At 28.4% G+C, this 217,500-nt stretch overlaps 2 protein-coding genes and 2 long non-coding RNA genes across 8 annotated transcripts in view; 2 read left to right on the top strand and 2 right to left on the bottom strand.

Moving 5' to 3' along the window:
- Nucleotides 1–20,812: 20,812 nt before the first annotated feature.
- Nucleotides 20,813–22,880, bottom strand: LOC136084680 (uncharacterized). Its single transcript, XR_010640757.1, has 2 exons — nt 22,165–22,880; nt 20,813–21,902 (listed from the first exon to the last, which is right to left on the bottom strand). It is a non-coding gene; the product is annotated as an uncharacterized LOC136084680 (long non-coding RNA).
- A 10,078-nt stretch (nt 22,881–32,958) lies between these two features.
- Nucleotides 32,959–153,785, top strand: LOC100201536 (receptor-like tyrosine-protein kinase kin-16). Of its 3 annotated transcripts, XM_065805180.1 has the most exons (22): nt 53,266–53,402; nt 53,495–53,538; nt 59,740–59,796; nt 63,536–63,643; nt 67,326–67,388; nt 69,661–69,712; nt 70,100–70,287; nt 77,518–77,677; nt 78,750–78,863; nt 95,977–96,074; nt 98,181–98,255; nt 98,339–98,402; nt 99,879–99,926; nt 115,069–115,195; nt 116,229–116,476; nt 133,545–133,729; nt 134,261–134,335; nt 134,894–134,989; nt 135,069–135,283; nt 135,406–135,446; nt 136,761–136,857; nt 153,347–153,785. In XM_065805180.1, exons 5-22 carry the CDS (start codon nt 67,329–67,331, stop codon nt 153,567–153,569), a joined length of 2,166 nt encoding a protein of 721 aa, XP_065661252.1. In that variant the 5' UTR covers nt 53,266–53,402; nt 53,495–53,538; nt 59,740–59,796; nt 63,536–63,643; nt 67,326–67,328; the 3' UTR covers nt 153,570–153,785. The 3 variants fall into 3 exon arrangements, with proteins under 3 accessions (XP_065661250.1, XP_065661252.1, XP_065661251.1); XM_065805178.1 differs by lacking the exon at nt 63,536–63,643 and adding an exon at nt 32,959–33,047 and having other exon boundaries at nt 53,313–53,538; XM_065805179.1 differs by lacking the exon at nt 63,536–63,643.
- Nucleotides 153,786–195,677: 41,892 nt separating this feature from the next.
- The window catches only part of LOC105847707 (tyrosine-protein kinase receptor torso), a 64,416-nt gene continuing 42,593 nt past the window's right edge, over nt 195,678–217,500 (top strand). For 2 of the 3 annotated variants that reach the window (XM_065805176.1, XM_065805175.1), the window contains exons 1-6: nt 195,678–195,961; nt 197,005–197,061; nt 208,108–208,170; nt 209,820–209,880; nt 210,401–210,588; nt 211,784–211,943. In XM_065805176.1, coding sequence (XP_065661248.1) covers nt 195,944–195,961; nt 197,005–197,061; nt 208,108–208,170; nt 209,820–209,880; nt 210,401–210,588; nt 211,784–211,943 — 547 coding nt within the window. In that variant the 5' untranslated portion in view covers nt 195,678–195,943. Of the gene's footprint in view, nt 195,962–197,004; nt 197,062–208,107; nt 208,171–209,819; nt 209,881–209,957; nt 210,114–210,400; nt 210,589–211,783; nt 211,944–217,500 lie in introns of all 3 variants that reach the window. The other variant, XM_065805177.1, reaches the window with a different exon arrangement.
- LOC136085064 (uncharacterized) lies at nt 206,490–206,800 on the bottom strand. The gene is made up of 2 exons (XR_010641044.1): nt 206,700–206,800; nt 206,490–206,519 (listed from the first exon to the last, which is right to left on the bottom strand). It is a non-coding gene; the product is annotated as an uncharacterized LOC136085064 (long non-coding RNA).

Raw genomic sequence — 217,500 nt, 5'->3', positions numbered from 1 at the left:
ATTATTAAAAAAAAAAAATTCCGGTCTTGCATTTTAATTTTTACTTTTTGTCAACAAAATATCGAAAAAACTTTCGGACAACATGTAAGGGTTGTATATATATATATATATATATATATATATATATATATATATATATATATATATATATATATTGAATCTACTTTATGTTCGATTGTCTGAGTTTTCAATCTACTGTTTATTGCGGTGTGTACTTTATATATTTTTTGGTAATTTGTATCGAAGCCGGTTCGAGTGGATGGAAGAAAAATGGGTGGTGGGATGTTCATTTGGCACCTTAGAGTAAGTACAATACAAATGACAAGTAGAAAATAAAACAAACACAAATTGATTTAAAAAAAGATGCAAAAAGACCATAACGTCTTGTCACTCGAAAAAAAATTTTACAAATTATTAACATGAATCATACCAAAAAAACTTGCAGATAACCATAAGATGTAGAAATTACATTAAATACAGTTATATTTATCATTAAAATAATTTAATAAGTAATAAAAATATAAAGTAAATATACATATAAATAAAGTAAATATACATATAAGATTGGTAAAGAAAATTGCTTTTTTATTACAGGATCAAAGTATTATATGAGCCCATGAGATGCATAGAGGTATAAGTCACTTTTTTCAATATTTTGAGTTATTGCCTTGAATGGGTAGCATTTTGTTTATTCTATTACATGGCAGAGTGGTATAAGTCTAATGATATCGATAATGATGCTTATTTAATGCTTATTCGTGCGTGTTTGCACAGAGTTCGCGAAAGCTATTAAACCAAAGTTAATTGCGAGAAAGAGTCGTAATACTTTTTTAATAATTCAATGAATGTGTATGCAAATATCTTTGAACACTTTAAAATATGTAATGTTAAAAATTATATCAAGTTTTAAAATTTTATTTTTACTTGAAAATTGCAATGCGGCATCATCTCTTTAACGGAAAAAAAAAGGCATAACTTTAATAACTGTAAACACTTTTTAACTTAAGTGTTTTAATTTAATGGGTTTCAAACTTGAATTTTTTTTTCCAATTTCATATAGGATTCTATAGGATTTTTTTACTAGGGTAGCCGTTTTATTCAGTCTTACGTTTATTTAAAACTATTTTTTCCCGTCTTTTGTTTATTTAATACTGTTAAAAATTATTAGTATTGTATGTCTTTGCGGATGAAATGGTTAGTTCGCTGCATTCAAATCCTACCACTCGCACATTTATTTATTATTTGAATCTTTTCCAATTTTTTTAAATACAAAATAAAGCATTTCTAAAGTTCTATAATTTAGGTAAAGTTCTATTATATACATACCATATATTAAGATATTATATACTATTACAAACAAAGAGAGAGATTTTTTAGAAAAGTTTCTAAAAACATCAAAAATCGGGAGAAATTTGTTGCGTATATGTCACGATAGAAATACTTATGTTAAAGCTCAAGGAATAAGTTAAGTCAGCACATTGAAGAGACAACTTTCTTTCTCATAGGAAAAAGGATTTTACATTCAAACTTTTATTTTCTTAATATTTAATTAACGAAGAAAAAGTTCTAATAAGCTTTCGGATGGTCTGAAAAGAATAATTTAAAACTTAATAACAAAAAAAAATGAGTTCGTACCTGTTTGTTTTTTTATAATAGTTTACAATTTTACAATAAGACATTATTATGTATAGGACATTATTCGTAAACTCAAAACAAAGAATTAAAAAAATATATATATTTTACCACTTACTAAAAATTATTTAAATAAAACGATTATATAAAAAATAAGAATAGAAATGGTCGACTCACCATGACCATTATCATAGGGGTCATGGTAAATCCATGGTATGTTTTAGTTTCTTCTTGTAGTCCCAATAAAAATAGCATTAATAATAATAATATATTTGGTACTGAAATAATGGTTGATTAAAAAGATTCAAAAAATGCAATATAAATTATTATTTGACACAACGCATCAGTGCATCAGTGACGTATTTCTCATTCCAGTAATAACTCTCAAAAGTTAAAATTCAATAAATACTTAAGGTATCACCCAAGCAGCATAATTTAATTGCACAGCGTATTTCTTATTGTTAAGCCAATATTTTCAGCTAACTTTATGTTGGCGTCGTATGGACATATAACCCCTGGTGACAAAAATTTGGCACAAAATAAATACAGACAGTAATAGCACAACTAAAAGTTTAAATGATCAAAAAATATTGTACAGAATATTAAACAATATATTAGTTTTTTATTTTCGGGACTGCAATAATGATTTCTCGCCATTACGACGTACGGCGTCAACTTTTTTGTATACATGTTCACACATGCCTTGTACAAGATTTTTATCAATTTTTTTTAAACAAAGAGTGGATTTTTTTTTTGCAGCTGATCTTCACTTTCAGCTTCCCAATTGTTTTCATACACGCAGCCTTTAAAGATTGACCAGAAATCTTTAATTGGTCGTAATTCTGGGACACATGCTGGATTATCAAATTTTGTTACATAACAAAATTTGATAATCCTACATTGTGTGATCATTCCTACATTGTTTTTACAATGTAGGAATGATAACACTTGAATTTATTTGCAATTTTTTTTGTTAAAATTCCAGACTGGTTGTTCAAAAGACCTTTAAGGCGATTGATGTTCCCAGCAGTCATAATTTTTGGTTTACTGCCTGATTTAGGCTTAAGAGACTTTGGCTCATTGTTCTTCCACTTTGCCATATAACGTTTAATGGTTCTTTCAGGGTGATTAGAGGCAACAAAATACTCTACGAGGCTCTCATTTCAGCGTTAGGATGCAAATTACAATAGTTGTACACTTGTTCAATTAATGTAGTCGACTTCATTTTTGGATAACTTTTTTATTAATTAATCTAAGTAAACAAAACTTTTAGTAAAAGATAAGCAACACTTTATAAACAAAATAACTAAAAAATTAAGACTGGATAACTAAAAATTCAATAAGTTTTAGCTTATCAAAGATTGTGCCAAATTTTTGTCACCAGTGGTAATTCGGCTGCCTATTATGCCTACGCTGCACAGTGGGCGAGTGACTAAACAAAGGTATAAAATAAAAAAATAATTAATAATAATAATGAATAGATTAACTATGTGGTTGAAAAGTTTGTAAATTAGAAAAAAAGAATTATAAAGAGAACAATATTGTTTACAAAATCTACGTTCATAAGGGGATATTCAATAATATCGTAGACATATTAAATAATATCTACGATATTATTGAATATCCCCTTCTGCATATCTGTAATTTGTTTTTAAAAAATAGGGTATTCCCTGATCAGCTAAAGCTAGAAAAAGTTGTTCCTATTTTTAAAAGCGGAGATGATTCTATAGCTTCTAACTACAGGCCTAATTCTATTTTACCATGCATTTCGAAAATATAACAGCGCATAATGCACAATAGAACTGGTAAACCACCACCTGCTAAATAATAACCAATATGGTTTTCAAAAACACCATTCAACAGAATACGCTGAAGCCAAACTTGTCAACGAAATTTTAAATGGGTTTGACAACAATAAATACACTCTTGGGGTTTTTCTCGATCTTCCAAAAGCGTTTTACACAGTTGACCACCAGATTCTTCTTTATAAACTGTATAATTATGGAATAAGAAATAACAATTTAAAATGGTTTCGCTCTTACCTTAATAATTGGAAACAAGTTTTATCATATAACAACACTGTAACACGACTTGAAAACATTACTTATGGGGTCTTACAAGGATCAATTCTTGGTCCATTGTTATTCCTCGTTAACATTAACGATATCTTCTCATCTTCTAACATACTTAACTTTGTTCTTTTTGCTAATAACACACAAGTATTCTTTAGCCACACAAACATTAGCCTATTATTTAACACTGTTAATCAAAAACTTGAAAACCTGAACGAATGGTTTAAGGATAATAAACTCTCTCTAAATGTCGAAAAAAGTAAATATATTCTTTTTACAAAATTATCAAAATCTGAAACCCTCCTCTTAAAACTATCTGATTTAATAATTGATAAAACTAAACTTAAAGGAGAATACTTAATCAAGTTTTTATGCGTAATTCTTAATGAACATATTAGCTGGAGTAATCATATCAAAGTAATACAAAATAAAATATCTAAAATTATTGGTATTATGTATAAAACAAAACATCTCCTGAACACAAATTGTTTAAAAAATATTTATTTTGCATTTATTCATAGCTACATCAGCTACGACAACATTATCTGGGCAAGTTAAATAAGATCTACAAAATACAAAAACGAGCAAGTCACTTGATATTAAATCATACTAGTTCAAAAGGGCTCAAAACTCAAACTTGAGTTTCCGAAGAAACCCTTTTGGGCGATTAAAGTACACATGCTCCCATTTCAAAAAATGCAAAAATTGAAATCAAACTATTTCGCCGAAAAAGAAACATTTTATGAAGAAATGCCGGTTGACATAATTATTTTATGAAGAAATGCCGGTTGACATAATTATTGAAAAAAATAATTTTTACCCATTCTAAAGTGGAAATACCATCCAAATGTTTCTATATGGAGCATATTTGAGTGTTTAGAAATTAACTTTAACGTTATTGTGTTTAAAAGTTTATAAAAATTTTTCTTTTTATTAAGATTTTCACTCATTCCTAAAAAATCTAGTATAAGAATGTTAATATTCAAAGATCCTAAATTTTCAATGTATATTTCTAAACACCTCATTTGTAATTTCAAAGTATAAGTAAATATAACCGGACAGAAATAATGTTTTTTGAATTAAGCTAAAAATGCTAAATTTGTAGTTTGCACAATGTCATGATAAGGGTGGCAATCTGGCAAAATGCTTTTTTCTCTTTTTTCGGGAAACGGCTTTGACCCTTAGTTGCTTTGATATATGAATTGTGTCAAATCAAGTTATTTCATTAAAAATTCCTAACTCAGCAAAATTCCATGATGATTGCAAAAAAACTGTTTGTTTTCTCTGTACGAGAAAGTCTGAAAGAGTTTTAACCTCCTTCTTGATTGAGCGAGTCAAAGAAATATTTTCTGATGAAATTGATTTTGCCGATCAATGGGTTCTCATGGAAGTTTGTGATCGCTGCAGAGTTAACCTTCAAAAAAGGCACAATGGCGAAAATGTGACACTTTTAAGTCTTTTTAATTTTAAAAATCTGAGAAAAGATGTTCAGACTGTTTAACAATCATTAGAAGAGGTTTTCCACTTACTTGCAGTAAATCTACCTTCAGGGTGAATATGAAGCTGCTTTCATATAAAGATTTGAAGGTTGGAGAGCAGATTGCATCATCTGTAATTCTTTCAAAAGATACATCTCCCCATGGAACCAATAAGAAGATCTGGGGGTGGAAGACCATTGCCTATAACACAAGGCATTGTTTTGGAAGATTTATTTTTTATAATAGAGATATGTTTGTAATTTCATCTATGAATTTAAACAAAAAACTAATATTATGATTTTTTATCAACTTCCCATGGACAAGCTTTTGTTTAAAGGAATACAATAATACTTACCTTTGTACCAAATTGATGAAAATTAAAAGAAAGTTCAACATAGAATGGACTATTTTATTTTTTTAACTTCTACTACGTTTTTAGGCCCTGCATGTCAAAAGAAACTCTTCAAAAAAGAATGTGAGTTGACTGCCCAAGATTTAGTGCATGTGCAATCTAACACAGAGTAATTCCATGTCAAAACAACCAGGCCATGCAACCCTATGTCCTTGGATTTTCTTTATATTTTTACCATAATTAGTACATTATAAAATAAGATAAATCATCAAATTTCAAGGTCTAATGCCAAACGGTTTGTGAATAATGGTTATTTTAATTTCGGCTGCAATTATTGTTTTGGTCATTTTCCGCCATTTTTAAATTTACATTTCTCCTTATAAAACCAAGTCTTTAAACATGTGAATTCTAAAAATAAGTGACTTAGTTAATCTCAAGGTGAGGAATTTGAATATATAAATAAAAAACTCATTTTATAATTAAAAAGTACCTAAATATTAATTATAAATGTTAAAATAATGGACACCTGCCCCAGTAAAATTTTAAGGTGCGCGGTAAATTTTTTAAGCTCAAAATTTCAAATTAGATCATTGTATGTTTGAAGAACATTGTGTGAAAAAATCATTTTTGCCAAATACATAGTTTAAAAATTAAATGAAAAATATCACAAACAAAGCAAATATAGTATATTTCGCTTATCGTAGTGTTCAAAATAATTAAAATTGATGCATACTTGAATTGATATACAATTTTTTATAATATATCCATTAAAAAATTATTGATTTATAAATATATACTTATTAATTTTGTAAAAATCTTTTTTTGAAAGTTCATATTTGTCTGATCTTATTGTTGGTGCATTACTAATGTTATTACATTGGTGATAGGTATCCAACGATAATCATCCCTTTTCAGCCATAAAAACCATTCAGATGGACCGTGTGGATGCATAAACTTTATTTTTATATTATTATATTCTTCATTTTTTTCTTCGACTACTGCAATCCACCAAAACGAGTCATATGTACATGCGTAATATTCGTACTTCTGCATTAGCTCAAAATTTACTAAACTTAAATTTTGGTTACTTGATTTTTAGTTATATTAATAGATTTTGGATTTATATCGTTACTAGTTTTTTTAAATAACATAGATGTTTTCGAAACTGGTATGGAATGGTGAAATCCTCGAGTTCCTGGTATTGTTTTTCCCTTCTCAAATCGTTTTTTTTGCGTAGCTCTAACTTTAACCTTAGTTTCTTTATCAATTTTTAAAAACTTTATTGTGAGCATTTTTTGAGTGCAAAATTCAAACATTGCATCAATTGTTAGTATTTGATTTTTCTTTGGACGTTGCAAACTTTCTCTTGCTATTGTTCGTATTACTGTACCGCCTATTGCATCGCAAGAAGATTTGCCGTGACTGGTTGCAAAAAATATCCATTCAGCTTCAAATAAAAAATCTTCTGAGTGATGGCATAGATTTAGAAAATTTTTATAATTTTTATACAATCCTCCACATCCATCAGAAAAGTTATACAATTTGAAAATTAAACACACTTATAACTGAAAACAAACCTTTTTCATTAAATGTTTATTGAGTTAAAAGTTTATATCCCATTTCATTGCATATAAAAGAAGAAATGCATTTTGATGATAAACGCATACGCACACTGAGTGAGAACCTGAGGCTCCAACACTTACACACCACTTAGGACGCAGACTGCAAAATTTAGAAATTCCAAGATTAATCCCTGGATTTATAACTTTAAATTGGCTGTACAATTCTTTCATGTTACACAATAGCAATCGTTTTTGTACTTGTATTCTGTTATTTTTTCCTTTTTCAACACTTACATAATCTTTTTTATCAGACATTGTTTGTGAGTATTCATCATCTTCATAAAAACTTTGAACAATGGAGACAATATTAAGTGGAACACTTTTTCCAATTTTATCCAATAGGAGTAAAAGTATGCCACTCTCCTGTTTCATACAACGTGCTGTTCGAAAAGCATTCACACTAACTTCAAAGTAGTTAGAAGCATAGTCTCTAGACCAAGATTCAGGAGTTAAAGTGAGAATTTTTAATTTATTTTTATAGTCAGAAGCATTTATCTTTTCTTTCATCAATAGTGTCAGTTTATCCAGATCAGATGCTTTATTTTGATCTGTTTTCGAATAAGACGCAATAGAATTATCTATAAAATGCGAATTACTTATTCCATAATGGGCTGCTAAATCTTCACCAATCTTTTTTATTGATTTTTTATATTTTTTCATTGTAGATGCAACACGTTGATGTAAAGCAACAGAATGTAAATTAATAGGAGATTCTCCTAAAAATTCAAGGGATAAATTAATATGAGTAAATGGTTCATCTTCTTCTGTCAATATTTCATCTACTTCATTTTCACAAGGGTGTTCTACTGATAAAACTGCCTTTAACTTACAGCTAGCACATAACTTCCACCCAGGTAAAACTCTTAATCCTAATGACTCAGAGTGTCTAGCCAACATTAAAGATATTGTAAATTTACCTAAAAAAAAACCCGGATATTTAAGATACGTGTTGTATACTTTTACAGATAGTATTCATAAATTTGAAATCAAATTACCTTTTATTTTTTTTTATGCACTTTATAAACATCACAACAGTTGCCATTTTTCTTTTCAAATCTTTTTTCAAAGTAGTGAAAATGGCGATTACAAATGCTAAATAGTTCTTCACAAGCACGCAACTCAGATCTCCATAAAATGTTTTGACGTATATCAGTGTCTTGGTCATGTAGTAAAAAAATCTCTTTATTTCTAGAATATGAGGTTTTATGGCATTCTGACTTCAAAAATTTACCAATATCACATGAAATCATTTTGATAATGAATTAAAAAATGTTATACTTGTAAATTTAAAAATGCACAAGTACTAATTACATTATTTATATTGGATTAATTGAAACATTTAAACTAGATGAATATGTCTGAATTCAGCAATTAAACTTTAATAATTTGGAAAGACAAGTAAACAAGAAAACAAAAAAGAAATAAAAAAATACATTAAAAAAACTTTCATAACTTAAGAAACACTTCGATTTAGATAGGAATTATCATTTTTCCTAAATTACCATGGCAATATATATACATTTATAGTACAAAAGTAAAATATTTACAAAACTATGTATTTGGCAGAAATGATTTTTTTACACAATGTTCTTCAAACATACAATGATCTAATTTGAAATTTTAAGCTTAAAAAATTTACCGCACACCTTAAAATTTTACTGGGGCAGGTGTCCATTATTTTAACATTTATAATTAATATTTAGGTACTTTTTAATTATAAAATGAGTTTTTTTATTTATATATTCAAATTCCTCACCTTGAGATTAACTAAGTCACTTATTTTTAGAATTCACATGTTTAAAGACTTGGTTTTATAAGGAGAAATGTAAATTTAAAATGGCGGAAAATGACCAAAACAATAATTGCAGCCGAAATTAAAATAACCATTACTCACGAACCGTTGGGAGTTAGTCCTTGAAATTTTGTGATTTATTTTATAATGTGCTAATTATGGTAAAAATATAAAGAAAATCCAAGGACATAGGGTTGCATTTTTTGAAAAAAATTGGTTGTTTTGACGTGGAATTACTACCCCAGTATTGTCAAATACAGGAATTAAAAAACTTGCTACAACTCTCAATCAAGCGTCAAAATCCAAAATAGTTGAGACCTGTGAGAAATTCTCTCAACATGGTTACGTCAGTTTCTTGTAGGCATTGCTAAAGATGTTCCAGAAAATTATGAAAATCTGAGAACAATCCTGAACCTCATTACACCAAATAATGTGAAATACTTTGTTTCATGTGACATGAAAGTAGCTAACATCCTGTGTGGATTGCACAGGATGCTAGCTATAGACTCAAAGAATCTGTCCTTCAAAGGCAATCTTTGTACTTTTGAAGCACTACGGAAGTGTTCAAAACCTTTAAAAATGCTGGCAAGGATCTAAAAAAAAGCAAAGCAGCTCAAAAATGTCATTCATGATCCCCTTATCTCTGTGGAAGACGGAATGCTTGTCTTAGACATTATTCCTCCAATAGAACTTCATCTACTCCCGGGTGTTGTTAATCACCTCTACAAAGCACTGAAAGACCGCTGTTCAAAGGCTGACGAGTGGCCATCAGCTCTTCACATAAAATGTCAGCCTTTTCATGGAGGTCAATTTGCTGGGAATGAGTGTCACAAACTTTTTAAAAACATTGATGTATTGCAACAGCTTGCTGAGGAAAATTGCGCTTTTGAAACATTTCCCATCATTGACACATTCAAGAAATTTGATTCTGATGTGACAGCTTGCTTTGGCAGTGCACTGGATGAAAGCAATATTGATAAAATCAACAGCTTTAAAAGCTCCTATATTCAACTTATGATGGTCAGTGTCACTTCAAAAGTTCATTCAGTTTTTTATCAAATTCAAGACTTTGTTGCTCAGAGAAAAGAGTCTTTGGGGCGTTACAGCAAACAAGCAACTAAGTCTATTCATCACAGCTTCAGTGTTCATTGGACTAGATTTAAAAGGCCCTCTCTTCACCCAGAATATGAAATGAAATTGGAAGCATTAGTGGTCTAATTTAACAGCAAACATTTGTAGAATGTAAAAAGAAAAAATCAATGTAATTTTTATTTGTTTGGAAGAATAAATGCGAATTAAAATTGTTTAGTGTTTATCATTTTAACTAAAACCCATACACATAATAACGGTATGTTCCAGCAAACAAATATGCTACATATAGAAACATTTGATGGTATTTCCAGTTTAGAATGAGTCAAAATCATTTTTCAATAGTTATGTTAACCGGCATTTCTTCATAAAATGTTAAAAATTCAAAATCAATTTTCTTTCTCGGACAAAATAGTTTGATTTTAATTTTTGCATTTTTTGAAATGGGAGCATGTGTACTTTAATCCCCCCAAAGGGTTTCTTCGGAAATTCAACTTCAAGATTTGAGCCATTTCGGACTAGTGTGAAATACAAATAAATACGCTAGTGCCAGACCACTACTAAGAGAAATTGGAGTGCCTAATGTCTGTGAAATAAATATTCTTAATATACTTATTTTTATGTCTAAGTTTAAAAACGGTATGCTACTAAGCATTTTCCAAACTTACTTTTTTACTTTAAACCACAAATACGAAACTAAATACTCAATAAATAACTTTATTATACTAAAAACATTATCAAAACAAGCTGATTTTTTGATATCTTGCCGAGGGCCGCGGTAATGGAACTTGCTTTTAACAAGTAATATAAAAACGTGCAACAAAACAACCCTTATTTGATTTTGATACAAAGCAATTACTATACTATTATTAAAAACTTTTGATGATCTTAATTATCTAATGTCTTATAAATTGACGCAACATTCTTATTATATTGTATGGTACTTAAAACATGCATGATATTATTTTATTTTACAATAATAAAGCAATTTGCAAATGCAATATTTTATTATATCTTACGCAAATTGTAGATGGAATATAAAACAGATTTATTTAGTTTTGTATGTATATATGAACGGACATACATTTGTGTGTATGTGTATGTGTGTGTATGTGTGTGTGTGTGTGTGTATGTGTGTGTGTGTATGTGTGTGTGTGTATGTGTGTGTGTGTATGTGTGTGTGTGTGTGTGTGTGTGTGTGTATGTGTATGTGTGTGTATGTGTGTGTGTGTGTATGTGTATGTGTATGTGTGTATGTGTGTGTGTGTGTGTGTGTGTGTGTGTGTGTGTGTGTGCGTGTATGTGCGTATGTGTGTGTGTGTGCGTGTATAATAAAAATAAAAGTAGAATAAAAAAGAGAACTAAAAAAATAATAAGAAGAAGAAATTATTAATTTTTTTTTTTCTGCAAATAGTAAATTGATTGTTAAATCAGTTTTCGCATTAGTTTCTTTTTTCCTTTTCATTTTTATCGGCTGAATTTTTTAGTTATATTAACGGGGATGGATGATAAGACCATGTCTTCTGCCAGCTCCGGTCGAAACTTTAATGTTATATTTTTATGTTGTAAAAACATTGTAAAAGCTTATTTTTTAATGGCAAAATGAAAAATAAAAAAAACAGATACATCAATTGTTCTTAAAATATCTTACTCATATTTTAAATATGCAACTCGTTTTTTATCGCCAAGTTGTAAAGGTATTTGGGCTCAAATATTTAGTATTTAGGGTAAAATCCCTAATATTGTTAAAAAAAAAAACTGTTCAAAAATATGTCAACCAACTCTATAAAGAAGCGTATTTTCATATAGATTTTAGAAAACATATTTCTCGTTAATATCTATTGACAAAAAAAATTTAACATAATATTTCTCAGCAATAATACAAAAAGTACTTATTTTTGTTACAAACGAATATTCTTTTAAAAATCTCTATGAAAATACGCTTCTTTTGAGGCCCAGGGTGACCTTTTATTTTGAAATGTTAGAGATTTAACCCCAAATGCTAAAGATTTAAACCCAAATATTTTTACAACCTGACGTAATGGTAAAAAAATGAGTTGCATATTTGAAGTCAAAATGAGAAATGCTATACAAAAAACAACTTCTTTGCTCGGCACCAAAAAAGAACTTTTTGTTGACCTGTGTTACTGTATATATTGCTACATGCTGCTATTACTACATCTTATATTCAGATGATTTTGAAAATAATTTTATGGTTTTTTACTTCTCCATTATCTCCATTAATGGATATTAATGGAGAAATAAAAAAACTTGGCAAACCTACTATTTGAAGATTCATCATTAAAATCAGCTTCTTGTCAGCATTGAAGTTATGTGAATTTATGAGAATTGCTGAAAAAAGTTCAAATAGCAAAAAATCTGATAACAAAGTTGCTGAGCTAAATTACACTAATAACAAGTTTAAAAAAACTCTTTCATTAGATAATAAGCCCAATATCAAACCCCAATATCAGTGTTAGAGAAAAAATACAAAAATTAAAAATAGCAACTTATATTCAACATGCAATGATGTACGCTTTGCCATCATCCATGAACAAAAGGTTACTCTGCAGCATTCTATTTCCAAGTATTGGTAGATCATACTGAACTACGGTGGTTGGAAGTTCAATATTCGAGCAAAAAATTTAATAAAAATATATAACATTCATATAAGTTACAGATGAGTTGGCAAAGAAAATCTTAGTTCAAGAAGCAAGTTTTATGCCAGCTTTGTACCACTTGAATTGACAGGATTCTCTAGTGGAGTGGAGAAATTATATGGAGAAGTCCACACTCATCATCAACGTTATATTTTCAATTTTTGTGGTCAAGATTTGTAAAGGAGACAACTGATGTAACAAATGCAGAGCTACAACTTCTTCATAACTCAATTAGGAACCTAGCGACAACTTTTGTTCCTGAGTTTGAAAATTTAAGTGTTTCTTGCAGAGTTGATGTTACTGTGATAGATGATAGAAAGGTAGTTACTGAACTATTTGCTGCTACATATCTGTTCAATTTGTGGTTCAACATCAAGTCAAATAAAATATCTTCATAATTTTGCAATTTGCCTTTAACTCCAACCTGATTAAAGTATGGCTCATCAACACTTCGTGCATGGACTCGTTGCAACAATCCATGGATTTGTAGCGACACTTCATCGAATTGTAGCATGGAATATTTTATAAAAGTCAGGTTCAAAGCTAAAGTGAAGAAATCAAATACAAATGCATTCGTAAAAAAATTTAATTCAATTTAGGTTCAGAAATAAAGTTAGGCTGGTGATCCCTAGGTTTGGATCATTAATTAATGCTAATACTTGTATTATTTGTAGAATACATTTAAATGTGTTGTGAAATTTTTTCCCAAAAAATTTCGTAATTGAAGGCTGAGAACAATAATAATCATAAAAAGTTGTACCCCTCTCCCCAAATATGAGGAAAGCTAATGAAGCACAATTTTTTTTCATTTACTAAATTTAAACTTATCGGCAGATTTTAAATTTTATCAAGTAATTTTTTAATATTCGAAATTTTGAAAATTGTTAAATTTCTAAGTGCTACAATTGGTAAACGATAGGGTGTTGCTAATGATGGCGCCCCCTTGGTATACTAAGGTTATAGGTGCTATGTTAACCTAAAAAATCACGATACGCGTTGCGTTGGCATATAGTCGGCTGCTCGTTGCGCCTGCGTCGATATAGTGTATATATAGTTTTGTTAGTAATACATTGGCTCACTCTTGATGCTAAATTGTTGACACTTTGTTGTCTTATTGAAGAGCTATGATTGACGTAATGCATGATTGACGTAATGCATGATTCACTAAGTTAACGTTGCTCTCCTGACATAACAAGTTAAAAAATATTATATCAGAAATTTTTTTAAATCAAAAATTCCGTCAAACAAAAATTGAATTCCTTGATAAAATATAAAGCTTAAATGAAAAATATTTTTCATTTCAGGTTTATATTTATTTTCTTTATTTTTAAAATAAATCAATTGATTTATAATAACTATTATCGCATTTTTGAGCAAATATTTAATTTTCTCAATAAATAAAATATTTAATATTAGATTCAAATTTTTCCAAGAAATGTTTCACAGTAAAAGTTAGTTAAAAGTAATTGCCAAATTCTCTTCGGCTCGCGTATTATTGAAGTGTTTTTATGTCACATTTTATGTGAGGAGACCAGGCTTGGATACATACTTGAGATAAAATCTAATGTATGTTGTGTAGATATTTTTATAAAATATCTACACAACATCAATTTTTTTTTAGTCTGCCAAGTACTTAGTTTTATCATACTGAAGTAGTATCCGATCAATGTATGAATTAATTGCAAAGTGCAAAAAGCTTGATGAAAAAATGAAACCATTTGCCAAATTAGCTCTTCAGGTTCAAAATATTAAACAATCAGTTAATATTCTTGAGCAGTTGTATAATTCATAAAACATTTTTCTGTTTTGTTTATTTTTTCTACATTTTGCACATTTACATAAAACAAGCCGCTGCAGGTAGTTTGATGTTAAAACAAGGTGCTGAGGTAGTTTTATGTTAGGACACCTCAAACGTTCAATAAATGCTGTTTCAAGTTCTATTCGATTGCCGTCAATGTCAATCATTGAATAAAGGCGCACTGACTTATTTGAGTGACCAGCAAGCATGAATTTACATTTTTCGTGGTTGAAAAAAATGAGCTACTTGTTCCATTCAAATCCATTCGACTGCATGATCTATGTCTTTTTGTAGTTTTATCGCATCATCTTCATTAATTTTTATATAAGGCGCAATATTGTCTAGAAGATTGTTTATATAATCCAAAAGAAGAAGTGAATCTAACATTGAACCTTGTGGAACTTCGCTAGTAATAGCTACCCATTCAAACTTGCTATTGCTAATGACCACTCTCTGATTTTGTTTTTTTAACCATCAGTTTCTCACTCAAGTGAGAGGTATATGTTGAGTGACTGCCAATTTGTCAACAAACACCTAATGGTCTTTCTTCTCTGCATGAGAAAGTTTTTGTTTAAACATTTCTAGAATTTCACGTCAATCGGATAACCATTTTGTATATTTGCAACCGTTGTTGCACCTCCATTAGTCTCAAGTAGGACATAAGAATAATGAAGGTGCAGCCTTACAACGTACATAGACTAATGTACGTTGTAAGGCTGAAGTTGAAATTATTGTAAATTAGGTCATATGTGCAGTCTAGTGTTGACAAGCTCTGCTTTGCTGAATTAATCAATTTGATGATTTTTTTTAGAACTCAAACGTCATGATCATGCGGTTGGTATATGCAGTTAAGTAAATAAAGATTATTTGTCCGAAAGTTAAGTTCATTATGAGAATTATTAATTATTTTTTAATTTTTTTTCTTTGCAAATAATTCAGTTAGCTTTAACTTAGCTTTGACCAACAATCTTGATCAACGTGGTGGAATTGGTGTTGAAATTGATTATGGTGAGTACTTAAGGATTGTATTTATTGACTCTTTTTGCTGCTGTTTCAGTTTGACCTGATTGTTATTTGTTGTTGCAAACATACTTCTTGTTTTTGGCAGATTGGTCTGAGTCAATACAGCGCATAGATCCTGTATGATCAATTAAAAGGATTCATTCAGGTCAGCTTTTATAAGGTCTTTATTCTTTCTCTTCTCTTCTTTATATTGTTTATTGAAAGCTTCTTCCTCTGCAGCTGTACAATCTTGAGTGTATACTCCTCTAAGCGCTTCCGCCTTGTGGAAGTTGCTTTTTGCCAAAGCATCTTGTTGTGCATCTGATAATTTGAACACAACTTGTATTACACCAATTGGATCTTGATTATTCTTGTAAAAAGCAGTGCGTAAAATAACGCAATAATTGGTTGGCTTAACGACACAAGCTACTTGGGCATGAGGTTTTGAATAAAGATACATTTAAGTTCGATTTCCAATAGTTGTAGAAATGTTTACAATAGCTTGTCTAATAGAGAATGTGGTAAAAAGTATAAAGTTTCAGATTTTTTGGTATGGAAATTGAAGGAATACTACAGTTACATGACTTCTTAAGAAATTAAATACCCAAATTTGACATACAAAGTTTCACTGCCAAAACATGAGCATAAAAAATTTTGAGCCCAAGTTTTAAAAAAATTAAATGGCTGCATTTTAATGGACAAGACTTACCTAAAATTTATCTAAACTTTACTCAAATTCCTTGTGTAAAATAATATACTTCAATTTTCCTGGTGAAAAAATATTATATTTAAATTTTTAGTTGCGGTATAAGCAACACTTATAAATACAAACCTGTGGACAAACATGCTCTAATGACAAGCAAATTGTAGTCGCGAAAAAAAAGAGTAAAGCATTTGGGACGTCATCAAATTTGACATTAATTTTGTACGTAAAATTTCCGCCCCATCAAAATGTATTTGGGTATTGGCAAAAAATATTTGCTTAAAACAGGTAAGACTATTGATTCAGTGCAAGATTTGCTGAAGGCACGGTCAACCATATACAAGAAAACAGTTGCGCAGAAGTTAATTGGCACCAACACTAGTCATGTACGATTGTTTTTTAGAAATATAGAAAAGTTTTAAAGCTAGAAGTATTTTTATGCTCTTTGATTTCTTAAAAGAGTTTGTAAAAAACCGTTATTCTTAATATTTTTGAAAGATTTTCCTTTCTCATTTTTCTCGATCTTATGTATTAAAATAAGATTTAAGGTTGTTAGGTTATTTTAATTAATCTTTTTTATAATTAATCATAATTAAGTTAATTATTTTCATTATTTTTAAAATTAGGCATTTTATTTAAGTATTGCATTTTGGTGACTCTGTATTGAAGTTTGTAAAGAACAAAAATTACGGCTACCCTGTAGGTGCAAGAAATGTTTTGAACGTTTAAAAAAACTTATTAAAACATATTATTACGCTTTTTAGACGTTTTTTAAAACACGTCTTAAACTCACTGAAAAGCTCGACGCATTTCGGGTCAGGTTGCAAATAGCTCGTTTTAAGAATAATTACATTTAAAAATCTTGACTTTTAAAAGTACTTTTTCAATGATTCCAATTTTTTAAAGCATTGTTTAGAAATACTTGTAGTTGGCTTATTTAATACATAAAATACATACAATACAGACTTCTGGCGAGTCGTCAATAAATATTTATTTATATTTATATCCGTGGTTTTTGCCACGGATTGTCCAAATCAGGATGATACACATCGAACATAAGTTGGTCTTAACTGAAAAAACTTGACAGGCTTATTTAAATGTCTGCATGCTTTTATTTAGGCTTTAACTCGGAAAGCAGGGATGTGTTTTCAAGTTACGCCACTGTAATCAGCTACCAGGGTTAGGGTCGTTATACTTAAAAAATACTTAAGTATAAATACAATAAATAAATACTGGCTTTTAAAGTAACAAAGTAAAAATAAAAAATATTGCTAAACCAAAATAATTAAGTAAAAGTAAAAGTACTGGCTGTTGAGATAAAAAATAAAAGTAAAAAGTACTATTAGGCCAAAATACTTAAGTAAAAGTAAAAAAGTACAAGTATGTTGAAAATACTTTTTAGTTAACAAGTAAAAATTACTTTTGAGAGTTGCAAAAGCGAATACATCCAATATTATCATAGAAGAAAATAGTTTTTAAATCATCTTGAAATAAAGTTTAAAATATATTTAATCCATCAAAGTAAATACATTTGTTGCAACAAACTTTTGGGATTAGTTTTCTATTGCGATAACAGTTGCTGTTCAAAATGCTCTAATTTCAATCTAATGCGGCTTGACATGAACACTTACCTTGCTACACTAAACTAACCTTCGCAGACTTCACCTGCTGGCAAAGCAATGTTCAGTTCAAGAAAGGCATTCTTCAAAATTGGAGAGTCACGAAGGTAATTAAGTGATGAATTTGAGCTATATTTACCTGCAAATAATGTTATAAGAAGAAGCAATATTATTATTTGACAATCTAAAATGAAAAATATTATCTTTAATTTGAAACATATCTGCTTCATCTTTTGAATTTGAGCTTGCGCTTTATTTAGGCAGCTGCTGCTGTCGAACCTTGTTCTTTAGGTATCTGAAAGACAAGATTCTTCAGGTTCCTGAAAAACAAAATCTTCAGAATCCAAACTGCCTTAATTTTTTGGATGAATCATTGCTGCTGCTATTATTTCTGCATTCATATTGTACTGATTAAATTTGCTATTTATGGCAGCATTTATGCTGATCACCATTGGCTATCAGCACTGGCTTGAGCTGTTGCAAAATAGAATTACATTTTCTTAAATCATTTTAGTTAGTAGCAGGTATTCAATGTAAACCTTTGGTTTACTCTGCAGAATATTTGTCGCTTTAGTGAGAGGCTTCAGAGGCTTAAACAGAGGTATAACTTACAATAAATGCCACTTCAGCTTGTTAAAGCTGTATTAAGTTAAGCTTGTTACAAACGCCATTCATCACATTGATTCCTTTATCAATTATCAGCCTTATCGTGTGTTCCACAGACCTGTACATTGAATTCCACTTTTCTTAATTAGAAACAGGAAACTGATGTCTAAATGATCAATTAATAATTTCTACCAATGTATTGCTTTGGGGCTGTTCATTAACTTCAACTTTAACAGCACTTCGAGGTCGCCATTTTGATTACGCCAAATGTCAACAAGATGCATGGCTACGTTTTGTTATAAAAGTTTTTAAATAGATAGCTATTTCTCTCATTGTTTTGTATGTTTAGGTTGTCTATCTTATGTGTTTAACATTTAGTCTTGCATCTCGATACATGGGTGGAATCAGACTTCACAAGGCGCCGGTTTCGGTTTTGTTATACTGTGTGGAATATACAATTCATTCAAACCAATGAAGTTTAAGAATTTTTGTCCTTTTTTTTTGAAAGTAACTTGTTACAAAGAAAAAAGTAAGCCTGAAAATTAATGAAAGTAAAATTAAAAGTACTGGTAAACAACTTTTTGACACCAAATTATAGATTTCATTCCCTACTTTAAAAGAGGAAAGCTATGAAAGCTAAAATTGGTGTCATTGGATCAACAACCGTAGTCTTGCAGCAAACAGAGTCAAAGATCAAACATGCGTTTAAGTTCCTTTGTGAATAGAGATATAGCTTAACACGAAATGATTTCCTGGACTTTGCTCGCTTTTATTTACTTTGTGCAAATCAATCAGACCTATTTAAAAACAGCAGGTCGGGCAAAAACTGGTTTTTATGCATTTATAAACCGATGTTGTAAAGAAATTTCCACATGAAAAACTCACAATTTAGTATCTGCCAAAACCGTTTCTAGCATCAAATATTCAATTTCTGATTCTGGTTGGAGGAGCATTTATTGAATGGTTGAAGGAAGTGTATATAGAATGTCAAGCTAACTTGTAGCATTCATATTTTATATCTTGGTGGACATGCGTCTCACGTCAGTTTGGCAGCTGTATTGCTATGTTGGGAAAACAATATAATCTTGATTGTCTACTAACTCATTCATCTCATATTCTATAGCCACTGGACATAAGTGTCTATTGCAAGGTTAAGCAAATATGAAAGCAACTTCATACCAAATATTACAAAGAGACAAAATGTAAAAGCTTAAATTAAATAAAGTTTTGCTCCGTTACTCAGAAACGTTTCATTGACCAACGTCCTTAACGCAAACGCCTACAATAAAGCCTTTAAGTATGATCTTTATACTGTATACTTTCTATTTAAAGTATAATTTTCACAATAGATATTTTTATTCTGGCTTTTGCTTATCAAGCCAAAAGAAAATTGAAGGACATTTTTGAGATTTAAAACATTGTATACATTTAGTATAAAAATGTTGTAACTGATATTTTTTAGAACTGTTATTTTTGCAAAACGGTGAAAATACAATTTATAAGTCAAGATATCTCGCATAAAATGATGCAAGGTCAAATTTTCTGACATATGGGACTAGAATAGTTATTAATTTTCGTTATTTGCCTACAGATTGGTATTACCCCCAAAACTACATCTGGTTAAAAATTAAACTTAATTTTTGCCACTTTGTAAGTTACAACGTATTTGCTTTGTACCTGCAATTTATTTAAAAAAGGTTTAGCATATTTATTTTTTTTCAAGTTAATTACAGCATGCCTCTGTTTACGATTAAGAGTTTTTAGTTCATTTTTAGTTGACTCTTATAACAAAGTAATAATAAAAAAATTTTTGGTCAACAACTATTTTTTTTATATATAATAAATATAATGACAAAGTTCTACACAGAACTTTCTGAATTATGTTAATCTTAATGGTCAAATTATTGGTAACCTGAATTGTTTACAAATTTTTTCTTAAAAAATGAATAAATATTGAAACAAAAAATTTCAACTTTTTGACGGTTGTTTACGTTTTTAATTTAGTCTATTTTTAGTTTCTTGTCGGCGATTTATATTGTTTAATTGCCATTTTAAAGAAGTTTTTGCTCCATTTGCACGTGCTTAGTTCTTTATCTGGCAACTATTGGCATATTGGTTTAGGTTTGATTTTGTTTTAAAATTTTCCATTTCGATTTTTTGTATTTTATGTATTAAATATTTAAAAAATTTTTAAATGTCTTTTATGTATTACAAATTTTACACACAGAAAACAGCAGCGGCTTTGATTAAAAATTAGTGAAGTTAAAAAGTGTTGTTTAAAAGTTAAAAAAGAAGAGATTTTTAAAAAAGAAGATATTTTTGGGATCTAAAACTTGGTTATGAATAATAAAAATTCTTGTTTTTTTTTAATTTAAGAAAGAAACCAATTTCTTTTTCATTAATATTTTAAAATTATTAGGTAAGCTCACCTTATACACTATCTGAGGTTCCTTATTAAGGATACTCAAAAAAGATGGAGATTGCATTTAATGAGAAGGTTTCCTGTTGTTCTTCTTACTAAAAGGTAACCTCCAAACATGATAGCTTTAACGTTTTCCTTTTTCATTTTTGGTATTGGTTTTGTATTATTAGTATTTATGCTTTTAATACATTTCTGAGCCATAACAAAGATGTTTTTAAGATGAAATTGTTACTTTTATTGATAATTGATGGTTTTCTGTATTTTTATTAAACGCAACTCGGCTTGTGTGAACTTAGCTCCATGCATCTACTCAATACTAAATTCTCCATTTAAAATGCCAAAATTATAATTGCATTTATGATTTTTTTTTGTTTATTTTTTATTCCCACTCATACTATATATTTCCTTATCATAAACCGACTATAAACCGCCATATATTCTCTAATTCTTAACTCTGCAAATATATTGAATCCTTCCCTGCTGCATATATTCTCTAATTCTTAACTCTGCAAATATATCGAATCCTTCATCATAAACAGGAAATAAAGAGTCGGCCTAGTATTTTTGTACGCAGAATACAATTTTTTATTATTTTATTCAAGGAGCTGGGTGTTAATGGGGAGCCAGTTGTGTCCGGCGAAGTTGTAAAAGTCAAATACTTTTGTTTTTTTAGAAATCTCAACAAACTAGTATCAAATCATAAATAATGACCATCAGTTAGGACAATAACAAATCATGTGGTCACTAATATATTTTTTCTAAAATATGATTTGGCGCATAACTATTTCGATGATGTACAGTTAGACATCCCTACTTTAACTTATTTTTTCTTTTAATATATTCTCTATTCTCTTTCATCTACTTTCCTCTTCCAACACTAAATTATTTGGATTACCATTAACTCCATTAACTCCATAGTTCAAACTGAGCGTTTAATTATGAGTATAAATTCTAGTAGTAGTATTTCTCTGATTAACTTTAAAGTATCAACATACACCATTCTGCAACAATGTTATACCAAAGATTTAAATATTAAGAATATCAAGTCTGTTAAACTAAAAAAAATAATATAAAATAAAATAATTGAAAAAATAATAACAAAGTAAAAAATATTTGTCTTAAAACTACATTTATTTTCATATTGCATCACATACACATTTAAATTTATATTATAGTTACATAAACATTTAAATATAAATATTATTTATGTTTTCTTCTCAACTTTAAAAAAAAAATAATATTTGCAACACACGGCAGCAAGCACATCAGCATATACATAATATTATTTATAATTTTTTTAATAAAAATCACGCTTACAATGTAAATTATGACATCATTTAGACAATGCTAAAACCGGTTTCTACAGCTGTTTATCTTAAATTACAGAAAACTACAGTCCTTGGCGTCTAAAATTGCAAGAACTGCTGATTGCAGTTGGGGGACTTGATAACGTATTTAGTTCTAAATGATCTTGGTATGATATTTTCAGCACTATTGTAATATGGCATTGATTTTAGTGCTCTCATACTCCGACACACTAATAAACACAAAGAACTTTAATTTTTTAGATAAGTAAAAAGATTAATACCAAATGTAGTCAAAATACAAAATTCAGGTTAAATCCACCTCTCGCAGTGCAGGTAGTGCTTCTCGCATTGTCTTGCATAAATCCTGAAAAACGACTCTGTTAAATTCACCAAAACTGTTCCATCAATTTCTTATTCTACATACAATGAAAAGTAAATGATATCGTCTTCTATGTTTAATAGAGTTTCAGTGAAAATCAAGATTTATTTCATTTTGGCCTAACTGATAGTAGGATATATTATTTTTTAGAACAAATCCGTTAATTTGTATGTTCATGCATTATATTCAAGTATTGTTAATGTTTTTTTATTTCTCTGAACGTATAATTATATGCGAAAATTTAATATAATTAATTATTTAAGTACAAAAGTAATTGTCAATGTTACTGAATAATATGTTAAATTAATTTCATTAAAGTCATTTTTAAAAAACAACAACAGAAAAATGATTAAAAGCAGTTGGTTAAAAAAAATGTTTGTTTAACCAACAGTGTTATCTTAAAAATATGTTTGTTATGACATTTCTTTTTATTTGTTTAGACACCTTAAAACAAGGTTACAATAGCATTTTACAAAAATTCTACTGTGCCTGTTACTGCAGCAAGTCGCAGATCATTTCTAAATCTTAGATGTTAAATTTGAAAACATCGAGTTTAAGGTTAGGCATAAGGTAACATTTTTAAAATTTTGTAAGCAAATTAGTGGCGTAGCGAGGGTCATTCGCTTCCGGGGCCAAAATAGCAAAATGGTGCCTTTTTACAATAAGAAATTAATTTTCTGGATTTACTCAAAAATTGTTAAATTGCTTATAACAAGAGTTTAAAATGCTGATAATACAGAAATTTGTTAAATATGGCATAATTTTCCCAAAAACACATTGAGAATATGGTGTCTGAAAACTTAATTTAGCTTTATTCGTATTGGCTTCATACGGGCAAAACTACTCAGAACAGCTTCTTGATCTAGATCATTTTTTTCTTTCAATTGGCACTAAATTTGATAATTTTTCCTCATTCATAGTTCACTCATAGTTTATAGTTAGCTGAAATTCCTAACTCATAGTTCACCGTTATTTATAGTTAGCGAAAATTAATCACTCATAGTTCACCTTTATTTATAGCTGAAATTTAGGACATTGTTACTATTCAACTCATCTGTGCTCATTTTTTTGTGAACAACTCATTTTTTTGTGAAGATTTCTTACAGAAATAGAAATTTTTGAACAACATTATTTAAAGTTTGGATACCGTTGAATATTGAGAAATTTGATATATTCTAAACTATCTACATTCCCATAACTCTTTGGATCTAAACATTTGAATTTTTGGTCAACTTTTATGATCCGTTCAAAGCAGTTTTTATTGTGCTTATCACAGAGTCTAGTGATACCAAGTAAGCATTAACAACAAAATTCTTTCTTTTTTTTCATTAAATTCAAATTCACTTTTTGTTTCCAACTCTTTTCCGTTGATTATCTGTTGTTATTTTGAACTTTAAGACAAAGGACTTCTTTTTCTAGTTCCTGTTAATTTTCTAGTCTTTTTTTTTCTTCATGTTTTTAAGTTGAAATTCAAAAACTCATATGTAAATGTAAACGTAATTTAAAAACTTGTGTTAGCAGTTTACGCCAAAACACTAGAGGAACCAAACGTTCAAGTTTCTGAAGAGATACTAGAACTGCTTCTTCCAGGTGCTGGCCTTTACAATTTTTTTATCTTCCCTGCACAAATTTGGAAAATTCTGTAATAAAAAATCAACTAATGCTGTGCTGGATGCCCATCCCACGTGTCGCAGAGACGTTGCAGGCTTCGGGACAAATCTTTCCACACTCTGACTTTGCTCCTCTTTAAAAGTAACGGTAATCTTGAAAAACTGTTAATAAAAAAATATGGTTCCAAAAAATAATTGATTGCAAATTAGAACTCACAGCATCATTACTAGATTCCAATTGTCACCATAACAATGTGTAAACATAGGAGTGCAATGTCTTTTGCTCTTTCATGCAGTCCAGAAATTTTAACAACAATGGTATTTGCGTCATCATAGGACTGACAATAAGAAAGTTCTTCTGGGATACCAAGGTCATGTAATAATGACTTAAGAAGGGTAAAAAAAATTTCAGCATATGTAATAGGTAGTTTTAAAAACTGAGCAAAACTTTTATATATATATATATACACAATAAGTGAATAACTAAACAAATAAGTAAATAAATAACTATATAAACTAAATGACTAATTAGACAATTACCTAAAAGAAGAAATTATAATTTATGATTAAAAATCAGAAAGTATACCACATACATAATATATTTGTATAACTGGTTGACAGGCATTCATGCCTATACAAGTCTAGTTTGTAAATAACTTCTTTACAGTGACAGATATTCATAAAACTACAATGACTTAAAACGGTAAACAATTTTATTTTAAAGGAAAAAAACAAAAAATTATGAATTAACTGGTTTTAACATAGTGGGACAATTTAGATTTGTTTTTATGCGTTAAAAATGTTTTTGGTAGAAACCCTTGGGGCACCCCTCCCCACTTGAAATCTACTCGCTACTTTCAAAGATGTGTATGCATCAATATCTCCAGCAATGACTACTGAACTACAAACGAAAGACATACATTTATTCTTAATAGAGAAGTAGATTGTTTTCCTAACTTGTTTTCCTAACTTATTTTCCTAACTTGTTTATACTCTACAAAATTGACTTGACACATCCTTTTACATCTACTTATGATTAGAGAAGTTTCAGTAGACTAAAGATTATCAAAAATTATCTGTGATCAACAATGAAAAAACACTGTCTTTTTAAATTGACATTAATTTCAATCGAATGTGAATTTGCTGAGAGCATAGACTTTAAATAATTAATGAATCATTTTGCTTTAACCCAGTGGGCACAGACGTCCGTAAGACGTCTACACATTGCCTTAAACGTTACAAGTCCAACCAAGGACGTAATAGTAGATGGACGTTCAACTAATTGTTTAAAAGCCAAGATATCCGCGTTATCAATTTTTATAAATGACACTAGCTAAACATTAGGAAACATTTGCGTCACGTGGAAATACTATTATATAACTATACATCAAAATGATAACTGACTAACCTATCCAATTAAATAAAAAAACTTTATTGTGGAAAGTATTGCGTTTATTATATTTTACTATATTCTTAAAAAATACTGTATATATTAGGATTGTTCGCCGTAAACAAAAACTTACGAAAATTTTGCATTTTTATCTTCTGTATTTCAAGTTGGTATTGCGGAAATTGTACTTGAGCAAATTCACCTTCCGTAAGGCATCATACGAAAAAAATATATAATTATTCCGAAATAACCCTTTACGAAAATGAACTTGCGAAACATTTCGAAAGAATACTTGCGTAACAGTTCCTTACTGAAGGAGCGTTTCGGAATGTGACTCGAAAGCACTCATTAAATTGTTATACAAAAAAATGTTATTATTTATTGTTTAAATAAAATAATGTTGTTGAATAATTTTTCAATAGTTTTTGCATATCTATCTATCTATCTATCTATCTATCTATCTATCTATCTATCTATCTATCTATCTATATATATATATATATATATATATATATATATATATATATATATATATATATATATATATATATATATATATATATATATATATATATATATATATATATATATATATATATATATATAATATATATATATATATATATATATATATATATATATATATATATATATATATATATATATATATATATATATTTGAAAAAATGTTACATAGTTATTTCTCTAAATTGAAAAAATGTGCTGCATTTTTTCAATTTAGAGAAATAACTATGTAACTGTTTAGAGACAAAGTTCTTCAAGTTTTATTCATCACAAAGTTCATTATTTGTACACGAAAATTAATAAATTAATCTAAAGTATTAAAAAAAGTTGATTTCCTTCTGGACAAAACGAGTGAAACTCGACAAAATGTTGACCAAGCTGTATTTCGCTATCAATATTTCGTGGCGAATCCTTTGTTGAATCGATGAATACAAAAACGTTCTAAGTCATACTATTTTTAAGTCAGACAACTTAAAAATAATATGACTTATTACTATTTTTAAGTCAGACAAACTATTTTTAAGTCAGACAACTTTAACTATGTACTTTGGATTTAATAAGTTTTTTCTCGTTCCCCGAAAAAATAGTTTTTATGACTTAGAACGTTTTTGTATACATCAATTCTGTTGTCGATCACAGCCTTGCATCTTCGAGGCATAGATTCGATCAGGTGATTAATGAAGCTTTGTGGAATCGCTGCCCAGGCCTTTTGAATTTGTTCAATAAGTTGATCCTTATTACGAACACCTTCACGATTAATTCTGCGGTTGACGATCTTCCACAGGTTCTCGATAGGGTTGAGATCCGGAGGTTAAGGCAGCCATTCCATCACCGATAGGTGGTTGTCTTGAAACCACTGCTTGACTACTTTTGCAGTGTGTTTCGGATCGTTGTCTTGCTGAAAATTCCATTTTATTGGCATATTCCATTCAGGATGAGGTAACATAACATCTTTCAGGAATTTTTATACATGAAACGGTCCATTATTCCATCGTTTTGATGTATTGGACCTAGACCGTTAGCAGAAAAACACACCCAGACCATTACATTGCCTCTACCATGCTTCACGGTCTTATGGCAGTAACGTAAATTGAGGCATTTTCCGGCCGGTCGACGTACACAGCAAATGCTATCGCTCCCAATGATGTTGAACTTCAATTCATCACTGAACAGGACAGTTCGCCATTTCTGCACATTCCAGTCAATATGAGATGTAGCAAACAGGTGTCTTTTCTTCTGGTTTTTTAGTGAAATCAGCGGTTTCTTTGCAGGGCGTCGAGAAAACAATCCAGCTTCAACAGCATGTCGTCTGATTGTTCAGTCCGATGCAGGCAGCTCTAATTGCTTTTGTATCTCGACTGATGATATCCAGGGATCCTTCTTGACGGATCTGACAATCATAGAATCCTCTCTAGAAGTGGTGGAACGCGGTCTTCCACCTTTGTTATCTGCTGCCAACTTCACCGTAGAACGATATTTGGAACATAGTCTTGATACGGTCCATTTTTTGTACAAATTCTTTTTTGTGACATTCCACATACGTAATCGCCAATAATTTTCTCTCTTAGTTCCAATCCAAGACTGTCGGGAGCCATTTTTGCACTTGATGTCATAAAAATAATAAAAAATAAATAATCACGCTTCTCAAAGTTTACCGTGTTACATTTACCTTGTGATGATACAATAATGCCCTGTGGAACAAAACGTCTTGGTTGGATGTGGACTGTATTGATGTAATGAAACACTTGCTGTATTTCACTTCTTGTATTGATGTTCTACGATAAAACACTTTGATAAAACTCACTTCGATAAACTGTCTTGATAATACTGACTGATTGACTTCCATATACTGACTGGATTAAATGTCGATTTACATGTCTCTTATATAGTAAAATGAACCTGTGTGAACTTGTTCTGGAAGATTCTAGATGCTTCTTTTCGATGCTTCTGGAAGCTTCTGGATGCGTCTGGATGCTTCTGAATGTTTCTGGATACTTCTGGATGCTACTGGATGTTTCCAGATGCTTCTTCTGGAAACTTCTGGAAGCTTCTGCATGCTTCTGGAAACTTCTGGATACTTCCTTTAATTATTAAAAAACTTCCGTGACGTTGACACGGACCAGACTTAAGAAAATGAAACAAACCAAAAAAGTTGCACTTGTGTGTCCGCTGCAAAATGGCACTTGTCAACGAAATTCTGCCTGTGTGCTGTCACCTGTCAGCTGATTGCTCATGTCATGACATGCTATGACTCCAGACTCCTGAACTGTTTGCTGTGGTAGCATAGTTCGTTTCGTTTTTAAGACATGTAAAATTAGGAACACTTTTTAGCATTGTTCGATGTTGGTTGCAAATGTTTTGTCCAATACTGTATATATATATATATATATATATATATATATATATATATATATATATATATATATATATATATATATATATATATATATATATAGTGACCTAGAAAGGTAAAGAAGACAGGGGGGTTACTAAAACAGAAAGTAAGGGGGCCTAACGCAGCTAAAATTTAAATAAAAAAACGGAAATTTTGAGTTATTTTGAGGAAAAGAAATCCTGAAGAGCTTCTATGTTAAAATTGTTTCCAGGGACAAAGAACCGAGGAAGGGTTGAATTGTACATGCCCGCTATTTTGCTGCAAAGCCTTGCAACTAAATTTTTACTGCTAGAGATAAGAGCTAGAGATTTAAAACTTTCAGCAGTTGTATATTCCCAATAATGTTAGGAAGTTGAAAATTAAAACATTATCAGGGCCAACGACACAAGGGGCAACAAATACCCTTCCCACCCTGACTTTTTTTTTTTTTTTGTAAAGGAAAACATTCTAGAAAAATAATTGAAAAGAATGTTTTCAAATTTTTTTAAAATTTACTTGTTGTTATTGAGGTAATAAAAGCGAAAGCGCATATAACAGAGCACCTCAAAAATAAAAAAATTGAAACTGACTAAACATAAAATTATTCTATTTGAAAACAAGTGAGAGCTATTTTTAAGCATTTTATTACATAATTAAGTTTTAGCATTCATGATTTAAATTAGGACTTTTTTTGATTTCAACATAGGCATTGTTTCCCGATTACGCAATTGCATTCGTATGTTCAAGTTATCCTTCTTTATTTAATTCTTATGAATTAAATGACATTCTAAAAAGTATATTTGATCAAAGTCTTGATTTTTTTATAAAAGTTTAAAACTGAAACTTATCAATATCATATAAAAAATTAGTATTTTAATTACTAAGTTAATTATACGTATTTGATTCATAAAACGTAATTAAATACAGGGTGAGGCAAAATTAACTCCCCCATTTGGTTTGCTAACAATTTTGAAATAAATGATTTTTTCAAATAATATGTTTATTTAGCATTTAAATTTTTTGTTTGTCAATTTTCAAAAATGATATCAACTAAATGTCCACCTTTAGCGGTTCTACACAAATCAGCTCTTTTTATTGAATATATCATTACTTTTTTTAGTATTTTAACCGGTATATTTTCTATTTCTTGTCGAATATTGTTTTTCAGTTAATCAAGAGTTTGTGGTTTATTCACGTACACCTTTTCTTTTAAATAACCCCATAAATAGAAGTCTGGAGCTGTTAAATCAGGTGATCTTGAAGGCCAATTCAAATCACCAAAACGAGAAATTAATCAACCTGGAAAAAGGTCTTTCAAAATCCGTGTTGTTTCTTTGGCTGTATGTGGTGTGGCACCGTCCTGTTGAAACCACATATTGTCTAGATTTTGTTCTTCCATTTGTGGCATTAAAAAGTCTCGGATCATTTGTCGATAATTATCACCAGTAACAGTTGTTGTTTGTTCATTTTTGTCTTCAAAAAATTAAGGTCCAATGACATTTTTGGCATGAACAGCGCACCAAACTGTTATTTTTTTGTGGATGCAATGATATTTCATGAATGATTTGTGGGCTTTCACTTCCCCAGAATCGAGAATTTTGTTTATTGACATGGCCAATGAGATGAAACTGAGTTTCGTCACTCATTATCATTTTTTCACTAAAATTATCAATTTCTCTCGCAAGATTCAAAATGACATTACTGTACTTCAAACGCTGATTATGGTCTCTGGGCAATAGCTTTTGCACTAACTGGATTTTATAAGGGAAAAGGTGTAAATCTTTTTTCAAAATTCATCGAAGAGAGCGCTGAGAAAAGTTTAATTGTTGAGCACGTCTTCTTGTTGATGTTTTTGGACAACACTTTCACAAACATGAGCGATATTTTCTTCAGAGCGGGTTGTTCTTGGTCTTCCAGAATGGCGAGTCTAAAGTTGTTCCATATTGTTCAAATTGATTTGATAAAGCATGAATTGTTTTATTATCAGGTGCTGATTGATTACGATGTCTTTTTCGATATTCTCGTTGAGCTAACACAACTGACTTATTTTTTTGAATAAAAATAGTCACGATTTCTGCACGTTGTTGTGGATTGAATCGATTCATAATTAGTTTTGTGCTATTCTACTTTACAACTGTAAAAAAAATAATGACAGTTAATATCAAAATAAAAAATAAAAGCTCTTTCAAATAGGGGAGTTAATTTTGCCTCACCCTGTATATTTATTATGCCACGTTTCGTAAATTTTTTTCCATTAAGAACTGTTTCGCAAGTTGCGGTGCGAAAGAGTTTCGTTTCGAAAGAAATTTGGTTTTTTATCATTATTTTTAAAAATTAAACCTTAAAATGTTTATATGTTTCAATACTGAATATAAAATTTTATTATAAATGTTTTGGTACAAAAAATTTTTACTTTTTAGAATTTAATTCTTTTAGCCAACAAAATTTTTTTTATAGACTTCAAAACGTCGTTTAGCGAAAGAGCTCATTCGGCAAGTGCGACTTCCGTAAGCGCTACTTTCGTATATAGCAAAATAGTTTTATTTCGTAATTCAACTTGCGAAAGGCTACATTTCGTAAGTAGCATTTGCGAAATGAACATCGACGGGTTTTTTTGTTTCGTAAAATTCGGAACGAAAAAAAAAATTCCTGGTTCTCAGTATCCTTCCGAAAGAATTTTATTTTTCTGGAATTGTACGAAATCTTCCTAGTGTAGCGTTATTCCTTCTAGTTTAGCGTTAATTTTTAAAACCTCGTGTAAATATTTTATCGTATTTTAAAATGGCGTATTTACCTTCTCTTCTTAGTTTTTTAACTTCTTCCCACAGCATTTTTCGATGATATATTGTTTCTTGAGCGAAGTCTTCATTTATGTATAGGCCAGTTCTTTTAAGATACTTTACAGCATTGAGAATTTAGTTTTTGTCTTGGAAGTTTAAAAGTTTTAAGACAAATGTTCTTGGCTTGTTGTCTTTGAACTGTCCAACACAATAACTTCGTTCAACCACCATTTTGCTTTGTATTTTCAGTTTTGTTTTGAAAATTTCTTTGACAGGTTTTTCGCAGCCTTCCCAACTTTCGTCTGGTGTTTCTTGTAGTCCATCTATTCTTAAGTTGTTTCTTCTTGATTGATTCAGTTAGTATAACTGCTTGTATTACTCCTGTATAAATATATAAAATTTTAAATTGTATGATTATTCTAGAACTCTACTTTTTATAAAAAATTCAAATACCGAACAATCTAATAGTGGCGAGTAGCGATTGCCAATTATTTCTAGTTCAATCTATAAATGATCTGTGATATAATCCACGACACGTAGAAATTTCTTTTTTTCACAGTATTTATATTTACAATATTCTTTTTTTCACAATATTTTTATTACAATATTACCGGGTTTTGAATCCATTGAAAATAAACATGACATCCATTTAAGACAATTATGACATTCATTTGCGGTAGTGGTGTAGTGGTAGAGCGCTCGCTTCATAAGCGAGAGGTTCCAAGTTCGATTCCAACCACGTTCCTGGTAGTACCGCGCCCAACTTGTTTCTCCGCGGAGCGGCCTTGTTCTTCGAGGTTTTTGTTTCGGAGTTATAGAGTTGAGAGAGGGTTATAACCACAAGTAGCCTTCTCATCTGTAGTGGCCTTCTCGGCCTTGGGGAGGTGAATTATAAAAAAAAAAAAAATAATAATCATTTAAAACATCGTGACAATCAATAAAAAAATCGTAATTTTCAATTAAAACATTTAACGCATGCGCAATCCAAACATTCTATTTTATTCAAAAAAAAATGTTTTATTTACATATTTATTTATTAAATATTATTTAAATTTATTTTTTATTGATATTGTATTCATTTATTGTAATTTAATGGAATTTATTTTAATTTTAAACGAATTTCATATTTGATTTAAATGGATGCAAAACCCGGTATGTGCGTACGCCTTACTTTGAAAATACACTGAGAGGCTTGATGTTGAGAGATGTGTATTCTATGAAAAAAGAATATGGGAATCGTGTCACAGCAAGTATAAGAGCACCAAGATATTAAAGAAAAAGAAGTAAAATTGTCCAAGTGGAGATTCGCTCCTCGGCCTTTCCGAGCATGAAGAGAACGCCTTATCCAAAGCAGCTAAACGCACAACTACTGTCTCAAACAAAATAAATACTATTATATATTAAAGAGGTGTTAATCATCATGCATATTTTAGATTAACGTTATGGTTGTTTTACCAATAAGATAAGGCCATGTAAAGAATGTGTACCTAAACGGTATGAATTAGTTGAAGCTTAATAAATATGTATACATGTGTGTACGCCTTACAGGGTTTTTTATCCATTTAAAAAAAATATGGCATCAACTTAAAAATAAAATAGATTCCATTAAATTAAAATAAATTAACATAATGTTAATAAAAAAAAATTTAAATATATAAATAAAACCTTTTTTTTTTGTGAGTAATATAGAAGTTAAGATTGCGCAGGCGTTAAATGTTTTAACCGAAAATCACGATTGTTTTAATCGATTGTCACGATGATTTAAATGAATGTCATGGCTGTTTTAAATGAATGTCACGGTTGTTTTATGTTTGTTTTAAATGGATGCATAACAGGTATCACATATTGCATTTTTACAAAAACGTTATTTTTGACGTCAAAGTTTTTTCTACAAATATGTTATTATTAAACAAAGCTCGCTTATCAATTAAAATATACAAACACATGAGGCATTCTTAATTACACATATTGGATTTTTATTTCCCAAAAGTTAGCATTTTATGGGTAATAAAGTGTTTACTGAAAGAAGTTAGCTAAGTAAAAATGTCAGCTAAATGTCGGTATATTTTATAAAAATATTTTAAAAAACGACGCCAAAAAATATAACCCGCATATAATTTAAGAAATTGGCAGCGCCTTTGATTTATAACAATGCGTCATAAGTCCGTCTATTTATATGTCCTTGTCCAAACAAAGATGTATTAATATAGATGGACCACTGATCTCAAAATATAACTAAAGTTAAATCTCAAATATCAAAATATAACAAAATATAAAATCTCAAATCTCAAAATATAAATAAAGTTATATTTTGAGATCAGTGAGATGGACGTTTAACTAATTGTTTAAAAGTCAAGATATCCGCGCTGGTAATTGTTATAAATAACAATAGCAAAACAATAGAAAACGTTGGCTGTAAATATTTTTATTCAAATATACTTCAAAATGACAAATGTCTCATCTATCCAATTAAATAAAAAAACTTTGTTATGCAAAGTATTGTGATTAATATGTTTTATTATTTTGTTAAAAAGTATTATATATTTAATTACCCTTGTATAACTCCTGTATAACAATATAACAAAGTTATATGATTGTTCTAGAACACTACTTGTAAAAAAGTTCTAATACCGAAAAATATCAAAACTAAGTTTTGAGACTAAAAAAGATTTGGTTTCTTCAAAAATGAGAAGTTTAAACTTTATTATAAATTCAAAGTGTAGAAAGTAATGGTTGCCAACAATCTGTAGTTCAATCTTTAAATGATTTATGATATGACCTACAACACGTAGAAAATTCTTTTTACTGTACAATACTCATATTAGTATATCACATATTCCATTTTTACAAAAACATTATTTTTGACATCAAAGTTTTTTTAACAAAAAAGCTATTATAAAACAAAGCTTACATATTATTTAAAATATTTTCAAATGCGTAAGACATTCTTAATTACATAAAATTTATATATTGCAAAAGTTAGTATTTTACGGGTAATAAAACATTTACTGAAAGAAGTTAGCAAAGCAAAAATGTCATTTATATTTTGGTACGTAAAATTATTTCAAAAAATGACGCTAAAAATTAAAATCGCATAGAACTTTAGTAACTGGCGGCGCTTTTGATCTATAATGTTTTAAACGTCCATCTATTTATATGAACGAACGTGTCTGTACCCGCTGGAAATGAAATCTTTTAGAAAATTTTTTTGTATTAACTAGTATAAAAGTTAATTTCTGCCCCCCCCCCCCTACCTAACTCTACAATCTAACGCTAAACCTCAATCCACCACCGCCCTACCAGACTGCCATTTGTTTTGCCAAATAAAAGCAGGACAGGCAACAAAAGCTGGCATTTTTTGCAAAGTATATCAACTATTCACGCAATTTTTTTCTCTGTTTACGTGACTTCAAAAGAAAATTTATTTTGTAGCCCGTCGCAGGTTTACTGTACTGTCACGTTACTCAGACCTCAAAAATTAATTTCTTCGGAGCTGATTTTATAACGGTATATTATTATGTAATCGACAAACTTAGTATTGCTACAATTCCAGTCCGCTGGATCACTGGAATAACCCGAAGACATCGCATCAGTTTCATTAACTAATTGTGATTCACTTGTCGATAATTATTTTGCTTGATTTCAAGTTTCGTTAAACATTGCTGCTTTTTTCTTTCTGTTTCTCAGCGGAGTCCTTTCAACGCTTACCTGCTGACTTTCTTCTTCCTGTTTTGTTCATAACTTTTTTATGTAGTGCACTGACGCAATCTTGGAAATAATCATGATAAGCAAATTTATCAATTTACTATTTCTCTATTTATTTAGTCCTCTTCGTAAAAAGACTGAAGTCATTTATAATAAATATAAAGTTATTGTATAAAATATTTATTTTAAGTTCTAAAATAAAACAAGTTAAGTATTGATCATTTACAAATTAACTTATATGATAAGTGATTCTTGAACTTGACTAATAAATTACCAGCTGAGTCTAATTTAAATTAAAACAATGATGATGTTAGGACTTTAGTCGTTCACCCCTTAAGTCTAAACATAATAGTAAAATTCTAAGTGATAAAAATCCCTTAAGTCATCATCTTAAAAAACTAGCAATGAGAATTGAAGAGTACACCGGAAACAACGGCAGAGTCACATTTAAAAAGTTTTGAGAAAGTATATATTAATCATTTATAAAAGTCTTTGTATAAAGTAAGAAAAATTTTTTTTAATAAAAGTTACATATTTTATTAAAACTGAAAACTTCGAATAAAATAATCAAGAAATAATTTTTTTTAATTTACTTCTATGCTTTATATGAAAACTTTTATAAATGATTAATATGTACTTTCTCAAAACTATATAAATGTGACTCTTTTCCCCGTGTACTCTTAAATTGCATATAACGCAAATTATGTTTTGTCATAGTTGGAGTACTACCTCAAAGTCTTGGTTATATTAATAACTAAAACTAAGTTGCAGACTAAGCAACCGACCGACTAAAATTAACGAAACATTTTTTTTAGTGTTGTTATCAACTTCGAATAAATCGACTAAAAGTCGACTTTAAATAATCGATTTAGTCGAGTAAAAATTTTAAAATTCTTATATCTTTTCATTCGATTTAACTTTTTAATCTTTAATTTTTGTTTGTTCATTTAGTAATAATAGAATGTACTATTATAATGATTAGGGCTCTAGGCCAAAATTAAGTTGTGAAGCTCCAAAATCTAAATGTCATTAATGTATACAATCACATTGTAAATATGATTGAAATGACTTTTTTGATATATAGCAAATATTTAAGTATAAAGGTCCCTAAATCATTAAGATCTAAATATAAGATGTCTCGTTGTCAGAGCGACCCTTCTCTCATTCATTCATATTTAATGATATGGTATCAAAAAAAAAGAAAACGAATATAAATTACATTATTATTTTTATTACAACTTATTTCAAAAAAATAAATTTTTTCTATACTTCGACTTTTAGTCGACTTGGTCAATTTCAAAAAGGTATTAATTGATTTTTGTCGACTTTAGAAAATGCATAAGTCAATTTCGTTGACAGTCCAATTATTTAATAGTCGTAACAACAGGGTTGTTCGCCGTAAAAAAAAACTTACAAAAATTTCGCACTATTTATCTTCCGTATTTCAAGTTGCTATTGCGGAAGTTGCACATGCGCAAGTTCACCTTCCGTAACGCATTATACGAAAAAAATAATAATAATTCCGTAATAACCCTTTACAAAAAAAAACTTGCAAAACAAATCATTTCGAGAGAAAACTTGCGTTTCTTAAATAACAGTTTCTTACGGAAGGAACGTTTCGGAATGTGCGCTTACTTGACTCGAAAGCATTCATTAAACGGTTATACAAAAAAATGTTATTTTTATTATTTAAATAAAATAAGGTTGTTAAATGATTCTTCAATAGTTTATATATATATATATATATATATATATATATATATATATATATATATATATATATATATATATATATATATGTATATATATATAATTATTTTTTTAAATAACACGGTGTTTTTTATTCTTGACATGTTTCGTAAAATTTTATTTACATTTTCAAAAGATTATTTTACAATAATAAAAAACTCTGAAATATATATTAAAAAATAGAAGTCTTTACAGAGAAATATTAACGGACAAAAAATTATACATAATAAACCAATATATTTATTACAAAATAACTCGGTAAATAACCAATTAAAATAACCAACTGTCAAAAAAATATATATATATATATATAAATAAACTGACAGTAAAATATTATTTTACTATTATTTTACTGCCAGTTTATATATATATATATATATATATATATATATATATATATAGAACCCTTAGATGTTGTCCGAAAGTTTTTTCGATATTTTGTTGACAAAAAGTAAAAATTAAAATGCAAGACCGGAATTTTTTTTTTTTAATAATGATAGACTGCCTGCCCCAACCAAACCCTCAGTCGATGTAGCAGCACTCCCTTGCGAGTCAGGCTATTTGTCAGTCGATGTAGCAGCACTCCCTTGCGAGTCAGGCTATTTGTCAGTCGATGTAGCAGCACTCCCTTGCGAGTCAGGCTATAAGATAGTCGATGTAGCAACACTCCGCGCATGATTTACAGAAAAAAAATAAAAATAAAAACATTTTATTAAAAAAAATAAAAATAAAAACATTTTATTAAAAAAAATAAAAATAAAAACATTGTTTATATTGTTAAAAACATTCAAAATGTTATAAAAGCATTCAGAATGTTTTTAAAAACATTCTGGTCAATTAAATTTGCGTTTTTGTGGTTTTTTTAAAAAACGATTAATTTGTAATTAAATTAATGGTTTTTACTTTCGTCCAACACGGAAATGTTGGACGAAAGTCAAAAGTAATTAAAAGTGACGTATGTGTTGGCGTAAGAATCACTTTTTTCCTTCCGCTCTTCCTAAAGCCAACAAACTATAGAACTATATATATATATATATATATATATATATATATATATATATATATATATATATATATATATATATATATATATATATATATATATATATATATATATATATATATATATATATATATATATATATATATATATATATATATATAGTTCTATAGTTTGTTGGCTTTAGGAAGAGCGGAAGGAAAAAAGTGATTCTTACGCCAACACATACGTCACTTTTAATTACTTTTGACTTTCGTCCAACATTTCCGTGTTGGACGAAAGTAAAAACCATTAATTTAATTACAAATAAATCGTTTTTAAAAAAAACCACAAAAGCGCAAATTTAATTGTTTTTAAAACATTCTCAAATTAAATTTAATTTAATTTGAGAATATTTTAAAAACATTCTGAATGTTTTTAACAATATAAACAATGTTTTTATTTTTTTTAATAAAATGTTTTTATTTTTAATGTTTTTAATAAAATGTTTTTATTTTTATTTTTTTTACTGTAAATCATGCGCGGAGTGTTGCTACATCGACTATCTTATAGCCTGACTCGCAAGGGAGTGCTGCTACATCGACTGACAAATAGCCTGACTCGCAAGGGAGTGCTGCTACATCGACTGATAAATAGCCTGACTCGCAAGGGAGTGCTGCTACATCGACTGACAAATAGCCTGACCCGCAAGGGAGTCAGGCTATTTGTATATATATATTATGGATATATATATATATATATATATATATATATATATATATATATATATATATATATATATATATATATATATATATATATATATATATATATATATATATATTGACAGTTGGTTATTTTAATTGGTTATTTACCGAGTTATTTTGTAATAAATATATTGGTTTATTATGTATAATTTTTTGTCCGTTAATATTTCTCTGTAAAGACTATATATATATATATATATATATATATATATATATATATATATATATATATATATATATATATATATATATATATATATATATATATATATATATATATATATATATATATATATATATATATATATATATATATATATATATATATATACAGTGCACAGTGGGCCAGTGACTGGACAAAAGTATAAAAACCAAAGTCAGAATTATAATGTCATAATGGTTTTAAACAATTATATAGATATTATAAAACAATTTAAAACCGTTTATATACACTTAAAATTTTAATGAATATGCTTATGATGTGGTTGAAGTAGACGCAAATGTAAATTAGAAAAAAAAAAGTTATAAAGAGAAAAATGTTGTTTAAAAAATTGATGGAAATAAATAACATTTACATAAAATATTGCGCTTTTTAAAATATTAAATTATAACTCTATATATTGTCTGGATTTTAAAAGTTGTTTGACTAAAATTGGTATGTAATTAACATATTTGCAGCAACTTTAAACACGCTTATTATTTTATATTTCATTGTATGACTTTTGCTTTTATTTGACAAAGTTTTTTTTTTTTATAGCTACATCTTGCTTTTATACTTAGATATTTTGAAGCTTATATATGTTTTCTTTAATAATTTCATAAATTTGGTTGCCACTAGGCGCCACTTTGGTTTTCTTTCACATTTGAACAACTCTTACCTGACAAAAAATCTGTAATTGCGCTCAAAAACTTTTATTTGCACAAAATTTTCAAAAACGCGGAAAACATATAATACGATCTTACTCATACTAAGCGTAGTACTGAACAATAATATACATATATATATCGTAATTCAAATTTTGTTCTTATTAATTTAGCGCTAGTCAAACCAAATGGATTTAATAATCTGTTTTAATTGGTTTGGTGGGGTTACTCATTTTAGATGTTGAACTGCTGTTTTTATTTAGGTTTCATGAGTGTCACAAGAAACGAAATTCACCAGTTTATCAGACTCAACAGTCTGTCAATACATAAAAAAGAAGACAGTATACTTGTATATAACTTTATTAAAGAGAGTCAATTTCATTTATTTATTTCTAAATATGGTAAAAGATGGACTCGAAGTAAACGAACCGATGCAAAGTTTATTAGGAAGAATTCAGCTTGGCTTGAAAATGATTTTAATACATTAACGAAGGAGAGTAAAAATAACTAACTCGACCTACATTACCATTTGAAGATTCGTCTTCAAAAACAAAGAAAAGAAAAGTTGCAACTTTGTCAGCTTCAAACTCTTGTGAGCTGCTGTTTGCTAGTGGCACACACCTGTGGAAAGAAGGTAGAAGAAAAGATGCTCAGATAGCAATAAAGTTGGCTGATAACAAAGATGCTGAACTAGATCATTCTGATAATACATCTGAAGAAGCGTTGGCTCTTTTGTTAGATAATGAGATGAGCAAATCTTAATATCAGCGCTTAAGAAACAATGCGAAAAGCAAATAAAGTAATTTATATCCACCATACAATGATGTACGTGAGGCAAAAGAGAGATGTTTGCCTAGTCGTGAATCATGGGAAGCAACAGATTACTCTGCACGCATCAATTTCCAAGCATTGGTAGATCATACTGTGCTGCGGTTGTTGGAAGTACAACATGATGTTATCAATTCGTTTGTTTTTGATAGGTTAGTTCTGCGCTCAAAGGTAGGTTTTGATGGGTCAACTGGGCATTTATACACAAGTTACTGATGAGCTGGAAAAGAGAAGCTTTTTCCAAGAAGCAAGTTTGTTTCTTACCTGCTTTGTATCACTTGAATTGACAGGGTTCTCTGGTCAAGTGGGGAAAATTGTTTGGAGAAATCCACATCCGTCATCAACATTGTACTGCCGAATTGTGCGGTTTAGGTTTGTAAAGGAGACAACTGATGTAATGAATGCAGAGCATCAATTTCTTGAAAATGCTATTGGAAATTTAACTACAACTCCTCTGCCTAAGTATGAAAACTTAACTGTTCTTCACAAAGTTGATGTTACCATGATAGATGGAAAAATAGCCACTGCATTATCTACAGTTACTAATTCAAGTTAGTGCTGCTCAGTTTGTGGTTCAATGCCAAGTCAAATGAACCAACTTAATATTGTTTGCAATTTGGCATTAACTCCGACCGGATTGAAGTATAGTTTGTCAACACTTCATGCATGGATTCGTAGCATGGAGTGTTTGTTAAAAGTCGGCTACAAAGCTGAAGTGAAGAAATGGGCATTAAGGTCAGATACAGACAAAGAAAAAGTTAAAGCTAAAAAGAATTTAATTCAATCTCGGTTCAAAAATGAAGTTGGGCTGGTGATTGATATCCCTAGGTCTGATGGTTCTGGATCATCAAATAATGGCAATACTGCCCGACGTTTCTTTAGAAACGCTAAACAAACAGCAGCAATTATCAATGTTGATGTGCATTTAATTAAAAGGATATATGTTGTGCTGTGCACTTTGTCACCTGGTTTTATGGTTGATGCTAATAAATTAAAAGACTATTGCTTAGAAACAGCACAGCTTTTTATACAACTTTATCCCTGGTACTACATGCCACAGAGCTTGCACAAAATCTTGATACATGGATGGCAGGTTGTTGATGAGATAGTGTGGCCAATTGGGATGATGAGTGAAGAGGCCTTTTTAAGAGTATTATTTTTTTACAGGGAACCAAGTTTATCCAGCAACGTGTAATAGAACGTGTAATAACCCTAGTTGATCATATTAAACTGAAAAAAGTTTTGCTTTTCGTGAGCGAGGATCAAAGGGAAGATTTCATAATAAAACACGTGCTAAATAGTGTACATAGCACAAATAAAACATAAAACTAATAAAATTTGGCTGTTGCTAAGCAAAATTGGGTATCCATAGCAACTAAATAAAAAAAATTTATTTACTTTTTTAAAAAGCGTGACCTCATATTGGCACTTATGTAAAATTGGTGAACATAGCACTTGTAAAAATATCTGAAAAAAAAATTTATGTTTTTGCTGCCCAAAATTAGGTATCCATAGCAACGAATTAAAAAAATAACACCTTCATAAGAAGCGCCGATCATATTATTTCTCATCCTAATTTTAGTCAATATAGCCCTAATATTAAATAAGTTATGAATTTTGTCCAGTAAAAGTGAATTCTGGCCCACTGTGCAGTGATCAAGAAAGGTTAAGAAAGGTAGGATGGGGGGCGTATATAAAAACGTCGTAAAATATTTGGTTCCATTACTAAGTTTAATTGAACTTTAAGTGTTGTTTGACCGTCTTCTTTTTTCTTACTGAATCTGGCAATTAATTTATCACTACCTCTCTGACTAACTTTTTTTGCGGTTCTGCTCTTTTGGAAGAAAGACATGTTATTTAATAGCGAGAAATTTTTACAAAAAGATTGATATTACAATTGAAAACATCGAAAAAATGATTTCAAGTAAGTTTGAGGAACATAAAAAAAGTATTCTCAAAGAAACGGAACGTTTATAAAAAGACTAGGAAAAATCATTTACCTTTACAATCAGTGCAAATCTCAAAATTATTACAAATGGATTAGACATGCTAGAGAAAGACAATAATAACAACAAATGTAAAATATTAAATATAGAAAATGACTTAGGTGACAAAGAAATCAATTCATTGTATAAAAAATCCATAGATATAGAAAGTCGATCAAGAAGAAACAACTTAAGAATAGATGGACTACAAGAAACACCAGACGAAAGTTGGGAGGCTGCGAAAAACTTTGAAATGATGATTGATTTTGAAATGATGCGCTTTAACGTCTTTGAAACTGCGAATAGTATACTCAATGATGCTGATACGCAAATTTTTTAAATGAATAATTTTAATTTTCGTTATTTTGAAACAGAAACTTTTAAAATTGAACTTGAAGCTTATAAAAATAATTTTACGGTAATTCACATAAATATAAGAAGCATAAATAAAAATTTTGACAAACTTGAACATTTCCTAATTGATTGCAGTTATTTATTCAGTATGATTTGCCTAACTGAAACCTAGTGTTCTGATGAATTAATTCAAAATAACTCTAACTTTCAAATTCCCAATTATAAATTATTATCTTCTGAAAGGAAAGCATACAAAAAAGGAGGAGAGATCGCAATTTATGTTGGGAATGATCAAGTAATAAAAGTGAGAACAGATCACTCCATTTCTAATCCCGATAGTAAGGTCTTTACAATAGAGATCATCAACTCCTAGTTTATAAATATTATAGTCTCTACCTGTTATAGGCTACCTGAAGGTAGTATTAAAAAATGTTCTAATTATCTAGAAGATATTTTTTTCAAAATTAATAAAGAGCAAAAAAGTTGTTCTGTATCGGGGACTTAAACATTGTTTTTTTTGTTGATTGTTTAAAATACAAAGAGTATCCGATTGCTAAATTATTTTTTGATAACATGTTTCAACATTGTATTTTACCAATTATTAATAAACTCACACGGGTAACCTCGAGTTTTATTTCTGCTATAGATAACATACTAACAAACTCATTTCTAGATACCTCCTTAAAAGCAGGAATAATAAAATTTGATACAACAGATCATTTTCCAATTTACTTTACAATAAAACATGATACAAAAATATGTAATAACTCGAAAAAAATGTTTTAAAGACACACTATCGGCAGTAGATTGGGTTAAAGTGTATCAAGAATGTAACCTCGGAAACACAAACTCTGCATATAATACTTTCACAGATATTTTTCTAAAACACTATAATAATCATTTTCCAATCAAAGAAAAAGAAATCAAAGTACAACATTTGAGCTGTTCATGGATCACCAGCGGAATCAAAAAATCTTCAAAAACTATATGTTAAATATTTGAAAAACAGAAATGAAGATAACCTATCTACTTATAAACAATATAAAAATCCTTTCGAAAAAATCAGAAAACATTCTAAAAAAATTTATTATTCTAAACTGCTTCAAAAACCAAATGGAGATACCAAAAAAACATGGAACATCATGAAAGAAATAATCGAAAATATATAAAAACAAACAGCTTACCAGATAAAATTATTATAAATGAAACAGAACACAACGATAAGAACTCTAATGCCGAACAGTTCAACAATTTCTTCACAAGTATTGGCCCTAACATGGCATTTAATATTCAAACCCCAAATAACTTCTTTGAAAATTATTTTACTGATCTAAATAGCGAACTAACTTTCAACGGGTATAGCTATGAAGAACTCGAAAATGCAAAAAACTCTTTAAAAATTAACAAAGCACCAGGAATTGATTAAACTTGTAGCAATGTAGTAATGAGTATCTTTTTGATAAAAAAAAAACCCTCTTCGAAATTTTTAAATCTTCAACAGGAATTACAACAGAAACCGTTCCAGAGAAATTAAAAATTGCAAAAATTGTACCAATATATAAACTATATATATATAACAAAAATTGTACCAATATAAAAACTGGAGAACCATACTTACTAAACAATTATAGACCAATCTCAATTCTTCCTGTATTCTCAAAACTCCTAGAACGAATAATTTATAATAAATTATACAAATATATAGCAAACAACGACATCTAAAATACAAAACACTTCGGCTTTCAAAAGCAACATGCAACCAAAGATGCAATCGCAGATTTTGTAAATAGCATCTATTACTCATTTGTTAATAAAGAATTCGTTCTAGGAATCTTTATAGATCTATCGAAAGCATTCAATACTGTTGATCATGCTATCCTGCTCAAAAAATGCTGCTTGAAAAATATGGCGTAAAAAATGTTGCATTACTCTGGTTTAAAAACGTTTTGCTGAACAGACAGCAATGTGTTAAAACTGATGAAAATATCTGTTCAAAAATGCTTAAGTATAAATGTGGCGTTCCCCAAGGTTCCATTCTAGCTCCCTAATTGTTCTTAATATACATTAGTGATCTTTCGAAAGTCTTAAACAAACTTGATGTCATAATGTTTGCAGATGATACTAATTTATTTTATTCATCTCAGTTATTAGAACTCTTTAAAACAACGAATATTAAACTTAAAAAACCTATTATCTGTCTCAAATCTAATAAATTATCTTTAAATACAGAAAAAACCAGTTACATTTTATTCCATCCCAACCAAAAAAGAAAAAAAAAATTCCAAATATATTACCTTTGCTAAAAATAGAAAACAAAAACATTGAAGGAACCTCAACAACTAAATTTCTAGGTTTACTAATTGACGAAAATATTTCATGGAAAGGACACATTGACTATTTAAATACTAAAATAACCAAAAACATTGGCGTGCTATACAAAGCTAGACCGATGTTATCCCAAGAAAATCTAAAACATCTTTATTTCTCATTTATACAGACCTATCATACATATGGTAATACAGCATTGGCAAGTACCAATAAATCCAATTCGAAATCACTTTATCGACATCAAAAACATGCCGTTAGGATTGTCGATAAAAAAGATAAATTCACTCATGCTGAACCTTTGTTAAAACTCCTTAATGCACTAAAATTCTTTAGAATAAACATTTATCAAAACTTATTGCTTATGCTGAAATATAAACTTGGGCTTGTCCCATCTCATTTCTCAAATGATTTCTTTAAAAGCAATAGAAATAGATATGACACTCGAGAAGTAGGAAACTTTAATATACCGCTTAGAAAAACAAAACCATTGCGTTTCACAATTTCATATCGCGTTCCCTATCTAGTGCTAGTAAATTTACCGATATTTTAAAAAACCGGTAATTCGGTAAAAAAAAATTATTACCGGGTTACCGGTAATTTACCGGGTTTTTTTCTAAAGGCTTAAATAGTAATAATATAAACACTGAAAACAACAAAAAGCATAACAAATGAATATATTAATAAAACAGCATCAGTTTACAGGTCCATCCTGGTTAAAAATAAATAAATTAAACAATCAAAAAGATTTTTTTTATATAATAAAATATAATTAATTCATTTATTATACATTAACATTTTTGTATTTTAGCGTAAACATAAACAAACATAAACATAAAGAAAACTTTATTTTCAAAATAAAAATAATTAGTATGGTCAATTCTTTTCAAGGAGCATAAATTGTTTATTGAAGTAAGTTCTTAAAAAACACATTACATTTAATGTTTCGTCTTTTAAACTTGTTATGAACCTTGTGCCAATTAAACCTGCTGCAGAAAAAGCTCTTTCCGACTCTACACTGGTTGGGCGAACTGCTGAAATATACTTTTGGAGTTTGTTTAAATATTTTCCTTTAATATTTTTTTCCTTGAAATACGCCATTTCTTTCCTGACTATATTTAAAAGACCGGATGTTGTCTTCGGATCACTAATCTCTTCGTGAGCAATAGTTATCTTTTTTTTTAAATTACTAAATCAAGTTCTTCCTTCATTGACATTGCTTGACTTGAAGTCGCCACTGCTGATAAAACCGTAGATTCACTAGTTGATTCAGTTTCATACACTTGCACAACTTCAGCTTCAGTAGTTTTGGAATCGTTTTTTAAAAATTGTTGAATGATTTCTACAATATTTTTTTCCATAACCAATTTACTAGTTGTATTAAACACGCCATAATTATTTTCATTATTTAAAGCTGTACGTGGACATGTTTCATGAAGATATGAATATATATGCGGTAGTGGTGTAGTGGTAGAGCGCTCGCTTTCCGAGTTCGATTCCCACCACGCCCCTGGTAGTACCGCGCTCAACTTGTTTCTCCGCGCAGCGGCCTTGTTCATCAAAGTTTGTGTTTCGGAGTTATAGAGTTGAGAGAAGGTGATAACCACAAGTAGCCTCCTCATCTGTAGTGGCCTTCTTGGCTTTGGGAGGTGAATTATTTAAAAAATATATATATATCAGAATATACGGTTCTTCTCTCACTTATTCGAAATATTAAATCTTGTTTCAATTCATTACTTAAGAAATTATTTTGGTTACTTAGTTCATCCAACATGAACCTTATTGTCAAATCTGCAACATATAGATTCGTGTCCCTTGAACAGAGAGCTTCCACAGCTACTCTAACAGGTTGCAAAGCCATTATTATATTTGATACAACATTGAGATCATTTTCTGATAAATCTATATCGGGTTTGATATCGACTAGACTCTTACGAACACAATTTTTAATCTCATAAATTCTTTCCAGCGTTATCAACATGCTGCTCTACCGTGTTTTTGTGTCAAGGATTAGCGCAAGTTCTTTTTTAAATTCATCCCTAACATGTTTTTGGAGGATGTCATTTTTTGTTGGTGATCTACAGAACATGACAACAATTTTTCGAACTTTTGTTATTATTGGACCTATACTTTCATGTTGAATTGATGAATCAGTAGTTGATGTATCCTCAATAACGTCAAAAACCCCAATATCTTCCATTACATCGTCCTCTTCATCTTTACCAAGTTCAAATTCAGTAATAGCCACTTCTTGATTTTCTACGGAAATATCATCCGAAACAGATCTTTTATACAGCACCTTGACTACTGATAACTGGATGCCGTGGGCTAAACAAAGTTGATGATTTACGTCCAGTAATCTGCCTACCTTTTTCATTACGGCGGCCCCATCCGTAGTAATGGAAATTATATTTTCTATCGCAATACTAAATTCTTTAAGTGTATTTTGAAGATACGATATACATTTTTCAGCATGCATCGATCCTTTAATCCTAACCAATCCGAGATTCCAAAATACATTATCATACGAGTGGACATTCACATTCATAAACCTTCGATTTTTGAGAGAGTCCATTCATCGAAAGTCAAGATGGATAATTCACCACGGGCTATTCTTTCTGATAATTCTGTAACGATTTGTTTTCGGATATTGTCACCGTACTGCAACACCATTTTCTTAATTGTTTTTGGAGACTTTGGGCAATCATATCCTTTGGATTTAAATAATTGCTATGATCATTTAAAAAGATTTGCACATCATACGATCGTATGATGTGCAAATCTTTTTAAATGATAAACAATCTCGTTCTGTCAGTCGTGCTGAAACAGCTGGAAATGAGTCATCAATCGTTTTAATAATGTTTTAATAATGTTGAAATAATCAGAAATTTTTGATCTAGAATTTGTATCGTTCGTAACGGAAGTTGTGGTATTGATATTAGAACAGCTAGCTTCTGCATCATCATGTTGAACTCTTTTTAGCAGATTAATTTTATGTTTTCTGATAAGGTGATTGTGCAAACCACTTGTGCTGCCGCCAGAGCATTTTATATATATTTTTTTGCATACATTGCATATAGCTGAATCGCCAGCTTTCGTACGTAGAAAATGATTCAACAATTAATTTTGTCCGGATCCAGTAGACATCATAGATAAGGCTATTTTTTTAAAAAAATACAATATGTAAATTTTGGAACATAATACAAATATATTCTATAATATAATTTTAAAGACTTTTTGTGAAATACTTACTCAACACAATAAAAATATAGAATATTCGTTTTATTTTCAAAGTTATGTTTTGTGTTTATTTTCAATTTTTTTTTATGTTATTTTATAATTTTATCATCCAGTGCAAAAAACCAAATAATTAAAAAAAAACTCACTAACGCACTATTTAAATTAAATAAAATGTCACCTGTAACTGTAACCAGATGGGACGAGAGCACAAAATAAACTGAATGTAATTATAAATAAACTACATAAACAAATCCTAATTGTTTGTAAATTTTTTCTTTCTCTGTTAAAATACGAAAATTTAAGAAAAATCAATCAAGTAGGCTGTATTTTTTTTTAAGAAATGCATATTGTAATATTGTAAGAAAACAAAATTTTTTTCCATTATAAAGTTCTTAATTTTTTGCGATTTCAACTGTTTTTTTATAATATGTAAAAAAGTTAGCTTTTTTGTAGAATTTTTCTTTTTAGTTAGAAAAAAATACTACTAATAATTTATTCAGAATTTCCATAAAATTTTACCGAATTACCGGTAAATTATTTGAAAAATACCGGTAAATTTAAACATAATTTTTAATCAATTTACCGGTAAACCGGTTTACCGGTTTTGCTATTCCTATCCCTATCTCTATAATAAACTGATATCCAGAAATGCCATAATTACAAAAGTGGATAACCTAAATTGTTTAAAAATTCGTTTTAAATATAAACAATTATATGAACTTACACTAGACTAATACTGAAACTAGAAACAAAATTAACGTTGGAACGAAAATCCCAAAAAACTTCAATAACAAATATCAATATAAAAAAATATATAAATCAATAATAATTTTATTTATGCCTAATCAGATATTTATATGTACAAAATCTAGCATTCATCAATTATTTATTATCTTACATTTTATTATATGTGAATCCAATATAAGATGAACTACCATTATATTTTGTGAAACTAGAAACGTATAAAACGAAAATACAAAAAATATTACCAGTACAAGCGGTTTCTTGATGACAAGACCATCTGGTCTTCTGCAAGTTTTCCACGTACTTTTAATATTAATGATACCCTGTAGTTATACTTTTTGTATTCTACAAAATTGTGAGATTTTTATTTTTTTTTCTCACCATTATATATCTTATAAATATTGTAAATTTGTATCAGTTTTATAGAATCGAAACTTTCAGCGCTTGTATAGTCCGGGTGAGGTTCTACGTTAAAATATTTTTCCAGGGACGAAAACACGGTGACAACAAAATCTTGCAACTAACAGGGACGAAAACACGGTTGCAACAAAATCTTGCAACTAATTTTTTATTGCTCTCCAAAATAGCTAGAGCTTCAAAACTTTCAGCAGTTGTAGTCCCAATATTGCTGCGATGTTGAAAATAAAACATTTACCAGGGCCAACGACACAAGGGGCAACAAATGCCCTTCCCAGCAAACTCGCCATGCTTGGCCCACAATCGGCGTCATTACTGGCCCACCATCGGCCGACAAGCATAGTCCAATCCAAGTCTTGCTCACCGTTTAAGGCATGGTACATGCATGACAGCCGTTTTTCAAACGGCATTTAGGCGATGCTCTGCCGTTGCCTTTTTTAATGCTACTTTTGGTTCATTTTGCTTGTTTTTGATATTTGTTGCTGTTTTTATAAATACCCAATACTCAGGCCCGCCGTGAGCCTTTGCGGCGCCCAGGGTCAAAATTTCCCAAGCGCCCTACTGAAAGTGAAAGCTGATCTAATGATCCATAATTCAATACGTATAATAAGCCATTTGATAACAAATCAAAGAGGATAAAAGAAGATAGAATTTTTTAATTTTAATTAATGAACATTTGAACAGTTTATTTCTAGATAATTGCAATGGTCTTTTGACTTGGTTATACACTCATACATAAAATGATAAAGTTGACACTAGAACATGGTAGAAACAGACCAAAGACAATCATTAAACACTATTGGATGTTAAGAGCAAAAATTTGTCTAGAATACAACAGCTATTGTTGTTTCAACTTCAGAGGAAATTGATCTTTCGAGCTTTACTCATGGCGAATTTGGAAATCACTTCACCGTAGCACAACTTTTTGGCAAGATCATGCTCAATGGAAATAACCAGAAGATTCTTGGCTCATTGTAGACCTTAAAGCTGTCTTAACTAGAGCAAGCTTACTAAAAGATCTCTCGCCTTCCGCAACAGAAACAGGGATGGTGTTGAAGATGCGCAACAAAATGCAGACTGATTCGAAGAGCGGCTGAAGACCTTTCTGGTATATTCCATTCAATAACGTCATGGAAGTGAGAGATTCTTTTGGACCAAAAAGATTGGATCGCTTCAGAGCATCGAGGTGGCGGACCTTTTCAATAAGTTTCTCTTCCTCAACATCGGTCGCGTAGATTTGTGCCAAGACCTTGCATTTCTCCTCCAATTGGATAGGTGCTTCAACACTTTCTTCTGATTCTTCTTCATTTGACATAACAAGAGATTTCAATGACCACAAGAACGAAAACATATTCGTCGTTTTCTCAGCAGCTTGGAATCTATCACTGACCTGCTGAATAAGAGTATCAACAGCGGTATTGAATACGCTCACCTCAAACTCTTTTGCCTCGTCTTCATGGAAATGAGCGGTGTTCCTCACCTCTTCGTGAAAGGTCTTCCTTTTTTTCGTCCTCTTCTTCACAAATTCTGATTGAAAACCAAAAGAAGCAAGACCAGATGCTATCAAACGTGCCTCATTAAGGATGCTGGTCCAAGATGATCTCAGTCGATTTAGATCTTCAATAAGAGTCTTAATGAGTTTCATCTCGTCGTCCAAGGAGATATTTTCTGATTGGAGTGCAAGGCTCACGTAGTTGATTGATTGAAGAGTTTTATACCAAAAGGTTGTCATTACGATGAACTCGAATGAATGAACCCACTTCTCCAGAGATTTTACTTCATTCAAATGATCAGCTGTTAGATCAAAATTGCGGAGTTTTTTCAAAGATTCGAGGATTTCCCTGGATCGCTTGACTAACGGCTTCACGGCCTCGATTCGCGCACTCCATCTGGTTTGCGACGTTTGATGAAGGGACAAACCAGTGGTTTCAATCAAGACTTTCCACCGACTAGGGCTTCCACTGAAAAGATTGTAAAGTGACTGGACTCGGCCAAAGTAGTTCTTGACTTTAACCGAAGATTCAGCAGAATGAACACCAGCAAGGTTGAGACTATGAGCGCTGCATGACATATAGAGAGCTTGAGGATTTTTTTGCAGTATAATCGCCTGTACTCCTTTGTATATACCGGACATGTTCGCTCCATTGTCATATCCTTGACCTCTGCAGTTTTTGAGATCGATTCCATTTTGTTCTAAGACATCCATAATAAGCTTGGCAATGTCAGCACCTATCTTTTTTTCAAGATTCTCGACCCTCAGAAAGCGCTCCTTCACGGTCCATCTTTTGTCAGTACCAAAGTATACAAAGCGGAAAGATGTGCTGCCCACAAAGCAGGATCATTGGAAGGAATGGTAGCGATGGGTTCTTCTGTTGGCAGCACCTGAGAATAAATTTTAAAAAATTTTATTTTATTAGCTTAAAAGTTTATTAACATCATTTCTTTTAAAGAGGTAGAACTTACCAAAATATTCTCTTCATTCACAGCTACCATTCCGATTTGACATTCCGACCAGACATGTTTTAATTCTTTTTGAAACAGCATCCGCTCATAAGCAAAAAACTGTTTGAATTTCTTCTTGATTGGGTCTATCAGACTATCACATTGATATCACGTGTTTCAAAATTGTTTCAAATTTGAGAGATTTTGAAAATTAGAGAAATAAATTTAATAAAATTGTTTTAATATTTTATATCAATATCAAACTACTTGGATTTAATCTAATCTCTTTTTTTAATAAAGTAAAAAATCTCCGTTTTTAATTGAATGAAAATCTCCGTGCACTAAAGTTATTTTAAACATTTAATTCAGCGGGTTGTTAAATTAATCATTAGTATTCACTTTATTTGCGAGTTTCCGCTATATAAAAAGAATCGCTTTATTTAAAACTAATGTTTTGAAAGTAAAGCTAATTTCTTAGTTGTAAAGCATTAATTACTTTTTTTATTTAAAAAGTCCAATTATGAAGCACTTCATTACAAAGTTGAAAATTTAAACTAAAAAAAATTGACCGGCCAAAAAAAGCAATTGACCGTCTATTATATGTTTTAGCTGGTCAAATTGACCGGCTGCTTTTGATTTCTTATTTTCCACGCTGCTTCGCAGTACTTCATCTTTTTTTTAAATAAACATGGAAAAAAAATTATTTATATTCGGCTTCGTGCGCCCCTGTTGACCTGGCGCCCGGGACAAAACAACCTAGTAGACCCCCCCTCACGGCGGCCCTGCCAATACTTTAATAAACGCGAGATTTTAACTTAGAGACTTTTTGGAGACAAATGCAAGATTTTAACTTAAAGAATTTAAAGTAAAACAAGTCAGGAAGAAAAAGGTGAAGCGAGGTGATGTTTGCTTACCTAAAATAGTCGCATGGGTGATATAAAATGGAATGTGGGATATTTTAAACTATATATACACAGTCATATTAGCAATAGCAAAGAAAAATATTGCGTTGTTTATCCAATATTTCACAACTCATTGACTGATAACATTGGATAATCGTGTTGTTTCAAAAAATACCATCAATGAATTACTACATATAAAAATTATAAAAACATTTTCCAATTATCTTAAAATTATAAACACATTGTGATCTACACAAATGTAACTATAAATATTCTGTATTTCAATAAAAGATTTTATTTTATTTTGTTTTAAAATATGACAAGAAAAAGATTTTAAATGGTTTGTTATTAATAAAATCAAACATAAGAGAAAAATTTGATTTAAATCATTAGTCATCCAAAAATAATCATTTGATTTAAATCTTGATTTTAATCGGCCACCGCTGCAAATTGCGCTGATTTTTGTTGTTCAGAAGAAAATGCGGGAAATCACTGGATAAATTGCGGGAAGCGGGATATACTTTGTTTTTATTTTTGTCGTCGTCATTTTTGTCGTTGCTACTGTTTTATTTTCGCTGTTTTGTTGTTATTTTTATTGTTGTTGTTGTTGTTTTTTTTGTTGTTGTTTTTGTCGTTGCTGTTGCTGCTGCTGTTGCAGTTGTTTTTATTATTGCTGTTACTTTTATTTTTAATGTAATTGTTGCTGTTGTTGTTATTTTTATAGTTTTTTATTTTGTTTTTGTTGACAACAATATATATATATATTTTTTGTCTTTGCTGTTGTTGTTATTTTTTTTAGAACAAGTCTTTATAATAAGTCATATAATTATATCAAGAAAATCGGTCAAGAAAATCGATCGTTGATGATGGATTCATATTACTTCTTGCAGTACATTATTTTAATGTCCTTTTTTTTCAATGTTAAAAATAATCAGTTTTTAAAAAAATGTTCTTGGAACATAGATACTAATGTTTTTATAGACCAATGGATTAGAACTGGACAGCTCTATTCATATTGTATGCAGGTAAGTTTTTTTAATTAGCGTAAAATATGAAAAATTTGAAAAATATTGAAAGTGATCATTATTTTACAAAAAAATAAAAAATAAAAAAAATAAATGTAATAGTCAAACGATATTATTAAAAACTTTGTACTAATTTGAAGGAAGCAATGCATAGCATTTTAAAGTTCAAATATAGTTATTCTGTTTAAAGTTTATTGTTATAAGTACAAGTTTTATACCCTTATTATATTTTTGTGTTTTATATTAAATTATAAGTAACAAAAGTTTGTAGTAAAAAAGTTAAAAAAAAAAGTTATAAAGTCACTTGTTTTGACATTTATTAAAAATGTTTGTTTTCAACATGTTTTATTTGAATGTTATCATTTTGATTTGTCATTTAAGTAATAAGTTTTAAAATCTGCAAGTGACATAAAATAATAAACTCAAGTTTTATGTTATATTTAGTATATGCCACTTAATGTAGGAATGTGTTTAAAAGTTTTACATTGTTTGAGTATTATAATGTTGTATGTCATCAGAAAGAAGATCAATACAGTATTTATAAGGTGAAAAAAATGGAAGTTGATTAATTCTATACAAAGTTATGACAATTTAAGTACCAATTTATTTAACCGATATATGGATTTGTTGAAAAAACTGTGGTCAAAATAAAGTTGACTAAAATTGTCATAACTTCAAATGCAAATAACTTTTTCAATAGATAGGTGTAAAAGTGGGCTACAAGTATTTGCTGGGCATGTTCTGGAAAAAAACTGTAAGAAGCGAAACACTTTTCTCAGAAAAAACTTTTTTTTAAAGAAGTTAGTAATGTTAATAAGCAAAAAGTGATTATAATTTTATAGTAGACTAATAATGTGTATGAGAGGTGCAACACTAGATTTGGAGTTAGGTGTAATGTTAATGGTACAATGCACCCTAGTATCAAATATCGATTGTTTTTATATATTTTATTATCATTAGTAACATTAGTAAAATTGGCATACAATATAAAATTTTTTAATGCTATATATAGCGAACAACTTTTTTTACAAAAAATTGTTCGCTATATATAGCATTTAAAAATACAACTAGTGACTCTTGTCAACAATTATCAATCTATACAAAATGTTATAATAATAAAAGTAACATGTGAGTTTTGTGAATAATTAGCAAAGCTAGTTATTGACAAATTAGTGACGCACATTAAAATCACAACACTATGTTATACAAATTTTAACATATATAAAAGGTGTTTACATTTATTTATGAAAGGGATATATTCTGTTCATCCTCCCCCTTCCCCCTCTTGGCTTAAAAAAATTCTTAAATAAATTTATAAAAATCTTTTAAAATAAATTTTTAAATTAACTGGGTATGCGGTACTCAAATATTCAACAACTATTACTGTAATTATAAATTAGTAGCAGTACAAAATGCGCTATATCACATTATTTGACCATTTAACTACATTTAACCAGATAAACTAATTGTCAAGTGGTACTTGGACAATTAGTTATTCTGGTCATCTGTTCTGGGTAGAGGATATGCATTAAAGTAAGCAAGTTTTTTGCTATTTCATAAAAGCTTGACCAAGAATAACATCAGCACAAAAGTTATTGACAAGGTGATATCTGCATACTTTTGTGATATCTGCATTGTTACTTTACAGTAGTCCTGAATTTTTGAATGGCAATGATGCTATAGATATACTGCTAAAGCGTTTTGTATATAGAGTTTCATTCTTATTGACAATGTATTAATTTATAACCTTGTCTGAGCTTTCCGTATCTCATTTCCGTAACTCATGCTTATTTCGCACATTTATTTCACAATAGGAGTTGTGCAAGAATAAATGATCAGCCATCATATCAAATATAATTTTCTTCATTAGTTTGTCTACTGCACAAGTTAGAGAGATTAATCTATAATTACCTGAATCTGTTCAATAATGTTTTTTTTGAAATTGGTGTAATTTTTGATTGTTTCTAACCAGGCCTGATTTTAATTTGGCCTAGTCCAGCCCTCAGAATTAGGGTTGGTATTCTGCAATGCCAACCTAGCTGCTGACCTTTTTGACAAATATGTATTATTGTATGTAACTCTTCGAAAATATGTATTCAATTTGTAGACATCTTAACTAGCTTATTTTGTAAAAAAGTCAATATTAATTTTTTTTTACCTTAAAGCTTTTTGAAACATGGCTGCAACATAGCACTACATCGAATATATTGATGTCACGAAAAATTAAAGTATATACATGTTTTTTGCGCACAAATAAGATACTATCATGTAAACCTTATTTGTATGCGGTTACAAATGATGACTTTGTTTTCATAAATACCCTTTGTAGACATTTTAGTGGTTTCTTTCTTTTACTATTTTTATCTACCAGTTTTACGATACACGTGACACATCATAATATTATACTGTTATGATGTCTTATATTTATTATTAATAAGATAAGATGGAATTTCAAGTGAAAATTTTTTTTTCAATAAGTACAGTAACAGGCAGCCACAACCACAAAAGTTGCCTGCCCTCCCAGGAAATTTCCTGACGTTCCGGTGGGCTAGTCCAACCCTGGTTCAAGCCCTCCCCTTCGTGTAATAAATTTTAAAATTTTTTCAATTTTGTGGTATATATTTATAGCAAAAATATATATAGGGAAGAAAATATATATAGCAAAATAACTGATTGGTAAAATAAAATTTTAAAGTTTTAAATATATATATATACATATATATATATATATATATATATATATATATATATATATATATATAATATATATATATATATATATATATATATATATATATATATATATATATATATATATATATATATATATATATATATATGTTTTATATTCATGTACATATATTACACACAATTGTTCCATAAACGGCTCGCAAACTCAACTTATGCTAAAGTCGCTAACACTTGCAGAAGTTTGTGCGTAACGCTATACAAATGGCGGAACTAAAAAGATGCTGTAGTTTTAGAAAACAGAAATTATCAAGAAAAGGGAAAGTCATGGCAAGTCTAAAATTGAAGTTTCAAATTTTCCACTTGGATGAGACAATATGTTTCGTTTTTTTTCTTTCAATTTTGTCAATTTTTTTAAATACAATAACACAAATACAAAAATACAAAACAAAACAGTTTAAGCAAAAAAGACTAAGAATTATTAGAAAATTTTTTTTATATTATTAATAACTATAATATTACTAACTGTTGACCTAAAAGTATTTGAGGTCTGCAAAAAATTTCCAACTTTGTTTGTATGTTTTATGGTAAAAGATTTGTATCTTTTTTTGTTTTAAATTTTTTTTGCAGACCTGATGCCGACCTCTAAAAGATTAAGTTTGGCAAATTATTGCTGACCTCATTTTTCCTAATTCCTAGAGCTGTCTAGTCTCTAATTTAAATTGTGTATTCATCAATAAGCACCTCAGCATTAACAGTACCTATTTAATTAATCCATGCTGTTGTTGTGATAGGAGATTGTGCAAGAACAGATGATCAGCCATCATATAACATAAAATTTTCTTTGTATACTACAAAGGTTTGATAGAATATATAAATATCTGAAGTCAGAGAGGTATATATATATATATACATATATATATATATATATATATATATATATATATATATATATATATATATATATATATATATATATATATATATATATATATATATATAGAGAGAGAGAGAGAGAGAGAGAGAGAGAGAGAGAGAGATATACATATATATATATATATATATATATATATATATTATATATATATATATATATATATATATATATATATATATATATATATATATATTTGTATATATATAAACTGTTTAAAACAAAATAAAAACAAAAGCAAATCAATGCAATAGTTTCTTTTGATGAAAATAACATGCTAAACTTTCTTGACATAACTATTATTAACAATAAAACTGGTACATTTAATTTTAAAGTTTACTGTAAAGATGCCATAACTAACATCGAAATAATACCTAACTCATGCTATGATCCAAAAATTGTAAACAGAGTTTTCAAAGGATTTGTTCATAGGGCATTATATTTATGCTTTGATCACAATATTGAGCAAAAGTTATTATTTCTAATTGATGTTTTTGTAGAAAATGGTTTTAAAAAAACAAGCCTGGAAAATATTATATAAACCACTAAAGAAAATTTACATAATAAAAAACAAAACATTGAAACTCAACATTCATCAATTTCATCAAAAAATGTTATATCTTTACCATGGATTACAGTAAGTTAAAAAAAGTTTTCAAAAAAGCAGGTTACTCATCAGTCTTTAAATCACCAAAAAATTTACAACACATACTTACTACAAAAAATAAACCTTCTCTTCTTATAAACTTATACCCAGGTGTGTACAAACTTGAATGCTCCTGCAAAAAATGTTATATCGGTGAAGCAAAATTATCTGGCATTTACCAACCAAAATCTTATCTGGCATTTACCAACATCAGAAAAATACATACAAAGGAAAATGGGGTTATTCAGCAATAGCGGAGCATTTGAAAAATTGTCATGGTAATTTTACATGGAACAATAAAAATACTTTAAAAATAGAGGCCAACAATTTTAACAGAAAAATGAGGGAAGTCCTTGAAATACAACGCCATGAATTTGCACCTTTAGACAGGAATGTGCACCTTTAGACGGCGGTCTGAATCAGAATGAGGGAGGTTGCTTCACAACTTCGTTTTGGAAACCTATGTTTCAATATTCGAATCAAAAGAAACTATTGCATTGATTTGTTTTTGTTTTTAATTTTTATTGATGTTTTTTAATATATATACTATACTTGACAACAAGAGTATCTATACTCCCTTGAAATATTGTATAAAAATTAACTTAAAAAATAAAGAGTTACATCCATAATAGAAGTTTTTATTTAATAAAAACAACTTTTATTTTGTTTTTAGTTCTTTTTATTTTAATTTCTTCAAGTTTATATGTTATTTTTATTAGTAAATAAATTTAACAAACTAAAATTCACTATTTTATATCAATAGATAATAGTTTATAATCATTAGTTCATTGCATATTAATTATCATTAATTTGGACGAACTTTTGCAAAATGCGTAAAAAATTGTATTAAAAAAATAAAAATTAATTAAATGCAATAAGCATCTTTGATATATCTTATAGCTTAGTAAATAGAATAAAAAATTATTAGAAAAAAACTCCCTTATTTGGCTTATATCTCTTAAATTAGACGTTTGTTAATAAATAAAGATACAAATGTCAATGTTCATTAAAGATTTAAGATTTTAAATTTTTTCCAGTCTTCAAAATAATTTTTTAAAAAACAACCATAAACTTTACATTTTATAGTAAAATTTAAAGACAACCAAGCTAGAGTATATAAATATATAATCAGTATAAACTAATCATTTATTAATTTAGGTTTAAAAATAACAATTAACAGAATAAAGATTCTGTTAATTGTTATTTTTAAACTTAAATTAATAAATGATTAGTTTATACTGGTTATATATATTTATATACTCTAGCTAACAGAAGAAAACCATAAATTTATGAAGTCTTTAGTTTAAAGTTTATAAACCATAAATTTATGAAGTCTTTAGTTTAAAGTTTATAAACCATAAATTTATAAAGTCTTTAGTTTAGAGTTATTAAAACATAAATTTATAAAATCTTTAGAGTTTATAAACCATAAATTTATAAAGTTTTAGTTTAGAGTTTATAAAACATAGATTTAAATTTATAAAGTTTTAGTTTAGAGTTTATAAAACATAGATTTATAAAGTCTTTAGTTTAGAGCTTATAAAATTCAACAGCAATAGTTCAAATAGTTTTTTCAGATTTAAAGTATCCAAAAAGTTCTTTACCAAAATTAACCCCCTCCATTTTTATTGGAGAGAGATTAAAAAATACAAAATCTGCAATCTGTTAGATTTACAATCTGTGGTATTTCTGTGGTAGATGGTAGATCTGTGGTAATCTATAGTAGATTGTAGAAAATGCGGTAGATTGAAGAGTTTGTGGTAGATTGAAGAATATGTTGTTGATTGCAGGTTTACCCCTATCTAAAATATTTTTATAATTATAAATGATAGTATAATTTTTACTTAGTGTTTTCAAATTTTATTTAGTGTTTTTATAAGATCTTGGTTATAATTTTTATTATTGCTATTTGCTTTTTTTTACTTTTTTTTAGGGAATTGATAAAGAAAATAAAGTTGATTTGAAATGTACAAACATCAACTGTAGACAGGTTTTTATTATTACTGCTTAATTGTATAAATTAAAATCTTGTATATCATTTATATCATATTGCATTTTATATCTTTTATATCATATCATGATATAAAAGATATAAAACCTTTCTCAACACTATAACTTTGTAACATGAACCTTGATGAACAAGACTACTGCGCTGAGAAACAAGTTAAGCGCGGTACTACCAGGGACGTGGTGGGGGTTGAATTCGGAAGTTCTCGCTTATGAGGTAAGCACTCTACTACTACACCACTACCGCATTACTCTGAGTACTTTACCACTACACCACTACCACATTTTTAATTTGTCATTGAATATATTTTTGAATAAATTAATTAAAAATCTGTAAATTTTTGAAGTATAATTTTGTTTTTGAGTTGTTTTAAACTTAACTAAATAATCTTGTTGTAAATTTAAATTTTTTTTTAAACGAAAAATCAAATTAAATTATAAGCTTTGTCAAAAGTGCTAAATTGCCTCTACTGTTCTAAACTTGCCTCAACTGTGTCACATATTTTGAATGTTTTTAAGGTTTCTTGTTTTAAATTATTCTAAGAGAAACTAATGCAAGTAAACACTTTTTTTATTTATTTGCATAATTAAAAAAAAAAATTGATTTTTTTTTATCCAAGAAAAAAAAAATTAGTCTAACTTCTATTTATTTTTTATTTGCAAAAAAAACAACAACTTATATTTCATTTTTATTTTTTTCAGCTATTAAAGAAATACTTTTAAAGAACTTTTGACATTAATTTAATCTGAAAGAGTTTGAGAATGCATGTTAAAAAGAAAGGAAATGCTCGAAAAAAAAATGTTTTAAGAAAGAAAAAAAACAACACTTGCCAATTGATCAAACAGCTATATTAATAATGAATGTCTAGATTTAAATGTTTACCAGTTATTGAGTTACCTCTTACATAGAATTTATGTGCATTTAAAAAAATATGTTTGTGCAATTAAATATTATGTGCAATTAAAAAAATATAGCCCTTTTTATTAACCATTTGAAAAATATTTTGATATAAATAACTCAATGCTTGTAATTACTCAATAATAATTTTCTAATAACTAATGATTTACTTGAACAAAGGCAAAACACGCCCTACAATTACTCATGTTTTGGATGGAAAATGTTCTGTTCAATAGAATTAATTCTATTTTGAATATTAATTTATTTTTTTATTAGAATTTAATTTTATCAAATGTTATTGAGTATTAAATTTTGAATAAGTAAACATTAAGAACCAGACCCCTAATTTACTAAACTTTTAAACTTTTATTTCTTTAAGTGAATCTAACAAATTACTTTATTTGCTATCATCTAAAATCAGGAAAAAAAATTTTTCAACAAAATAAACTAAAATGTTTTGTTACTGTTAAGAAAAACTGTGTTTAAAAAAAGTTGTTAATATTGAATCTTAATAAATATTATGTTGCATTTAAAAACAACTATTTCCTTATATCATGGTCAGTTTGTTTAGAGCATTAGTTAATAGAATGAGTTAAAAGAAGATTTAAGCAATGGCAAAGTAACAATTATGCAACACTACTGTTACAATGATTCCCACTAGACGAGTTTAATGATTTTTTGTGCTGCATTGACTAGCTTACTACACACACACACACACACACATATATATGTATATATATATATATATATATATATATATATATATATATATATATATATATATATATATATATATATATATATATATATATATATATATATATATATATATATATATAGTATATATATATACATATATATATATATGTATATATATATATACATATATATATATATTATATATATATATATATATAATATATATATATATATATATATATATATATATATATATATATATATATATATATATATTATATATATATATATATATATATATATATATATATATATTATATATATATATATATATACAGTGGTGGCCAAAAATTAAAGACCACTCATTTTTTTTCAAATGTATTTTTAACCTTAGTATAATTTTATTTTGGAAAAAGGTATCAAAAAAAGAAAAACATTTTTAGTAAGAATTTTTATTGTATTTTATATTTATTATAAAAGAATTTATAATTTTTTTACAAAATAATGTTAAAAAATTAAAAAACTGACTAGTATAAAATATAAATGGGAAAAAAAATTGGACAAAATTTTAAGACCAGTTTCAAAAATATTTCAAAAAGCAATAAAAAAATAATTTAGAAACGTGTTGTTCCTCCATTTGTTTTCAAGCACTCTTGTACTCGTTCTGGCATTGAATTCATTAAAGTTTTGATTACTTCATCAGGCACATTTTTCAAATGATGAGAGATAGAAGATTTCAAATCTTCCAAATTGTAAAGTTGTTCTTTACCAAGCTTGTGATCAAGCCACGACCATAAATTCTCTATTGGATTCAAGTCTGGACTATTGGCAGGCCATGGAAGCACTTGAATTTTATTAGAATTGAACAAATCGCTAACAACATGTGCTTTATGACACGGCGCATTATCTTGCTGGAAAATAAACCCATCTTGCAACTGCCATAAATCAATGCTAGGAATAAGCAAGTTTTCCAAAATTTCGATGTACCTTTCTTTGTTAAGTCTACCATCGAATAAATGAAAAACGCCAACTCCACAGGCACTCATACAGGCTCAAATGCTTATTGAACCACTGCCTTGTTTTGTTCATTTCAAAATGCATGATTCATCGAACCGTTCACTTGGACGTCTACAGAACATTACGCGACCTTTTCTGTTGTCTACCTCAACGTTCATTTCATCACTAAAGACCACATGGCTCCACTGATCTGTTGACCAATTTTTATGTAGTTTGCACCACTCTTTCTTGGCAAATTTTTGTTTTTATTTAAGCGTGGTTTTTTTGCAGCAGCACACCATAAATAATTTAAATTGTGGAGGACCCTTTGCACAGTTCTAGGGCTTGCTTTCAGACCATTTGACAGTGTCCATTTCGTAGGCAAGTCTGTAGATGATGCTTGTCTGTTTTCTTTCATTAATCTCACTAACGAGCGAACATCACGGTCATTTGAAATTTTATTGCGTCCAGTCCTATGACAATCATTAATTGACTCTTTGTATCGTTGAATTATGTTAATAATGCAAGAGTGAGACCTTCCGAGTTTTTCTGCTATTTGTCTGATGCTATAGCCTTCTTCTTTTAATACAAGAGCCACGTATCTGTCTTTTTTTTCAATCTTTGCACGCATTTTTGCAATATTTTTATATCCTTATTGCAATTCAAAAAATAAATGTTTATTTGATATCGAAACTCAGGTTTCGACATTTTATTTTATAGCCAACGTAATAACCAATTGAGACTGTTAAAAAAAATAATAGATTATTATTTTTAATAAGTGCAAATTAAAGATTTGAAAGTGGTTGCTAAATTTTGTCCAATTTATTTAAAGAAGATTTATAAGTACTCATCAGTTTTTTAATAAGTTAAACACTATTTAATTAGAATTAGATTAAAAAAATTATACCACTTTAATCCGTATGTTTTAATTAACATTTTAATTAAGATATTAAAAAAAAGAATTTAATATGTCAATTAGAATCTTCTTAATTTTAATTTAAAGATTAAGAAACCAAGTAAAAAATGAGTTGTCTTTAATTTTTGGCCACCGCTGTATACACACACATTTTGCAAAACCATGAAGTAAACAATAAAAAAAATCTTAACTAAAACAAATGTCTAAATTTAGGAGACTTTACTGAAAGTTATCAATATGTTGCCATCATGAGTTTCAAAGTTACTGAGCAAAGATACTGGAGATATTTTAATATACTGGAGATACTTTATTATACTGGAGGTACAAAGATACTTCAAAGCACTGAGTGAAGTTCACATGTGTGAAGTTTAATTTGATGGCTGTGAAGCACAATTTATAAACCTATATATATATATATATATATATATACATATATATATATATATATATATATATATATATATATATATATATATATATATATATATATATATATATATATATATATATATATATATATATATATATATATATATATATATATATATATATATATATGTATATATATATATATATATATATATATATATATATATATATATATATATATATATATATATATATATATATATATATATATGTATTAGGGTGGCTTTTAAAGCAACATTTTTGAAAAAAACCTGTTTCTACCCCTTTACTTTGTTCTATATAATACTAAAACACTAGGTTTAAAATTTTTTTGAACAAAAGATTATTTTAGGGGTAGCTCTTAAAACCCTTAAAAATTTGACTGGTCCATAAAATTTTGAAAATAAAAGTTCTTCTAAAGTATGTCAACCTGGTACTCAAAAGAAGCGAAATTATATAAAAACTTCAAAAACAGTAATCACTTTACAAAAAAAGCATGTTTAAAAAAACTATTTTTTTAAAACTTAAAAATAATGACTTTTTTTATTTTCAGCTTAAAAACAATAGTTTTTATGCATTTATTTAAGAAAAAAGTTATTTTTTTGTAAATTGATTATTATTTTTAAAGTTTTTATTAAAGGTTTTTTTGTGTTATTTTTTAACTTATTGTTAATAGTATCATGATTTTATATAATTAAATATTTTTATTATTATTTGCTTTAAAAATAGTTACTATACTTAGTTATAAATAAATACAATATCTTGATGTTTATTTCAATAAATATTTCAGGCCTTGTTACAAGATTTCGCTGCGTAGCGAAAACGCGTAACGGATTTCTAAGTAACTCAACTCAGCAAATATGTTTTGCATCGTTAGAAGTTATATTGCGTCACTCCCGTCTTTTCAAGTACCGCATTGTAATTAAAGTTATTTTATTAACGAGTTAAAAATCATACAAACAGTTTGTTTTTTTCTCACTATAACAAAAGTTACAAATATAATCTGAGTTCTTATTTAAAAAATCATTTTTATTGTTTTTTTCAAATATGAACTAAATTTTATTTTGAAAAGATTTTTTTTTTCATGAAACGTAAAATAATGTTTGTTTATTTTCTTATCATTTTACAGTTGGTTTTTGGTTATTTTATTAACTGTTAATAAATTTTTTCTTATTTAATTTGTGAACTCATTTTAATAATGTTTTTAAACAAGAAAGAGATTTTTGTTGTTGTTTATCAGTTACCGATAACATATTCCTGATCATAATTTATTTTCATAAATTAAACAAACGTCATTAAAACTTTACATTATTGAATTAACAATAAACAAAATATCTTATTAATCAAATATTTACATCAAAATAAATCGTGCATTTTTTAAACTATTATGACTAAAAATAAATGTTATATTTAAAAAAAATTTATATATTTAATTCTTTAAGATAAAACTTAAAACACTTAATTTTTTCCAACTAATTTTTAACAACAACAAAAATGTAAAATAGATTACTTTTAAGATATGTTTTTAAAAAATGTTTTTTACAACTTTAAAATATTGTATGTATATATTTTTAATTAATTTAAAAATAATCAAGTAAAATCAAAGTAAATATGCAAATACTAAATAAAATTTTCAAAAATTTTGAATGCGTTTGAAAAATGTTCAATATGTTCATTTTATCTTCCTTAAGAAAAACAAACTTTTTACTTTTATTAAAACTCCATCACAGATTTTTATGAATTTTTTATTTTATACACTTTTATTCTTTCAATAAATTTCAATAAATAAATTTTATATATATTTTTTATTTTTTATTTTTATATATTTTAATTAAGTTCTTTTTTTTGCAAGAGTAAATTATTTAGTAAGAAAAAAATGAAATGCCCCATAGAGTCTCTGAAATGCTAAAACAAAGGCAATTGCTTTTTATACACCCAAGTAGTTAGATTCTTAAATGATATTGCTCTGTTAGTTAAATTGCTAACTGCATATATAAAATGCATTTGTGGATTTTATAAGCCTGCTAATATGCAGGAGAATTTCCAGTTTGTGTAATTAGATTATAAAAACTGGAATAATTAGAGAAACAGATATCCTATTAATGGATATCCATATAATTAGATATTCAAAAAAATCATGAAATTTTAACTATACGATTAATAGTGTATCAGGTTTTATCAAATCAGACTTAACATGAGACAAATCAGACTGGATATCTGGTTTTGCTCACTCCTACCCCACATGCTACAGGAAGAATTCACATAAATAAAAGCATTTTTGATCAATACCAGTACAATGGGATTTTTGTTCATCATGCAAAGCCAATTTCTATGGAATTATTTCCAGGTAGTAACATCCTGTTTCAGAAAGATAGCAAACATAACAAAGCATGTTGAAAAAAAAAGCTAACCTTGTACTGATAGTCTAGTAAATCACTCAAAGATAAAATTAAAAAAAGACTGTTTAATGATGAAGCATGTCTTTTCAATTGGGCTAAAGAAGCATGGAATACTTTAGAACCATTGTTGTTAAAAAAGCTTGTTCATAGTATGCCTCAGATAATCAAAGAATCATAGCACCTTTTACAGTCTTAGCTGAAAAAGTTATGCTATCACTAAGTACTAATTTAGGAATAGAAAGTTGAGACAATCATAACATTTATTTTTCACCACTTCTGAATAAAACAACATTGTCAGACTTAATGCAGCGAACGATGTGGTAGAAAAAAAAATCATTTGATGTGTGTTTTTTAGCACATAGTGATGTTATTATATGCTGAGTTTCATAGTTTTTGCTTAACGTTTTAAAAGCATTTTTATGTTTTTTTTGTTGTGACAGTCGTAACCCTGACAGTTATAACGAAAATTCTAATATTAAAAAACAACAAATAAAACAACCCAATGATGTAACAAAAAATGTATAAATGATTATTTAAAACCATGGTTTTAAATAATCATTTATACTATAAATGATTATTTAAAACCACCACTATAGTATTATCAAAGTTCTCAGTTATGATTTTACAATACATTTTTTAACCCTACACAACAGGGCTATAAATAAACCTCAAACATGTTTATACAACATTTAAAACATGTTTTTACAACTTTAAGACCAGGTTACGTTATGATAAGATTATTTTATTTAATAACTTTTTTGCTTAAAAGTATTTTTAAATTTAAAAAAAAAGATTTTTGGATTTAAGTTTTTTTTTTTCCTCATTCTCGCAGAGTTGCTCACATATATATATATATATATATATATATATATATATATATATATATATATATATATATATATATATATATATATATATATATATATATATATATATATATATATATATATATATATATATATATATATATATATATATATATATATATATATATATATATATATATATATATGTATATATATATATATATATATATATATATACACACATACATGCATACATATGTATATATACATATATATATATATATATATATATATATATATATATATATATATATATATATATATAATTAAATATATATATATATAAATAAATATATATACACACAAATATGCATCTAATTTTTTTTTTAGTGTATGACAGTCTGCAACCAACCTTTGCCATTCAATGTATCAGTTTGCCAGTCATTATGCAATGTAAATATTTTTAGTTGTAATTTTTAAAATTTAATTTGACTAGCTGATAAGGATTCAAATTTTTGTTTTTTTGTTTAACAAACTTCCAGCAAACTAGGTTTATTAGGAGTGCAACAATGCATTGGCATTGGCTCGCTGATGTATCAACCATTTGGCCAATGCATTGGCACTGGCCTTGGTAACCATCAGTCAATCACTGTTTTGAGAATGTCTTTTTTTTATTTTTGTGTTTCTTTTAGTGCTAGCAAGCTAAGTGGTACTAGAGCACAGCCATTCGGAATGATAAACATTAATGTCGCCAAAAACAAAAATATTGCATAAAAGAATGGCGGTTTAATAAAAATGGTTTAAGCAACTTAGAAATTAAACTTAAGTAACTTAAAAATAAGATTGAGAAAAGTTCAATTTTTGGTAGAAGAAGTATTAATAAGTAGAAAGAACAACGAAAGAAGAAGTATCATTAAGAAAAAGAAAAACAAAAGTACATCAAAGAATGACTCACTAAGCATGTGAATATTTGAGGATTAGTGAGTCAACACTAAAACCTAAGATAAAATACCAAAATATTACTTACAAAGAGCTTACAAAGTGAATTTGAAAAAAAATAGAATTTGACAGATTAAATATAATTTAAGTCCTTATTTTAATTTCCACCCAAGTGGAAATTAAAATATGGACAGTTACAATTCAGTGGTGAAAAGTTTTTACATTTATTGCTGCTATTGTTCTGATTCTAATTATATTAACTTTGACCCAAAAAATTGATAGTACTTGGCACCCTAAGTAATAAGCTATAAAGTTGATCATTCCTGTCATAGCATCTAACAAAATAAAAAAGCAAAATAAAATTTATAGTTCCATTTTAAAGTAAATTCTTTTGAGGTTTTAAAAAAATTTATGATTTTTATTATTGCAATAGCATAGCCAAAATCTATAGAATCTATAGAATGATTACGCAGTTTACAATTTAAGTAAGTTTTAATTAACAATTAATGTTAATGATAAAACATATATTTACATATAATTATTATATTACATATATATACATGTATATTACGTAAATATACACATTATAAATTATTGCTTCAACTTGCAAGAAGAAAGTTTATTCATTGGTGTGAAAAAAATGTGATTGATTTATTGTTGTGCAAGAAAACTAGAAACTAATTGGGCATAGAATCATGTATGAAATTATTTGAATTTTTAAAACGTATGATGGAATTTCAGATGCTGCTGTGTGGATACTAAGAACAAAAGTAATTGCTGAAATGCAGAACAAAAAGCTAGAACTACTCTGTCATTTCAGATTTTTACCCACTTTATATTCTTCATTCTACATTCTACATTATGATCTTTGTTCTACATTCAACAATCTTTGTTCTATTTCTGCAATATTTGCTCTACGTTCTACGATAAATGTTCTATTTTTGCGATATTTGGTTTATGTTCTATGTTTTACAACCTTTGTTTTACGTTCTTTGGCTTGTTCTTCTCTTTAGCCCAGTTAGTTTACCTTAGTTAGTTTACCCCAGTTAGTTTGTAGTTTTTTTGCATAAACAAAACAATAAAGATGTTTTTATTTTCTTAACTCAATGAAAACCTTATGTAATACCTTACGTAATACCTTATGTAATACCTTATGTAATGAGTCTCTTGCAAATTCTAATGACAATTTATATTAATTTATAAATCTCAAAAAATGCCATTAAAACTTGCATAAACATTAACAAATACATTAAAGCTTACAAACTTATTAACAGTAATTATCGATTAAAAGCCCACTTAAATTACTAACTACTTGATATCAAAAAATATTCAAGTAATCATGATCATAAAGTAAATTTGTTTTGTAGTTTTAAAAGAAAATATAAATTATGATTTGATCATAAAATTGAAAACCACAAAAGAAAAAGTTTTAAATTAAGTGTGTCATTTAAAGTTTCAAAATTTGTACAAGAATAAACTATTTTTATAAATGCAAATTTTTGTAATACAATGATAACATTGATAATAATCAAAGCTAATAAACAAGCTTTAACATTTAAGCAAACTTCAGTTTTATAATTTCAACTGATAAACTTCTTGTGATAAGAAAATTGAAGAGTAATTTTTATTTATTATGTTTTTAGAAACAAGAATCTAAAATTATTCAAACAATAATGCAATGTTTGATAGAAAAAATTAGATTTAAAATTATTGTGTTATAATTATTTGTAATATTACAAATAAATATAACACATAACAAAACTTGTTTTATTTTGTGATGTTTTAGGCTTCACAAGCATGTATTTTGGGCTGTCAGTTTTACTCGAAATTGGTTGCTAGTAAGTTTTTAAAAAAAATATTGTAACAAAGTTTTGAAAATAATTTTAGGGTTCAAATTAATGTAATGAGACAATAGTTTTCCGTCTATAATAGGTTTAAAGTCAGGATCATTCTTACTAATTTTTTATAATTTCAGAAAACTTATTTTAAAAACTATACTTTTACGAAGTCTTTTGGTAAACAGTTTAGGAGTTACTTTTATGAAGGATTATGGTAAACATTAGCTTATGAGTTACTTTTATGAAGGTTAATCCAATGTAAACCTCTGAATACTTGCTGTTTAATATATTTTGCTGTAGATAAAAATACTTATCATTATAGTAATTATATATTTATATGTTTGTACTAATGTAATAAATATTGTATTATAAATCTTTCTTTTTTAGATGATGAAAATGGTTCAAATTTACCTAGTAGTTCTGCTGCTTTTATATCAGTTATTGACAATTATTTTTTGAGCTCCACTTTTAAATGGCCTGTCATTATGTCAAATAACAGTCTCTTATTAAGCATATACTTGGTAACTATTACAAATCAAAATGGCATTTTTCAAAAAGAAACAGTGTTAGGTTTAGTAAGTTTCTTATTGAATATGTTGAGATCATTCAAGTCTTACTTTTTTTTCTTTGCTGTTATTTTTTATAAGACAAAAGGCTGTCATGAAATATGTTGATTTAGTCTTTTTTTCTGATTTTTATTTCTAATTAAAGTAAGTTTAAATTTAATTTAATTAATCAGAAATAATTGGTGATTTTGATAAGGTGATTGATTTATATTTTGGACTTTTCCTTCAAGTATTTTAATTAGTTTTATCAAATTTAAAAGTTTTTTTTTGTAAATTTTTGTTGTTGCTATTTTTAAAGCATATCAAAACCTCACTTTCACTTTTATTTTTTTATCAAAACCTCACTTTCACTTTTATTTTTTTATCAAAACCTCACTTTCACTTTTATTTTTTTTGTTACTTTTCATAACTTTTAATCTTTACTTTTCGCGATTATTTTTTCATTATGTTGTATATTTCTCTATGTTGTATATTTCTCTATGTTGTATATTTCTCTATGTTGTATATTTCTCTATGTTGTATATTTCTCTATGTTGTATATTTCTCTATGTTGCATATTTCTCTATGTTGTATATTTCTCTATGTTGTATATTTCTCTATGTTGTATATTTCTCTATGTTGTATATTTCTATATGAGCTACTTTTTGTAATTTGCATCAAAATGTTTTATTAAAAAAAAGAAAACGTTTTTTTTGTAAATAGTGATCTATTTAGTCAAAATGCTATTTGTTACTACTTTTATTTTTTTAAAGAAGTTTTGTTTAAGTATTATGTTAAGGTATTGTCAAATGTTTAAGTATTATGTTAAGGTATTGTCAAATGTTTAAGTATTATGTTAAGGTATTGTCAAATGTTTAAGTATTATGTTAAGGTATTGTCAAATGTTTAAGTATTATGTTAAGGTATTGTCAAATGTTTAAGTATTATGTTAAGGTATTGTCAAATGTTTAAGTATTATGTTAAGGTATTGTCAAATGTTTAAGTATTATGTTAAGGTATTGTCAAATGTCTTTTTTTATATCAAACATACAAAAACAAAAATAAAAGGAATTTCATTACTTTTACTTTTGTTTTTGTATGTTTGATATTTAAATTTTCACTTTTAAATTTTTTAAATGCATTTTACATATTCTTTTTAGTAAAACTAAAATGTAAAATTATAAAAATTGCACAAAATTGTATAATAATAGTGGATAAAATGCCTCAATTTTTATTACTAAGTTTGTATGTTTATATATTATTATATTTATTATTATTATATATATATATATATATATATATATATATATATATATATATATATATATATATATATATATATATATATATATATATATATATATATATATATATATATATATATATATATATATTAATGCGGTAGCGGTGTAGTGGTAGAGCGCTCGCTTTATAAGCGAGAGGTTCCGAGTTCGATCCCCACCACGTCAACTTGTTTCTCTGCGCAGCAGCCTTGTTCGTCAAGTTTCGTGTTTCGGAGTTATAGAGGGTTATTTCGGGGTTGAGAGAGGGTTTTAACCACAATTAAGTAGCCTCCTCGTCTGTTGTGGCCTTCTGCGCCTTGGGGAGGTGAATTAACAAAAAAATATATATATATATATTTAATACTTTTATGTTCATTTTTTCTACAAGAAAGCAACAGATTAATTTTTTTTTTTAATCATAAAATTTTTACTTAATTTTTACCCCAAAATTTTTTTACATTTTTCGTGTTTTGTTTTTAATTTTATTTTATTGAAATTTTTGAATTGATATTATTTGTTTACACTAATGTAGAAAAAGTCCAATTGATTAATCATACAATATATTGAGCAGCTTAATGCTCATTCGTGCGTGTTGGCACAGAACTCATGGCAGCCATTAAACCTGAGTAAATGGCGAGCCAGTGTCTCAGCACTTTTTTTATAAAGTATAAGAAATTTATGTAAATTGTGAATATGTAACTTTTTTCCATTGATAACAGTAAGTCATTTTACATTTAACATAAAAATTCCATTTGTATAGCATCACATGCAATAGTATGTACATGTAAATGTCAGTAGGTTAAGTTTAGTTAGTGCGTGCAGTATATGGAGCATTCATGTATAATATATGTATAATATTAATTGTATAATATATGTATAATAATGTATAATAATAATGTATGTATAATATATGTATAATAATTTATGTATAATAATCTATGTATATAATATATGTATACAATATATATAATATATATAATTGTGGGGGAAGAGGCACACAGGTTGACTATATCCTCTGTAGGAGAAGAAACCTGAAAGAGGTTAGTGATTGCAAGGTGGCACCAGGAGAGAGTGTAGCTAAACAGCATAGGATGGTGATATGTATGATGGTTTTTGAGGTGAAGAAGAAGAAGAGAGTGAGAACAGAACCTAAAATCAGGTGGTGGAAGTTAAAGGATGAAGACTGTTGTGTAAAGTTCATGGATGAGGTGAGACAGGCACTGGGTGGTGGTGTTCTGGATACCTGGGATGAAATGTCAAATACAGTGAGGGATGTGGCTTGGAAGATACTTGGTGTGACATCAGGACAGAAGAAGATAGACAAGGAGACGTGGTGGTGGAATGAGGAAGTTCAGGAAAGTTTAAGAAAAAAGCGGTTGTCTAAAAAGAATTGGCATCTCCAACAAGATGAAGAAAGTAGACAGAAGTACAAGGAGATGTGTGGCAAGACAAAGAGAGCAGTGGCAAAAGCTAAAGAGGTCTAATGAGGAGAGTGTCTTGGGAAGGTGGAAGGAGTATTTTGAGGAACTGATGAATCAAGAGAATGATAGGGAAGGAAGGTTAGAAGAGACAGAGGTTGTGAATCAAGAGGTTCCCCAGGTGAGCAAGGAGGAGGTAAGGGCTGCAATTCAGAGAATGAAGTGTGGTAAGGCAGTTGGATCGGACGATATTCCAGTGGAGGCATGGAAATGTTTGGGAGAGATAGCAGTTGAGTTTTTGACAGGGTAATTTAACAGAATCTTGGAAGGTCAGAAGATGCCTGAGGAGTTGAGACATAGTGGACAGGTCCAGTTACAAGGAGTTGATTTGGTGAAGGTTGGCGAGTTTACCTACTTAGGGTTGAGGGTACAGAGTAATGGAGGAAGTGAAAGAGAGGTAAAGAAGAGAGTGCAAGCAAGGTGGTGTGGATGGCACAAAGTGTCGGGTGTGATCTGTGATAGAAGGGTGTTGGCTAGAATGAAGGGTAAGATCTATAGGACAGTAGTGAGACCTGCTATGTTGTATGGACTGGAGACAGTGGCACCGACAAAGAGACAAGTGAGGGAGATGGAGGTGTCTGAGATGAAGATGTTAAGATTCTCATTTGGAGTGACCAAGAAGGATAGGATCAGAAATGTGTTAATTAGAGGATCAGCACATGTAGCATGTTTTGGAGATAAAGTTAGATAATCAAGATTGAGATGGTTTGGACATGTACAGAGGAGACAGGAGAGCTATATTGGCAGGTTTTGGGGATGGAACTTCCAGGTAAGAGGAGGAGAGGTAGACCTAAGAGGAGGTTTATTGATGCAGTGGTGGAGGATATGAGAGTGGCTGGTGTGTCAGTGGAGGACACTCACGACAAGGCTAGATGGAGGAGTTTGATCCGCTGTGGCGACCCCTAAACGGGAAATGCCAAAAGAAAAAGAAGAAGAAGAAGATATAATATATGTATATATATATTATATACATATAATAATATATGTATAATCATGTATAATATATGTATAATAATAATAATATATGTATAGTAATAATTTTGAAAATATTCTAACAATTATAAGTCTTTTTTGGTTAAACTGTTTTGTTCTGTAATTAAAATAGCAGCAAGAAGAGGAAAAAATGTTTTTTTGCTTATCTGTGATTTGAACTCATCTTATCTGTGAACTCAGCTTATCTGTGTGGATTTGAACTCAGCTTATCTGTGAACTCAGCTTATCTGTGTGGATTTGAACTCATGAAAAGGTTTGACACTGAGGTCAATGCACTGAGCTACTGAATATGTGTTATTAGAAATCAAAATTAATTTATAAACTTATTATACCGATGCTCTAATTAAACACTTTTATACTTTTAAGCTTTAAATAAGCTCAACTATAATGCATAGAAACAAAAGAAATGTTTGAAAACCACAAAATTAAAAAAATTAAAAAAAAAAGGCTAGTATAACAATTACATTTAACTAAATTACAATTAAATAGAATTTTATTCATAATAGAAATGTAATTATGCAAATATAAATATCTTCTTGACTCATTATTGATTTATTATCTCCTAATGAGGATACAGCTCTAAAACTTAATTTTATGGTTCTGAGGCCAGCTGGTAGTCAGGTTTTTCCAAACTCTGTGGTAGCTCTCAGAGAGACTGATTCTATCAACAGCTATAAAATATCAGAGTACTAACAGTGCCATGTTGCACATGTTAAACTGAGTGCTATCTCTGCTTTGAGTAAAGTTCTTTAACAAATCCTTAATACTTTTTTACTTATTTAAAAATGAGAAAAAAAAGTGCTAAAAACTATAAAACACAAAAGACCATGATCATCACCAAGCTCTCCAAATCTATTATTCACCAATATTTGTGGTCTTTGAAGTAACTTTTTTTCTGTTGAGTTTAATCTTTTGCAAAGTTCACCAACCTATTTGCTCTTTATGAGACTAATTTGAGTTCAGCTGTTTCATCTTGTAATCTTAGTGTTGATGGTTATCTTCCTTTAATTGGTAAAGACTCCAATAGTCACATGATTAGCCTGAGCATTTACATTTGTATAAACTCACCCATTTGTCAGGAAACTAGGATTGAATCCTCAGGATATTCTTTTATGTGCTTTTGTTTAGTATTACTTCACTTTATCACCTTTCTCTTTGTTCTATATTGCTTGCCACATCACAAGACCACTTTTTTCGATATTTTTTCTGATCAAATTGCCCAAGCCTTTCTTTTTATCTTTCAGCCAATATCATTGCTGTTGGTGACTTTAACTTTATCATCTTGTTATTCTTCATCATCAGAATCCTCCTATTATTGTAACTAGTACAACTACCTGAAAGCTCACTCTTACCGTAATTTTTCTCTGTGATGACCATTGGGCAGAAATCTTTCATCTTCTTGCTGAAAAATGTGCTTCTCATGTAGCTTCTTGGATTCAGACTGGCATGGAATCTTTTATTCTCTCTTAAGGATTCCAAATCAAGCCTCACTCTTCTCCATGGTTTTCCTCTCATTGTGCTGTTGCAATTTCCAACTTTAACCATTTCTTCCATATCTATCACCAAAACAATTCTCCAGAAAATAGACATCTGTTTCCTATTGCTAGAAACAATCATAAAAAAGGTTTTGTCTAATGACAAAGCCTTCTATTTTCAGGTTTCGGAATCTTGTGTTTCATCTCAAAAATTAGGCTCCAGAGACTTCTGGAGAATCTTTAACAGTGCCTATAATAAGGGCAAATCTGTTCCTGCATGTTCCAAAAACTTTTACTTGTCTATTTTTTTCCTGCGCACCTTAAACCTCTGGAACTCTCCCATCTTCATGTTTTCCTGACTCATACAACCTTCAAATTTTTAGGTCTTCTGTCAACTATTTCCTTGCTCTATAACTCTATTCTTTTTTTCTTCAGAATAAAGAAAAAAAAAGTGTAAACTTCTATTTATTTAATATTAAAACTTATACCAAGTTTTAGAGTTAAACTTTTACTTGAATGTTGCAATAAAAGATTGCAATGCGGCAATTTTTTTTTAAATTTTGGTTTATAGTTTTTTTTTCTATTTTAAAAAGTCTTTTGTTTATTAAATACTATTAAAATATTAGGTCATACAATACACCTTAATGGTCAAAGTTGTTAGCTTGCAGCATTTCTAAAGTGCATCACCGTGGGTTCAAATCCTTAAGCTAACAAATTTTTTTAAAATCTTTTTTGATTTTTTAGAATACAAAATAAAAGGTTTTAGAAGTTCTATAAATATTATATACATAACATATATAAAGATATTATATACTATAACAAACAACAGGGATATTTCTAAAAACATCAAAACACTGGTAGAATTTTGTTGCGCATGTGTCATGATAGAGGTATGTATGTTATTAAATGTACTCAGGTAATTAATCCTAAAAAAAATAATATAATAATAGCCTGTAGCTAGCAAAAACTTTAAAACTTTATTTTAGGAGTTAAAAGTTTATATACGGATAAATTGAAAAAATTTATAATAATGTATTGTGTTAAAATAATAATGTATTTTGGTGTGGATTTGAACCCTCTCAAAAAAAAGCACATTAAGCCAATGAGCATTGAAGTTATGCATGTTATAGTAAAACAATTTTTTTTATAAATCTCTTATAAGCTTTATGTATGCAGAAAAGGTGCTTTTTTTGCTTTTAAAGCAATTAATGAATTTCTTAATGAATGAAAACTCTTAATGAATTGTTTTCCTACTGTTGACTAAAAAGTATTGAAGTAAATAAGGAATAGGCATAGAAATGATTAGTGTGGAATAGATAAGTATAGAAATGGTTGGTTTGGTGAAGACCAGCATCTTATGGGTCTGGGGAGCTAGAATATATGTTACGAAAAAGTATAGAAAAGGTCAGTGTAGAATAGACTTACAAAGACCCATATTTTTATGGTTTGGGTCAGCTAGTGTTGTTTTATTTAAACATTATTGGTAATGTTGTTTTTAATTTGGACTCTAGTCAATATTAACAACATAATAACAAATTAAATGATTTATAATAAAGGTATAACAAAACATAATATGAAATAATAAAGAATAAAAATATACATTAAAGTATAATAATAATATAAGCAAAATAATAAAACATTTTAACTCAAGTTTTAATAATAAAATAAAATATAAACTATAATTTTAACTAGGATATAGTTTTTGAAAATGTATTTGTAGTGCAGAACAATTTTGAAAGTTATAAATAAGTTTTTACAACATCAAAAATCAGTGAAACCCATAATTAGTTTGTGATTATAAGCTTCATTTGAAATTTCATAAGAAAAACTTGGAATGGAGTAAAGCAACAATGTCAAAAGTATTACATCAAACAAAATGTCAAAATAAATTAGACACAGTATTTTGATAAATCTTCATTTTTTTATGCAATACAAAGTTATATATATATATAAATACAAACCCCTACAAAAAAATATTTTTATGTTTAATAACTTTTCAAATGTTTTCTAGCAAATTTTGATTTATTTTAGGTAGCTGATAACCAAATGCAAGTTTTTGAAGCAGATGTTTGCAGGAATCTTATTGATAAATCATATATGTTTGAAGAATATAATAGTTTTAGAATAAATGTTTATCCTATTAACTACAATGGGTGCAAGAAATTTGATAACTTTTCAAGTGTTTTTTCAAGTAAATTTTTTTTTGTATAATACATTTTAAAACTTATAAATGAATGAAAATTTAAAATACAATTAAAAGAGCATTTGTTAAAGTGGTGTTATTTGTTAAAGTAGTGTTATTTGTTAAAGTGGTGTTATTTGTTATATATTATTTAATTTTTTTTAAAACTCTCTTAAACCAACATAAGTGTTGAAAATATTTTATCTGTTGTTACAAAATCAAAAAGTTATGCAAAATCTATTTCGTCTTATCTGTGTATTTTTTTTTCTATTTTACAATAAGAAATTCTAGTTGTTTTATTGTCGTTTTATCGAAAATTATAGTATTGTGGTTTTATACTTTTTACCTAAACAAAGTTCTGTTATATCTTACATCTGAGTCAAGTGAATAAATTTTAAACACTTGGTATTAAACAAAGTATTTTCCTTTAAACACACAATGATTTTTAATGTATTTACTTTTTACATGTTTTACTACAGAAGTTTATGAATGTATCATTCATGTAGTTTATTAGTTTATTAGTTTTCCATTCAAAGTATCCGCACAAACAAAAAAGCTGCAAGTAAAAATCATGTTTATAACATTTTTATTTTCTTTATTTTCTTTAGTTTAACTTAAAAACACCTGCACAGACTATTTAAGTAGAAAAAAAGAATCTAGTTGGTGACAGCAGACTTATTTATACAACAAAAGCTTCAAGTTATTTTTTTGAGTTATTTTTCTAAAATCTTTAGCTCGTGATACATAGGAGCAAGCAAACATAAAATTTTTAGCTCGTGATACATAGGAGCAAGCTCGTGATAGGAGCAAGCAAACAATAGACAATTATAGCTGTAAAAATTGTTCAATTTAATTTCAACATTTTTTTTTAATTCTTAAACTCAAGACATGTTTCTCAGATGGCTCCATAGTAACAAAATGCTTCTGTAACCATACTAATAACAAACTTCTGTAACCATATTATTAACAAACTTCTGTAACCATAGTAATAACAAACTTCTGTAACCATATTATTAACAAACTTTTGATGACTTTTTAATAAATTATAATATCAGTTTTAATTGTTACTTTTTTTTTAAAGATTTTAAGAAGACAGCTGCGGTATCAAACATAAACATAAGCTCATATGGGATGTATTTACGAGATTATGAATCTGAATATATAAGTTGGAATATAACTTATGTCTTACCTAAAGGTAAATATTTTTATTTCAAGTTTATTTTTCTAAAACATAGATAAAATACTCAACAACTTAACATTTAACTTATAACAATGAAACTTACAACAGTGCGATATATGAAGTTTTATTTATCAATTCATAAAATAATCTATCAATTCATAAAATAATGTTTTTCAATACACAAAATGGGTTTACGTTGTGTTTATACTTTAATGGGTTCAAAATGATTCCTAAAGAACAGAAGTTTTTGCAATGCAATAGTTACACAATAATTACTTTTGTTCTTAAATAGCCATCTGATTTTATTGGTTGGAAATCCTAACAAAAAAGTGTGAATGAAACTACATTGGAACTTTAAATTGGAAAATAGTTATTTTAAGAAATTAAATTTAAGAAACAAATTTTTAATTAAAGATCTTTTTTAACTTATGGAGGAGTATTATTTTACCATAAAAACTTTTACAGGAATATATATATGTGTGTGTGTTTTGTTAAGCCCTGTGACAATACACTAAAACATTTTGCTACCAAAAGCTTCAGTACATACATCAGCTATCTTATAGCCTGCTGCCGCAAAAGAGTGCAACTACATCTCCTAAGGGATTGGCATGGGACAGCAAACTTTTTTTCGCTATTCGTTGTTTTTTTCTTCTTTTTCTGAAAAAGTCAGATGCTATAAAAATAAGCATAACTAGTAAGCAAATGCTTCTCTAAACATGCACACACACATATACAGTCCCTGATCAAATTATTAGCCCACATTGCTATTTTAGTAATTTTTCTCATTTTAGTAGTAAAATTTGATTTTTTTTTCAAAAATACAAAAACAAATTCTTTATTTATATAAAATATAGTTATTTTCTAACATAAAATACACAAAATTTTGATAAGAATATATTTATTAAGAGAAATTCTCAATATTTTGTTGATCCTCCCTTATTTTTAATCACTGCACAAAAGCGATTTGGCATACTATAGAGACAATTTAAAGCCATTTCTTTCAAATGCGCATTATGGTTCCAATGCCAAATAACTTTTTCAATCAATAGGGTCCTAATTGTGACCTTTTCGCTGGAAATTTCTGTCTTTAATAACTCCATACATTTTCTATAAGGTTTAAATCCGGGAAGTTCCCTGGCCAATCCGATAGTGGAATTTTTTGAGAAGCTAATAATTTGTTAATGGATTTTGCTGTGTGGCATGGGGTTCCATCTTGCACAAATATTTTTTTTTGCTTATTTGGAAACCACTCCTTTAATTGAGGTAAAAGACAAGTTTCAATAACTTTTTTGTATCGATTCTGTTTTAATATTCCATCTACAATGAACAGTCAACCAATGCCTTTCCTGCTGATAACCGATCAAAACATGACTTTAGAAGAATGTTTAATTGTTTGGATTATACAATTTTTATGGAATTTTTCAAGACTTACCAATTTCCAGTCATCAACAGTGAAACTACAATACTTCTTCACCCAATTCAGGCGTTTTTTTCTCTGTACTTTAGTTAATCTTGGCTTTTGTGCTGGCCTTCTACTTCTAATGCCCAACTCATGCAAACTTCGTCGAACAGTGATTGTTGCTACATTTATTCCCACCTCATTTAACTTGCTGGTTATTGCAGAACATGTTGCAAATCTATTTTTGTTTACTATTTTTACTAGCATTCTCTCATTCCTGGGTGTTATTTTCTTTTTTTGACCGCATTTGCCTTGTCTCTGAACACATAATGGGAGGCCATTTTTCAATTTATCTTGGATTCGTTTTACAGTGCATCTTGATATATCACATTTTCTTGATATTTCACTTATTGAGGAATGCTTGTTGGTCAAAAGATATTGAATAAATGCTTTTTTTTTTCAGAACTTATGTCTTCTTTTTTTCGCATTTTGTAATTTAGAGCTTTTAAACGACTTATTTTTACTGATTCTATTTTAAGAAATTAAAAATTGGTTTTTATAGAAAAATACATAATAAAATATAGAAATAATTGCTTAAAAATTGTTCCAAAGTATATTATAATACAAACCTTATGTAATTAAATAATAATGGTTAAAGAAAACATGAAATAAGTATGGATGACAAAAATGAGTTTTATGAATTAAACAGGTGCCACTTATCCCCCTGAAATATTTGACACCTTAAATATAATTTTATATTTCTAAAAGCTTGAAAGTGTTAAGTTATAAACGAAGAAAATATAAATCAACTAGTAACAATATTGCAATCAGATTTAAATGGCACCAAAAACATTAAATCGTCAAAAATTAACAAAATTGATAAGGTGGGGTAATAATTTGATCAGGGATTGTATATAGTTAGTGATTTCTTCAAATAATAAAATTTCAAATTTACTAAATGAAACATTTTTGCAATCATTTAATTTGTGCTTTGTAATATTAATATAACAGTTTAATGTTTTGACAAAACTCCATCCTGATTTATACTGATTTTAAAAAGTTTTCTCATAATTAGTAAGCGACCGATTTTGATATTTGACCGGGGCCAAGTTTGATAATATATAGCCGGGGCCGGGTTTGTGACCGTCGCTGCATAAAGATTTATACATCCTAAAGAATATTTTTTTAATTCAAAATTCATGTTATATTATGTATATATATGCATATATAAAAATCTTAATGATCAACATGATCATAATAATCATCATTACCATCATCATCATCATCATCATCATCATCATCATAATCATCATCATCATCATCATCATCAGTATGTGGTTCTGTGTTCGCTATTGTAACGCTGTCATCGGCACACAGGATTTTAGAATTTACCCGCATCGCTTGCGATTTAAAACTTTTTTTTTTTTTAATTTTTATCAGAAAGATATAAATTTTTAAGATATGTTAGTTACGAAAAAAATTTTTGAGAAAAAAACCTTACAGGTAAGACCCATAACGAAAAAGGCGTTGCATTACCGAAAAATCTAAAAAAGAGGATTTAGGCATGGGGATCATCAAAAAATGATTCGGATATGTCTTTTTTATTCATTCCCTTTAAATCAAGCTATAAACGAAAAAAATCCACTTACCTAAACTTTGAGGTTTTTCATATCATCATGGCGATTTTAAGTTTCTGAGTTCAAGTAAACTTTCTATAATATATTAATGTGCAATCTCCTACTTTGATTTTGAAAAAAAACGTTACATAAAATTTTTTTAAAAACTTTTTTAAAGTTATTTTTCTTGATGGATGTAATATATATTATGTCGAATGTCCAAAAAACATTTACTTTGCTTTTGACATTATTTTTTTTGCGGGGAATTAGGGTTTTAAACAGTAGTTGTTGCAATACCGAAACTATCCAGGTTGCATTACCGAACTCACTTATTTTTTGATAATGGACAAATAGAAAAGGTTCGTTATTTCTAATTTATTGTTTAGGTTTAATTCCTTTTTTTTTCCTTTAATCAAACTCCTTTTATAAAATCTAAACTTCATCGTAAAAAAGCAGGAGTGCTCCGCAGAATGGGTTTTTTTGGGTAAAAGAAATTGACTAATGGAAAAATGAAAACAGAAGAAATTAAAATATTTTTTTACATTTTACAATTGTTTATACTTTTTTTTCAAAAAATAAATTTCAAATAAATAAAAACAGTTTAATACACTAGTATCTATCCCAAACCAATACGTTTTTTTGGAAAATCCTACTGTAAGCGTTTTTCCAAAATAAACAAATTTAGCAATTTTAAGTTTATAATAAATGTAAATAAGTTTACAATGATCATTTCGTATTCTTACATACATACATGCATCTTAATACTAGTTTTAAATAAGAAAAATAAAGCATAAGGCATTTTACTTTCTTACTTTTATTATTTGAGTTTGAATTCAATCAAGAGCGCGTTGAGGGTGAGAATCAAGGTAGTAAGCCCCACCTCCCACCCCACCCCACGCACACCTCTTGGGGATAAGCTATATATTTTTCAAAGTAATAAGATATTTGTTTATAACATCAATAAAATATTGTGCAGAACTTAGTAACTATGCCCTATTGTGTAAAGGTTATTGATTTATCTTAACTATAACAAAGTCTAAATTTCAATTAGCTTTTTAATTATTTTTTAGCTCTCAGACCCTCCCTTGCTGCAAGGGCTGAACCAGCGTTTTTTTTGTTGAGAGATAACTTCCAAACATGGAACTCCAAACATTTATTTATTTATACTTACGTCAATTAAAGAGGCTTTGCAAAAAATTGCGATGATTAAATTACTATGTAATAAAATTGCGATGGTCAAATTACTAAAAGACATTACTTCTTAAAATGGAAAACTAACATACTCAATTCATGTGAGAAAAAATTCAACAATAAGAGATTTATTTTTCGAAAAGGAAAATACCAAGAAATGAATATCATGTTTTATAAAGTGAATTGGGATGAAATATTTGATAAAATAAATACAAACCAATGTTATGAATACTTTTGAAAAATTTATAAAAAAGCTTGCAAACAATATATTCCTCACCACTTCAAACCCACTAGTTCTATCCAAAATCCATGCATCAACATAAAAATCAAGAATCTAATTAGAAAAAAACGTAATCTATGGTGCAGAGTGCGTGCTACAAACTTCAAAAATACAAACCTAAATAATGAATACAAACTAGTTAATAAAATGATTAAAAAGCAAATTAAAAAAATCTACTCTTGATCATGAAATAAACTTAGCAAAAGATGTAAAACATAACCCAAAACTCTTCTATGCACAAAAAAATCAAACACATACAAAACTACAGGAACTTAAAACTAGTGACAATAAAATAATAACTGATAAAAAAAGTCATTGCTAATCTACTAAATTGTAGTTTCCAATCAGTATTTGTCAAAGAAAATCAAGGATCTAGCACATTTCATCAATAAAACAATGCATTTATTTGAATGTGACTGGGACCAAGAACTAAAAGAAGATATTGTACATAATTACTTATTAAAACTTAATGAAAACAAGTCACTTGGTTGTGATAGCATCAGTGCCTATGTGCTAAAGCATTGTGCAGAAGGATTATCCAAACCTTTGTCATTAATACTCAAGAAATCGATTCATTCAGAAGAGATGCCAGAATTATGGAAATCTGCAAACATTACATCACTTTTTAAAAAAGGAGACAAGGAAGATCCGCTCAACTACAGACCTATCTCTTTAATATCGATACAATGTAAGATAATAGAGAAAATAATTAGAAAAAAGCTGATAATTTATATAACAGAAAACAATCTGTTAAAACCTCAACAACATGGATTTGTACAAAATAAAGGATGCCTAACAAACCTTTTAGAAACTTTCGATATTATTACAACTGAAATTGAAGATGATTATCCAGTTGATATATTATTCTTAGATTTTGCAAAGGCGTTCCATAAGGTGCCCCACCATCAACTTATATATAAAATTTCTAACTATGGAATAAAAGGCAATATTTTAAATTGAATTGATTTTTTTTTTAAAAACAGAAAACAAGGAGTGGTAATGAGTGAAGCTGTACCAGATTGGTGAGAGATTTATAGCGGTGAGCCACAGGGTTCTGTATTGGGGCCTCTTCTCTTTCTGTTACATATCAATGATCTTCCCCAATGTATCTCTTCAATTACAAAACTATACGCTGATGATACTTAAATCATATCTTTTATAAAAGAACATAATGATCTAATTAATATGCAAAATGACATTGATTTGTTAACTGAATGGTCAAATGTATGGTTATTGGATTTTAACATAAGCAAATGCAGTGTTATGCACATTGGAAGAAAAAATATTAACTATAATTACACTATGAAACACGACAATCAAAGTTTTATTTTAAAAATGACAACAAAATAATTAGACTTAGGTGTAATAGTTTCATCCAATATGAAATGGAATCATTAGGTTCAAGCAGCTACAAGTAAAGCACAAAGAATCTTATGTTTAATAAGAAAAAGTTTTACTTATCTTAACACTGAATAGGTAAGGCAGTTATGCACATCGCTGGTTAGACCACACCTGGAATTCGCAGTTCCAGTGTGGAGTCCAGGTAATAAAAACGATATCAATGACCTAGAAAAATTCAAAGACGAGCAACAAAGGTAGCACCTGAACTAAAACATCTAAGTTATACTGAAAAATTGACAAAGTTGTGTCTCACAACTCTGGAAACAAGACGTACAAGAGATGATCTTATTGAGTTTTTCAAAATAACAACTGGTATTGATAAGATATTGTGGTATAAAGAGCTTTATAAAGCTTCTTCCCAAAGTCTAAGAGGTCATTCAATGAAATTTGAAAGAGAATTTGCAAAAACAACCATTAGACACAATTTTTTTACGAACAGAGTGATACCTCATTGGAATGCTTTACCTGAAAAAGCGGTTTCTGCAATGACAGTAAATTCTTTTAAAGGTAGACTAGATAAACATTTGTTAACGGCTGTTAAAGTATAAATTTTAAATTTTATGCTCCGCTACAATAGTCGTTACAGCACTTTTTATTACTATTATAGCCCGATAAAAAAAAATGCCTCCAAAAAACACCCCTCCCCTGACCTCAAATGTGAAGGTAACAAATTACCAAAATATTTTTTTTCTATTGTTAACTAAAGACATATTCATCAATCAATTTTAAATTATATGCAATAATCTCTTAGCGTTTAAAAATTATGTCCATTAAAAGTTTGAATCCCCCTCAATTTGAGGGGGATTACAATATTTATCTCGCTATAATTTTTGAACGCTAAAAGATTATTTCATGAAATTTCAAACTAATTGTTAAATTTGAAATTAGTTTAGAATAGTATAAAAAATATTTTGCAAACTAATTGCCCTCACATATGGGGTAGGGGGGCTAAATTTATTTGGGTATAATATTTATTTTTATTTTAGTATTTGCAAAGCATCGTTATTTAATGTAAGTATAACCATAAAAATGTTTGGAGTTTACTCCATGTCTAAAAGTTATTTCAAACATAAAAAAAAGGCAAGATCAGCCTCTGCCTTTGTTAGTGAATGATAAATCCCGCCCCGATTTAAAATCAAGAAACTGAAAAATATTATCTTTTTAAAAAATAATCATTTTCAGGATTTGCATTTTATTTCTATTTGAAAATTCAGAAACACAGTTTCTATAATGACTAATAGAATAACATAATACTAATTTTAGTATTATCTAAATCATTAATAATAATAAAGTTCGATTTGCAACTTAGGCAAGTAAGGTTTCCATTGTAAAATAATTATTCCACGCTGGCTATCAGCCCTCTTTAAAAGGTTTTGCAGGAATGGAGATAACGCTTTAGGATCAAAGGTGCTTACGGATCAAGAGTGCAAGTGCTTTCCTATATCTCTTTAATATTTGTTGAATATAAGGAAATCGGCAAAATGCAAAGTACACACTAGTGAAATGCGAACTTTAGTGCAAACCAAAATATTATATTTTAAGGACCATGATTATATTATTAATTTAAATACAAATAAATATGAATATATTAGTAATGTATGTTATTAAGTGTAAATGCATTTACTGACTATTAGAGAGAGCATGCAGGTAAATGTAAATACATCGACTGAGGGTTTTGGTTGGAGCAGCGTAGTCATTTATAGTCATGATTATTGTTTAAAAACGGCTAAAAAAGCTGTTGCAACATGAAATACCTATAGAATAATGGTCCGCAATTCAATTTCGCATTTTACCTTGTATTTATATTGATGCACTTTTTGTAGTTAATGCATCAACTAAAAAAAAAATTATATTTTACATTTATTTTCATCAACTTAAGGAAAATATGTTGTACCTAATAAGCGGAGCCCAAATTTAATTTCTCTAAATGTTTCATTATTTATTTGTTTGATTATTTTATTATTTTCTAAATGTTTCAGTATTTTTAATTTTTTTTCCAATAGTATATTGTAAGCTATATTTCTATGATGTAACGATGTCGAAATATTTTATCAGAAATTTAAATATCAAGTTTTATTTCAATTATAAAAACGAAATTGAATAATTTATAGGTTTTATTAATAATAATGTATTTCTAAAATTAAAATAGATTGAATACAACATTTTCTGCAAACATCAAGAACGTTAACGTAACCATTTCTGCCACTAATCCTATCGGCTAAGTCAGTTTAGCTTTTTCAATCTTCTACATTGGTTTCGATATTGAAAATATAAATAAAACATAAAAAATTAATGTATATATATATATATATATATATATATATATATATATATATATATATATATATAAAACACCCAACTCACACTTGCTGAACATATATGTGTATATATATATATACATATATATATATATATATATATATATACATATATATATATATATATATATATATATATATATATATATATATATATATATATATATATATATATATATATATATATATATATATATATATATATATATATATATATATAATAAACATTTATTTTTCAAATTTAAAGAACACACAATTTATTAATTAATATCTAAAACTATTTTATTGAATTGCTTTAATAAATTTGACTTTAAAATACTCACATTGATTTTCTGAATAAATTGATACTGAAAAATCTACATCTAAAAGATAAAAAAAAAGATAAAAACGTTATTCTAATTACATTAAAGCTAATTATTTCAATTCTTTTACATTTTTTTAAATTTTGAAAGTATTGCTGTACAGCCCTCGGAATTAGGGTCGGCATTTGGCAATGCAAACCTAACTGCCGAACTAAGCGTTTGAGGTTGCTAAATATTTCCAAACATTTTAGGTTTCTACTTTTTATGGAACTAGTCAATAAATGTTTTTGCTGACCTGATGATGACCTAAAACATATCAAGGTCTGCAATTTTTTGCCAACTTTAGTTTTTTTTATTTTCAAGGGTTGGGTGTTTTATAATAATAAAAAATAACTTATTTCTATACCTTGTTGCTATAAACATTAAATATAATATATAAATTGATTGAATACCAGTCTTACCAATTCCACAAGTTAATTCTGGTGAGCTACAGAAACGCTTTTTATCTCTTAAAAAAAATTAATAATTGTGTAGTAATAACTAATAATGGTAAATTAGTTGAAAGAAAAATAAAATAAAAATATAAAAGTTTGTATTGCCTTCCAGAAATGTAAGTACAGAGAGCTAATTCAGCCTAAATCGAGAATACGCAAAAATATTATTAAAAATAGTTATGATATTATTACAAGTTATTTAAAAAAAATCCCTTATTTAAATAATTATACAAATTAGTAATATTTAATTATATAAATAAGTAATATTTAATTATATAAATAAGTAATATTTAATTATTTAAGTAATTATTTACTAGAATAAAAAATTGAAAAACAAAAGCTTTTAGATTACCTTTATTCTTGACACATTACTAGCTTTAGCAAAAATAAATACAATAGATTCTGGCACTAGAATTTTAACTATCACTAGTCACTATCCTAAAAAGATCATCACTTAAAAAAAACAAAAATAATACTGGAAAATTGAATATTATCCAAATAGATGATTTTAAAATGAAATAATTAGAAATAAATATATGATTAATATTATAGATTATGATTACCTTCAAACTATTAAAAGCTAAAACAAAAGCTTTAAAAAGATCATGCAATTAATCTTCTGTCATTAGGCTAAGAAGATCTCTGTTACAAAGATATTTTTGAATAAATAAACGGAAATGCAAAAACATGTTAAATAATCAAGAAAAAAACAAAACAAAAATAAAGCAAATGGAATTATAGAGTGTAAATTCCTATATTTTTTATGTAATACAAACTTTTCTCCACCAACAATAAACCAGTTATGTCTGTAACTGTATAACTGAAAATCAAATACAAAAATACTATTTAAGGATTTAGCATTTAGTAAGTTGTTATCTACTTAGACTAAAAGTCGATTTTAAATACTTGAAGTCAAAACTATTTGACTTCAAGTATTGAAAATTGAATACTCAAAAATAAAATATTGCAAAAGATTTTATTTACATATTACACGTCATTTTGTTTCCAAACTGATGTTTAAACAACTCCCAATAAATAAACAAATGCTAAAATATATTTTTAAGAACACAGTATTTAATGAACTCTAGGGACCTTCAAATTTGTTCAAAACAAACTCCCTTCATAATTAAATAGTAACTGGCAAAGGTGGAATTTGAATCTGCAATCCTGCTGCGACAGGCTATCCGATCACAATAATAGCAGCACACTATACAACTGAGCTATCCCGACTCAATAGTATATCATATAAAAATGTATCTGTGAATTATAAATTTAAGTAAGATACTTACTTGACCAGAATAAATAGATTATAGCAACTGAGAAGTGCTATTTCAATCATACATTTCTTTGTAAACAGATTCAATCCTATAAACAATTAATTATATCCTTATTATATTGCAAACAGTTATAAAAAAAATATTACCACAAAATATGGTAGACTGTATCGGGGATCTTTCTCTCACATCTAGACTTGAAATTTAAAAAGAATTTCATGCAAGTTATTAGATTGTATTGCAACCTTACACATGTGAATCTATCGAACATAAAAATTCTGATCCAAAAATAAAAAATCTATTATTAAATCATCATTTAGTAAAATCTTTACTTTTTGGCTTTTTTTTGACTGCCAATTTTGTGAATTCAAGCTTAATGCCTTATTAAGACAATACATTTATTGAACAACACTTTTATTTCTCATATAATTACACATCAAAAATTGTATACAAGTGTGTGTATCAAAATTTATAAAATATATATAATTTTTAACATATATATATAATTTATAACATATAATATTCACAAATACGTGTATCAAAAATTATATACAAATATGAATAAATCGTATACCTGCTGTAAAAAATGTATCCAAGTCTTCGATATCATTTGAACTACCTTGAAAGAATTATTAGACAAGTTTGAATTTTTGTTTTGTTTTAAACAGAAAAAGTGAAAAACAACAACTTTATATTTAGAGTATAAGTAGAGTGCTCAATGTTCTTATAAGAACAGAGCAATTATAAATTAGTAGAAAATCACTTAACAAAAATTTATCTCATTGATAAAATTTTGTTAAGTGATTATCAAATTAACCACTGTGTTTTATCAATAAAGACTCATCAGAAATGATGATTTTATGATGAATCTTTATTGATGAAACACAGTGTTAAATGAGATAAATTTTTGTTAAGTGATTTTCTACTAATTTATAATTGCTCTGTTCTTTTAAGAACATTGAGCACTCTACTTGTAAAATACATTTTAAAACTTTTAAAATATATATATATATATATATATATATATATATATATATATATATATATATATATATAAATATATATATATATATATATATATATATATATATATATGTATATATATAATATTTTATGCATGTATATAATATTTTATTTAGTATTTAATGGCGATTGAACAAATTTATTGCCGGATTACGATCAAATAAATTCTTAAAAAACAAAAAACTTATCAGGCTTTAACGTGCGTTCCCGGAGTTGCAATAACGAACAACAAGTTGCAATAACGAACAAAATTGTTACAAAAACGAACATAGGCCGCGTCAGGTTGCATTAGCGAACAAAAATGTTCGGTAATGCAAATTTTGCGTTGCTATACCGAATATCCATATGATCACCATCATCATCATCATCATCATCATCATTATTATCATCATCATCATCATCATCATCATCATCATCATCATCATCATCATCATTATCACCACCACCATCATCATCATTATCATCATCATCATCATCATCATCATCATCATCATCATCATCATCATTATCACCACCACCATCATCATCATTATCATCATCATCATCATCATCATCATCATCATCATCATTATCTGATCATCTTCTCTTTTGGCAAATAATTCACCATAGAAATACTAAAGTTTATAAAAATATGAAAGGATAAAAGTTTGAATGCTTTAATTCCTTCTCTTCAATTTTAGGTCAAGCCTCATTCTACTCTACATTTTTCACCATTTTGAGCAGTTGCTTTATTAAATATTAATCATTTTTTTCATATTTTTTCCAAGAACATCTCTCTTAAGAACAAATGTTAAGCTCTGTTTTTTTCAGTTTACTAAATCCTATATCTTATCTCAGATGTTAGGTTCTAAATACTTTTGGTTAGTCTTCAACAGTGTAATGAACTAAAGTAAGTCTAACATTTAATCTTTAATACATGGGTCTGATCTTTTTACTTCTCCCCAAAATAAAGCACTCTTGAATCTAATGGCTATACTCTTTCTGCCAGTTAAAACAAATCACTTTGGCTTCCAATGCTAAAGTTAATTCTTGATCAAACACTTCAATTTTTGCTAAATTTTAAAAAAGTGCTGAATAAGTGGTTGCGGTTTTTCAAAACTCTAGAAAACACTTTGACCTCTCCAACTAGTTACACCTATTAGTAACTTTAAGAGTAGCACAAGGTTCTATATTTGCTTCTGTATTAACAAAACTCATTTACTGCAAAAAAAATAGTGCAATATTGGCATTCCTATATTAATGAATAACAACCCTCTTACTTTCAAACGAAGTCTAAAAGCACATTGTAAATGTAATTAGTCCTGCTTCATCTGCCAAGCTTGAGACACTCTCCCATTTATGTAAGGTTGCATTTCTTTTATTTTTCTACAAATACTATCATGATTCATGCTCAAACGAGCTATCATCCTTATTACGATAAACCAAAACACATTCTTGATTGGCTTCTTATTCAAAAAGTTGCATCCTTTTACTGTATATGTCCCTTCATGCTATAAAAACTTTTATTAATCCAGTTTTTTTCCTTGCACATCAAAAAAACCTTATAAAATATTTATTATAAACCTTATTACCCATCTTCACGTTTTTTTTTTCATACAACCTGCAACTTTTTAAGTCTTCAGTTAACTGTTTCCTAGTATTTTAACTTATTAACTATTTCAAAGTAATTCATAACTTAATAGCAGTTGCTTGCAATTTTGTTGAAAGTATACTAGATTTTAAAAATATGTAAATATATGCAAGTATTTTATAAATAGTAAATGTAAGCATAAAATTATAAAATATAAAGTTTTAAAAATTTTTTTCTAGCCACGGATATCAACTCCTGTTAAATCTTATAATTTTGCCGGGGCCTGGTTTACTTTTTTTTGCCGGGGACAGGGCCGTGGCCCCAGTCACTTACTATTTATAATTAGTGTTAATATCTTATTGTTGAAATTTGTTATTTTTAACACTGCAGAATAGCAAATTTTAAGGCAAAACTAATAAAAAAGTTTAACATAAGTGCTATGTTGACTAAATTTTGTAAGAATTTTATAATGAGATCTGAGCTTCTTGTAATAGTGAAGTTTTTTTATTTGGTTGCTATAAATACCTAATTTTGCATCGCAACAAACTATTTTCAATAGATTGTTTATTTGTGCTATATACACTAAATTCTTTATGTGCGTTTACATATGGGTTGTACTATTATTGAAGGCGTTTTTTATTTGGTTGTTATGGGTATCTAATTTAACATAACAACAATCTTTTTTTGCTAGTTGCAGCAGTTACCAATAAATATATAACAGTTTACAAACTGAACTCAAGTATGGCTTGTCAACATTACATGCTTGAAGAAAGGTTCAAGGAATGCTTTTTAATAAAAAAAATGCAGAGTAGATAGAGCTGTTAATGGATTTTTTCAGATATGTTTGATACTTTTTCAGATTCCTTAAAGAAATGGCGTGCAGCACTCTAAATCATTTCTTTAGGGAATATGAAAAAGTATCAAACAGTTTAGTTTACCAAAAATTATTCTTGACGATAACTTTGTCTTTGTACATTTTCTTGTGGTTCAGATGTTAATGCTACTTAATTCCAAAAGTATTGTTTACAAGTTGCTCGGATGTACGTAAACTTTTTTCCATGGTTACATGCTAGTATTCATAAGATTTTTCATGATAAAAAATGTCTCCTCCGATAGGCATATTTTCTAAAGGGGCTCAAGAAGCAACAAGCTATTTTTTTCAAAAACATTGTGAACATTTAGTTGTAAAATAATGAAAAAATAATGAAGGCATAATAAAGAACATAATATAACATAATAAAGAAATTTTATTATGTCCATCTGATCCATATATTAGCAGTTTGAGAAAACCGGTATCGAATTAGATTAAAATTCAACTTCCACAAGAAACAATTCAGTTATTAAAATCATCAAGCTTTTGTTGTGATACCTAAGTTTTTAATTATGTTATTTTAATTTTAATTATTATCAATACAACAGTGTTTTATCAATATTTTAAAATAACAATGTTTCAGCTTAAAATTTTTTTAATTTTAGTAATAAGATAAATGGTTACCATACCTTATAAATAGTAACTGTTGCAATATATCAAATTTCCACTTATATTTTACAATTATTTCTAACATTTGCACTTATAGAAAGTATTTTATGCACTTTGTATAAAAACTGACTAAGCCTTCAAAAAGCTTTTTTCTATACAAAATGAGGTATCTGTAGCAACCAAATGAAAAAACACCCTTGATAGTAGTATTGCCCTCCTATAAATGCATGTGCTGAATATAGAGTATTTAGATCAAATAAAAAGTTTGCAATTGCATAAGACAGCTTGTTGCCATGCAAAATTAGGTATCCATAGCAATCAAATAGAAAATACCCTTTTTTATAGGAGGCACAGACCTCATATTAGTACTCATACCTAATTTACTTTATATACCACTAATATTAAATTATATATTACCATTTCTTCAAAATTGGCTAAATTTATACTGTGCTTTGGCCACCCACTTTTTCACAAAATTTTAACTTTTTAAACAATATGAAATAAGTTTTTGTAAATATAATCTGACCCCCAAAAAAAAGCCAGAACCACGTCTATAATTACAGATTATACAAAATATATACTTTTTTTAATTTTTTTTTATTTGTTAATTTACCTCCTCCTTGGGTTTTGTTAAGTTACCTCCTCCTAGGGTTTTGTTAATTCACCACCTCCTATTAGGATAGATATTGCTGTTACAATAGGCAAACATATCCAGAAAAAATATGTTCATACATATATGCTTCATAGATATTCAGATTATATAAGCTATTTGGTTAAATGTCAGTCTCTGTCATTTAATTATTCTAGATAATTTTTCATAAACAGTTTAGTAAAATGAGTAGAGAATATAAATTATTTTAACTTTATTAAATGTGTTATTTATTTGTATTTGCATCAAACTTTATTGATTTTGCATCAAATTATATTAATCAAATATTAATTATAATATCAAGATATATTAATGAAGATTTGACAGAGCTATATAGATTAAATATTGTAAAAGTAAAATAATTTAAATTTAAAAAGTATATAAAAAGTGCAATTTTTAGCATAAAAACAACAGCAATGCAATTAATGTGCTTATATACCTGATGTATAAAAAATGTATAAGTCAGCATGATATAGTTTTAATTCAGTTAATATACAACTGAGCAACAATGTATATAAAAAGTTACGTATATTTTTGCACTTAAAAACAGTTTTGTCCACTACCTGGCCCACTGCTACTGGGCCACTGTGCACTGTAAACTCTTTATTTACGATCTTATTGTTTTCTTGAAAACAATTTTGGTTTCATTTTCTTTGTTTATTTTTGTTTATTATTATATACACTTGTTATTGTAAGATATAGTAAATAATATTGTATTATGTGGTTTTAACATTTTATATATGTTTATATTATATATTTTGTTTATATCTGTTATATTTAATGTTTATATTTTTCTGAAAGTTATTGGTGTTGCACAAATTTAGGAGAGGTTTGGGTGTTTGATTTTTTTTAGTGAGGTTCATTTTATTACAATAATGACTTATATGATGTAGGTTTTTTTAGTTTATTACAATAACAACCTATACGATGTAGGTAACAGGCAAAGGTAGAAATGCATTCTACCTTTATCAACAATAAAGATAGAATGCATTTCTGACAAGCAAGCCTTTATTTGTAAGGTTCTCCAAAACATCATTGGTGAATGTATTGTGACCCTGGGGATGGAGCTTTATCTACTTCACTACCTAGTTTTATTTGGCTTATACAACACCGAGATTTTTATTATCTTTCTGCCCTCCCCTTTTGATTGATATATCTACATATATATATACAGATATATCTTCATATATTTGTATTGTGAACTATGTTTTATTTTTTCTCTATATGTATGTATGTATGTATGTATGTATGTATGTATGTATGTATGTATGTATGTATGTATGTATGTATGTATGTAGATTTGTATATATATATATATATATACATATATATATATATATATATATATATATATATATATATATATATATATATATATATATATACATATCTATATATATATATATATATATATATATATACATATCTATATATATATATATATATATATATATATATATATATATATATATATATATATATATATATATATATATATATATATATATATATATATATATATATATATATATATATATATATATATATATATATATATATATATATATATATATATATATATATATACATTATTATTTTATCTTAGTCTGTTCAACATTTCTTTTCATATTTTTTTATCCTCCCTTTCTTCTTCTTTTTTTTATTTATTTCACTTGGGTCGGAGGATAAAAAAAAAGGACGAGATCCTTTTTTTTATTCTTCCTATCTTCTTTTAATTCCCCTATTTTAAATGGGCTTGACAGCTAGATCTAGTTTTTTTTTAAAAAAAAAGACAAACTAAAAAATCAAACAACTTCCCTTGAAATACTTCCCTTAAGTTATAATATTAGTTCTGTTGTTTTATTTACATGATTTTATTCTTGTATTTCCAAGTTTAATGAAGTACAATAAACTTTCTTATTACAATAAAAGTGTTAACATTTGTAAACAATCTTTCTGATGATTTGTACAATTAGCAGTTAATTAAATAATTGAATAATTAGTTAAAATAAATAAATTTATTTATTTTAATAAATCGTTTAAGAGTTTGAAAAATTTTTTATAAAATTTATCTATCAATCTATTTGAAATGCTGTAACAATTTACATATTTAAGTTTTATTTATATTTAGATATGTCTTTTTTCAATTCGGTGGCAGCTGAAACATTAGTACCTGATTGCTTAGCTAACAATGTTGTCAAAACTTTTTTCCCAGTTAAATTGACTTTTGTATGTCTTTTTTTCAAATTTATTTTTTACATAAAGTTACAGGTTTTACAAATAAATGTATTTATTATTTTATGTTTTTATTTTTTATTCAACAAATAATGTATCATTAATAAAGTTATCAAAATAATGCATCAATGGTGTGACACTTATTTTGTTACTAAATAGTTTTGTAATTATAAATTGTTGGTCATAATTTTATAATCATAGTCTACTTTTGACTTGCATTAGCATGTCAAAAAGACCATTCTTGTAAACAAATATTAGATAAGAAGATAAATATACATACATACATACATACATACATTCATAAATACATACATACATTCATAGATACATACATACATAAATTATTTACAATTTAATTATAGTTGACATATATACTAACATACAAATAATAGCTCTATATTAGGCTAATTTAAGTTAAATAAAAAAACTGCTGAGATTCAACTAGTTTAATGTCCTTAATAAATACCATGCATAATTTGCATGGACAGTGTTTGTGAATTTTATTTTGAACCCCTTCAAAGGTAATTCTAATTAGCAACCTGTCATAACCTAATTCCAAACTGGCGATACCAAATGTGCGATCAGTAAATCATCAAAAGAAGTTTAGTTTTTTTATACACAAATCTAAGGGCTCTCTCTTTCAGCTCTTTTGTAGATGCAGTTTATAGAATTAATTTGTTTTCTACTATAAAATATTCAAACTAATGGAGAATACAAAAAATGAGATTTAATAAATGTATAAGTTTTTGTTGACATAAAAGAAATAAATGAAGCATAATCCTAAGTAGTTTTTCATTTTTAGATAATATTATTTCCATATTACAGGTGTTAACTTTATGAAGCACTTCCAGATTGGCTTTGATACAATTATTTTTAAACCATAAAGAAAATTGATATGCAGCATTTTGCAGATCACTCTCAACAGAAATTGGGTCTAACAATAAGTATTGTTATCATCAGCATAATCTGCAACAACAGTGTTGTGTAAAAATAGAAATAAATCACTTATAAAGCTATTAAACAATAGCAAATAATTGATCCTTGTGGAATGCCTAGCAAATTATGAGAGTAAGAAATTTATTGATCATTTTTTTTTTGCTCTCAGTTTTCTGTTGCTAAGATACAATTAAATAAAGTTTAATGCATTTCTGCTGAAACCAAATGATTTTTGTTGTCTTTTTTTACATTTTTAAATTGCAGATATATTTTCTTATTTCGTCAATTTTTATTCTGTTGATATGAGAAAGAATTTAAAAATAAATTTTTTTATCTCAAAAATACTTGAGTGCATTGAATATCGAGATATCTAGGGCTTTATGTTTTCTTTATTATTCTTTCTTAGGGCTCTTGTTATTATTATTATTTTTTCTCAAGGTGCTTGTTTAATAACATTAAAGCGTTGCTTATTAAATTATTCAGTTCTTTTTTCTATTGGTTTCTTCTTTTATTTCTCTTATTAAATGACATTTAATAAGAGAAAAAAAAGTTTTTTCATAATTTTTATATTTTTGGTGTTTAATAATCTTTCTGGGTTGTTTAGGAAAGTTACATTTCATAGCTGTTGTTTTCAACTTATGGTTAAGTCAGATTCTGTCTCAATTGCAGTGAAGTTGCAAAAACTTAAAAGATTATTTGTTAAAATAAGGTTAATTCTTGTTGAATTGTTTGGGTTTTTAAAGCAAGTTGGTTTTTTTATAAGCAATTTTACCTTTTAAATGTAACAAAATTCCTCTATAGACTTGTTGCTTATTTAAGTGTTGAAATCACCCATTATTACTAAATGTTTATAATCTCCTAAAAATGTCTCAATTTTTTAAAATATTTTTGAAAATTTTTTTATTAAGGGGTAGCAATTTATAAACATACTTATATAATTCAAGCTTTTTGTTTATGTCTTGTGAGAAACTGCTGCCTTGTAAAGCTGTGAACTATTTGCAATATAAAACTGCTGCTATATGCTGCACAAAAATATAAAACAAGAACTCAACCAATATTTTTTTTTGTTACATTACTTTGTTTTCTTTAATAGTAAATTGCACTGTTATGTTTGTTTTGCAACCGTTATTTCAGAATACAGTTACTACTTTTTAATTTTTTTAGACAAACTTTTCTGGCACTTTTAAACTGATAAATCCATCGCATGATCAACTTAAAGGTTGTGCAGTCAGATTAAAGGTTTTAATTATGTTTTTATAATTTTCTCATTTTTTTGTAAAAATTGTTTTATATTTTATAATTTTATAAATTATTCTTGACAGATATTAACAAACATTGGAAATTGTACTGTTGGAAATATTACTGAAATTTCATTTCCTTACACAGGTAACATTTAATAATATAAACATCTCAATAGAAATATCATTTTGCTACACAGGTTGTAATATGTAAAAGTATTAAATGAAATTATTTGCTGTAAACATGATAAACTTTAAGAAACACTAATTTTAATTAATATTTATTGTATAATAATTTTGTAGTTAATAAGTTTGGGGTCATACACAAAATACATCACGCAATACGGGAAGAAGGCCTAGCAATTTTGTGATGATTGGTTTCAGGGGGGGAATTATTCAGCTTTGTGAGGCAACAGTTTTTTCTTTTCAAGTTTCAAATCTAGAAAATTATTTCTGTTGATTAAAAGAGTGCCTAACCTAAAACATAAACCCTAAGTTGATTTACACTTGACTCTGCCTATTCTAGTTTAACATAAATTAAAATTAACTTTAATTTTAGTCAATTAATGTAGAGTCCAATACATCTACTGATTTATTAGTCAATGATATAGCCGATTTATCATAGATTTAAAAAAATTATCAATAAATCGTTATTTAATAAAATAATATAATGATTATTAAACAATAATAGTTAATATGCATTAGCGTAAAATATTATAATGTTAATATAATCTTCACTGCTACACTAACATATTGCTAAAGAAGTTATTAAAATAATATATTTATCAAAAATTGAATATATCTTTGGATGTTATTTGTCTGTTTAGTCACTGTTAATTTGTATTAAAGTGCAAAAAAGAATATATCTACACTCCACTTCCCCATTCCCCAGTCAAACTAACTACACTGCGACTACGGCCTTATCCAGTCAATTTATGTACACACTGATTATTATTGTGTGAAACTTTAGAAAATTTAAATCTTAAGTTATAATTGAACAACATATTAGTTAAAACATATAAAATTAAACATATAAAACATTTAATTGAACAACATATTGTTAAAACATATAAAACAACTTTTACAAATTAACATCAAAGTTGGTCCCTGCTATGGGGATTAAACCCTCAACTTTACCATTCATGCCTTAATATATGCAAATATTATCCATGACTCTACGCTAACATGTAGTCTAGGTAAAAAATTAAAAATTTAAACAACTTTTGAGTATAAATAATATTTTTTTTACAATTAATGACTTTCTAAATAATATTAAATAATAATAATTAAAATTGATATGTGTTTAAATGTATTCTTTAGATAGCTAAAAGCAGCTAAGAAAATTAAAAGTATTATTGTATTTAAAACCAAAAAAAAAAGATTTAGGGTGAAGGGGGGTAAACAAATTTGTTGCATAATTTTAGGGAGCGGTCTCAGTAAAATGTGGCAATTTGTTACAAGGGAGAGGAGGAGGAGGTTCCAAAATTGTTGAAAGTTGCGTGACATTATTTATGGGTGACCGCTGTCATTGGTCAAAACATAATTAAAATCTTTTTATTTGCATATTTATTATTTACATGTTTATTTACAGTTATATATTTATTATTTACATGTTTATTTACAGGTTGTCAAGATGTTCCTAATTTTCAGAATTGCAAAAAAACTAAACTGAGTAATTATTTTTTATTTGTATGTTTATAACTGATGAATACTTTCAATTAAATTCAATTTATAATTTTCGTTAAATTTTATTGATAGTTTAAATTTAAAATTATACTAAAAATAGACTACTTTAAAGCATCTTATTATCATATCAAGAAAATATCATATCATATTATTATATCGAGAAAAAATTATAACCTCCTCAACCTTAGGAAAAATATGAAAATTGCTAAAAAATGCCAAAATTTTCTATTCATCCACAAGTCTTTACAGTTTAGTACTAAAATATATCTAAAAATATATTGTCCATTTGCCTAAATAGTCCCATTTGCTATTTTGAAATATTTATAATTTTTTCCAGCACTTTGTATAGATCTAAGATTAACCGTATACGAGTCCATTAAATCCAACTATATAATAAAGCAAACATTTTAAACTTACAACGTTCACCTCAAAAATAGCAGCATTTTTAAATAACCATTTTCAATTATCATTGGTTAAATACATTATTGGAAACCAGTGCACCTCCAACCTGCCTGCTGTTTAATGTGAATGGTTGCACCATTCACATTAAACAGCAGGCATTAAACATTGAAAAGCATTTTTCATTAAATTCTATTTTTCATAAAAGTCATTAATTTGCTAATAATTCAGTACACAAATAGGGCAAAGGATTCAGGACTCAATGTGAAGTAGAATAAGATGAAATAATAAGCCATAATAACAAGGATTTCATGTTTTATTACTGTATGTGTGTGTGTGTGTGTGTGTGTGTGTGTGTGTGTGTGTGTGTGTGTGTGTGTGTGTGTGTGTGTGTGTGTGTGTGTGTGTGTATTAAAATAATTTAAATGACAAAATACGAATTTATAATGGAACTTAAAGTTTCATGCCATTCGGCAATCATCAACCATATTATTCATATACAAAATAAAAACCATTATAAAAAATATAAGTTAGCCATTGCAACGGCATCTGACGTCAATTATACATGATCCAATACAGGCCTTGTTACGAGATTTCGCTGCGTAGCAAAAACGCGTAACGCATTTCTAAGTAACTCAACTCAGCAAATATATTTTGCATCGTTAGAAGTTATATTGCGTCACTAGCGTCTTTTCAAGTACCGCATTGTAATTAAAGTTATTTTATTAACGAGTTAAAAATCATCAGTTAGTTTTTTTCTCACTAAAACAAAAGTTACAAATAAAATCTAAGTTCTTATTTAATAAATCATTTTTATTATTTTTTTCAAATATGAACTAAATTTTATTTTGAAAAAAATATTCTTTTCATGAAACGTAAAATAATGTTTGTTTATTTTCTTATGATTTTACAGTTGGTTTTCGATTATTTTATTAACTGTTAATAAATTTTTTCTTATTTAATTTGTGAACTCTTTTTAATAATGTTTTTTAACAATAAAGAGTTTTTTTTTGTTATTCATCAGTTACCGATAACATATTCGTGATCATAATTTATTTTCATAAATTAAACGAACGTCATTAAAACTTTACGTTATTGAATTAACAATAAACAAAATATCTTATTAATAAAATATTTACATTAAAATAAATCGTGCATTTTTTAAACTATTATGACAAAAAATAATTTTTACATTTAAAAGGAATTTATATATTTAATTCCTTAAGATAAAACTTAAAACACTTAATTTTTTTTAACTAATTTTTATCAACAATAAAAAAAATTGTTAAACAAACTGTTTCTTTAACAAAAAATCTATTAGTTTACAATTGCGGTTAAATGCTTTTACTTACGACTTTATTCCTTTAGAATAAACGTCACATAAACGATATCGAAAGATAATTAAAAATATTCTAAAAGATATAAGTTTTTGCGTAACGCAAAACTGCTGAACGCATAGGCAAATCGCCTTTTCGCAAGCAAAATGCGAGCTGCGTAACGCTTCTTAACAAGGCCTGCAATATTTGCTTATCTCCAGAATCAAAGTTAGAGAGTAAAAATTTTTTCCTATGCCTACAAGCAGAAACCAATTCACTTTTTTTGTTAAGTAGTAATTAGCTATCAAAAGTCATTATAAAATATTTTTGATTGATGCAAAGGTTACACTTGTAGATGGGTTATAAGATTGGCATCTTTTAATTATGTTCCACTTAATTATAGGCATGTTACCTGCCTCTTTATGTTTCCAGATTTCCTTGGAAAGTTCTGTATCATTCCTATATCTGGTTGCATTAAATGATTTAATGTTTGTGGTTTGCAAACCTGAGCTTGAATGCGTTTTCACTAATACCGATGTAAGATTTTTCCATAAGACTGGGATTAGTTGATGCTAAAGTGGCTTTATATACAACATTTTTTGATAGGCATTGGTTATTTAATGGGCATGTGGTGTTCTTAATGCATTTAATTTATATCATTAGCGGCGAGTTTGTTGTGCAAAATTTGTTGGTTGTGTGAATTGATAATTGATCGAATATTTGGCATACTAATTTTTATTGTGTTTCTGTTGAAAATTTTGTGGAGATGATGTAATGGAAAATGCAAGTCAATTAAGTTTAAGAAAAGGTGTCTAATTTTTTTACCACATTTTTACTAAAAGAAGGATTAAACCTTATAATATTTCTCTTTCGTTTATTGGTATTAGATGGGTTTAGATTTGAATAATATTGGAGATTGGTGTGAAATCCAGACTTTTCTTATGCCTCTTTATAAATAGGAGCAGTCTTTTGGAAATTTTTTTGCTTGAAGAATTGGAAGATAATCTATGTTCAATTGAGGTTGGTAATTGTAAAATGCTTGGTGGATGGTTAGAATTAGCATGGATATAATTTAACGTACTATCAGATTTATGGTAAGGTTGAAAAAGGTAGTTATTAGGATTAAATGTAACATCAAGGTAATTAACAATTTCCATATTAGATTGAATGGAAATACTGAGGTTGTTTTGTTTAAATATTTGAGTAGAATACTTCTTAATTTTTTCCATTTTTGGACCGCTTGCGTTTTTAAACATGGCTAAGCTATCGTCTCTATATAATCCAAAATCAGAGTTTTTATAAAAATTCAAAATCTGGAGAAGAAAAATACCAACTAACTTGCACACCTCTGCTCCATCAAATGTACCTATGGTAACATCAAACAAACTGCTTGATTTTTTTATCCAACTTAGTCATTGGTAAATAATAAAGACTTACGCGCGTGGAGAATTAGAGATTTATGATCAGCATTAATGGAAATGTATTGTTCTGCAAAGTTTATGGAGTCGATAAGTAGCTTTTCATTAATATAAGGGTAAAAGTCAACGATGTTGAAAGTTAGGAATTTATAAAAATGTTTGTCATTGATATTTTTGAACCAATTTATTATTATTTTGTGTACTATTCCAATAATTTATTTGCAAAATATTTCTTAGGTTGGTGTTAATATCTGATAAGATATGTTTACTTATTCTACCAACTTCATTTTTAACTTGGTTAATTAGACGAACAGTAGGATTATTTAAAAAATTAGGTTTATGGTCTTTTAATGTAATGAAACAATTGGAAGAACTGTTTATATTAGTTTTGTTAAAAACATCATGATTTTTCAGAATAGTTTTTCCTTCTTTATTAATGTGATCTTTTATTATAGGGTTTGGTTTTTTTATAACTTGATGTAGTAGTGTTCATTAACAACTTATTGTATTCGTGTTTTGAGAGTTTTTATAAATTTGATGTTTTATCTGCATAAGTATAAGTATGCATTGATTTTCGAATAGAAGAAATATCTTTTTATAATTTATTTTGGAAACTGCATTAAATCATCCTAAACTGTATGTTTTTAATTAATTTGAATAAATCGCATTCAAACACATGCATACCTTTAATCTGTTGTCGACAATGTGGTGTGTTAATACCATAAGAATTAAAAGTGTTTATATTATTGCTATTATTATTAATATCATTCATACCGTTAGACTGGTTATTCATAAAGAAATCTATTTTTTTCAATATAAAGATTTATTTTTTTTAAAAAAGAGATTGATCGCTTTTAAACAGAGGAGAGTTGTATTTCCAGTGGTATTTCTATAAGAGTTTACAAACAAATTATTTAAACTCAAACATCGTTATGTTACCAAATCCCTGACAAACTTTCTAAAAGAGTTTAAAGAAAAAAAGTTGTTTCAAAATTCGTAGCAGCTCTAAAATAAGAATATGCACAAGCTCAGAAGATCCATTATTTCACTTATGGTGTCATCAACCAGTATAAAAATAAGTAAGTTAATTTTAAAAATTATAATATTTAAAAAATTTTGACTAAAATTTTAACCAAAACCTTTTTTGGCTCTTAAAATAATGTTTTTAAATTTGATAAAAAATTAATCATAATTTGAATATGTATCCTATACCTTTTGTATTCTAGGTTAAATATAAAAAATGTTTCCATAAAGAAAACTAAAGGTCGATTGGAAATCAATCAATGCTATATTTTTGGTTGCTAAAGAATGTTGTAAAAACCTCAGGTATATAGCATGTTATTAAATTAGTGCATAAGTGTTAAAAATTTTTATTTATTTATTGATATTTTGTATTTTATATCATACTGGACTTCTAATCAGGTCAGGTTATCCTGCTACTGGTAACATGTAACCCAGTACAGTCTGTTCATGTCCAGCTGCCTTGTAGGATATGCCTTTTTAGGCAAAGGCTAGGAGATGCCAACTCCGACTTTAAACACCCCTTTGGGGCTTTGTGGCTTTTGGTTGAGTAAATGCTTGAGACGGTGTCTCAATAAAAATATTCATCTTGGGCAGATGTTAAATGCATCCAGCTACTGTCTTGTAGAAGGCCTTCCAGACAAAGACTTAAGGTGTAAACAGATTCTATCTTTTGACCAGCCTCGCACCCCTTCTTCATCTATTAGGCTGGCACAGATGTATTTTTATACATTGTTTCCAGTTTAGGATGCTGAATGCTGGATCTTCTTGACTCAATGCATGGGTTTTGTCTGTGTCTCTGGTTTTATGACTAGGCAACTCATTCTATTATCTCCTAATGAGGGTACAGCTCTAAAACTCAGTTTTTTGGTTCTTAGGTCGGCTGGTAGTCAGGTTTCCCGAACTCTGTGGTAGCACTCAGAGAGGCTGATTCCATCAACAGCTGAAAAATATCAAATTAATAATAGTGCCATGTTGTGTATGAATGGTGTCCCTGTTTATTCTTTTGGTGTGCATTGCCAAGGCCACATTTGGAGCCCTTTGTTACAGCTTAGGGTTTATTAATAGTAATGTAATTGCTTGGGCTATTAAACAGTGTACTGAGTACTATCTATGCTTTGAGTCAAGTTCTTTAACAAATTTAAAAATGAATAAAGTACCAAAAACTATAAAACACAAAAAACCATCATCATCACCAAGTTCTTTAAACCTATCATTCACTAATATTTTTGGTCAAAGTAAATTTTATTTTGTTGAGTCTTATCTCTTGCAAAGTTCACCAGACCTACTTGCTCTTTGTGAGACTAATTTGAGTTCGGCTGTCTCATCTTGTGATCTTAGTGTTAATGGTTATTTTCCTTTGATACGTATAGATTCCAATAGTCACATACTTGGCCTGGGCATTTACATTTGTCAAAAGAATTCATCAATTTGTCAGGAAACTAGGTTTGAATCCACAGACTTTATTTAGCACCACTTCACTCTATCGCCTTTCTCTTTGTTCTATATCGCTCTCCTTCATCTCAAAACTGCACTCTTTTCGATTTTATTTCTAATCAAATTAACTAAGCACTCTCTCTTTATCCATGAGCAAATATTGTTGTTGTTAGTGACTTTAATGCTCATCACGCTGAATGGCTTGGCTCTAATGTCAATATCTAACTCAAATAGTCAACTTTCCAACTCGCCTTCCAGACAACCCGAATTATTTACCTTCTCCACTCGACTTATATCTTGTTTCTGATCCTTATCAGTGCTCAGTTTCTCCACATTCACCCTTAGGTGCTTCTGATCACAGTTTGATCTCTGTAAAACTTTCATCTTATTCTTCTTCATTATCTGAATCCTCCTATCATTATACCTCTTACAACTACCTTAAAGCTGACTTGGATTCTTTCCGAGATTTTCTTTATGATGCCCCTTGGATAGAAATCTTTCATCTTCCTGTTGATAAATGTGCTTCTTACATAACTTCGTGGGTTCAGGCAGGCATGGAATCTTTTATTCCCTCTTAGCGATTCGAGGTCAAGCCTAACTCTCCTCCATGGTTTTCCTCACATTGTGCTGCTGCAATTGCCAATCTAATCCGTTATTTTTATATCTATCAGCAAAACAATTCTCCAGAAAACAGGCGTCTGTTTATTATTGCTAGAAACCATTGTAAAAAGGTTATGTCTAACACCAAAGCCCGCTATTCTCAGGACATGAAATCTCCTATTTCATTACAAAAATTAGGCTCTCGTGACTTCTGGAGAATTCTATTCTCTATCTCTATAAATCTCAAATCCAGTCTTATATAGAATACTGTTTCTATATCTGGGGCGGATCTTCTAATGATCTCCTTTCTCTTTTAGACAAGGTGCAAAAAAGCATTGTAAACATAGTTAGACCTTCTCTTGCAGCCAACTTCGAACCATTATCATTTTGCCATAATGTTGCTTCTTTTTCTCTTTTCTACAAATGCTATAATGGACACTGCTCTAAAGAGCTAGCTTCTCTTGTGCCAACTACTAAAATTCTTTCTCGTGTTACTCGTCATTCAATGAAGTCTCATCCTTTTTCTGTCACTGTTCCTTAGTGCTCCAAAAACTCTTATTCCTCTAGTTTTTTTCCTTGAACATCAGTTCTTCGGAGTTTGCTTCCTTCATCTTGCTTTCCTGATTCATATAATTTGCAATCTTTTAAGGCATCTGTCAATTGTTATCTTGCTCTACAATCTTCATATTTTCTCTTCCAGTAACTTCCTATTCTAATTAGTGGTTGCTTGCAGCCTTGTTGTAAGTGAAGATGTTTAAAAAAATAACTAAATAAAAAATAAAAATAATGGTTATATGTTGTTGTTTTTTATGAAAAGTCAATCCTTATGAAACAAATTTTGTAATTTTTGATATAAAAGTTTTTTTCAAGAAAATTGTCTAGAAAATAATTTGTTAAAACAAGATCTTACTAAATACATTTTTAAAATTATGTTTTTGGATTTATCTAATTTATGATTAAATTTATTTTTAGATTTATTTATATATCTAGAATTAAAACAGCAATAAGAATTAATACACAAAAAGTGGTAAATAGCTTGAGAATGTTCTTGCTATTAAAGTAACCTGCTCATATCAACCATGCTGTTTAAAAGCTTATGCAATATCAATGAGCATTAAATTATTATTTTTGATGTGTTGAAAGATACTTGCATACACTTAAGTCTCTGAATATTGAAATACTGCTGATTAGGTAATATTGCATTATTTTGGTAAGTTTTTTCCTAGAATGATAACAGTTCTTAAATGTGATTCTGTTTGTGTCAGCTGTTTACAAAATATTCGGCAATTTTTGTCCAATAACACCAGATATCCATTGGTATCCAGTTAGTGACATTATTGCTATGTTACATGAGCTGAGCTCAAAAACACTTTTATCTTATTAAAAAAAAGATTACAAATTGATCAAATATAAAAACCCAACCTATTAATAAAGCTGTTTAAAAACATGTTTGACTTTTTACTTTAAGAATCTCTATTTTGATTATAGAATTCTTTAATACCCCGTATATATTATGAAAGCCTTTTAAAATACTGTTTACCATTAATTTGGCATTTTTTAGCAATTTTCAGGTTTTTCCTAAAGTTTGAGAGGTTATAATTTTTGAATGATAGAAACTACTAATTTATAAGCAGAACTATCTAGAAAAAATATGTAAGGCCTAAAAGTAAGAAAAAAGTTATAAGGCTTTAAAGTAGTCTATTTTTACCCTTCTGTTCACATCTGTTCCATGTTTTTATTGTTGCTGTTATTCAACACAAATTTTACCCTCTCTTATGTACCCATCATTATTGAAAACAATGTTTATGCACCTAGGTATCCATCATTACTCAAAGCTAAGTTTACCCATTTATCTATTCGTCCTTACTTAAAAAAAATTTTACCTATTTATGTACCCATTAGGGTACATAAATGGGTAAAATCAAACTCTTTCTGATTAAAAGTGATAATTTTAGCATTAATAAGTGCAGCAGTTGCTATTTCTGCAGTTTCTATCAAACCTGTATGATGCTTAAGCTTGCTAATGCTATGTTTTTTATATTCATGGTGTTTTTATAATACACTTTTTGCTTTTACTTTGTATGTTTTTGAAATGGTAATTTTTATTTTATCATTTGTGTCACACACTTCGTCTGAGTCACTCTTGGGAAAGTAAAAATCATTTTCTTGATTTACAATCTCCTGGTCTGTTTGCCAGCTATTTGAAGGATAGCTTTGGTTCCAACTTTTTCTCTTTGATATCTAACAAAGTCGACTCAAGAAGAGTAATTTTTATCTTTTTTACAAGTACATACAATACGAGCTTTTCTTTCACAGTTTTCTTCACAATTATTTTATAAGCAAAAAAATATTTTACAATTGCATGTAAACAAATCAAAAAGTTTATCAAGTTTTCCCATAAATCTACTTTTAATTGGTGTGGCTACATTCCCATTACTAACTTTAACAGCTTATAACCACAAGTCTTTAACTTTACATTTAATTCTTTTTTCAGAATTGATAACCGTTTGAGAATTAACTTTTTTCCATTGGAACAAAATTCCTGGAATAATATTCTTTACAAGCTGATCTACAGTACAGTTTTACATATACGTGAGGATATCTCTGGAAGTTAGGAGTTCTGGAAGAAACCCTGGTTTTTTTCTAATCAAGTTTAAAGCTGACAAGCTGATTTACTTCTGGTTTTGCTGGTATATGACATCCATTTTCTATAAATTAAAAAAAAAATTGATTCATCATTCCTATATAATCTAAAAAATATAAACATTGCGAAAAGGAGAGTTTATATTTAAAATATAATTGTTGTTAAAATGTTGTTTGTTAAACTAAATTTTGGTAAATAAATGCAATCTTCTTTGGAGATTACAGCAAACTTTAGCTTCAAGAAGAAAAAAAGTCAAAAAAAAAGTTTACCATGTTTTAAGTTAACATGTTCAATGTTTTAAGTTATACTTAAAATATACTTTGTAGCATGTTTGATTATTTTAATAGGTTTTTTTAAGTGAGTTTCAAAATGGCAAAAGATCTTTTTATAATATAAATTTATTTAGTTGTTAGTACTGATACTCATTTAAGGCTAAGTCTTTGTAAAAGCATTCACAAAAATATAGAATAACTTGAATCAGTTCTTAGTTGTCCCAAGCTATACTTTTTTCCTTTAGAGAACTTTTTACTTTATATGAGTCTTTTTTACTATATATGAGACTTTGTTTTTTCATGTTTTATATTCATTTTTTTGATATAAATTTTTTTTTCTCCTATACTTTTTTTGTTACTTACAACTTCATTTTTATTCTGCTCTCATTTCTTAAGCAAGTCCTATGCTATTAACCAATAGAAGAGATTGTGTAGTTAATGTCGAGACATTGAGGATCTGGGCAGATGGAACTTGTTTAACAACTTTGACTAACCTTTTATGAAAAACATCTTAAAGTAGAGTTGTATTCCTAGATTGCTCAGCTTTCATTGTTGATTTTGTTTAGTCTGGCATTTATTAAAAAATGTACTGAAGTTTTGAAGTTTATCATTTTCCACAACAGTGGAAAGTGATAAACTGAAGTTTATCACTTTCCACTGTTGTGTTGGTTACAGTTGTGCTGTTGTGTTTTCACCTATGTTATATAATGGCAAAATTAGTTTTGTAAAACAATTTTTAATAATATAAAAATTTGGACTTATTGCACTGCTTAAAACATTTTTCTGAGCTTTTTACATAGAAGCAAAAATGCGAACAGCTATTTTTTTTAGTTTTTTTACAAAGTGATAATTAACTTTTTATTCATAATTGTAAGTTTACAGGTCTTTGACCTGCATCTAATAACTCATTAAATGTAAAATCACAGGTCTTTGAATGCATATAATCACTGGTAAAAATTGTTAGAAATATTTATATGATAAATGTTTGATGTTGATATTTCCAAATTCGTTTTTATAGTTTTCTATAAATGAATTAGGGTATAATTAATTGCTACTAATGTAAAGGGCAGAGAATTGTAAATGTAGTTAGATAATATATGTAGGTAGATAATATATGTAGTCAGATAATATATGTAGGTAGATAATATATGTAGTTAGATAATATATGTAGTTAGATAATATATGTAAGTAGATAATATATGTAAGTAGTGTAAAAAATAATCTGTCAGCTCTTATATTTGCTATTGAGAAAATTGTGAAATTTACTTGTTTATCTGAACTATCACTGAACTAGCAATTATTGAATATCATCAAATATCATTTGAGCTATCTTTAAATATCATGACTACCATTGAGTGTCATATGAGCTATCTTTAAATATCATGACTACCATTGAGTGTCATATGAGCTATCTTTAAATATCATGACTACCATTGAGTGTCATATGAGCTATCATATGAGCATTTCTAAAAAAACTTAAATTTGTCTTTTTGCAACTTCATAATATCCTTCAACTATAGGTGTGTCTTGTTCTTTTTTTTTTTTAACTTTCTTTATATTATCTTAATGATATCAAATTAACCTAAATCTTTTGTAAATTTAACAGCACTCCTTGCATATTTTTCCTATTTAGTCAGTCAATCTATGTGCTGTAGCCCCTGGCAGCTCTCTATTTCAGTATGACATCAGACTACTGAATAAAGTATGCACTTATACATAAATAAATATATATATATATATATATATATATATATATATATATATATATATATATATATATATATATTAGTAGAAAATCACTTAACAAAAATTTTTTCCATTTAACACTGTGTTTCATCAACAAAGATTCATCAGAAATGGATGATCAAATTAATAAAACTTCAATTTATACCAAAAATTAAATTACAGGAAGTTGCAAATGTCTTAACTACTGTAAATTTTCACACATTTGTGGAATTTGCTGACACTATTATAAAAAGAATTCTTTAGAAATGATTACTTATGCTATTTTTTTTTTATTATTATTTTTTTTTAAATGTTTTTTTAAAAGGGTAAATATTATTTGAACTCATTTATTTTTATAGTTTTTTAGGAGAAACTTATTTTCGTGCCTACACTTAGAAATTAATTCCGATCTTTTGTTTAATAAGCATTCTTGATTTGCATGTGTAATTATTTCAAATTTTTCTTGTAGGCATAGTATGCATTTTTTGGAAATATTGTTATATGCAGGCGCTATTTTAAGGATAGACCAATTCAGTATAAAATCATCAATATTTTTTCCTTTTAATTCCCATATATATTTTGACAGCATGGTGTCTTTTGAATACTTTTTATTCTTGAAAGATTGCTTATGATTGGCAAAACGTTTTTTCCATTCACCCTCTGTTATGCCAATATATTGTTTATCAGGTACATTCTTAGAGGAAACAACACATTTATATACCACATTTTTTGATAAACAACTTCCACTCATTGGACAATTGATTTTTTTGTTTACAATTACAATTTTCTGTAGTTTTTTCATTTAGGATTTCTTTTTTGTTTAACAAAGCCTTATTGTGACCTTTTATAATTCTTTCCATATTTTTTGTGCAACTGTAGCTAACTTTAATTGTATTTCAATTAAAAATTTTATGTAATTTATTAGATCGCGGGAAATGCTTATCAACTAATTTTAAAAACACTTTTCCTATGTTAGTAGAAACATTTTTGCTATATGGGGGGTTGAACCAAATTACATTTCTAGTTCTATTTCGTTTTTTTGTATTCTTTTTTTCAGGGTCAAATTTTAGTTCAAAATTTTCAAAACCACTTTTTTTGAGGGCATCTTTAAATATTCGTTTATAGGAATTGAATACATTTTCATTTGAGGAGTTTTGGTTTAGTCTGTTATTAATTGAAATTGGGATTTGTTTTAGAACTTGGGGTGGATGGTTAGAGTTAATGTTAATATATAATAGTTCATCGTTTGGTTTTTTGAAAGGCTTATATGAATTTTCAGAGAGGTTAAATGTGACATCAAGAAAATTCACAATTTTTAAGTTTATGTTTATTCGATTTGAAAGCCAATATTTTAAAAATTTTTTATAATATCTTTTCTAATTTTGTCGAGCTGTGGACCAGATTTTCTACGCATTACTATTAAACCATCGTCGCGATAAAGGCCTAAATCTTTTATATTGATTATTTTACTAAACGAATCTAAAATATATAGTCCAACAAATTCACAAGTTTCTGCTCCGTCAAAACTGCCCATTATTACATCAAAGCAGTCATGTATGTTTTTCTTTTTCCAAGTTTCCTTATTAAAATAAAGTAAGGTTTTTCTACAATGTTTTATTATACGGATTGTGTCATCAGGAATAACTGTGTGGCTTTTTGCAAATTCAATAGTCTTAATAATGTGATTTTGATATATCTTTAATTTTTCTTGAGTAACTTAAAATTGAACTGAATCCAAGTTCATTTTTTTGTTGTCTTATATTACTTTCTGACATATGAAGCACACATATTTGCAAATCTTGTAATGCTGACGCAAAATCTGCTGCCCACCTGATCTCGCATTGATTAGATTTAACTCTCAGGGCTGCAATTCGCTTAACAGTAGCTCTGATTCTGTCAACTATTCCTTTCCCGTGCGTCGTTAAAAAGAAATGTCAGAAGAATTTTTTCTGAAAATGTTTTTTAAACACAACAATTGCAGCCAAAATGCTTTTGTTTTTGAACTGAGAAGCGGCATTATCGCTGAACATTTGTACTTCTTTGACTCGATCAGGAATAAAGTGAAGGGTTTTGTCAATGTGCAGTATAACTCAAGACTTTGTATAATCAGTTGAATCAGAAAATGAATATATATAGAAAATGAATTATATAGAAAATGTTTTTAACTCAATGTTCAAGACTGCAAGGGATAGAAACTTGATTTTGACTTGATTTTGATGGAAACACCTAGCGTTTTCCGCCCAGTCAACTTGGATTACCGCAATTTCAGAATTAATACTCATGGAATCTTCCTTTAGATTCTTAAAAGTTGTTGATTGGTTTTTCTTTACAAATGCGTGTTTAACGAACTTATATCACATCGCTGATATGTTGGATGAGTTCTGTTACAGTAGACTTTTTTGAAACTTTTTCAATGTTTGCATATGTTTTAGTTTCAGGCTTTCTCCACTCGTCCCAGGATACTTCAAAACCAAATGTATTAACAGTTTGCAGGTGTTTATCGAACTGTTTCATATCTTTGCATGCAACGCATTTGTCATAGACGCAATCGTATGTGTACAGTTCACAAACAAAGTTATTTATCTTTTCAGATCCAACTTTGATTGAAGACACTTGAATTGATTTTGTTAATGCATCTAAGGCAAATCGCATATTTCATGCAAACTACAAACACAAACATTAAGCAGAAATTTTTGAACTGATTTCACATTGCATGGACAAAGGTCGCAAAATTTGCTGAGTTCCATTTTTATGTGCTGGTGCTTTTCCTTGAATAACTTATAAACTTCTTTTAGTGTATAATATGAATGACATATCTGAATATTGTTTGCTTTTTCATCAGGTAATTGAATTCAAGTGACATCTTTTTTGTTTGGTAATATATGAGAAACTTCATTTTCATTATAAAAGTTTACAACTGCTAAATTATCGCTTTCAGAAAGACCGTACAGATTAACATGCTGGTAGACCCGAATTATCTTTTCAAGCAGAGTTATTTGAAAGAAGAAAAAGAATTTCAGATTGTTTCTTCTTTGAACATTTACTGTGATTGAAGACACTTTGAATTTGAATTTGGTAGTGCTTTTAAAACTTTTTTCAATGCTTTTCCTCTTTGTTGAACGTTTTTAAAAGATGAGCTTCATCTTTGAGATTTGATTTAAAAGTTTTCTTTTTAGAGCGTGACTTTTTACAACTCTTAATTTTGCTTTAGTAGTATAAGATGTATATTAGCAGTATAAGCTGTATATTAGCAGTATAAGCTGCTTTTTTATTAGGATCGGCTTTCAATTTTTCTCAGTAACTCTTAGATCCTACTCTAGACATTTCTTTCTTTTTATCAGCATTCCGAGAAACATAATTAGCTTGGTATTCTGCATAACATTTTTTTTTACTTCTAATTTTGATTCCATTTCTTATAAGTTTACAACTTTATAAGAAAATACCAACATAAATCCAATAATTTACAAATATTTACTACCCTTCACAATACTAAAATGCAAAATTTATTTGACCAAAACCCACAACAAAATCTGAACATTTGGATAATAATTAGACTTCCTTACCACGCTATTTTATAAAACGCTAATTATCCTGTTGATGGGTTCAGTGGCGCAACAGCTTGTAAACTATAAGTAAATATAATGCTTTTTAATCAAATTTTTTTTGAATAGTAATGGAAAGTTTACATTAGAATATATAATTTCTAAAAAACCTCGCCTTAAAGCCTAATTTCATTGTGATAATTAAGTATACATCATCAATTTTAGGAATAGCAGTTTTTTTACTCAAAACATATATCTCAAGGTTCTTTCTAAACAAAAATATAGATATGTTTGGTTTAAAATGTTGCAATAACTTGCCCTCAAATTTTACTCACTTTTTCGAATAATAAAAAGAAAAAACAGCTGCTAATATTCATCAAATTTATCTACTCGGTTCAAATATTTTCTACTTAAAATTTATCTTAACAATAATTTTCACGTGTTTAAACTACAATAAAAGAAAAAAGTTTTTTGAAAAAAGAAATTTTTAAACATGAAATTTATCTCTTCCATTGTGAAAATAGCCATATACATTTACATACATACATACATACATACATACATACATACATACATACATACATACATACATACATACATACATACATACATACATACATACATACATACATACATACATGCATACATACATACATACATACATACAATACTTACATGCATGCATGCATGCATACATTATCTAAAAATAATCTAAAAATATTTGATGATTTTGTAATTAATGATTTAATTTTTAGAAATTCCTACTTCTCCTATTGTTTCAATTGTCGTACCACTGGTAATTTTTATAGTAATATTTATGGGTTTTTTCATTTGGTATATGAGAAAACGGAATCTTAGATTACAATCAAACACACAAAAAGGGTAAGCTGAATTAAAGCATCAGTGCCTGATTTAATTATTATAACTTTGACAATCAATATGGATTGAATTAATTATTATAACTTTGGCAACCAATATGGGTTGACTAAAAAGAAAAATAGAAAAAGTATTTAATGATATTATTTAGGTAGATGATTATTAACTCAGTAACAATTCTATCTAAGTCACATAATTTTCTCAGTCACATTATTATAATATCAGTCGCAAAGGTTCTCAATCATTATTTAGTTTCTCTCAGTCAACTTATTTTCGTCAAAACAATTTTGTTATTTGGAATAAATGCATAATTGAGTTAATAAATATGTTTTCTTTAAAAAATTGAAAGTGCGTTAGAAGAAAAAAATATTTTGTCTTTATAAACAAAATAAAGTTTTTTGACACAATGAGTTTTTATAACTTTATTATAATAATAAATAACAATAAATTTTAAAATATACACTAGTAACAAATAATAATAAAATATTTAGTTTATAAAATGTTTATTTAGGATAATAAGCAAAGGAATGATCAATGATTTTAGTTTTAATAGAGTTTTTATTTGAAACATGTATAACGTTTTTTTTGTCTATCTGTTAGTTGACATGTGTTCTTGTGTTTCATAAAAATTTTAATTTTACAGAGAAGTTTTCATGTAAACTTTAAGTGTTTTATTCATATAAGACTTGTTATTAGATGAATGGAAAAAAGTTATTTTATTGTACAAATATATTCAAACAAATACTTATTTTTATTGTACAAATATTGTTTTGGGTTTTTTTATTTTATCCATAATCCTCTACTAAAAAAAAATACTTATGGAGGAGAAACATGTATATAAAAAAAATACTTGAAGTGGAGAACTTAAAGTTATTACAAGCACTGTGTAGGAGTTTCAACAATATTGCGATAATTGTTACAAGTAGATAACTGACTGTGTTTATATAACAACTGACTGTGCATATATAACAACTGACTGTATATATATGTTATCTCTGGATTTCTTTTATGATTTTTTAAAAATAAATTGTTATTACAGGCAAGTAGGTTTAAACCAGTTATGCATGAAAAAACAAGACGAATGGGAGATTATGATTAATGATATTTGTTTTAAAGAAAAAATTGGTGAAGGAGAATTTGGAACAGTTTTTAAAGCAACATTAAAACCAGCAGTTTTTATGAATACAAAATATTTTGCTAATCAGTCGCCATTTGCTTTTCGTGATAAGAATAAAAATAAAGGAAATCCAAATAAAACTAAATTTGTTGCTGTCAAGTGTTTGAAAGGTAAATTTTATCTATCGGTACATAGTAGTATTTTTTATAAATTTATATTTATATTAAATTAATAACCAAGATGGTTATTAATTTAAGAGCAGTTTTCAATTTAATATTTAATAATTTTTAAATAATAATTAATTTAATAATTAACTTTGTTTTTTTTGTTTTCATTACGTATATGAATTTAAATAATCTTCATCACTTTTATTGGAATTTTGTTATGTTATTGGAATCTTCAATCCCTTGGAACTCTCTCCCATCTTTATGTTTTTTCATACAACTTACAATTTTTCAAGTCTTCTGTTGTTTCCTTCCCCTATTCTTTGTCCTAACTCTATTCTTTGTCTTCTAGTAACTTAATAGTGGTTGCTTGCAGCCTGTTATGAATAAATTTGGTTTTAAAAAAAATCTTCAGCACTGTGTTAGTGAAATGATTTATAATAAATATAATTTGTTGTTTTTGAAAAGTTGTTGAAAAAATGATTGGATTAAAGAATTGTTAATGATTGGATTAAAGAATTGTTATTGACAGATTTCAGATAAAAAAACTTTAAAAATGGCTTTGCATTAATTTAAGTTTTTGATAATTTTGTAATTCCATAAATGCATAAGTAAATAAATAAAAATTATTTTATGGTTTACAAAATTTATTTAATATATTTTAACTCTAACTTTTTAAATTGTTTTTAAAAAACGGGGAAACATTTTTTCTATTAAATGCTGGAACCAATTTTACATCTTTTAAACAAATTCACCTACTTAAATACATATTATATACTATAAATTCAATTCACTCAATAGAATTAAATATCAAAATAGTGAATAATAAGACCAAAAAAAAGTAAATTATATGAGTCAGGAAAACATGAATATAGGAAAGATTTTAAAACATTAATGTTTAAAGAAAGAAATTGATATATAAAAGTTTTTGAGCATGAAGGAACATTTACAGTAAAAAGATGCAGCTTAGCTGAATGAAAAGTAACAAGTTACAGCTAAGTAACATCCTTTCACTGTAAGTAAAGTATGTTACTTAGATGTATGACAGGTCATAAGTGATTTAGTTTTGCTTGATGGAACAAGTATTAACAGCTTGTTTTAACAGCAACTATACTAGTATTTGTAAAAAAGAGATGCAACCTCGCAACAATTGGACAGAAGTTTGCAGGTGATAAAGTTTGATGATACTTTGCAGCTAGAGCAGATCCAGTGACATTTACGATGCATTTTTAGACCTTTTCTAAAACGGAGAAGGTCTCATTAAAAGAACTAGCCCAAATATGACAACAATATTTCATAAAATTAGACAAATTAGAGATTAGGCTAGATATAGAATAGAATTAGGAGTAAGAAAATGATGAGCATGATAATGAGAGGCAACTTAACATGTGCTATTTTGTGTTTGTCAGTAGTGAGAGGTCAGTAGGGAAAAATAATTAGGAATAGAGTAGAGTACTCAATAATAATGTTGCTAATATAGAATTGTAAGGAGCATTAGGATAATCAAAAAGATTGCTTCTTCTAAGGGATCAAAATGAAATGATCTTTGGAGTAAATAGTTATGTCATCAGCATATATATTTTAAACATAAGATTATTAAGAAGATCATAACTATAGATAAGAACACAGTAACAAGTACCAAGTATATTTATTTATTTAGCGCTAATAATCAAAATAGTTTTAAAATAATCATTTAGTAATGGAATCATTAGCATGTAACAAACTTGAAAAACACCTAAAATAAATATAACAAAAGGTAATACAAGTAACAAAGCTTTCATTTTGGAATGTCTAGCTTTTACTCAATTTTCTAAATAGTAGAAACTGGCTCTGCATAATTTCTTTTGGTTGTTTGATGACTTGTTTTGTAATAACATTTGGGTTGTTAATTTGGTTTTATCTTTGGTATTTCATCATCATCAGCATCCCTCATACAACTGGCTTGAATCTTAAGGTTTTGGTAGAAATGATGATGCTGTTTTAGAATATAACCTTTGTTGCATAGGGAAAGAAGATCCTTTATTTTCAGTGCACTAATACCTCTTGGAGCAAGATACTTCTGCTTTTGTAATTGTATATCTGCTGCTGGTTTTGTGCGACCGGTCGTTTTTGATCAAAAAATACAACTTTTATATTCTTCTTCATCACTGTATTTGAAGTAAAGAACATCCGGATATTCTTTTAAAACTTTTAGCTGTACAATACTGGCCCACATAACTTTTTTTGGTTTAGATTTCTTTGCACCTTTTGATTTGGTTGAATTTGACATTTTAAAGCATTTGTTTGCTAGACACACGTGATTTAACACAGTTAAAACACCCTTTATTTTAAAAGCTTGTTCAATTGTTGTTTTCGATTGCATAGGTGTATAGATTGTTCGATTTCGATATTGTTTTTCAATTATTGAGTGAGCTGCATTATTTTTACTCTGACTATGTCCAGGTACAAAGAATGTAAGCTCAATTAAATCTAATTTGAATAAATTCAACGCATCTGATAAGATTATGTTCATCATTCTATTTTGATTTTGACCCTCACATCGATCACAAAAAAGTAAAAATTGTGTTGCTCCTTCTTTGCTTTCAGATTCAATAAACTTAAATACTGCTGTACTCACTTCACAGCTAGCTTTTTTCCCTTCATTCTCATTCCAAAAATACAAATATGTCTTTAAAGAATCAAGTTTTGTAACACTGAGATTTTGCAGACGCCTGGAATAATAAAAAGCTCCAGTTGTACCATTAGGTGATAAAAGAACTTGCTCTAAATCAAAAGCTGCAGTTACAATCAACGATGTTTTTATTGCATCTTTCTTCCTTTCTTCTTATTAAGCTCGAGTAAATTTTTTGTCGCTGACATGTTTGTTATAGTTTTGATAATCTTCATCATTCTTTTCTATTTTGTTTGTGAAATTTTTACAGGTTCCACACTGATCTTTCTTAAGTTTTTGAAATTTCAAACAAAATCTACATTTAAAAACTCTCTGATAGAACTTGTATCCTTCGATAACAAGATTTTACTCACTGCAATACTTTATAAAGTATTGCAGTGAGAAAAATCTTGTTAGAAAAAGTATATATTTGTCCATGCATTTCCTTAACTGAAAGCTCCTTAGGAAGAAACTGTGATTTTTCTGTGTGTCTCACGCAGTGGGATTCAACCACTCGAAATGTTTGAATATGATCGATGACATTTTTTTCCTGTTCAATTGCTATTTTTTTTTTGTTCATGTGGCGACCTCTTAAATATTTTTTAACACTTCCTGTAGCAGTTTTTTTTGCCATCGCTGTTTTTACTGTCTGCTGTGATATCCCTAAAGTATCAAGAAACATGGTTGCACAGATACGCATTTCAAGAGCGTCGTTTCCGTGACATGGAAAGCTGTATGTAAATGTTCGGTTTCTATTTTTTTTCTTTTCCGCGTGCTCCCTTTTCCTTCTTCGTTTTGTTTTTTTCTCTGTTACCCTTGCCCCAATGTATTGGTGCCTTAAATCAATACACTTCATTAACCAATATGAGGTGAACACTTCTTTACGATATTGCTCTGTAAGATTTTCTGCACACTGAAACAAGCATTTCTCGCCACATCCTATTCGCATTTTCTTACCCTCAACCACTACTTCCTTTCCTTTATTTGGACCAGTCTTTTGTACATGAGAAAATCTCTGACCTGTGTTCACCTTAAATTTTTGAATGTTTTTAATCCATCGTGATGGGTCCTTCTTCTTTTTTGGGGTTGTATCACATAGGGTTGGGATAAGTTCTTCAGTGCCAGATTTTTCAAGTTCAACAAGTTTAAATTTTTCACAATCACTTAGGTTCCAAAGTATTGCTGCACAAATATTAGTTTTATCAAAATCAAATTTTGGGTATTTATTAAAGTTTTTCATTACTTTTGTTATAAAGAATCTTCCAAAACCTTTAGGTATCATATCCCGGTGGACAGAATCACTCCCTAAAAATAATGTAATCATTTAAAATAACTTTCAATAACACTTTATTTTTCTTTATTACTTTATTACTTTCATTTAAAATAACTTTCAATAACACTATATATATATATATATATATATATATATATATATATATATTCTCATGCATGCTTCTAATTTATAAATTAATTCCAATGTCCCCTGACATCAAGATAAAACATCTTACATTCCGTAGTAACTTTAAAAGTTCCACTGAAAATATGATTTCCATTATATGTCAGGTAGACATCTTTGCCATTGTCTAAGCCTTGTTTCAAAATTTTCATTGGTACGGAACATAGGTCATAGGCCAAATTGGAACGTTTACTGCATCCTATAAAACATAATGAAGTCATCTCATTGTAATAATCTATATTAATTTTTTTTTACAACTAATGATTTTAAGGAGAGAAAATTTTTTGCAAAGCATAAATTATGTCTTTAAATTAATTACCTGCTACTGTAAATATTTACTATAAGTTAATAAGTTAATGTAAACTGTAAAATATATTTTACTAACTTTTTATTTAACTAACCTAAAATGTCGCTTTTAACTATTAGCGTATTTGGAACTACCAAACTATTATCTTCGTCAACATGATCAGTTACTTGTTGCAACAGTCACAGATGTCATATTAAAATCTTTTAACTAACAGCATAAGGCATGTAAAATTGAAAATAAAATGTGTACATTAGTTTTCTCAAAATTTCATGTCTACTAATAAGTTATTCTAAATAAGTCCTTTAAATTTTATACTTATAGAGTTTAAGAGTTCATTGCGGTAAAACAGAATGTTATAAATAACTGTTTAATAATTATCATTGCCAAATGATAGTTATTAAACAGTTAGTTATATTGTTCTAAATATTATTCAGAAAGCTAAAACTCACTGCAAGTAATAATTATTTTACCACAATGAGCTAACTTTGAAACTATAGTAAGAAACTTACTAAACTCAGTAGAACTCTAGTACAAACTTACTAAATATTATTACATGGTCATAATAAGTTTAACTCATTTTTTATACAATAATTTACTTGAAAGATAGTATAAGCTTCAAAATAATTTACGATAACACTTTAAAAATACCATATAAATACACATAAGATAGTCTTGCTTGAGTCTATAAGGACTTAAGATAGTTTTCCATGTCTCTTTAAATATTTTTTTCGGACATAAGGTATTTGAATTTTGCTCATTGTGGCCTAAATTTAATCATTTTTGGTTCCATACATTGTGAGATGATTTTTATGCACCTAAGGAGTACTTCTAGCCAAAAAAGTCATTTTAGCCAAAAATGGACTTAAGATAGTTTTGCTTTGCAGCGATGATATAGTTTGCAAATGGTATTTTTTGTTAACAAACGCTTGTATTTATTTTTTCACAAAGTTTAGCTTTTTGTTGTGAAAATATTGCTTGTTTGCTTTGTTATTTATAGGACAGTAGATTGTATTTATATTTTTCTATTTGTTCAAGTGAATAATTTGATTTTGTTAGATAAAATATACAAAAACATCTTTTGTCATCTTTTCTATTTACTGGTTTTTTGAATATGCACAACTTTTCTTTATATTTTTTAATTTATTTAATTCTTTGTAAACCTCATTTCCATATCTGGTTTCAATAAAAATTTTAAGTGACATCTTTAAAGAGTTTATTGCGACATTTATAAGTGACATCTTTAAAGAGTTTATTGCGACATTTACAAGTGACATCTTTAAAGAGTTTATTGCGACATTTATAAGTGACATCTTTAAAGAGTTTATTGCGACATTTACAAGTGAAATTTTTGAAGAGTTTATTGTGACATTTACAAGTGAAATTTTTGAAGAGTTTATTGTGACATTTACAAGTGAAATTTTTGAAGAGTTTATTGTGACATTTACAAGTGAAATTTTTGAAGAGTTTATTGTGACATTTACAAGTGAAATTTTTGAAGAGTTTATTATGACATTTACAAGTGAAATTTTTGAAGAGTTTATTGTGAGACATAAATGACATTTTTAAACCATAAATAGTACCACATTTATTAGGCTATTTTTTTTATTTTTATATTGCCCAAACTATCATTTATTATCATTTTACTTAATATTTTGTTATTTACTTATTTTATTTTATTGCTTTTGTATGGTGCAATAATTTTAGCCATGGTTGCCATTAATAAACCAGAGGATTTATATTGACTTGTTTACTCATAGACCATAGTTTTATCATTTGCTTAGGATGACTAGAGCGTGAATTATTGTTTATTCTATCCCTGAGTCCTAAAATTTTATTCCTCCCACAAAATAGTTTTTACATTCATTTATGATTCTTACCCAATGACATCATCTACAATCTACATCTCCCTACAGGTCTATGTAACTGGGTGGCTCCGTTGGTCACTTTTTGCGATCATTGTGTCACATAAACAATAAAGAGTTGATATATAACTAAAAAATCAAATTTTTTTTATGGATTAATTTTTTTATTTATAAAGATTTCAATATTTCAAGTGTGTAGATACCTTTGTTATCAACTATAATATGTTAATATAAAAAACTGTTGAAAACAAAAACAAATCAATGCAATAGTTTCTTTTTTTAAAAAAAAAAGGTTCCCAAAATGTATGAATGTTATGAAGTAACCTTAGTCATACTGATTCGCTGTTTGAAGGTTCCTCATCTTCCTCTAAATTCTAATCCAGGCGTGTACAACCAATGCTTCTGCATTTGTTGATATAGTGAAGTTAGTAGAATGTTGATATAGTGAAGTTAGTAGAATGTTGGTATAGTGAAGTTAGTAGAATGTTGATATAGTGAAGTTTGTAGAATGTTGGTATAGTGAAGTTAGTAGAATGTTGATATTGTAAAGTTAGTAGAATGTTAAAGAAATATATCTTAATAAAAATGTTAAAAATAATCTTGGATTAAAAAGGATAAGTAACTTTTATATAGACTTTGCATTCATACTTATTGTATACTCTTTTCATGTTATAATGGTGTTTCTCATATCATAATGGTATTTTATAATTCTCATGTCAAATGGTGTTTTATCCTCTCAAGTAGGCAGTCTGTTTTGCTTTAGAAATAGAACTATATTTCAACAACAGAAATGTTATATTTATCTTTCTATGCTATTTTTGTATAAACAAAATTACATGCATAAAGCAAACATTAAATTCTATTGTATCTATCAAACATTTACATCAGTAATATTTGAGTTGTAATCAAAGTATGACAAATAAACACAAACAACATATCTAAAAGAAGAAGTTAATATTGATGGGAAGTCATTTAAGTGTGAATACTTACTGCATATGACAGTAAATACATCTGAGTATCACAAACTTAATGAATACCTATATACAATTTTTGATGGGAGGTTACCTAAGTGTCAATACTTACTGCATTTGACAGTAAATACATCTGAGTATCAAAAACTTGATAAATACCTATAAAATATTTTTGATGTGAAGTCACTTAAGTTTGAATACTTACTGCATATGACAGTAAATACATCTGAATATCACACACTTGATGAATACCTATAAAATATTAATGTAAAAAAAAAATTTTTATTGTCTTACATTTCTTTTTCTACTAAGAAGTCTTAATTATAAAATTTAAACTTACCTTGTTTTTAATAAATGTTCCACAGTTACTTTTCCAATCAAACTTATTAATATTCTCATAGTTTATACCTTTAGCAAACATGCTATCCTATGCTACCCAAATATGTTGTCTGACATGAACTGGCCAATTATGTCTCAGTTAAAGACACCAATGTTTTTCCATCAATTTCTTCCTATATAATAAAATGCTAAATGTTACAAATGTTTCAATTAGATAACTAGTGCAACCAAATACTTAATTAATATTTTGGCAGGACTGTAGCATATCTTTATAAAAATAACACATAATATTTTGATAATTTTAATCACTAATACAAAAAGCAAAGTGTTTGCATATGAATATATTTTGACAAGAAAAAAAAATATTAATACTTTTTGAGCAGGTCAGGTATTAGTATCCATTGCGCGAATGGTATTAGCCCCCTGTTTTATTTTTTTTCATTTGAAAAACCACAACCAAAAATTTAATTTCAGTTATATGTAATGTATTTTGTTTTAGAAAAATGTTTAGTTATTAAACTTAAATGTATATTTTATATATTCTATATTCACTTGTTATGTTTTATTTATTATATTTCATTTATGATGTTTGATATTTTATTTATTATAAATTACGTTTTAGATATTATTATTTTATATTTTTAATAAAACTATTTGATAAACTATCTGCATATTTTGTTCAAAAAATAAAACTCTATTTAAAAATTTACATTTATAATGTAGGGATTATCTTTTTCCGGGTATTCCGGATATTTTTTAAAGCATTTAGATATATAATTTTTAAAGCTTTTTCTCTCAGCACTCATACAAAATCAGAAAAGTTTGACAAATAAGTTAGAAACAACTCAACTAAAAGCAAAATTTAGGAGAAAAATAAAGGGAAATATATTCTGAATTTTTTACAAAAACAATTTTCCGGATTTTAAAATATGGTCTGGATGATCTATGATAATGTCTTATTGTTTTTTAAACTTTCATGGAAAAATCACTCTCTAATACTTTTTTAAATTATGGTATTTAAAAAAAAAAGTTTCCCTTATGAAGAGGCATTTTACAAAATTGGCACATATAGCAGGTTAAACTTTTTTTCTTATGCATATTAAGTATGGCACTGTCGCTGGGGTTTTCCTTTTATATCACCTGTAAAAATGTTGAGTATTTTATGTTTCTTTGCATCCTTTGACAATCTTCCTTTAAGATCATTTCCTCTGGATGAAACTGATGTACTTGGTACAGAATGATTTTCATTATCCGGAGTAAATTCACTTATCCATTCCTTTGCTATATCATGTAAAAAACTTTGTACTTTTTTTTAAATTTGGATTTGATGTTTTAAAAACTCTAAATGCATTAAATGGTGAACAGTTTATTAGAAACATCACAGCCCTTTTAGTCCATTTTTTGGTATGACATAGTTAAGTGTAATACAACAAATATTGATCAATGAGATCAACACCTCATATACTTGTTATAATCAACCATGCATAGTGGCTTAAAAGTTATTTTCTTAGTCACCCAATCAATATTGTGTGCTCTTTCTCCACAGTATATATGAAAGTTACAAATATAGCCAGTTTTAACCTCACAAACCATTTTTATGAGAATTTCGTATTTTGTCATTTTTGAAGCATGAACTTTGAAGGATAGGTATCCTCTCCCTAAAATGATGCTTTTATCTCACTGCGGTTTCTAAACTCCTTGAAATTTATGTAAAAAATAAGAAATAATAGGGCAGACTTTTTTAAGACGATCCTTATCCTCTCCATCAGCATTAGGGGTCGCCCATAAAGTACGTACGCTTTTTTTTTTGTCTACCCCCACCTCCCCCCGCATTTTGCAATACGCTTTTTTGAGTACCCTCCACCTCCCTAAAAGTACCTATGCTTTTAACCTATTTATCTAACATTTTATGATATTTTTTTAAATTTAGTGTCTCCTTTCTTTTATAATTGACCCACTGCCCTCCCATCTCATATATGCCATTTGCAGACCCCTCTCTTTCCCTCCGAGCGTACGTAGTTTATGGACGATTCTTTATTGGAAAAATGCCATGAAAACCATAATTTCTCAAAATCAATCCCTGCCCATTACTTGAGCAAAAATTGTAGTTTGATTTGTTTTGTCCATCAAACAATATTATTCCGTCGTATCTTTGCGAGTTCTACCCATAAGTAGAAGTAGCCCTAGGATTTTTTTTTTAGCTCCAACACAGACGCATCTTTCCACTCAACAGACTTTACATTATCTCTAATAACTGTAAAATTTGTGTGTGGTAGCGATTTGTTTTTGTCACCATATATTCAAATAAATTGCCCCGAATAAATAGCTGAGCCGCATCAACTACACTCTCAGTTATCATTTATCAGGTTATCATTTTTTGACCAGTCCAGTATTTCATTATCTCTTTTTTCAGAGTCGCTAGATGGTATTGACAAGATTCTGCTTCTTTTTACTCAAAACAAGTCAGGAAACTCCGCATCACTTTATATTTGTGATAATTTATTGGCAAAGAAATCACTATCCAAATCCATCGTAAAATAAAATTTTGTCGCAAAATCAACCATGATTACCATTTGTTCTGATCAACTCACTGAATAATCGGACAATGTAACAAATAAATATATTTACAAATAATTTCTGAGTATTTATACAATTAAACAAAATGACAATAAAAGTTAACAATAAATCAGTAATTATTATTAGAATAATTACAACATGGATGTCTCATAATGTATAGGGTGGTGTCTGTCTAATGCTATTTTCAGAAGAATTATGTAATCTTGCATAAGTCAGACAATAAATGAGACAAAAACAAACAAAGCCTGTAATCTTTGTTGAGTTAAAAAAAAAATAAACATATGCTTATTGAAAGGAATAAGATGAATGGTAAAATACAATCATATTTTAATGCAGAGCAATGTGTAGATGTATATACTATATAGGCTTTAGATGCGATACCAAACAACGGTCTAGAAGACTATCAATAAAAATCTGACAAGAAACATTTTATAGATGCTGAACAACATATATGAAATTTTATTATATAGATTAGATTATACTATATTTTCCTTAAACGCTGATGGCACATGCATTAGGCACTAGAGCTTTATCCCTCCTTAGTTTAGTACAAGTTGTTTAGCTGATAGTAGTTGTTTGGCTTGTAAGTTTTTACTTATGGTTTTTGCTTTTTCTTTATTTTGATACTTTTAAATTACAGGTTATTCATTTTTATATGCACGTCTATTCATTTTTATATGCATGTTTATTCTTATATGCGTGTTTATTCATTCTTATATGCGTGTTTATTTATTCTTATATGCGCATTTATATGCGAGTCAACTACACATAAAATCTCTAATATAATTTTATATAAACAATAAATAGGCTTTTATGTTTTTATATAGATATATTTAAAATATAAATTATGTTGTTTCCACTGCTATTTATTTGAAAGATGGTTTCAGAGCCAGCACTGGATTTATGTAACTACGCTGGTTGTAAAATGGAATTAAATTAAACTCTGTAGTATCCATAATGTTTTTGAGGTTCCTGATTACCTTTCCATATTTCGGGGCCTTTCTCCCTGTTTGTAAGTATGCTTTAAGGAAGAAAAATATTATTTTATTGGATTAAGCTATGGCGTGTATGCTGGCAGATACTTAATAGCTATGCCATGAGAGGCTAGTGTTTGCCTAAAAGAAAGACTCCAGTGGAATTTACAACTGTAATAACAAGAATTTTTTTTACTTGAGGCTTTATTTCGAAAAACCAATGAGTTTTTTTTTTTTTTAATTGTACCCACTACACAAAACAGTTGCGCTTAAATGATTACCCGCTTGAAAAGTGTTGATACTGTTACCTACAACATTGTTATGATAAAAATATAAAGATATTTAAAACAACTTTATCTGAATGTAATATAACAGCACCCATCCTGCAATACATATCATTTGTCAAATTTTCTTTTTATTGACCCTGAAGGCATGCAAGATAGCAAAATTTTTATCGCAAGTAGGAAATGTGATACAAAATACCAATTGATATTGAAATCTTAAAATGTGACTTTAAAAAACAATGGTATATATTCAGCAAGTTATAAAGCAAGAATCACAGCTCCATTAAAAATTGCTTATATGGTAATACAGCTTTAAAAGTTCTTGAATTAAACACATAATCAAGAACTTCTTCGAGCTGTAAATATAATAACCAATGTTTATTAGGCATTGGTATATGAAGAGTCCAGGGGAAGAAATGGCAAAGTCACATTTTATTAGTTTTAATAAAATCAATTTTTAAGTTTCAAAACTTTTTTTTGATAATAATTTTATTACAAAGCGACCCTTTTTAAAATAATTCCACATTATTACATATTTTATGAAGGTAAAATCAAGAAATATTTATTTCGATTTGAAAAATACAAGTTTTATCACTTAATATTTAAAGGGTTAAAACGGACTATGCCGTTTTTTCCATTTGAAAACGTTTTTTCTAACTTTTTCTTTCAAATTTATTAACAATATCATTAAAAAAAAAAAAAATGTATTACTATCTTCGTTTTATCAAAATTAATAATTTAATTAAAAAATATCAAAGATTATCGGAGATTTCGAATGCTAAATATATAATTATATATTGTTTGCAATTTGGATCTTTATTGATCTAAATTTTGCTGGATTTATAACTGTACAAACTACAGATAATAATGTGTGCATCATCCTTATTTAATGTAAAATTTAATATATTACAATATTTAGAGTTTTAATTACTCATGTTATTAAACACGCTAAAATTTAATTTCAAAAGACTTTCAAAATAAAGTACAAAAACAAGATTTTTTTTTAAACAAAAGAACTTAAAAAAAAAGAAGTTATTTTCATATATATTCATCATCTTTATTTGTGTTGTCATCATATGGTAGTGAATCAAAAAAATCAGGTTCGTTTGTAAACTTTTTAAGTACCTGAAGATCTTTATATTTAGCTATTGATATACACAGTCTTTCACTATACAAGTTTAAAGGGTTTTCTAATATTGCCAGCTTTCTTTTTCTTCTTACATTTTGACAAATAAATGATTTTAAATATTTACCATTCCAACAGTCTCTGTAAGACATTATTCCAGGAGAGTTAACAGAAAAAAACACTTCTCGAAGTGGTCTTGTAGCTACAGGACATGCAGCTTTATAAAGAGGATTCAAAAAATGAGTCATATTTTTAAACATATCCTGCTTAGGTTCAAATACATGAAATGGAGTGGGGCATTTGCGAGCACATTTAAAAATTTCAACCCAATCAGAAGGTATATTGACTCGAGATTTGCAGTTAATGAGACCCATATCTTTGTCACATTCCATGTAGGAATGACCCCTTTCAGGAAAGGTAATTTTAATGGAGTCAAATCTTTTCTTATGTTGAATCATATAATCCAAAAACCTAAAGACTGTATAGTTTTTATTTTGCCCAGTCACAGAATAAATCTATGTTTTTGACTAATGGGCTTAAATGATGCATAAAAAAATCATATAGCATTAATGTCACTTCATCTGAACCCTTTTTGGCAACAGTTTCGTCGTAATTATAGATAAAAACGTCTTTATTAGCCAATAAATGAATGTTGAACGAGAAAAATGAAAGTTTTCTCTATAATAATAAAAATCATTGCTCAAGTTATTTGGCACATTTAAATTTTTTTGATAGTCAAATGCAATGGCTTCATAGTTTTGCTCTCGTAGCGCTTTCAGTCTAGACTCTCTTTTTCTTCTATAAAAAGTTTCAGTCTTTTTTTGGTGCAAATCTCTTTCACATTCAAAAATTTTAAGTGTAATTTTTAATTCTTGTGCTTCAGTAATATCTTTAGAAGCAACATCAATTCTGATTTTAAGTTCATTACATATAGCACATGTGTCTGTTTGAGAGTAACCAAAAGCAATATTAAACTTATTGTTAAATATTGTTCTATATGACTCACAGCGAATCTTTACATTTGAAGTACAATCTTTTACATTGAACAAACATGCTATACATTTTATTTATATTCAGTTCTTCAGGAAAATAAATGCGTCTAGTTTTCTCTTTAGGATAGTGTGACTGCCTTCCTCTAAATGATGAAATATGGGTTATTTTTTTAAGTACATTATCTGGAATCTTATGCGGCCTTGTAAAATGTTTTCCTCTCATATCTTTAGGTGGCTCACCTAAAATTATATTGTTAAGTTTGCATTAAGTGTAAAACCAATGAAAATTTTATACTAGAAATAAGATTTTTCACACATTGTTGTCTTTTTCAACTATTATAATTATTATTTTTCTACAAAAATTCTAATTCAAAAAAAAAACTGCACCTGTAGTAGAAATACTTCTTTTTATTGTTTTCACTCTACCTTTTTTTATTCCAAATATAGAAAGAATGGCTTTAAAACACACTTGTACAAAATGAGATTTACCATTATTTACAAACAATTTTTATTGGTAGCTAAAAATATTACCTCTGCTTGCATTATATTTACATGATCTTCTTTTTATGTTGTTTACCGATATAAGTCCAGCAAGAAAAGAATCTTGCATTTCTTTGCTTGTTATTGAAATATATGATTTTAATAAATAAGCTCTGTTTTCCTCATTTATAACTTCAAAACAATTATATCTGACGCAGTTACAGTTCGGACCAGTTTTATGATCAGAAAGTTTCTGCTTTTTCTGAAATTGTGACGACCTTCCTTTAAATTTTCTTTTTCTCGATTTACTCGTGGCTCCAACAAGTTTATCACAAAACAACATTAAAAGTGAAGAAGGAGATAAACAAAAAGAAAGTAAGCAAAAGCACATAAAAGTCAAACAGAATTCTGGTTTAATGACAATTTATAACAGTTAATACAACAGTATTAATTTTTACTCTCACTTAATTGGTTACTTCGAAAATTTGTTGCTGACATTAAATTAATGATTCTCTCAATTCTTAGAAAAGTGATCTAACATAATAGCATTTAGCATTTTCCTCCTCTATTATGGAGCTCTCTTATATCTTTTTTATTTTTTGTATTTTGCTAAGGTGTTTAGAAGTTTAGAAGAATATTTATGGAATTTACTTTTTAGCTATATTGGTGCTATACCAGTTTCAGATAATAGTTAAAGAAATTATTTTCCCACTACTTCCTGCTTAATATTTTTTGTTTTTATATTTTGTTAATTTAAAGTTTCATTTTGAGCATTGTGTTACAAGCCTCATATGGTGGCTGGGAGAATCCAGGTTTGATGAGGTTAGAACCAATGATCCTAGAGTATACAAAAGACATTTCTTCCATATTAAAATTTAAAATATTTTTTTTTCACTTGTTGTTAAATTGGAAAGTTTGATTCTTGCTCTAGGTTTTCATATTGACAGTTTTTTTATTTTTTTAATGTAAGCGATAAATCAGTTTTTTCATGAAGCTTCGTTTTTACTAAATTCTGTGGCATTTTTATTTTATTTTTGTTTTTTAAACAATCTGGTTTATCACTTTATCTGGAGAAAGTTTGTGGCATGACAGAAGTTTTTGTGAATTTTTATGACAGAAAGTTTATGACATGACAGAAATTTTTTTTTACATTTTTTGACCTTGTTGTAAATTATTGAACATAAATCCACAACCAATAAATTATATATAAAGGATGTCTCAAAATTAATACAATATTTGCATTTGCTGTCATATGGGCAGTAAATTGTTGGTAACCCTAAAAAAAACAATTTGAAAGCTGAAAGGTGAGGGTTAGTCAAAATGCAGCAGATACAACACTTGATAAAACAACGTGTTTTCATTGTTGAAAAATATCTCAAAATAGCATAGGTTTGGTTGCAACTGCTCAAAAATTTCATACAAAGTATGGTTGGAATAATATTTTAAATGCATCAATTGTGTAGAGGTTGTTTGAATAATTTAGGGAGACTGGATCAGTTGGAAACGCTAAATACACTAGTTGTCTAAAAACAAGCAAATGTCAGTTAATCATAATTTTAGCTGTGAATTAGAGTGTAGTTGGAAATCCTGGACAACCTGAAAAACATTTATTTGGCATTGTGGACATGGTATTTCAGGGGCCACTTTACAGCTTATACTCATAAAAGTTTTGTGTCTCTGCTGACAAATATTACACATTGAAAAGAGTTTGTCGAATGGATTATTAAACATCAACAAGTGCATGAGGCATTCTAGGGTGTGTACTATCTTGTTTTGGTGATCAGAGTTGACCCCCTAGATTGTGTGATTTAACGCTATTGGATTTATTTTATTTAAAGTCCAAGGCATTTTTCAACAAGACCTATGTCAACAAGCCCACAACTTTTGTATTACAAAGGAAACCTAACACCTCATCTAAATTTTCAACAAAAGAGTGCATATGTGCTAGCAAAGCTGTGGTGGCCATTTACACAATGTGGTATACCATAAATAAGCCTTTTTTATGTACTATCCTATGCACTTTATAAATAATCCTGTTCTATGTACTTTGCAGTTCCATATTTTCTAATTATTTTGAATTTTGAATTTTGGGACACTATTTATATGTAAAGGCTTGTTTGGTTTCCTTTTTTCCATTATAACTACAATGTGTTTAAATGTAATCTATGCTTCTTTTTGCAGAATTTTGTAATCCAGCTACTAACATGCGAACATAACTTTAATCTGTGGACCAACAAATAAACTTGCTTAACTTTTTGCATCTGACACCTTTGGAAACATCTGCTGAATATGCTGAAATTCTGCATTAGCTGGGTTTAATGCTTTGACATACTATTTGACAAAACCTAGTTTAATGTGAGGGGGTGGAAGTAAGGCGTTCTCAAAGGTATTAGAGATTGATTTATAACATTGTGTGAATCAGGCTGTAAATGTTCTCTTACTGGCCATAAAGTAAGAGAACATTTACAGCTTGATCTTATAAAGTGCTGATCCGCAGCCTTGCTTTCCAATAAACAAAGAAAACATGGATACTTTGTGTATCCTACTTGTAGACTGAGAAAGATGCTAGCATCTTAAAGTCTTCACATACATCCCACTTATTTCTTAGTTAATTTTTCAAGCTACAATTTTATGTTCCTTTAGTCTTTCTTGTGGTTCGGATTTAAATGGTGTTTAAAGATTGATAAGTATTTATCAATTTGTAAAAAAAAGTTTTAAAGACTAATTAGCTGAAACATATTGCATAATATTGAAACATATTGCATAATATTCAAATATTGCTGAAATGGATAAATTATTGTAAAATATTTTCAAAGTTAGATATAAAAGTATATTCAAAGTTGCTGTTAAATCCTAATCTACTAGTATTTTGGTATTATTATTTTGGTTGAACAATTACTTTTCATCAACAATTTTTGTCTACTCATGTTATTCATTAATTTAAACACTTTTTTGTTGTTTGTTTATTATTTGTTCTTTTTTTTTTTTTTTTTTTTTTTTTTATGAATTTTTAATGAGCTTTTTTTAAAATATAAGGCCAAAAAATTTTTTTGCAGAGACAACAATTCAAAGTCAATTCTTGGATTTTCGTTATGAAATTGAAATTATGAAGGACATTGGTTACCATAAAAACATTGCAAATATGGTCGGATGGTCTTCTTCAAGAAAATCCTTATGTCTAGTTATTGAATTTATGGAAAATGGAGATCTTCTTAATTTTTTGAGACGGAATCTTGCAATGGTAATAAATGAAAGAAAGGAAATTATATATAAAAATTTTTTAAACAACAGTTGTTTTTATAAAAAATTTTAAAATAATAATCGTTTTTATAAAAAATTTCAGATTTTATTGCATAAAAGACTATTTTACCTAAAATTTGAAGAAAAAAAAAACTTTTAAACTTTTAAATGGTTTTTTATATAGTTTTGCTTCTTTATTTTGTTTTGTTTTAAATAAATTCATCTTCTCAAGGCTTCAGAGGGAGTGACTACAGCCAAGGAGTCTACTCCTTTTTTTTTTAAATCTCTCACTCAACCTTGAAATTTTTACCCGAGTGCTATGTATATCCCCATATATTTTTTTTTTAAAAACTAATTTTTTCAATTTAGTTTTATGCTATATATAATATATATAGTGGGTTTTGTAAAAAAATTATTTTGAGCACCATCCTAATATATGGCACCACCACCACCCTTATATACATAATTTTTAATGATATTGTGTTTAAAAGTTAAAAATATGTAATGCGTAATAATAAAACATGTTGTTTAGATTTGCTCTAATGAAGAGAAAGAAACAAATATTGGCAATTATGATTATCCAAAAAGCTATCAAAATAGTCAAAAGGTAGATCTTATGCTGAAGTTGTTTGTTGTTATTTTGTTGTTGTTTGTCTTATGCTGAAGTTGTTTGTTGTTATTTTGTTGTTATTTGTCTTATGCTGAAGTTGTTTGCTGTTATTTTGTTGTTTGTTTTATGCTGAAGTTGTTGTTATTTTGCTGTTTTTTGTTGTTATTTTGCTGTTGTTTGCCTTATGCTGAAGTTGTTTGTTGTTATTTTGTTGTTGTTTGTCTTATGCTGAAGTTGTTTGTTGTTATTTTGTGATGATTAATAATATTCAGGGCTAAAAAAGAATTGAACATTTAGGTACAAATTTGTATTCAGATGAAGTCTGCATTTAATTTCAAATTTCAAAAAATTAAAAGTTGCATGCAAAACTAAAAGTTTATAATTTTTCAAATTTCAAAAAATTAAAAACTAAGTACTCAAAACTTTTTAAATCAATTTTAAAAAATATAAAAATATATAACAGTTTTTTGTATGCCTGTTCTGTAAAACCTGATATTTTTTATTATTATTTTTTTTTACATAGATAAACTCTACATCTGAGATTTTTTTACATAGGTCTACATTATATCTGATGCAAATTCTTCAAACATAAAAAGACTAATTAATTCTAATGAACTTCTTTCGTTTGCATGGCAAATCGCATCTGGAATGGTTTCTAATTTTTTCATTTTTGACAAAATTATTTTGAATTTAATTAATATATTCACTTGTGACACAAATATTTATTCAGGAATATTTAGGAAAGGCAAACTTAGTACATAGAGATCTTGCTGCAAGAAATATCCTTGTAGGAAGTGAAGGAAACATAAAGATTTCAGATTTTGGTTTGGCTAGAAAAATCAAGGATGAAAAAATTTATGTTAGCACCACATCTCGGCCTTTGCCTTTAAAATGGATGTCTGTAGAAGCCATACTTCATTCATCATTTACACCTTATAGTGATGTGTAAGTGAAATATACAAAATAATTGCTTATGTAAAAGTTTTTGTAGAAATAAATGCTGAATGCAGTTATTTTTAACTGAGCTGTTTTTAATAATATATATTATTAATATATTGTTTTTTTAGTTGGTCATATGGAATTGTTCTTTTTGAAATTGTTACATTAGGTAAAATAATTTTCATTATTGTTTTATTAAGGATTTTTTTAGTGATTTAAATTATTACACATGGAATGCACTGTATTATGAAATGGAATATTGGGGATCAATCAATATATTGGGGATCAATCAATATATTAGGGATCAATCAATATATTGGGGATCAATCAATATATATATTGGGGATCAATCAATATATATATTGGGGATCAATCAATATATTGGGGATCAATCAATATATTGGGGATCAATCAATATATTGGGGATCAATCAATATATTGGGGATCAATCAATATATTGGGGATCAATCAATATATTGGGGATCAATCAATATATTGGGGATCAATCAATATATTGGGGATCAATCAATATATTGGGGATCAATCAATATATTGGGGATCAATGTATTGACTGGAAAAATATGAATTATAATAGAAGGAATATAAATTCAAAAAATAAATTTTACTTAAAAGATTTGCACATTGTCATAAGCAATTTGATTAAATATGAAAAAGATTTATTAACTGTTTTAATAGTTATAAATTTAAATTATTATTTGTAAATAATAAATTTAAATTAATTTATTTTATTTTTTATTACTAATAAGTTTAAATTAGTTTTCTTTAACTTTATTTAATATACAAAAGTTTTTAAATGAATTTGAATAATTTTTAAAATAACAGTTTACGTTATTGCAATAGTATTAATAACAATGTACACTGTTGCAGGAATATTTAAAATAATTTAAATAAAATAATAAAATAAATGTATTTAATATAAAATATTTTAATTTGAATAACTGCTTTAAAACTTAAAATAAAAAGTATTTCATAAAGAATAACTTTTATAAAAAAATTTTATGAAGAACTCTTTCTCTTCACTCCCTTATATCTTTTTTGTCCAAATCAATACTGGATTTTCATTTCCTTTCTTAGGCTGGTGTATTTTTGTTGTTTTGATTTGGAATGGGATTAAAGATATTGAAATTTTTTTTAATTAGATGGTTGCTTATTATATATATATTTTTTTAATCAGATCTAAGATGTAAAGGTTTTTTTAATGTTTTTTAGTGTTTACTTTTTTTAATTGTTAATTTTGTTGGTTTTTGTAAAGTTTCATAACTTAGCATTGTTTAATTGTCTATTCTTTAACCTTATGCAGCCTTATAACCTTATGTAGCCTTATAAACTTATGTAGCCTAATAAAGTATTATTAGTTATTAAAGAAATAAATGTACTTAACTTAACAGGCTTTTTTCTTTAACTATTTGATTTAACTTGTGTAATTAGTGTTGTTATATTGAGGAAATATTGTGTATTTAAGGTGGAATACCATATTCAAATGTTAGAAACAGTGAGCTTGGTCATCTTCTTAAGAATGGTTACAGAATAGAAAAGCCAGAAAACTGCGGAGAGCAAATGTAAGTAATAGTCAAGGATGGCCTTAAAAATAAAAATTTATTTCATATTTCTACCCAAACCTTGTATTCCTAGAGCTTCAAATATGTTTACAAACTTTAAAACTACATGGAAAATAAACAGAACTTTAGGAGTTATTGAATTTATTATTTATTATTTATTCCATTAGAAATCTGTTCATTCATGACTTTTAAACTTCTGTTCATTTTACTGGAAAACATTCCAAAATATTTTTATATATTTGAAAATAGTTAATTGCTTTGCAAATTAGATATAATGAATAAGAAAAATTTGTCTGATTTTAAAAATTACACAATTGTTGTACACCAAATATAAATTGTATGTATATATACACTAGGGTGTCCCAAAAAACAACATTTTTGAAAATAATCTGCTCCCACCCCCTGTCTAATACAAAAACACTAGGTTTAAAATTTTTTTTAAATCTTGTGTTTTTAAAAAAATTTTAACCTATATATCAAAATTATAATAATAAAAAACATAACAAATGCTTCTTTTTTTTTTGAAATAAATATTATTTTTGAAATTTTTATATAATTTCGCTTCATTTGAGTACCAGGTTGACATATTTAAAAAAAAAATTTTTTTTTTGAAAATATTACACACTAAAAAAAAAGGTAGAAATTTTTACTTTAGGGTAGGATATGTGATATACCCTTAGTAAGGTATAATTTTCTACCTTTTAGGGTAGAAAATTATATTAAAAACAATTATTTGTCATACAATTTTCTAACTTAAAGGTATAATTTTCTACCTTATAAGCTAAAAAAATATACCTTACTAAGGGTATATCACATATCCTACCTTAACTAAACATTTCTACCTTTATTTTTTAGTGTGTAGGGACCCATTAAATATTCAAGGGTCTTAAGGGACCCATTTGAAATATTTTTAATTCAAAAAAATTTCAGACCTAGTGTTTTTGTATTAGATAGATCACATTTAGGGGGTTGGAGCATATTATTTCCAAAAATGTTGTTTTTTGAGACAATACTCATTTACCCTAATATACATACACATACACTCATTTACCCTACACACACATTACACTCCACATTACACACCACATACACTCATTACACACCACATACACTCATTTACCCTAATACACCACATACACTCATTTACACACCACATACACTCATTTACCCTAATATACATACACATACACATGCACATATATACATACATACATACGTACATATATACACATATATACATACATATATACATGCATACATATACGCACATACATACATAAGCATATACATACATACATATATACATATATACATACATATATATATACATACATATACATATACATACATATACATATACATACACATACATACACATACATACACATACATACACATACATACACATACATACATACATGCATACATACATACATACATACATACATACATACATACATACATACATACATACATACATACATACATACATACACATACACATACACATACAAACATACATACATACATACATACATACATACATACATACATACATACATACATACATACATACATACATATACATACATACACATACACACATACACATACATACATATACATACATACATATATATATACATACATACATATATACATATATACATACATACATACATACATACATACATACATACATACATACATACATACATACATACATACATACATACATACATATATACACATATACGCATATACATACATACATATACGCACATACATACATACATACATACATACATACATACATACATACATACGCACGTACATACATACATACATATATGCACATATATACATACATACATACACATACATACACATACACATATATACACATACACATACATATACATACACATACACATTCACCCTAATATACATACACATGTATACACACACACACATACAATACTGCTACACACACACATTTACAATACTGCTAAAATTATTATAGATATTTTAAATTCTTAATACTTTATCTTTATTTTCATGAATAAGTCATAAGAACATATTTAATATTTAATTTCTTTCAAATAGTCTACCAAATATTTCAGTATTTAGTTTAGCCACTTTTAGTCAGTTTTGGGGGACTGTTAGACAGAGGAAACTTTGACAAGTTGCTTTAATTTTTTCACTATGGAACCACAACTGAACCAAGCATTCAATCAGTTTGGTTTTTGTTGTAATGACTACAGTGTGGATCTCATCTTTAAGTTGTTTCTTTAAGTTCTCAATTGGATTCATGTGTGGAGAGTTAAGAAAGTAACTTTAGAGACTTTTGTGCAAACCAGTCCAATTTTTTGCCAGCTGTTTTTAACCTCACTTTCCAACCCTCAAAGAGTCTGTTTTAATGCCTGAAATTTTTTTTTCATCAAACTTACAGTTTGTGCAGAAACATTCAGTTTTTCAGCAATTTTCTTCTGCTTTCCAGTTCACTTCCTTGGACTCAAGTTGTTTTACTCATGTTTAATTTGTCACTGATAAAAATGATAAATTCTGAAGATTTCCAGCAAAACTTGTTTTTCTTTGTTTAGAAACAAAAGTAGGACAGATTGTATACTATTCCAACACACTGACTTGAAAACTGATTGAAAAACCCAGTTACAAATGTCTTTTCATCTGATGCTTCCCTGTTTGGGGACTAATCACTTTAGAAACCATTTTATTTTATATACAGTAGTGTGCAAAAGTTCAGAAACACCTACTTTTTTTCAGTTTTTAACGCATTACTTTTCACAAACTTTCTCAAATAAACTGAAATTTTTACCGAATGTGCTCTATATTCTAACAATTCAAAATCCATTTCACAAAATTTTTAAAACTCACCGGTCAATTAATTTTTATTGTTTTTTTGAAAAGGCTTCTGTGCAAAAGTTTAGAAACAGTATAATAACCCGCAATTATGTCAGGTTTTTGTAAACAAAAGCATTATAAAAGGTCAAATTTTTTCTGAAATTTACTATTTGAATTAACTTGAGATATTTCAAAAGCAATGAAGTATAACTAATTGAGAAATTATTTGTGAAGTTTTATAATTCAATTATGTAGTGATATTTTAAAAGCATGGGAAAGGCTAAGGAAGTTTCAGATGAAATAAAGAAATTAATTATAAAAGCTGTGGGGAAAAAAATGACTTACAAAAGGATTTCTGAACTTTACTATGTTTCTAAACCAGGAATATGTCAAATTATGAAAAGGTTTCGTCAGCGCAAAACTATTGAAAGCAAGCCTCACTCTGGAAGACCTAAAGTTACAACTGAAAAGGCTGATAGATTATTAGTAAGGTTTTGCAAGAATAATCCTCGCATGACTGCTGTTGAGCTTAATTCAATTATGCATCAGTTTCAAGGCACAAACTGTAGTGTTGATAGAACTAAACGTTGATTACCACAAAATAATCTGTTTTCTCCGATAAATCAAAGTTTATGCTATTCAGTAGTGACGGAATTAGATATGTCAGATGTCCAATAGGAGACAGATTCAATCCAAAATATCAGTTACCTACTGTTAAACATGGAGGAGGAAATGTTATGGTTTGGGGGTGTTTTAGTCGTGACAACCTGGGTCCCATTCATCGCATAGAAAGTATTATGGACCAGAGAGTTTATTTAGACATAATGAAGAACATTATGCTGCCCCATGCAAAGGACAAAATGAATCGCAATTAGATCTTTCAACAAGATAATGACCCAAAGCATTGTGCCAGATCTGTTAAGGAATACTTTCAATCAAAAAAAATCAATGTTCTTGAATGGCCTTCACAAAGCCCAGATCTCAATCCCATTGAGCATCTTTGGGAGTACTTTGACAGGCAATTAGTTGGTAGAAAACCAACCAACAAAGACAATTTATTTGGTTTGATTAAAGAATGTTGGTATAATATTCCTCAGGATGTTCTCATTAATTTAGTTGATTCGATGCCTCGTCGCTGTGATGCTGTTTTAAAGGCAAATGGATATGCCACCAAATACTAACTTTTTTATTGAAACTATTTTATTAAAAAATTGTAAATTTTGAAAGTTTTAGTAAATATTTCAGCTTTATAGAAATAAATAATAATCCAAATTCAGCTGTTTCTAAACTTTTGCATGGAAGCCTTTTCAAAAAAAAAAAAAAAATTAATTGACCGGTGAGTTTTAAAAATTTTGTGAAATGGATTTTGAATTGTTAGAATATAGAGCACATTCGGTAAAAATTTCAGGTTATTTGAAAAAGTTTGTAAAAAGTTATGCGTTAAAAACTGAAAAAAAGTAGGTGTTTCTAAACTTTTGCACTCGATTGTATCACTTATATATATATATATATATATATATATATATATATATATATATATATATATATATATATATATATATATATATATATATATATATATATATATATATATATATACATATATACATATATATACATACAGCAACTTGATCCTTCTTATGGTTGATTACTTAAAAACCCTTGCAGACAACAATACCATTTTCAATATTTTTAAAAGAATATTTTTTTATTCAAATCAACAAGCTAATTTTGGTCCAAATAATATTTATTAAGCTAGAACTCAACTTTATAACATCAAAGTGCCCCATATATGGGGCACCTTGATCTGCACTATGGGGCACTTCGATCTTATATACAGTTTTTTACAAAATCAATAAAAAGTTGGCAATAAAGCATTATTAAAAACATAGTTCTTCAAATTTCTGCCAAGAGATTCACATTTAAAGTTTAGTGAACAAGTTTTTTCATCAGAAATTTCAAGAAATGTTTGCAAAAACTAAAAAATCAAAATTGAAAATCAAATGTCGACCAACATGAGTTGTGCCACCATGCTGCATTGGATCAGGAAGCTTGCAGGCGATATCATCTCTGATAAACTGGTACAATTGCTCACTGACAGAGATGAATTTATACGATTTTAAATTTTCTCTTTTCAAATATTTGAGCATTCGCACATTTTCTTCTTTACAGATTTGTCCAACACAATGAATAGTTTTCTTTTTTGTATCAAATTTAACAAGAACAAAATCCTTCACATTCAGTGCATCAAAGTCAAAGTTCAGGTCTGATGATTCAACTATCTGTTGAGAAGATATCATTTTAAGATCATTTTCATTGTTATCACTTTCAAGTGGTGGTAGGCAATGAGTATTATCAGAATCATCGGAAAGTTCCATTGGTTCATCGACTTCAACTGCTGCACTTGTACCATTTTTTTTTTTATTACTTTTTATCTTTCAAAGTCTCAAATTCTTCCTCAAACTCATCATCGGATTCTTCAAACTGTAGTCTTGTAGCAGCATGTTTTGTTTTAGGTTATCTTGTAGTTTTTTTTGGATCTTTCTGAACTATGTAAACTTTTTTTTTTCTGTTTGTTTTGTTTTGTTTTTTCTTTTGCCAAACAAATCTCATTTCGAACAGGAGTGTCTGTCAAAATTATTGTTTTTTGTTGCCTACTTTTAAATTGTTTTTTTCTGGCTGGAGCCATTGGAAAGGGTCTCAGAACTTTCGGTGTTATGATATTCGGGGTTTCTGTTATGGCAATAGATGGTCTTGCTACAGCAACAGAGGGTCCTGCTAATTCAGAAGAGTCTCGCTCATCCAAGCTAGCCATTTCCTGCAGATTTTCATTGGGTTTAGATATAATAGTTTCTGCAATATCTGCAATGATTTCTGGATGTTCAACAGTAGGAGTGGGTCCTTGACGATCTGTCACTGATGCTGGCAAATATTCGTCATCTGTGAAAATTTCCGGATTGAATGGTTTGATCCCGGAAACTTTAAATCCAGATTCAATGTTTTATTTTGTAAAGGCTTTACCGTATGCTTCACACACATTCGGAACAATGTCATATATATTCATCTGTCTGGTACTGGTGATTAGCCAGTTGCCGCAAGCTGCATTGTAATACCTCTTCAGAGGCCCATACATAGATCTGCCCAACGGTTGCAGCTTGTGACTGCAATGTGGTGGAAAAATAAGCATAGTTATTCCGTTTTCTTTCGCCAAATCAAGGGCTGCCACAGAAAAAATTCACTCATGGTGAATCTGTTGAAAACTGTTGCTCTTGCAAAGCTGGTAGCTCATAAAGATAATTCTAGTTTTCTTTTCATAAAGCTCTGTAACCAATCGATGCCTGCCATTTTGTTCTTAATCCATGAATTCGGACAAACTTTATTATTAGCAACACCCATTTCATATGCTAATTGTTTTTGTTCAAAGGCGAGTTGTTTTTGTTGAAAGGCCATAGTTCATCTTCGAAGCTTGAAGCAAATAATTTGATAAGCAGTCTTCTTCTTCTGTGAAGACATTTATTATCTGTGAAAAAGTGTATTAAATCTCGGTTTAAATGTAACACCCGGATTAAGTCTTTGCTTTTTAACATATCTTTTCTATGTCATACGATCGATACCAAACTCTCGAGCAACTTTATTGTTAGGCTAGTTTTTCGATAAAACTTCATCCACAGCTGCTCTCATTGTTTTGGGAAGTACCATTCCTCTATCTGTCTTCCGAATTCTATTTCTAATCATTTTCAGTCAACACCAAATCTAAAATTTTGAAAAAAATCATAAACATTTTTAGAATTTGATATAACAATTATATATATATCTTTATTCATCACAAAAATGACAGTAACATAACAAAAGAACATAAGTGATAATACAAATTCAGTCAATTAATCAATGAAGCAGCATTAATTAACTAAACATGAAGAAAAACAAGGTAAAACTAAATGAACGAGAAACAGTGACATAAATTTAGCAGCTATTTACAAATACAGATGCTCAGAATAAATTGACCAAGCGTCTGCTACGCACGGTTATAGAACCCCGACACCAAGCGTGCACCACTGCTCAATAGCCCAATCTTTTTCTTCAATGAGAACATCATGGAAAACATAAGACAAAAAATTACTCTTGTTCACAATCATCTTTAATTAAATGTTTGACCTTTCGTATTGACAGTTTCAAATCCAGCGGCAGCTGATACATATTTATGTCTATCAAAAATTCAACAAAATTAAATTGATTATTATTACTTAATCATGATAAAATAATTTACCTTTTCATTTTTTATTATTAATTTTATTTATCTAGCAAATGGAAATATTTTTTCTTTGTGCAATGAATGCATTTCAATAGTTATACTAATGTAATTAAATACAACAAATTATACATGTATCATAATTTTAGTATGGGGCAGCTTGATCCTCAGATCAACCAACCGTGTAAGAGAGATCAAGGAACCCTATGTATATATATATATATATATATATATATATATATATATATATATGTATATATATATATATATATATATATATATATATATATATATATATATATATATATATATATATATATGTATATATATATATATATATATATATATATATATATATATATATATATATATATATATATATATATATATATATTACCAAACGGTTGTAACAGCACAAACTTTGTAATAAGTCTAATAAATATAACAATTTTTTTCAATTTCAATAACATTTCGATTATCCAATGATCATTTTCAAGTATAAAATTATTAAATACAAAAACTATTTAATATATAGTGAAAACAAACAAAATTAATTTTTGTTTTCACTATATAAGGGTTGTCCATAAAGTACGTACGCCGAAAATTTTGAAATTTGACCCTCCCCCCTGTTGCCATGCGTACTTTTATGTCCCCCCTTTTTTCCAAACTCTAAGCCTGTAGCTGCTTCAAAGGATCTCACATACCTGAAAGAATATGTGAGCAGTTTAGACCATATGTAATGAGTATAGCATTACAAAAAAATTGTATTGTATTGCTAAAGACAATGCTGCCCGCATGAGAAAAGCATTGTTTCCCTATTGAACAAGAAGATGATATATACAATTAAGATTATCTTAATGATCCAGGACTCTGGAATGATCTTACGTTGGAAGACCAGAAAACAGTTGATAATAATTATTATTAATATGTTGTTATTAGTGTTAATGTTATTACTATTGTTATTATTATTATCATTATTAGTTTTATTATTGTTATTATTATTATCATATTAGTGTTATTTTTATTGTTATTATTACTATTATTGCTATTATTGTTATTATTATTATTTTTATTGTTATTATTATTATTGATATTGTTATTATTAATTTTTAATCTTATTAAGAGATATTGAGATTGTGGATCTTCAAACAGAAGAACTTTTCTATTTTATGACAAATTGTTGGGTAGCTGTTGATCAAGATAATAGCTGTTACAAAAAAAAAACATGTTGCTTTTACTCTCCAGCTGGTTGTGCAAGATATGGAGATAAAATATGGAGATGGGTTGAAAGAAATAAAATTGATTTGAAATGATTTTTTCTTATTTTAAGTTATTAAAAACCAGTATACTTCTTCATAAAAGCACAACATTCAAAATAGCCTTTAGGCTGAATTTGGAAAAAAAATCATACCTGCTTTTGTCGAAACTAGATGGAACTCAACACTGCAACAAGGTAATTTACTAATCTGACAATTTCATACTTAGCCAAGTTCTAGAGAGAACTGGTCATATAGAATATTTTATAACAGTGGAGTCAGTTAAAGATTTTCTAAAACCATTTGGAGAAGCAACAGGTTGATGCAAGGAAAAAAGATTCATTCAAGAGTCACAATAAGTTTAGTTGTTCCATCAGTTTTGTCAATTAGTTACCACCTTAGAAAATGGAAACTTAGGTTCAATTTATGAGCAACCTAGTTCAAAGTGTCCAGACATTTTTAAATAAATGTTTTCTTGGTTTTTTCATCAATGAGAAGAAAAATGACAAGACCCCAAATTAGAATGACTGCCTGCTCCTTTTCATATCAAGCTTTCAATGTAGCTACCTTGAATTCAGCTTTTTCTTTATTTGAGAGGAACATTGTTTGTTTTCAATTCTAATGTTAAGGAGGAAGTGTGACAAAGATTAAAAGGGAAATGTTGAGTCAAATTTTTTCTTACTTTATTCCATGTGATATTTATGAAATACCCAAATAAAAAATTTTTATTTACCACCAACACTTTTTTTAACTCCTTTTTTATATATTTCTTGCAAGAGCTGATACAACCTGTTTTGGACTTTCCCGAGTTAAATCAGTATGTTAATTCACATAATGCCTCAAGTGACACATGTCATGAAAGATTAAGAAGATGGAGAACTGTTGGTGACAAATTTTCAATACTCTTAGATGCACCTATATGCAAATACACATTGATCCGATTTTGTGGGAGCATCAGAGGCTAATTTACAAAGAAGAAAATCTTACATATCTTGGTTTTGGGTTAAATTCTGCCCCAAAAATTATGTCTTCAATCTTAGGCAGTGTGTTGAATCTCGATTCAGGCATTAGTGAAGCAGCTGACCACTACATTGACGATATAATTGTTAATTTGAAACAAACATCAGTTGGAAATGTCGTAAATCATTTGGCGTCTTATAGATTGGTAAACAAAGAGCTGGACCAATGTGATGGTGCACGAATGGTGGGTTTGCAACTATTTAGAAATGAAAGTCACAAGATATTAAAAATTAAAAAGTAACAGGATGGAGACTTTTTTCAATATGTGAACAATTATTAGGTCACTATCCTGTTGGAGGCTGGCTCAGAATTGCCTGCAGTTTTATACAATGTTATAGCCAAGGAGATGCTTGAGATGATCTAATCGAAGATCAAGCTAAGTTATGGTTGATTGAAATATTGTGTTGGTTGGAAGTTAGTGATTATGTAAGAGGGAAATAGAATGCTGAAGGGATTCAAAATGGAGCAACATTGGGGTGTGATGCAAGCAGCATTGCAATGGGAGTTGCTATAGAATATGATGGCATAATAATTGAGAATGCAGCCTGGCTTCGAAGTGTTTATGATGTCATGCATATTAATATTGCTGAATTAGATGCTGTGGTGTGTGGGATAAACTTGGCCACTAAGTGGGATATGAAGGACCTGTAAGTATTCACTGATTCAGTAATAGTTCATGAATGGTTAAAAAGTATGCTGACTAAAAGTCATATGGTTTGAATAAATAAATTATCAGAAATGTGTATTAAAAGAAGACTTTCTCTGATGCAAGACTTAATAAAAGAATATAATATGAACATCCCGTTGAAATTGGTTCTGTCCTCCAAAGACAAACATGACGTGTTGACAAGAGTTTCAAAGACCTGGTTAAATAAGCTTTCAGGAAGAAATACTAAAGAGCTATGTGGAGTAAATATTTGCAGATGAAATTCGTAATTGTCACTCAAAACATCATTTTGGCGTTAATTGGACATTGTTTACAGTGCAACAAAGACTTCAGCACATTTTGAGAAAAGACAGTGTTAAAGAATGTGTACACAAATGTTGTCAATCAAATTCAATTGATCCAGCACCAATAAATTGGAAACATGGAGTGCTTAATGTACCAGATACATGGTATCGCATTGCTTGTGATGTGACTCACTACAAAGGGTTGCCCTATTTATCAATGATTGGTTGTGAACCAAGTTGGTTTGCAGTTTAGAGAAATTCACCTCGCAAAGATACCACAAAATAAGTGTAGTAAGTCAATTGGAATCAATATAATGTAAGGAATGGTTTGTAAAAAAGATGTATAGATGTGCATCTAGACCATTAGGAAATAGGATTGTGGAGCATAACCACTGCACAGTAAAATGAACAGCTGAGAGGCCACAAATATGTCCATTACTAGCGGTATTTAGGTACAATTCAACACCAACAATGGGAAAACAAGAGGAATCTGCGCCTGCTTCTCAAGAAAATAAGTGCGTCAGGCGTCTATCAATTCAAGAGGAGAAAAACACTGAAACTAAGGAAAGATCAGAACGAGTTATGGAAACTTATAGAATTTGAGAAAAAGTTTATGTTTGCCCCGCTGGTAAATTGGTACTGTAACTGACATACTCACAAACACAAATATTGAAATTGACAGTGTATATGTACAAGATGTGAGAATAGTTCTTGCCTCAAATTTTACAAATGCTTTAAGTAAAATTATTACCAGTGAAGAGGTGATGAAATTGAATTTGAAAATGATGAAATTGAATTTTAAATATTTTTTTAAAATATTAAGATTTAAATATTTTTGTTGCCCAACAAGAAGGAATCAAAGCAATAGTTATTGACATTGAGGAGAAAACTGATATAGAGAAATAGTTAATATATTATTACCGTCAATCAGGCGGTCAACCAAGAAAAGGAAAAAGTCAACATTTTTAAATGTAACTAAAGAACTTTAGTTCTTGGCATCACCATTTATAAATATATATATATAGGACAATCTAAATTATTGCGATAACGATTGACTGAAAAAAATTGAGTTTTATCTGTATTGAAGTTCACTAGCAGAAGTGAGATCCTTTTCAAGCTCAAATGCCCCCTCCAAGCAATAAGATAGTGTTGGTTTCTTATCATGACAAGAATAAATAGTAGTATCATCAGCAAACAATGCTGCCTTAGAATAAGAAGAAGAGTGCTGTCCATTGAGGACAACTTTTATATTACAATTGCAAAGAAGGATTCAATAATCTTAAAGATGTTACCAGATACCCCATAAGAAGAAAGCTTATGAAGAAGACCAGCATGCTAAACTTTATCAAAAGCTTTAGGAATGTCAAGAGTGATGGCCTTAACCTCTCCACCTTTATCTAATGTACAATAAAACCTATCGGTTATCACTGCTAGCAAATCAGCTGTAGAATGAGAAGATCGAAATCCATATTGATGATCAGAAAGTAAGTTATTAGATTCAAGATGAAAAATTAAGTGCTTGTTAATTAAAGATTCAAAAACCTTGCTTATGATAGGAAGAAGACAAATGGGATAGTAGTTAGACGAATCAGATCGCTCTCCAGAATTTTTGAAGATAGGGATAACAAATGCTGCTTTCCAGCAGGCTGGAAAATAAGACTGATAAGCACTTGTTGAATAGTTTTGAGATATAGACGACAGCTCCAGAGAACACTTATGCAAGACAATAACAGGTATGTTGTCCGGGCCACAAGCTGTAGAAGAGTCTAGGCAGGAAATCACTTTAGATACAGAAGCTGGAGTGATATGAATGTCAAGCAATGGATCAACCTGTTTGTTGGCAATATCTGGTAGAACGCAACTAGTGGAATCAAGAGATGATATTGATGAAAAGTTTTTAGCAAACAATTCAGCTTTGTTTTTAGGTGAGGTGACAAAGTCTGAACCATACAAGAAAGGTGGAATTAAAGATTTGCCCTTATTTTTAATACTATTAAAGATTCTGCAGAAGTCACGAGAGCCTAATTTTTGAGATGAGATATGAGATTTCATGACCTGAGAATAGCGGGCTTTTGCATTAGACAATGTTTTCTAGCAGTAATAAACAGACATCTGTTTTCTGGAAAATTATTTTGCTGATAAATATGGAAGTAACGGTTTCAATTGGCAATCGCAGCAGCACAATGTGAGAAAAACCATGGAGGAGAGTGAGGCTGAATCCACAAAGTTTTGTAAGAAGCACATTTGTCGACAGGAAGACAAAAGATTTCTACCCAAGGGCCATCATGAAGAAAATCACGGAAAGAATTAGAGTCAGCTTTACTAAGAGGTACGATAATAGGGGGATTCGTGTGATGAAGAAGAATGAGATATTAATTTTAGAGAGATCAAACTGTGATCAGAAGCACCTAAGGGTGAATGTGGAGAAACTGAGCACTGACAAGGATCAGAAACAAGATATAAGTCGAGTGGAGAAGGTAAATAATTCGGGTTGTCTGGAAAACGAAAGGAAAGTTGAAAAACGTTGGAAAGTTGAATTTGAAAGTTGGCTTTAATGCCTGCAGAATCACTGACACTAGAGCCAAGCCATTTGGAGTGGGGAGCATTAAAGTCACCGATTAACATAACCAGCAATATATATCATTGAAAGTAATGATTCTGCTTGAACTTTATTCTCGAGTTCTGGTAAGTTATCAAAAATTTCGCACTCCTGCTCATTTAAACTTCAAAAACAGTTTTTACAGGAATGACCATTTGTACAATCATCAAAACTAACTTTTATAACTGTAAAGATAGCTTTGCATGTTGGATTTTAACTTTTTCTATGACGGATTGAGCAGTTATATAATAGGTTCCTCCAGAACCCCGGCAAAGCTTGCTAACAGTTCTCTCTAATAGATTAGTTGTGAACCACCCCAGGATAACATAATCATATCCACAATCCAAAAGATATCTTGCGATGTTTACTAACCCCCTACACACATGAGAAATACATTTAGATGTATCTTTTGTAAGCTGCTTAATACGTTTTGAGCCTGATTTTTTCATTTTTTCAACCATATCTGCCACATCTAATAAGAATAGCAGGCTTTTGTCTGTGTGTGATCTTATAACTGCACGGTACTCATTTTTAAACGAATATCTGCTCCAACACCTTTCACAAATTTTCCAAAACTTCGCAAATATAGAAATAACTTTATGTCGCTCAATTGGTTTTGGAGAGATTAAATTTCATTTAATTTGCTAAGTTTTAGAAGATTAACAGATTCCAACTTATAAAGATTTACTAAATCACTCCATTTTACATGTTTGTTGCCTTCAAACTCAAAAACTAATTCTCTGCTTTTTTCAGTCAACCAATTATTACGAACACACTTCATGACATGAACATAATCAAATAACAAAAATTTGTTTTCATTATCTTCGCACCAAGGTTTTTCTTCAATTTTATTCATCATTTTAAAAAACTTTTGATTTACTTCAGTTTGACAACAGTTTTGCATTGGATTGATTGTTAATTGTTTCAATAATTGGTTTGCATTGTTTAAAAAGAAAACCAGAATCTAAGTGACTAATTGGAATCATTTTTACTAAAAACTCTGGTCCACCAAATAAACATTTTACCATTACAGCCAACATGGTTTTGGCAAGGACACCGGGTTAATCAGCAGAATTTCCAAATAATACACACATAATACACCTCCATGATAAGTTAATGTGGATTTAATATAAACTTCATCAACCAGCAATTTACATTTACGTTGTGTATTTTCAATACTCATCATAACATTTTTCAAAAGTTCCAGATCTTGTGATCCGACTTTTGAAGTGATTCTTGTCATAGTTCTTATACTGGGTAAATTTTAATCAAGACCTGGATACAACAAAATACTCAAATGCTCGAGTAATTATATCAAGTAAATTGACCAACTATCTTTTAAGACATACAATCCATATGTTCGAGTAATACATTTTTTTTATGGCAAATATCTTTATTTTTTAAGTAACGTATGATTTTATCAAAAACTTACAACATGATGATGTTGACATTAAAATGGAAATACTGCAGGATGACCCAAGATCAAACGAAGTTAATGTTAAATCCTATTAATGATAACTAAAAACTTTGGAATACCACATACAAATTCTTTTGACTGAATGTAAACAACATCATTATTGTCATTTATGTTGTATACAATAAGATCATTACTACGCAAGAGCCTCTCTTTCATCACATCAAATCGATAAAAATCATGTTCTTTAAAGCTATCTAGTTCATCTGATGTTGTATTTCTTACACTAGACGATGACAATTTTGTTGTTCTGGGTCTAGAAAAAGGTAAACTAAGACAGCTAGCTGGTATGTTACAAAAGACAGTTGGTGGTTTTGTAGGACGTTTTCCTCAATAAAATATAAAAGATTTCCTATCTATAGACCAATGAAGTTGGCACACCACAGTGTACTTATTTACAATCAGATTTTTTCTTGGGATAGCCTTTATCCACTTTTCTTTTTCGTATTCATCACTAGGAAACCGATAAGCTGACACCTTTGTAGTTGATGACGCATAACCACTATTACAGCATGGAACATAACATTTTCGAGGCATAATTGATAACTTCTTGTTAGATAAATATGTTGCACTTTACAAAAAGATTAACCTTAAACATTTTTTCGTTGCTGATTAGATAACGCTACACAGTCGCTTAAAATTTGTGTTCAGACCAATCGCTGTTGATTATTACCATCGCAAAACAAAAATATTTTATTCCATGTAAATCTATCCATATAAAATCGGCCTCCAGTCAAAAGATATTTTATCGCGATGTCAAGGCCTGTATTTCTAGAAGGCCATGTTAAAAATACATTATAAGTTGTTTACTACTTGAATCTTATCACCTTGAGACTTGGATTTTGTTAGACTTGACTCGAGAATGGAATTGAACTGGCTTTGTTTGACTTGGTTTTTGTTTGTTGATGCCATTGCTTAAACATTTTATAAAATCTTTTAGCAATGGCATCAACAAATGTATTGACAACCAATCAAATTAAACGCTTGTCAAAATGGCTTATCAAGATTTGTAAAGGTAGAAAAAGAAATTAGGAGTAAGAAAAAGATTTTACTTCTTTTTCAATCCTCGCTACTTGATTTATGCAAAAATTAGATGTAGTGAGCCTAATGCAATAGGCAATAATAAAATATCAGAGACTTCCGATATAGAAACACTTTAGATATAAGATGAAACCTTTTGGTTGCCATGATTAGATAAATTAAAATAATTTCTCACTCACGCTACTGAACTGAAAACATATGAACACGCTACTGAACTGAAAACATTAATAGGGTCGATGTATATAATAATTTCTCACACACGCTAACATATGAACTCAAAACATATGAACACGCAAACATATGAACTGAAAACATTAATAGGGTCGAAGTATAATAATTTCACACACGCTAATATTTGAACTAAAAACATTAATAGGGTCGATATATCATAGCAATATATTTAATGTATATTAGAAGTTTTTATTTGAGGTAATCATTTAAAATCATTTAAATTGAGGTAATCATTTAAAATGTGAAAGAATATGTTCCGTTTGTTAAATATCTTTGCATTTGCTGCTTCAGGAATGTCAAGGATTTAATACCAATAAAGAATAACCAAAAAAATATGTTGGTATTGATATGTTTAAAAAAGGACAAAGCTTTAAGAAGGGTAAGTATTTAAGACCAATAAATCATGATGAAACAACTTATTTAAATTTAAATCATGAGAAAAAAAATTACACAAACATCAAAACTATATTCTTGAAAAATTATTCAAACGATAACCCAGACCTTTCTACCATGCTTTGCTCAAAATGCAGAAAAATGCTTGCTGGGACTGACCCTTATTTAACTGTGACCGTATTATAAAATTAGAATATATAGTTATAATGTGCTTTAGGTAAAGTTTAGTACTATAAGTTTACTACAAAATATAGAGCTGAATGCCGAAGTTTTACATGTGAAAATGGGCACAAATTAATAATGAAAAAATGTACACGGAGCATAGAAACATTGAAAAAAAAAAAACGCGCACAAAAATACTTTTCAGTTTAAACGATATCTTTTTATTTTTTATATCTTTTTACTTTCTTTAGGTATGATTTGATGCAAAAGTGTTGGAATGAAAACCCGTTACTGCGTCCAACATTTACAGAGTTACGAGAGCACTTTGATGAGATTATTGGTCAGGAAAATAACTACTTCAGTTTTGACATAAATGAGAGAAAAAATTACTATAATTTCGCCTCTTTTGATAGATTTTCTACTGACAATGAAAAAGACGACCTTAATTTAGAATCCGGACTAATAAGAAAGTGATTATTTTTGAAAAACCTTTATTTAAAATCGTTTTTTAAAGAACGATTGATGCAATTAAAAGCGTTTTTAGAAAGTTTAATGCCATGAGTTTAGAAGATTTCTCTCTGGCTGTTTATTTTTATTGGATTTTATTTATTTTTTTGATATTTTATAAAATTGTGTATTTTTTTAATATAAATAGCTAACTTAAAAAAACTCGGGCTTTTGTGAACTTTACAATGAGATTTTGACTCCATCCCATCATAGCCCTTGAAATTGTTTTAGTTCATATGTTTTTGCATCGTCTTCCAACGTTCAACACAAAAATCTCCTGGTTATGAAGCTACACTTCGTCACTTTTAAAATCAAATTTACCGAATTTTCCATACCCCGTTTTGTCAAAAAAACAAATGGAAAACAAATGTTTTCTATCGAGCAACAGATATTTCTGTGGAGCACCAGCTGTTACTCCATAAAAATTCTCTAACCAGTACAACAATATTTTGAAATTTGTGTGTTTTCGAAAAAGTTCTCGATTCGTATTGATACTGGTCATTTTTTTAGAATATTCTTGAAATGATAGAATTGTCTAGAAGATCCGAGAAATTTTCATAAAATAATAGAACTTTTAAAAAAATTTTAAAAAGTTCTCGAACTGTCCACAAGCAGTCATACAAGTAAAAAGCAACAGGTAAATGCAAAAGCATCTTCAGACGTCAATTTCACCTGCAACGTTAGCTTAATAAGCAATAACGATTCGCGTCACTTCTTTGTAACAACACTAAGTAATTTGACTTAATTAAAGTCACATTAATTAAATGCTATTCTTTGTGCAGCTAACAACATTTGATCGATGGGTTCCGCTTTTGAATCGAATGACATACTTGCTATGAATCGTCTTTTGGCACAAGAATTCGATTCATAAAGTTCTTTTGTTACTCAGTGTAGTTAAGGAGAGATCCGAAGCGTTCAAACTCTTTCGTTTTCAAAAAATGCCGTTCTACTTTGTGAGCGTTTTGATTGGTTTTTTTTTTTTTGATCAAGAAGCTCGTTGTTTTATTTTGTTTAAAATATTCGGTGATTTTATTATCTACGAGTTTCAGGTTTTAGCTTAATGCTATGGGACAGAAGTTATATAAAAGCCAAACGCTCCTGTTTAGTAATTTATTCAAACGACTACAAAGAGATTATAAAAGTAAATTGCTACGAGTGAAAACTAATGTCAAAAGTTCTCTTTTAACGTTTTAACTGTTTACGGAAAGATAAAATAAGAGGTTCTTAGTCATTTAATGAATATTTTAATGCTGTAAACACGGAGACTTTTTACTTTAGAATAAAAGAGACATTTTTGGAATGTAAATACTTTACACATTTGTTTCAGCTGTTTTTATAACGCTGCCCCGTCGCATTTTTTGTATTTTAGTGGTAGTTTTGTTTGATTGATGCTTTGGTTAAAAAAAGATTTATAAAAAAATAATAAATTATATCAGAAAAGCTTAAATTCTACTTTTTAAAAATATATAACTGTAATTGTCGAAAATAAGTGGAAAGCACAAAAAATTGAAGTTTAAAAATGTAAATTTTTGTTTTCAAGAAATGCAAATCGTTCGGACCTCTCCGCTGAGTAGTCGAACTCTTTTTGCTCGTCCATCAAATTTTTTTGTTCGACCTCATTTTACTGATTCATCAAACTCTTTTGTTGGTTGGCCTTTTTTTGTTGATTCTTCAAATTCTTTTCTTGGCCAACCTTTTCTTGCTGATTCATTTTTAGTTATTCATCTTAGTTTGCTGGTGACTTAACAAAACCATTTGTTTTAAAAAGAAGATTAAGTTAAGCCTAATTTTTACTATCAAATAAATATATTTTTTGCTACGATGCAGACCATAGTGCCACTTACTTTGCAAGGGTTAGTTAGAAATTCTTCTTTTATTAACATTTATTTGTCTTTTCTGACCTAAATCCAGTGACGGATACAGGAGGGGGAGGGGGATAGTGAGTATGCATTCCCCCCACCTTCACCACCACAACCACCAAAATCTGAACGTCCTATCTGAAATATCTTAGACATGGAATTTTTTTTTTTAAAAAGAAACGCAAATGTAATACAAAATACAAAAATATTTCAAGATTCCCCCCCCCCCTCCTCCCCCATCGCATGATCATAATGAATTTAAATCCACTTTCAAAAGTACTTTTCACATTATCAAAAGTACTTTTTTCACATTATCAAAAGTACTTTTCGAAACTTGAAAACATTTCACAATATTTCTTAAATTGATTTCATCCGTTTATTTTAGTTTACAACAATAATACTTACAAAGTAAAAAAAAAATTTAACAACAATAAATTCTTTCGGTTTTTCGATCGATCAGTGGGACATCAAAAATATACTTTAGAAGAATTTTATTTTAAATTATGAACTATAAAACCTACAAGAACTATATAACAAGAACAACATAAGACGAAAAAATAAATATTTTTGTTCAAATCTTTTTATCCCACCGTAAAGACTTGAAACTAAGTAGATCTAATGGCATGTTGGCCAAAATTCGCCGTTATATTAATCTTGAAACACTCTTAAACATATACCATGCTATTTTTCTCTGAACACCGCTCTCATATTAATGGATATAAATCTATAAAATATCAAAGCATCAAAACTTGGATCCACCTTACTTATGAACTAAAAGCTCTCAATTCACTCTCAACCTCTAAAACTAGTTTATTGTACTTTTTATTAAAACTAGTTTATTGTAATTTTTATTTAAAAAAAGTTACGAAAAAAGTTAGTTAAAAAGTGTACAGTATTTCTAATTTCAATAACCAATTTTCTTGTCTTTAATATTGTTTATTATTACTGTTATTAATAAAACACGTTTGATATTTCTAATTTCTACCATAATTTTTGTTATCATTACTATTGCTTATTGTTATTTTTATAAATTTTTACATTACTACTATTAATTACTTTTAACTATTATTACTAATAGTTAAATAATTACTCAGTGGAAAATCACGTAGCTAAGAATTAAGAAAGTGACTTGTTAGAAACGTAATGTCTGATAGTGGGTTTCTGATAGTGGCTACAAACACCTTCAAATATTGTTATTATTACTATTATTATAGTAATTAATATTGTTATTATTAGTGTATTGTTGTTATAATAGTTATTATTTTTATTACTGTCATTATTGTTATTGTTATATTATTATTGTTAAATTATTATAGTATAACTTTTTATAATTACAACAATTGAAAATTCTCCAACAAAGTTAAAATTTATGTATGTATGTATATATATATATATATATATATATATATATATATATATATATATATATATATATATATATATATATATATATATATATATATAATATATATATATACATATACATAATAAATACGTTATATGAAATAACATTATAATTACGTAAATTTAATGTTTAATTCAACATGTGTTCATCATTACGAAAATTTATTAAGCACGTAAGCTTGGCAATGATTTTTTTGTATTTGTGGCACACATTGTTGAAAAAATTAAGTTGTCCTCTTTTGTTTAAATATTACTTCAAATGGAATATCGCTTTCATGATGGTCTATTATCAAGATTACTAAACTAATCAATAGTGGTATAAGAAACTTGGTGCTTAATTGCAATCATCATTATTATTCATTATCCAAAAACTTTTGATACACATTACTAAGCTTCCTGTTGATGCCATATTTATCATAAAGTATAATTACTTTTTCTTAGAAATACAAACGCTGGTGTAATATCCACACCATTTTCAAAAGCTGACAAAAAAATAATAATCCTCGAACAAACTTGCGTTTTTTGAGAGAATATGTAATTGTTGATTAGCCTGTCTTAACTGCATTAAAAATTATTTGAATTTATTTTATAATTTAATTTTAAATTTACTATCAAAAATAATCCTTGTGTTCATCGAATGCAACTGAATGAGCAAGTTTTTGAATAAGCAAGTTTTGTCAATTCAATGAGCATTGTGGTTAACACAAAATCATCAAAAGTGTGCTCCATAACTTTTTTTTACGTGTATGTGTAATAGCTCAGTGAGATTTTAATGCTTTTATATTATTACATAAGGATTTTAATTTTTACATCATTCACAACATTCTTTTAATCTAATGGTACTTCATTCTTTTAATCTTAAGGTAAGTCAATCTTTCAATCTAATGGTAAGTCGTTCTTTTAATCTAATGGCGCGTCATTCCTTTCATCAGCAATTCTAGTTACGATACGAAAATATTTGAGTTCAAGAACTTCATGAATGTGTTTTAAAAAAGTTTTCCAAGAAAAATATTCAAGTCCGAATGTTATATATATATATATATATATATATATATATATATATATATATATATATATATATATATATATATATATATATATATATATAACATATATAATATATGTACATATATAATATATATATATATATAACATAAATAACATATATATATATAACATATATAATATATGTATATTTACATATACATATATATATATAACATATATAATATATGTATATTTACATATATATAATATATGTATATATAACATATATAATCTATGTATTTTTACATATATATAATATACGCATATTTACATATATAATATATGTATATTAAGGTGGGCTGAAAAAACTGTCTTGAGAACTAGGAAACGGCAGGGCGTGCAATAGTTGCTCCATGACCTTGTTAGTTATTGTGCATAATATTTTGAATTTTGGAATTCATCTTGTGGTGCCCCAGGGCGTCCAAATTTTATGACTGCCAAATGGCCCAATTTAGTTTTAAAATGGTATAGCTTCCAATGAAGTACTACCAAAAGCAACCATAATTAAATTACAGAGTCAGATAGTTAGGCAATGCAACAGACTGTTGTAAATATTCTATGCTCACTCATTCATAATGAAAATAAATTAAATACTATACAATTAACTTAATGTACTTTTCAGCGAAACAAAGAATGTCGGAAGTTATTATGACACCCAGTAGCAAACCAAAGAATATGACTAATGCTCAGTTAAGCAGTACGACTATATTTATTACATTATTGCATTATGACATAATTGTAACCCTATTATTATGTGACAGAACTTAGCAAATCATGCTAACTTGAGAAGAGTTAGGGTTAAAGTTAAAGTTGGGGTTAGAGTTTAGGTTTACATGCATCGGCCGCTTCTCAGTAACAACTGAGTTCGTGTTGTTTATGTTTTCAGGAAACGGAAATGTGCAATACTACAGCCCGCAGCGCATCGAAGAGGCCGACAAGAAAATTCCAATGCTGTCCGGTTTTCGGTTATCCGTCCAGAGCCAAAGAGACCCAGCTGACAACAAAGTCGGATACAATGCGAACCTTTTTGCAGATACGACGAGAGATGAAAGTGACAGACAGCGCTCCACAGTCGCAGAAAGAACAGCGCAACATATCGAGCATATATGGATCAAAGCATCAATCTCACAAGAGAATTGAAGAGAAAATCAGAATGCTCCGCAGCAATTACAAAAATTTGCTAAAACTATATAAATCCAGACAATGTGATCCGGCATACACCGAGCGACTTAAAAGATTTGCTACCGAAACAGATCTGCAACTATTTTATATTGCAATCTGCAAATGTATCGATTTTCCAAGTTGTAGATGTAAACTTGAGCATCAGGTGCCGCCTGCGGAGAGAAACTTCTTGACGGACCAACGAATTCAACAAAAAATAATGATCGACGGCGTTGATGTAAGAACTGCAAAGAAACTCGTGTTACGAAAAAACGCCAAAGAAGAGTTGATAATTTCATGGAAAAACATCGCAAATGTATCAAAATTGATGAACAAGTTAACGATATAAATGTTTCGGCAACGTATGATGAGGACGACTCAAGAATGGATGCAATGGATCCAGATTTCAGTGTTACCACTGACACTACTGAAAGTAAAGTATTGGATATTGATAACAAACAGCGCAAGAAACAAATGCGACTAGAACTACCAAATGTAGCTAAGATGTGCGACAGATGTAACATTCCAGGTCGTTGTGCAGCAGCTATTGTCAGTGCAACATTGCAAGATGTGGATCTTATATACAAGGGGGACACATCAATGGTAATAGATAAGAATAAACTTGGCAGAAAACGGCGAAAAGTCAGAAAGCGATTACTAACCCTGGCATTCCAGCAAATTGAATGGACTCTATTTCGATGGCCGCAAAGATAAGACCAGAGTGCAAACTAGAAAAGGTAACAAAAACCATGGACGGATTATTGAAGAAGAACATGTATGTCTAGTTTGCGAGCCAAATTCAGAGTACCTAGGCAACATAACACCTTCAAGTGGAGGAGCCGAGAGCATAACTACAGGTATCTGGGACTTTCTAAAGAAGAATAAAGTTAAAACAGAGGATCTAATCGCGATTGGGTGCAATGGCACTAATATCAATACCAGCACACACCGAGGTGTGATCCGTTTGCTCAAAAAGCGCCTTGGTAGACCGCTTCAGTGGTTCGTCTGCTTATTGCATGCAAATGAATTACCGCTGAGGCATCTGATTACTCATTTTGATGAGTTACGAGTGGTCCAAAATTGTTTTCTGGTCCCATTGGAAGTTTACTGCCGACATGTGAAGAGTTGCCCGTTGTACCATTTGTGGCTATAAAGTTTGACAACTGTCCTCCTGTGGATTGTGCTGACTTGAGCACGGATCAAAAATATTTTTTCAACATGTTTAAAGCAGTAGAGATTGGGCAATGTCTTAAAGATCTTGCGTTGCAAAAGCCCGGGCCGGTGGTACATTTAAAATGGTTGACTACGTGCACGGAAGGATCGCAACATATGTGAAGACTAATACAGTTTTCCATATACATGAAACCGAATCTCAAAGTGATCGTTGATCCCGTAATTGGCAGAAACAGTTACTTTTGCCATTCTGAGAACATCTTGTTGACAATGCTAGCTGATGAAAGAGACCACATCAGAGAGCTGTGCTGCAGACAGATACTTGCTGCATGGAAGGAGAACGCATCAGAAGCACTGCGACAATTTTGAGTTCCAAGTTTAAACTTCAATGCCAGAGATTACATTGACCTGGTAAACTGGAACAACGAAAACTGCTGCGAACCTCCAATGACGAAACACCTGGCTGAAGCATAGCTACAAGACTGTGCTAAGAGCTGAAACAACCAGCTTGTTAGGAGCCTGCCACAATTTCTCTGCCACACCCAAGCCACCGAGCGACATATTCGTCTAGTGACTGAAGCATCAGCGGCAGTTTGCACTGAACAACGAGACGAATTTATCCGTTCTGGTATTGAATCCAGAAAGAAAATGAAAATGTTTGACAACAAAGCACAATACAGACTTTAACATTTTATTTGCATGTGTAGTATGTACTTGTGTACTATGTAGTACAAGTACTTTAAGTAACTAAATTAAATGTTGCTTAGTTGTATGGAAATGTCAGAAAATTACAAAATTGCATAAAATTGGTAATATTTCAAGAGTGTTGGGGCACCCCAAGACCAAAAAATTTATGAGCTCTACTTTTTTGTTTTCACTAATGCTACTATGGAGCAACTGTTCCACCCCCTGCCAATTATAGATTTGCAAATATTTTTTTTTACAATAATTTCAGCCCACCTTAATGTATATAACACAAAGTATAATAAAAAATTAACTTTTTTAGAGCATTTGGTGTTCCTGCATCATTAAGCAGTAGAGATAAGCTCCGTCTAACCCATAGTTTTAAAACACAAAAAAATGCGAAAAAAAGAAGAATATTAGAATTATCAGCTATAAAAAATGTAAGTCGTGTACAAACAAATGAGTTGGTTAAAATAAGAACAGTTTAACTTTAAAACAGGTTTGAGTTAAGTCAATATTTATAATTACAATGCGTCATTATGTTAAATTTAAGACTGGTATAAGTCATTAGTTCATCCAGTGACCCCTGGGTGAAGTAGTATGTAGGGATTTTTCTACATAAACCAAATAAAAAAATTAATAAAACCTAATAAATATCAAATTGAGGAAAATTTAACTTACACCATAATAGTTCTTACCAGCTCAAATGATCATTAACTATAAATGATGTATGCATTTTTTATAATTTGGAGAATATACACATTAATTAAATGCAACAGATAGCCTTCGTATTATAACTTGTGGCCATGCTAACAACATAAAATTACACTACAGAGCTAACTACTATATATGTATATATATATATATATATATATATATATATATATATATATATATATATATATATATATATATATATATATAGTAGTTAGCTCTGTAGTATAATTTCAAGTTGTATATTTTAATATATATATATATATATATATATATATATATATATATATATATATATGTTCATACACACATATTTTAAAACTCTATTCACATCTAGAAGGAGCCTACGAGATGTGGAAACACTGACAGGGCTCGTTTAACAATTCATATGACAAATGTGTTCTAAGTACAGAGAATTTATTTTTAAATGCCATTCCTTTAAATGTTCAAGCAGAGGTCGTAAAGCCTTACTTATACATACTTGGTAGATGACCTTCCAATGACCAGAAGTTTTTGTACAGTGATGACAGGATTAATGACATTTTGCAAATGAGCAATCCCTTAGAATTCAAGGGAACACCTATTTTAGATGTTGTACGAATTTAAAGGTGGGAATCCAGCAGCATAACTGGAAGCTGGTCATCAGAAAGGTGGTAATTATTTTTGTTGGGCATGCAATATGCATGCAGATCTTTCTAATAATATATCTATATCACTAAGCTTCTCATACACTTTCTTACAAAATCATAAAGACCATATAAATGCAAGTAACACCTCACAGCTAGCAGTAAACCAAGGAAAAACCAAATTATATTCATGTCTAAAAAAAGATTATATTGAACAAGAGCTTTATGAAAGAAATATTTAATTTCCATTAAATACATCTGTCAAAAAATTAAAGGAGCTATTGGCAAATGAAATGCATGAAGTGCAAGGATTGTCTGCCCTTCTTTTTAGGAAACCAGGTTATTCTTTAGCACAACTAAGTCTTTTACATTATGAAACTTTAAATAATGAACCAATGCATGATACTTCAAACCATATTAAAAATATATTTGATGAATTGCCATATTTAGTAGAAAAAAAAGATAAAATAATTGTAGAAAATATAATTAAAAGCTCTTTCAATGGCATTGAAGCAAAAAATGTTGCCAACTATCGAAAAAGTTTATTAATAGTTACTAAGTGGTTTCTAGAACATTACAAAGTTGGTCATTTTGGTTTTAAATTTTTACTAACTCTGTGCGAAATACAAAACATCCTTTATATCCAGAAGAATCTAGATCAACACACAGTATTCTTCGTTTAATAAATACCACATTTGGACATTCAATAATTATAAATGATCAATTAGAAGCAAATTTAAAAAATAGCAAGCGAAAATTCTTTGATGCATACTATCACTCAATCACATCTCATGCTCCACGACATTATAGATTATTTGCAGGTCGTACGTCTAATGTGGAAAAAGAAGAAGCAATCTTTCAAAATTTGAAACTGTCAACAAAAACATTTTCTAATCATTATTCAGATAATATTTTTTTTAATGCAATAATCCGCAAACAAGCAAAAAGATATTCAAAGGAAAGAAAAAAGTTATGTGATGGCGTTTCAAGATTGAAAAAAGTTATGTGATGGTGTTTCAAGATTGAAAAAAGTTATGTGATGGTGTTTCAAGATTGAAAAAAGTTATGTGATGGTGTTTCAAGATTGAAAAAAGTTATGTGATGGTGTTTCAAGCAAATGAATATCAAAAACTTTTAGAAAAATTAACTGACTATTTAGTAGAAGGCATTAATGTATGGTGGAAAGAAGTTGAAGATAGAGTAATATTCTTTGATATAAACTACCCCAATAATTCGAAAAAAATATAGTCCCATTTTCGTTCCTCCTCAATGTTGAAACAGTCAGAGTACTTAGAAAAATGCTGGAAACATTGTTTGGAAAACAAACACAAAATTCCTGCTTATAAAATCACAATTGGGGAAAATGTAATTTATTTAGACACACTTCAATACTTTCAAATTTTTAACACTGAAAATATATCTAGTAATAGTATTATATCAATAGGTATAATTTTGATATAATATCAAAGTTTTTTAAATTAGTATTGAGAACAGTTATATAAATAATACAATTATTCTTAATAGCAACATCTAATGTTATTATTATTTTATTATTAATAAACTTAAATATTATAAAAAATATGTTTATAATGTGCTTACTACATAATCATTATGTAGTACATAACCATTGTATGTACAGTCAAGTACACAATCGTTGTGCCATAATTTATATATATATATATATATATATATATATATATATATATATATATATATATATATATATATATATATTTATATACAGGGGCGATTTTGCGGGGGTATGGGGTTGGGTGGGGGGTGTTACACCCCCTGGGAATTGTAAAATCAAACTTAAAGTCGGTATTTTTTTGAATAAAGGTTATAGTCGGTATATTTCATGGATAATTTTTCAACATGATTTTTATAGAACTTAAAAACAACAAAGTTTTTTGAGTATTTTTAAATTCTGCTTATATACAATAGTCGCGATATAATTACCTTTTACAGTGGCGATATCTATTTTTTCGGTACATTTTACTGCCGACTAAACTAGGACTCGGTTGAACACGGTCGGTTATACTTTGCTAAATTAACACAATGTTTCCCGCTTCCTAGCGTCAAAGTTTAATCATATAGACGATTATAAATCAAAGGAGCTAGTGAAAGGAGCTACTTATCTTAAATTACTTTTTTCATTAATTGCTTGCTTACGTTTAATAGTGTTATTATTTGTGTTTATATCACCGGCGTTTACTTAATAAAAGTTTTAAAATAATGTCAAAAACTGCAAAAAGCAAAAGAATAAAGCTAGAATCCATTGATTGTGGCAGTGTTTTTAATAACGACTACAAATTAAAACATCAACGTGTAGTTCATAATGGAAAACAAATAAAGACAAAACATTTTGGAGCTCCTAGAAATCCGTTTGATGTTGCCAAAAAGTTGAGAGCTCCAACACCCAGCTTTGTAAGTAACTGTGTTTTTTTTCTTATTTGCATTATATTGCATAAATAAAATAAATAGATATTATATGTGTAAAAACTTTGTCTTCATCAAGTCTTTGTGTTTTCAGATCAAGTCTTGGTGTTAGATCTAAATTGGTCACTCTAAGACCATTTATTAAAAAAAGTCTTAGAGTGAGCAATTTAATATTAATATATTACATTAAATTAATGATTGATAAAATACTATATATTACATTAATATTTTAATATTTACATGTATGACAATATTTCAGTATTTTCCTGATTTTTATTTTGTTGATATCAATGCTCTATTACCGTCATCAATAAAATAAAAACAAAGTCAATCTTTTGGTCCCTGAGCTTTATAATTCATTCAATAATTTTTGATTAACACCAGTAGTTTAGATATTTTATCGTCAAATCACTACTATAATTAGCATTTATATTATGTATAACCATTGGATTACAGAGATCTATGTTATCTCAAGATAACTATATATTTAGGTTATATATTATTTTACAGGAGTCACTTGCAGAAACCAATCTTTTATCGAACTCTAAAATGGAAGTAACATGTTCAAATATGAATGATGTAGCTCAGAACTATACAAGTAAATTTTTACGAGTTCAAAAGAGTGTTCAAAGAATGCAAAGAATGGTTTGACTGTTTGTATATTATTACATATACATGCATATTATTTTTATATAAAATATTACTATTTAACTATAAACTTTCATTTTTAATTTTTAGTTGAAGTTAAAAAAAGAAGCTAACTAGTTAAAGAAAAACAAATTATTGATGATGTGGAGACAAAAAAACACCCATGGATATTTTGTATTGGACAATTACAAGCCATAAGTTAAGAATTTGAGCAATTTAATGAAATTTTAAACAATATTAAGAATTCAAAGTTTCCAAACCCTGTACTCTTTTTGATCAATAGTATAGAATACATATCAAGTATTAGAAATGGTATTTGCGATTACATAAGTTACGCCACAAAAGCATTAGATGACTTAATGATCGGAAATGAACATGAAAACATTAGTGCAAAAGATAGTTTTGTGGAACATGATCCAGGTAAACGTATTCACAATTTAACAATACTACAACGACAATTTTTAATATCATTAGGACCCCATCAACCTAAACTGGCCAGATATCCTAGAGACAACAACATTCCAGTAAATAAACAACAACACTTTACTCCTATATGGTTTAATGAATTTCTTATGCTGGAGTATAGCATTGTAGCTGATTCTTTATTTTGTTTTGTCTGTTCATTATTTTCTCAAATAAATGAAAACAATGTTTGGGTTAATAGTGGTGTAAGACAATGGCAGAAAATTGAAAAAGGGAAAATTTAGTCAAAATTTTTCATCTGTATCTCATAAAAGAGCTATGTTAGATTATTGTGCATTTACTAGCCAATCAAATGGTGTTGATTTTATTTTTAATAAGTCTGCTCGAGTACTGGCAATACATGAAAACTATGAACAAGAGTTCATAATTTTCATGTATTGCCAGAGTGGCCCGCTCTTTAGGAAGACAAGGGTTGGCTTTTTGCAGCCACAAAGAAAAAGAAAATGAGTCTCAAGATGGCAGTTTTTATCAAATAGTTCTTTTACTTTCTAGACACAATGCAATCATAAAAAGATGGTTTAGTGATAAAAATATGCGTACTCATCATGTTACATATCTTGGATTTCAATCCCAAAATGAATTTATAGATCTTTTTGCTGCAGAAACTCGAATAACTATAATTCAAGAAGTTTCCAAATCAGAACTATTTTTTGTTATGGCTGATACCACACCAGATATATCTAACAAAGATCAATTGGCTGTATGTATAAGATATATTGATTCAAACGGCAAAGCTAATGAACGATTGCTTGATGTTATTGAATTAACTACAAAACTAGATATGAAATTGCTAAACATATTTATGACTGTCTAGTAAGACATAAAATTAACACTGATAATGTAGCGTTTCAATTGTATGATTTTGCTAGTAATATGAGCGGACATATTAAAGTTGCTGAGCATTGCTTTACTGAATTTGTCGGCCACGCTGTTCCATATATACCATGTCAAGCACATCGATTAAATACGTTTCTTGAGCATAGTTGTGATGCTAGTCCTGTAATTGGAAAATTTATAAATGTACTTGAAAATATTTATGTATTTTTTTTCATCCAGTACAAAAGGGTTCAAAGATTTATCAGAACGTATGATAGAAATTGAAGGAAGTTTACAGCTAAGAAATCTATCGAAAACAAGATGGACTGCTCGAGCAGAAAGTATAAAATCTGTGTGGACATCGATAAATCCAATTGTTGATACATTAAAAGACATAACAACTTCAGATAAATTTAACAGTTTAACACAAACTAAAGCTCTTGGATTAAAAAAAAAGATATTAAGTTTTGATTTCTTTGTATCGTTAATGTTCATAAAAAACATCATGTACAAACTAAATATTTAACCGAACATTAAGAAACAAAAGAATTGACTATATGTGATGCAATAGTACTAATAAAAAGTACTGTTTCTTCCTTAACAAATATAAGATCAGATTCTAATAATATGAATAACTTAATTGAAAGCTCAAAAACAACATTGATTTGTTAACTTTTTATCGAAAACAATTTAATTAAGTTTTAGATACTCCTTTAAGTTTGTCAAATCAAAATCTTAAAGTCTTCATTGAAAAACTCAAGCCGATTTTTAGTATCTTACATACTCCGCTAAAGTTTACAGCTGCTTCACCAGAAAATTTATCTTCACTTTTTCTTATCTTATCAGAAAAAGTATCTTCACTTTTTCCTCCTAAGAGTCAAGCTGGCTATTTATTAGACTTTGATGCAGTTGCAGCTGAATGGGAGATATTATGTCATCAATATTCAAGTTTAGCAACAATAATGGAAGTAATTGAGAAATCTCACGAGTTGAAGAATTTATTACATTGGCAAATCAGTTATGTCGCCTAGCTTAAACAGCTCCAATATCTACAGCATCAAATGAACGTACGTTTAGTAAATTAAAGTTGGTTAAAAAAAATGTGCGCTCTATTATGACTACTAAAACATTAAGTTCACTAATGATGTTAAGTTGTGAAAAAGATATTACTGACAAAATTGATATTGATTGTATTGCTAAGAAATGGTCTTCCGCTAAGCAAAGAAGAATAAATTTTGAAAAAATCAAACTCTAGGTCTTTAATTTTTTATATTATTATATAAATATTATAATGTAATTTAAATTTTCTTTCGAAAAGTCTTTTAAAAATTATTAGGTACCCTAATAATATTTAAATAACTGGTAACCTAATTTTAGCCTGGTAAGTTAACTTTTTTTAAAAAACTAAATTTTTTGCACTTAACCCAAAACGGTTAGTCGATGAGTGTACTTTTGCTGCGAAATTCAAATTTTAAAATAATCAGTCGATTAGAAAGATTCGCTAGTGAGATTTTATCCGCCTATTGTCTTAATGTATCGTTCCAAAAATAATGTACTTATGAATAATGGATAAGAGAAAAAACAAATTCTCAAAATGTCACGTGGCGGATTTTTGAGTCGGTGTTTTTAACATATTTCACCCCCCCCCTCGTATTTTCCTAGAATCGCCCCTGTATATATATATATATATATATATATATATATATATATATATATATATATATATATATATATATATATATATATATATATATATATATATATACATATATATATATATATATATATATATATATATATATATATATATATATATATATATATATATATATATATATATATATATATATATATATATTATATATATTTATATAATATATATATACTACATATTAAATAGTTATAACACTACATATTAACCCAGCATTCTCAAACCCGACGAGTCGAGTCCAAGAATATTTATCGGGTTTGGTTCCGGGTCCAAAACTTCTTTTTAACTTGCAATTCTAACAATAGCATGGAAGGATTTTTTGTTCTCACGCCGATTTTTAAAAATAGATTAAGTATACGTTAAGGTAAATAAAACATCTTTTAGCCAGTTCAACGTCTAACATAAATATATTATTCTAAACTTTTATTATAATCTTACCTAATAACTACCAAATATACTTGACATTACTTTTTTTTAAATATCGCATTTTATAAAATGCATGTAAATATACTAGCAAAAATAAACTCAACTCAATTAAAATAGTTGCAAGTGTTTAATACAAAGCAGAGCAATTATTTTTACTTAAAAAATAAAACTTTAAAAAAACTAATGCACTTAATAAATTGTCCGATAATCTAGAACGAATTCTTGTACAGAAGTTGGATGCTATAGAAAATCTTCGTTCGGAATTCGTTAATGTTGGTTTTATCGTCATTAACGCTTGATACAATTTTTCAAAATATAAAGATCTTTTTTTAGTTTTTGAAAGTAATAAAAATTCTTTTTTAATATCAGCTAATTTATCTCCGCAACTTGGCAAAATTGGACATTTCGCACTTTCTAATATTTTATGTAGTTCTTCCTCCAGTGTTAATGGCAGTGTGTTTCCTGTAGTATTTTCGTTATTTTCAGCTGAATGCCCCTGTTCATGTGTGTTTTGTTGTTCTTCATCCTCACCAAATAATCTCTTCAGTAAATCTGTTGTATATAATTGTATTTTCTTTGAAAGCATAGTACCATTTACAAGAGAATCTAATAGCTCTTCTATTTCTTGGTTTTTACGGCTATTTATTCGAGTTTTCATCGTCATTAGTAGCTCTCAACTTAAATTACCATTGGTTTCTTTTAATATTCTTAACATAAAATCAATTGCTAATCGAGCTGTTGCAAGATTAGCATCGTCTGCTAAGAGCTTCAGCAGTTAATTTAAATGGCTTTAGAGTATTTTTCAATTAATTTAATAATTCAATATTAATATTTTCTATTAAATGTATACTTCCAATATCTTGCAGAGCTTCTTTAATGATATAAAATGATTTTAAAAATCCTAAATTATTTTTTCCTAAAACTATTTTGATCTTTTCTTGCAAAATATTATTTCTCACAGAAGAGCTTTTAAAAAACGTAACAATTATACAAACACTTTTTATATTTTCTTCTTCATTGCCTAAATATATTAAATTAACTTGTCCGTACTCTTCGACGTCACCGTCGCCGTCGTCAGAATAATAATTTTCATTTTGATCATCATTAATATCATCTTGACCATGGTCATTCCTATCTCCATCAACGTCATCTTCATCTTGCAGGACGGTAATACTTTTATGGAATATTACCGTACTTGCAGGAATAATAATCTTTTTATATAGTACATCACAAACAGCTAAGTGTATAGTTTGATTCAAACACAAATTATAGAGACTAGGAGATTCTCGTCCAAATTCATTAAATTTGCACCGTCGCCGGTTGAACCAGCTATATATTTTTTTGAATTAATATTATATAGGTTTAAATGTTATTCTACTTTTTCAACTAACTGTTCAGCTGTACATAAGTTAAATATTCTCACTAAACTCAGATTATAAATTTCAGAGTCAGTTCCATGCAAATTGATATTTAGATATTTCCGAATTTTCATACTCCTTCCATTCATCAAGTGTAATGCTAAATTGTCGGCCTTCTTTGTTTTTTTCTTGTAACAATTCTAATATTTCCAACTTCTTTTTTTCATAAAACTTATGAATTAAATTCATAACATCTCTTTCGGCTTTAGGAAGATTATAACTTGATTTTACTAAACTTTCACGAATAAAACTAGACTTTGTAATCGCCCTAACTGATATACCATCAAGAGAGGCCATTTTAAAGAAAATATCTTCTAAAGGCTTTCTTGCGACGGAAACGAAAGTGTCGAGAGTTTTAAATTGTTTGGTGCCAGAATTTTCTCCTATTTCTTACCGTGTTAGTAAAGAAATTCCGTGTTTAACTTTTAAATGTTTAATCATTGATGATGTATTTCCTTCTTTGTTTGACATTACCGTTAAACACTTATTGCATTTTCTACTTTTCAAATCGGTACATTGAGTGAAATACTCCCACATTTTGGAGTGCTTAATGGGGCTGTAAAAAATTGTTCTAGTAAATTTATGATATTTCACTTTTTTCTTAAAATAGAGAAGTAATTAATAAATGTAAAGTATTTTTTAAAGTTTTTTAAATAGGGGAGACCGGTGTCGCGTTAAATAAGTAGATCGTTAAATAAGTAGACAGTCAGTTCTGCGCAAGCGTAACGCCTGCGCAGATACAGCGCAAAGCTTCCGTTAGGTAGGTTAAATCTATCGTTAAATAAGTAGCCTTGCTTCCGTTAGGTATAAACTCAAAAAACAAAAATAATCATGTTTTAAAATTTTTTTAAATTATATAATTAAAATGCGAGTCTATAATTACTCTGTTGAAGATGTTTAGCAGTCTCTGATGGAATAATAAATTATTATAATAAAAAAGTGTCAACTTTGTGGTATGTGTATATATAACCCACTATTTAAGTTAAACTTTTATATAATTTATGATTAAGAGTTTATTATTATTGTATATTTTATATTATTTTATGTTTCTGAAGTTAATTTTATACTATGTCTCAGCATCTCAAAAATCACAGTTGTTTTGGGACTTCCATTTTATGCATTGACTTATTTGTCGATTTTGCTCAGAACTATTAGTCAATTTTGTTATGTATTTAAGAGTTGCAATTAAGTATTACTAGAAATACTTATTGAAAACAATCTAAGACCAAATTAACTGTAAATTTATTATGGATTTGAATCTAATTTTCAGAAAGTGACCCGAGGTACAGTTTAAAAAAAAGCTTATTGTACCTAGGGTTACTAATTTTCAAACCCTTTTACTTGATGGAATTTTATTAGTATAAGTCAATATACTTATACTAATACAAAGTAATTAGTATAGAGATGTGATCGTATCAGTTTTGCCTTCTTTAGACAAGTCTGGGGACTTGAATTTGGGCACTAAAACAATCTGGCTATAGGTACACAAACTTCCCTTAGACCTTATTGGACCTCTTGCCTTAATAAAACTTGAAAAAAATATATTATTACAATTACTGATAATTGAAGTAAATATATTGAAAAATTAACAATTTATGCAACTACTTTATTTTATAGATTTTTGGTTCTCTTCAAAAAACTCTAAAATTTTAGATTATATAATAATCTAAAATTTTAAAGTTTTTTGAAATTCAATAAGAAAAAGGTTCAGAGTTTAAACTGGTAGCGGTAAAGGTTTGAAAAAAGCTATTTGTTAATGATAGTATCGTTGTAAAAAGGGGCTGTCGAAGTTCAAAATTTTTCTAAAGTTTTCTTTAAAGTTTGTCAATACAGTCTAAAGACAAGGCCTTAGATATTTTAAGAGACTCACCTTGCTGGCTTGATGATACCTTGATTGATATAGCACAAAGTTTGTTTTTATATCAGTTTTCTAAAATGTTTGGGTTTCCAAGTTTAAAAAATCTGGATTTTTTGCATTTTTAGTTGTTTTAATTCATGTGGTCTTTCAGAAAGTTACAGTTGTATGCAAACGATTAATGTTAGAAAATCGTATTGGGTGTTTCTAAGTAATGTGTCCTGATGTTGTTTTACATTGGAAGTGTGTTTGGTTTTATGATTCACTCTTTAATAGTTTAAGTAAAGGTGATGTGCCATTGTTAATGCATAGAGTTGCACATTAAAATGATTGTGATTTTTTCTTAGAAAGAAATGCAATGGTTTTGTGTAGCAGTATCAACCTAAGTTTAGTTATATAAAAAGATAATGACACGCGGTAGCATTACCTGAAATGTATTGAGAATGGTAAATCAGAGATGTTTGCTTTTGTTACTGTGTTATACTGTCATAAACAGTTTGTCTTTAGTACTATCAATGTTGTGAATATATCCTGTTATTTCTACTGTTTTTGTTTTTATGACATATTTGAATATTTAAATTCAATCAATATACATAAATATGTTTTTTTTGTTTTTTATTGTTGATTTGTTTATGTACCTTATGTTCTAGTTAATATTTAAAAAATTCATTACTTAATTTATTTTTGTAAGTGTCATATAGATGTCTAAAGTTATACAATGGGTAATTTAGGTCAACTATTGTTTGTTCTTTATTTTGTTATTGGCATGATGATTTGTTTTGCTCACTTTGTAGTTGTTTTTTTCTTACTGTCATCAGTTATTCAACTAGGGTTGTTGATATAAGATATAGTCAATAGGTACAGTTATTAAAGTCAGTTCTTTATTTACATACATTTTGTTGCAGTTGCAGTTGATTATAGCTACTATTACAACTACACCAAAAGTAGTATTTAAAAAGAATGGCTATGTAATTTTTAATTATAATGAGATATTTGATCAATTTTTTATAGCATATTGTGAAAGTATAGACTATTCTGGCATGTTGATATATCTTTGATGGGCGGACATAAGAGTATAACTGCATTTTTGACCATTTAATGGTTTATATGAGAAAATGTGTCTTGTGTATGCCGGCATCAATGGTTTTAACAGTATAGTTACACCATTCGGTTCAAACAGAATAAAAGTAATAACCCATTTCTCAAAATATGACTTCTGTAGCAAAATAATTGGGTTCATAATAATGTTTTTTTGCTCTCCTGAAAATTTACACTTTTGCAGTTATACTCTTATGTCCGCCCATCAAAGATATGGCTGTTTTAACATTTTTAACATTTATTTGATTTAAAAATTCAAATCCTTCAATTAGAGTTCATTTTGTAAATCAATTTATTGACATACATTAATCAATGCATTTATTAAGTACTCTTCTGGCACAAAAGCATTTTTATAATTGTTTTATTTATTCGTTGTGATTTTATGATACTATTTATATTATACTATATTTCTATTCTATGTAGGCTTGTAATTCCATGTGGAAAAATCGAATTTCTTCCGAAAATGCCCAAGTTTCAACCAAGTTAAATTTTTTCAAAAGGACTTAAAAACCATGTTGTTTTATTTTGCTATTTATATTGTGTAAGAATATTATTTTTCTCATTGATGTGTAAGGATATTATTATATTGATTTTATTTTCCAAATAAAGTTTTAGTGTAGCATGAAGTGTGTCGTTTCTTTAATATCGTTTGTATTTAAAACATTCTCATAGTAAGAAATAGTAAACTAAGTCACATTTTATTATTATTGCGCTATGCATACATTAAGATCGCTAAAATCGTCGAATAATACCCGTCTAGGTTGTTATTCAACGGTAGTACAATAGTGGTGTAGTGGTAGAGCGCTCGCCTCATAATCAAAAAGTGTTCTGAGTTCGATCGCCACCACGTCCTTGGCAGTACCGCGCTCAACTTGTTTCTCCGCGTAGCGATCTTGATCGTCATGGTTTGTGTTTCGAAGTTATAGAGTTGAGAGAGGGTTGTAACAACAACTAAAGCAGCCTCCTTGACTGTAGTGTCTTTTTCGGCTTTGAGGAGGTAAATTAACACACAAAAAAAGGCTAGACACGAATTAATAAATTCTCTTTTCTTTTTTCTGGGATAACATCAGAATGCTGTCCTTACTATTTATTTGCGTAGAATCAAGTAACAATTACAAATTTTACAATCATTAAGTTTAAGGCTTAAGGATAAATAATTTAACGTAAAATATTTTGCTAATATGCACAGTTAAATTATTTAGGAATACAATAAACTTCCTTGTGAGATGACTATTTTATTTAATATCTTTAATACGGGTGAATCGCCTATCAAAAAGCTTTTTCTTAAAAATATGTTTCTTGTCATACTATACTATAAAGATATAAATTGCGATTAGAATATACGTCGTGAGTTAAATATTATTAAAAGTAGTAAATTATCACTATAAAAATGCCCTTAAGTAATAACAATTCGCATGGCAAAGGAAATGCTTTTAGTTCGGTTAACGTATGTTTTTTTTTAAATTTGTTCGTCTGGGTTAGCAAAATGCCTCGATTGTTCAGTTTGTCTACTTATTTAACGATCTACTTATTTAACGTGACTTAATACGTTAAATAAGTATCCGTAAACTAACGCATGCGCAGAATATCATTTTGTCTACTTATTTAACGATCTACTTATTTAACGTGACACCGGGGCTAGTTGGCTCGGTTTTTACTCTATGAGCTCTGTAGCCCTAACAGTACATTTTTTTTTAAATATTAAAGTGTAGTCTTAGAATGGTCGTAGTATGGATTAGGGTATCTTATAAAATTTGCATTCATTTACAAAAAAAAATTCTTGGGGCCTTTCCGGACTCTCAAAAAAAATTGCGCCAACTTACCCCACCACGGGGTAAGTTGGCGCAAACTATAAAAATGATTATTAATGCACTATTGAGTGCAAAATTAATAGAAATTTTTTTTAAATTAATTTTTGCAACAATTTTATCCCAAAATTTAATATTACTTTTAGCTGGTACTAAATATTAGTCCGTATAAAAGCCAAACAGTAACCCACCTTTTATCTGTGGAAAAAAAAACTAAAAAAATTTTTTTTTAATTTTTTTGTAAGAATAAATTTTTTCAATATTGTTAAAAATTAAAAAAAAAATGATAATAACTTTATAAAAATAAATATTTTTTTCCATAGTAAATGCAAACTTACCCCGTGAAAAATTTGTCAACTTACCTCGAAAGCTTTTTTTTTAATAAACAGTCTATAGATCCTAAAAAACGGCAGGTTTGAAAAAAAAGAATGATGAAATGGTCAATAAGGAAGTTTCTGAGTAATTTTTGTCACTTTATGATGAAAGGCTCTAAGATAAACGCAGTTCGTCAACTTACCCCTGCGGCCAACTAGCCCCGGACTCCCCTACGCGCTAAAAGAATTAACTTATTAAATTCAATCTTTCTAATCAAAAGTTTTTATATTAGCAAATGCTTTTAAAACATTTGCTAATATAGAAACATATTATATTAGCAAATCCTTTGAACAAATTTGAGTTATGAAGTTGATTCTTTTGGTGTGTATTCGGATATACATAGAAACATACATAAACTTGAATGTTCTCAAAACATCTAAAAAGCCGTGGCCAAGTTTAATTTTAAGTTAGATTCACAAACCCTACTACTATATTTTTCTAGAAAGGTAGGGATCCAGCACGACGACGAACCGATGCCTACGAGACAAGGCAAAACATTCAAACCATGAGACTCGCCGAGCCTTAAACCGGGAAATCGAATCCGGGTATTTACCCACAGACTCGCCGAGTCCGTTTCCGGTTACCCGGAACCGAAAAACCCTAGTTATAACCCTAGTTATACATTACAATATATGTAGTTATAACTACGCATATAATATATGTAAACATATATATAGTATTATTATGTCTATATGAGGGTATATAGTATATATATGTATTTATGATATTATTATTGCATGTATATATGATATTATGATATGCATTATTTAATAGCATTAATAATATTTTATTATATTAACATTATTATATTATACATGATATAAAAAAATACATTACTTCTAATTATTGAGTAAAGTTTAACAAAAAATATATATTTAACAAAATATCGTTTTTCTTTACTACATATTTTCTTAATCCATCGCAAAGACATGTTAAGTTTTAAACAATATCTAAACAAATGTTGCAGACCTGAAAAAAAATATGTTTGTTATCACCGAGAACAGACAAAAAAGTTTGTGAACTTACATTAATGCCGTTGAGTACAAGCATTTGTTTTAAAAAATTACATTCTAAATGTTTATAAAACTTTTTTTAAAAACGCCTTTTAAACATTCTTTATATTAGAAATTAGAATAAGCGCGAATTTCATAAGTGCAAACTGGTATAAGTGCGCCGAAAAAACTTGCAATCATTGGCATAAGTGCGAGTTTGTATAAACTTGCGAACTGGAATAAGTGCGAAGCAGTTACAAAAGTTGGCATAAGTGTGAACTGGCTTAAATGCGCTGAAAAAATTGCAAATAATAAAATGCGAATTGGCTTTTCGCACTTATGATAATGTTAACCAGTTCTTTAAGCACACTTATGCAGGTTTTCATTTGTGCAGGTTCGCATTTTTGCCAGTTTTTGCAACTGCTTTGCACTTATGCCAATTTGCACTTATGCCAATATTTATCTGAAACATGTAATGTCTTAGGTAAATATGACGCAAATAAACAGGCAGTGGAGAATTTCTTTAGAGCAGTTGTTATCGATACCTTACTTATTATTAGAGTCAGAGGTTTTAATCACAAAAAATCCAACACAGAACTCCGAAAAACCAAGCTCATGCAGGTCACAGTCAAAGACTCTGCCCTGCATGAGAAATCATATGCCCTGATCTTGTCAAAAGCTAGATATCCGGGTCTTATCACATCGGACTACAAAATGCGTTTGCTGGAGAAGACCAAACGGAGGCAGAGCAGCATGAATTCAACAAATTAATTATAAAAAAAAAGCGAAATGATGAACTCGCAAAATTAAAGCTGCTCAACACGCCATTTTGATTCGTTATCCATTGACGCTTTAACTGCGTTAAGCCAATTAACGCACAATAGTCAGCTACTCACCAAAGATCAGTCTTTGTCAATATCAAGAATGTTACAGACGCTATTGCATATGCCTCATAATCAAAAACTACAACAAGTATCGTTGCTAAATATACATCCAAGCAAGAGCAAACGCTAAATCAACCTCAACTATCACAACCGATACAACCAACAAGCCTCAGTGTTAAAAAGAAAACGCCCAACTCAACCATCACCGTTAAATAAACGTTTCCAAGTCATATCTTATCAACCCGAATTATTGAAAATCTATAGATTATTGAAAACCTAGTAAAGGTTATCAGTAGCATCATTTTCTAGGCAAACAAGCCATGCTCACTAAATCAAACAAAAATCGATGATCTGAACTAGCACTCCAGGAAATAATCAAATCAATTCAGATTACTCTCAAAAAATTGCTCGTGAATCTTTATTACTCTATGGTGACTTTCATTTCAGGCACATTAGCTACAGAGCCGGAACCAGCTTTTTTTGGTCTTTGAGATAGCTAACTTCCAGACATGGAGCAAACTCCAAACATTTATATGTTTATACTAATGTCAAATAAGGATGCTTTGCAAAAAATTGCGATGATTGGAGGCTGGGAACAAAAATGCCCCAAATTTTTTGCCCCCCCCTCCTGCCCCAAACGTGAGAGCAACAAGTTGAGGAAATATTTTTTGAACTGTTTTTAACTAGACTAATATTCATCGATAAATTTTAAACTTCATAGTAGAATATTTTAGCTTTCAAAAATAATGTAAATTATTATTTTAAATTATAATATAAAAGCCATATAAAGTTTAAACCCCCCTCAATTTAAGGGGGTTATTATTATTATTATTATTATTATTATTATTATTATTATTATTATTATTATTATTATATAATCATTTTCGTCAATATAAAATTTTTTTTACAAAACTGTTAACGTAACAAATTGACTGGAGCAAGCAGAAGACGATGGTCTTATCATCTTGCCCCGTTAATTTCAATTATGTTTTACAATCAATATCAATTAAATACAAGATAAACACAAATTATAAGATATTTAAATATATATAAATATAAGAACTTATATAAGTAAAATAGCCAAGTAAATGTATCTTTATAAATATAAATACAATTAAATGCATTTGTATACATATTTACAATAATTATTTCCAGCTATTGTGTAAATGGAAAGAAAAAAAAAATTTCAAGACGTGTAAACGTTTTTTTTAAGAATAAGAGATTGTTTCAGTAATGTTGAGGTCAAGTAACTGTTGTTTAATAACGCATTTAGAATGTTGAAAAGAGTTTATCGTTTTAATCTCATTTGTGAGAAATAAGTTCCACAATTGTGGTCCTCTTCTAGATATTGAGAATTGGGATTGACTCAAAGACATTTTTGGAATATAGTAGTTCTGCTCAGAATGTTTTGTTTCGTATTCATGATCAATAAGTTAGAAGTAACTATGGAATATTTTTGGGATCAAATTATTTTTTACTTTGAACATAAACTGAAGGATGCTATAGATGTTTTGTTCATAAATATTAAGAACTCTCAGTTCTTTCATTATTTGTTTAGCACTAACATATTCATTTGTGAAAACGCGGCATGCTTGCTTTTGTTTTTTATAGACTAAGGCTAGTTTTGATTGGTAAGTGCTTGCCCAGGCAACATTGCAGTAGCTAATGTAGCTACGAACAAATGCAAAGTATAAACTTTTAAGACATACTTTATTTAAAATATACTTAGTTCTATGCATAATCCCAATGCTTTTAGATATTTTATTTTTTAACAACTTGATATGCTCTTTCCAGCTAATATATTCATCTAGAATGACTCCTAGAAACTTCACCGAAAATGCTCTTTTTAATATTGTTTTGTCAACTAAAATATCCGGAAGTTTTAATGATAATGTGTCTGACTTTGATGGTTTTGTGAAAAGAATGTATTTGCTTTTTGCAATGTTCAAGGAAAGTTTGTTAGCTTTCAGCCAATCGCTTAGCTCTTCAAGCTCCTGATGTTAAAAATAGTTTTAATATTTGAGTGGGTGTAGAAAGCTTGGGTGTCATCTGCAAAAAGAATAAAATTCAGTATACGAGAAAATAAAAATATGTCGTTAATATAGACAAGAAAAAGCAAAGGACCTAGAATAGATCCCTGGGGAACACCACAAATAATGATTTCAAGGGAAACCATTATTTTATTGTAATATAAAGCTTGTTTGCGATTGTTTAGAAAGCATCTTAACCATTTTAGATTTTTATTTTTTATACAATAATTACTAAGTTTGTATAAAAGGATCTTGTGATCCACTGTATCGAACGCCTTTGACAGATCGATAAATACTCTTAGTGTATATTGATTTTTGTCAAACCCATTCAAAATTTTGTTCACTAACTTTATTACTGTTTATAACTCTTTTTTAAATCCGTATTGGTTATTAAAAAGGATATTGAGATTTTGGAGGTATGAAAAAAGTCTGTTGTACATAATGCGTTCTAGTACTTTTGAGAAGCATGAAAGTATGGAGGCCTATAGTTTGATAAAGTAGAGTAAAAAGTCCACTTTTTTCAAATATGATTTAAATATTTTTTTACTTTGAGTTATTTTATTAAATTGTGTGTTTCCGATGTTTGTAAAATAATTGTTAAAACTTTCAGCAATCTTTTTTTGATCATTAATAATAATGTTTTTGTTATCGATATTTAAATGGTTTGGCAGGGTATTACCTGGTTATAAATTTTATATGGTCATTATTTTTGAACGCTGAAAGATAATACTATGAAACTTAAAATTTATCGATGAATATAAGTCTAGTTGAGAACAGTAGGGGCAGGGGGGCACAAAATTTGGGGCTTTTTGTTCCCAGCCTCCAATTTTTTGTAAAGCATCCTTATTTGACATAAGTATAAACATATAAATGTTTGGCGTTTGCTCCATGTCCGAAAGTTAGCTATCTCAAAGACCAAAAAAAGCTGATTCCGAGCTATGAAGATGTTACGTTGCAAGAGATGTTTTGACCGCAGTCAAAACACCTCTTGCATTAATGAAAGAACTTAATGAAAGGTAACCTCTTGAAGGTTACCTTTCATTAAGTTCAAGTTTTGTTTAGAGAAAAACCATCTCACGCTACTTGCCACTTACCCAATCTTTCAAAATTTACGTGTTAAAAAAAAAAAATCAACGAAAACCGCCACAAGAGCAGTGAAAAAAGCAAAACTAGGCTACGAAGATGCACTGTTTTGTTTAAACATAATCTAAAAGAACTAAATTCTTATGTGCAAAGCAAAATCAAATATAATCCACGATAATCCACATATTTGAAGACAGCAATGGATTGGTGACTGATAACATATCTAACATATGTACGACTCTCATTGATTGCTTTTATATAGTATTTAAAGTAAGGACTGCTACCTTACTTTAAATACTATATACCTTATTTTTTAAATTAATCTTTAGCCACTTACGACAACTGAGTTGATTTCATCACTAATGAATTAGTCAAAAACTGATTGCTGAACTTGATCCTTCAAGAGTAACAAGTCTTGATGGAATCCATCTACGTGCCTTAAAAAATTGCGCAGAAACTTCTTTTTTTCTCTTTAAACATTTTATTTAAACCTTCTATTTTAACCTTTGTTCCAGATCAATAGAGAAAGGCAGAAGTAACACCTCTATTCAAGAAAGGAAGTAAGTTAACGGCAAGCAACTACCAGCCAGTTCCCAAAACCTCGGTACCTTGTAAGTTGTTAGAAGGTTTAACTAGCAATTGTATTATGCAGCATTGTGTCAAAAATAAGTCTTACTTCATCAGCTAAGCATGGCTTCATCAAATACGAGGGGTGTATGACAAACCTGTTAGAATCATGGAATATTGTTGCAGATGCCATCAATCAAGGCTTTGGGGCAGATGTTATTAATACACACTTTTCAAAAGCGTTCAACAAGATACCGCACGAAAAACTTTTATATAAACTAAAGGTTTATGGCATTTGCGTTCAATTGGATAAAAAATTGGCTGACCTATAAAAGACAACGTGTCAAAATAGATAATACACTGTCCCAATGGAGAAATATACTAAGCAGAGACCAGGGTATAGTTTCAGGACCGCTCATCTTCGTGCTCTACATTAACGATTTTCCGGACTTAATTTTAAGTGTATAAAGGTGTACGCAGACGACAGCAAGCTCTTAGGTGTTATCAAGTCTAATAAAGATGAACTATATTTTCAAAAATATCTTGACTTGGCTGTTAACTTTTCTAAAAAATGGCTTATGCCATTTAACATTGAAAAATGCCAAGCTATGCACATGGGCAAAAAAACAACAACAAATAAACTATATCATTTATATACAATAAAATCACAAAATGGCTATCACCAACAACTCGAAACCACAAAAAAAGAGTGCTATTTGGGGTTTATAGTATCCAATAACCTTAAAGTGAAGTACAAGTTGAGCACGCAACTTCAGCTGGAAAATAGAGTTTTAGGGAAATTTAAAAAAGGATTTAGAAGTCGTGGTTTTTGGCGCTTCCTGTATACTACTTATATTTGACCCTTATTAGAGTTCGCTGTCCCAGCATGCTCTCTTCATTGCATAAGAGATATAAAACCATTGAAGAAAATTCAGCATTAAATCACGAAATGGATTAATTTAATAAATCACCAAATAACGAAAAACGTTTAACAAGGCCTAATTTGACTACCCTTGAAACTTGTCGCATGCGTATTGACCAATACAAAATAATTAATGGAAATGACTCAAACAATTTTGTGGCGCCACAAATCACACCAGCTTATCGAGGATCTAAGTATAGTTTAAGAACAAGAAGCCACACTTTTCAATTAGACGCCAAAAAAGTACTGAAACACGATGAAAGACGTAATTTCTTCACTATCAAGTAGTCAAAAACTACTTGATTAATTCTTAATTAACTATTTTTCACAGTAAACGCACCATCGCTCAAACGTTTTAATTGTAGACTTGGATAATACAATTTATTCACGCATTTTGGTTGGGCCAACTATAATTGCAAATGTTGTCAGAAAAGAGAGGTACTTTTCTGCCTCTCTCTGTCATTAATTAGGATATGCGTTTTAAACAAATTCTTTACTATGATCTGTTTTTATTGAGCGTAATTTTGTAAAATTTGTAAATAGTAATTATTGATAACTGAATAAATATACAAATATAAATACATAATTCAACGTTGTGTTTATAACAACAAAAACTACAAGCTAACCGGGCATAGAACTAAGTATGAAACTATTTGGTATTTTTGAATTTACTTTACATGCTGCTGTTAGGGAAAAAAGAAAGAAAGTGCTTAGAAATAGAAAGTAAAGCTACTATGTCAAGTTCTACTTAAAAATACTGTTTATTCAGTTTATGACTCTTTAAGACAACAAGATGCAATAAAAATTGAACGTGTGCTATCAACATAATTCCTGTAGATGTTTATATTACAAAGGAATCATTTACATATCAAAAATTAATAACAAAGAGAAAGAAGGTTTTTACTGACTTGAAACAACTGTTTTTATTTCAAAATTGTCAGAAGAGTTAGTGCGTTTGTTACCAGCAGAGAAATTTTTAGAGAATGTCATTCGGTATTCTAAATATGGTGACAAAATAAACATTGCTTCTAAAAGATTAAAAATACAAGGAAAACAAGTGCAGGAGCAAGAAATTTGTGCTGCCTCGCTTTCGAATAATTTAGGAATCAGCCCATAGTCTAATATTCATCTAAAAGTTAATGATTTGTTGGCGACAGTTATGATAGGCACAAGAATCTTGTTGATGAGAAAAAAGTTCAAACAAAATCTTAAGTCAATGTTTATTATCCAAAAATCTAAGATTTTTTAGTGCACTTCTGAACGTTTAGAGTTGAAATAATAGAAGGAACAAACTCTTTTAAGTTATTAGAAAGAGTTGTTATTTTTTTTGTTATTTGTTGTTTGAGTTCAGTTATTGTGAAACAGAAAGATAAAGTCAACAAAATTGAAATTGAAAAAAAAAAAGTTACAAAGCAGTTTTTGATGATGTTAAATGAATAGTCAAATAAAAATGGTGATTGGATCAATAAAAAATGTTTACTGTAGTTTGAGAGAAATAAAATGGCACTACCAAAAAGACAGGTTTTTTTGATGTCTGTTATCAAAAGAATAATAATAAAGCCTGACTTGTTTTGACTAAAGATAAACTAACAATTTTACCAAGAAACATGCAAAAGATGCAGATGAGTGTCTTTAGATGCTGAAGAGAAGTATAAAGAAGAAAGGTTAAAAAAAAAATGATGATTTACGCAACGCTTCTCTCCAGTTAAAAACTGAGGAATCTCTCAAGCCGTTTCAAATTGTGGTATTTTGAAACAAAATATATTGTCTGACGGAACTTAATTTCATTTTAAATGCTTTGCCAAGGATTATGAAATCCTTTGTGAACGCCCATATTGATCAAGGTGAGTTAGAGAAGAGTAGAACATCCGAGGACAATTTTTTTACCTATGAGATGTGGTGAAAAAACATTTGAAAATGTTTTGGAAAGTAAAGAAGGTGAACATATTGAATATGGTTTGTGTGTTAGGATTATAAGTGCGAAAATTGGTGATAAACTGATGTAATCTAAACGGAATTAAAGAGGTGTAATCCCACTAAAGTTCATCAGAAAAGTGGCGTTTGCAGTTTGTTTTACTGTTGGTAGGTTTGTGGTTTGTTTAAAGTATTTAGTTGTCTTTTAAAATGAAGAGCCGTTTTGTGAACAGGGAGCACTATCTGAAATATTGATAAATAATAAGGCAACGTTTAAAACTAAGATAAAGAGCTTCCTTGATAGTTGCAGAGTGTGAATTGGTTTTCAAGCTACTTATTATCCTTAAAGAAATGGAAATTCGTAAAGAAACAACAGTACAATTATTAAAATAGAAGGACGATTAAAAATATCAATGCCGGAAGCATAATGCTTCCGGCATTGATATTTTTAATTGATACAATGTTTAAGCTGACAAAAATAATATAACTCTTGATTGAAAAATTATATAGTTATCAAACTGGTATAAATGAATAAAAAAAAAAATAGGAAAAACTTTCCAAACTGATGATAATGTTTGGTTGAAATTAGTCAGAAACGAACAAGGAAGACGTGTCAAATAATATGAAAGTTGAAAATAGAATCTAAGAAAATGATGTGCCCGAGCAACGAAGCGCTCAAAAACGGTGTAAGCTTCTAAGAGCGTCTGTTTAATTTGTAAATATTAAGGAATACTGTAATTTTATCTAGAACATTCGATGACGTGACTTTTAATTTTAATAGTGCTTCATTAATATAATTGAATAAAATTTTAAATTGTATATGAGATAAGTATTTTTTATAATGAAAACCCAGAACCCAAATAATGTTATATTATGTTATAAACCGTCAAAATATTTTTAGGTATATTTGTGGATTTTTATCCAATATGAACTTAAATAAAAAAAATATAAGTTTACACAATAAAGTGTAAAAGGAGTGTTGTTTATTCAACGTTTGTTGCAAGAAAAAAAAAAATTAATTCAGTGTTTATTGAGAAAAAACTGCATAAATGTTAAGTATCGTAATTCGAAAATATCTCAGGTTGGTAAGTAAGAGGACATTAGTTTTATTAACAAATATTTTACGTATATTGATAATCCTTGTCAAAAATGTTGTTATCGTACATATTAAAGTTAAACCACAAAAAACGTAATCAAAAGCGGTAACTTTTTGAAAAAGCTGTAAATACTCCATATATCATATCCAATAAAATCTCTTAAATACTCAATAAGCAATTCATATCCAATCAAATCTCTTAAAAACATTTAGTTAATTAAAGGATGCAAAAGTAAAAGTATTCTGATTGCTACCTTAAGCTTTATTAAAATTGCAAGTTGAAGAAGTTGTTTGAGTTGGAAAATAATTTTTTTGGTCAAACCATCAAAACTTAATGAAGAGTCGAACTTTCCAAAGTTTATAGAACGACAGAATTTTGTGCTATGTCCCTTTTTAATGAAACATTAACTGCATTATGCAGGGCTCAGATGGAACTGTTAATTTTAACATTAAAAACTTTTTTTTTCATTAAAAGACTTTTTCAAAATTCTAAACATCAAGAGTGAGTTTGATGTCAAAGTATAAAAAAAAGTAAAAGAAAATCAAAACATGAAAAGTCAGTTTGACTTTAAATTAGAACTAAAGGTATTATAATAAGGGTATTATAAGGGTTGCCATATATAATCCTAATAATCAACGATTAGCTTGTTTACTAGGTTCAGTAAGTATGTTTGAAAAGCTAGTCCCAAAAAATTAGGGACAAAGAATAAAACAGCTTAATAAAGATACCACTCTTGCTCTAACATATACGGGTACAGGATTGGTTGAGTAAACGAAGAATCTACTCAGCGTTACTCACAATTTTGTATGTCTAGAAAGTTTTTCCAAAGATTATATTTAAATTTATATTAAGATAATATTTTAAGTAACCTACGTCAAGTAGATACTTGACGTAGATTGTAAATATTGTAATATTAAATTGCATAATATTAATGCAACATATTTCATCAATGTTCAACAGGTTTTATAAACAGAAAATATAGCTTTCTTTTGTTTACATGCAGATATTGTTAAAACGGTTTCTTCTGATCACTTTAATAGTTGGCTTACACCAGTTTTAGCCTAGACAATCGTTATATACAAACTCCTCAACATTTGCAATTATCCTGAAACGAACAAAGACACAAATTAAAAGTAGTTAGATTTAAAATTGGTATTTAAAATTACCCAAAATAATGAAAGAAACATTTTCAAGTTTTTTAAAGTAATTAAACTTGTTAATCAACTTCTTTTTTTTGCTTAACAAATGTCACTTAAAAATGTTTTTAATTTTGCCACATTAATATGCTTATTTTACTGCATATCAAAATTAGTTTTTTTTAATTATTATTTAACCTTTTTTAAGTTCACGCCTCCTTCCTTACTATGTTATTAATTGGGCGTCGAACCTCGGAGATCTTGGTTTTTAGCCAGAACTCTAACCATCACGCCACGGCTGCTTATTTTGCTTATTATGATATTTACTAATATACTTTACATACTTGTTTATAAAATGTACTTGTTTAAAAATCAATAAAAAGAGAAGAATGTTTAGTTTTTATTTAAATTTCAATTAACCTTGCCACGAGATTTAAAACAGGCTTTCAGGATCATTTTCGGGGCGTTTTGAGTTAGCAGCTAGAATGTATTTCAGCCGCTCAACACAAACTTTATACTATAATATTATACATTGTAGTAATACTTTTTTAAATTTTATTTAGGTGCCCCAAGAAGTTTTTACGGTCTATCACAGAGCACCACGGATGTGATTAATTACGCAAACTCGATTACTTTATATTATTTTAATAACGCTAACAAATCATGAAATAGTTTAACAATTTTTTTAAAATAATAATAACTAAACCAATATTTTTTTAAATAATTTTTTTAATCAATAAGTAGTTTGATTCCGTATTAAAGCATCATTAAAATCATATTTTATTATACGTAATTTGTATTAAACTATGATTTTAATGAATTAATAAATTATAGTTAACGCAAGTCGTTATTTTACTTACCAAGGGATAGTAAGGATCGATGGAAGTTGTGTTAAAATAATTTTTCTAATAAAAACTCAACACATTTACTTAGCACGTGACTTTGATTTATATCTTCAAAAAAATTTATTTCAATTATTTAGTAATACATTTTTTTTTTCCAATTAAAATTTGGATTATTTTCTATGATGCTATTTTTGCTGTAATATACCAATAAGGAAATATAAATAATAAACGAGGCAGTAATAAACACTAAATTTTATTTCCATACTCTAAATTTTTATTAAAGTTAAACAGTTTCTTAAAAAATAAAATCTTATCAAAAAATCATAGAATTTCTTAAAAAGCATTTTTAAAAGAAAACGCTCGGAAGATTTTTATAAAATTAAAAAAAAATATTTTTGCTTTTTTTAGAATTGTTTATAACAAAAAATTTTCCTTTGCGGACCTCTCAAGTTTTTTCTCCGGAACCGGAACATATTGCGAATAACTTCGAACCGAATGTTTATTATCTAAAACATGATTTAATTTACTTATTAGATTCAACTATGGAATTTTAATGTTTGTGGTCAGATAAAAATTTGCGCAACATTGTTTAAAAATTTTATCATCGCAATATTTACTTGGTTAAAAAAACTTTCTTAATTTTAGTTACCTGATGTGATGGTTTATTTTATTGTTAACTTTTTTAACTGGTGGTACCAAAGGTAGGTATTTAGAAAAATGTTCTTTGAACTCGCACACTACGAACGCAAACGATGAATGGTTTAAAATTGGTCAATTCTATTCTTACTGTATGCAAGTAAGTTTTTTAAGCTATAAAAAACAACCTTTTTTGCTTAAAACTTATCTATTCCTATAACATTTTTTATGAATCGAACTTATTTAAACCTTGAAGATCAAACTTTTGTTGCTTTCATAATGCAATTTATTTTGTTTAGTGACTGGTATAGCTTTGTCTTGTCGGAAATTTAGAAATTAAGGAAATTTAGACAAAGCAGTATTAACCAAGCCCCCTCCCCCACCTATTACTGAAATGATTTTTAAACAAATAAAGTTAAAGGTTGCATGAGCTGTCGGCTGCATCAGCTGTATATGATTTAACACTTATAACAAGTTTTTTTGATAAATATTTTTTTGTGGTAACTAGCATTATTTTAAATGAAATACATTTTCTATCCAATAATAGTTATAATTATGCTTATATATGTAAAGAGTATAAAACAATTAATATGAACACCAATGCAAAATAAATATGTAATAAATAAAGTTTATTATTAGTGTTTCTTAAAACGTTAATATGTACCTTCAGTCGGTAAATTGAAGCTTTTTTTAATTTCAGATTGGAAAACGGGACTTGGATTATTTATTGTTAGTCAAGTCTAGTAGACCTTTTTTTTAGAAAACATACTCATCCCCCAACTTTACACCTAATTGCGCCGGCCTTAATGGAAGAGGTGATAAGCAGTTCAAAAGGCTTCACTTTCAGTAAAAACCCAAAAAATAGATGCCCAAAGGAGGAATGAGACTTGTACTAGTTAAAAAAATAGTCTCTTTGTTAGAGAGTGGAAAAAATAATATGCGCTTTAGTGTCAACAGGTGTGATTTTACGGGCGGTGGGGTGGGTTCTCCCTCCCCTCCCCCCCCCTCCCTTATTCTAAAGAAGGCTATTTTATACTTATACTCGGTTTTTTAAAGAATATAGTTAGCTAGTCAAAATTTAACACATTTCAGTCGACAGGTTTTTAAATATGAGGAACTTTTTTGTTTTAAGAAAGTAGTCGTCATTTTTTAATTCAACCCCCTCCCCTCTCCCCCTAATTGATAAATTGCCTATATTAGAAACCTATTAGAAAATAGTTAGCTTTGTTTTCATTTGTTTTATTTTAAGCCAAATGTATTTTGGCATTTTTATATAACGAAAACATCTCTTCAGTAATACACAAAGTTTTTTAAAATGACTATTTGAGAGGGTCTTAATGGAAGTGATGTAACAAAAAAAATAAAGCAAAATTATGAAGTTTTGTAAATCAATAAAAAAATCATAAAGTATTACCAATTTTTTGAATAACCAAAAGTGCTTACTTTTTACTCGAACAAAGACTAATTTAAATAAATTTTGGTTCTTCAACCAAAACGTGCATACGCTAATAAAAATAAAAACTGTGTTAAAACTGTATTAAAAAACAAAAATGTAAATAATCATATTATCTAATTTTTTCTATATGCAAAATATTTTTATTTTATTATTACATTATTAACAAAGACAAAACTTCAGATTTACAAGATCAATTCTGAATAAGGTAATGGTTCATCATTTCATCATAAAACTTTTTCTAGATATTTTGACTGTATGAATCAATCTAGCTTATAAAAGTTTTCTAATCAGATCTTCTTGTAAATTTCTCAGAGAATAAATTAATTAGCGGTTCTAATGCCTCAGATATCCGGTATGGAGTCGTCAACAAAGTACGTCACAATTTTTAAAACAACCGTTTTAGACACCACCTCATCTCCTCCCTCGTCACAACATCGTAACTCTTTAGTAACAAGTTCCGAATGAGTCGTAACAAAACCACTAACCTCTCTTGCACCCCCCCCCCCCAAAGCGTGACGTAATTTATGGACGATCCCGCTTCAGCGTAATAAAGGAAAGATCCGAACGATTTACATTTCTTAGAAGCAAACATAAACATTTTTAAACTTCAATTTTTTGTGCTTTCCGCTTATTTTCGACTATTACTATTATATATTTTTAAAAAGTAGAACTTAAGCTTTTCTTATATAATTTATTATTTTTTTATAAATCTTTTTTTAACCAAGGCATCAAGTAAATCAAAACTACTACTAAAATACATAAAATGCGACGGGGCAGCGACATAAAAACAGGTGAAACAAATGTGTCAAGTATTTACAGTATCTCTCTTTTATTTGAAAGTAAAAAGTCTCCGTGTTTACAGCATTAAAATATTCATTAAATGACTAAAAACCTCTTATTTATTTTTCCGTAAGCAGTAAAAACGTTGAAAAAAGAAGTTTTTACATTAGTTTTCACTCATTTACTTACTCCATGAATAAATTACTAAAAAGGAACGTTTGGCTTTTATATAAATTCTGCCCCATAGTATTAAGCTAAAACCTGAAATTCGAAGATAATAAAATCACCGAATATTTTAAACAAAATAAAGCGACGAGCTTCGTGATTAAAAAAAAAAAATACACCAATCAAAACGCACACAAAATAAAACGGCATTTTTTGAAAACGAACGGATCTAACACCGTTACAAAATTTAGAAAAAATTCAAGCCGGTTTTTCCGAAAAAATCTTATGGAGGGATGAAAGTAAACACATTCCTGATTACAAAAATGTAAAAACTGAAATCAACAAATAACGCCCAAGAAAAAAATTGCGATTGAAATTTTATTCTATAAGCACATGACACAGAAATAACAGCACACATTTTTTTTTTGCATTTTTACAGCACATTTAATTTTAAAAACTCTATAAAAATAAAGTAGCAATGCTAAATTCTGATTTGACTAATATCTTATTCTGAAAACATATTGAAGTTAATGAATTCTGGTCTTCGTTGGTTTTACATGTTTTTTCTATTGTAGTCCACAATACACGTCTTCAATTTGCTACCATTGTCAGGATTACTTGCGTCTCTTTTTTATCTTTTCCAGTGTTCAGCAAATGAGTGGTGAAGAGCTTCTGTTGACTGCTCACTGTAAGGTCCAAGTGCAGTGTGCTTCATTTCAATGGATTCTTTGATGTGAAAGAAGACTGCATGTACCTTGGGGGTCACTGAAACATTTTACAAAGCCAGATACGAGGTTCAAAATGCATCAGTTTTCACTGCATAGTGTGGATCAAGCTCTTGTCCAAAGCAGGCAGTCACAACTAATCCAAATTTTCGAAGGGCATCAATGATACCAATAGCTTGGAATGCACAGTCAGTTTCTGCTAGTTTTTGAAGGAGATCAACATTCTTCAAAAGCTTGTGGCATTCGTTGCCAGAAAATTGACTTCCATGATGGGATTGTGGTTGAATGTTTAGGAGTCTTAACCAATCATCAGCTTTGGGCTAAATGTCTCCCAAGGCCTGAAACAAGTTATTGACAACCCCAAGCATCAGGTGTAGCTCCATGGAAGGTATGAGATTAAAAACAAGCTTTTGGTCAGAAAAATCAGTCAAAGGCATAGGAATGACATTCTTGTAAAACTTTGCCTTTTTCAAGTCTAATCCTGCAGATTTAAAGTCTCTAAAGCTCATTCTGATAAAGCCAAAAGTCCTAAGCTGCCCAGGAAATGAAAGATATTGACAATCAGCAGTACATCATGTGCAGGGGTGAGTGCTGGAGTGTGCTTGTAAAACACAGACAATGTTTGCAACCTTTAAGTCACAAGAAACGAAGAAGTTAGTAGAGTTGGCTTGTATCAATGAAATCAATTGTCTGATGTTTTCATATGTTTCTGATATGTCTTCTGCAACTACAACCAAAAGCTGTCGTACAACTCCACTATCTTTGACATGTGGTGCAGTGAGCGATCGCTTGCTTGGGGGAGAATGACTGATACCAATTGTGTCAATTATTCTCAGACTGACTTTCAGGAATCCACCTCCATCATCTATTCCAAGCTTGACAATTTTGTCAGAGAATGATTGTCGAGACTGTTAAACTTCATTCAAAAGCTTTTTCAGGTCATTGCAATGAACAATAGCTTTTGACTTTTTGGTGTTTGAAGCTTTTTCAGTTGACACATTAATGTCAGTTTGTGTAAAATGATCTGATAAATGTCTTCTAAAGACATCAAACTTTGCATGAAAATTGCTTTCAATAACTTTTGTTCTGCTGACTTGATTGATTGTTGATGCAAGTTTTTTAACACCAGAGTTTGACAAATTAGTATTCACCTGAACAGTAACAAGGTCTTTCACTGTCATGATTGGAGCATTGTCAAAAAGTTTTATGTACTGAAAAATCCTAAAATAAAGAACAATTAGTTTAATAGTGTAACAAAGCTTAATAAGATCTAAATTTCACTAAACCAATTTGACAATAAATTTTAAATGATGTGGGGTTCTATTATTTTAATAGTAAGTTTTATATCTTATAAAAATAAAATGATATTAAAAATTTACCTTTTGTGATGGGGAGAGGCCGTCCACTATGTTGTGCAACTCTGATTGTTCCATGTGGAGATGCATCTTTTGAAGAAATCACTGAAGATATAATCTGTTCTGCCAATGTTTGGTCTATTGTCACAAGGGTTTGCATATTTTTTCTAAATGTTGCCTGATTGCACTTATGGGGAAGGTCTCTACCTACAAGAGCAAGACACTCTGAGCATCTTCTGTGAGTTTTTGCTGCTGATGATGGCATTGGATTAGTACTGAGTGGATGCTTTTCATTCAATTTTAGCCTTCCAACTTTGCAAATAAGACAGTCACAGTTTTGTTCTCGTGTCTCTTGTCTGACTTGAATGCTCTTTTAGTTGAAACTAGGTGGCAAGAAGACAGGCTGGCCAGAATCCTTTTTCCTCAGTTTCACTCTGCAATTCTCACATATTCCTTTTGGGACTCGAGTATCAGAGAAATCAATTGGTTTATCAAGTAGAGAATGAAGTTTTTCAATGATGAATGTTGTCACTTGTCTATCACACTTTTGAAAGCACAAGAAGCAGACAACTATAAAAATGCAAAAATTTTGTTCACTATCATTTCATTAATAATACTATAAAAATGCAAAAATTTTGTTCACTATCATTTCAGTAAGAAATGCTATTAGAGTAAATTTCAATCGCAATTTTTTTCTCGGACGTAATTTGTTGATTTCAGTTTTTTACATTTTTAGAATCAGGAATGTGTGTACTTTCATCCCTCCAAAGGGTTATTTCGGGAAAAGTGGGTTGAATTTTTTTCAAAGTTTTGTAACGGTGTCATATCTAGCTTTGTTAAATGTTTCAGTGACCCCCAAGGTACATGCAGTCTTCTTTCAAATCAAAGTGTTCATTGAAATGAAGCACACTGCACTTGGACCTTACAGTGAGCAGTCAACAGAAGCTCTTCACCGCTCATTTGCTGAACACTGGAAAAGATACAAAAGAGACGCAAGTAAATAGCAAACACATGTAAAACCAATGAAAACCAGAGTTCATTTACTTCAATATGTTTTTAGAATAAGATATTAGTCAAAGCAGAAGATTTAGCATTACTTCTTTATTTTTATAGAGTTTTTAAAATTAAATGTGCTATAAAAATGCAAAAAAAAATGTGTGCTGTTATTTCTGTGTCATGTGCTTATAGAATAAAATTTCAATCGCAATTTTTTTCTTGGACGTAATTCGTTGATTTCAGTTTTTACATTTTTGTAATCAGGAATGTGTGTACTTTCATGGGTTTACTCCAATGGGTTTTTTCGGGAAAAGCGGGTTGAATATTTTTCTAAATTTTGTAACGGTGCTAACGCTATATTTTTCTTCGGATCTCTCCTTAACAACGCTGAGTAAGCAAAAGATAAAAAGGCTTTTAATTAAAACAAAAACGCAAACCAGATATCTCACTGATTCAGAACATTTAATATCACACTGATTCACTGCAATGACAAGGAGTGCTACTACATCGACTGGTTTAGGGAAAACATGCAAGGGAGTGTTGCTACATCGACTGAAGGTTTGGATTGGAGCAGGTATAAATCAGTCAACGTAGTAGCATTCTTTCACATGTTCTCTGTCAGTATGATGTTACATGTTCTCTGTCAGTAGCCTGCGTTTTTTTAAACTCAAAACCTTGTTTTGAACTACTCTTTTGCTCACCAAGATATCCTATGTTTTATGAGCAACACGTGTTTCAAGAGCTTATAAACAGTTAAGAAAATCAAATATCAAGAATACTTTTTGAGTAAAAGAGCTGTAGCTTTGTAGCAATACTGACCAAATCCTTTAGGGTTCAACTCGTTAATGAGGCATACTGATCTTAGAATTGTCTTCAATTAGATAGTAACATCTATCATTACTCATGTGATATCAAAAATCTCAGTTTTTTATTTGCCCTTTTATCAGTGTTCCCATTATTAGTGTTTGTAAAACTCTGCTTTCACATATTTTATCTCTGAACCTCTGTTGAACATTTTTCTTTCTCTTTTTTCTTTAATCTGATGCTTTTTTAGTTGGGGATTTTTTAAAAATATGTTTTAATGTCAATCTTGTAACCCAAATGTAAAATGTACATAAAAGATCAGAGTCAGTCGGGCAGGTTAGAAAGCCCCAAAGATAAAGCTCATTAACTAGTTTAGATCTGGTTTGTGCTGGATTATTATATTCACTGGAGTTAGCTCCACAAATATGAATATGAGCAAGATTGTATACATTTTCTGTTTATACACACTTTGTCTGGATATCAAAACTCTTTAAAAGTGAAGTAATTCTTTCAACACTTCCTCACTATCATACAATCTAGACATGAAATAAATTATTATCATTAAACATACTCTGCAGAGAAGTTGAAACAGATGTTTCCAACATAATTGCGCCCTCAGGATAACATTTCTGTTTTTTATTCTGAATTTCATAAAGTAAAGAATAAATATCTGCATTATGGATGAGTTTCAATTATTTTAATACCTTTATTTGAAAGATCACACTAAACTCTTAATCTCAAGACATCTTCAGCTTTAATTTTTTTTAACATAGTCAGAACTTGCAGCATTTTTTATGACAACAAGTCTTTCTTGGTAGAATCTCTAGATGCATTTCTTATTGAAGGCAATGCTTCAACAGGGTGTTCAGCCAACAAAAAAAATTAGAGTAATTAGTTAAGTAAACAATTTTTTGAATTGGTTTCAATTGATTTATTATTATCGTAGATCTTCTGGTTCTTTCACTTAGATTTTCCCCATTCTTGTTTTTTTTTACATAGGCTTGCTGGGACATCATTTTTAATTTAACTGTGATTTCTTTATCCAACCAGGTTTGCTTACATTCCAAGAGTATTGGAAATGTTTATGGATGTTTCAATAATTAAGATTTTAATTTAAATTTTAATACTGTTAGAGTTTGCTTAAGATTCATTATTTCAAGTTTATCAATATTTTTATAGTCTAGACCCTCCAATCTAATAAATTCAAGTTAGAAACCCTCAAAATAAATCGTGATTAATTTTCAACTCTTCAATGGTATAAACTAATTGAAGAATGAACAATGAACTGAAATAAAGAATGAATGAAATGAAATGAACAATGAAATGAACAATGAAAATATTATTTTTTATAATAATACTTTCATATAAAATGTAAGATCTAGTTTATTTAAAATGTTTAATTCAAAAACCAAAACACACATGGTTTGATGGCAGTAAGCCATCAAAACATGGTTTGATGGCCTACTGCCATCAAACCATGTGTGTTTTGGTTTTTGAGGTTTGTTAATTAGCACAATTTTGATAATTTGCACAGTTTATTTGAGTATGAGTTTTTGAAAGTTGGTTTTTGAGTTATGATAAATTATCCCTCTAGGGCTATGGTAATGTGAAAAATAATACAAAGTTTTACATTTAACATTTGTATATCAATTGGGGCAAGCTTGGAGAAAAGATTTTGTTTTGCTTTCATATATACCTTTCATATATACCTATCTATAAAAAAAATGTTAAAATCTTGTGAAATTTATTTGTTTTTTAACTCATAATTAAACAAATTAGAAAAAATCAATTTGGGGCACATTTTCCAAGATCTTAAAATGTGCAAAAAACTACATTTTAAATAATAACAAATAACATTATAGACAAGGTGCCAGTAATTCATTTTAATTTTTGGTTAATTGAAGGTCTTGTGTAACCAGGTTTTTTAATTCAACTGTCGTCATAGTATTAAGAACAGACTGCTGCTTTTATCAAAATGGCTTTTTACTGATGAAATGGTTGTTGAAGCACAGGCATATGAAGTAAAAAGATAACGGAGTGTGCAACTATTAAAATCACTGAAAACAAACTGAGGGGAGCAATTTTTTTCCTTTTTTTTTAATTTTTTTTTAAATTTCTTTAATTAAAAAGATGCAAAAATAGCAGTCAGTTACATGGTTATGCTGTTAGTGCAATATTCCTAGTTTTAGATCAAGTGTACAAACCAAAAATGCATCTAACATACAATGTATGTGATGTCCATGTTTTTTTCTATTTATTGATAAAATATTGTAAGTACAGTTTGTAAAAATGATATTATCTATTATTAGTGGTGGTTGATGATTTTATTATTATACTATGTATTTATTTATTGTAAATACTGAATTATTGTTGAAATAAGTAAAATGAAAATATTTGTCGACTTCCAGTCATTCTTAAGACATATTATATTTGTTATTTATAAAACTTCCTTCGACATGTATAAAACTCTAAAATTTAGTTGCATACAAGATGCATTTATACAAAAATATTGAAAAACTGTCTGGATTTTAATCTGCAATTTTAGGATTTCTTGTTTTAAACTCCTCTTGGTATGTATAATCGAGGTTTTCATAGGATGTTTTATTGACATAAAGGCCCCAATTTAGCTAACTGTGTAAACAACAAAGTAAGACCTTACTCCATAATGTTCTCACTCCTCCATTAATTGATGCTCTTTTATGAGCCCTTAAAACTTATAAAATGTTGTTATTTATTTTTATTTCGGTTAATAGTTCAACATATAAAAATAACATCAATTATAAAAAGAATGTTTATTTTTTTTCATATTTTATTTTTCAAGTTTTAATACAACATTTTTTGCCATAAAACTTTAAAAATTTGTAGTCTTTTAAAGTTTTCATATTTTTCTTCACACAGTCATTTTATTGTTTATAATTTATAATTATATAGTTTTTTATTATTTATAATACCTTTTTTTCTAAATTTTTTTTTTTTTTTTTCAATCACACTGCTTCTTTTTTAAAAACACCTTTTTAAACTTGAGTTAAAATTTCCTTATTATTTTTAAATTTTCAAAACAACAGTTCAACTTTTAGAAAACTTTATTATAACGTTAAATTAAATTTTGAATTTACCAACAGTTTTAGTAAAATATTTTATGTTTATTTATTATTATTCAAGTTATTGTCAAAGTTGTTCAACCCTATTTTTTAATAGTAATTATGGAGAAATAAATTAATTCTTTTAATTGTAAAGAATAAACAAACTTAAATAATTTAATTTTTATAGGGCATCAATCAAAATAATGAATTTGATTTTAATTGTACAAACGCCTCCTGCAAACAGGTATTTAATGTATTTTTAGAAATATTTTTATATTGGTTTGATAGAACCAACTGTTTAAAACATTTAGGTTTTGCTAAAAATAAAATAAAAGTTTGAAATAAAAATTTATTGTTAAAGATGTCTCATATTTAAAAAGCTTTATAAATGTTTAAAATGTTTAAAAATAATAATACATTTTATTAAGGGAATGTTTATAGAAAATAGGGGAAGAGGATGTATAGAACTTAGCGATTTTAATATTAATATTAATCAGTTGTATAATTATATTGTTACCTTTTAGTCAACTTTTGCATGTTCCCTTGTTTTTTGCCCTCTTTCAAACATACATATATATATAGTTTGTTGCATACATATATATCTGTTTATTCTTTTATATATATACGAGTATTAATATTAATACAAAGTTGATGAATGTCATAATGAATGCCATGAATGTTGATGTTGAAAGCTGATGAAATTCTATCAACAAAAACACTCAAAGTTCTTTTAAATGATCTATATTCCAATATTGATCTTAGAAAATTATCTTGTGCTCTTTAACCATAAAAATGTAATATTTTTCGAATTTGACTATTCTCATCTTGGACACATGTTACTTCTACCTAAGACTTATTTTTGACACTTATATTTTGGAAAATGTATTTTGATTTAAGTTTATTTATCACAATGGAAAAAGAAATCAGTTTGTTTTGGTAATTTAGATTTTTCTGATGACAAAAATAAAATGAGTTGAAATAATTTTTGACAACTTTTGACAATAGTTGTTAAAAAATAATTATTTAAACTCAAGAAATTAAAATAATTGCAAACATATTAGTTTGACTTTCAGTCATGCATTTTTAATGTGCCTGGCTGACAAATCTTCTGACACAGTAGAGCAGTTTATTATTTCGACTAATATCTGTATATATGTACACAAGTATATTACTTGTATGTAAATATATTGCTCACAAGTTATTACTTTATTTGATTTCTTCCAAAACTTTACTTGACAAATAGAATACAAATTTGACTTGATATCACAAAATGATATCAAGTCAAACTTAAATTGGTGGTTTTTGACCACCAATTTAAGTTTTGTGATGAGATTAAAAAATTCATTAATTTGGAATCATTTATCTAAAGTGTCATCCAAGCTTTATCTTATATAAAGTTTTGAAGATATTTAAAAAAGGGAGTGAGATAATATTAATTATATTTAATGGTATGCTTTTATTTATCAAGATTTTTGATGAAAGTATTTAAATTGTTTTTATAATCTTATTTGTACCAATAACCTAAGCTTTTCCTAAGTTTTCTGAATTTGTTGCTGATATTTTCTCGCACTAAAGAGCCCAAGCCTGATAAGATGATAAACCAAATATTCAGTTAGCACATCAAAACAAAATCAAATCTTAAGGTATCTTTTCTAGAATAAATTTTAGATTTTAATTTGATAATGTTTTTAAACAATTTTTAGTATTTTGAAAGTTTAAAGAAAAAATTGTTTGTGGCGAATCTTCGAATCCAATGCTTAAACAACAGCTTACAAAATTAAAATCCTTTTAATTTTGGTTTCAGTTTCATGGTTAGGATTTAGAACATTCATCTTACTAGTTACTAGTCTTCTTTGTCCAATCAACCTTGAAATTATAGCTTATATAAATATTTATACATTTATTTAAACATTCATACAATACTACTAGTAAACAATTTGATGTATTTTTTAAGAAAGCAACATATCAAGAAACAAATATTTCATAAAAATGTAATTAGACTTTGTTAGATTTTTAACTTTTAAACTTCAATATTACACATATAATAACATTGCACATTTAATAAAAATCAATTTATTATTATCTTTACCTTACTTAAACCATCTTACCAAGTTCCTCATTTTTAAAATTTTCTTAGGCATAGGCGCATATACAGGTTTCTTTTGTTATAAGTTTTGAATATTCTGGAGAAACGTTTCATTTCTTCCACTGTACTGCTTACTTGATGTAGAGACTTTGTATTTATTCAAAATTTTTCCCAAAAGTAACATTTTTGATTGACAAATCTTGTTTTAATCAAATTTGGATACCATTTTAGACAACATTAATTATATTCGTACATGTATTGCACATATGCACTCATAAATTCATAAAAAAAGCAAATATAAAAATACAAACTAAGTCTTTTATAAATTAAAAAAAAAAACTTATTTTTTAATCCTTATTTAATAATAATCCTTAAAATAATCCTTAAAACTTATTTTAATAATAATCCTTAAAACTTATTTTAATAATAATCCTTAAAATAATCCTTAAAACTTATTTTTTAATCCTTTTTTAATAATAATTGTTCACAAAATTTTGTAAAAGTTTTTTTTTTATTTTGTAAAAAAAAAAAATTTACTTTTTTTCTACTGGTTTAGGCTATTTTTAGGTACTTTTTAAATTTTAAAGCCTTCTCAAGGACTTTTTTAAAGTTTTTTAAGATCTAAATTCTTGAGAATTTAATTTTGTACCATTACTAGAAACTTTGAATCTTGGAAAGAATGCTACATATAAATAACTATTTACAATTCCTCCTTCTGACAAATGTGCTTCTTACATATCTTCTTGGATTCAGGCTGGCATGGAATCTTTTGTTCCCTCTTGACAATTCCAATTCAAGCTTCACTCATCTCCATGGTTTTCCTCACATTGAGTTGCTGCAATTTCCATTCAAAACTATTACTTTCTTATCTATTATCAATACTATTCACCAGAAAACAGACGTCTGTTTACTATTGCTAGAAACCATTGTAAAAAGGTTTTGTCTAACACCAAAGCCCGCTATTCTCAGGACATGAAATCTCGTATTTCATTTAAAAAATTAGGCTCTTGTGACTTTTGGAGAATCTTTAACAGTATCAATAATAAGGGCAAACCTGTTATTCCACCTCTCTTGTATGGTTCAGGCTTTATCGCCTCACCTAAAGACAAAGCTGAATTGTTTGCTAAGAACTTTTCATCAATATCATCTCTTGATTCCACTAGTTGCGTTCTACCTGATATTGAAAAACAAACAGGTTGATCCATTGCTTGACATTTGTATCACTCCAGCTTCTGTATCTAAAGTGATTTCCTGCTCAGACTCTTTAGGTTTGGACAACATACCTGTTATAGTCTTGCAGAAGTGTTCTCCAGAGTTACCATCTAAACTTTCAAAACTATTAAACAAGTGCTCATCAGAGTCTTGTTTTCCAGCCTGCTAGAAAGCAGCATCTGTCATACATATTTTCAAATATTCTGGAGAGCCATCTGACTTCTCTCACTGCCGTCCCATTAGCCTTCTTCCAACCATAAGCAAGGTTTTTGAATCTTTAGTTAACAAACACTTAATCTCTCATCTTGAATCTAACAACTTACTTTCTGATCATCAATATGGATTTCGATCTTTTTTTTCTACAGCTGATTTGCTAACAATAATAACAGGTTTTATTGTGCATAGTTTTCTTTTTATGGTGTATCAGGTAACATCTTTAAGATTATTGAATCCTTCTTTCCAATCGTAGTATAAAAGTTACCCTCAATGAACACACTCTTTTTCATATCCTGTAACTTCAGGGGTTTCTCAAGGTACTATCCTTGGCCCTATACTCTTTTTAACTTACATTAACGATCTTCCAGATATACTCACATCTAAGGTGGCATTGTTCACTGATGATACTACCATTTATTCTTGTCTTGATCAGAAGCCAACACTCTCTAGTTGCTTGGAGGAGGCATTTGAGTTTGAAAAGGATCTCACTTCTGCTACAGCTTGGGGCTCACAGTGGCTGGTGAACTTTAATTCAGATAAAACCCAATTTTTTTCAGCCAATTGTTATCGCAATAATGTAGATCTTCCTATATTTATAAGCGGTAGTGTACTCAATGAGTCATTTACCCTTCATCTTCTAGGATTAACTCTTACTTCTAATCTTTCTTGGAAACCATATATCAAATCCATTGCAAAATTAGCACCTGCTAGGGTTGCATCTCTTTATCGTGCTTGACGCTTCCTTACTCCGGATTCTACTTTCTATAAATCTCAAGTCTGTCCTTGTACGGAATACTGTTGCTATATCTGGGGCGGATCTTCCAATGGTGCCCTTTCTCTTTTAGACAGGGTGCAAAAACGCATTGTAAACATAGTTGTACCTGTTCTTGCAGCCAACCTCCAACCATTATTGTCGTAATATTGCTTCTCTTTCTCTTATCTACAAATACTATAATGGGCACTCTAGTGTCTCTTGTGCCATTTACTAAAATTCATTCTTGTGTTACTCGTCATTCAATTGAGTCTCATCCTTTTTCTCTAACTGTTCCTAAGTGCTTCAAAAACTCTTATTCATCTAGTTTCTTTCCTCGAACATCAGTTCTTTAAACTTTGCTTCCTTCATTTTGCTTTCTTGTTTCATATAACTTGCAATCTTTTAAGTCATCTGTCAATCGTTATCTTGCTATACAAACTTCATCTTTTCTCTTCCAGTAACATTCAACTCTTATAGTGGCTGCTTGCAGCCTAGTTGAAAGTGAAGATATTTAAAAAAAAAAAAAATTTCTGTATAATCAAAACATGTTTTATTTGTTATTCAGTTCATTTGTTATTCATTTTGAATTTATTATACAGTACAACTATATATAATAAAGTGACCATTTTTTTTACAATAAAAAAGAGGGCAAAAAAATTTAAAAAAAAAAAGTTATATAAATAAATTTGATCAATTTTTATTAATTTTATAAAACTATTTTATCAAAATAAAAATACACTTATACTTATTTTTGTTTTAAGTTGTCTTTTAAGCTAAAAATTAAGTATCGTTTTTTTATGGTAAAAATTAATTTTCATTGTAAATTTAAATATAAAATAGTTAATTAAATTTTTCTTAAATTTAATTAAAGTTGACACTGATAGCACTAAGAACTTTGTTGTGTAGTGTGTTCCATGGGTGAGTGATGCGCTTGTTGAAAAAGTTGTAAAGCAATTGTTCTCTATTTCATGATTAAAATGGTTGCAATGACTTTAGTTTATGGGATGTTAAGTGGAGCAATAAGCCAGCTAACTGAGTTGATGTTGTTCTTAATTTTATGTTTTTTAGATGAGATCCTATGTAAACGACTATTCAGTAAAGAGGTGAGTCTGAGTTTAATGCATTTCGTCTTGTAGCTTCAGATGGGGGTATATATAGGCGGAGTGAAGCTTTTTCCATATTTTTGGTATCTCTGCTGATGAAGGTATGTTTTAAGATTCCAAAAATATTATTGGCCTTGGTAGCAGCAATTCTGACTTGATTTTGATGCTTTGATGGTAATTTGAAAATGTCTTGGTCTTTTTTGGATGTTGTTGAGTCTGCTGATCTGTTCTGTTCTGCTGATCTAACTTGATCTAACAAATAAAGGAATATTTTCTCAATGAGTAGATATTTTTTGTCAATCCATTTTTTTCTAACAATATGTTAGAAATTTCAGTGCTGCTAGAGTATTAGTGTTAAATCTTTTTTTTCATTGATCCAGAAATCATTACCAATTTAAAAAGCTCTTTTGACTGCTGCTTTAATATCAACACACATTCAACCTAAATTTTCATATTGAATGTGTTCATTTCATCGACTTCTTTTTATCATTAAATAAGTAAAACTATCTTCAAATCAGATTTTGAAGAATAAAGTTGATCAAAATAAGACTAACTTCTGTAGACATATTACCATTTTTAATGTTTTGAATTGTTTTCTGAAATAAAGTTCCCTGATTGTATACAAAATACATAAATATCTCTGATAATTCATTACTAACAAAAACATTTTTCTAAACTTGAAAATATGAACAAAAGATTCAAATAATTAGTATAGCATATACTAATTATATGAACCCTCTTGATAATAAAACTATTTGAACCCATTTAATATATATAAAATATAAAAGTATAGCAGGTGTTAGAGCAAGGCATCTAGCTTTTTTCAAAAGTTTTTTGAAGGGATAGTTTTTTAAATTCGACATTCGCTTCTTTGTAAAAATGTTTTAAAGTAGCCACATGGGTAGTAAAACCACAAAGATACAAATAAACTGTAGTCATTATAATTTCTGCATCGATTTGCAATGCACATGATGCTGTGTTAATTGCATTTGAAAAAATATGTGCATTGCAACTAGAGCTGTGCGAGGTTAGGTTTTTTATCTTCGATCGAGTTTGATTGAGATTACAAAATATTGGATCGAGTTTGAGATTATTAAACAAACTAGTGAAAGTGTACATTCAGTTCATTTAAAAATGTTATCATTATCAACAAACCATACTTATCCAGAAGTGATTGAGCAAGTTTAGCAAGACAAGAAAATTGACTTTTTTATGCCTCCACCATGTCAGTGGACAACTATTGCGCCCAATTGCAATATCTTTCAAGTATGTCTTCACATCACCATCAAGTGCACTCGTACTTGGCACATCAGCAACATTGTTGTTGGTGGCAGTTGCTGTCATCATGTTATCGAGGGATTCTCACAAGCCTGTTAATTGTGTTTCTAGTGTAGACTCCATCACTGAGTGCTGAGACTGGACTAGTTTTAGTCCTGAACCTGGTACTGTTGGAAGTTCATTGAGTAATTCACGAAACTTCAATAAGTTGGCCGCCAGCTTCTCAGGTTGCTTGCAGTAAAGTGACTTGTACCTGGGATCTACCAGTGTGCAAACTGCATCTGGCTGAACCTAATAAAATATTACAGAAACTGTAAAATAGTTCAAGGAATATAGATAATTAGATATTAATGTATTAGATAAGTATGACCATGGTCCATAATGTAATTAAAGTTAAAAAAAGCTTTTTTAATAAGTAATTAAAAATTAGTGCGTGATTGATAATGACAGTGAATGTCAAAAAAAAGATTGATAAAACACTGAAATAAACACTTACATACTGAGTCTCAGTATATAAATAATTGTTTATGTTACCTTGTCATAAGAAGGAAACCTTTCTAAAGATGCCACAGGTCTCCCCGCTAGTGAATTTCCAGAGCCTCTATTTGCAATATCACTGATGAAACCTTGCAATTTCTTGTGTAATCCATGCAGGGCTGGTATTTTCATAGATAATGCTGGGTAACTTTCACCACACAACTCTCTGATAGCCTGTTCAAAAGAGGTTAAAATCTTTAGATAACCCTTGGCAAGTTTCCATTTGTTCGTAGTGAGGTTCTCCACCTTGCCAGTTAATGCAATTTCGGCTGATAGGGGCGCTTTTTCTTCCATAAGGCGTTGAGTCATGTGATGGTTGAAATTCCAATGCGTTGATACACTCATTATGAGTCTACATTCATCTCTTTTTAATTGCCTTTGTTGTGCATACACCAATTGAGATGATTGAATACTGTGATGGTAGTGCAAGATGATTTTTTTACATTTTGCTATCATACTAATCATGCCTTCAATTTCAGATACTGCATTAATTAATAATTGAAGCATATGAGCAAAGCAAGGTAAGTCTATAAAGTTTTGGCACATGTTCATGACTGCTCTCATATTACTACCATTGTCTTGAAGAATGTATATTGGTACTGCTCTTGGTAGCGACCTTCAATTGACTTCTCAAGAGATTCTAATGTTGCTTTGCCTGTATGTGACACAGCCACAAACAGTTTATTCTCCAGTGTATATGATTGCATTTGAAAATCAGCAGTTAAGTATATCAAACAAAATGTTATATAAAGGAATCCAGTGCGCTAGATGATCATATGTCTGTGGAAAAGTAATAGGATGGCATGCCAACTAACTCAGTCGTAATGCGATCAATCATTTCTTGTTTCAAATCTTTATACATAGTTGGCACAGCCCTGCAAGAAAAAGTGGTCCTGCTTGGAATATGATACTGAGGAACAACCTATTTCATAAGTGCCTGAAAACCTTGTTCTTTTATGAAATTGTACGGCAGGTAATTGGAAGCCAACATGCGCTAAATAGCTTGTGGTATTTTTTTAGCTTTTTTGTGATCAGACGTCCATGCTGTTTTCTTAACCCACAGATCTGTGACACTAACTGACAGTTGTTTTCCAGTTTTATTTTCTTCCTTTTTCATTCTTTTTGCTTCTTGTGCCTTTTTATCATACTCTGCTCGTTCCTTCTTATGATAACTTCTCAGGCGAGTAAATAAGCCAGTTGTAGATGAAGTAGGACAAGATATTTTTTGACTGCATTTTCCAATTTTACAAAAACCAAAAATAGTATTATTATATTTAGGCCTATCAAAATAATTCCAAATAACGCTCCTTACTCTCTTGTCCTCCATTTTGAAGCGTTTTAATATCATTTTACAGCAATATTGAACTTTAGATTCAAAATTCGAATTATATTTGTTTACATAAACACATTCGATTCAAGTTCGATTATTGAATAAACTCACATTCAAACTCGAAACTTTGAGTTCCGCACACCTCTAATTGCAACCAATTCCTTGTAATTTCTTTTGAAGTAAGTCTTGTAATTTTACATGGACATTATTTACTCCTTTCCGTCTTCGCTCACCAAAATTTGCATTGGTATTATCAGCTGTTAGTGCAACAACTTTATTGTTTTTATTTATTATAGGAATTATTTTTATTTATTATAAGTGTTGTGACAAAATATTAACAGTTTTGCCTTCAGTAGATTCTAAATTTAAAATATTTACTTGAATACCCTTGGTAACATAATATATTATTAGTATTGGATTTAATTTAAGATATCAGATAAATTTGTTACAAATATTACTTGGTATATTAATATATATATATATATATATATATATATATATATATATATATATATATATATATATATATATATATATATATATATATATATATATATATATATATATGTATATATATAAATGCGGTTTTAGGTAATAAAAATAGAAATGGTATTAATTAAAACTAAAATGCAGTAGTGGTGTAGTGATAGAGAGCTCACCTCATATCCCTGGTAGTACCGCGCTCAGCTTGTTTCTCCATCCAGTGGCCTTGTTTGTCAAGGTTTGTGTTTTGGAATTATAGAGTTGAGAGAGGGTTGTAACCACAATTAAAGTAGCCTCCTTGAGTAGTGGCCTTCTTGGGCTTGGGGAGGTGAATTACCATTAAAAAAAACAAACTACAAACTCTAAATATATATGATATAAAGTATCAAAATTCTTATCATGAATTATTTTATAATCATACAATTGAATTCTTGAATTAATTTAAAAACTTAGAATTTAAAAATATTAGGCTATTAAACAAACTATTCAAAGCTAATCTCTATTAATAAGTTTTCTTGTTTTGTAAAAGACTTTACAAGGCATTAAATCTTTTAACCAATTTTTTTCATACTTGTTTACTTTTTTTAAAATCATTTTTAAAAGTTTAATTTCAACTACTTACACGAAAAAGTCACAAAAAAGTAATGTCGCGAAAATCGTTTGCACATTTACCTTTTACAGAAGAGGGAACTCCTTCACCTTGCTATATATAAATATTTAATATATATAATAAAAAATATATATATTTAAAAAATAATATAATTTAATATATATATTAATAAACATATAAAAATTTATATTTAATATATATTTTAAAAGATTAAACATATCTTGAAAATAATTTTTTAATATTAATTAAATAACTTACATTTTTTTTTCTTACCCAATTAATAAAGACTATTTTAGGTAACTTTTTATTCAGATCAATGACTCTTAAACCAGCATATAATATTTTTCCTCCACTTAAATCATCAACCAGTTCTTCCAAAATTCTAAAAAGTTAAAATGTAATAAAAATTAAAGTATTAACTTTTAAAAATATAAATTTATGTAAATATATATTTATATATTTTTTCACTTAAAACAATAAAAAAATAAATACCTCCATCATTAATAACTTTTAAGTCAAAAGTAGAACCATCGTAACCAAACAATACCCTGTATACATAAATAAAAATTGAAACAATCATGATATACCTGTCATAATAAAAAAAAAATCAAGCTCTAATTAAAAAGCTTACAGTCTTCAAACCCAACTTAAATATTTGGTTTTGTTTTAGATATAGATCAAACAAAACTCAAATTATTTGGTGTTGTTTTAGATTTAGTGTTTATTATCTATACAGTTTCCATATACATATATATTTTTTGATTAAAAATAAAAAATGAAAAAAATTGATTTTCGCAACTATATACTACATAAATTTAAAAAAAAATAAAAACCAGACAATTGAAACTGAAGATTAAGGAGAAGAATGACTTCATTATCTTGCAGTTGTATCCTGCTTTTGTGTCCTGCTTTTGTAACTGGTTTATTATATGTATCAAGTCTTCTGCAAGTACTTTATCACAGTAATTTTTAAGTACTGATTTGATACTTAACAACGGAATAAGAGTGAATTCTCACAATAAGAAATTGCAATGAGCGAGCCAAGAATTGAGTTAAATAGCAAGAATATTAAATTAATATTAATATTAAAATACCAAAACATTAGCCAATACAAATACCATTAAATCAACAATTGAAATCACGCATATGGAACAGTTAAGTTGCAATTAGTTTAAGATATTGAAGTTATTTTTAAGATATCAAAAAAGATAAGTAGGAGGACACTGATCAAGGTAAGGCTTTATTTTTTTAAATTTTATATATAAGGTGACCAACATTGGTCATCTTATATATAAAATTTAAAAAAATAAAGTTTACAACTATTTTTAGTATCTTAAGTAATTAAGTCTAAAGTACTTAAAATGCCTATATATATATATTCTGGTTTTTCAATCTTTAGTCTTGGTTTTCCAATTTTTAGCCTTGATTTTTCAACCTTTAGTCTTGTTAACATCGCTAACTATAAGGTCTTTTTTTTCACTATAAAAAAAATGTTAAATTTAAATGTTTTTATCAGATTAATCATGAATCAAAATTTGAAAATTAAAATAAAAACTAGCAATTTGAACCCTGGGAAAAAAAAGGGGAGAAATTAGCTAATTTTTCTCTTGCATTACTTAATTAGGTAATGCCTGTTTAAAATATTTTGTGTATATATTATATAAAAGATATGTTTTTTTAGTGCTTGACAGTCTGCAAACAACCTTTGCCATTTAATTTATCAAGATGTGAGTCAACATGCACTGTAAGTTTTAATAAAAATGTATTTAAAATTATAATAAATAAATAAAATTTATCTTCAAAAAGTACACCAACTCTAAACTCTTCATTAATTTTTATTTTTTAATTTGCATAAAATTTATAAAATAAGCTTGAAAGAAGGATTTTTTTTTCAAGTTATGTTTTCTTGTAATTAATTTTTTTAAATTAAAGATAAAAAATAAACTTATTATCATACTTTTATAATTTTTTTTTTTTAATTTTTTTTTATTATAAAGTATGTATATTTTTAATTGTTAAATTTTTTTGTCTTGCCAATGATGGCAAACATTTTTATGAGGAAAGAAACACAAAATATTCCAAATTTAGTTTCTGTGTATTAAAACAGCAAAATGGTTAAAAGCAATTTGAAGAGATAACTAATAGAATAGTTAATTTAAACATAAAGAATACCAATAATGGTCAGAATAAAATAAGCTGGAAAATGAGAATGAAATAATATCTGAAAATGTTACAATTTTGGAAAACCAGTAACACATTGAATTAAAGCAAGTTATTTGATATAAAAGGTATAAAATCAAGTGATGAAATTAATATTATCAGCTCTGTTATGAATAAAAAAAAAGGGAGAAAAAGTTGAATAATAATGTAAAATGTAATAATGTAAAATTTTTGGACCAACTGCATCCAAAATGCTGATCCTAAAAAAAAAATAAAAAAAATAATTTTCAATAATTAAGGTAATAAAAAAATTTAATGTTACCATACAAAATTTTAAAAACCAAACAACAGTAGTAATGTTCCATTTATAGTAATCCTTAAGGAAAAAGCTGAAGATTTAAGAAAATCAAAAGACTTAAGAGATTCAAAAGAATATGAAAAAGTATTTATCAACCTAACAAACCAAAACTGAAAGAATTTGAAGCAATTAATAGTAGAGTGCTAAAAAAAGTTTGAAGTAACAGTCACCATAATTTTGCCAGATATAATATGTATTCACTAAATAATTATTTATTGTATCAATTCAGTAATGGACTGTTTTGTATAAGTTATTAAATAATGTTTTTGGATTTTATAATAACTGATGATACATCCCAAATCTTTATAATCATACACTGATTATCCCGATTTTTTGGCAGATAAATTCAACCACTGAATTTGAATCTTTTATTTGTTTTTGTATGTCTATATATTTTTTCCGTTATATTTTGTGAGTTTTCTCCCATCCAGAAAATTTTTTTAAATTTCTATAAAGTTTCTCTTTTTTACATTTCTACAGCAAGTTTGTTTTTGCTCAAACTTTTCAGCTTTATTGTTCATTTTTCAACTTTATTGTTTCATTTTTCAGCTTTATTGTTCATTTTTCAGCTTTAAAGTTCATTTTTCAGCTTTAAAGTTCATTTTTTAGCTTTAAAGTTCATATTTCAGCTTTTATGAACTACATACTTTAACACAATTAGATGACATTCCAACAAACTTTATATATTTTATATTTATATTAATTTGCTTTATATTACAGTTTATATATTTTTTTTTTATATTTTCACTGTGTTTATGAGCATACACATCCTTTTATGATCCTCCACATGTAAGCAATTACAACAAATGTTGATTACTTTTTTGTTTCTTAGTTGTATATAGGTTTATTAAATATTTTTTTATAATATAATTTAGGCTTCTAAAGCATGTCAATTAGGCTGTCAGTTTTATTCAAAATTGTTTGTTGGTAAACAAAGTAAGTTTTTTACATATTAAATCTATTATTAATCATCATCATCGTGGATTTACTTTAAATGTAATTATTTCCCTAAGGTAGGGAAAGGAGACGAACATGGAGTAGGCTAATCAGTTTTTAAGTAGCTTTCTACATTAGTGATGCATAAAGGGGCTTTACTACCACCAGGGACTATTTAAGATTGTTTTCGACAACGCCAACCATATTTGGGCGCTCTAATACAGTCTAAAAAAGTATGTTTGTTTTTATAGCAAATGTTTTTTTTTTGGTAAAATAATGTCTGTATACGTCAATGTCTCTGCCAAATTTCATTACGGCAGATGCCAAAATGGGGATACACCACCCAAATTATTAGAGTAGCCCCTGACTACTACTACTACTATTACTATTACTACTACTACTACTACTACTACTACTACTACTACTACTACTACTACTACTACTACTACTACTACTTTAGCACAGTATTTTTACTTTTATATTTTTGCTGTTGTATATAAAAATATGATCTTAACTTTAGATGGTAAAAATGGTACCAATTTACCCAATATTTTTTCTTCTTATATATTAAATATTGATAACCAGTTTCTGAGTTCCACCTTTCAATGGCCTTACATCATGTCAAATAACAATCTTGTATCAAGCATATACTTGGTAACAATTACAAATCAAAATGGCATTTTTCAAAAGGAAACAGTATTAGGTTTAGTAAGTACACTCATACATATATATTTTTTAATTTATTTAGTTTTAAATCATTGCTAGTATTTTTTCATCTTTTCCAGAGGTAACAACCATTAGAAAAAATTTAGTTGCCTCCTCGATTGTAGTGACTTGTTTAGCTCTAAGCCTTGGGGAGGTGATTTCAGTTTTTTAAGAAAAAAAAGGTAAACAACTCTTAGTTCCAAAGATATTGTAGTGTCTGTGCCCTTGCTTTGGCTGTCAAACCTGTTAAAATAGTTATATAAAGAGGATAAATGGGAGTATATTGAAACTCTAAAGAAGCAAACTTTTTTCCTCACAATTTGTGTCCTTAAAGTCCTAAATGTGCATAGTTGCTGTTCTGTTTTTTAAATTATAAAAAATTTACATTAAAAAAATTTTTATAATATTATTTGTTGGAATCTAGATGTTTTTTATACTTTAAAATCTGTTTCCTTTGTGTAATTAAGATTGTGAAATAAAGAGTATTAGATATCTTTGAAAAAAATTGTGGAATGATGTGTTTGATTTTTTTAACGGTCCTTTTGCAATTATTTTGCACCAATATGAACAGAAGTTCCTATTACCCTATTTCTCATTAATAAATCATTGTAATAATAGTAATAAAAAAATGACATTAACTACATTAGTTATATATTTTAATATATTATATGTTTTGAATATATTAGTTATATATCGTCAGCAGAGAACCATGAGGCCGTTTGTCCACATTTTGTGTTTTTCTGTTTATTATCAAAATTCAGTTCAACAAATTTGGTCTCAAGAATGATACAACTTTTAAAAATATTTAAAAATTATTCGGACATTCTGGGAGTAAGTCTTTACAAATTAAATTTTAAAACTTGATTTTCTTGGAAATAAAAAAAATAGACATACAGCCTCTTGGTTCTCAATGGGCAATATGTAATATATTATATGTTTTAAATATATTAGTTTTATATGTAATATATTATATGTTAAAAAATGTTCTTAAAAACTTAATTAGTAGATTGATTCTTAATTTTAAATGATAGTAAAAGTACCCATAGCTTTTTGAATGATGTTAGTGGAAGGGATCATAGCTTTTTAAATGATGATAATGAAAGTGATAGCTTTTTAAATGATGGTAATAAAGAAAGAAAAAAAATTTATTGTATAATATGTGTAAATGTAAATAAATTTTAATGTTACTTCTATTTAGGTAGCAGGTAACCAAACACAAGTTATTGAAGCAGATGTTTGCAACAATCTTGTTGATGAGTCATATTTATTTGAAGAACATAATAATTTTAAAATAAATGTTTATCCTATTAACTACAATGGATACAAAAAACAAACTAATCTAACAAGTCTCTTTTCAAGTAGGGTTGTTTTAGTTTTTTCATATTACTAAATTTGATCTTATTAGCTTACTGAGTAAATACTTTAAGAAAAAATATACTTTTGAGTTTAATTTAAACTAATTTTTAATTAAGTTTAATTTAAACATATTAGAAAAACATTCTAATAAGCAGTTTTTGTAAGTTAATCATAAAGGATTTTTGTGATAATATCTGCGCAAACTTTTTAATTCTATTACACTGTTTTACATATATATATATATATATATATATATATATATATATATATATATATATATATATATATATATATATATATATATATATATATATATATTTATATATATATATATACATATATTTTATATATTTATATACATATATATATATATATATATATATAAATATATATATATATATATATATATATATATACATATATTTATACATATACATATACATATATATATATATATATATATATATATATATATATATATATATATATATATATATATATATATATATATATATATATACATATATGTGCAAGCGGTAACATGCCAGGCGACTGTTCCAAAACCTGTCATTAGGACCACGAAGTTCTAAAAAATGCCTCCCACACTTTGAAGTAATATCAGAGCCATGACTCTGATAATACTTCTAAACTGTAAAATCAAAATAATCTTTCTGTAATATAGTAGTTAATGAGTCATAATACAAAATACAGTGAAATAATACTACTTAAGCTATTTGAAGACCACAAGGGTAAAACCACTTTTTGAAAATTTCAACTTTTATATATTTTTATGATATTATAGTACTAAGCTATTTTAATTTTAAAATTCATTACAAAAAAACTATGTTTTAAGGTTCTATGGTCATTTAAAAAAAAGGGCAACTTAGAAACAACCACTGTTGTCCAATGTTTGTTCAATGTTGTCAATGGGTAAAAAACACAGTTGTTCAAGTTATTTATAACTTAACAAATGTAATAAAAGCGTAAGTCACATGAATAACTTTTATCTTTAAGAAAAATGCATCGGATGAAGTAAACAACATTACGTTCACAGAAAAACATTAAAAAAACAATACATATATATATATATATATGTAGATATATATATATATATATCTATACATATATATATATATATATATATATATATGTATATATATATATATATATATATATATATATATATATATATATATATATACATATATATATATATATATATATATATATATATATATATATATATATATATATATATATATATATATATATATGTATATATATATATATATATATATATATATATATATATATATATATATATATATATATATATATATATACATATATAAAATAAAAAATAGACTCAATAATATTCTGATTCTGAACTTTTTAATTGTGAAGTAATTTTCCTTAGATTTCACCTCAAAAAAAATAAAATGCCTAAACGTTTGAAACCAATATGTATACTATTCCAGGCAACTGCTGGTTTATTTTTTAAATACTAATATACTTTTAACTCAAAAATTATATTTTTATTGCTATGATGAAACTGTTGGAAACAGATGGTCTGATGTTGTATGTTCTATGCTGCATGATTTTAAATTATCAATTTATGTGCTAGGAAAAATATAAAATGAAAATTTTTGATTGATTTTATTATCTAGTTCATAAAACTGAAAAACTTGACAGCATTACTGTTTCATTATCAATTAGAACTGTCACATTCTGTATAGGCATGACACCTTTATAGAATATGATAGAAACATGGCCATTGAAAAAAGTTACTGGCTAAAACACTAGACGATTTCACAAAAAACCATAATAGTTCAATATTATATATAAACATGAAACAAGAAAAATTTCTGAAATTTGCAGAGTTTCAAAGCCAAACTTGGTTGTTAAAATTTAATTATATGTAAAATTGGAAATATTTAATTTTATGTGTGTTACATCCCATATATTTAGATCAAAGTGGCTGATAAATGGAAACAAGCATACATAGCTCTGTTGCCTCTTTTTTATTAAAAATTTAAAGACTTATTAAAGCTAAACATTTTCTGAGTGAACAAAATAAGATATTTGATCTTATTTTTGAAAAATTTATTTTATTTTTCTTTGAAATTAAAAAAACACATTTTTATTAAATTTGTGTTCACAAATGGTTTTTGTATGGTTTATACAAACTTGATATAAAGTGATGGAACACCTACAGAGGCAATTTTACAGGGGGGTTACACCCTCTCCTTTTCCCCCTTTAAGTTATTGTTGGTTTTTTTTCATGAATTTAGTTGGCTAGTTGGGTATTTGACACAATTCAGTCAGTTAAGCTTTCGTTTTGAGAACCTTTTTTTTTATTTAAGAAGCCAGTCAGGACTTTTTGAGGATTCACCCTCCCCTCATTTAATTCGTAGAATCTCCTCTGAACACATACATCATGGAATCATCTACGGTAAATAGATTGGTAAAAGGCTATTTTGTATAAAGTTAAAAAAAACTTTCATATAATATTTTATTTGAATTTTTTTTTTATGAAAGAAAGAGGGATGATGGAAGGCTTTATTATCCGGTCACACAGTACATTGTAGTTGTATATTACAATGTGTTACCATCTACCTTTAAAAAAATAAGTGCTCTAAAAGGTTACAAGCTAATGTGGTCTATGAGTTGATGAGTTTACAACGGAAAAATCACAGATGTCCAAAATGAGTGTCTTGTTTTCAAAAGAACAGTGTGAATCAATAATTTTTGTGTTTAGCACAAAAACTGCATTTATATATTGTGTAAAGACTAAAATGTCATAAAAATATACTTTTAATTAAATCAATTATTAATAAACAGATATCTAATGTCACTAAACACTAAATTTCATTTTTCTCAAAATGAGAAAAGTGTAACATCTATGGTTTTACCTGTGTGGTCTACATTTAGCCTATTTACTAAAATTGTCATTCTTTCATTAATTTTAAACAAAGATTACTAATACTGATTTTTATAAAAAATTATTATAGTAATTTATCTGTGTTACATTTTAAAAACACTAACTGACAAAGTGTCAGAGTTTAAGCTTGCACACTTAGGGCTCATCATCTGGCCACCCTGACTGAATACCTTTTCAACAGGAGCTTGCGTGTACCGCAAAAGCATACATTTTTGAGAATTAGCAATTTTACCCACGCATTTTCTAAAATTGGAGATCTATGCCTAGAGTGTTGGAATTAGATCCAAACATTGATCAGTTCCTCATAGCAATAAATCAAAACTTTTATGAGGTGGTAGTTCCAGTCTGACTGACTGGTGTAGTTCTACAATATCAGTACAATGATGAATTATTACTTTGATTCTTAGGGGGAAGGTTTTCTGGTAAGATTTTTCTGTTCATGGTTGAATGGATATGGCTAAACTGCTTGTTGTAGAAGTGACAAGTTTTTGAAGAATATTTGTCTTTAATTTGTCTGTTTAGCCTAGATTGACATGAGATAGCTTCTCAGTCCAAAAGAAGCAAAAATTGGGATCTAAAACTGTGGCAATAACATACATCAAGTCATCAAATGGTAGTTTCTCGTCTACTGATAGGATAAAGTTGACATTTGAAAATATGCCTTTTTTTCAAAAAAAATCTTTTTTGATGACTATTTTGCAATGCCTGTTTCATACCGAACAGATAAGTTGTATTAAATTGTTCCAAGTGACTATACAACCCAACAATAGAGGGAAATACTGATGAAACTGTCACATTTTTTTCACCTTGAGTCATATCGGTGCACAGTGAAGCGAAATGGTCAAAAAGCAGCCAAAACTCAAAATTTTGTAAAGTATTAAACGTTTTTATTAAATTATTGTTCCAATTCAAAAACAAACTTAAAAAGTGGGTTATTAAAAACTTCTCAAGTTGTAGACCCCTCCCCTTACCACCCTCTTCCCTCCCCCTCCTCCCTTGAATTTTCAATGCAATTTTTTTTAATTTTTAGGTTCTAGAAATTATTCTAAAAATATTTATTAAGCATTAATATGTAATCCCTGATTATATATACTGATAAGTGAATTTTTACATGAAAAAGTTTAAATTTGAAAAAATAACATTTATTAAGAAAAAAAATAACTATTCATCTCCTCTGAGAAGGTCCTGTACGTCAGGATCAAGGTTAGGACCAGAAAGTGTCTTGGGGTTCCTGAAAGCAATCGAAGAGATGACAGGGTCGCTTCTTATTAGTAAGTAATGGAATTGGTTCTGCATCACATTAATTCTAGATATTTTGCATGTGTGATTGAGTCTTGCATTTCGTATGGCCTTATTTTGTGCTTCCTGAGCCTCCTCCGAATATGCTCCAATGGGAAAATCCAAATGCTCAGCAATTAAAAATCCATGTTCTAGAACCTTATGAAGTATAGGCATAATGTACCAAGGAAAGGTTTCCACTATCAGCTTTGAAGTTTTATAACAATATGCTTTAAAAGCATCCTAGTTCAGGTGGAATCCACTGCAAACAGCATTCAATATGTTTCTTAGTCTTAAAATGATGTTCAAACTAACTCCTGTCATTTCAGAGAAAGATTCTGCTGCTAGAGATGCCCTCCTTGCAGTGCTTCCTGTATTAGTATTTCCAAATCTCTGCTTAGGAGTATCAACTACTAAGCTTAACACCTCTCTAAACTTTTTTTTGATTTCTTTTTTTCGAGATTTTACAAATAATTTATCTTCTGGAGATCGGGCCTGGTATATTTTATTATCCATTTTATATCCCAAGTGTAAATGAGGATGTGTAACAAAATATTACGGTTATTGGAGCTTGGGAACATGAAGAACCCAAATAACGGCCCCCTCCAACCCTTTGAGAGGGGGCACAGTATTTTAAACATAATTGTTTTCAAAACTTAAAATAAAATTTAATTTTATCAGCAGAATTCAAAGTTCGTAAAAAAATCTTTTGGTGTTCAGAAGTAATGACCACGTACACCCCCTCATTGTGGGGGGAAAAATATTTTACACAGATTTTTATTTTTTATACTTATGCCCATAAATCCATTTCAGGCAATTTGGGGCAGCTGATTTTTTTTTAGTTATTCATGATAACATCCCCAAGGATAAAAAAGTTATTTCAAGGTGGAACTCTGCGGAACTTTTGAGATTTATTATTTTCAAAAACAATATTTATCAGAAAATTTATATTTTCACCTAATATTTTAATTACTCATTTGGCAAAAGCCATATTCAATGTTTTAAGCTTTTTACTTTTAAAAAAGATAAAAGAATGCCTAAATAAAGCTTTATGATAAAAAAAATCAAAAAATCATCTAAATGAGTAAAAAAAATAAAAATTAGAAAAGTATAAAAAGTTCGCGAATTTCAGCTTTTTTTACCTTATACTAGGTAGGAAAAAATGCTTCTCTGACTAGGATAGTAGACATGAGAGAACCAAAATATATATTTTTCTTATCATTTGATATTTTTTCTAATAAGTTGTAAAAAAAAATTAATGAAAATGGTTTATTAAAAAAAAACCACTTATGGCCGCTTTTTTCGCTTCATAGTGCAGTGGCTTTAAGAAACGGTTGCAA

Source organism: Hydra vulgaris, chromosome 09 (assembly GCF_038396675.1).
Source record: "Hydra vulgaris chromosome 09, alternate assembly HydraT2T_AEP".
NCBI lineage: Eukaryota > Metazoa > Cnidaria > Hydrozoa > Anthoathecata > Hydridae > Hydra > Hydra vulgaris.
The sequence above is the reverse complement of the archived record's forward strand: the minus strand, read 5'-3'. Positions and strand labels throughout refer to the sequence as shown.

What these genes read in the sequence shown, in the direction of transcription:
- LOC100201536 (XM_065805178.1), top strand. Translation starts at nt 33,004, where the DNA reads ATGTCACGGTTGTTTTATGTTTGTTTTAAATGGATGCATAACAG. An exon ending in TTACTCGAAATTGGTTGCTA is followed by an intron (nt 69,713 to 70,099) that starts GTAAGTTTTTAA and finishes TTTCTTTTTTAG; the next exon opens with ATGATGAAAATGGTTCAAAT. An exon ending in GCTATCAAAATAGTCAAAAG is followed by an intron (nt 134,336 to 134,893) that starts GTAGATCTTATG and finishes TTTTTTACATAG; the next exon opens with GTCTACATTATATCTGATGC.